General features: G+C 44.1%; 1 protein-coding gene across 1 annotated transcript; it reads right to left on the reverse strand.

The window, feature by feature from the left end:
• Positions 1–99,852: 99,852 nt before the first annotated feature.
• On the reverse strand, positions 99,853–230,285 carry AMPD1 (adenosine monophosphate deaminase 1). The gene is made up of 15 exons (XM_077294971.1): positions 230,184–230,285; positions 221,867–222,041; positions 221,277–221,433; positions 211,327–211,492; positions 197,555–197,774; positions 148,576–148,705; positions 146,683–146,877; positions 137,736–137,867; positions 130,455–130,618; positions 123,823–123,949; positions 122,880–123,043; positions 110,541–110,661; positions 109,956–110,129; positions 105,370–105,480; positions 99,853–103,306 (listed from the first exon to the last, which is right to left on the reverse strand). The coding sequence occupies exons 1-15, from the start codon at positions 230,197–230,199 to the stop codon at positions 103,148–103,150; spliced, it is 2,211 nt and encodes a 736-aa protein (XP_077151086.1). The 5' UTR covers positions 230,200–230,285; the 3' UTR covers positions 99,853–103,147.
• Between the last annotated feature and the right edge of the window lie 31,861 nt (positions 230,286–262,146).

Raw genomic sequence — 262,146 nt, forward strand, 5'->3', positions numbered from 1 at the left:
ACTGTGGACCACCGCATTAGGCGGCCTGACTGCGCCCCCCCTGTTGGCTGCACCTGGGGCAAATGCCTCAGCTGCCCCCCTAGATACACCTCTGCTGTCTACAGCTCTATATGGCAGGAGCCCAAACACAATGGTGGCCACTGGCCAAGTAATCATTCAACTGTTCAGCATTAGTGGAAGAAATGGAAGCACTTCATGTATAGACCAGAGGAGAAATGTATGGAAAAGCCATTCTCAATTCATTGCAGCAGATTGATATATACCCTTATGGTGCAGTATAGGAGTCTTCATAACTTCAGAAAAGTGGCTATTATTGTTGTGCATTCTTCTTTTTTAGGATGTAGTTTTATATCTGTATGTGTAATCCTATGTATGTTTTTAGCTTGGGTGTGATTCATGTTGCTGTAAGGCTACGTTCACATTAGCGTTAAGCTAATGTGCGTCGGGTTTGCGTCGGCGACGCAGCGGCGACGCATGCGTCATGCGCCCCCTATACTTAACATGGGGGACGCATGCGTTTTTTTTTGTTGCGTTGTGCCACACATGCGTCTTTTTTGCCGCAAGCGTCGGACCAAGAAAACGCAACAAGTTGCATTTTTCTTGCGTCCGATTTTCGGCAAAAACCGACGCATGCGTCGCAAAACGCAGCGTTTTTGCGTGCGTTTTGCCGCGTTTTTGCGTGCGTTGTGCGTTGCGTCGCCGACGCAGCGGCGCACAACGCTAGTGTGAACGTAGCCTAAGAATAGTCACACCAACCATGAGACAGCATGCTTACCTTTAAACAAGATAGAGGCTATTGTCTAGACATTGTGGCTCATTGAGACGTTTCACGTCTGTTCTCTTTAGATTTTTCACAATTATGAGCCAATGTTCATGTAAACCAATAGTGAGTAAACCATCAGGACCATAAATCCATCCACTTCTGTTCTGTCAATGGAAGAGTTTACTACTGAAGACGATTGTAGTTGTATTTGTAGAAGTACATTAAAAAAAAAAATCAGCCATGTAAATTCTGGGAGAAAAGTTATTTTTAGAATATGAGATTCAGGTTGTTTTGATGACCTAGATTTGTACTATTGTTTTATGCTCATCAAACATATAGATGAGAAACGCCCAAAATTACCACACAGGTAACCAAACTATAACAGCAGCATGATATGGAGGAAAAATTGAAAACACGTATTACCCTTATTACCTATCCACAGAATGGGTGATAATTTATTGATTGATGGGGGACCAAACACTGGGAGCAGCACCAATCGGCAGAGCAGGGACCTTTTCTCACCATTAGAGTGAAGTAGCGCTCCATTCATTTCCTATGGGGCTGCAGAGCGCTGAACATGGCTTTTCCCTGCAGCCCCATAGAGAATGAATGGAGTGGCAAGACAAAAGTTACCCAACGACAAAAGTTACCCCACGAGGGAAAAAAGTTCCTCAATCTGTGGTCACCTACAAATCAAGTAAATTATTTTATCCAGATGAATACAGTATATTAAGTCAGAGAATAAAGGGGGTGGTCACTGCTTAATGTGAGGTGCTCAGGAGAAAAATAGCAAATAGATATTTGTTCTTTTTCATTTTCTTTGTACCTGGATTCACTATATGATGTGGGACATAAAAATGAGGTTTTAATCAGTTTATTTATGTCATTACAGATATAGGTATTTCTTGATAAAGGCTTAAACAAGCCGAAACGTGCATTTATATACCGTATTCACCTATAATATTTGGCCACCGAGTATTGGAAGCACCATAAATTGCATCATCCCTTTTTTGGAAAACGCAAAATATATTGCATCATTTATTTGGAACTTTAAGTGTGCCGAAGTTGTTTTTTGATATCTAATACAGTATATTAGACATAATGGTCTGCCACATTGGGGACCTATCTGCCCAATTATGAAGCGTCATAGGATGCTTGTCATTTAAGTAAAGTGATTTTAGCAGTTAAGGACTGATACACAGGATGACAGAAGCTATAATTTGTGTTACATGATAGGATAGTATAATCATAGGAGACTAGAACAAGAATCAAGCTCAGCCTCTGTCCATGTGTTCAATTTGTGCCTTTAAATGTTATAGAGAGCTGCTAACTCACTATGACATGAAAGGCCAGTCATGTAATGTGTGGTCAACAAATTGAATGGCAAGTAAATAGTACTATATATATAATCAGCCACAACTTCCCCCTATGTTATCAGCTAAGTTTTGGAGAATTATAGCATCAGGCTGACTGCAGTTGAAAATGAATAATCTCCCATGCCTATATGACTTTTATTTCTGCATTGGACCTTCAATTAAAACTGTTAGGCTTTTTAATAAATGGAAAGAATATCTATAAATTATACATACAATGGCATTTAAAGGTTTAGGCACCCCTGGTAAAAAAAAAATACTGTTGTTGTGAATAGTTAAGCAAGTTGAAGATGAAATGATCTCTGAAAGAGCTAAAGTTAAAGATGACACATTTCCTTTGTATTTTAACCCCTTAAGCCCCGAGGGTGGTTTGTACCTTAATGACCGGGCCAATTTTTACAATTCTGACCACTGTCCCTTTATGAGGTTATAACTCTGGAATGCTTCAACGGATCTTAGATATTCTGACATTGTTTTCTCGTGACATATTGGACTTCATGACAGTGGTAAAATTTATTTGATATAACTTGCGTTTATTTGTGAAAAAAACGGAAAATTGGCAAAAATTTTGAAAATTTCACAATTTTCCAACTTTGAATTTTTATGCCCTTAAATCACAGAGATATGTCACACAAAATACTTAATAAGCAACATTTCCCACATGTCTACTTTACATCAGCACAATTTTGGAACCAAATTTTTTTTTTGTTAGGGAGTTATAAGGGTTAAAATTTGACCAGCAATTTCTCATTTTTACAACACCATTTTTTTTAGGGACCACATCTCATTTGAAGTCATTTTGAGGGGTCTATATGATGGAAAATAACCAAGTGTGACACCATTCTAAAAACTGCACCCTCAAGGTGCTCAAAACCACATTCAAGAAGTTTATTAACCCTTCAGGTGTCTCATAGGATTTTTTGGAATGTTTAAATAAAAATGAACATTTCACTTTTTTTCACACAAAATTTATTTCAGCTCCAATTTGTTTTATTTTACCAAGGGTAACAGGAGAAAATGGACCCCAAAAGTTGTTGTACAATTTGTCCTGAGTACGCTGACACCCCAGATGTGGGGGTAAATCACTGTTTGGGCGCATGGCAGAGCTCGGAAGGGAAGGAGCGCCATTTGACTTTTCAATGCAAAATTGACTGGAATTGAGATTGGACACCATGTTGCATTTGGAGAGCCCTTGATGTGCCTAAACATTGAAACCCCCCATAAGTGACACCATTTTGGAAAGCAGACCCCCTAAGGAACTTATCTAGATGTGTGGTGAGCACTTTGACCCACCAAGTGCTTCACAGGAGTTTATAATGCAGAGCCGTAAAAATAAAAAATCATATTTTTCACAAAAATGATCTTTTTGCCCCCAATTTTTTATTTTCCCAAGGGTAAGAGAAGAAATTGGACCCTAAAAGTTGTTGTGCAATTTGTCCTGAGTACGCCGATACCCCATATGTGGGGGTGAATGACTGGGCGCATGGCAGAGCTCGGAAGGGAAGGAGCGCCGTTTGACTTTTCAATGCAAAATTGACTGGAATTGAGATGGGACATCATGTCGCATTTGGAGAGCCCCTGATATGCCTAAACATTAAAACCCCCCACAAGTGACACCATTTTGGAAAGTAGACCCCCTAAGGAACTTATCTAGATGTGTATTGAGAGCTTTAAACCCCCAAGTGTTTCACTACAGTTTATAACACAGAGCCGTGAAAATAAAAAATAATTTTTTTTCACAAAAATTATTTTCAGCCCCCAGTTTTGTATTTTCCCAAGGGTAACAGTTGAAATTGGACCCCAAAAGTTGTTGTCCAATTTGTCCTGAGTACGCTGATACCCCATATGTTGGGGGGAACCAGCGCATGGCAGAGCTCAGAAGGGAAGGAGCGCCATTTGGAATGCAGACTTAGATGGATTGGTCTGAAGGCGTCACGTTACATTTGCAGAGCCCCTGATGTACCCAAACAGTAGAAACCTCCCACAAGTGACCCCATATTGAAAACTAGACCTCCCAAGGAACTTATCTAGATGTGTTGTGAGAACTTTGAACCCCCAAGTGTTTCACTACAGTTTACAACGTAGAGCCGTGAAAATAAAAAATTCCCACAAAAATTATTTTTAGCCTCCAAATTTTTATTTTCCCAAGGGTAACAAGAGAACTTGGACCCCAATAGTTGTTGTCCAATTTGTCCCGAGTACGCTGATACCCCATATGTTGGGGTAAACCCCTGTTTGGGTGCACGGGAGAGCTCGGAAGGGAAGGAGCACTGTTTTACTTTTTTAATGCAGAACTGGCTGGAATTGAGATCGGAAGCCATGTCGCGTTTGGAGAGCCCCTGAGGTGCCTAAACAGTGGAAACTCCCCAATTCTAACTGAAACCCTAATCCTAACACGCCCCTAACCCTAATCCCAACGGTAACCCTAACCACACCCCTAACCCTGACACACCCCTAACTCTAATCCCAACCCTAATTCCAACACTAAATGTAATCCAAACCCTAACCCTATCTTTAACCCCAACCCTAACCCTAACTTTAGCCCCAACCCTAACTTTAGCCCCAACCCTAACTTTAGCCCCAACACTAGCCCCAACCCTAACTTTAGCCTCAACACTAGCCCCAACCCTAACCCTAGCTCTAACCCTAGCCCTAACCCTAACCCTAGCCCTAACCCTAGCCCTAACGGGAAAATGGAAATAAATACATTTTTTAAATTTTATTATTTTTCCCTAACTAAGGAGGTGATGAAGGGGGGTTTGATTTACTTTTATAGCATTTTTATAGCTGATTTTTATGATTGGCAGCTGTCACACACTAAAAGACGCTTTTTATAGCAAAAAAGTTTTTGCGTCTCCACATTTTGAGACCTATAATTTTTCCATATTTTGGTCCACAGAGTCATGTGAGGTCTTGTATTTTGCGGGACGAGTTGACATTTTTATTGGTAACATTTTCGGGCACATGGCATTTTTGAATCGCTTTTTATTCTGATTTTTATGAGGCAGAATGACCAAAAACCAGCTATTCATTAATTTCTTTTGGGGGGGGCGTTTATACCGTTCCACGTTTGGTAAAATTGATAAAGCAGTTTTATTCTTTGGGTCAGTATGATTACAACGATACCTCATTTATATTTTTTTATGTTTTGGCGCTTTTATACGATAAAAACTATTTTATAGAAAAATGAATTATTTTGGCATAGCTTTATTCTGAGGACTATAACTTTTTTATTTTTTGCTGATGATGCTGTATGGCAGCTCGTTTCTTGCGGGACAAGTTGACGTTTTCAACGGTACCATGGTTATTTATATCCGTCTTTTTGATCGCGTGTTATTCCACTTTTTGTTCGGCAGTATGATAATAAAGCGTTGTTTTTTGCCTCTTTTTTATTTTTTTTACGGTATTCACTGAAGGGGTTAACTAGTGAGACAGTTTTATAGGTCGGGTCATTACGGATGCGGCAATGCTAAATATGTGTACATTTATTTATTTTTTTAAAATTTAGATAAAGAAATGTATTTATGGGAATTTTTTTTTTCTTTATTTAGGATTTTTTTTTTTTTCACACATGTGGAATTTTTTTTTTACTTTTTTACTTTGTCCCGGGGGGGACATCACAAATCGCTGATCTGACAGTTTGCACAGCACTCTGTCAGATCAGCGATCTGACTTACAGCACTGCAGGCTTACCAGCGCCTGCTCTGAGCAGGCGCTTGGTAAGTCACCTCCCTGCAGGACCCGGATGCAGCCCCGCGGCCATCTTGGATCCGGGCACCTGCAGGGAGAGGAGGTAAGAGACGCTCAGAGCAACGCGATCACATCGCGTTGCTCCGAGGGTCTCAGGGAAGCCCGCAGGGAGCCCCCTCCCTGCGTGATGCTTCCCTATACCGCCGGAACACTGCGGTCATGTTTGATCGCAGTGTGCCGGGGGTTAATGTGCCGGGGCACACCGTGACCGCTCCTGAAACATAGTGCCGGATGTCAGCTGCGATAGTCAGCTGACACCTGGCCGCGATCGGCCGCGCTCCCCCCGCGAGCGCGGCCGATCGCATATGACGTACTATCCCGTCACTGGGAATTAAGTCCCAGGTCACCTTGACGGGATAGTACGTCATATGGGATTAAGAGGTTAAGCAAAACAGGAACATTGAGGGTCACGATAAGTTTCTGGAAGATGAAGCAAAATTAGTGAGAGGATTGCTAGAAAGGCAAATCAGAATCTCCACTTGACTGCAAAAGACCATCAGAAAGATTTAGCAGACTGTGGAGCTGTGGTACATTGTTCTACTGTTCAGAGACACCCGCACAAATATGGCCTTCATGGAAGGGTCATCAGATGAGAAACATTTCTTCGTCCCCACCATAAAATTCAGAGTCAGAAATAAGTAAAATGACACTGGGGACATTTCAAGGGTAGAGGGAACAATGGATCCAATGAAATTTCAACAAATTCTTGATGCAAACATAACGCCATCTGTAAAAAAAACAACTTGAAAAGAGGATGGCTTCTACAAATGGATAGTGACACCAAACACACATCAAAATTCACAAAAAAACTACCTCAAAAGGCTCAAGCTGAAGGTTTTACAATGGCCCTCACAGTCCCCTAATCTGAACATCATTGAAGATCTGTGGCTGGACCTCAGTACAGAAGTGCATGCAAGACAACCAAGGAATCTCACAGAACTGGTAGAATTTTCCAAGGAAGACTGGATGAAAATCCCTTAAGCAAGAATTGAAAAACTCTTGGCTGGCTACAAAAACATTTCCAAGCTGTGATACTTGCAAAAGGGGGTGCTACTAGGTACTAACCATGCAGGGTGCCCAAACTTTTGCATCAACCCATTTTCCTTTTTGTAATTTTTAAAATGTAAAAACTGACATATATTTGTTTTGCCTAAAATACAAAGCCAATGTGTCATCTTTAACTTTAGCCCTTGTAGTGCAGCGGTGTTTACCATCTTTATTCCAGGAACACATGCAAAAACAGGTAAGCAATATCTTCCGGTTCACAGCTGGGTCCTCAGAACAGTCAGTGACCAACCCAACTGCACTGCCGTTTCTCTTAGGTGCATCAGCAGCTTTTTAGTCCCTGGCTGTGTTAGCTTCACACAGGCCTCGGTTGCACAAAGTCTCCTGCTCTGCAGCTTGCAAAACAGAACTGTCCCACCCATGACAAAACTGAGAGTTTAAATGGGAATCATGGACATATAGATACTCCCAAAAGCCGGAGTGGAGAGAGAGATTCGACCCACTATCAAACCTGCAAATCCCTCCAAAAATAAAAGCCCATGTCGGGTTTTCCTAAAATCTGACTTGGTCAACTACTTCGACCAAATCCACACTCACTTTTACTTTGCCTTCTAATTACAGACGTTTTTCTGTAATCACAATGCGCACAATGCGTTTAATATGTCTATATACGCATCCTGGGTGACACATAACGGCGTCATACATTATCCTCTCACTGCCTCACACCATTTTAGAGATCATTTCATCTTTAATTTGCTTAACTGTTCACAATAACAGTAATTTAAACCAGGGGTGCCCAAACTTTTACATGCCACATCCCTACAAATTATTGTATTACCCAATCATCTGCTTATATTAATGTGAATTTCTTATACACGAAAAGATGTAGAGGTATTCATGACTTAATTAATTTATAAATCTACATGATGTTATCTGGTATGAAAGTGTAAAAGTGATCTTTAGTTAGGGTTACGTAATGTAAATACATGTTAGTTTTCCAACTGTTTGAGATGGTGGCATAAAATGATTGTTAACAACAAAAGTACCCTAGCTTGGTAGTGTCATAATGAGAGTTTCAGCAGTGGGAATGTCGATGGAAGGAGACACAGGAAATGGAATATTGAGATGCTGACAGTAGACCATGAAAAGTGGGGATTTAGCAGAGAATTCACTCACATGGTTGTTATATGAGAGTTCAGCCCAAGGCAGGATTTTGGTCCAATCATTGTGGTGAGTATTGATTAAGTGTCACAGAAGTTGATCAGAATCTGGTTGACTTACTCCACCTGGCCAGTGGATTGCAGATGGTAGCCTGAAGAGAAATCCAAGGTGACATTTAATAGTTTGCAGGTAGCCCTCCAGAAGCGAGATGTAAACTGGACACCTCTATCAGAAAATATATGAAGAGATAAACTATGGAGGCAGAAACTATGCTGGATGAACTTCTCGGCAAGCACAGGAGCAGACAGGAGACCAGACAGCAGAGTAAAATGGGCCATCTCAGAGAAGCGATCCACAACTACCCAGATGACAGTACATCTGGCATATACTGGAATATCAGTAATGCAGTCCATTGCAATGTGCTGCCATGGAGTAGATGGTATGAGCAAGGGAAGTAGTCGACCGGTTGGATACTGTTTCAGAGTCTTATTCTGGGCACAGGAGGGACAGGTCAAGACAATATCTTTGCAAAGGGATGGCAACCAATAATGCTGTGAGATGAAAAGAGTCATTTTTTTGTGTCCGGCATGACCAGTCAATTTACAGGAGTGACCCTACTTGAAGAACCTGCTTCCTATCTGGCTCAGCGACAAAGGTTCTTTACAGATGGGACCCGAGACACATCCAGCGGAGGAAGAGTAACTATTTTGTAGGACTCAATAATGTGTTGAGACTCCTCCTGGTTGGAAGACAGAAAGGATCTTGAAAGTGCATCCGCATTGACATTGTTGTCCATCGAACGGAAATGTAGAGTAAAATTGTAACGGACGAAGAACAGAGATCACCTGGCTTGACATGGATTTAGTCACTGTGGACTGCAGATAGACTAAGTTCTTGTGGTCAGTGTAAATAATCACCTGATGCATCGCTCCTTCAAGCAAAAATTGCCACTCCTCCAGAGACAGTTTTATCTTCAACAGTTCTTGATTGCCTATCGAGTAGTTGCATTATGGAGCCGAGAACATTTTGGGAAAGAAACCGCAGGTCACCATATGGCCGGAAGGAGACTTCTGGGTGAGGATGGCTCCTGCCCCAGAGGAAGACGCACCCACCTTCAAAAAAATTCCTTATTATTGTCTGTATGGTGCAGCACCAGAGCGGAGGAAAAAGCCTGTTTTAAGGAGAAAAAGGCACTTTCTGCCTCCAGAGTCCATAACTTAGAGTTAGCCCTCTTGCGGGCCAGGGCAGAAATAGGAGCTGTCCAAGAGAAGAAATGCGGAATGAACTGGCAGTAATAGTTAGCCAATCCCAGAAACCACTTTATTGCTTTCAGGCCATTATGATGGGGCCGATTCAGGATGGCGGACACCTCGGGATTCATCCTCAGTCTGAGAGATGATGTACCTTAGGAACAGAAGAGAGGTTTGCTCGAAGACGCACTTCTCAAACTTGGCATACAAACGGTTCTTCTTTAATCTCTGCAGAACCTGGCAAATATCCCTTCTGGGTGTGGACAGATCAGGAGAGAACACCAATATGTTATTCAGGTAAACTACCACACACGAGTAGAGAAGGTCCCGCAAGATATCGTTCACCAGTTCTTGGAAGACTTCTGGAACATTACAGAGCCCAACCAACGTTTTGCTGTGTTCATAATGGCCATCCTGGGTGTTAAAGGCAGTCTTCCACTCGTCCCCTTGGCATACTTGGATAAGGTTTTGCATCCCCTGCAGGTCTAGTTTCATGAACACTTTGGAACCTTTGAGACCATCAAACAACTCTGAAATGAGGGGTAGAGGATATTTATTCTTGATCGTTATTTGGTTGAGATTCCTATAGTCAATACAGGGTGGAAGTGAGATGTATTTTTTCTTTACAAAGAAAAATCCTGCTCAAACCGGGGAGGATGACTTCTGGATAAATCCCCTGGCTAGATTTTCTTTCATATACTCGGACATGACTCGAGGCACAGCCTGGGACAGGGGGTCAATATGGCCTCGTGAAGGAGAAGAGCCAGGAAGGACAATTGTATGGCCTGTGAGGTGGTAGTGTCTCCGTCTCTATTTTATCGAAGACATTAGTGTACGTCGAATAGTCAGGAGGCAAGCCAGGTAAATTTGATGGAGTAGCCGGAGGTTGAGCAAGATGAATGGGAACTAGACATCTCTTGTGACATGCTTGACCCCAACAGAGTACTTCACTGGATCTCAAATCCAAGACAGGCACATGTTTTCACAGTCATAGCAGACCTAGGAACATAGGCTGAGAGAAACCTGATAGCACATAAAGAGAGATCTTCTCCGAGTGCAACATTCCTATCCGAAGTTCCACCAGTTCAGAAATGAAAAGGATGGTCTCGAATAGAAGTCTCCCATCCACAGACGATACCACCAAAGGATTCTGCAGATGTTGAATGGGGATCTGATACGGCTCCACAACAGCCTGTTGAATTAAATTTCCTGTGGAACCAGAGTCCAGATAGGCCGATTAAATGAAATGGATGTTGCCACAGGAAATAGACCCTGACAGAGGCAGGGGAGGAGAGGAGTAATCCTCACCCAGGGTAGCCTCTCCAACAGACCCTAGGCTTTGGAGTTTTCCGGTTTTTCATGACAGGCACTGATTAAATGATAGGGACTGCCTATCCTCTCCTCGGCATGACGGACCTCCTGAATATGCTTGGCCAGTTTCACCCAGTCAATCTGCATGGATTCAGAGGAGGGTGTCAAAACTGAGGTCTGCAGCATAATTGGTCTTTGGAAGGTAGGAGCCAAGCACATAGGTTTTCTCTCGTGGGTCACCTCCTTGTAGCACTACTGAAACCTGATGTTGATCCGAGTGGCAAAGGACAACAGGTCATCCAACAGGGTGGGAGTATCACAGCCAGCCTTAATTCTTCCAGTAAAGCCCTCCCAGAAGGCGGCGACCAGTGTCTCTATGTTCCATGTGAGTTCTGGTTACAAGTTCGAGAAACAGACAGCGTGCTGACCCACTGTGAGGTTACCCTGGCATAACCTGAGAAGGGAAGATACAGTGGAGGAAACAATTCCAGGGTCATCAAAGACCTTATGGAAGGCTTCCCATATGGGATTGAGCCATGCCAGAGCTTTGACAGTGAGATGGTAGATGATGGAAGCCTTTTTGGCCCGATCTGAAGTGAACTGGGTACCAAGAGTTCAAAATGCAGCATGCATTGGTTGATGAACACTTAACATAGAGCAGGACCACCGTCGTAATGTGGTATATCCAACAGACAGGGCTTGGGACCAGGAACATAGCAGGCAGGCTGGAGGGTCACGGCCGTGGTTGCTGCAGCTTAAAGATGAGCGAATGCTGCCACAGATGTTAGTGTGTCTAGGCAGGTGGTAACTGTCCGCAGATAAGAGAAGATCTTGTCCGGCTGGTCTTTCTGGCGAGAGACATCCTGGTACAGGTCGGTGATAGAACATGATTGAGAGCCATGGAATTCCATGGCCTGAGCAAACTGTAACAGACTGGGTGATGGAACCACTGTGCCGTGGAGCAATGAAAGCCTAGAGCGACGTAACTAAGCAAACATCCGACTCTTCGCTAGATCCCCTGATGGTAGGGTTAGACTTGGCTCCGTATGGACAGACCTCGGACGCACAGCAGCTGATCCCCAAAAGGGAGCTGTAACAGCTGGTGCAGGCAGGTACCGTCAAACATGGTTGATATACAGACAGGCAGGTACTGATAAGCATGATGGATGGGCAGGCAGGTACTGGTGGGCACAGTTGATGTTCAGACAGGCAAGTGTTCAATGTAGAAGAAATGACGTGCACTCTGAATTAAATGAAGAAGGTGCTGGTTGAACTTGGAGAGATCCAGACCATTCAGAGATTGAAGAAAACAACCGCACTCAATTTGTATATTTGCATCATGAATGTGAAGAGTCTTTTAATAGGAACACCACAGTGATACAGACAGTAGCTGAGGTAACGTTTCGACCTTATAGGCCTTTGTCAAACCTCACTTCAAGAAGAAAAGAAGAGTGAGCGAACGTCCAGAGGGACACATAGGCTCCACTTGTAGGAGAATAGCATAGAACAGATCCGGAACGGCACGGATAGGGAATGGAGTCCCTGTAAGAACTGGTGGGTCCTATGTCAGGAGGAGCAGCAGCGGTGGTGACACCAACATTATTTTTACTATTGGATACTAAATGGAAATCTGCCAACACATTTATTCTGCCCTATCTGAGAGCAACATAAACTACTAACAAAGACTGTAATCAAAGGTGTAGTCTTAGATCAGGATTAAATCCAAGTTACTTACAGTATATGGTTTGTAGAACTGGTATCTACCACTATGTGATTAGTAGCAACAGAAATCTCATATACATATTTGAGAAACGGGTAGCGACACAAATTGTCCGCAACCCCTGTTCAAACAACCTCAGCTCCAATAAACATCAGACAAAAATGGGAGAAAAAGGAGCAAACTGATTACATCCGGTAAAAATAGTCATATAACGTTATTAATTCGTAGAAAAGATAAAACATCTCAACAGTACATAAAGGGCCATAAACAATGCAGATTGCTATATACTCCACCCCCCACCTATCACCACCTCACATTGCACATGAGTCCCTGAAAAAATAACATAATGGTCCAAAGACCATAACCCTGAGGGAGCAGTGCATCCAAAAGTGGACACCTGGAGGTCATCATGCATCTTTCCTCACCATGGTGACCACAAAAACTCTCACTGTCGCCCTAATCCACTCCCGTCTGGACTACTGCAACTCTCTATTAATTGGCCTCCCCCTCACGTGACTTTCCCCTCTCCAGTCTATCCTTAATGCAGCAGCTAGGGTCGTCCATCTGGCTAATCGTTACTCGGACGTGTCCGCTCTTCACCAGTCGTTACACTGGCTGCCCATTCACTACAGGATACAATTCAAAGTACTTGTTCTCACCCACAAAGCTCTCCACAGTGCGGCACCCCCTTACATCTCCTCCCTCATTTCTGTCTATCGGCCTAGCCGACCGCTGCGCTCTGCAAACCACCTTCGACTAACCTCTGCACTAATCCGTACCTCCCACTCCCGACTCCAAGACTTCTCCCGTGCTGCGCCAATCCTCTGGAATGCTCTACCCCAAGATATTAGGACCATTCACAACTTGCATAGTTTTAGGCGCTCGCTCAAAACTCATTTGTTCAGAGCGGCCTATCACGTTCCCTAATCAGTCATTTTATGTTTGTGTGTGTAGCCCATTCACTATCTCCATCTACCCCCCACCCCCTGAAGATGGCTGGACCATCATTGTAAATACATCATTGTAAATACACACCTGTACTTTGTATCTCCCCACCTCATTGTAGATTGTAAGCTCTCACGAGCAGGGTCGACTTATATTGTCTTATTTTGTCTTACTTTGCTTTATTACTGTATTGTTAACATTGTTACCTATGACTGTTGTGTTTGAAACTGTTAAACTGTAAAGCGCTGCGGAATATGTTGGCGCTATATAAATAAAGATTATTATTTATTATAAAGTGACTAAGGATAAAGTAACACCTGTCTATCTTTCATATAAAGCACGGAAAGCAATATGTGATTAGTGTATAGTGGTGATATTGGTATTAGTTTTGGTATAGTGTTTTTTTTATACAGCATCTGCTAACGTATACTATACCAACAAAAATTTAGATGCACCTCTGCAGCTGTAAACATTTTTCAAGTAGGTTGGTGGCCTATCCATATGTGTTCAACCCCACCAACGCCTATACCAACTGTAATGGTGGAGACCATTTTTTTTTCCTCCAGAAAATGGTGCCGGTGGCGCCTGTGCAGTAGCATCTATTGGATCGCCGACAGATGCTACTACGCAGGCGCTGCCGGTGCCATTTTGTGAGAGAATTTTTTTTCTAAGTACATGTATATCACCAAACAAAATAACTACCATATTTTTCGGACTATAAGACACACTCTTTTCCCAAAATATTTTGGGGGAAAATGAGGGTGCGTCTTAGAGTTGGAATATACAGTACTTACAAAATACTGTGGCAGTGGTCCTGGTCCAACGCTGCAGGGTGATGCAGCCTCCCTTCCCAGGCTGGTGCAGCGGTCATGCTCTGTGGTGCAGGGGCGCTCGCCCGCATTTTGTGAAAGCCCGGAGGCCCCCACAGATCCAGTTCTGCGATGAAGTGGCCTCCGGGAAAATGTCCGCCGGGGGGCAGTGCATGCTCAGATTGAGATCTCGGCACCAAGATCTCGGGAGACGAGATCTCAATCTGAGCATGCACCACCCCCAGCGGCCATTTTCCAAGAGGCCACCACATTGCATCAATGGATCTGCGGGGGCCTCCAGGCTTTCACAAAATGCCGGCCGAGCCCCACTGCACCACAGAGCATCACCGCCGCACCTGTCGCAGAATGCCGGCGGAGCCCTGATGCACCACCGATCTTGTCGCAAAATACCAGCTGAACCACCTAGAACCCCAGAGCACCACTGCCGCACCAGCCTGGGATGGGATTTACCGGAGGCCACCACACCAACCTGGATCACCGAACAACCCCTGTGATCACGCTCCCCTGTGACCACTCCTCCACCTGTGCCAATCCCCCCGGTAAGCTGAATTCGGAGTATAAGACGGACCCCCATTTGACACATTTTTTATTTTCCCTATTTTCCTTCTGAAAATTTGGGGTGCGCCTTATGGTCCGAAAAATATGGTACATGGACATTATACATGCGACCATGCTACAGCACAGGCACCGCTGCCGGCGTCTGACTGCTAAATGTGAAATGTTTTTTTTTTTTCAAAAACATATTATAGTAAGTACGTAAAATAGGGGGCAGGTGACTGAGGGATCAGTGACCCGTCATAAGCCATCTGTATGAATACCTGATCAGAGCATCACATGAACACCCCCCCCACAGGCCGCCCAAAAGCATGAGCATATCATTAACTCAAAACTGGAAATAAAGATTAAACAACAACCACAAGATCGATTTCATCAGCCCAGGTATCATTTTAATCGGTATAATGACACTAAACTGACACTGTCTGTAGGTTACTCAGCACAATCCTGCTGACAGGTTCCCTTTAAGGACTATGGAACAGACACAGATCTCCCTGAGAATCTGCCTGCAGAGATTATTTTAAATGAAAGGGGGCGTTACCCTTTTGACACTAGGCAAATGAGGGTAGGTGCCTAGGGCAGCAGGTTGAGGGTAGATGGCACGACAATTAAGGAAGATTTAAGAAAATAAAATCTTTTAAATCTCCATCTTTTCTTACATCTGCTGGACTGAGGAAGAAAACCGCAATCTCTATTTTTTGTTGGGCACCCACACCTTGTCCCGACGGAAGAAGAGACCTGAGATGATGTCATGCCCATGTGACATATGAGCTGATTACAAGTGAAGTGTTTTCCTGGGCAGAAAAGAGCAAAAGACCCATCGGTGAGAGGCATTTAGGAAACAGGGGAACATGGGATCTCAGGCTGTGTGTTGGGGTACATATTGTGGTGCAGGCTATATGTGGGATACATGATGAGGTGCAGTGTACATATGAGGATTCAGGCTACATGTGCAAGCTATATGTGGGGGTACAAGCTACATGTGGGGTGCAAGATTTATGTACGGTACAAGATATATGTGGGGTACAAGGTATATGTGGGATACAAGCTATATGTAGGGTATAAAAGCTATATGTGAGGTGCAAGCTATGTGTGGGGTGCAAGCTATGTGTGGAATACAAGCTATATATGGGGGTACAAGCTACATGTGGGATACTAGCTATATGTTTGGTACAAAAGCTATATGTGGGGTACAAGCTATATGTGGGGTGCAAGCTATGTGTGGGATACAAGCTATATGGGGGTGCAAGCTATATGTGGGGAACAAGCTATATGTGGGGGTACAAGCTATATGTAGGATACAAGCTATATGTGGGGGTACAAGCTATATGTGAGGTGCAAGCTATATGTGGGATACAAGCTATATGGGGGTGCAAGCTATATGTGGGGTACAAGCTATATGTGGGGTACAAGCTATATGTGAGGTGCAAGCTGTGTGTGGGATACAAGCTATATGGGGGTGCAAGCTATATGTGGGGTACAAGCTATATGTGGGATACAAGCTATATGTGGGGTACAAGCTATATGTGAGGTGCAAGCTATGTGTGGGATACAAGCTATATGGGGGTGCAAGTGCAGCGCCCCAGAGTCCTGGTCGTTGCAGTACTGATGCTCCGCCGCTAAGGGGGGCTATGGTACGTCTGATGGCACTGAAGGAGTTCACCTGACCAGGTATCACAGACACCAAATCACTTCACAGTCTGACCTCCAGGGGGAACTAAGTGTGCTATGTATTAGGCCACTCCTCACAATCTGGTAAAACTGGGGGTTAGAGAGGAAGTTAGTGAGAAGCTGACTGGGTTGGAACCAGGCAACATCCTGTGGCAGAGGGTGTTGCAGGGGAAGATTCAGGGGGGTCCCTGTCAGGGGTGGGATCCTGACAGAGGCCTAGCGAACAGAAAGAACGTTACGGGACCGCACCTGCACTTCATCGCGGCGGTACCCCAAGAAAGGACAAGAAGCGAGGTTTATTGTGCTGAGTGAGAAACGAGATCAACGCAACAAGGAGAAACACCAGTAGGAGTCGTGCTGTAAGACGAGGCAACATCCTACTGAGGCGCGTAGCCGGTGGCCGGAACGCCGAGGAAGTATTGAGCTCCTGGCCTTACTTCAAACCTACGGCAGGACAGTCAGTTATAGGCGGGCTGTCTCACCCAAAATCACCTAAGCAGACACAGGGGGCAACATCTGGAGAGGGGCGACTCTAGGGTCCCGGAAGACCTCCGAGCCTACCCGTCATACGGGTGCGTCCTAGCCATATCATCTGGGGGACGAAACAGAACATCATAATCGAGTTGTGAGGGAACTTCAGAAACAGACACAACAGTTGTGAGGACTATCCCGTAAGCACAGCAGGGAAGGACTACAACACACAAGCGCTAGAAGGTAGGCACAGATTTCCACCTGCAAAGGGAACTCTGGAGGTGCCATCGGACCGGCTGGACTCACGCAGCCCGGTTAACCGTATTTCGGACTGAGGATCCGGAAGCCTTCAGTAAAGAGGTAAAGAGACTGCAACCTGGTGTCCTTGTTATTTACTGCGACCGACACCACACTACAACAGCATCACTCTCCACCTTCATTGGACGCCCCTCAGCAGGGTCACGGGCCGGGTCTAGCCACCATGATAACCCCAGAACTGAGACAGAGAGGCCCGGTACCGGGTACCCCTCGGCCCTGCGGCAGTGGGGGCGCTCCACAAGCTATATGTGGGGTACAAGCTATATGTGGTGGTACAAGCTATATGTGGGATACAAGCTATATGTGGGGGTACAAGCTATATGTGGGGTACAAGCTATATGTGGGGTACTAGCTTTATGTAGGGTACAAGCTATATGTGGGATACAAGCTATATGTGGGGTACAAGCTATATGTGGGATACAACCTATATGTGGGGTGCAAGCTATATGTGGGGTGCAAGCTGTGTGTAGGGTACAAGCTATATGTGGGATACAAGCTATATGTGGGGTACAAGCTATATGTGGGATACAACCTATATGTGAGATACAAGCTATATGTGGGGTGCAAGCTATATGTGGGGTACAAGCTATATGTGGGGTACAAGTGTGGATCCTATCCGCAGATCAGACTTGGTCATTCAAGCCTATGGGGATCTGTCAGACACGGATGCATATCGGACGCTTCACATATGTTTCCATTTTGCATCACGTATTTGTTGCTTAGTGATAGACTTGAGTAAAATGCGTGATCTTTCAAATGTTTTTTTATTGGCTTGGAAGCAAGGACACCTCCACACACAAAAGCAATTAGGTACAACTAGGATGACACCGGAGAAACAATTGATCTGTTTCTCTTGGATTTCAGCACTCACAGGGATGTGTGAATGGAGCCTTAGGGCTCATGCCGACAAGCATTTATATCGGCCATTTGCTGTCTGATTTTTGATCTCACTGACCCATATTATGCAATAGGGCTGTTCAGATGAATTATTTTTTCTTGGTCCAACTGCCCATGTGAAAAAAATCTTGACTCACACATTGAAGTCTATGGGTACGAGAAAAGTAGATAGATTTCTGCTACAAACCTAGGAAGCTGTATGTGTTTTAAAGTAATTGTATAAAGACGAATACACTGATGGCACATGGATTAAAATGCAATGAAAATTTGAAAAAAAAATTGTCTGAGTTTTCTGGATGAAACTCAGGTGATTTCTCATACACTTGTCTGCAGACGACCTTAGACTGTCAGGTAATACCGGCAAGTTTGGCCGCCATCAGTCTGGTGTGTATGGGGGACTTTAACTACAATCTAAAGGGTATGAACACTTTTAGTCTGACTTATCAGTAAGGGGCGTCACCACTCAAAGTGGAAAGGGCAACATGCACACCAATTACGGCCCTGAGTGTGTAGATCAGGAGAGCAGGCTGTCAGTCATGACATGGCTCACACTGGTAACACTCCCTTTCTCTGTAATAAGTCATCAGATTTCAGATATCAAGGTGTCACATTCTATGACCTACATGCCCATATACAAGGATTGATCCATGGCGATTGTATGCAGGAGTCCTGTGGGCGGGCCTATTCAGCAATGGACAACTATCTCTGCATGCACAGACATACGGGGAAGACTATCAATTTCAAAGCATAAAATACAAGGTTTATTGAAACTTTTCCTCAAAAATATATATATATACCTGATTAGCTCCTTCTGATCTAGAACATCCTGCCTGCAGATCAGGTACCTGCAGGTACCATTTTCAACATGACAGGTTCCCTTTAATCCCTATATTAAAACGTTCATTAGACAATCAGCAAATACGTCCATTTTAATCTTTTCATAAATTCTTATTTTATTTTATCATACATTTAAAAGTGACTAATAATGATGACATTTATAAGCATCACATGAAATTCATGCACTCTAAGGTAATTGTGGTCTTAAATACAAATGGAAAATAACTAGTGATGACCTAATATACTCGTTACTCGAGATTTCTCCAGCACGCTCGGGGGTCCTCCGAGTATTTTTTAGTGCTCGGAGATTTAGTTTTCATCACCTCAGCTGAATGATTTACAGCTATTAGCCACCATAAGTACATGTGGGGGTTGCTTGGTTGCTAGGGAACCCCACATGTAATCAAGCCGGCTAAGAGATGTAAATCATTCAGCTGAGGTGAGGAAAACTAAATCTCCGAGCACTAAAAAATACTTGGAGGTCACCCGAGCATGCTAGGGAAATCTTGAGTAACGAGTATATTCGCTCATCACTAAAAATAACCTTTTCATGGCTATAGTGGAAAAAAGTTTCAGGATATTCAACAAAGGAAACAATGTCTAAACTTAATGCACCACACATCCAGGAATAGTGACATGCTCTATAATATATATGAAAGGGTGCTGCTTATCTAAACAGCTAAACTGCTGTGTATTGTGTAGAATTATATATTTAAAGATTATGCAAACACTATATACAGTCTTCTGACCTATGTTGTGTTATGTTCCGTGAGAAGAAAATATAGAATTATGGACATTACGACTGGGGCATTATTATTTTTTTATTTATATTAAAGCACCATTAACTTCATTGTGCTGCACACTCCTCAACATTGAAATTGCAAATACTAAGACAGCAAAGCCATAGAATGTTTGAAATCATGAGATCGCTAGATAAATGATTTGAATTATTTTTAATCTCTTCATTACTTGCATAACATATTGACTTATTCAGAACTGAATGTGAGCGCCACTAGCAGAAATATATGCACCTACACACCTTGGCTGCTATCAGTGAGGTTATTAATGGTTTTCTAAGGAGTGTTCTTCCATGCTTGGGTATGCAAATTATCAAGATCCACTGATGGCGGCTTCCTTTCCAATAATATCCCAAATGGGGTCGATGGTAGACAAGTCCATAGACTCTGCAGGCCATGATGGCACAATTTTGCCATGGAAAGTCTGCAGTTGTCATGTCCAAAAATTGCTCCTGAGACACTTGGCCGTAATGGGCATAGCATTGGAGAAATGGGTGTACCATTGGTTCCACAAACAAATTAATGTTCCGCTGAGCTGTTAGTGTACCTGGAATAAAGAGTAGAGGGATAAAGCTACTGTACAATATACCACACAACACCATAATCCAAGAAGTAGAACCAATGTGACATTCCCTAGTGAAGGCTTTGGCCATGTGGTGCCTAAACGGAGACTGGAGGCTGCAGTCCAGGCCTTCAAACTCCTCCAATAGAAAAGCAGCTTTCCCAAGGTGTTTTACAATTGGAGAAGTCTGATGGACAAGTTTGATCACATATTCCCCCACAGCAGCCATTATACACATATATGTATTATATGTGATAGAGGTTGCACTAACAAATAAAGTGGCCAATCCCATTAACTGAGAATCTGTCGGTGAACGTGTTCTGACAGTCTGACAGGAAAGTTTGTAACTTTTTTGTTACATCTTTTTCTGAGCTCCTCTCAGCTGATTTATGGCCACAGTCTACATTAAAGTTGAATACATGGGGAAACAGTGAGATTGTATAAGCAAAATGATGCAAAATTTGTAATGCAAGCCAATAGCAAACATGATTAGTAGCGCCCAAAAGGCGCCAACCCCTTTAAGTGCTCAGGAAGAGTCAAAGCACTTCCCAAGTTTCTCCCTCCCTGGCTCTTACCCACCTTCTTCTTGACTGACTGCTCATTGGCTTGAATATACAGCCAGTGAGCTGTCAGTCAATCAGAGGAAGGTGGGGCAGGCTGTAGATTATAGCCATTGAGTGCTTTGACACTGCCAGAGCACTTCAGCTTCATTTGCATATGAATGAAATCAGGAATTTTTCAGTGGGAAAAAAACAGATTACCTAAGTAATGTTGTGGATAACATTATCTTTCAGAAAGCAACACAACTATATAAACAGTTCGGAAGGTGACTGGATGAATCATTCTGACAGATTCCCTTTAACCTTCCTGTTTGCACAGTCAAGAAGTGGGAAATATTTTATGATATTTGGGGGACAAGGTACAAAGCCCACTTAGATATATGTTGATACCATATATACCTTTTCTATTATCAGTCTGCTAATAAATAGGTCTTAAGCAAGATAATTGTTTCACTTCAGTATTGAAAATATAGCGTATTTTATAGAAAGAACATTTTCATTAATAATAAGCTTAACTAGAATCATTTCCTAAAATTAAAATATGGTAAATTTGCTAATCACGTTGTTGAGTAATAAGTCTTTACTTCTCTATGAGTATTTTACCCTAAACCAAATACAGATTCTCAGAAACGACAGATGAAAAACAGTTTTAATTTTTCATTTAGGTCGAAAGTCATCCATAGTAAATGTAAGAATTTCCACAAACTGTGCAGGCCTTCAGATAAACATTTCCCTTTAATAAGTCATTTTCAGGTCATAAGGATTATTTTAAAAGAAGGGGAAAAAAAACAAAGCATTGTGTTACAAAGTTTAATCCATACACTGTTAGAGAAGTTAAGACCCCTTTTAACAGCATGACTTTTCACTGACGAAGAATTGATGGTTAAAAAAAAACAACTTGCCCTTTCAAATGTATTAGAATGAGAAAGACGCAGGACAAATTAATATGTACTAAATATTTTGTATGTATATTTATTTTTATTTTTTGTTAGAATTTAATCATTTTAATTAACAAGATGTCATTTCTGGTGTTAGGAACTACTGGAGTGACACTAAAGCATTTATTGTTTCTAGTTGTAGTAGGTTAGATGTGTTTGTTATTTCTTAGGCTGCATTCACACATCCGCGGGACATGTTTTAGTGCTGTACGTTTTTTTTCTCGGACAGCTCACAGACCCATAGAGTTTCAATGATCTGTATACACTTTGATTTTAAAAATGGATCCATGTCTCCAGTCCATTAGACTCAAAGCATGGTCCGATTCTAATGTTTTCTGGATAAGACTTTCCCACGAAAGTCTATGGGGATCAGTGAGACGTTGATGAAACCAGGAAGACATTCTTTCTACTTCAGAGTTCCATCCTAGTTTCATCCATTTTTAACTTACTCTTTGTTAAAGTGTCAATGGATAAAAAAAATTCTACCTACTTCAGATAAAAAAACTGATGCAACTAAGATGGCAGAAAGAAAGTGGTCCATTGCTTTCAGATGGTACCACTCAAATGGATGAGTGAATCATTTTTTGGGGATATGGCCCCAAACTACATGCAAAGGTATCCTCCACATCCACATCCTCTGCTCTTCCACTTCCCCTATAAGATACAAACATTGCTAACCCCATAATCAAAAGTAATAAGTGCTTTATATCAGTTGCGTAGCTAACAGGGCGTGGTTGCCCAGGGCTCCGTGCTCTGAGGGGGCCCACCCGGAGCTACGCTACTGTAACTGCATCGGCACACAGCGCGCAAGTACAATTACATTCTGCGGCAGAGCAGGGAGAATCAATCTCCCTGCTCTGTCACCCGGCCGCTATGGGGCCCCTGAGCAGGTGGGGGACCCCGGTGCCAGCAGTGGGCCCCCGCCTGTCATCGCAGGTTCAGCTGTATCGGCATCTAGCCAATACAGCTGACCGCATTGATGGGAGGAGGAGCATTACGTTCCCTCTCCCATCATCCCCCGTCAGCGTCTGATATCACCAACGCCGACACTGACGGGGTTGCGATGATGTCACTACTCGGCGTCTGTGGTCCAGAGACGTGCGGTCACTCAGAACAGCGGAGGAACGAGGAGGAAGAGAGGTATTTGTTTTTATGGGGGTGCATTATACTGTACTGGCTGCCTAATGGGGGTGGAATATACTATACAGGCTGCCTATGGCGGTGCATTATGCTATACAGGCTGCCTATGGGGGTGCATTATACTGTACTGGCTGCCTAATGGGGGTGCATCATGTTTTAGACTCTGCCTATTGGTGGGTGTATTATACTGTAGATGCTGCCTATGGGGATGCAATATAGTATACAGGCTGCCTATGGGGATGCAATATAGTATATTGCACCCCCATAGGCAGCCTGTATAGTAAATTGCACCCCCATAGGCTTCCTGTATTGTATATTGAATGTACTATACAGGCTGCCTATGGGGGTGCATTATACTATACAGGCTGCCTATGGATGGGGTGCAATATACTATACAGGCTGCCTATTGCGGTGCAATATACTATACAGGCTGCCTATGGGGGTGCAATATGCCTTACATGCTGCCTATGGGGAGTGCATTATACTATACAGGCTGCCTATGGGGGTGCAATATACTGTACAGGCTGCCTATACGAAAGCAATATACTATACAGGCTGCCTATGGGGGTACAATATATGATACAGGCTGCCTATGGAGCTGCATTATACTATAGAGGCTGTCTATGGGGGTTATTATATTAGGGGCTCCATTATACTATAGAGGCTGCCTATGGGGTGCATTATATTAGGGGCTGCATTATACTATAGAGTCTGCCTATGGGAAGTGCATTATACTATAGAGTCTGCCTACGGGGAGTGCATTATACTATATGGAGGCCTATGGGGGGTGCATTATACTATATTGAGGATTGTCTGGTGCGTTATACTTTATGGAGGCGATCTAGAGGGCCATCATACAGTGTGGAGATTAGTGTTAGAGCTATCAAACCGTTTGGGGATACTAAGGGGTCAGTATATATATATGTAGTGAGGGGACATTAGACTGTATAAGAGAGCATCATATTGTGTAGAGGGGAGCTGTACAGGGGGGAGACTCGGGACATTATTAAATGTAAAGTGGGCACTTATTGTTATAGGGGAACCTTCAGGTTACTGTGACTGTCAAAGGGGCACACAGTGCAATATTACTTTTTAGGGGGAAAAATGTGCGTACTGTTTTCTAGGGCACTTGCACCTGGCTTTACTATATTATAGTGGGTTGCTTTAGAAGTTAGAGGGCACAGAGAACTGCACAGCAGGTGCAGTAATAGGGACACATACGGCAGCAGCGGCTCAGTATTGGGGTATCCGCAGGATGAAGAGTTTGTGCAGGTTGGTAATAGTCCCTTTGAGACAGTGCTGAAAATATGAGACGTGAAATGTGTATTTCTTGTAATCTCTGTAGCCGAGGCTGGAGGAAGTTGTCACATCGGTCTGGGCCAGATGGAAAATACGTGAAAAGTGAACGATTCCATCAGAAGGAACGTCAGCGGTAAGTCACTATCTGTAACTGTGCTGTGGTCTCTTATATGTTATGTAGGACTGGTATCTACCACTCACCATATGGCGGTAATATCCATGTTGGTCTTTATATACAGATTATCTTCAGTAACAGCGCGGTCATCTGCTGAGGTTCTCCTCCACAATTAGGGTGTGTCACCAAGTTGTAATTAAGATTACCTGGTTAGGGGCCCACTCAGAAGCTTCACCCTTCCTGAACCAAAACCCTAGCTACGCCTCTGCTTCACACATTTGGTAATGTAATCATCTGAGTTTGGATATGAAAAATAATATTAAGAACATGTAAAAAAATATCAATTTTAATCATGGAGATAAGAACAAAACATTTGTTTTGACTAAGACACATGGACCAAAAAAATGGGCCCATTAAAACATTTAATGCCATAGGTAGGCACAGACTTATCGTTGATTAAGGTCTAAATTGCCGCTGGTATATTCTGGGTAGATGTCCCAACAAATTTCTGATCAAGCCACTTCTTTTTTATCCTTGTCACTATACGAGGAGTCACTTACGTCCCACAAGACACGACCCTTTATGGACCAAAATAATCCAACCCTCTCATCCAGTGAAATTGGCATGGCTGCGGACGTGCACCAAGTTTTTTTTCTCGAACTACTTTCTGCAACACTTGCAGGTGCCCCATGTCATTTCAAGTTGGAGACGTAAAACTCTCCAAATGGATATGCAAAGTGGGATCCACTTTTTTTGTGCACCCATTGAATCAAATGGGCAAGTCTCAACTGATATACGCAATAAAGTAGTGCATGCTGGGATTTTTTTTTCTCATGGTCATTTGGACAGAGAGAAGAATTGTTCATAAGAACAGTCCTATTGGATAGCATGTGTTAGGGCTCATACTCACTTGTGTGAAATACAGCCGAGTCTCGCATGGTAACACCTGGCTCTGCCGCTGGCACTTGGGAGCAGAGCGTGCAGCTCCATGTATTGCTGTGCAGCCGCACGCTCCGCTCTGGAGTGCCTCTGGTTTTAACCTGCGAGACTCGGCCGTATTTCACGCAAGTGAGTATGAACCCTTAGTGTGTTAATCATCGCCTATCCAATCAAAAATCAGTCAGTACACATTCAATTTATACGCTTGTCAGCATAAGTCTTTAAAAGGGTTTTATGGGACTTATTTTCCCGTATTGGGTACAGAGCTTTCAGTCAGGCAGGTGATTTTGCCCTGCCCCAATTTCTCTGCTGGCTTAGAGTGGTCACGGACTGCTCCTGCTGGCAATTCCAATGCTTTATTTCACCTCACATCAACTGCACAGCTCTTCCACTTCAGGTCTGCTCTGTCGACAGTACATCACTTCCAACATTATGCGGATTGACAGACAGCTGTTAATCAGCAAAATATCGGCAGTAAAATACTGGTAACAGACAAGAGTGGAAGTGAAGAAGCTGCTCTGTTGATGTAACGTTGCCAGAAGAAGCAAAATTGCCAGCAGAAGACGTTCATGACCGCTCTCAGTTGGCAGAGATCGTCGTTCTGTGGAACAGGGAAGAAGTTAGTGCAGCGCCCCAGAGTCCTGGTCGTTGCAGTAACGTCGCTTTGCCGCTAAGGGGAGTGATGTTACGTCTGATTGCACTAAAGGAGTTCACCTGATCAGGTAACACTCACATTACACTTCACACTCCGGCCACCAGGGGGAGTGGTTCTATCTAATAGGCCACTCCTCACACTCTGGTAAAACTGGGGGTTGGACAGGAAGACAGAGAGAAGTAGCTGGGAAGAGCTAGTGAGAGGACCTGTCAGGGATGGGATCCTGGCAGACTCCTAAGAATAGCACAAACCAGTGAGCAACGGGGATACAGCAAAGAAGTGATAGAACCAGAAGGAGTCGTGCTGTAAGATCGAGGCAACATCCTTCTGAGGGGCAACAGTCGGCAAGTAAGAGACTACAAGCATTACTTCAAACCACGGCAGGATAGCCAATTATAGGTTGGCTGTCTCACTAAAACACCTAAGCAGACAACGGAGGCAGCTGTGGGAGAGGGGCGACTCTAGAGTCCCGGAAGAACTCCAGGCCTACCCCGTCATACGGGTGCGTCCTAGCCATATCATCTGGGGGACGGAGAGAACGAGCATCAGAGACAGACAGAAGCAGTTGTGAGGACTATCCCGGGGTGCTCAGCAGGGAAGGACTACAACACACAGGCGCTAGAAGGTAGACGCTGATTCCCACCTGTGAAGGGGACTCCTGATGTGCCTTCGGACCGGCCGGTCTCAGACAGCCCGGTTAACAGTGCCCTGGATTGGACACCTGAAGCCTTCAGTAAAGAGGTAAAGAGACTGCAACCTGGTGTCCTCGTTATTTACTGCACCGCACCACCACCATCATCCCCATCTATTATTGTACGCCCCTCAGCAGGGTCACGGACTGGGCCTAGCCACCGTGACAACCCCAGAGCAGAGACTCAAAGGCCCGGTACCGGGTACCCCTCGGCCCTGCGGCAGTGGGGGCGCTACAACTTGGCGTCACGAACAGGATCTACTTAAGCCTGAAGAATCAGGTCATGTGTGCCTTGGAACTGTGATTTACTGTGCTTGGAACTACTGTGACTTATTGCAAGGACTGTGTATTGTCATTTACCGCCAAAATTCGCCATTGCCGCGCACGGAAGGAGGAGCCTTAGCTTCGTGGGCGGAACCGGCCAAAAGAAGCGCGGAACGGAAAAGCGCGGTAAGGCGCCAATCCCGCAAGAGGAACTCCGACCTCCAGCAGGTTAGTGGGAGGAAGGGACAGCCATGTCCGAGTCGGGAGGAGAGGAGGTGGCGGCCGCAGCCGTGGACGCAGGGGCACCTCCGGTCCCCGCAGCGGGCGAAGCCGCGGCCCTAATACCACCACTGGAAGCCCCGGAGCCCGTTGCCCCCATCAGCCAGTCGGACACCGCCGCTACCGCAAAGGCTATAATGCCCTTCTCTATGCCATACCTGCCCGGGGCGGCCTGGCTCCCACGATACTCCGGGGATTCACATACATTCACTGACTTTAAAGAAGGGATCTGCAGCCTGCTCGAGTTCTATCCCCTGACAGAGCCTCAGAAGGCTCATCTGATAACAAACCAACTCTTTGGGGCGGCTCTGAGAGAAATGAAATCCTGGCCCGCCGCGGATAAGGGAACTGCACAGCAGGTTTTTGCAAAGCTTAAAGCCACCTTTGATACCCGCACTGCTACCGAAATTAAACTGACTTTCTATGGGTGCAAGCAGAGGCCGCAGGATAGCTTACGGGATTATGCCCTTAATCTTCAGGAGGCGATGCGGGCCATTAAGCAGAGTGACCCTGACAGCATGCAGGATGAGGATAAACTCCTGAAGGAGCGGTTCATTGAGGGGCTCCTGTGCAGCCACCAAAGGGGTCAACTGCACTTCCTGGCCATGCAAAATCCAGACTTGACTTTTGCGCAATTCAAGGTTAAAGCTATCCAAGCATGGCAGGAGCGACAGCCTAGCCGTGCAGCACCTCCTAGGCGTCCCGCTCTCACATACCACCAGGAGGTGGCGTCGGATGTTCCAGTCGCCGCCGAGGCCGATGCCCAGAGCCTAGAAGACGACTCCCCTGCAGGACTCCGCCTTCAGATGCAGGAGCTGACCAAGAGCGTTGCTGCCCTGGCCCGGACGGTGCTGTCCCTACAGGAGGCCCCCAAGGAGAAGATCCAGCTGGCCACCAGACCGGAGGATGTTCCTTGGATGCGACAGAGGAGGTCCCCGCCGACCAGAGGCCGGTCCAACGATCGCTTCCATGAGGATGGACGACCCATCTGCCGCCGCTGTCATCAGGTGGGCCACCTTGCAAGGTACTGTCCTTTAAACGAGCAACCCCTGGGGCAAAGGGCCAACCCCCAGGAATAGGACGGTCAGGCCCACAGCATTAGAGAGCCAAATACATTGGAGGGCGACCAGTTCTTCCTGTAGTGGTTGACGGCATCCCCCTGAATGCTTTGCTGGACACCGGTTCTCAGGTGACGACTATGCCTTATGTACTCTATAAACGGTATTGGGAGGACACTGATATTACTCGTGGCCCCGATGACGATTTCACCATAATAGCCAGTAATGGTCAGCCATTGCCACAAGTGGGGTATAAAGAGGCCACTATCAAAGTGGGGCGGGTGGAATTGAAAGCTCAGGGGATTGTGATTGTTGATATTGACCGCCGAGAATGTAATCCCATGATGACTATCGGTACCAATGTTATAGAAAATTGTCTTGCAAAAGTTATTGTTTTGTTGCAACAGGTAGCCGAGACCGCTGGCCACAGCGAACAACGTGCCCTGCAAAAAGAAATCAGAGCTCTGATGCAGAGACAGCAGGTAGAGCTGACTGGTGGTGAGATTGGCCGTGTCACTGTGAGTGATTCAAACCCCATTGCGATACCCCCCAGGAGTGAAATGTTAATATGGTGTCGGGCAGCCATAGGCCTCAGGGGAAAGGACTACCAGGCCTTGGTAGAACCTGTGTAATCAGACAAGAGGCCTACTATTCTGACAGGCCGGGGGGTGGTCGACGTGCGCCAGGGGAGGGTGCCCGTACGTGTCCTCAATTGTGGGGAGGAAGAGGTTCATCTCACCAAGTATGCCACGCTCGCCAAACTGTTCACTGTCAACAATAGTGTGATAAGGACACCTGAACCCTTGGTCCCATCAAACGTGGCGGAGGACAACGGTTCTGCAGGGCACACGAAAGATTGGTGTCGGGAATTGCATGTGGGCACTGACTCTACCCCATCCCATCAAAAACAAGGGGCTTACAGGGTGGTTCACGAGTACGAGCGGGTATTTAGCAAACACCCCTTAGATTTTGGACAGGTGAAAGGGATCCAACACCATATACCCACGGGAGATCACCGGCCCATAAAAGAGAGATACCGCCCTGTACCCCCAGCTCATTACCAGTGTGCCAAGGACATGTTGCGAGAAATGAAGGAGGCTGGGGTGGTGAGAGACAGTTGTAGCCCCTGGGCAGCTCCATTAGTCCTGGTTAAAAAGAAGGATGGTACAATGAGGATGTGTGTTGATTATAGACAGTTGAATCGCATTACACATAAGGACGCATACCCACTGCCCAGGATAGAGGAGTCTCTGGCTGCCTTAAAATCTGCTAACTACTTCTCTACCTTAGATCTCACCAGTGGGTACTGGCAGGTTCCCGTGGCGGAGGCGGACAAAGAGAAGACGGCCTTCACGACACCGATGGGTCTTTGCGAATTCAACTACATGCCCTTTGGATTGTGCAATGCCCCGGGGACGTTCCAGAGGATGATGGAGTGCTGTCTGGGACACAAGAACTTTGAGACCGTACTGCTGTATTTGGATGATGTCATTGTCTTCTCTAAGACCTACGAAGACCATCTGAAGCACCTGGCTGAGGTGATCGAAGCCCTGTCCAACTTTGGCTTAAAGGTGAAACCGTCCAAATGTCATCTGCTGAAACCCAAAGTGCAGTACCTGGGCCATGTGGTGAGTGCCGAAGGAGTGGCCCCAGACCCCGACAAGGTCACGGTGATCCAAGACTGGCCGAAGCCCAGCAACCTCCACGAAGTCCGGCAGTTCCTCGGACTGGTAGGCTACTACCGAAGGTTCATCAAGGACTTCACCAAGAAGGCCGCACCCTTGCAAGACCTGTTGATGGGCCAATCAAAGAAGGTCAAGGGGAAGAACGCCCCATTTGACTGGAACGAGGGGCTGGAAGGGTCCTTCACGTGTTTGAAGTCGGCACTGACGGGAGAAGAGAAGAGGTACTGGCCTATCCTGAATTCGACCAACCGTTTGTGCTGTACACGGATGCCAGCAATGTGGGATTGGGAGCCGTGCTGTCCCAGGTCCAGAAAGGCAAGGAGAGGGCGATCGCTTACGCCAGCAGGAAGCTTCGTCCCACAGAAAGGAACCCTGACAACTATAGTTCCTTTAAACTGGAGTTCCTTGCCATCGTCTGGGCAGTGACAGAGAGGTTCAAACACTACCTGGCCTCTGCGAAATTCACCGTCTTCACAGATAACAATCCGCTAACGCATCTGGATACAGCCAAGCTCGGGGCCTTGGAGCAGCGGTGGATGGCCCGGCTGTCCAACTACAACTTCACCATCAAGTACCGGGCAGGACACAAGAATGCGAATGCCGATGCCTTGTCTCGGATGCCCAATTTGCCAGAAGCAGAGGAAGACCCGGAGGCACTTGAAGAGGTGGAGCTGCCCGCATTCCATCGCCCTAAAGCCACTCAGAATTCCCATCATGTGAGGAACAGGCATAAGAACCAACCGGGTGCTACGCTGAACCCCCTGCCCCATCACGGGTGGGCGGAAACCCAGGATGGTGACCCCGCGGTCCATCGGGTGAAAGAGCTCTTGACGCAGGCAGGGTTACGTCCCGGCCCAGATGACCCACAGGAAACCCAACAGCTGTGGAAGGGGAGAAGCAAACTGTTTATCCATGATGGCAAGCTGTGCAGGAGAAGCATCGACCCACGTACTCATGAATTGGTGTGGCAGATAGTGGTGCCAAGGCGAGATGCGCCCATGGTTCTGGGAGCCTACCACGATGGAGCCGGACACTTCGGATGGAGGAAGCTAGAAAGGCTGCTCCGAGGGAGGTTCTATTGGATTGGCATGAAGAGAGCCATTGAGAAGTGGTGTCGGGGGTGCGGTCCATGTAGCCTACGCCGGAAGGACCGTGACAGCCAACGGGCTCCCCTGCGGCCTATCATCACCAAACGGCCGCTCGAACTGGTCGCGCTGGATCATGTGAAGCTGACACCTAGCCGGTCAGGCTATAATTACGCTCTTACCATCGTAGATGACTACTCCAGATTTTTGGTGGTTGTACCTGTCAAGGATCTAACGGCCAGGACTGCCGCCAAGGCCTTCCAGCAGTACTTTTGTAGGCCCCATGGCTAGAAGGTACTGACCGATCAAGGACCAGCATTCGAAGCAGAAGTGTTCCAAGAGTTCTACCAACTGTACGGGTGTAAGAAGATCAGAACTACACCGTACCATCCTCAAACCAATGGGATGTGTGAAAAGATGAACCAAGTGGTGATTGACTTATTGAAAACCTTGCCCGTAGAGGAACGGAACCTGTGGCCGACAAAGTTGCCTGACTTGGTGGATATATACAATCACATCCCAGTAAATTCTACCAACTGCACTCCAGCGTACCTGATGCGAGGAAGGTCTAGCCAGTTACCCGTTGATCTGGATCTGGGTCCTAGTCCCCGAAGATACCTCACCGGATGCAGATTGGGATGTAGAAAGACAGCAAAGGTACCGCAAGGTACAGGAGTGCGTAGAGAGGAGTCTCGCCCAGGCTAGGCAAAAACAGGAAAGGGACTACAACCAGCACGCGCCTGCGATTCCCCTGTCACCTGGTGAGCAAGTACTCAAACGAAAGAGGAGATTACACAAGCTCGATGACCAATGGGAAGCGGAACCGTATACCATCCTGCCATCTGATTTCGACAACACGAAGGTCTGTCTCATCAGCAAGGACGGAGGGGAGACCTCAACGGCGATATCCAGGGATCACCTTAAGGTCTGCCCTGATAAGTTGAGAGAGAGGGAAACGGCTCCAGGAATCTCCCCACCTGAAGAAAAGGAGAAGATGATCCACACTGTCCTCGGTGACTTTCCCCAGTCCTGGACTCAGATAAATCAGGCCATCGTGGTACCTGTTCTAATGTTCCAACAGCCGGATCCACCAGAAACAATGGTGGTACCAGATCATCCGGCCCCGCAGCCTCAGCCAGCTCAGCAGATCCGATCTGAAGATGCCATGCCAACCGTTGAACCGGCAAGTCCTCCCTCTGCTATCAGCGAATCTGTCGTACCCACTGTTGGTAGCAGCAGCCCTGAGAGCTCTAGCCTGCCAGTGCTACCCAGACTCACTAGAAGTGTAGCCAGAAGACAGTGCACTACACCAGCGGTAGCAAGCATAGCGGGCCCTGTTAGGTCAATAGCGACCACTGCGCTGCGAAGGTCCACACGCAGCACTCAGAATCAAACTCCACTCCGCTACAAAACTTGGAGGTATTAATGAGGGCTGCTATTTAGTTGAAAATGTTTGTGTGCATATCTTCTGTTACAGGTTTTAAAAATGGACAGCGGGGTAATGGACAGTGAATTGCTCCAAAAACTTCTAAAAGGGGACCCCTTTGTTTACCCGGGGTCCCCGCTGTTTCAACCACTGAACTGAGAGTCATAAACTGTGCATGACCTAACCTTTGCAACGTTCAAGAAGTCCTCACCTCCCATAAGGGGAAGCACTGTTATGTTTAATTGTTTATAACCTTTTAAATTGTTGTGTTTTTCCTGTTAACATGTATTGTTGTTCTTGTTTTCCCAGTCCGGGAGTACTGGATTTAACCGGGGGGGAGTGCAGCGCCCCAGAGTCCTGGTCGTTGCAGTAACGTCGCTCTGCCGCTAAGGGGAGTGATGTTACGTCTGATTGCACTAAAGGAGTTCACCTGATCAGGTAACACTCACATTACACTTCACACTCCGGCCACCAGGGGGAGTGGTTCTATCTAATAGGCCACTCCTCACACTCTGGTAAAACTGGGGGTTGGACAGGAAGACAGAGAGAAGTAGCTGGGAAGAGCTAGTGAGAGGACCTGTCAGGGATGGGATCCTGGCAGACTCCTAAGAATAGCACAAACCAGTGGGCAACGGGGATACAGCAAAGAAGTGATAGAACCAGAAAGAGTCGTGCTGTAAGATCAAGGCAACATCCTTCTGAGGGGCAACAGTCGGTGGCCGGAACGCCGAGCAAGTAAGAGACTACAAGCATTACTTCAAACCACGGCAGGACAGCCAATTATAGGTTGGCTGTCTCACTAAAACACCTAAGCAGACAACGGAGGCAGCTGTGGGAGAGGGGCGACTCTAGAGTCCCGGAAGAACTCCAGGCCTACCCCGTCATACGGGTGCGTCCTAGCCATATCATCTGGGGGACGGAGAGAACGAGCATCAGAGACAGACAGAAGCAGTTGTGAGGACTATCCCGGGGTGCTCAGCAGGGAAGAACTACAACACACAGGCGCTAGAAGGTAGACGCTGATTCCCACCTGTGAAGGGGACTCCTGATGTGCCTTCGGACCGGCCGGTCTCAGACAGCCCGGTTAACAGTGCCCTGGATTGGACACCTGAAGCCTTCAGTAAAGAGGTAAAGAGACTGCAACCTGGTGTCCTCGTTATTTACTGCACTGCACCACCACCAGCAGAGACTCAAAGGCCCGGTACCGGGTACCCCTCGGCCCCGGCGGCAGTGGGGGCGCTACATTAACAACTACCTGCCTGTAAGTCCTTAGCCTGCTAGGGAAAAATAAGCAATGTCCTGGGTAACCCCTTTAAAGGAAAGTACTTTGGCTCAATGGTTAGCTCTGTTGCTTTGGAGCGCTGGGGTCCTGGGTTAAAATCTCACCAAGGACAACATCTGCAAGGAGTTTGTATTTTCTTTCCATGTTCGTGTGGTTTTCCTGCAGTTTCCTCAAACACCCCAAAGACATACAGATAGGGAATTTGGATTGTGAGTCTCAAAGATTCGATTTGTGTGTTTTTTTTGTTAATATTTCCTACACTGCTGAAGCATCAGAGAGCAGGTTAGCATCATTTTGCGCTGCCACTTGGACCTCTCCATAATTCCTAACAGCTATGACATGTAGCAGATTACCATACCTTGTACAGTGGTGGTCAGTACCTGGACCATCACAGATCAATGATTCTCAATGGAACACAGTTTGTCGATTCCTAACTCCAGAGTTATTGGTCTTTTCTGTAGTGTGTAAGCTCTTATGGTCGCCGGTGTCTTCTCATTCTCCTGTGGAGTGTAAGCGCTTATGACGAGTGGGAGTCCTCTCTATCTTCTGTGTAATGTAAACTCTTATGGTCAGCGGCATCCTCTCTCCCACTCTCGCCAGTAAAGTGTAAGCTCTTATGGTCAGTAAGGCTCTCTCCCTTCTCCCCACGTGCATTATTTGTCATGCTGTGACAGTTTTCAGTAAGGGAAAGGGGACTCAACAGTCCCTGGAACTGGGACCCTAGCTATCCCTGTCCCATGGGTAGAGTGGCTCCAACCTTGCTATGCTCCTGCTAAAGCGTAATCTGTCCCCTCCCCCACCCCATGAGGCATGGGACAGAAGAGTGAGGTAAACAAGACACAAAGACAAAACAGGGATAACAGAAATCCTCTATAATACCAAAGAACAAACCAACAATAGGGAGGAAGATAGGGACAGGGAGGAATAAACTAAACAGGGACTAGGAGATAAACATACATGCAATACAGCAAACTACAGATCACCAGATCACTACTACAACAACTCCATTCCATTTAGCTTTACACTCAACATAGGAAGACAAATCTGTCACCAACAGAGACTAAAGGTACCTTCACACGAAGCGACGCTGCAGCGATAGCGACAATGATGCCGATCGCTGCAGCGTCGCTGTTTGATCGCTGGAGAGCTGTCACACAGACTGCTCTCCAGCGACCAACGATGCCGAGGTCCCCGGGTAACCAGGGTAAACATCGGGTTGCTAAGCGCAGGGCCGCGCTTAGTAACCCGATGTTTACCCTGGTTACCAGCGTAAAAGTAAAAAAAACAAACAGTACATACTCACCTGCGCGTCCTCCAGCGTCTGCTTCCTGACACTGACTGAGCTCCGGCCCTAACAGCACAGCGGTGACGTCACTTTCACTTTCACTTTAGGGCCGGCGCTCAGTAAGTGTCAGGAAGCAGACGCTGGAGGACGAGCAGGTGAGCATGTACTGTTTGTTTTTTTTACTTTTACGCTGGTAACCAGGGTAAACATCGGGTTACTAAGCGCGGCCCTGCGCTTGGTAACCCGATGTTTACCCTGGTTACCAGTGTAAAACATCGCTGGTATCGTTGCATTTGCTTTCAAACACAACGATACACAGCGATCGGACGACCAAATAAAGTTCTGGACTTTATTCAGCGACCAGCGACATCACAGCAGGATCCTGATCGCTGCTGCGTGTCAAACGAAACGATATCGCTAGCCAGGACGCTGCAACGTCACGGATCGCTAGTGATGTCGTTTCGTGTGAAGGTACCTTAAGAGCGCTCGTTCTGCCAAATGTACCTGTCTTCACTAGAAAGATTGTTGCCAGACTCTGAAAATACTTATTTTGACAAAAGCAAAACCGCCCAGAGCCAATATATATAGAAGGAGTAAATGATAAGCAGTTGCAACTGAGAACAACAAGGCTGTATTGTCTCAGCTAGCATGCAAAGAGTCCTTAAACCTCTTAGCACCGAAGGAAACCAAATCCATTTAAAATAAACCTGAACCTCACCATCTCTAAAAAAGACCTGTGATTCATTACCCGACATAACCATTTAACTCCAGGTCTTCCAGGGGGATGTGACACCCTTGTGACATTATTTGAGCAATTCCAAGCTTTCCAGCATTGAGATTCTTGCTAATTTCTTCACTGAAAATCAAATTTTGGGGGGTAAATTTCGTTAGAGTTGAATCTCAAAATGTCTGCTCGTTTTTAGTTTAGACCCCAATGGTGGTCTTTTTGGGTGGATAATTAATGTGTAACTTTCAGAAAACCCATTTGACATGTTGTGTATAATTCGCCTTATAGTTCATCTTAGTTATGACCTTGTAAATATTAATTGATTTAGGTTGATGCACATGAATGCGAACATTACTTCACGACAAAAGCAGAAATAAGCAATCTCCATAGTTATTGAATATTTAGTGTAGGAAAATTATGTAAATCCCACCTTCAACTTTGAATAAATCAACTAATGCTTTTGTCAGTGCTTTCCACATTTTGTTATAAGATTTCACAATCCTGTCATATGTACTGGTGGGAGGCACAGCACTGACGTCTTCTTATTTTAAAATGTTCTTGTACCATCTGTGCCAGCCTGCAGCCAGCTGACAAATCACATCTAATGCACGTGAGCACTTGGCTACACCATTACATTCTTACTAAAATGATTCACACCAATTTTTCTGACAAAACCAAAGTAGAGAACAAAAAGTCTCACACCTTCCCCTTTGGCAAAGAAAGAGCCAGTCCTGAAATGTATTTACCATAACAGCTGATTTGCACACATGCTATTGTGAAAGCAGAAGTAACTGAAATCTTCCTTCAGAGACTAATTAAAAGTGACCATAAAGTGGGCAAACTAGCTCTTCTAACATATCTACCATACTAAATATATGTATTTGCAGCGCCCCAGAGACCTGGTCGTTGCAGTAACATCGCTCCGCCGCTAAGGGGAGTGATGGTACGTCTGATGGCACTGAAGGAGTTCACCTGACCAGGTATCACAGACACCAATACACTTCATAGTCTGGCCTCCAGGGGGAGCTAAGGGTGCTATGTATTAGGCCACGCCTCACAATCTGGTAAAACTGGGGGTTAGATAGAAAGTTAGACAGAAAGCTGACTGGGTTGGAACCAGGCAACATCCTGTGGCAGAGGGTGTTGCAGGGGAAGATTCAGGAGGGTCCCTGTCAGGGGTGGGATCCTGACAGAGGCCTAGCGAACAGAAAGAACGTTACGGGACCGCGCCTGCACTTCATCGCAGTGGTACCCCAAGAAAGGACAAGAAGGGAGGTTTATTGTGAAGAGTGAGAAACGAGATCAACGCAACAAGGAGAAAACACCAGTAGGAGTCATGCTGTAAGATCGAGGCAACATCCTACTGAGGCGTGTAGCCGGTGGCCGGAAACGCCGAGGAAGTACTGGCTCCAAGCCTTACTTCAAACCAACGGCAGGACAGTCAGTTATAGGCGGGCTGTCTCACCTAAATCACCTAAGCAGACATAGGGGGCAACAGTGGGAGAGGGGCGACTCTAGGGTCCCGGAAGAACTCCAGGCCTACCCGGCATACTGGTGCGTCCTAGCCATATCATCTGGGGGACGGAGAAGAACATCAGAATCAGTTGTGAGGGAACATCAGAAACAGACACAACAGTTGTGAGGACTATCCCGTGGTGCTCAGCAGGGAAGGACTACAACACACAAGCGCTAGAAGGAAGGCACAGATTTCCACCTGCAAATGGAACTCTGGAGGTGCCATCGGACCGGCCGGTCTCAGACAGCCCTGTTAACCGTACTCTGGATTGAGGATCCTGAAGCCTTCAGTAAAGATGTAAAGAGACTGCAACCCTGTGTCCTCGTTATTCATCGCACCCTGCACCACACATTATCACTCTCAACTTTTACTGGACGCCCCTCAGCAGGGTCACGGACCGGGTCTAGCCACCGTGACAATCCCAGAACCGAGACAGAGAGGCCCGGTACCGGGTACCCCTCGGCCCTGCGTCAGTGGGGGCGCTCCATATTCTCCATAAAATTACAATTTGGAAGCATTTTTTCCTTTAAGCCCTTCACGAACTTTGACGTACACGTAAGTCATGGCCGCATAGGGTTTCCCGACCTTTGTCGTATCGGTACATCATGGCGACTGTGCGTGGCACAAGAGAAGTGCCCGCGTTAGCGCCGCCGGGAGCTCAGCTTAGGGGATAACTGAGACGCAGCTGCCACTGCCAGGAGCAGAGCCTGCACCACCCCCGTTGTTTGACCCCCTAAATGCTGCGATCATCATTGCATTGATCGCAGAATTTGATCAGCTAGGAGAGGGAAAGGGCCCCCTCTCCCATCTGATCTGATCGCTGTCATGACGACCTCGGGGTGAGCCAGCTTCGACAAGCCTGTTAGACCATCCCATGAGCATTAAAAAACAAACTAAAAAAACACAATTCCTGAATTGCTTTTTTTGTTCATTCTGCCTCCCAAAAATCGGAATACGAAGTGATCAAAAAATGTCATGTCCCCAAAAATGATGCCAACAAAAACGTTCTAACGTAATGCAAAAAAAAAAAAAAGCGCTAACATGGCTCTGTCGGCAGAAATATGGAAGAATTATAGCTCTCAAAATGTGGCAATGCAAAAATAAAGCGTTTTTTAGTGTGATAGCAGCCAAACATAAAAAGCAATATTAATCTGGTAATGCTGTAATCGCACCGACCCAAAGGAAAAAAAAGCCATCTAATCACGTATACCGCACGAGAGACTGTTTAAAAAATAAATTAAACCAATTCTTGACATGCTACATTGTAATGCTCGGCTCAAATTTATCCTGCTGTCTACACTGAGTGCTTACACCGGGCTTTCCATGTAAATCTCTGAAATACATGATTCAGATGGAACCCCCAGTGGAAGATTACCTATAGTGAGGCAGATGGAGGCACTGTGGACTCCGTCTGGTCTATGATCAGACGGTGTCTGTCTGTTTATGTGTGTGTGTAAAAGAGCAATCGGCCACAGTTTTCTGCACTTCTGAAAAGGACACCGCTTAACAAAGGCCAGATGGATTCCATAGTAACGCTGCTGCCTCATTATAGTGAATGGATGCCTTGGGGGTTTCACCTGAATCACAACATTTTGAGATTTAGATGGAAACCCTGATATACGTGCTCAGCGTAGAGTGCAGGATAACCATGATCCAAATTGTCATGTAAAATGTTTCCAATAAAAGCCTCAACTCAATCCACAAAAAAAAGCTTTTCCCCAAAGAAATCTAGCGAAGTTTGCTCTCCTAAACCCCAATGCTCTTCTCCCTTCTGAGCTCTAGTGTGCCTAAACCTCATTTAGAGTCCACATGTTTCATATTTCTATGGCGATCAGAGCCTGCTTAATTTATGCGGTATGGAGAGTGCATGTTACTATACAGAGGCCTATGAGGAGTGCATGTTACTATATAGAGGCCTATGGGGAGTGCATTATACTATATAGAAGCCTATGGAGAGTACATGATACTATATAAAGGCCTATAGGGAGTGCATTATACTATATAGAGGCCTATGGAGAGTACATGATACTATATAGAGGCCTATGGGGAGTGCATTATACTATATAGAAGCCTATGGAGAGTACATGATACTATATAAAGGCCTATAGAGAGTGCATTATACTATATAGAGGCCTATGGAGAGTACATGATACTATATAGAGGCCTATGGGGAGTGCAGTGTACTATATGGAGATCTATGGGGAGTGCATTATAATATTTGGAGGCCTATGGTGAGTGTATTCTAATATATAGAGGCCTTTGGGGAATGCATTATACTATGTGTGTGTGGGTATTTTATTCTGTATAGAAGAGCATCATACTGTGTAGAGGGAAGCTGTACGGAGGGGAGACTCAGGACATTGTAAAATGTTAAGTGGGCACTTGTTATGGGGGGTACTCAGGTTATTGTGACTGTCAAAGGGGCACACAGAGGGCATTATTACTTTCTAGGGGGAACATGTGGGCTTTGTTTTCTATGGCAGTTGAACAGGGCATTTATATATTCTAGAGGTTTGTTTTAACATCTAGAGAGCACACAGCAAGTGCAGTCACAGTGACACATATGGCCGCAGCATCTCAGTATTGGGGTATCAGCAGGATGAGGAGTTTGTGCAGGTTGGGAATAGATGTGGATGGTGCCTATCATGTGAGGAGTCAAATGGGTCTGTGTTGTAATCACTGCAGACGAGTCTAGGCTGGAGAAGTCGGTCTGGACCAGATGGTAACGATGGGAAAAGTGAATGATTTTACCAGCTGTAAGTTACCATCAATAACTGTGCTGTAATCTCTTACAAAATATGTTCTGCAGGACTGGTATCTACCACTATATCAGTGTTAGTCTTTGTATGGAGATTATTTTCAGTAACACTGGTTAGGGGCCCACTCAGAAGTTTCGCCCACCTCCCCACCCCCCGAACCGAAGCCCTAGCTACGCCTCTTCTTACATGGCCATTGACTGGGCACTGGAGGAAATATTTCAAGTTTTTGTAATGGCATATAAGGAAAATTCAAGATTTGTTTTGCCATATTTAGTGAATAAATATAACTAATTATCGTGATGGTAGTCCTATAATAATAGAGCATTAGAGGATGATGATGAGTTGTTTATAGACTCATAAATGAGCCCTAAATCTGAAGGATTATCCTGTAGTAAATGTTTACATTAAGGCTAAGTGCACACATTGCAGAATTGCCACGGAAATTTCCGTGGCAATTCCGCAACTCCTGCTGCGGGTATATCGCATGTGGAATTGGCATGTGTATTCACGCTAAACACTAGCGTTTTGCAAGCATAACTAGCTTGCAGAATGCTAGCGTTTTCCAAGCAATCTGTAGCATCGCTTGGAAAACTGATTGACAGGTTGGTCACACTTGTCAAACAGTGTTTGACAAGTGTGACCAACTTTTTACTATTGATGCTGCCTATGCAGCATGAATAGTAAAAAGATAGAACGTTAAAAATAATTAAAAAAAATTAAAAAATCATGATATTCTCACCTTCCAGCGTCCCCGGCAGTCTTCCCCCTCCTCGCGATGCTGCGGTCCCAATAATGCATTGCGGCAAAAACCCCAGATGACATAGCGGTCTCGCGAGACCGCTACGTCATCACAGGTCATTTTCGCAATGCATCACTGGGAACGGAAGCATTGCGAGGAGCGGGAAGGCTGCCGGGAACGCTGGAAGGTGAGAATATCATGATTTTTTATTTGAATTCTTTTTTTTTTTTTAACAATTATATGGTTCCCAGAGCCTGGAGGAGAGTCTCCTCTCCTCCACCCTGGGTACCAACAGCACATGATCCGCTTACTTCCCGCATGGTGGACATAGCCACATGTGGAAAGTAGGCATATCAATGCACAACAAATGAACAAGCTGCATATTTTTCTGGAATGCGATTCCGCCGCAGAAAAAAACGCAACATGTGAACAAAAAGTGCGGATTGCATTCTAATAATAGGATGCTTAATGTATGCGTTTTTTTTGCGGTTTTATCGCATTTTTATAGCGAAAAATCCTGAACGTGTGCACACAGTTGTAGACAGCATTGCCACTCTGTAAGGTTTGTAAACAATCATATAGTGCAATAGCTGTATGTTAATAATAGAGATTACCCTGTGCCTCTAAGGCCGGCGTCACACTAGGCGTATGAAAATACGGTCGGTTTTTTACTGGCGTAATACGCAGAAATAATCCAGAAATAGTGTTCCGTATGTAATCCGTTGGCAAGGTGTGGCCGCGTATTTTGCGCATGTAATGTTGCGTATGTAATCTGTATGACATCCGTACTTCGTTTTTTCCACGCAACCTGACAAAATGGACATTTCACGGTTTTGTAGCCTGAAATTAATTTAAACCAGCATCAGCAACCCTATTTAAGGCCTCTACAACAGGTGGCACCCTCCCATATGGCCATTTTGTGGTTGTGCATCTGTTGGTGTGTTGTGGTAACGTTTGCACCATGTCTGACCTACTGCACTTCACCCCAACTCAGCAGGTGTAATTTAACTGGGTCTTGTCGCGTCGGTTTGGCCAGCCATACCCCGGATTGTTGTTCCGCGAAGGAGGAGAAGAAGATTGTGGGTGCATCCTCTTTTGACCCAACGCCTCACTAAAGGCCATTTTCAGAGGCTCTATACAGCTCTGCGTGCACATCCTGATAAGTTTTACCTATACTGTCGAATGACAATACCAACATTTGATATCTTGTTGGAGACAGTACGTCCAGGACTCACGTATCAGGACACCAGGATGCGAAAAAGCATATCCGCAGAGGAGCGTCTTCTCCTTACCTTACGGTATGTATTCAACATCCTCACATACTGTATGTTGATGATGTTTTTTTAAGGGTTGTTTGCTAGCAGCTATTTTAAACTATATGTGTAAATTAGGGCAAAAGCACATCCAAAATATGTACAGTATTTGTAATGTTCTACTTATGTACCCTAGGTAAATTTTGATTAATTTCAGTGTTATTCCTGTGTTTTCAAATCTACAACATACTTGTGCTTCTTCATGTTTTGTGTAAACTATTGTTGCCTAGCTAATATTATTTTTTCTGTCCTTTCAGCTTCCTGTCAACTGGATTGTCTTATGCGGGACTACACCTGGAGTTTCTCATTGGGCGGTCCACGATTTCTGGCATTGTGTGCTCCACATGTAGTGAAATATGGGCGAAACTACAGGAACTTTACATGCCTGAGCCAAACTGGATGATTGGCTGAAAATAGCACGTGGATTCAATGACACTTGTGACTTCCCACACTGCATTGGAGCTCTGGATGGGAAACATATCAGGGTGTGTACGCCGCCGAACTCTGGCTCACAATTCTGAAATTATAAGCAGCTTTTCTCTGTAGTTCTGTTAGCTGTAGTTGACAGTAACTACAGGTTTATAATTGTAGACATTGGGGCCTATGGGCGAACAGGACACTCAAGGGTGTTCAATTCGTCCATTATGGGTCGGCGGCTACGTGAAAACCAGTTAGACCTCCCACCACCACAACAACTCCCAGGCTCCAATGCTGAAGCAGTGCCATATGTTCTTGTAGGAGATGAGGCCTTCCAATTGACAGGGAATGTCATGAGGCCTTATCCCAGGCGCAACCTGGACCACCGGTGGCGTGTATTTAATTTGAGGCTTTCCAGGGCGCGTAGACTGGTGGAGTGTGCCTTTGGGATTCTGTGTGCCAAATGGCGTGTCCTCCAGTCTGCCATTCAGCTGAGTGAGGCTACTATTAATGAAGTAATTAAAGCGTGTGCTGTTTTGCACAATTTTACTAGACTTCATGATTGCTCCTCAGCTGCTATTGGTGAAAAAATGTTGCCCAATGTGAGTAGGCCTACACCACATGGCCCTCCTTTGCGCCGTCCCCTTTCTGGCCTAAAAGTGAGAGATATTTTCTCAAATTATTTTGTTTCTCCTCAGGGTGCTACTCCCTGGCAAGATTATGCTGTTTCTCAGTTGTGATTTCTTACGTTATAACTATATTATCTGCAAAAAATAACATTTTTCTTTAAATACTGAACTCTGTGTGTTGTATTTACTTAATTACCAGATGGTTATGAACAGAGCATATGTGTGTGATGTAAGAATGATTGTCCCACAAACGTCAATTGGCTTTTGACTATATATTTTAATTATAGAAAAAGCCTTTTGTTGGTAACGTAAAACCATATTTTTTTCATATGGCTTTGTATCCCAATTTTTTGGGGGGAATTTTTTGTTTTTAGGAACAACATAACAAAGTGCTATTAGAGCACAAAGTAAACAAAAACATGGTTATGTGGCAAAAAGCCGAACACAATAAAAGAGTTTTTACAGATTTATGTACGTTGGTGAAGGTGATGACGGAAGCTCAGGGTCCTGCTCAGGTGGGCTTGGTTGGGCCAATTGTCCTTCACCCTGTGTGAATGCTGTGTGGGGCGAATCAAAATACAGGCTTTGATCATATTGGCCAGTTGGGTATTGCCCATAAGGGATTTGACTCTGGCCCTCATGTTGCTGAAAATATGGCCTTGACTCATAGACACCCCCAATATGGCCATGTCGGCCAAACCCAGGTTGGGACCAGCCTCCAGCACTGGGTCTGGACAAGTGGCCTTATTGGGAAGGTTGATGGTAGGCTGGCATATGGTACTGAGGTTGCCTTGGTGGGTTTTGTGTGGGAAGGGGTTGAGGTGTAGGCACACGTGGAGGAGGTGCTTCAAATCCCTGATGAGCATGCATCTGTTGAGATCTTGGCAGCCGCAGGACGTCAAGAGAGCTGCCACCTCTCAATAAACTCAAACAATACATATGGGTCATTTGGGGGGGTGCATGCATCAATAAGGATTTGAAGACACCCTTTCACACGTAGCCCCACCTCACGGGGTAGGGGATGTAGGTACCGGGCCAGGCTCCTCGCAAATGACTCCTCCCCCTCATCCTGAGCAGCCCTTGCAAGATAGTTAAGGACCCCAGCATCCACATTCCTCCGACTTTCTTGGAGATCTCTCCTTCGGCAGCCACTCCTTGAAATGACAGCAGCCTGTGGGGAGGTCTTCAGTGGCAAAGTAGGGCTGCTGCTGTTTCCAGGATCTTCCTGGCTTCCTTGGACTGCTGCTGCTGTGGGTGGTTGGGCCTCATCTTGGGCAGATGCTGTTGGAGCTTGATGGCCAGATGAAGAGGATCCTGGAAGGATGGACCTTGAAGGAGCAGAAGATGGGCCAGCCACCTCTTCTCCTTCCCCAACTGGATCAATCACAACCTCTGAGTCTGATCCTGTCTCCCTCTCAGTGAGGTTGGACTGTGTTCTGTTATGAAAATATGGGAATTCAAAAAAAAAAAAATAATGTCTGACCATTGAAAACATATGAGTAATGTGTTGTGAGGTTTGTACTTACGGTCTGAGATCCATACTGGGATCCAAAAACGACAGTCTGTCAGAATAGATATATATATTTTTTTTTTTTCGGCTGAGCTGCTGCCCCACTCCTAGCCCTCTGCTGCCTTTCCCTCCTATATTGATCTCTTATGCTCCGCCATCTTTTCATAACATCTTCCACTGCAAGGAAAGAGAGTAAAATAATATATTAGGCCATTGTGCACAGTGGTAACACAAGGTGTAATTGCTTACACAGATTGTAGTGTGGCCTAGGAAGCTGCATTTGTTTAATCTAAACTTTGAAAAACAAACAACAAGGGGATCATCATAGAATGTAAGGCCACAAGGACAGAGTCCTCTCCCCTCTATGCCAGTATGACATTTTTCAGTTGTTTACTGTAAGGGACATCTATAATAACCCTGTATGTAATCCGTTTCTCATGGCCAGCACCATGGAATTAATGGTGCTATATAAATAAATAACTAGAATAATAAACAACATATTTAAATGTGAATAAAATCACTTAGGTACTGCAGTTTCACTTAAAAATTAATGTAGAAACATGAGTGTACATACTTATTTGGCTCTGGACCTCACGTGGCCGCTGATCATAATTTTGGAATAGGGACCCACATATGCTCCTCCATGCAGCCTCTTTTCTTGCCCGGTTTGCATAGTTTGAATCCCTTTGGTCCCAAATTTCAGGCCTTTCCTGGACCAGGATGATAAGCATGTCCACATTGATTATAGTAGCCATGCTGCTTCAGACTTCATGGAGAAGTGCGGCAGACTTCCGGGATTTCTGTCTGGCTTTTTCAGCTAATTTGCATGTCTAAGCTTCCTGATTGAGGCTTTGGCACATTTCCTGTCACCTGCCAAAGTCTAGCGTATTTCTCACAAGTCACACGCATGGTCCGTGTGCATGCCGTAATTTTCTCGCCCCCATAGACTTGCATTGGCGTATTTTTTGCGCAATAAGCTGACAAATGCAGCATTCTGTGATTTTCTACGCCCGTACAATACCGTATAATACGGATGCGTAAAAATACGGCAGATAGGAGCTGCCCCATAGAAAATCATTTGTCCGTGTGCAATGCGTATTTTTGGTGCCTCTCATACGTCCGTAAAACTCGCTAGTGTGACGCCGGCCTTAGACTGTTTCATTAAAGGTCATTGTAGGAGTGAGACTGATTTAACAGCTGTTCTTTTAATTGGAACTTACAACCTCCTTATTAGTAGAATGTATTTTCTCTGACACAATGTGTGAAAAAAGCCAAAATGTTGTTGATTGCTTGAAAGAAATCCTGTTTCTACATACTGAACTGTGTATATTCCTGTGTATCATCCTACATAGTTCTGAAAGATGTCCTTCTTAAAGGGATTGTTTTCTTTAAGTTGAAGATGTTGTCCCCTACCCTAGCACAGTTACTGCCCCTAAAGATCCCCATATAACTTTTCTGCCAAATTTCATGTTTTTTTTATTGCTATGTCTCCTGTGCCCTGGCACCTGTTCTGTTGCCATAGTGATCACTTTCTCTTCAGAATCCTCTGCTCTCTTCTTACTACATTTCCCATCATTCCTTGTGCTGGGTTGCAAGCCAGTAATGAGTACACCCCCTGAAACGCCACCTAAACCTCTTGCACTCCTCCCTCAGCTTCACAAACTGCATTAGCACCATCACCTGTACGTGACAGTGAACAGAAGTAATGCACAAAGCACCATTACACCAGTCTTGATAATAAAGATTCCCTACCCCACTTCACTGACATGGATGGATGGATAGAATGAATATATAGATAGGATGGATATATGGATGGATGGGCTGGCTCGATGGATAGATAGGATGAATCAATTTGATTTTCAGAGATCTGAATGTATTTACATTATACAGGGAATACTGAAGGATGTATATATATATTACACAGAGTATACAGCAGTGTGTTTACATGTATATATACCCTGCTGTATACATCTCTATGCAAGGGAGAGCTGGGTCTGCAAGGAGAGCTGACAGCATTCACAGAAACTGTTACAGATCTGCAACACAGGACTAAGGTAGAAGGGGGAAACCTGGCCCTGCACTATGACTAGGCTGAAACCCTACGATGGAGTGGGTGACCCATTCCTAGCGAATAGACCCACCGACGATCCTACGATAATCTCAAGCGAAGACCTATAGATAAGGGGAAGGGGTTCCCTAAAACTACTAAGGACTGGGTACAAAATTGGGTCACCTCCTAGTTGAAAACACAGAGAAGGCTGCAGAAACCAATAGAAAACAGAAATTAAGGCTAGCAGAACCAGAGGTACCAATACTGCACAAATAACACGCACAGAACAAAAAGCAAAGCACCAAGCTAGAGCTCAAGCAGATTAACACTGTTGTCCAGCAAGGACTGGGAGGCAGGTGCTGGTTAATAAAGAGTGAAACAAACACCTGACCCAAGACAAACCCGGCACCAGAGGAAAAAGACTAGCAGCCAGAACTCCACAAGAAAATTGCGGATAGTAACAAACTAAATAGTTTATAACAGTACCTCCCCTTTAACGAGGATCCCCCGGATCCTCTAGGCTGGGCCTTATTCGGAAATCTCCTGTGAAAATCCTTAATTAACCTTGAGGCTGAGACGTCCACAGCTTTCACCCAGGAATTGTCCTCGGGACCGAAACCCTTCCAGGACACAAGATACTGTAACCCTCCTCTATGCCACCTGGAATCAAGAATGCGTGAAATCTCAAACTCGCAGTCCTCATCAATTGGAGGAGCAGACAGCATAGCCACCTTATCTGGCATGTCAACCTTCTTCAGCAAAGATACATGAAAAACGTAATAAATTTTCAAGGATGAAGGAATGTCTAATCTCACCGCTGCCGAATTGACAATGTGAACCACTTTGAAAGGTCCTACAAATTTCGGCCCCAACTTTTTAGAAGGGATCTTCAAATGCAGATTCCTAAAGGACAACCAAACCATGTCCCCAACAACAAACCTCGCCTCCCTTCTTCTCTTGTCTAAAAAATTTCTTAGACCTCCTATTAGCCTGTTTAAGATTATGGCACACACTGGTCCAAACCCTTTCCAAATTTCCAGAAAAACTCTCCTCCTCAGGCACCGCCACCCCAATCCTAGAAAAAGGACCGAAAGATGGATTCTTCCCAGTACAACAAAAGAAAGGAGAACACCCAGCCGAAGAAGACGTATGATTATTGAGAGAAAACTCAGCTAATGGTAGATATTCTGACCACATCTCCTGATTGTCCGCTACAAAACATCTAAAAAACTGCTCAACGTCCTGGTTCTTCCTCTCGGTCTGTCCATTGGACTGTGGATGATAGCCTGACGAAAATGACAAATGAACCTTAAGTCTGTCACAAAAGGCACGCCAAAAGCAAGCCACAAACTGTGGTCCCCTATCGGAGACAATGGGAACACCATGAAGTCTGACAATCTCTTTCACAAATGCCCTGGCAAGTGTCTTAGCGCAGGGTAATTTATTCAACGGGACCAGATGACACATCTTACTAAACCGGTCCACAACGACCCAGATAACAGAAAAACCCTCAGAGACCGGCAGGTTGGTGATAAAATCCATTGCAAGATGCGTCCATGGAGAACTAGGAACCTCTAACGGGCAAAGCAACCCTGCAGCCAGAGCATGAGAAGCCTTAGACCTAGCGCACACGGTACACTGATGCACCCATTTGACAATTTCTCTTAGCCACCCCGGCCACCAGAAACTTTGACTGATCAACTTTCTTGTTTCGGCAATCCCTGGATGACCCGCCAAACAAGACTCATGACATTCCGTAAACAAAGCTCTCCTCAGGGCTTTAGGCACAAATAATTTCCCATATGGAGTGTTAGTTGGTGCCACATCTTGGGCTTTAAGAATGCTATTTTCCAACTCAGAACCTAATGCTGCCACCACCACCCCTCTCTGCAGAATAAATTCTTCCTTTCCAGTATTAACCGCTGGGGAGAAACTTTGAGACAAAGCATAAGCTTTAACATTTTTTTGTCCCAGAGATATATGTCACAGAGAAATGGAACCGGGCAAAAAACAATGCCCACCTAGCTTGACGGGCATTCAAATGTTTAGCAGCATCCAGGTAGATCAGGTTCTTATGATCAGTAAAGACTTGTATAGGATGTCTAGTGCCCTCCAAAAAATGTTGATCAACCGCAAGCTTAAATAGCCAACAATTCTAGGTTCCCAACATCGTAGTTGAGCTCCGCCTCTGAAATTTTTTTAGAAAAGAAAACACAGGGATGCACCCCATCCTCCCCTTCCTGAGACAGTACAGCCCCTACTCCTACTGATGAGGCATCCACCTCTACCAGAAAGGGCTTAGTCTCATCTGTCTGGATCAAAACAGGAGCAGAACTAAACCTCTCCCTGAGATGCTCAAAAGCCTTAACAGCCTCAAGGGACCATTGGACAGTATTGAAACCCTTCTTAGTAAGATTAGTAAGGGGTTTTGCAATAACAGAAAAATTCTTTATGAATTTTCTATAATAATTAGCAAACCCCAAAAATCTCGGAATCAACTTCAAGCATTCAGGCCACTCCAATACCGCCTGAACCTTCACCGGGTCCAACTCAAAACCATCACTGGAAACAAAGTACCCCAAAAAACTAATTTTCTGTACTGCAAACTCGCATTTCTCCAGTTTAGCAAAGAGTGTGTTTTCTCTCAGAATCTGCAGAACCTCACAGACTCTCTGCCAAGGCGACTCCAGATCTGGTGAATTGATCAAAATATCATCCAAATAAACAATCACACTCCTATCGATCAACCGCCTGAGGATGTCGTTAATGACATTTTGAAAGAACGCCGGAGCATTTGTAGGGCCGAAAGGCATAAATAGACACTCAAAATGACTTTCCGGGGTATTAAAGGCTGTCTTCAATTAATCGCCTTATTTAATCCGCAGCAAATTATATGCTCCACGGAGATCGATCTTATTGAAACACTTGGCTCCAACTATTTGGTTAAACAAATCCGGTATTAGCGGCAAGGGGTAAGGATTGCGCACAGTGATCTTATTAATCTCCCTCAAATCCAGACATGGCCCTAAGACCCCCTTCTTTTTTTTGACAAAAAAGAACCCCACTGCCATAGGAGACTTAGAGGGTCTTATATGACCTGCAGCAAGACTAGTCTGCAGGTATTCCTTTAAGGCCTCCCTCTCGGAAATCGTCAAATTAAATAAACCACTCTTAGGGAGAGTAGCACCTGGGACGAACTCAATAGCTCAATCGTAATGTCTATGAGGTGGGAAAGCTTGTGACTTCACTTCTGAAAATACTTTCCAGAAATCCTGAATAGCTTCAGGTAGCTCATTTTTCACAACAGCAGCAATGTGTACATCACAACATTTCCCATAACACTCCTGACCCCAGGATCTTATCGTACTTGACGACCAGTCCAGTCCAGTATTGTGCATTTTTAACCAGGATAAAGGTACCTTCACACTAAACGATATCGCTAGCGATCTGTGACGTTGCAGCGTCCTGGTTAGCGATATCGTTTAGTTTGACACGCAGCAGCGATCAGGATCCTGCTGTGATATCGCTGGTCGTTGAACAAAGTTCAGAACTTTATTTGGTCGTCAGACCGGCGTGTATCGTCGTGTTTGACACCAAAAGCAACGATACCAGCGATGTTTTACACTGGTAACCAGGGTAAACATCGGGTTACTAAGCGCAGGGCCGCGCTTAGTAACCCGATGTTTACCCTGGTTACCAGTGTAAAATGTAAAAAAAACAAACAGTACATACTCACCTTCGCGTCTCCCGGCGTCCGCTTCCCACACTGACTGAGCACCGTAAAGTGAAAGTGAAAGTACAGCACAGCGGTGACGTCACTGCTCTGCTGTTAGGGCCGGCGCTCAGTCAGTGCAGGAAGCGGACGCCGGGGGACGCGAATGTAAGTATGTACTGTTTGTTTTTTTTACATTTTACGCTGGTAACCAGGGTAAACATCGGGTTACTAAGCGCGGCCCTGCGCTTAGTAACCTGATGTTTACCCTGGTTACCCGGGGACCTCGGCATCGTTGGTCGCTGGAGAGCGGTCTGTGTGACAGCTCTCCAGCGATCAAACAGCGACGCTGCAGCGATCGGCATCGTTGTCGCTATCGCTGCAGCGTCGCTTAATGTGAAGGTACCTTTACACCAGGACAACTGGAAAAGGCAATTTATCAAGTACAAACAAATCTAAAGATTCCTGGAGTTCCATATTTAGAGTGAGTGGAAACCCGGTGACCCATGCTCTAGAAGTGTTATCAACCGCCACTACAGGAAAAGAGCATGATAAAGGTACACAATCAATCTTATACTTGTCTGGAAATTGTTGATCAATCAAATTAAGTGCAGAACCATAGTCCACCATGAATTGAAAATCAATCGAATGACCACGACAGGTAGAACTACCAGAAAGAGAAACTCCTGCCGACCGTAAAAATGCAATGCGAAAGGGAGGGTCATTCTGATTGACTTTTTTTTTTCTCTTTTCCTTGTCTATGCATCCTTCACATGGCTTAATAAAATGGTCAGCCTTACCACAATAAAGACATAGCCCCTCAGAGAATCTTCTCTGACTTTCCTGGGAACGAGAGGACATTGCCCCAAGTTGCATCGGCTCCCCACAGTCAACGGGGCTCTCCAGCAAAATTGAAACCTTCTCCTCATTCTGTCTTCTTTTTAATCTTCTATCCACCCAGATAGCTAATTGCATTGCAGCCTCAAGCGTAGCAGGTGCAGGATATGCAATTAGCAAATCTTTAACCGTCATTAAAACCTGCTAAAAACTGACTCTTGAGTGCTGGATCATTCCAGCTGACCTCTGCAGACCACCATCTGAACTGGGTACAATATCTCTCAGCGTCGCCAGAACTCTGTTTCAGCTGCCTGAGTTCTGCCTCGGCTGTAGTGACCCCATCAGGATCATCATATAATACCCCCATAGCGGAAAAAAACGCTTCTACAGACATCAAACAAGGGTCATCCGGACGTAATGAAAATACCCAAACTTGGGGCTCACCTCGCAATAACAGCATAATAATCCCCACACGCTGTAATTCAGCCCCTGAAGACCTGGGTCTAAGACGAAAATAAAGTAAACATGCATTTTTAAACGAAAAAAATTCCTGCTGTTTACCAGAAAAACATTCAGGTAAACTCACCTTAGGTTCTTCAGAGCGGATTCCAGGACAATTACTCACGCGCTGCTGTAAGCTGGCAAATTCCAACGTTAACCCTTGCAGGCGCTGAGCGAGATCTTGAACGCTGTTCATGTTGCAAAATCCGGGAGGTTTTTTTTTTTTATATTTCTTCCTGGCTGGACAAACTGTTATGGATCTGCAACACAGGACTAAGGTAGAAGGTGGAAAACTAACCCTGCACTATGACTAGGCTGAAACCCTACGATGGAGTGGGCGACTCATTCCTTGCGAATAGACTCACCGACGATCCTAGTTTAATCTCAAGCGAAGACCTATAGGTAAGGGGTACCCTAAAAGAACTAAGGACTGGGTACAAAAACGGGTCACCTCCTAGTAAAAAACACAGAGAAGGCTGCAGAAACCAATAGAAAACAGAAACTAAGGCTAGCAGAACCAGAGGTACCAGTACTGCACAAATAAAACACATAGAACAAAAAGCAAAGCACCAAGCTAGAGCTCAAGCAGATTAACACTGTTGTCCAGCAAGGACTGGGAGGCAGGTGCTGGTTAATAAAGAGTGAAACAAACACCTGACCCAAGACAAACCCGGCACCAGAGGAAAAAGACCAGCAGCCAGAACACCACAAGAAAATGGCGAATAGTAACAAACTAAACAGATTCTAACAGAAACAGAGAGCTCTCCTGAATGCAGACTGATTATAGAGAAACCAAGCGCACCACTATATACAAAGATGCCAAAGGAAAAGGGAAACTAGGGGTGCAAGCTCAGTGGTAAACAATAATGGACAAAAAAGAGAAAGCACCACTGCAATAAATGCACACCACAAAATTGTATAGAAAATTATTTAACAGTATACTTTATTGGTACACCACACAAAATATTAAAACATAATTAAAACCAGACAAGAATCAATCCACCGAGAAAAATAAGTACATGTTATAGTGCCCAATATACACAGATATGGATATAAACCACTCTCAGACTTACTGGCTCATGGGGCTATGTGGTGCAACTCTGCAAACCTAACGTGGACAATACCATGCCCATCAAGGAAAAGGGCCCCCCAAGGTAGGGAAGGACCCTATAGGTAAGACCACAGAAGATGACCAAAGACAATATATATATAAAGAGGGTCATCTGCATAATGCAACCAAGAGAAATCAGTAAAAGCCTGAAAGGTAAAAGGTTAAATTACCAAATGTTCCACGTATGAAAGAGGGCAAGACCCCTCAAGTGCAGGAGCTGAGTGGAATGAAGACAGTGGCCCCACGCGTATCGCCCTAGTAGAAAGGGCTTCGTCAGGGGAAGTCAGGGATGGTCTGCATTCTCCTGAAAGCAGACCACGCACACTTTTGTGACAAGCCCTGCCCACGCAACTAGCCCCATCCATCCATCAGTTTCCAGAGCCTGGAATTGATGGAGATTTTGACGTGACAACACAGGAAGTCAGTAGTTTTTCAGCCATAGATCATGTAACCAGAAGAGCAGCTCAGATTGCAACCCAGGTTACCGCAGGATTTGGCAAAGCAAGATATTTAGTGAAGTGCTTATCTATGACAGCTAGTCCAGATAAACGGGACATGGAAAGTAATGGCCAACCCTTTTTTATCCCTGGGCACAATGTGGAATAAAAAAAAGAAACCTCACTTTACTCACTGTTGCTGGGTTCACCAGCGAGTGTTCGCTGCTGCTCCCGGTATCTAGCATTGACTGTGATGGTAACGTCATGTCAATAGCACAGTAACCAGTCAGTGAGCTCCATGAATGGCTGACGTGCTTTCGACGTGATGTCAGCAGCCAATGCCAGACACCGGGAGCAACAGAGACTAGTTGGTGAACCTGCTGTCTGTAAGGACAACGTGTTTTTTTTTTATACTAAACTGAAACCAGGGATGAAAATTAAATGAATAAGGAGAACCACTTTAACCTCTGCCAAACTGGGTAATCTTCTAAATTTGCGCTTTCATTTTTTTTTCCACTTCTTCCAATAGATATGCAGTATATTTTTCATCTTTCCATTGACATTTTTGCAGGACAAGAAATAGTTTTGAAGGACACCATTCATTTTGCCATTTGATGTACAGGTACTTCTCACAAAATTAGAATATCATCAAAAAGTTAATTTATTTTAGTTCTTCAATACAGAACATGAAACTCATATGTTACAGTGCCTACAAGTAGTATTCAACCCCCTGCAGATTTAGCAGGTTTAATAAGATGCAAATAAGTTAGAGCCTTCAAACTTCAAACAAGAGCAGGATTTATTAACAGATGCATAAATCTTACAAACTAAAAAGTTTTGTTGCTCAGTAGTGTTGAGCGATACCATCCGATACTTGAAAGTATTGGTATCGGAAAGTATCGGCCGATACCGGCAAAGTATCGGATCTAATCCGATACCGATACCCGATACCAATACAAGTCAATGGGACTCAAGTATCGGACGGTATCCCTGATGGTTCCCAGGGTCTGAAGGAGAGGAAACTCTCCTTCAGGCCCTGGGATCCATATTAATGTGTAAAAGAAAGAATTAAAATAAAAAATATTGCTATACTCACCTCTCCGACGCAGCCTGGACCTTACCGAGGGAACCGGCAGCGTTCTTTGCTTAAAATGCGCGCGTTTACTGCCTTCCGTGATGTCACGGCTTGTGATTGGTCGCGTGCCGCCCATGTGGCCGCGACGCGACCAATCACAGCAAGCCGTGACGTAATTTTCAGGTCCTGAATGCCTAATTCTAGGCATTCAGGATTTGAAAATTACGTTACGGCTTGTGATTGGTCGCGTCGCGGTCACATGGGCGACGCGACCAATCACAAGCCGTGACGTCACTGGAGGCAGGAAACGCACGCATTTTAAAATTACGTCACGGCTTGTGATTGGTTGCGTGCCGCCCATGTGACCGCGACGCGACCAATCACAGCAAGCCGTGATGTAATTTCAGGTCCTGAATGCCTAATTCTGCATTCAGGACCTGAAAATTACGTCACGGCTTGCTGTGATTGGTCGCGTCGCGGTCACATGGGCGGCACGCAATCAATCACAAGCCGTGACGTAATTTTAAAATGCGCACGTTTCCTGCCTCCCGTGACGTCACGGCTTGTGATTGGTCGCGTCGCCCATGTGACCGCGACGCGACCAATCACAAGCCGTAACGTAATTTTCAAATCCTGAATGCCTAGAATTAGGCATTCAGGACCTGAAAATTACGTCACGGCTTGCTGTGATTGGTCGCGTCGCGGCCACATGGGCGGCACGCGACCAATCACAAGCCGTGACGTCACGGAAGGCAGTCAGTAAACGCGCGCATTTTAAGCAAAGAACGCTGCCGGTTCCCTCGGTAAGGTCCAGGCTGCGTCGGAGAGGTGAGTATAGCAATATTTTTTATTTTAATTCTTTCTTTTACACATTAATGGTGTTTCGATACCGATACCCGATACCACAAAAGTATCGGATCTCGGTATCGGAATTCCGATACCCGCAAGTATCGGCCGATACCCGATACTTGCGGTATCGGAATGCTCAACACTATTGCTCAGTTAAATTTTTATAAATTTTAAACATAAAAGTGTGGGTCAATTATTATTCAACCCCTAGGTTTAATATTTTGTGGAATAACCTTTGTTTGCAATTACAGCTAATAATCGTCTTTTATAAGACCTGATCAGGCTGGCACAGGTCTCTGGAGTTATCTTGGCCCACTCCTCCAGGCAGATCTTCTCCAAGTTATCTAGGTTCTTTGGGTGTCTCATGTGGACTTTAATCTTGAGCTCCTTCCACAAGTTTTCAATTGGGTTAAGGTCAGGAGACTGACTAGGCCACTGCAACACCTTGATTTTTTGCCTCTTGAACCAGGCCTTGGTTTTCTTGGCTGTGTGTTATGGGTCGTTGTCTTGTTGGAAGATGAAATGACGACCTACCTTAAGATCCTTGATGGAGGAGCGGAGGTTCTTGGCCAAAATCTCCAGGTAGGCCGTGCTATCCATCTTCCCATGGATGCGGACCAGATGGCCAGGCCCCTTGGCTGAGAAACAGCCCCACAGCATGATGCTGCCACCACCATGCTTGACTGTAGGGATGGTATTCTTGGGGTCATATGCAGTGCCATCCAGTCTCCAAACGTCACGTGTGTGGTTCGCACCAAAGATCTCGATCTTGGTCTCATCAGACCAGAGAACCTTGAACCAGTCAGTCTCAGAGTCCTCCAAGTGATCATGAGCAAACTGTAGACGAGCCTTGACATGACGCTTTAAAAGTAAAGGTACCTTACGGGCTCGTCTGGAACAGAGATCATTGCGGTGGAGTACGTTACTTATGGTACTGACTGAAACCAATGTCCCCACTGCCATGAGATCTTCCCGGAGCTCCTTCCTTGTTGTCCTTGGGTTAGCCTTGACTCTTCGGACAAGCCTGGCCTCGGCACGGGAGGAAACTTTCAAAGGCTGTCCAGGCCGTGGAAGGCTAACAGTAGTTCCATAAGCCTTCCACTTCCGGATGATGCTCCCAACAGTGGAGACAGGTAGGCCCAACTCCTTGGAAAGGGTTTTGTACCCCTTGCCAGCCTTGTGACCCTCCACGATCTTGTCTCTGATGGCCTTGGAATGCTCCTTTGTCTTTCCCATGTTGACCATGTATGAGTGCTGTTCACAAGTTTGGGGAGGGTCTTAAATAGTCAGAAAAGGCTGGAAAAAGAGATAATTAATCCACACATGTGAAGCTCATTGTTCTTTGTGCCTGAACTACTTCTTAATACTTTAGGGGAACCAAACAGAATTCTGGTGGGTTGAGGGGTTGAATAATAAATGACCCTCTGAAAAAACTTTTCCCAATTTTCAAAAAAAATAAACAAAGAAATAACATTCTTTTTTGCTGCAGTGCATTTCACACTTCCAGGCTGATCTACAGTCCAAATGTCACAATGCCAAGTTAATTCCAAATGTGTAAACCTGCTAAATCTGCAGGGGGTTGAATACTACTTGTAGGCACTTGTATATAGAGTCATTACAAACAGAGTGATCTATTTCAAATGTTTATTTCTGTTAATGTTGATGATTGTGGCTTACAGCCAATGAAAGCCCAAAAGTCATTATCTCAGTAAATTAGAGTAATTTATAACACCAGCTTGAAAAATGATTTTAAAATCCAAAATGTTGGCCTACTGAAATGTATGTTTAATAAATGCAGTAAATACTTGGTCGGGGCTCCTTTTGCATCAATTACTGTATCTATGCGGCACGGCATGGTGGCGATCAGCCTGTGACACTGCTGAGGTGTTATGGAAGCCCAGGTTGCTTTGATAGCAGCCTTCAGCTCCTCTGCATTGTTGGGTCTGGTGTCTTTCATCTTCCTCTTGACAATACCCCATAGACTCTCTATGGGGTTAAGGACAGGCAAGTTTGATGGCCAATCAAGCACAGTGATACTGTTGATTTTAAACCAGGTATTGGTACTTTTGGCAGTGCGGACAGGTGCCAAGTCCTGCTAAATGAATGAAATTTCCATCTCCAAAAAGCTTGTCAGCAGTGGGAAGCATGAAGTGCTCTAAAATTTCCTTGTAGACGGCGGTGCTGACTTTGGTCTTGATAAAACACAGTGGGCCCACACCAGCAGATGACACGGCTCCCCAAACCACGACTGATTGTGGAAACTTCACACTAGACCTCATGCAGCTTGGATTGTGTGCCTCTCCACTCTTCCTCCAGACTCTGGGACCTTGATTTCCAAATTAAATACAACATTTACTTTCATCTGAAAGCAACACCTTGGGCCACTGAGCAACAGTCCAGTTGTTTTTCTCCTTGGCCTAGGTAAGATGCTTCTGGCGTTATCTATTGGTCATGAGTGGCTTGACACAAGGAATGCGACACTTGTAGCCCATGTCCTGGATAGGTCTGTGTGTGGTGGCTCTTGAAGAATGACTCCAGCAGCAGTCCACTCTTTGTGAATCTCTCCCAAATTTTTGAATGGCCTTTTCTTAACAATCCTTTCAAGGCTGCGGTTATCCAGGTTGCTTGTGCACCTTTTTTTTACCACAATTTTCCTTCCACTCAAATTTCCATTAATTTGCTTGGGTACAGCACTCTGTGAACAGCCAGCTTCTTTAGCAATGACCTTTTGTGGCTTACCCTCCTTGTGGAGTATGTCAATGACTGCCTTCTGGACATCTGTAAAGTCAGCAGTCTTCCCCATGATTGTGGAGCCTACTGAAACAGTCTAAGGGACCATTTTAAATGCTTATGAAGCCTTTGCAGGTGTTTTTTGTTAATTCTAATTTACTGAGATAATTACTTTTGGGTTTTCATTGGCTGTAAGCCATAATCATCAACATTAACAGAATAAACACTTGAAATAGGTCACTCTGTTTGTAATGACTCTAATTTCACTTTTTGTATTGGAGAACTGAAACAAATTCACTTTTTAATGATATTCTAATTTTGTGAGAAGTACCTGTATATTCTAAGGTAGATAGGTTGTTTTGATCTCTTCATATTGCATTTGTTTGCATATTTTGAAACCAAAAAAATTCTGACAATTATATTTTTGTTCTCTGTATGGTATTTACCAGTTGTATTAATAATTTTATATTTTGGTACACTTTTATGGACACAGTAGTGCCACAATTTTTTTTAATCTTGATTTCTCTGTTTTTCTGTTTTTAATTTGTGAAACTGGCTGATTCGAATTTTTAGATAATGATATTTACTGCAGTATACAGTAAAGGTTATGGTCTCATATAAAGGGAAGCCACATGCTGTTCTTCATAGGAGCACCATCAAGGCAGGAACGTGGACCTTCAGCAGGCCCCCACTCATGGATGCCAAGTTGATTTTTCTATTCTTTCTTTCTACTTTCGGCCAACATTTTTAACCCCTTACTGACCTCGGACGGGATAGTACGTCCGAGGTCAGCTCCCCTGCTTTGATGCAGGGCTCCGCGGTGAGCCCGCATCAAAGCCGGGACATGTCAGCTGTTTTGAACAGCTGACATGTGCCCGCAATAGCAGCGGGTGAAATCGCGATTCACCTGCCGCTATTAACTAGCTAAATGCCGCTGTCAAATGCAGACAGCGGCATTTAACTACGGCTGGGCGGCCGGATATGAGCGCATCGCCGACCCCTGTCACATAATCGGAGGTCGGCGATGCTTCTGAATGGTAACCATAGAGGTCCTTGAGACCTCTATGGTTACTGATCGCCGGTAGCTGTGAGCGCCACCCTGTGGTCGGCGCTCACAGCACACCTGCATTTATGCTGCATAGCAGCGAACAGCAGATCGCTGCTATGTAGCAGAGGCGATCGTGCTGTGCCTGCTTCTAGCCTCCCATGGAGGCTATTGAAGCATGGCAAAAGTAAAAAAAAAAAGTTAAAAAAAATGTGAAAAAAAAAAAAAGTATATAAAAGTTTAAATCACCCCCCTTTCGCCCCAATCAAAATAAATCAATAAAAAAAAATCAAACCTACACATATTTGGTATCGCCACGTTCAGAATCGCCCGATCTATCAATAAAAAAAAGCATTAACCTGATCGCTAAACGGCGTAACGAGAAAAAAAATCGAAACGCCAGAATTACGTTTTTTTGGTCGCCGCGACATTGCATTAAAATGCAATAACAGGCGATCAAAAGAACGTATCTGCACCGAATTGGAATCATTAAAAACGCCAGCTCGGCACGCAAAAAATAAGCCCTCACCTGACCCCAGATCACGAAAAATGGAGACGCTACGTGTATCGGAAAATGGCGCAATTTTTTATTTTTTATTTTAGCAAAGTTTGGAATTTTTTTTCACCACTTAGGTAAAAAATATCCTAGTCATGTTAGGTGTCTATGAACTCGTAGTGACCTGGAGAATCATAATAGCATGTCAGTTTTAGCATTTAGTGAGCCTAGCAAAAAAGCCAAGCAAAAAACAAGCGTGGGATTGCACTTTTTTTGCAATTTCACCGCACTTGGAATTTTTTTCCCGTTTTCTAGTACACGACATGGTAAAACCAATGATGTAGTTCAAAAGTACAACTCGTCCCGCAAAAAATAAGCCCTCACATGGCCATATTGACGGAAAAATAAAAAAGTTATGGCTCTGGGAAGGAGGGGAGTGAAAAACGAACACGGAAAAACGAAAAATCCCAAAGTCATGAAGGGGTTAAGGACACATTGGCACGTCATACTATATCATCAAGATTTTAACAAAGGCAAACCCTGTGCAAGAATAACATATGGGCCCTTTGCAATCCAACAACTAATTATCAATTTCACCTGTTTTGGAGGTGTAAGTGGACGCCCTTAGCTCTCAAACCCCTGTGAACCTACACAGGTTGCACCAATGGTATGTTCAGCCATGCATTCTAATTGAAATATGTCTACAATCTGTAATACTGCTATTAAGACAGTAACTTCATTCTGTGTAAAGTGTATAAAATGCTAATGCCAGTCATAATAAACTGTGTAAGCTATAGCTTAAAAAAATTAAGGTGGAGAAAAATGTTTTACATTTTTACTGACTGCCCAGGAATTTCTGGACTTGCCACGGATGCCATGGCAATCCCTCAGCACTCTGCTATCATGTTGCGGGGGTGTGGATAATGGGCACAAGAAACCATTTTTTTACCAGTGAATACTAGATGTTGAGACATGTTTCTAATCTATTTTTATCTGCCGAGTATTGATTATGATGGTAACTATCTTGACTCCGTAAACATCATCTAGAGATATTTATCTTCCTCAGATAAATGCTGTAATGTAATGATATGTGAGCATGTGATACAAATGCAAAACACACGGAATCTGTCCGCTGAACAGGTACAAGGTGTATGTGCTGTAGTATTGTGACTAAATCACTATCGGGAAGGCACCTTCACATACCATTATGTCATTACAATATTTATCTGATGAAGGTCCATGTAGGACCAAAACGTCATTAGTTGTTTCTTCGGACCAACCTATTGTAAATAAATTCACACCTTTTGCCATGAATCCTAATGAGTTCAGAGTTTAACTGCTACAATATATATGGATTGGAACCCTACTCAGGCACTTCACCAGCCCATACTGAATTGTCGTTTATGATTTCCCTACTGAACATCCCTGCTATAAGTCACCGAAGGGAAGGTATGTGGGCTTGACTTGTCTTAATAAAAGCAAATGCTGAACTATAATCATTGTCAGTCTTTGAAAAATCAGTTCGCTGTGGTGCTGTGCTGTTTGCCTGATAGGAGTGTTTCCCTCCATAAAAGATTTTCATTGGTTATTACTTTTTATGTTACGTGATTGTGTATACTGTATCGTTTTGTCCATTTTGTAACATCTTTGTATATTTTTATAAATACTGCCTACTTTTCGGATTAAATATATAAAATTTATAGCTTTGTTCCTCTTGCTCTATAAACCGCACCCCGGAATCTATGCGCTACCTGCAACAGGTGTTAATAGGCCAGAATAAACGATTGGTGGTGGCAGCTAGTTCCTTTTGCTATTGTGGAGGCATCGGTATATGTATATATATATTCCATGTGTATTCCATGTGAATCGAATGTTTATATATCATACACTCACTGTGAGTTCCCCAATAACTGGCCAAGAAGTGAAAACAGACGTGGCTTCGTTCATCACTCGTCAGTCAATTGCATATTTGTCCTGACGATTGGAGGTGGCAGAGTGTCGGTTCTTGACAGGCGGGATCTGTGAGGGACAGGACAAAGCGCATATCCCTAGAGAAAATGTGAACAAATTCCTAGCTACACTACAAGCAGTGATTTCACATACTGTGCTCCAAAAGCTATAAATGTGAATATCTCAACAATGGAAGACGTGACAGGTCCTCTTTAAAGAGTAGGTGTTTTTCTGTAAATTTACAGAAAGTGTGTGCATGAGTGTGAGTCTATGTGTCAGTGTATTCTTTTGTCATTCCTTAACAGGAACACATAAATAATGAAAGGTCCACAAAAGGGAAGCTTCCATGACCCAAGTGCAATGGTATTATTTTGCCATCAAACATAATATAATTTCACATTGGTGGATCCATTTATTTATGTCATAAACAACGAAAGCAGAAGCAGTGAGCTCTAAAAATAAAACCACTTTGTAATATTTGTGGTAGGATACAGTGTGTCAGTTCTGGCCAGCTCTTATTTCCTGAATATAATAGTCACCAGACAGAAAAAGTCCTTTATTATGTAATGCTGTGCGTACTATGATTACTGCTAATGTGATATTTACCGACCGTCTATCGTTTATTAACAATCAATATTAATTTCCTGAAAGCTCTACAAATAACAGTTGCTTCTAATCAGAGTTTCCACCCATGCCCAGACATGATATTCTATTATTATTATTATTATTCATATTATTACTATTATTACTCATATTATTTTTACTGGTATTCATATTATTAGTAGTAGTATTATTTCTTTTGTATCCTCCACGTGATATAAGGTTATTGGGCTGTTTTTGAACAACTGGGAATGAGATTGGTCATAGTTCTCTATGAGTAAGTCTACAATCATGCTCCCTAAAATTATTCATGGGTGGGAAAGAACCCAAAGGCAGTTTTACATGGGCCAATCAAGTGGATGAACATTCAAATGAACATTTATATGCCACCATTGATCCAGCAATCAAACGATAAGCGAGCAATCTTTTATTCTGGTGGCAGCGGATCTCCCATATGTCCTCCTATGGTGTGCTGACAGAAGCACTGACGCAGTGGAACAATAGTGCTCCACAAGGTGAAGTCAGGGTGACGGTGGTAGCCATGCCAGAATGTATGTCCAGACAGAAGTGTGGGTCTGACCAACTCTGGGACATGGCAGAGGTGAGCAAAGGTGTGACCATTGAAGATGGGTCAGACTCGGACCAGACAGTTGGCTCGACTGTAAGTAGGACTTATGACCGTACCACCCGGGGAAGCCGGCCATGGAAAGAAAGGTCATGTGAAGGGGTACACTTGGAAAGTGGGATGACTAAAAAGGGTCTGGTGACACAGACGGATAGTGACTCAGGGGCTGAAGCCCAGGGCCGACATACTTACTGCTGGGGGCGGGGAAGGCCTAACAAAGGTGTGATGCCAAATGATGCCCAAAACCAATTGAGACGTTCCTCTCGTCTTGCAGGGTAAGGTGACATGGGTACCCAGTGTCGGGACCCATGGTTTATGTCATGTGTTCAACCCCATATGTTTGAACAGAGGGAGAGGGTATGTGGTGCGGTAACCCATGTTACAGCCAGGGGGCACTTTGTGTGTGCTTCAGGATGCGCTTGGAGGCATAATTATGGTGATGAGACAAAGTCCAGCAGGATTGTAAATGGCCGATATGTGTCGCAGAGATGCTCTGCGCTGTAAGCCCAAAATGATATGGTTATGCTGGGACTTCCACAAGAGTTTGTTGTGTTTACTTATAAGGGCGGGCTTATAGGGTTAGCTGGTGAGCTGGGTAGGACTGGCTAACCACACATACTCCCATCTAGGGGAGTGGTTACAACCATATAATGTGACTGAGGTCTGGTCACATGGTCAGAGTGTATGGATCTGTGTGGTCTATGTGCCAGGTCCTGGACAGTCGGTGTTGGAAGCTCCTGTGAGTGGAGTCTTCCTGGAAGCACCTGAGAGACCGTGGACCTGGACGGTGGGTGTTGGAGTCTTCTGTGAGTGGAGATGTCCTGGAAGCACCTAGAGAGACTGTGGACCTGAATGCTCAGGGTGTTGGATTGTCCTGGGATGGACTGGAGTCCTGCAAGCACCTGGTGAGAGTGTGAGTCCTGAACGCTCAGGGTGTTGGATTTTCCTGGGATGGACTGGAGTCCTGCAAGCACTTGGTGAGAGTGTGAGTCCTGGAATGGTCAGGGTGTTGGATTGTCCTGGGATGGACTGGAGTCCTGCAAGCACCTGGAGAGACCATGGACTGATGGCCTGTGTGTTGGAAGTGCCTGTGATTGGACTTCCTGAAAGCACATGGAGAGGCTGCATCTACAGAGCCTGAGATGGTTTCTGTGTTGGGGAAGCTACAGTTTCTACTGTGGGTCTGGACTATCCGAGGTGCCCTGGTCACAAGGACGGTGATCCCAGTGATGCAGCTTTCCCCTGAGAACCAGCATTGACAGGAGTCAGTGTGTGGAGCCGGAGCTCCTGAAAGGTAACCCCGGACAAGGGGATTGTAATATATAGCAGAGAAGTTTATCTGCTATCTGCTCCATGAACAGACGGTCAATGGTAAATGTGTTCCGTTGATGTGTATAATGAACTGTTTGTTATGTGGTTTATGATGTCTAATAAACCAAATAAGACTGTTTACGTGGAGAAACCATGCCTGAGTGCTTAAATTCCGTGCCAAGCGAGTGTTCCCCAACCCACTCAGGTAGCGTTACACCACAGCACAAACTAACGCCCAGTACCATACATTGCCCATGATTTCTCCATGTAAATGAGGTAAAATTGTTTTGCTATATTGACCATCTTCAGAAAACTAAAGGGGGGAAGGATTAATCTGGTACTCCCATAGAAACATTTTATTGAATCAAGTTAAAAAAAAAACATAAAAGAGGCCTGACGTGTTTCTGGCATGACAAAGTGCTCTTAGTCATAGGATAAAGAAAAGAAAATAAGTTTGAGAATATAACAAGAAGTTTCACCAATGCTGAAGAACCAGTGATTAATTGAAAATATATACAATTAATCATTTTTAATTGGTTTTCTATTGTGGCTGTTTTCACCAGCTGGATCGGCACCCTCCTATGATCTCCACGCCACCCCATGCATTTCTAGTCTACGGCTGCAGCTCCCAGGACCCCCTCCTTCCATCGACTATCAGCATTTGCTTCAGGCTTGTTCACACCGAATTCCATTTTCCTACTAAATATTAAAAGGGCCCTTTTACACACTTGTTTCTTTTATCCATTTTTTCTGCTGTTTTGTACTTTATAATACATTATATGGGCTTCTTGTGGTGTTTCTGTAGTTCTGCAAAGAAGCAAATAGAGAAAAATGGCAAAAAACACTAAAGAATGCTGCATTTTCATAAAAATAAGACACTGACACCAAAAAATGCAAAAGAACCCCTAAAACTACTATTATATTTTTTCTCTGTAGCTGTTATACGTTTTTTCCGCTTTCTGCAAAGTAGATCCAAAATGGTGGCAGGCAAGTAGAATAACAAAGCCAAATGGTATCTGCCTTCCACTGTTCCAGCACCAGCTCTCTGCTGCTCCTCTGGTCTGCTTGCTTTGGTAGCAGAAGTGATGCAACATTGAGATTGCACATCACCGCTGCAGCCAATCACCAAGAACAGAAGCTTGTGGTTTCTACATCAGCAGAACCACTGAATCCAGTGGTTGGCTGCAACGGTGATGTGCACTGTTGCCAAAACGTCATCCATGCACACAAAATGATGAGATTTGAACAGCGAAGGAGAGCTGGCACTGGAACAAGGGAGGGTCATTATCAGCTGTCTATGTCCGTGAGTATTTGGGCTTTACTTTGCTGAAAGTGAAAAACCCCTTTAAAGTATCATACAGCAGTGGCAATATTGGTGAAAGAGCATAAAATGTCACTGAAAATAGCTAACAAGATGTTGTTCATCAAAGAGGTTGTTTTCTTGGATGTTTAGGATGTATTGATCTTCAGGTATTCAGATATTATGTATTCGATAACCCTAGGATATTTTTACAAACCTCAGTCCCTTTCTGACAAATAATGTACATATACGTCATTCTCTTCTTTCCCCACTTGGTACAATAGCTGCTCCTCCTCTGCTTCTAAAGGTGTGAGCATAGCTCTTAAGAAGGGACTTCCCTTTACATTCGGAGACAGTTTGGCAGATTTGGAAGGCAGATATATTTTTGTAAAGGGTTTATTGGCCAACACAAAGGTTACCCTAGCCAATCTACAGTATACGCACCCAATACCAACCAAAGTCAATGGCTCATTAAAACTCTAGATACTCTCCATCTTTTCCAGGAAGGGTTACTGATCGTGGGGGGCGACCTAAACTTAATGCTACAACCAAGTATAGATGCCTCCAGCAGTTCCTCCCCCATATCTCAGAAATCAAGACAAAAATTCCTTAATAAACTAAGAACGCTTCAGTTAGTTGATCCTTGGCGTACCTTTTTTCCCACCACAAAAGATTATACCTTTTTTTCACCTCCACATAATTCATACCACCACATAGATTATTTACTTGTGCAATCTCGCACTCTACATTTAATCAAATCTTCCCGTATTGGAGAAATTACAATTTCGGACCACGCACCTATTTTTCTGGAGATACTAATCTCCACCTTACCTAGAGCTACCATGACCTGGCGATTAAACGAATCACTGCTTGACAATCCAAAACATGTGAGCAGCTTAAAAATCTCCATTTCTCGATTTTTTGATGAAAATATTAACACTGGGCAAATCTCTCCCATCATCTGGGAAACACATAAGGCCGTCCTCAGAGGGGAACTGATCTCTTTGAGTTCGTACATCAAAAAGCAGAGAGATAAAGAGATCCAATCTCTTTTACATCAAATTAACTTATCAGAGCGCACCCATAAAATTACTAGATCGAGTGAGTCTCTTCAAGAACTTATTTCCCTCCGCAACAAACTCAAAGATTTGTTAAACGTGAAATCAGCTAAACTGTTCATGTACTGCAGACATCGCTTCTACATGCATGGAAACAGAAGTAGCAAACTCACTACAAAGCTGCTTAAACAGCAAAAAGAAAAGAAATTCATTAAATATATCCTCACTAAGACAAACAAGAGAGTTGTGGACTCTAAGGAAATTGCTGAGACTTTCCGCCAATATTATGAGTGTCTCTACAATCTGCCCCCCTCTGACGACATGAAAGACTGCTCAACGGCCATAACCAAAATTCAAAACTTCCTGGCCCCTCTCTCTCTCCCGACAATCTCCCCTAGGGTCTGCGATACACTTCTTGCTGAAGTCACACTAAAAGAGGTAGAGGACACTTTAAAAGACACCCCCAACAGTAAATCCCCCGGCCCTGACGGGTTCCCGGTAGGATACTATAAAAAAAATTCTGACATCATCCTACCCCATCTTGTAAATCTTTTTAACTCCTTTTTTGGAGGGATGACCCCACCCCGCCAAGCACTGGAAGCTTACATTGCCATCATACCAAAAGAGGGGAAGGACGACAGCCTCTGCAGCAATTACCGTCCCATATCACTGCTAAATACAGACCTCAAACTGTGGGCCAAGATATCAATAAAATATTAAGCAGGATTATTCGCCCTGACCAAGTGGGGTTTGTGAGAGGCCGTGAAGGCAAAGACAATTCTGTAAAAGTTCTACATGCTATTTCTTACGCCAGGACGACCAGGACGCCGCTGGCCATCCTGTCAACTGATGCTGAAAAAGCGTTCGACAGGATCAGTTGGCAATATATGGTCTGCGCATTACAAAAATTTGCCTTCCCGCCCCCTTTCATAGACGCCATTATGTCCCTTTATGTGGACCCATCTGCTAGAGTCGGGGTGAATGGGATCTTCTCGGAGCCCTTTAAAATACGTAATGGCACCAGACAGGGCTGTCCTCTTTCCCCTACCCTTTTTATAGTGGTAATGGAAACCCTGATGGAAAGGATAAGGCAAGACACCGATATTAAAGGCCTTAAGGTGGGCGAGACAGAGGTCAAAGTGGCTGCTCTTGCTGATGATCTCATACTCCTAACCACTAACCCAAGTTCATCTTTCCCCAGACTTATGTCACTATTTGCAGAATTTGGTGAGATTTCTAACTTTAAAATAAATATGAATAAGTCAGAAGCTTTAAATATCTCCGCAAACACCACAGATGTCTCAATATTAAAAAAGGACACCCCTTTTAACTGGCCTGTAGACAAATTAAAATACCTTGGAATCTATTTAACGGCTGACCCTTCCTCCCTTTATAAGTATAATTACATTCCTCTCTTAGCCAACTTACAACTAGACTTAAAAAAAGTATGACCTTCCATATCTATCTTGGATAGGCAGGATAAATGTTATAAAATCCTACATCTTTCCTAAAATTTTCTACATCATGAACATGGTCCCTATAACTCTTCCTAATTCTTTCTTTCTTTCAGTTAACCAATTGGTCTCTCAGTTTGTGTGGAAATATAAAAAAGCTAGACTTCCTCTAAAAATCCTCTCTTTACCCAAAGGCTAAGGTGGTCTCGGCTTGCCTGATTTTCGCACCTATCACAAAGCAATCCACCTCGCTAGATGGATAAACTTAGTTAAATCTAACCCGGATAACCTAAATACGCAACTCGAATTGGCCCTTTTGGGTAAAGGGGCTGATCGGTATATATGGACATCTACCATCCCCCCGCAACAAAAATTTGACGACATACTTTTTAACACCTTATCTATTAGACGTACCCTTATCCCTAACCGCCCTCCATTGTGCCATTTTCTCGACAATATTCTGCTCAAAGTTACTCCCTGGCTAACAGACCCTAACTACGTAGATGCCTTTGGACTTTGGGATTCCCTGCCTAATGTCACAATCTCTCAATTTCTGTCCAAGCAGATTCATTGCATCGACAATTAGCCGTCTAATGCGACTAAACCAGTGATTTTCAACCAGTGTTCCGCGGCACACTAGTGTGCCGCGACTAGTGTTGAGCATTCCGATACCGCAAGTATCGGGTATCGGCCGATACTTGCGGGTATCGGGAATTCCGATACCGAGATACGATACTTTTGTGGTATCGGGTATCGGTATCGAAACAACATTAATGTGTAAAATAAAGAATTAAAATAAAAAATATTGCTATACTCACCTCTCCGACGCAGCCTGCACCTTACCGAGGGAACCGGCAGCGTTGTTTGCTTAAAATTCGCGCTTTAACTTCCTTACGCGAAGTCCCGGCTTGTGATTGGTCGCGCGCCGCCCATGTGACCGCGACGCAACCAATCACAGCAAGCCGTGACGTAATTTCAGGTCCTTCAGGATTTTAAAATTACGTTCCGGCGTTGTGATTGGTTGCGTCGCAGTCACATGGGCGACGCGACCAATCACAAGCCGTGACGTCACGGGAGGCTGGACACGCGCGCATTTTAAAATGCGCGCGTCTCCTGCCTCCCGTGACGTCACGGCTTGTGATTGGTCGCGTCGCCCATGTGACTGCGACGCGACCAATCACAACGCCGGAACGTAATTTTAAAATCCTGAAGGACCTGAAATTACATCACGGCTTGCTGTGATTGGTTGCGTCGCGGTCACATGGGCGGCACGCGACCAATCACAAGCCGGGACTTCGCGTAAGGAAGTTAAAGCGCGAATTTTAAGCAAACAACGCTGCCGGTTCCCTCGGTAAGGTGCAGGCTGCGTCGGAGAGGTGAGTATAGCAATATTTTTTATTTTAATTCTTTATTTTACACATTAATATGGTTCCCAGGGCCTGAAGGAGAGTTTCCTCTCCTTCAGACCCTGGGAACCATCAGGAATACCGTCCGATACATGAGTCCCATTGACTTGTATTGGTATCGGGTATCGGTATCGGATTAGATCCGATACTTTGCCGGTATCGGCCGATACTTTCCGATACCGATACTTTCATGTATCGGACGGTATCGCTCAACACTAGCCGCGACACATGGTCGGGTGTGCCGCGGGGAAAGTTCCCCAAACTATGGTGCCCCCTTTGTTTTGTTCCCCGGCAATGCGCAGCGATGCGCAGTCACAGAATAACACATGCGCGAGCTTTGAACGCTCGCGTGACTTAATGACGTCACCGAGGCCGGCGCGTCATCCTGAGAGCGGAGAGACTCTCGCATTTGCCCGCCGCCAATGTAATGCCCGCCAATAATGCTGTCTATAATCATTAACCCCTTCCCGACCCATGACGCCACGTAGGCGTCATGAAAGTCGGTGCCAATCCGACCCATGACGCCTAAGTGGCGTCATGGAAAGATCGCGTCCCTGCAGATCGGGTGAAAGGGTTAACTCCAATTTCACCCGATCTGCAGGGACAGGGGGAGTGGTACTTCAGCCCAGGGGGGGTGGCTTCACCCCCCCGTGGCTACGATCGCTCTGATTGGCTGTTTCACTTTCAACAGCCAATCATAGCGATTTGTAATATTTCACCTATGAAAATGGTGAAATATTACAATCCAGCCATGGCCGATGCTGCAATAGCATCTGCCATGGCTGGAGACCCCGATCTGCCCACCGCCACCAATCGCCTCCCCAGTCGTCCTTTCTGCCCCGATCTCCTGTCCGCTCCCCTCCTCCCTCCTGCCCGCTCCCCCGGTCCTCCTGTCCGCTCCCCCGGTCCTCCGATCCCCCCCGTGTTCCGATCCCACCCCCCCATACTTATCTAGCTCCGACGTCCCTCCCGGTGTCCGGCCGTCTTCTCCATGGGCGCCGCCATCTTGGAAAATGGCGGGCGCATGCGCAGTGCGCCCGCCAAATCGGCCGGCAGATTCGTTCTTGTACATTTTGGTCGCTGTGATAAGTTCTATCACAGCGATCAAAATAAAAAAAATTGTAAATAAACCCCCCCCCTTTATCACCCCCATAGGTAGGGACAATAATAAAATACAGAAAATATACCGTATTTTTCGGACTATAAGACGCACTTTTTTTCCTCCAAATTTGGGAGGAAAGTGTGGGTGCGTCTTATAGTACGGATATAGCATGTGGGGAGGGGGGCGCACTGTTATCCCACTTCAGGATGTCCCCGCTGCCAAAACAGCTGCTGGGGAAAGCACATGGCCCCGCTGATTAAGTGCAGTGAATATTTATTAGCTGCTCCCCGCCCACTGATCAGCTGAGCGGGTGAGCCGGGAGCAGCAAATGAATGCTGCACTTAAGCAGGGACACACAGTTTCCCCAGCACTGATTCCGGGGGGGATCTGTGTGTCCGGGGGAGGAGGAGGCAGCAGCAGGGGCCAGGAGATCGCTGTCTACCTGCCTGTGCTGGACGCTGAGCTGTCTGGTGCACAGGGAGGACCTGTGTGATGTCAGAAGTGGGTGGGCTGGAGCATCACATGGCAGCTCAGAGCCCTCCCTCTTCTGACATCATCACAGGTCCTTCAGACTCCCACCTAGAATCTGCAGCTTCCTCTTATGTCCTGCGCTGTGGAAAGGCCACAACAACAGGGAGGGCTCTGTGTGTGTGCAGCCATGGGATGCTCCAGCTTTTACCTCACAACAGTGTGGCTGGCTGCCACAATTAAGAGGTCAGTCTTTACAAAACACAATAAAGCACTCTGCCACTCCTTTGGTGAACTATAACTCCCAGCATGTCATAGGATCTGCAGGACATGCTGGGAGTTATAGTTCTCCCATGGGATTTTAAAGCAGCACTCCAGTGTTATTTTGCAGTGCTGGAGTGGTGCTTTCACTATAAGCCCTGTGCACCCATTCTTAGGGCTCATTTCCACATGCGAGGCACACGTCCGTATCTCGCATGTGGAAACCAAGCTGTGGAGCCGGCACTCCAGAGCGGAGCGTGCGGCCGCATAGGAACACATGGAGCTGCACAGCTCCGCTCCAAAGTGCCGGCGCCAGAGCTTGGTTTCCACATGCGAGATTACGGACGTGTGCCTCGCATGTGGAAATGAGCCCTTATACTCACCCTCCAGCGTCTTCATATCGTACTTCACAGACACCACACTGGTCCTGCAGCTTCCAACATAATAACATACTATTATATATAATAACACCACATATAATAGTATGTTATTTATGTTATTAAATATTTTACCGCATTTTTTTTGCTTCAAATATTTTTTTCCCTATTTTCCACCTCTAAAACCTGGGTGCGCCTTATAGTCCGAAAAATACGGTAATTATTTTTGTTTTTCCATTAGGGGTAGGGGTAGGGTTAGGGTTGCACTTAGGGTTAGGGTTGCACTTAGGGTTAGGGTTGCACTTAGGGTTAGGGTTGTACTTAGGGTTGCACTTAGGGCTAGGGTTGCACTTAGGGTTGCACTTAGGGTTGCACTTAGGGCTAGGGTTGCACTTAGGGCTAGGGTTGCACTTAGGGCTAGGGTTGCACTTAGGGCTAGGGTTGCACTTAGGCCCAGGTTTCACACTGAGTTAGTATAAATACATTTAGAATCTATATTATTAACTATATGTAGAATATGTACTGTTTTAGTGTCATTTTGTGCCATTTTGGTTGGTGGTGTGCCCCGGGATTTTTTAAGTATAAAAAGTGCCGCGGCTCAAAAAAGGTTGAAAATCACTGGACTAAACAACCCTCCAACCTTCTTTAGAAAAACCATATTCGACATATCATGTCGAAACTCAAATCAATCGAGAAACAACCCCCGGACTGGTTATGGCTAGAATTTCTGATTAGGCTGAAATCGCCAATTACTAGGTTAGTCTCTAAGTTATACGCTAATCTCTTAAAATCCCCAAACCAATTTAAGCCACTTTATGTCTCTTCCTGGGAGACAGAATTAAAAATTACATTATCCCCCCGAGAAACTAAACAGGTACTTGCCAACTCCCACGGGTTTTCTAGATGTATTTTATTACAAGAGAACGCGTTTAAAATTCTTTCTAGGTGGTGCAGAACCCCAGAGCGGCTTTTCCACTTTGGGCTAACGGACTCCCCACTATGCTGGAGATGCTCCCAATATACAGGGACTCTTCTGCATATCTTTTGGTTCTGCCCGGGATTATCACAATTCTGGACTGATATCAATAAATCTCTACACAACATGGGTCTAATGTCGCGAGACCTGACTCCCCAGGAAGTATTGCTTTCCCTCCTTTCCACAACTTTTAATCCAGGGAAACACGAGCTGCTTCCCATACTAGTTGTAGCTGCCAAACATCTGATCTCTACACATTGGAGGCAATCAGCTTCTCCAACGTTCAAAGAATGGACTTCAAAGGTCCAAGACATATTTCGCTTGGAGGAACTCTCTAGCTGGGAAACTCGTTCACATGAGAAGTTTCATAACTCTTGGCTTCCCTGGATTGAATTTTCATCCCATTCGGGTGAACTTGGCCACCCCTCCCCATGGCCCCCCCCCCATGAACCCATCTTTACTTAAATAGACATTCATTGCTATGAACTGTCGGGGTCGATATTTTCACCTTGACAGAACGACTTCCCCCCCTCCCTCTCTCCCCCCCGGGGTTCTATGATGCAATGCCGTGACCGTGCCCACCACCTTGGCTGTCCTTCCATTTTGACTGACTTGCCTTCTATACGAGCCTCATGTCCTTCCTCACTTCCAGAAATGAATAAAATGCTTACGAAAACTTCCTACCGTCACACCCTGTGGCCTTTATTTACTCTATATGCTTAATAATTCAATTTTAGGCTATTTTTTCCAGGCCTGAACCAGTTTTGTTTTATGTTGTTTATGCTCACTTGTCTACCTCAAGCTATATCTGCATTTAACTCCTGTTGCTTTCAGTGTTCCATGTCTCTCTTGTATCTACATATAATAGAGATGTATTTGTGGGCATATATGTTTTGATATTTTGTTTATGTTATTTGAAAACTTAAATAAAGAATTAAAAAATAAATAAAAATAATGTACATATACATTAGTAAAGAAGTGGTGTCAGGATTACTGAGATCACAGCAGCTAAACCTCTTAGATTCTGCTGCCACTAGTGTTCATAGCACCTAAGTGGTTAAAGGGAAGGACCCTTGTCACACATTAAGAGAGCACTGACAGAACAGAGGATGACAAAGCCTTCTAGACCTTGTCTTCTGGTCTAGATTGGCTACACAGCATATAAGAACTCGTGCCACTTGGACATTATTCCAATAAACCAGAATGTTTCACTTCATTGCTGGCAAGTGAGGTGAAGCTCGGTTTACCCAATTAAATTCTTCATGAATTGTTCGTTAGTAGTGTATGTGAGGTCACATGGAAAGCTAGTTAGCTATCAGCATGTAAGAGGAAGCTTATTCTACAGTAGATGTATGTTCACATATGGTAGATTTGTTCAGGAAACGTAGTTGGATGACTAGTAACTGGAATCAATATGATCATATTGTAAAACCACCAAAAAGCAGCATTTTTATAACAACATGTATGTTGTTATTGCTATAGACAGATCATACACAGTTGGTTATGGAATGGTTAAAATACTTTCAAAGGGGTTATCCACTATTCTGAAACCCCCCAATTAAATATTATTAACCCGTATGACACCCTTTCCACCAGTGTCAGCACTGGCTCTCCCGGGGCTCACGTGAAATTGTTATGTCATGCTGTCCCTGCAGCCAATCAGCGCTGGCTTTGCTCTCCCCACTTTTGGACATCTGGAGGAAGTGAGAGCTGTGGCTGCCCTCTCACTTCCTCCAGATATCAATGACATATTTAGAAGAGAAGAGTAGAGCCAGTGCTGAATGGCTGAATTGCGTGCACCGAGAGAGTCACTGCCAGCACCAGCTGGAATGGTGCCAACAACGGAAGTGAGTGTAGGTGTTAATTTTTCACTAGAGGGAAACATAGGGATTTAGAAGGGGTTTTCCGCGTAGTGAACAACTGCTTTAAGCCCTTCACTACAAGGCATTTTCTATGTTTATGCTCTTTCATTTGTTCATCCTCTTCTTCAAAAAGCCATACATTTTTTTTCATCAACATATCCATTTGGGTCTTGTTTTTTTTACAACATGAGTTACACTTTTGAATGTCACCATATATTTTACTGTACCATGTACTGAATAGTGAAAAACATGTAATTCTGGCATTTTGGGGGGGTTGTATTTTTATGCTGTCCATTGTGTGGTAAAAATTAGCTGAAAAGCTTATTCTCTATGTCAAAATGATTAGCGAAATACCAAACTTCTATTTCTTTTTTTTAAATTTAAGCAGTGAAAAAAATCTCAATTTTTTAAAAGAAAAATTTGTTTTGTGTTGCTATTTACAAGGGCTCATAATGCTTTTACTTTTCCATCAATGAGGTGGAATGAGGGCTTGTTTCTTTACATGGTGAACTTTTCATTCAGACCATTTTGGGGTACATATCACATTTGATCTCTTTTATTTTAGTTTTTAGGGTGCTGTGGTGACCAAAAATTCGCTATTTTGTGGTTTTGATTTTTTCTCTTGTTAAGTCATTTACCGATGGAATTAATTAATGTTATATTTTGATAGATTGTACTTTTACCAATGCACCAATACTGTTTCATTTTAACGTTTTTGCATCTATTTGTTTTTAATGTAGGAAAAGGGGGTGATTTTAAGGTTTATCTTTTTATTTTTTTATATTTGTAAAACCTTTTTTTTCTTTAGCTTTTACTTTATTTCTTAGTCTCTTTAAGGAAATTAAACTGCAATTGTACATACTACAATACAATATCTTCTTGGTCTACTTTGAAGGAAGACCAAGATGGTGGTGAGGGGGCCTTTAACTGGCTGCAGGATACCATCGTAACCCATCAGCACCTACTGGGTACCAATGGGAGTCAGCACGTACTCACATTGACTGTCATTTAAATGCAGTCTCGACAGGTTATTTGTCGCGGCCATAACTCAGCTACAGATGATAGGCAATGTAATATAGCCACCATCAGCAGCATGTGGAGGGAGTTTGCCCATGTGCGCGAAAAGGTTAAAGGAAAGTTATCATCAGAAAAAGACCTATTGTTTAAATTTGGGTTCTGTGTTAAATGTATTTTTTTATTTTTGGTAATGTTTTAGCTTTCATATCATAATTTCTATTAAAAAAAAAAAAAGAAGAAATCTTGCAATTTTCACAACCCTGAAAGAATTGAATCAACATTGGTAAAAAAAAGAATTGACATGCTGCAGATTGAAAATGCTTCAAATCTGCAATAAATAATAAGCTGCATGTGCATGAGATTTCAGAAATCTAAATCACTTTGCTGGCACAGTAAAACGCTGCCTTTCGTAGGGGAAAAACATAGCAAAGATGCAATTTGTGAACATACCCTACACCAGTATTTCTAAGCCGCTTACTCATAAATAGCATCAACGCGCACAAAAGTTGATGGTCATGCCGCTTACAGTACCCTTTAAAACCAAAACATAAGCAAAAGCCTGACCCCTCGGAAGTCCAAGCCTGTATTTAGCATGTAATTTCACTAACATTTTATTTCTCTCTGAAACCCAGGTTTACATTAACATAAATAAAGAGTCAATTATCTTGATAAACCAGAAAATGATGGAGCCGGAGAAAGGTCTGTGCATCCAATAATCACTTTTGTCCCTGATTGGATGACACCTCACCATTAAGGCCCCCATTGCAATTTGACCTAGAGACATGGGGCCTATTTATTATTGCATTTGTACCTTTTGTTTGTCCCGTTTTTGTTGCTTTTCGTCTGTTTTTCATTTGCACTTTACTCTTGTTTTACATTTGCATATTTGTAAACTCTACTTTGTATATGTTCGCCAGTTTTTTATGTTCGCCACTGTGGGTTCGGTATGGTGTTTCCAGGTTTTCTCAGCTGATTCAGCAATTTTGACTTTATAAACAAGAATGTATTAATTAGTTTTCAGGGTACAGCAATTCTGACACAATCCGAGGTTTAGCATGAATCAGTGCTGAGAAAGCTATCCCCGCCCACACCAGGCTCTCTGAGAACAAAGTCCATACACAGTGAGGTCCTTATCACAGGAGGGGTGGAGTTGGACTATTGTAGTCCGGCATTATTAGTCTCTCATTAATAAGTCCTTCACAGTTAATAAACAGTAGCAGCACTTTGAAAAGCGACACGTCCCTGAATTCTATGTTTCATCCTCTAACTCCTGCTGTCTTCAGATTACATATCAAAAACCTGCTGACAGATTCCCTTTAATTGAGTGGATTTTTATGTATGCCTGCAATTTTTTGACCAATTTTTGCAACATGTAAGCAGAACATGCAACTTTTTGTGCTATAATATTGAAAAAAGAGGTAATAGGCAAAAATAAAGTGAGCAACAAAAAGTAGGCAGGCACAACTATTCGGGATCACCTAAAGCATGCTACAAAAACACAAGATAATAAACAAAAGAAGAAAGGGGTAGCATGCAAGCAAAAGGGATCACCAGGACAATGATTTTACCAAAAAATATATCAATTTTATTAAACCACAATGCTGAAACACTACATACCAAAGTTAAAAACATTTAAAATTTGCAAAGACATAGCAAAAAATAGATATAACCTAGACCAGTAATATGATCAAGCCACAGTGCCACCCGCCAGGCTACCTAAGGAACCGTGATGAAAGATCCCTAAGTGGCTACAAATGACCATACTATAGAGTGTACTATACTACCTGACAAGGTATGGCAGGCTTCCAAGGTAGCATCCCCATGGATAAATCAGGGCAATAGAAGATGGTAAGTAAAGCAAATAAATATATAAAGCAGGTGGCACCGGGCACAGATGCCCGGTGCCACCTGCTTTATATATTTATCTGCTTAGGTAGCCTGGCGGGTGGCACTGTGGCTTGATCATATTACTGGTCTAGGTTATATCTATTTTTTGCTATGTCTTTGCAAATTTTAAATGTTTTTAACTTTGGTATGTAGTGTTTCAGCATTGTGGTTTAATAAAATTGATATATTTTTTGGTAAAATCATTGTCCTGGTGATCCCTTTTGCTTGCATGCTACCCCTTTCTTCTTTTGTTTATTAGGCAAAAATAAAGTGCCACTTTGAAAAATTGCTTGCAGAAAAGGCTATAAGTGCCATAAGACAAAAAAAAAAGGAAAAGTGACAAAACCCCCACAAATGATAAATGCGCACGTACAGTAGTTACCACCAGTTGTGGTGTTCTTGGGTTAGCTAATAACTACATGTACAGTAGGTTGGCATGCATGGTGCTAGTTTTTTTGATACTTTTGAGCAGGCTCAGACTGGTCCATGGGGGAACAGGTGAATCCCTCGGTGGGCCCCTCTCCAGGATTGGGCCAACATCACGAGCAGTAGTGGGTGCATTTTATGATATAGAAGCATAGGTAAATTTGTGAATGAGAGTAATATAAGATTGCATGTAACTGAACTGTGTTACTAGTGGACCCTCAGTGCCTTATTTCGACACTGACCTTGAGTGTAGTGTTGCTTCATGTTAATGACAGAGCAGACAACCTATTACATATTCTTGAATGCCTGGAACTCTTGAGTGGCACCACTATTATTATTATCCTAGCCTTGAGGGCCTAAGGCGTACCATGGCTGCACGTGTACATGTGTAGACACATAATCCCTCTTATGTTTATCCGAGGAGGTTGAGTATTTGCAGATTCTTGCCAGGTATCAGGGAAACTTCTCATTACAAAGTATCACATGCTCGCCTACATTGGCAAAACGTCACAATGTTTTGTAAAAGAACAAAGTTATTTTCAGAAATTGAAGACTATATGGAATAAAATAACAAAATCTTAATGAAAATTAAAATTATTATGTTCATATTCCACAGCACTTTACAGACATTATCACCACATCCAGGTTTCAGTCACAGGGTGGCACAGGTTCAGTTTCACTCACTGCATCCTGTGTATAAAGAGCGGCATCTTTAACCACACCCCCAGGACTGACTGATATCAGCTCAGCGTTAAGGCTGGATGTCAGTTATTATGGTTACAGTTGTCTATACCCAGGATGCGGTGACGGAAACTGCACCAGCGCCGCCCCGTGATTGAAACCCATATGTTACCACAAGGAATAAAGTTAATTTCCTCCCAGCAGCCAATCTACTGAATTGGCTCCTTCCTTATCAAAATTGTGCATTCTGGTTCCCAGGTTCATGTGTCATCTAACATATGGCTAGAGGGTGAGGTATATAAGGAGGTCACTATCACACACACAATGAGGAACTCATTTCATGGATGTGTATGATGGCGCGGCCTCTGTGCCCCTCACAATATGGCTTTCTCATACATCTTCCCCTTTCCACCATGTACATGTCCTGGCATTAATTTTGTATGCCATTTTCCTAACAATTTATTATTTTGATAATTTTGTGTTTTACATATATATCCAACAAATTTCATTAGTTTGCACCTAATTCATTATTGCACTTGGGCCTATTTTTGGTTGAGTTTTTGGTGCTCTTTTATTTACACCATATTTTTCTTTCCAAATTAGCCTTTTTTGAAGTTTGTTTTATACTGTACATGTTCACCTGTGTTTTTCTTTAATTATTTTCCACTGTGGGAATGGTTTAGAATTTCCAGATGTTTTTGCCTGATTTATCATTTGCAACTTTTCAAAGAGTTGCAAAAATTAAAAAATTAACACAAATGTACTCAAGTGCCCTCCTGAGTATTTTTATGTGCGTTAGGAATTTTTGATCAATTTTTAAGACATTTTGCTCTAAAAGTTGCATAAATGGTTAAAGATGAATTTGGCTCTTTAATTGTCAGAGAATTACACTAAATTAAAAAAGAAAAATGACTTTAAAAATCAAATGCAATTGATGAATCAGAGGCTTTATTACAGGGGATATTTTTCATGCTTAGTATTCGAGGGCACCAAAAATGTCAGCCACAACTGTATTGGCTGTTGAAATTGAAATAAATTATACATAATTAAAAGCATGTCTGCTATCGTCTTAAACCGGTGATACTTCTGTCCAGATGTAGTTTATGATATCTCAATTCACTTCAATGAAGATGAACTTCAATATTAAGAAGTCACCAAAGGACAGGTGTGGTGCTGCTCGTGGAACTCATCAGCCATTTTTTCTCCTCCTGTAGAGCCACTCTTTAGGTCACAGTCACACGTTCAGTATGTGGTCAGTATCTTACATCAGTATTTGTAAGCCAAAGCCAGGAGTGGAACAATCAGAGGAAAAATATAATAGAAACATATGCACCACTTCTGCATTTTTTACCCACTCCTAGTTTTGGCTTAAAAATACAGAACGTGCGACTGTGGCCTAAGTATGCATTTTGCTAAAGTTGATCTCCTAAATAATGATCACAAGCCTAACTCCTTGTTTTATTCTATCTTCTGCTCTTGGTCTTTACTAGGAAATTCACGAGTATTTGTTGCATATAAATTATCAATAGCATCTACCTGATTACAACATAACTATTTCACATTCTGCATCTTATTCCCATATAACAAATATAAAAGCTAAGTAAGTGCAGGATGTAAACCGCACGTTTTATATTCTGAAACTTTAATTGCGGGTTTGGCGTTGGCGTGGCTGAAGGTGTGGGATATTTGTGTTAGGATGTTCTTAAGGTCATACTTAACCTTTCTTGGCACAGCGGTGACACATTGAGTGATGCAGGTCTCATTTACTTCTGCATAGTTTCAGCTACTGTATGTATGGCAAATTGACAAGTTACATATTCATCTTTTATTAAAAATCTGAATTATAAACATTGATTACTCATACTTCCACCCTTCTAGTATTAAGATCCTAGAACTGTATATGGTTTTTATATGAGGTTCTTACAAATACTGGCCTTAACCCAATACAAGTATCACAAATTTAAAGGGAATCAGTCACCAGGTTATTGCTACCCCATTTGTGAGCAGCATGGTGTAGTGGCACAGACTCTGATTCCAGCAATGTAGCAGTTATGGGGCTGCGAGCTGCAATTTTGATAAAATCACTTCTTTTGTCTGCTGCAAATCTACCAGCTCTCTGAACGCTGACCTCTGTATAACCCCGCCCCCACCACTGATTGGCAGATTTATGTGTACACTTTGCATAGGCAGACAACCACCAATCAGTAGTGGGCTTGGGTTAATACAGAGATCAGGAATATGGAGGACTACATGGATCAGGTTTACTAGTCGTCTACAAATTTTCTGCTGGTAAAACGGTTACATAATTATGTAAGTTGAAAAAAGACCTATGTCCATCAAGTTTATCATTTCTCCACCAATTATAATTTTAAATTGTAAGCAATTCACTTAATAATTAGTGACCCGTACAAAAAGCAGAGCAGGCTGGTGGGGAGTGGAGAAGCAGAAGACTCTGCCTCCATGTCCCACCCCAAACCACACAAGACGCTGTTTTTATGAAAACTTTACAAGGTGAGTATTCATCAGCCACTGAGTGGATCCCTTTACATTAGGTATCATACTAATCAGCATCACAGCGCCATTATGGTCATGGCTTTAGTTTATAGGGCTAAATCCTGCTGACAGGTTCCCTTTAATTACATTTCAAACTGCGGAAAAGCCAACTTGAAAACTCTTTCTTATAGCTTTATCCTGTTTTGCGGCTTTCCACCATTTTCATTTTCAGAGTACTAGACAGCTGCTTAGAAGAACCCTTGGCTGCTGGTTTTGGGCACAAGGTTAGAGGAGGCTGGGTTTTTATAAAGCTGGAAAATTTGCATCACCTGGCCTTTCCTAACGATGATAGTGAACAAACCATAACCCTAACAGGCTAATAAAGGTCTGAAACCTTGCTCCAAGTCATCTGAGCACACAAATCTCCTAGGGTGTCCAAACTTTCGCCTCAGCCCATTTTCATCTTTGTAATTTTTAAAATGTAAAAGATGAAAATATTTTTCCCCTAAAATGCAAAGGAAATGTGTCATCATTAACTTTAGCCCTTTTAACCCCTTAACGACCGCCAATACGCCTTTTAACGGCTGCAGTTAAGGATACTTATTCCTCAGCATTAGGGTTGTGGCTAGGGCTAGGGTTGGGGCTAGGGTTGGGGTTAGATCTAGGGTTAGGGTTAAGGTTAGGGTTAGGGTTGGGCCATTGTTAGGGATGTGATGGGGTTACGGTTGTGGTCTTGGGTTAGAGTTGTGTTGGGGATAGGGTTGTATTGGTGTTAGGGTTGTGTTGGGGATATGGTTGTGGTGGGGTTACGGTTGTGTTGGGGGTATGGTTCGGATGTTGGAGTTAGGGTGGTGTTGGAGTGGGGTTAGGGTTGTGGTTAGGGTTGGAATTAGCATTAGGGTTAGGATTAGGGTCAGTGGTAGGGATGTGTTAGGGTAGGAGTTGGAATTGGGGGGTTTCCACTGTTTAGGTACATCAGGAGGTCTCCAAACGCGACATGGTGCTCACCATTGATTTCAGCCAATTTTGGGTTCAAAAAGTCAAACGGTGCTCCCACCCTTTTGAGCCCTGCCATGTGCTAAAACAGCTTTACCCCACATATGGTGTATCAGTGTACTCGGGAGTAATTGAACAACAAATTTTGTGGTCCATTTTCTCTTGTTACCCTTGTGAAAATAAAAAAGTTTGGGACTAAAGTAAATTTTTTGTGAAAAAAGTAAAATGTAAATTTTTTCCTTCCATATTGCTTTGGTTCTCGTGAAGCACCTGGAGGGTTAATTAACTTCTTGAATGTGGTTTTAGGGACCTTGAGGGGTGTAGTTTTTAGAATGGTGTCACTTTTGGGTATTTTCTGTCATACTTACCCTCCAAACTCACTTCAAATGTGAGATGGTCCCTAAAAAAAATGGTTTTGTAAATTTTGTTGGACCTTTTAACCCTTATAACATCCTAACAAAAAAATGATGTATCCAAAATTGTGCTGATGTAAAGTAGACATGTGGGAAATGTTATTTATTAACTATTTTGTGTGATATGAGTCTGACTCTGAATTAAGGGTGCAAAAATTAAAAGTTTGAAAATTGTAAAATTTTCTAAATTTTTGCCAAATTTCCATATTTTTCATAAATAAACACAAGTCATATCAAAGAAATGTTACCACTAACATGAAATACAATATGTCACGAAAGCACATTCTCATAATCAGTGGGATCTGATGAAGCATTCCAGAGCTATAACCTCATAAAGTTACAGTGGTCAGAATTGTAAAAATTGGCTTGGTTATTATCTGTCACTAAGGGGTTAGAGATCATTTCATCTTCAATTTGCCTAACTGTTCACAATAACAGTAGTTTTGACCAGGGGTGCCCAAACCTTTACATTCCACTGCAACGTATTACATCGTTTTCTAAGATTGTGAAATAAACAACATCATTCATAATGGAAGAGGAAGGGTGATGCGTGTACTCCTTTGTTACAGTCATGTCTACTCATCTGTACTTTAAACAATGTTTCACTAAAATGTGCTATTTTGCATGTGATTAATTATTTCAAGTTAGCTATGGAACATGTTGCTACATTTTCCTGCAACCAGATTTCCAGCACATATACTTAGTAGCACTTTCCTGAGGGTATTGTGCACATGATGTTTTTTAAATGTGGTGTCTTTTTTAGAGATGTCGTTTGCACAAACCCTACCTATGCAAAAGTGTACAAGCCACAGATACTGTATAGCCTAAGCAGTTGCTTCCGGACATTTGGTGAAGGAGGCTTCTGCTCAGTTCTTCCTTACTCATTGGTGCTACTTTGCCCTTTTTGAAGGCCTCATCTTCTCCAGGAACACAGAAGAAGGCCACATCACCATTTATATGTTTCATTTGTATGTTTCAGTTTCTTTTGGGGAGAGAAGGAGCTGGCTTTCTTTAACTCCTTAAGAACCAGGGGTATTTCTGTTTTTGTATTTTACTTTTTTGCTCTCCTTCTTCCCAGAGCCATAACTTTGTTATTATTATTATTATTATTCATTATTATTACAGCGCCATTTATTCCATGGCACTTTACATGTGAGGAGGGTTTACATAATAAAAACAAGTACAGTAATCTTAAACAATACAAGTCAGGACTGGTACAGGAAGAGAGAGGACCCTGCCCATGAGGGCTCACAATCTAAGGATGGATGGCGCTCATAGCAGTTCGGCAATGACAATGACAAAGGCTCCTTGCCTGCACACTGAAGCGGTCACTAACAAGGACACAGGGTGGGAGCCACATACCAGCTGCAGCCTTCCCTATAAACAGTGAATAAGTCTCATTGTGGTCTAACTAACTACCTATTACAATACTTTATGCGCATTCAATTACTTTTGAAAGATACAAAGGCTAAAGGTACCGTCACACTAAACGATATCGCTAGCGATCCGTGACGTTGCAGCGTCCTGGATAGCGATATCGTTGTGTTTGACACGCAGCAGCGATCAGGATCCTGCTGTGATATCGCTGGTCGTTGATTAAAGTTCAGAACTTTATTTGGTCGTCAGATCGCCGTGTATCGTTGTGTTTGACAGCAAAAGCAACGATACCAGCGATGTTTTACAATGGTAACCAGGGTAAATATCGGGTTACTAAGCGCAGGGCCGCGCTTAGTAACCCGATGTTTACCCTGGTTACCAGTGTAAAATGTAAAAAAACAAACACTACATACTCATCTTCGCGTCCCCCACCGTCCGCTTCCTGCACTGACTGAGCGCTGGCCGTAAAGTGAAAGCACAGCATAGCGGTGACGTCACCGCTCTGCTGTTAGGGCCGGCACTCAGTCAGTGCAGGAAGCGGACGCCGGGGGACGCGAAGGTGAGTATGTACTGTTTGTTTTTTTACATTTTACACTGGTAACCAGGGTAAACATCGGGTTACTAAGCGCGGCCCTGCGCTTAGCAACCCGATGTTTACCCTGGTTACCCAGGGACCTCGGCATCGTTGGTCGCTGGAGAGCGGTCTGTGTGACAGCTCTCCAGCGACCAAACAGCGACGCTGCAGCGATCGGCATCGTTGTCTGTATCGCTGCAGCGTCGCTTAGTGTGACGGTACCTTTAGTCTACCTCAATACATCTGTTTTCCTAGAAATTGATAACAAAGGACAGTCCACTATGGGTGTGAACAGTTTCATTTAATTCCATTCTGCTGGCCAATCATGACCACTTTTGACAGACTTCCATAGGGCAATCTGAGAGCCCAGGCCCTACATCTATATATATAATTGTCTAAGGGGTACTTCCGTCTTTCTGTCGGCAACTTCCGTCACGGATATTCATTCGCTGATTGGTCTCACCAGCTGCCTGTCATGGCTGCCGCGACCAATCAGCGACGGGCACAGTCCGATTAGTCCCTCCCTACTCCCCTGCAGTCAGTGCCCAGCGCCCGCACCATACTCCCCGCAGTCACGGCTCACACAGGGTTAATGCCAGCGGTAATGGACCGCGTTATGCCGTGGGTAACTCACTCCGTTACCGCAGCTATTAACCCTGTGTGACCAAGTTTTTACTATTGGGGCTGCCTATGCAGCCTCAATAGTAAAAACATCTAATGTTAAAAATAATTTTAAAAAAAACGAGTCATTATATACTCACCTTCTGCCGCCTTTCCGACGCTCCGGTGACCGGTCCATGCAAGCGGCAGGTTCCGGTGCTAAGGTTGGTGTGCGACAAGAACCTGCCGTGACGTCACGGTCATGTGACCGCGACGTCATCACAGGGCCTGCGCGAGAAGGACCTGCCGTGACGTCACAGTCATGTGACCGCGACGTCATCACACCCTCGGATCGGAAGCTGCCGCCTGAACCGAACACAGGCGACAGAACTACAAGGGGCCCCTCGGAAGGTGAGTATATGTTTATTTTTTTATTTTTTAACCTGTGACATACGTGGCTGGGCAATATACTACGTGGCTCTGTGCAATATACTACGTGGCTCTGTGTTGTATACTACGTCACTGGGCAATATACTACGTGGCGCTGTGCTGTATACTATGTCGCTGTGCAATATACTACGTGGCTCTGTGCTGTATACTACGTAACTGGCCAATATACTACGTGGCTCTGTGCTGTATACTACGTAACTGGGCAATATACTACGTCACTGGGCAATATACTATGTAACTGGGCAATATACTACGTGGCTGTGCAATATACTACGTAACTGAGCAATATACTACATCCCTGGGCAATATACTACGTCACTGGGCAATATACTACGTGGACATGCATATTCTAGAATACCCAATGCATTAGAATCGGGCCACCATCTAGTACAATATAACTACCATAAGATTGTCTTCCTGATGAAGGCTCATGCCTGAGCCGAAACATTGGAAACCATTCTCGTTTGCACAAGATATATTAAAAAACTTTGAAAGCAACAGTTCTGTCTTCACGTTTTTGGAGTGTGCCGGGGTTAGATCTTTTGTATCGGCAATGACAATGTGACCCGGGTGGAGCTAAGATCCGGTTTGCTCAAGTTAAATGCCGCTGTCAGAGATTGACAGTGGTATTTAACTAGTTAACAGCCGCAGATGGATCATGATTCCACCCGTGGCTGTTAGGGGCACATGACAGCTGATCAGATCAGCTGTCATGTGCCGGAAAAGGTGCAGGCTTATCGCCGAAGTCCTCACCAAAGAGTGGTAGGCAACCTATGATGGACATAGCACGTCATAGGTCATTATGGGGTTAGACAGGTTTCTCCCAGCATCTAATATTGATGGTCTATTCTTGGGATAGGTTATCAATATTATATTGGTGGGGGTTTGACACCTGCCACCCAAAGCAATCAGCTGTTATTACTTCCTGCAACAGTTAGATGTAAACCAGGGACGGACACAAAGAGATGAAGGTCCTTGTGCATGAACAGCACATGGGCCCTTTTCAGTATTGGAGCAACCCATGCAGCCGCAAAGGGGCCTAAAAAGTAAGGGGGCTGATATATTGTTCTTGTACAGGGGCCCTCTTCTGTCTATGTTTGCCACTGCTTTGCAGTCCAAGAGTTCATCATAATGCACCCTTCTGTGTGTCTGTGACAGAAGCTGCAACCTGATTTGGAGGTGGAAGTGTACCAAATATACAGATCATTAATTTGTGATCTGTCAAGTTATTAGCTCAACAATAATTTCCTATCAATATCAATTTGTGTGAAATTTCTGAGGCAGCTAGAATCTTCTCCATAAGGCCATCTCCACAAGTAGTTTCCTGGGGAGGTTTTGGAGCAGAAATTGAGTGAAAACGGAGAAGAAACTATCCCAATCCTACTCAAAGCTCAAAAACTTGGAAGTTCTGCCCAGTTTCTGTTCCTAAAACTCTGCAAAAAGACTCTACAGTATGTGCACATAGTGTGAGGAGAATTTCATACATCGCTTTTCAGGAAAAATACAGTTTTATGTGGCACTATTTTTCCTGTGCTTTTTGCTGAATTTGTTTTTTTATTACTTGCATTTTTTTCCAAAATGTAGCAAGCTCTAAGTATGCTGTTTTTTTTTTTCATTGTGCACTGATTTGTTGTTATAAGGGGCAAAATTCTGGTTACAGTGCAGTCAAAACTGTAATTATAGATGAGATATAGTGTCCCTGAAGAAGCTGAATAAACAATGGTTTTACACTTTACATAGCTGCTGTCTAAGGGCTCATACTCACTTGCGAGAAATACAGACAAGTGCAATCCGATAAAAAATCGAATTGCACTCGGACCAATGTTATTCAATGGGTGACATCTCATCTGCAATTTTTTCCTCAGCTGAAATTGGACTGAGAAAAAAAACGCAGCATGCTGCGATTTACTGCGTATCTCGGACGAGACTCACCAATGCAAGTCAATAGATGTGAGAAAGAAACGCACAGCACTCGCACCATGCAAGTGCTGTCCGTTTTTTACACACCGGTGTCCTTTCAAAAGCCGGCAATTCATATGCGGCTACTGTAAAAATCACACTGACAAGTTAGAATAGATAGAATAGAAATATACACATAGAATACATATTATATACATGTCAGTAATACACACATATATATGTATTTATATTGAACTGAAAGATAGAATAAAAGCCGGTAATTTATCTGCCGGATTCTGTAAAATCACTGCAGGAGCCGACAGGATAGAAGAGATGGATTACATACAGTAAATACATATAGAATAGGTAGATATATAGATGTCAGTGACAAATACAATTAGTACAGTGTGTGTGCAAATTACTGGACATGTATTTAATTAATAAACGATTATATATTGGAAAAAATGGCTTGGGATCCCACGCAATTTTCAAAACCAGCAGAGGGAAAGCCAGAGACTGGGTGCAGATGTTTATAGCCTGGGAAGGGGGTAATACCCATGGAGCTTCCAAGGCTATTAATATCAGCTCACAGCTGTATACTTAGCCTTCACTGGCTTTTAAAATGGGGGACCCCCCAAAAAATGATGCAGGGTTCCCCCATAATTAATAACAGTAAAGGCTATGCAGATAGATGCAGGTTGATATTAATATCCTAAGAACGGACCATGGATATTGGTCCCCCTGGCTAAAAACAGCAGCACTCAGCCACCCCAGACAAGGCGCATCTGTAAGATGCACCAATTCCAGCACTTAGTCTCGCTCTTCCCACTTGCCCTGTAGCGGTGGCAAGTGGGGTAATAGTTGTGGGGTTGATGTCACCTTTGTATTGTAAGGTGACATCAAGCCCATGGCTTAGTAATGGAGAGGTGTTAATAAGACACCTATCCATTACTAACCTTATAATTGGTAAAGGGTTAAATAAAGACACAGCCAGAAAAAAATCTTTTAATTAAATAAAGCACTAAACACAGTTTGCCATCTTTAATATTCAGCTAATCCATGCGACGCCCTCGATCTCCTGTAATAAAGAAAAATAACAAACCAACAATATACCATACCTGTCTGGCATTCAGTCCCACGCCGTAATCCATATCTAATGCGACTGCCCCAGCTGTAAACCACTGATGAATGAATGAGAAGCTGCCAGTGGCAGCATTAGTGACTAGCGCTGACTTCACTGATGCTGCACTGCCTTATAACCTGACCCGCAGTGAACTCTGGAGCGTGGGAAAATGCCAGTTAATTTTCCCATGCTCAAGAGTTCACCCCAGGTCAGGCTGTGAGTCAGCGTAGCATCAGTGATGTCAGCGCTAGTCACTGAAGCTTCTCATTCATTCACCAGTGTTTTACAACCGGGGCGGTTGCATTAGCACCGCTCCCGGTTGTAAACTGTATATCCCCTAGATATGGATTACAGCGTGGGACTGAACGCTGGACAGGTATGGGTATATTGTTGGTTTGTTATTTTTTCTTTATTACAGGAGATCGAGGGCGTCGCATGGATTAGCTGAATAATAAAGATGGCAAACTGTGTTTAGTGTTTAATTTCATTAAAAGACTTTATTCTGGCTGTGTCTTTATTTAACCCTTTACCAACTATAGCATTAGTAATGGTGTTTTATTGACACCTCTCCATTATAGGCTGAGGGCTAATGTTCTTAGTCTGGGAGGGAGACAATATCCATGACCCCTTCCTATGCTATTAATAACAGCCCGCAGCTGTCTGCTTAACCTTTGCTGGTTTTTAATAGAGGGGACCCCAAGTCATTTTTTTTGTAGCAACCCTTGTTAATAGTCAATAAATGCTAAGTAGACATCTGTAAGCTGATATTAATAGCCTGGGCCTGGAAAGCTCCATGTTTATTACCCCCTTCCCAGAATGTAAACATCATCCCCCAACTGTCAACTTTCCCTCAGCTTCTTAAGTAAAATATGTGGGACCCTATTCCATTTTTTTCTTTTATTTTAGCTATATATCAATTCTCTTCTGATGGTTCATGCTGTTTATTTGCGGTACTCAGCTGATAAAATGTTGGGTTTCCTATGAGATGGGTGCAAAAAAATTGCATGGCACACACAAGGTCCGTGTGCTGTGCGACTTATTTTCTCACACCCATTGACTTTCATTAGTGAGTCTCAGCTCTTTCACGCAGCCATGTGCAGCATGCTGCAAATTTTTCCTCATCTCAATTCCAGTTGAGGAAAAACTAGCAGATGAGCACTGCCTAACTTGCTAACACTGTAGCGAGTGCAATGCGAGGTTTTCTCACAGTCCACTCTCAGTGTTTAAATGCTGATGTGTGCGAACCCTTATACTCACCTCCAGTGCCGCATCTATCGGGGATCACATGACATTTTGTCACGCAATCCCTATGGCCAATGAGCGCTGGCTTCACTCTATCCACCTTTGGAGAAATTGTGAACAGAGTCAGAATAGGCGGCTTCACAGGAGCGCCAAGCTGGTGATGGGAGTTTTTTAGTGCAGACAGCATGCTGCAGCTCCGGCTGGATGCCTCAGAAGAGGATAAGACTGGATGAAGTAAAAATGGACCGGTCATATGGAGCGCAAGCGACACAGTTCAGCTGGTATTAAGACGACATCCTTACTGTGGCGGGTACCGTCTTGCGCTCTCACCAGTGTTATGCATGGGTGCATAACCTCTTAAGGTTAGTTGGCACTTCACTTCCCTGGCTGATTTTTTAACTTAGATAGCTCTCAATGTGTTTCCTTTTTGTCTCTGTTTTCTCTCCCTGTCTGATTTGAACTCCGCTGAGGACACCATTAGCCCTGTTAACCCAACTTACTGGAAGGATCTTTGAATGCTGCCTTAATGGGACTGTGCCTTCATTGTTACAAAAAGGACTGTGTTTAAACCCACTGAGTTTAACTGGTAATGCATTAACTTCCTTACAGAAAGAGACTATACCAATCCTTCAATTGATTTTAGTATGAACATTGTTGTGCTGTGTAATAATAACTGATTTTTTTTTTCTCCTCTCTGAATTTTTTTTTTTCTCTTTGAAATTTTTATCTTTTTAAATTTCGTGCATGTGGACATTATTCACATTTACATTAATCTCCTTGCAAACTAATAATCTGAGTTTTTTTATAAGTGAGGTTAAATTGTGACATTTTGTAATTCCTTTCCTGATCTGGTTTAACATAGATTATTTTGCGTCCAAGCCAGAAACACTCAGGATTAGTAGAATTGCACTAGCTATAGGGGCATGCTCTAATCCTTCACTTCCACCTTTACAAACCATTGATCAAAAATTGGACGATGATAATAGGAAAACTATAAATAAATTGTTCTCAGAGTATGAGAACTTCAGTAAAATTGAGATCACTAACCATATTGACATACTCTTTCTACAACATTATATTGTTGAAGGTTTGTTTCCTAAAGGTTTAGTGATCGCCCAGAAGTCATCCTTTTCGAATGACCAGGAGTTCACTCAACTATGGGACACCATCCGCTTTAAATGTTCCTCACCTCTGATGGAACTGCTAATCTCCAAAAGGAAATCTCTGGCTAATGCTGCAATATCTGAGCTTCATTTGCTTAAACAGCGATTGCAGCATTACTCTACTTCTTGTGACTTCCGCGAGTTTGACAAAAAACTTTTTAATAGATTAGATAAATTTGTAGAGGAGCTTATCAAAAAGAAAGCCGTGAAATTTCTCAGAGATAGAGGTCACGTCCAGGACGAGGACATAGTTACAACTATGGGCACTGACGTGTCATCCCTAGTACCCCCTATATCCATCCCTGTCACGACAAAAAGACTGGTTAACAACAAATCAGGGGATTCTACCTGTAATTTTAAAAATAAACAGCAGAAAAACTATTACCAGCAACACAAGGACACCCTCAAGGGTTGTATTAATCAACTGGGGCATGACTGCAGTAAAATGACTGGGGATAAATCTGACCGTGTCCACTCCAGTAATTCACTGAGTGTATCTACACTAATCACACTAAGTGAGCCACCCAGTAATCTCCCTTCAGAGAAATTACTTGAGTTTACCCATTAATCCAGTCCCAACAGAGGAACTTCCTGAGGAATCATTTGATATTCCTGGTCCCTTGACACTGAGTGAAGCTGATGACCTTGGTGGTCTTTCCCAGTTCACTGTTCATGATGACCACCCCTCCTCTCAATCTTCTACACACTCCTTAACTTTTTTTGCCCTCCCTTCCACTTTGAGCAACGTTGCCTCCTCATTACCCATTATTGAGACCATAGAACTTACTAACATATTTAGAAATAACTTGGTTGGATTCTCCCCATATAAAAACTCTTTCTTCACCACTTAACCTCTTCGCTCTCAGGCCCGTCCAGACCGCCCCCACTGATACTTCTAGAAATACCAAAATTACACAGTTTTTTTTGGGTGGCTCCGGGCCACTAATCCAAAATAAAAAGAAAAAGAGGAGACAAGGCTGTAGAGGAAGGGGAAAAGCCAGAATTAACATCAGGATTACCCCCTATAAGTCACCTTTACTTGGATGCCCAGGGCCACGGACTGGGTCGCTGCCACCGTGACATCCCCTTTAAGTACCGGACCTGGTACCGAGTACCCCACGGCCCTGGCGGGCGTTCTATGTGCATGTGGCCTAAGTGTCATTATTTTACAAGGGGATATGAGACGACGCTGTCCAAGAAGAGGAAAATCCCTTCCACCTGACAGCGGTCGCTGCAGACAATAATTTTTTAAATTACAAAACTTCTCCTATCCTTTACAATGTTAATCATGGACACCTCACTGATTGCATACTGATGCCATTTATCTGGTGTCTGCGATTTTCATGGACCCGTAGACTTGTATGGGTCATTTTTATTTATGACGTGGATAAAAAACAGACATGCCTCCGTAATATTTTGTAGACACTTGGTCTTCAGAAATAAGGATATGTGATATATGAGGCCTTGAACGTATGTGAAAAACTCAATGAGGCCTTGAACTGCACATGTAAAAATGATTCTTTTTTTTCAAGCCAAAAGTGTCTATAGATTTTATGTGTAGAAAAGGTTAATCACTTTGCAAAGTGTATATAACCCAGTCTCATATGGAGAAGACCAGGGTGTGGATGTTAAAAGTGTAATCATGAGGGACATGTCTGAGCACAACTTACAATCGTGAGTTAAATATAAGCAACTGGTGACCTCAAAGAGGCAAAGGGAAATTAGATCTATGTATAATAAATGGGGTGTGGCCATGAGAAAACTTACCCACACCTAACTTAAAATCTCATGACAAATCCTCCAATTATACTCATGATTTATGTACAAGAGGAGACATGTTTATTGTGCTTGAAAAAAATGAGCCATATACATAGTATCAAGTATCCCCTATAAGTAAGAGCTAAGAATAACTGCAAATATAGAGCAAATTGCACCCTGTGTGTGTATACCCTAAGGCCAAGTGCACACGTTGAGTATTTGGTCAGTATTTTACCTCAGTATCTGTAAGCCAAAACCAGGAGTGGGTGATAAATACAGAAGTGGTGACGTGTTTCTATTATACTTTTTCCTCTGATTGTTCCTCTCCTGGTTTTGGCTTTTCAAAATACTGACCAAATACTCACCGTGTGCATGTGGCCTAAAAGGGTTGTGTGACGTAAGAAAAAGCTTTTTCTCCAATAGCGATGAAGCCGACCTTTCTTTCTAATTTTATACTATCTTTCAATGTGAGGCTTAAATATGGACGGACAGACACCGGGACTGATGAATCTGCAACAATCGCGTATGATGATGTGTGTGTCTCCTACAGACTTACTGGTAAATTCATGGCTGTAATGTTTACAGCATGACATATTACTTGTTGTTTCGCAATGGTTTTTCTTGTGACATCATGAGTCACAAGAGCCCCATCACGTTGCAGCCACAACGTACCTCAGCTCAATGGAGGCAGCTTAGGAGCTTACTGCATAATGATTTACCTCACACTCAATGATAAGGTGGAATATTTCAAGCAACCTGCTTGTTATTTATTATCCTTCATTCCCACGATGAGTTTTTGCTGACTTTTAATGTAAGGCTGGGGTCACACTTGTGAGTGCAATGTTAGAAACTTGCGCGAGTCTCTTGCCTCAATACCCAGCACTGCCGTCGGCACTCGGGACCGAAGCGTGCAGCTGCATAGAAATACAGTCTCAAGTGTGACCCTGGCCTTACAGATTTTCTGCTCCCATTAAGTAAATTATGTCACTTGCAATTATTCATTGTGTTTTGAGTGCGTTTTTTTGTCTCTTGTTGGACCATCATGTTTTAAATGAAGTTGCTTTGTTTCTTATACTTCATGATATTTGATTTTGACAAAACTTTGTTGATACAGTCATGGGAGGATTGCATGGTTTTTATATGTGTTTCCGCCGCGGAAACGCACTAAAAACGCTTGTGCATTTTTTACCCATCAGATATTCCACATCTAATGGAAGTCTATGGGAAATTTCTACACATAAATCTCAATGTAACCACAAAAAGAATTTGACATGTTGCAGCTACGCAGCATCAAAAACTCATTAAGGGCACACAGATAAGGCCATTTTCACACATTCAGTATTTGATCAGTATTTTACATCAGTATTGTAAGCCAAAACCATGAGAGAGTGAAAAATGCAGAAGTAGTGACATGTCTCTATTAGGCTGGCGTCACACTAGGCGTATGAAAATATGGTCCATTTTTTATGACCGTAATACGCAGAAATTGTCCCAAAGCACTGTTCCGTATTCAATGCGAGGATGCGATTTTTACGCACAAACTTATCCGTGTGTCATCTGTATGGCATCCGTATGGCTTCCGTACGGCGTTTTTTTCACGCAGGCTTGCAAAATGGACATATCATGGATCCATCGGCTCAAATATTCTGAAAAACATATATACAGTCTATATATGTGTCAGTGAGACACATATATATACACAGTGTATTTTTATATTTAATTCAGCGCTAGATAGCAGAAAAGCCGGTAATTCAATTGCCGGCTTTTGCTATCTCCTTCACAAACCCGACAGGATATGAGACATGGTTTACATACAGTAAACCATCTCATATCCCTTCTTTTATTACATATTCCTCTTTACTAATGTAACAAGTGTCTCTGTGTAAAATTTGGGGTCTCTAGCTATTAAATTAAAGGGTTGAATCCCGGAAAAAAATGGCGTGGGCTCCCGCGCAATTTTCTCCGCCAGAGTGGGAAAGCAAGTGACTGAGGGCAGATATTAATAGCCTAGAGAGGGACCATGGTTATTGGACTCCCCCGGCTAAAATCATCTGCCCCAGCCACCCCAGAAAAGGCGCATCTGTAAGATGCGCCTATTCTGGCACTTAGCCTCTCTCTTCCCACTCCTGTGTAGCCGTGGGATATTGGGTAATGAAGGGTTAATGTCACCTTGCTATTGTAAGGTGAGATTAAGCCAGGTTAATAATGGAGAGGTGTCAATTATGACACCTATCCATTATTAATCCAATAGTACGAAATGGTTAATAAAACACACACACGTTATTAAAAAAGTATTTTAATGAAATAAAGACAAATGGTGTTTTAATATTTTATTATACTCTTAATCCACCTGAAGACCCTTGTCACCTGAAATAAAGTTAAAAAAACAAACAACAATATTCCATACCTTCCGTCGTTCAGTCTTGTCCCACGCTGTAAATCCATCTGAAGGGGTTAAATCATTTTACACCCAGGAGCACTGCTAATGCAGCTGTGCTCCTGACTGTAAAACTTGGTGAATGAATGGAGTGCAGGGGAATGTCCTGTAGTTACCTCGAGTCGCGGTGATGCACCCTCTGCTGGATGAACTCATATGAACTCGAGCCTGGGAACTTTTCAGAATATTTTCCCAGGCTCGAGTTCATATGAGTTCATCCAGCAGAGGGCGCATCACCGCCACTCGAGGTAACTACAGGACATTCCCCTGCATTCCATTCATTCCATGGGAAGGTTCCTGGTTATTGGGCCTTTCCCAGTCTAAAAATACAAGCCCACAGCCACTCCAGAATTGGTGCATGATATTTTGCCCAGCTCTTCACAGTTGCCCTGGTGCAGTGGCAATCGGGGTAATGGTAGTTGGGGTTGACAACTGCATTTGTCAAAAATCACAGTTGCCATCAAGTCTAAGGGATAGTAATGGGGAGGTGTCTATCACACCCCTCATTACTAACCCATTAATCAAAAATTAAAATGCACACAGCAAAAAAACTTTTTTGAATAAAGACTCTGCCACACAATCCCTTGTTCACCAGTTTAAAAAAAAAAATCCCATGCAGGTTCGCCATAATCCATCGAATCTGATGTAGTCCAGAAATAGATACCTGAAAAACACAAAAAGACAGAAATAAAAAACAAGAGACAGTCCTTCATGTACCAATGTATTACCAAAATTGTTCTGACCAAGCTCCAATGTAGCCCACGTTCCCCAAATCTGGCTCTGGAGACTGTGAATAGCAGTAAAGTGACCGCTACTCACAGGTGCCAGGTAATGATGACAACGCTCATCAGCATCGCTGGCTCACGCTGTACTAAGCGAGACCTGGTGGCTCTGATGAGTGTTGTCGTCAGTGCCCGGTGCCTGTGAATAACAGGAACTTTACTGCTATTTACAGTCACCGGAGCCAGATTTGTGAGACATGGATTACATCAGAGCTTCATGGGAACATGTTTGGTAATAAATTGGTGAATTGGTGATAGTGTGGGGGAGTCTTTATTCAATTAAAGTTTTTTTCGGTGAGTATTTTTTGATTACTGGGTTGATTACTAACGTTGGGGGCTTGATGGCAACTGTGATTTTTGACAAATCACAGTTGTCATCAATCTTAACAACCATTACCTCATTTGCCACCGCACCAGGGCAATGGAGAAGAGAGAAGGCAAAGCACCAGAATGGCTCATCTAACGATGCACCAATTCTGGGGTGGCTGCGAATTTGTATATTAAGGCTTGTAAGGGCCCAATAACCACAAACCTTCCCAGCCTGATAATATAAGCCCATAGCTGTTTGCTTTACCTGGGCTGATTATCAAAAAATAGGGGGGACCCCATGTCATTTTTTAAAATTATTTATGTATTTAATAGAATAAATAAGGCAAAACATCATTTAGTGCCACATGAAAGGCACTAAAGGGTGCAAGTTTATTATATTTAGGGGGCTTGTAACACTATATATCTACAAAACATCTAGCTATTCTTTCTATCTATCTCTTTGTATAAGATTTATTACTTTTGTAAACTAGCTTTAATTTACAAACAGAATTACAGTATGTAAAAGATGATGTCATACGAATGCTAAGTGAGAAAATTGCATTGTACTCTCATGACACTCGTCCTACTTTCCTGGATCAACATCGGAGCGATTTTTTTGCACAGATGTGATCGAGGCCTGACTTTAAGGGTTTGTTCACACTAGCGTATATATAGGATGAGTGCAACATGAGAAAAAAATTATTGCAATCGGACCAATGTTATTCCAAGAGGCAGTGCAGATCGGCGCATTTTTCTCCGCTGTATTCGACATGGCAAAAAAAATCAAAGTATGCTGCGATTTCACTCCGAAATCTGATGGATGTAAAAAAAAAAAAAAAAATTGGACATCTTATGGCCCATCAGTATGGCATCCGATTTTTACAGCTACATTACAATTGTGTAAAATTATATTAAATATTATATACTGTATATATCCTTGTCAGGGTAAACTTATTCAACTTTACTTAACCTCTTGGATTGAAAATTTTGCATTTAAAAGAAGAATTACTCAGACTTCTTCACTAAGAGTTCACATTAACATACAGTATGGCATCCCATGCAAGCGCACTGTATGCGAAATGCTAATGACACTCGGCTCGAACTCTGCTGCGAGCGTGAGCCGAGTGTCCGTGTTCTGTGCTCCGATCCTCTCGCATGAAAGAATAGCAGCACAGGTGCAGAGGAGATGGAGAAATGAATGCTAAAGAGAAATGAATATTCACTGCTCTCCACTCCCATAGGCATGGAGACCAGTGAATATTCATTCCCTTTGGTAGCGTGCACACGTGATCGCCTGGCTGCTGCAGCAAACCGGCGACAGCTGCTACTGTGCCTGCTATTTAAGAGCAATGAAGATTCATTGCTCTTCACTCCTTTAGTCCTGGCATGGAGAGCAATGAGTATTCCGGCAGCCGTCGTGCACATGACTTGCCTTTTAATGTTTTTCTGACCATGCATACCAGTGTAGTGATAAGGAGGCCATACATACCAGGATAGGGATGAGGAGCCATAAATACCAGGATAGGGATGAGGAGCCATGCATACCAGGATAGGGATGAGGAGGCCATACATACTAGGATAGGGATGAAAAGCCATGTATACCAGGATAGGGATGAGGAGCCATACATACCAGGATAGGGATGAAAAGCCATGCATACCAGGATAGGGATGAGGAGGCCATACACACCAGGATAGGGATGAAAAGCCATGTATACCAGGATAGGGATGAGGAGCCATACATACCAGGATAGGGATGAAAAGCCATGTATACCAGGATAGGGATGAGGAGCCATACATACCAGGATAGGGATGAAAAGCCATGCATACCAGGATAGGGATGAGGAGGCCATACATACCAGGATAGGGATGAAAAGCCATGTATACCAGGATAGGGATGAGGAGCCATGCATACCAGGATAGGAATGAGAGGGTCATGCACACCAGGATGGGGATGAAGAGGCCATGCATAACAGGATAGGGATGAGGGGGGCATGGATACCAGGATAGGGATGAGGGGGGCATGGATACCAGGATAGGGATGAGGGGGCTATGCATACCAGTATAGGGATGAGGGGGACATGCATACCAGGACAGGGATGAGGGAGCCATGCATATCAGGATAGGGATGAAGAGTCATGCATACCAGGATAGAGATGAGGGAGCCATGGATACCAGGATGGGGATGAGGAGCCATGCATACCAGGATAGAGATGAGGGGGCCATGCATACCAGGATAGGGATGATGAGCCATGCATACCAGGATAGGGATGAGGAGCCATGCATATCAGGATAGGGATGATGAGCCATGCATACCAGAATAGGGATCAGGGGGGCATGCATACCAGGATAGGGATGAGGAGGCCATGCATACCAGGATAGGGATAAGGGGGCCATGCATACCAGGATAGGGATGAGGGGGGAATGGATACCAGTATAGGGATGAGGGACCATGCATACCAGGATAGAGATGAGGAGGCCATGCATACCAGTAAAGGGATGAGGAACCATGCATAACAGGATAAGGATGAGGGGGCCATGCATACCAGGCTTATACTCGAGAATATACGGTATGCACCCAAAAATTGTATAAATAAAACAGCTTATTACACAAAAAAACAAGCCCTCAATCAATGGAAAAATAAAAATGTGATGGGTCTCGGAAAACTTCTGACTTTTTTTATCATTTAAAAGAAAAAAATAATACAAATTTGGTATTATTATAATTGTACCTGGATAATCTTGTTTTCATGTTATTATCATCATACAATAAACACCGTCAAAATAAAACAAAACACAAAAACAGTGTTAGAATTATGTGGTGGGTTTTCACCATTTTAGTTTACTTGGAATTTTTTTTCCCATTTTTCAGTATTTTGTATGATAAAATGAATAATGTCATTCAAAATCACAACTTGTTCTACAAAAAACAAGCACATATATATCTATGGGGACAGAAAATATAAAAGTTATGCCTCTTTGAAAGAGGGTAGCAAAAAGCGGAAGCCCAAAAAACAAAAATTCACCCGGTCCCTAGTTAGTATGGAAAACTTTTAAAACTTATGTCAGTTGACGGTACTGAAAAGAGGATCCTGATAAGTGGTGAAGTACCAGTAGGGCAATTGGCCCTTCAGATGGTGTTATATTTGATGTTGGTTACATAGCCATCTGTAGGTTGGCAGAGAGAGTGTCTGTTTTGCTTTTAAAGGGAATCTGTCAGCAGTTACAAAAGCCCTCGTTCCAGTGATGTATCACTTAGTTTACCAGGTGCAGCAGTTATAATAGAGTCACAGTTTTCTCTGCTTCTAATCTAGAAGAGCCCAGTTGTAGAGCGATGTATAACCCTATTCATACCACATATTTCTGTGTACATTGTATAGTGACAGACAGCTGCTAATAAGTGCTGGGGAGGGGTTACACTAGGATGTAGTGATAATCTCCTGCTAATAAAATGCTGATTGTATTGAAACAGCAAAACACAGCCCAGTAAGTGACACATCACTGTAATCAGGGACTCTGCTCCTACATCATGGTGCTCTCAGATTACACATCAATAACCCGATTACAGATTCCCTTTAAGGATAGTCTTAAGAAACAAGAGCTAAAAAATCATTGAGGTGCCAATGTCTCTTTTGGCCAGGATCAAATTCTGACTCTTGGACCATTTAACAAGGATCCCATGTATAAGCTTCAGGATAACTGTAATTCTATACTGATGAGCAAGTATCTGTATGTTTTACTGACTTCTGTAAACCAGGAGATGAGGAAGTGAAAACTGCTGACGTGATTGATCCCCCACAGAAAATAGCCACCCCCTGCATCAGATTTTAATTTAGAAATTGCACAATATGATTTCTGTCTAGACACTCACTCATGGGGTGGCTTAAATTCTAAAAAAAAAAACTAAACTGTCAAGAGAAAGTTATTCTGTTTTCTTCCTAATCCAAAGGTCATAAGTCTAACCTTCATCACTACGTAAATTCAGTGTCTGTTTTGCTCTCTGTTCCTTGACCCTGCATCCTATTTTCTGTTCAAAGATTCCAAATATAGTGGTGGGTAGCAGTAATATGGAAGGAAATGGCAAGAAGAAAGGAAAGGCACTCGGGACTTTACATATGAAGTATTCATTTTATTGCTGAGGACAGTAACAGCATATGGTAATGAACACAAAAATATTTTTTTATCAAACCTAAAAACTAAAACAGCATTTTCCATGTTTTATCTATATGACCATAGGAGCAAATGTTCTTTCGATATTTGGAAATAAGAATATTTTTTATACCTATTATTAAATAAGAATTATACTTTAACTTCTTAAATTTTTAATACAACATCAGCATACACCTAAAATTTTGGGATGGTAAATTTCATGTATTACTCACTGTCTCATTGATAAATATACAGTATATGCTTCAATGTTTTATATTTCCTTTTAAAATCTAAAAAGCATCAATTTAAGAAATAATAAACAATTACAGTGGCTTATGAAGTATTCACTCCCCCTCTTCCCCATCCCACCTTGGCATTTTTTGTGCTTTGCTACCTCATAACCTGGAATTTCACTGTTTTTTTTAGAGTTTGCATCAGTTCATATCAAGAACATGCCAACAACTGTGCACATTTGGTTTTCGTTTTATTGGGGAGCAAACAACAAATAGGCCAGAATAAATTATAACGTCAGTGTGCATAACTATCCCCTCCTAAAGTCAGTACTTTGTAGAACTTCCTGTTGCGGCAATTACAGCTGCAAGTCACTTTGGATAACTCTCTTTGAGCTTTTTACATCTTGCCACAGGAATTTTTGCCCTTTCCTTAAGGCAAAACTGCTCCAGATACTTCAAGTTAGATGGTTTCTTCTGGTGAACAGCAATCTACAAATCTGACCACAGATTCTCAATTGGATTAAGGTCTGGGTTTTGACTAGGCCACTCCAAAACATTTACACATTTCACCTTAAACCACTTGAATGTTGCTTTAGCAGTATTCTTTCGGTCATTGTCTTGTTTGAAGGTGAACCTCTTTCCCAGTCTGAAATCACTGACAGAGTGAAACAGGTTTTGCTCAAGAATATCCCAGTATTTTGCACCATCCATCTTCCCCTAGACTCGGATAATTTGTCCTGTCCCTGCCTCTGAAAAACATGCCCACAGCATAATGCTGCCACCACCATGTTTCACTGTGGGGATGGTGTTCTTGTGGTGATGAGCTGTGTTGGTTTGGCACCAGACATAGTATAATTTACCTTGGTGGCCAAAAAGTTTCATTTTGTTCTCATTTGGCCACAGCACCTACCTCCATGCATTTGGGGAGTCTCCGACACATTTTTTAGCACTGACAGACTGTGTGACACTTGGATTGCACACAGGTGGATTCCCTTTCACTAAGAATTCGACTTACAGGTGCATCTCATAAAATTTGAATTGAATTAAAAAGTTCCTTTATTTCAATTCTTCAAGATAAAAAGTGAAACTCATGAATTAGATAGAGTCGTTACAAAGAGAGTGATGTATTTCAAGTGTTTATTTCTGTTAATGTTGATGATTATGGCTTACAGCCAATGAAAACCCAAAAGTCATTATCTCAGTAAATTAGAATACTTTATAACACCAACTTAAAGAAGTGATTTTAACATCCGAAATGTTGGCCTACTGAAATGTATGTTCAGTAAATGCACTCAATACTTGGTCGGGGCTCCTTTTGCATCAATTATTGCATCAATGAGGTGTTGTATGGAGGCGATCAGTCTGTGGCACTGCTGAGGTGTTATGGAAGCCCAGGTTGCTTTGATAGCAGCCCTCAGCTCATCTGCATTGTTGGGTCTTATGTCTCTCATCTTCCCCTTGAAAATACCCCATAGATTCTCATGGGGATAAGGTCAGACGAGTTTGCTGGCCAATCAAGCACAGTGATACTGTTCTTTTTAAACCAGGTATTGGTACTTTTGGCAGTGTGGACATGTGGCAAGTCCTGCTGGAGAATGAAATTTCCATCTCCAAAAAGCTTGTCGGCAGAGGGAAGAATCCAGGGGGGCAGAATTAAGAACAGAAGTGCAGCAACTTCAGGAACAGCAGTGCAGTAATAGTGGGACTACAGCTACTGGACAGAAGAAGGCTGAGAAAAGTGGGAGAAAGTGCACCAAGATGTGGCAGGTTTTTGCATGGGCCACCATTCTCAGGACCAGGGTGAAATGGCAGGGAATGACTCCACGAAAGGCAGAAATACTGGACATTGAGGACACTGTGGGACCGTATAGTACGGACCATTCCGAACGCAGGCTTAGTGACAGGCAAGGGTCAGAGATATTGGTGCCTAATGCTGTAACAGTGTGTGCCCTGGATGACAAGTTGCTGAGTAAACATGTTGAAGTTGAAGCAAAACCGGACTGTGACTCTTTATTCTTGGAATCGTCCGCAGAGGTAACTGTCCCGTGCCGGGAAGACCCTGATGGCGCAGAGGAACAGCACCGAGGTACTCAGAGAGGTACACATGTTTGTATGAAGGGGGAAAGCTGGAGAGTGATAGAGGGATTGTTATTGGCCATGACTACTGCCCTGGCTCACCCATCCTTCAGTTGCTTGCACCAGAAATTTGTAGGGACATCATAGCATAAGGGGTGAATACATATGCACATTTAAATTTTTAGTTATTTGATCCCATAAATTTAATTTATGTCTGTATTTTTTTCTCACTTCACTTCACCAACTTGGACTATTTAGTGCTGATGCATCACACATAAATCGAATTACAAAAATGTTTAAACACAGGTTGTAATGTAACAAAATAGGTAAAAAGCCATTGGGGATAAATAACTTTGCAAGCCACTGCAGGTGTCAGTTCATTTAAAGTTAGGAAGCAGAGACACGGCTTCTGAAATATTGTAAATTTATTATTAAAACTCTATGTATCATATCAAAAATGGAGATGTGCTCAGCTATCACCATTAGTTTCATAGATTGTAATTATAACTGTGGTGCGCATGAGTGTCTTGGGATTGCTGGGGGTCCTTGCAGCGGCGCTTCAAGAGATCAACCAGTTAAGATGAAAATAACACTATAACAAGCAAAACAGATCAGAGTTTCCTTACTCTAATTTTAAGATCAAGGATTTACTTATCATCAGGATTTCAACGTTAGGCCGGGTTCACATTAGCATATTTTACGGTCTGTATATTGACTGCATTGCCTGGCTTGGAGACTTGGTCTCTTGATATTAACTTACAGCCTCATATGTGCCCGTGGTCAGAGCAGGCATAATTGATCGTAAAAAATACTATTGTGAACCTGGTCTTAGGTTGTGACGCTGAACATAAAATGGCCCATACAGGAATTTTCAAGTTTGCTTGAAGTTTCCTTAGCCATGACCACTGAGGTTATCAAATGTCTGTAGACCACCTGTAATGGTCCTTACTCTGCAGTTTTCAAAGCTTGAAGGATCAGATTGAGCTCATAGCACCAGGTCTCATATCTGTAAGCCATTCTTATCTGGGCTACATTAGTTTTGCGGATATCATTGCCTTGAGGCCCTTCCTTATGGTAGTCTTCCCCAAGAAAATGTGCCTTCTCCTACACAAACAAACAATTTGGATTATTAATATCACAAAAGTATCATGTGCACAAATTCATGTACATTTCTGTCTCCTGCTTACGTTAATAAATGAAAATATAGCAGTCATGTAGTTTTAGTAACTCTTAATAATTACCTCAATATGGCCTTTAATGACCAACTCATTACTATTGTATTACTGCATAAGTCCATGTAATTGTGTCAAAAAAATCCAACCCTATTTACAGTTTTCTTTTGTGCTGCTTAATCCATAAAAGAGAGACGAGTCGGCAGTAATTTTATTATTACCAGTAATGTTCTAGTCATTATTGTTCTAATTATTCCAGCATTCTTCTCGGGGGTAGTATTATGGGAATGCGCACTATTCACACTCATTTGTAGATTTTTCTCTATACTTTTCATACAGATATGTGAGAAGATGGCTAGAACCAGAGCAAGGTTTCCAATCATTGTACCGCTCTGACTAAAGCCTCATTCAGACGTCCATGAAACACAATCTGAGTACGTGATGTATGAACTGGTGGTGACCTGTGAGTTTCCCGACCCAAACTCAGCAGATGGGATGGGATGGGAGACCCATTGCCATTCCATACATCACATTCCGTGCTTGTACTGTGTTTCGTGGACTTCTGAGTGAGACTTAAGTTTGGGATTGCCATGCCTTAAAGCTTTTCTGTCAGGCAGAGACACATATAAGCCCCCCCCCCACAAACACCAACTGAGGAAGCCCACGCGAAACGTGTGTCGGACTCTTGGTTTGAGGTGTCACACAGGGAGCAATGGGTATGTTTTCAATGTGTATATATACGGTACCTTTGTCATATAGTGACTATTTGTGCTTACATTTATTTTCACAGTGCACTTTCTATACCAAGCTTGATGTAAACTTTACAAATCTAATGTAACCGGTGCATGTGCTACTGGTAATTTTTATTGATACTGCCCTCTCTTATTCTGTTATACTTCCATGTTGTTTCAGCTTGCCCATTTATCACCTGAGTCTTTATGGCCAATGTTAACATTCTCCATATATGTTTCATGCAGCGTTTGATTTGTCGTCAATAAATGTTGCTGTCTATTTCATGGTGGACTTTTGACTCCATTGTTTTTGTAGGACTTATATATAGTTTTAGGAGCTGTCCTCTCTCACTGAGTTAGGCCTCATAGTGGCTCATGTCCTTTATACTATTTCCTTGTGATATTGTATCAGTTCGGGTGATATTGATTGTATACTTGTAAGGCGTATATATGCTCATACATTCTCGTAAGAGCTTCTTCTATGACATCTGACAATAAATGTTTACTATGGATCTTATCCTTTATGACTGCCTATAGAAATTATTCTTACCTTCCATTCTCACAGTTGAAGACATTTGTAGTGTGTTGATAATAATTGTCAGTAACAGTGATTTGATTTTAAGTGGTATTATAGAATTAGAAAAACGTGGTTGTTTTGTTACAAAAAATTGTCACACTTGTCTACCCTTTTTGTGTGGTGTTACAACTCATCTCTACTCACTTCAAGAAGACTGGACCAACCCAAAATTCCATATGCCAACAATTAACAAGATTATATTAGGTGTTTCCGAGTCTGCTCTAATGCTTGCGTCTAAAGGAGTATTAGCAATGGCAAGTGGTAGAAGTAGGCTATCAATTAATAACAGCTCCTGGAACATACTGATCCTTTTGAGCCCCGACTCCCCACCATAATTTTTCTCCTACACAAGGGTGTTCCTGGCCACTCACTGCAGCAAGTGAATGGAGTTGACTGCAGTGCATTGAAGCACCACAGTAGAGGCAAAAACTGTGCAGGGGATGCACTACAGAAGCAGCACTGTGGTCCCTTCATTCACACAAGGTCGCAGAGGTCGGACCCTGGAACTCAACACTTATCTCTCAGTCTATCCACATTCTACAACTGCTTTAATATATTTTCCCATTGCTATTCTGTTTGGAAGTGACAGTGGATAATGGCGTATTTATTGGGTTGTTAGGGAATATGGCGGACAGCACACAAGTAGTATAATAAGTAAATATTCCCTGTTGAAGGAAAGTTACATACCTCATGAGACAATCCACACTGCAAAACGCTGCTCCTTGAAATCTCGCACATGTCACAGGTGCTGAGCTTGAAAACCTGTGCTGCAATGGCATATTCTTCCATGAGAGGCTCCTGAAAGCGACAAGATCAGTACATAGAGGAGACACTGGAATAAACATGCACACTTAGAGATCACAGAGCCCACTTAGAGAGCACAGTGCACACTTAGAGAAGCACAAAGCACACTTAGAGATCACAGTGCACAGGTAGAAATCACAGTGCACACTTAGAGAAGCACAAAGCACACTTGGAGAAGCACAGTGCACACTTAGAGAAGCACAGTGCACACTTAGAGAGCACAGTGCACACTTAGAGAAGCACAGTGCACACTTAGAGACTTAGAGAGCACAGAGCACACTTAGAGATCACAGTGCACACTTAGAGAAGCACAAAGCACACTTAGAGAAGCACAAAGCACACTTAGAGAAGCACAGTGCACACTTAGAGAGCACAGAGCACACTTAGAGAAGCACAGTGCACACTTAGAGAGCACAGCGCACACTTAGAGAAGCACAAAGCACACTTAGAGAAGCACAGCGCACACTTAGAGAAGCACAGCGCACACTTAGAGAAGCACAGCGCACACTTAGAGAGCACAGTCCACACTTAGTGAGCACAGTCCACACTTAGAGAGCACAGTGCACACTTAGAGAGCACAGTGCACACTTAGAGAGCACAGAGCACACTTAGAGAAACACAGTGCACACTTAGAACAGTGCACACTTAGAGAGCACAGTGCACACTTAGAACAGTGCACACTTAGAGAAGCACAGCGCACACTTAGAGATGCACAGAGCACACTTAGAGATAATAATCTAATCTTTATTTTTTATATAGCGCTAACATATTACGCAGTGCTTTACAGTTTGCACATATTATCATCACTGTCCCCGATGGGGCTCACAATCTAAATTCCCTATCAGTATGTCTTTGGAATGTGGGAGGAAACCGGAGTACCCGGAGGAAACCCACGCAAACACGGAGAGACCATAAACTCTTTGCAGATGTTGTCCAAGGTGGGATTAGAACCCAGGACTCCAGCGCTGCAAGGCTGCTGTGCTAACCACTGTGCCACCGTGTAGAGATGCACAACGCACACTTAGAGAACACAGTGCACACTTAGAGAACACAGTGCACACTTAGAGAAGCAGAGTGCACACTTAGAGAAGTACAGGACACACTTAGAGAAGCACAGTGAACACTCAGAGAAGCACAGTGCACGCTTAGAGAGCACAGCGCACACTTAGAGAAGCACAGTGCACACTTCGAGAGCACAGTGCACACTTAGAGAAGCACAGGACACACTTAGAGAAGCACAGTGAACACTTAGAGAAGTACAGGACACTCTTAGAGAAGCACAGTGCACACTTAGAGAAGCACAGTGCACACTTAGAGAGCACAGTGCACACTTAGAGAGCACAGTGCACACTTAGAGAAGCACAGTGCACACTTAGAGAAACAGTGCACACTTAGAGAGCACAGTGCACATTTAGAAAAGCACAGTGCACACGTAGAGAAGTACAGGATACACTTAGAGAAGCACAGTGAACACTTAGAGTAGTACAGGACACTCTTAGAGAAGCACAGTGCACACTTAGAGAAGTACAGGACACTCTTAGAGAAGCACAGCGCACACTTAGAGAGCACAGTGCACACTTAGAGAGCACAGTGCACACTTAGGCTGGGTTCACATTTGCATTCAGGGGCTTTGCGGAGGGCTGCATACGTCCTCTGTTAAGCCCTGCCTACTTCTGCATACTTCTGCACGTGTCCTGCGTACTTATCTTTAAAATTGGGTACGCAGGACATGTGGATGTATGCAAATGCGTCATTTTGACGCGCCCACCATCTGCACAAAATGCAACTTGTTGCGTTCTCGTGCGGTCGGCGGAAGCATCAAAACAACGCATCCATCCGCATGTCCTGCGTACCCAATGTTAAAGATAGGTACGCAGGACACATGCAGAAGTATGCGGAAGTAGGCGGGGCTTAACGGAGGATGTACGCAGCCCTCCGCAAAGCCCCTGAACGCAAATGTGAACCCGGCCTTAGAGAAGCACAGTGCACACTTACAGAAGCACAGTGCTTAATAGACAAATTTGCCTATTTCTCCTTCTGCATTGAGCATTCACTCTAAATTCATGGGCAAAATCTGTATTCAGAGAAGACAGATTTTCCCATTACTGAAATAGGAGAGTTGACAGTTGGAGCTTTTAAAATTCCAAGGTGGGGGAGGGGCAAGAGTCCGACAGACATTCTGCTGCAAGTTCTCCATAGAGCTTTATGATCTCCAATTATCATCTCCGATCTCAGTAATGGGAAAACCTGTCTCCACTGAAAAAAAAATTCACTGAAAGAGGAAAAGAAAGTTAACAATATCACTGAGAGAGAAAAAACAGCCACATTCTTGAAATATCATGTCTTGACTAGTGTTGAGCATTCCGATACCGCAAGTATCGGGTATTGGCCGATACTTGCGGGTATCGGAATTCCGATACCGAGATCCGATACTTTTGTGGTATCGGGTATCGGTATCGAAACAACATTAATGTAAAAATGTGTAAAAGAGAGAATTAAAATAAAAAATATTGCTATACTCACCTCTCCGACGCAGCCTGGACCTCACCGAGGGAACCGGCAGCGTTGTTTGCTTAAAATTCGCGCGTTTACTTCCTTACGTGAAGTCCCGGCTTGTGATTGGTCGCGTGCCGCCCATGTGGCCGCGACGCGACCAATCACAGCAAGCCGTGACGTAATTTCAGGTCCTTCAGGATTTTAAAATTACGTTCTGGCTTATGATTGGTCGCGTCGCGGTCACATGGGCGACGCGACCAATCACAAGCCGTGACGTCACGGGAGGCTGGACACGCGCGCATTTTAAAATGCGCGCGTGTCCTGCCTCCCGTGACGTCCCGGCTTGTGATTGGTTGCGTTGCCCATGTGGCCGTGACGTGACCAATCACAGCAAGCCGTGACGTAATTTTAGGTCCTTCAGGATTTTAAAATTACGTTCTGGCTTATGATTGGTTGCAACGCGACGCGACCAATCACAAGCCGTGACGTCACGGGAGGCTGGACACGCGCGCATTTTAAAATGCGCGCGTGTCCAGCCTCCCGTGACGTCACGGCTTGTGATTGGTCGCGTCGCCCATGTGACCGCGACGCGACCAATCACAAGCCAGAACGTAATTTTAAAATCCTGAAGGACCTAAAATTACGTCACGGCTTGCTGTGATTGGTCGCGTCGCGGCCACATGGGCGGCACGCGACCAATCACAAGCCGGGACTTCACGTAAGGAAGTAAACGCGCGAATTTTAAGCAAACAACGCTGCCGGTTCCCTCGGTGAGGTCCAGGCTGCGTCAGAGGGTGAGTATAGCAATATTTTTTATTTTAATTCTTTATTTTACACATTAATATGGATCCCAGGGCCTGAAGGAGAGTTTCCTCTCCTTCAGACCCTGGGAACCATCAGGAATACCGTCCGATACTTGAGTCCCATTGACTTGTATTGGTATCGGGTATCGGTATCGGATTAGATCCGATACTTTGCCGGTATCGGCCGATACTTTCCAATACCGATACTTTCAAGTATCGGACGGTATCGCTCAACACTAGTCTTGACACAAATGCACAGACAGGATGCAGCGGTTCCCCAAGATAAAAGCAGGGGCAGCACAAGTGCAAAATACTGAAAACAAGCCACTTACTAAGCCACCAAACATCCGTGGGCGGCTGCTTAGTATTTCTTCTTTTTTTTTAATCAATTAGTGTTTATTGAAGATTTCCAAAACAATACAGTACAGTCAAACAGTAATAACAGTAACAGAGGTCAACTAAAAATGACCAGAAATAAGTGAGGAGAAAAACAAAACCAATCAGAAAGGAAGAAGTAGGAAGTAGGGGAGAGAAGTGGAGGGGTAGGTACGGTAGGGGGAATAGGGGGGGAGGAAAGGAGTGTAGGCATTCACAAGACATTATCTAGCAGTTCAGTTATAGACCAGGGGTCCTGGCAAACTATGGCAGAATAAGAATATTACAAACACAAAAACAGACATGTCAATTATGCTTACTTATTCCCACTCAAGTAAACAGTCAAACAAGGTGGTGCGGGTCAATAGAGGAATGACCGCTATGTAACCAAGGGTGCCAAATATTTTGTCTTTTGGTTTTGGCAGTCATGGAGTGAGCTGCTTAGTATTTCAATAGCACACATGTCTGCATAGGGTGTCATTCACACCATTACGTAACGCTGCATCCTGTTTGTGCATTTGTGTCAGGACATGATATTGTAAGTATGGCTGTTTTTTCTCTCTCAGTGATACTGTCTCCACTGAAGACAGATTTTTGTCAGTTCATTGGGAATTTTGAGACTCAATGATCAATCCAGGTGGAGAACAAATCAGATTTCACTAATAAGATGTATTATAAAGTTTATTATCGTCACGTGTACTATTGATTTACTTTTTAAGCCAATTATTTATTTCCTTTCAGTTTTCTTAAAGTCAATAGTATTCAAAAAAATTATAACATTTAGCATGTTGTTACCTTGGTGTAATGGAACTGCATGGGGTCATCTGTAGACAAGGATATTACCAGACCTTTTTCATGGAAATCCAGCAATGGGTTCTTGGCATATTCCAGAAACAGACTGTTGTTACTCAGTGGTGACATAGCAATAGGGATTTTTGCCAAAAAATACAAGTATTGCAGCACAGGACTCTGTAAAACAAAGGTTTCATAAATCCTACAAAAAAAGCAACCAAAGAGTAATTGCTAGCATAACTCCATGTGGGACAGATGGAGACAGCAAGGTGCAGTGGTGGGCAATCTTCATCAGTCCAACAAACATTGAATAGAGTACTTGAGCGCATGTCTGACCACAAGTCAATTTAAGGAGGTCACATTGGAGCCCTGTTCTGAGGATTAGTGGGGGTCTCAGTGGTTGGACCACTATCATTATAGCAGTTATCACCTATTCCATAGACAGGTGATTGTTATTAATGGAATACCCCTTTTATGTATTACAGCAACTAAACCCCCCTCACTTGTGGTAGCATGACCAAAAATTCATCTTCGTGAACATAAGGCACATTCTCTTCTAGAAACACCTATGTGATAAGTAAAATATACCTTTTTCAAGTTCAAGCCATGAGAAATATTGTCAGCTGTCATGAATGCTGCCAGTAAATGAGTGATAGCGCCAGCCTCGCCACAGTGAGGGCGGAACAAGAAAGTGTTCATCCCCCTCTCCCTGGAATAAAACAAAAAATATTATACATTTATTACTTTAAGTCTCCCAAAATATGAACCTATGTTTCTAATATTTATAAGACTTCTATTCATACCAAAAAGCATTCAGAAAGAAGAAGAATGGAGTTTTCAGGTTTTATAGCTTCCTTGTGAAACTCTTTTTATGCACTAAGTGGATTTTTAATACAGCTACACTGTGTGCACAATTATTAGGTAAGTTAGTATTTTGACCATATTACCATTTTTATGCAGATTTTCCAAATCCAGAAGTACAAGCTGTTCGGTGCTCAGAGCTACAGCCAAGGTAAGGAGGGCTGAAACCTGACCACCACTGGACAAGACAAATGAGCTGAAACCTCAGGACTGGGCCAAGAAGTATCTGCACACAAGTTTTTCAAATGTTTTATGGTCTGTTCTGATGAGAGTGACTCTTGATGGGCCAAATAGATGTGCCCATGTCTGGCTCAGTAATGGCACAGACATTCTCTTTGACTCAGACACTTGCAAGGTGGAGGTGGGGTACTGCTATGGGCTGGTATTATTAAAGATGAGCTAGTTGGACCTTTTCAAATTGAAGATAGACTCAAATCAACTTTGAATCCTACTGCCAGGTTTTAGAAGACACTTTCTTTAAGCTGTGGTACAGAAAAACGTCTGTATCTTTCAAGAAAACCATGATTGTTATGCAGGACAATGCTCCTTTGCATGCATCATAGTACCCCACTGCTTGGCTAGCCAATTTTTGGTCCCAGTCTTGATTCTGTGTCTTGTTCAGTGGTGGTCGGGTTTCAGCCTTCCTTATCTTGGCCGTTTCTCTGAGCACTGAACACCTTGCACTTCTGAGCACTCTGTGGGGGCTGTAGTTCTGGAATATGATAGCACTGGAGGATTATGGGTTCCTGGTTGCATCGCGCTTGATTTTTCTCAAATTTTTGGCTATTATTGTGCATCTTTTTTTTTTCAACACGTTTTTGAGACCTGGTTGACTATTTGCAACAAAGCTTTTGATGGTTCTGTGATCACACATCAATATCTTAGCAATTTCAAAAGTGCTGTATTCCTCTAAGACTTTTTTGACTTTTCAGTTAGTTAAATCTCTTTTTTTGGCCTATTTTGTCTTAGGAAAACAAGTTGCCTAATAATTCTGCGCACCTTAATATATGGCGCTGTTAGGCCTCACCCTCCCTCATTGCACAAATACACATCACTTGATCTGTTTCATCCAATAAGCATGGAGGTTTATAGACCTTGGAGTAGGAAAATGTGCAAAAAAATACTCGCTTAATTCTGCATGCAGTGTATATGTTAGGGTAATCCTTTTTATCTGTTAGCTAAAACCATGATTTTCACAGATTAATTGATTTATCTTCTATCCAGGGTCTAGTCAAAAGGTATCTGGCATATAAATGATATTCTCTATCTAAAGTAACTTTTTGATCATCAGGAGCTTGTACAACTTTCGTTCCCCTGTTAGTATAGTACTATGATAATCCCTGGGATTACAAGTCAATTGTTGTAGAAATAATGTCCTATTACTTACACATATCTAGTCTGTATTTTATACACAACCTAGTAATTATTAGTAGTTTACAGGAAAATGAATCCTCCTAATCATCTCCTTTATAACTCTATTGTATACAGTGAGACTTGTAATATTGACAACTACTTGAAGACAATGGTAGAGGTAATAGGGATGTGAAGCCAAATCCAGCTAAGTCTGCTATTATTGCTAAATAGTCATTTTCCCATAGGGTGGATAAGGAATGTGTTGAAGCATTTGGCAATCAATGAATCACGTGCCTACTTTAAAGGAGTTTTTGGACTGGAGTTGAAAAGGGTAGAACAAAAACTAAAATGGCATCTAATGTGGGTCAGAAGATGGGAGAGTCTGGATAAAACGGCTGCTAATTACCTTTGTTTGCCTTATGTATATTATACAATTAGTGTAGAGAGTTGGCCTCCTTCTAAAATCAATTTAGATATAGCCAAAAATATAATTGTTGTTTTAGAGCCTATTATGCAGACAAATACAGAAGTAGAATGAATGATGCCTTTCCAAGATTTCTTTTTTCTTTATATCCTTAATGTTATACATTAGGTCCTAGTCACATTGCACTTAAAGAGGTTGTCCCATCTTGTTAAATCAGTAAAATTGCAAAGGGTTTTAAAAACCAAGCAACCTTTCAATTTGCCTCTTATTAAAAATCTCCATTCTCAAGAGCAGAAGTATTTTTACTTTTATACGGTAGTTTACAGCTCATTGCCTAGGCTATTAGCCAACACTATAGTATATCAGAGGTGGTCAGTTTTTATACAAGGAGCTTATTGTAGGTCTTACAAGCTCTTTGCTATAAAGTCTGCAAGTGTTGCTTTGAAGCTAGCCTGATCACTGGATCCCACCAGCTTAAGTCCACCTGCACCTTCGATACTACCTCTGCTTGTAGCATGGGAGAGCACAAAGTTGGGACAGTGGCCCAACTATCCTGCTGGTCCTGTCAATTTTCAGGAGCTCACCACCCAACAGCAAGCAGGATGCCAGGAGGTAGGGAGCTCCAGAAGACAGGAGACAAGTCATATGAACATGATGTATAAGCCAGAGCTTTCCCAGTGTATGTGTCAAAGGGCACTGCTTACGCAGTAGAAAAGGGGCCTTAATGTTACAAAAAATCGAGTTGAAGCAACATAAAGAGTAGAAATGTTTCCTATTATGCATGGTGATATAATGCTAATGCCTAATAGCTACAAATATGAAATCACTTTTATGAAGAAGCCAGAAAACTTATGTCTACCTGCAAATGTTGGATTTTTTTCCGCTGTTTTACATGAATGCATATTTCTCACTCTATGTTTGGGTGGGTTCCTCCCGGGTCTTAGGGTCATCCAGAAATCTGTACAAAGTGGTTCCATCTCGGACCACAATGCACGCACTGACTGCAGGTCTCCCGACCCGAGTGAGACAGACTCATAGAAATATATGAAGCTACCATGCTCCGGTCGGGAGGCTCATGGACTGAGATCTGACCTATTTGCAAGGACATCTGAATGAGCCCTCAGTTGTGTCTCCCTCAGCTGCTCCTTCTCCTCTCTCACAGCATGCATTCCCACACTGAGGGAGAGATACTGCCACTAAGTCTGCTCCTCCATGTCTTCTATTTAGTGTTTCACACTAGACAAATACATTGGAAGCTGAATGGGTTTAGAAACATTTAGAAAGACCATGCAGACACAGGCAAGGAAAGAGAACTGCAGGCTGCAGATAGGGGAAGAAGATGCCATTTTCCATTATAAGGCTACATGTTTCTTCTTGCTACAAGTGTCATCAGTGTTTTGGATCTGAGTGTCATCGATGTTTGGTCACTGTCAATTTTTAACATTAGTGTTTCATCAGTGATTTTCACTTATGGATAAATAAATAAATTACAAAGCTTCTTCTATCCTTTGTAGTGTTAATCAAGGACTGCACACTGATGTTATCCGTGATTTTCACGGACCCATAGACTTTTTTTTAGTACTTTTCATCCATCATGCCAGTAAAGAACATAAATTATTTATTATTATATTATTATTATCACATTATTATTGTTATTTTTACATTGACACACTCCAAAAAATCCCCTACAGATATGTGAACAGCCCCATAGACTATAATGGGTACGTATTGTATCTGTGAAAATTACAGTAAGAATACGAACTTGAAAAATGGATGTCTGAATGACGTTTTAGAGATTCAACAAAGTTTCAAATACTACTGACTGATGAAAAAAATTACATTGCTAGGTAGGGTTTACATACTATTACTTGGTTTTGAGATATATATTGTATAGCACAACGTAAGTTATCAATATTGATAATATTTTTTTACATCTCCAAAGGATGTGCTGGCATCTTATAAATAAGGTATCATAAATGTGCCATATTCCATCATGGGTAATCCACCAAGGAGGATTCATAGAGGTTTGTACTTGTCCCTGTTCTGCTGCCAGGATTCATTGTAAGCAGGCAGGGAACTAAGACTTGAAGAGAAGTTCCACCCTAAACTTATTTATACACGGATGCAGAACATGCAGTGTAAATTTAGCATTGGGGTGGAATTGATTTCAGTGCGCGCTGTAAGTATGTACATTTGTATGCTACAGAATATACTCCAAATACACAATAAACCAGAAAACACACAAATCCTTTCAGACTTACAAGTACTAACCAAAGAGTATAAAAAAATGGAGTATATTAGTGATAATAGCCAAAAAAGAAAAAATAAATATAGCTTTTATTTATACGGTTAAAATGACCATATATTCACAAAACACTCAATAGGGTCACTACAAATATCAGTCTTATGGCTCATACCAGTGCAGAAAAGTGGGACAAGAGTCATACGATTTTCTAGTACAATGCGATTTTTAGCACCTAGCATCCGAATAACATCCAATTTACATGCAAATGCGATCCGACTGCAATGCGATTTTAACATGAGCTTTTACATATAGTACTTGTCTGTCATTTGCACATAGTTTTCAAAGGAAATATTCTTCTCTCTCTCATATCTATTCTTGTGAACCCTCAATGGATGCGGCAGAATAGGTGGTTATAATGCCGTAATGTTAAACCGTGAATACAACAGTGATAAAGAAATATAGTTACTGACTTAAATCTATTTACCAAAAGATGTATAGGAATAGAATATACTAAAGCAAAATATAGAATGAGAGTTCACATAAAAATTGTCTCCTTACACAATATAGATAAAAGCAGAGCAAAATTGATTCATGAGGATCAATAGCTAACTATAGATACAGCAGGCCAAAACATAAATAAGTTAGTGTACTTACCTTATAAGGCAGTGGTCCCCAACCTTTCTGACCTTGAGAGCCACATTCAGCACTGAGAGAGGGTCGCGAGCCACATCCAGCTCTCACCTCCTTCAAAGTAGTGTCAACCATGGCCCCCATTACAGGTATAATGATAACCAAAGCTTTTCCACAGAAATCACTCCAGAGCAGTACACTGAGATCCAGGGGTTCCCACAATACCCCCATTCAGTATTCTCCCAACACACTGTCACATCCAGCTTTGAGCACCTCTTCTAACAGGTAGTACAAACCTCCAGCGTACCATACCTAAAACATCTCTAAACCCTTTAAGACCAGTAAATGTGCATCCAGATCTGCAATTCTGTGCAGGGCTACTCAGAAAATTCACCATTTTGAGATGTGCTCTTTATACCTGTTTGCTAGACCTGCACCTAATGCATCAAGCTGGCAGACAGTCGCGAGCCACAATTCATGGGGCTGCGAGCCACATGTGGCTCCCGAGCTACAGGTTGGGGAGCCCTGTTATAAGGTATAAAACAAGCCCACAGCAATGCGTTTCCCCCAGGAAATAGAAGCCAGGGTTCCTCAGAGGACTTAGTGTGCTTGCAGATTAGATGTCTCTACAATGAGGTACAAATCTCTAGGATAATAGGATAATGTGTGTCTCTTACCAGTGAGAAAGCCATTTTTTCAATACTCCAGCCAGGATCAGGCGGAAATTGTCATGAAATTGTAGATGGAAAGCAACAAGCATTCCAACTGTACCCCTACCAACCTTTTGTCACTGGTAGTGAGTTCGTTAGGGGGCGGTACGATGTTTGGAACGCAAATGTGCTCCACTGATGCCGGACGCAGCCATGCGTCACCAAAAGTCATCATCATTGGGTGTTCCAGTGTGTGGACACCAACAAAAAATCATTGGGAATGAGGTCATATCGATGTGATATGCCGTGTATAGCAACCACACTCACTTAATAATTGGGAAAAATAGCGTAGAACTCAAATTACAGTATACCCAAGCATCTCACAACACCTATAACATTCATATACATAATAGGCTACAGTATACAGCTTGTAATAACCCACATATAAAATGATCAATACATGTTCATTATGTTCAATCATATGTCTGATGATATTAGAGTCTAAGACTATAAACATTTTAATGTGCAAAAGTAGGAAATACATATGTAGATAAAGAATACGTGTTATTCAAAATTAATTAACAACATGACAATGGAGAGGGGGCCACCTCGGCACTATACATAAAATGAATCAATCGCAATTCCACCCGCGGCTGTTAGGGGCACATGTCAGCTGTTGAAATCAGCTGACATGTGCTAGAAGATGTGGGCTCAGCGCCAGAGCCCACATCAAAGGAGGAGACCTGACATGTGCCGTACATGTATGGTGCATGTCATGAAGGGGTTAAACTAAAGAACAGAGTAAGAATACAATAAGAGTTTGGCCACGGAGGCCTATAATCCAGACCATAGTTTTTTGTCAGGTTAAATATGGCAAGCAAGACTTAATGAAACAATCTAGATAAAGCTGGTGAAGTCGCCAAGCCTGGTTGACTGTTGTATAACTGATCACCTGGAACGAAAATGACTTCATGTCTCCATGATGTTTTTGGACAATGTGATGGGCTAATGGGGTATCTCTTGTATGGTTAATATCCCCAACACCTATCCTAATTTGCAGTTGTCGTTTTGTCTTTTCTATGTAGTTCATAGGACAGGTGCACGTACATAGGTAAACTAACCCTGCGTTTCTACAGTTTGCAAAGTCCCTGTTATTGTAGACTCTCCTTGTGACCATGCTTGAGAATGTCTTAGATCAGTCCTGGATAAAGTGCAGCCCGTGGGCCACATACGTATGTCCCTCTGGTTGTCTCAGTCCGGCCCCTGGACCAAGACAGCCGAGGGGCTGAAAACAGTGGCCCACAGTCCGCACCATGCCCGCTCGCTGTCTCCTGTATTTTTCAGACTATAAGAGGCACTTTTTCTTCCAAAAATGGGGAGTGCATCTCATAGTCCAGATGTAGCGGCTTTAGCTGTTGTGGGTAGGATGGGGAGCGGCATCTGCGGAGCAGCGGGTCCCAGGAGGTTGCGGCTAACTCCTGTGCCCGCTGAAGAAAAATGAATATTCACTGCATTCCACGTCCATGGATGTGGAGGGAAATGAATATTAATTTCTCTTTAATAGCATCTTGGTATGATTGGCCTCCCAACCCTGGTTCTGGTATGCATGTCCCATTAGAAAACATTAAAAAGAAAAAAAAACATTACATTTATCTTCCCAGCGCTCCCTCGCAGCTTCTTGTTCCCATGTCAGCAGCTGCTTTATGCTTGTAAGCAGCGCATGGCAGGGATATCATGCGCTGCTCTCAAGCAGAGCACAGCTGCCAGAATACTCACTGCTCTGCATGCTGGGACTGTGCTTACAAGCATAAAGCAGCTGCTGGCATCACAACAATTTGCTACGAGGGAGAGCCGGGAAGGTAAGTTTAATGGTTTGTTTTTTTTTATGTTTTCTGATGGGGCCATGCATACCAGGATGGGGGTGGGGGCCAGTTATAAGGATGGGGCCATGCATACCAGGACCGGGATAGGGGCCAATCATACCAGAATAAGGATGGGTCCATGCATACTAAGACGAGATGGGGGCCCTGCATACCAGGATAGGGAAGGGGCAATGCATGCTAGGATAAGAATGAGGGTGATCATTCCTGCCAGGAAAGGGATGAGAGGGACCATTCCTACCAGGATAGGGATGAGGGGGACATGCACACCAGGATAGGGATGAGGGGGCCATGCATACCAGTATAGGGATGAGGGATCCATGCATACCAGGGTAGGGATGAGCAGGCCATGTGAATCAGGATGGGGATGAGGGGACCATATATACCAGGATAGGGGATATTAAGTACAGAATTGACCACATTTTTTGCTTCAATTTTTTTTCCTAATTTCCTGCTCTAAAACCTAAGTGCATCTTATGGTCTGTTGCGTCTTCTAGTCCAAAAATACAGTATATCCACGCTGACTGCATTGGTGGAGGAGTGGCCTTAGGCCACTTCCTCCACCAATCAGTGTGTAAAACAGCTGATGCGAAGACATAATTTCAACGTGCCAGCTGTGTACTGCGGAGAGTCAGCGCATCGGAGACACTGAGACAGGAGCAGAAGCAGAGTGCCATGGAATGAGACCGAGGTGAGTATGTGTTTTTTTTAGTTATTTACGTTCCATATTTTTCAGCGTATAAGACGACTGGGCGTATAAGACGACCCCCAACTTTTCGGGGATCATCTTATACACTAGGTGTCGTCTTATACGTCCCCACACATTACCATACGAGGCTCCGCCCCCACACATTACCACACGAGGCACTGTCCCCTCACATTACCACACGAGGCTCTGTCCCCTCACATTACCACACGAGGCTCCGTCCTCACACATTAACACACGAGGCTCCGTCCCACCACATTACAACACGAGGCTCCATCCCCACACATTACCATACGAGGCTCCGTCGCCACACATTACCACACGAGGCTCCGTCCCCACACATTACCACAGGCAGCACTTCCTTTCTATGTAATTCAACCACTTCAGCCAAGGTAAACGTACATTTAATTGCATCTGTATTCTCCCTAACAAAATGAGCCAAGAAGAGTCGCCAGGTCCATCTCACAGGCCGCAGGAAAATCCGGACAAAATGACTATACATTTAATTGTGTTTACAGAGAAATTTTAACTTAATTTATGTTTCGTTATGAAATCTGTTTAGATGCTGGAATGAATAAAAAATGCACATCTTACTGAATCCAGTTTGTTTTTGATTTTACACTGTGAATAAAATGTATTATTAGTATTATTCAGATTTTTAATGATTATTATTGTTATTAACTTAATTTTAAGTTAATTTACCACCTGCGTAAGCGCTATTGAATGTTGTCATTATTTACTTTAGTTTAATCACTAGCAGCGTTAATTAGATAGCAATGAGCGTGCCGAGCGTTAGCTGGCTGGAAGCAGCTAGTATAATATATGAGTTTTACTTTTTGTATTGAAAAACTGAAATAAATTAACTTTTTGATGATATTCTAATTTTGCGTGAAGCACCTGTATATATAACTATCATATTAATATATACTATATATATCAATATAGATCAATATGGTGATTAAAACCATTGGCCGTTAGGTGGATAGTTGTTTGCACTTATCCAGTAAAACCTTTGAATGCCGAGGATTCTTTTTCCTTTCAGTTGTTATTCTTTATAAATTCTGCACACAAACAAGGTCTGTTAATAAAAAGCGACACCAGCTGGGAGATCATGGGATTGCTAGCATTCGGTGCCAGAGGCAATGCAATTACATGTTTAAGATGGCACTGTTATTAACCCTTTCTCATCTTTTCTGCATAAATGAACCAACCAGTGACCCTGGTTCCAGATGCTTGATTATTAAAAAGTAAAAAGTTCCAAGGAGAACTAAGTTATCTAGATATGTAAAGTTAAAACACCGTTATTCTTTTTTTGAAGGCTATAGGGTAAAGGAAATACTTTTTATCATAAAGTTAAAAGCATTACAGCATTTGGTAATGGCTGAAATTGTGGAGAAATTTTACAAAAGCCTAACATCTACCTTGTAAAAGACAACGTACAGAATTACTAGTTTTGATGTGAAATCTTGATCCAGCGATCTTTCTGATTGTCAGCAGTGGAAAGACGCATTTTTCACCCTTAATGGCAAATTGGGTCTGTGCCTTTTATAAGAGAATTTCTTGCTTTCCACATGAGGTTTATCAATTCAAAAAGATTGAATGTAAAGAAATTTTCAAGGTCTATTTTTTTACTGCATAGGTATTCTCTGTAAAAATAACGAAATCACCCTGCTGCTCCAGCGCTGCATCTCTGCTGCTGCTCCCAGTCTTTCTTGATATGGCAGCAGAGTTGATATTATGACTATAGCACATGACTACTGCATCCAATTACTTGGTTCAACAGTCTCTTGTTGTCTATATTGGCATGATTGATGAGCCCAGTAATTAGCTGCAGTGGTCACGTACTATAGTCAGGAGCAGAGAGGCAGCGCTGAAAAGGGGGTAAAAAAGGTACATTTCCCAAATTTTAAACAAAGGAGTGATGTAAGGAAAAAACGGAAAACCAAAGGGGTATTCCCATCTCCAAGATCCTATTTCAATTTGTAGTAGGTGTAATCATAAGCATATTAGCATATACCTCCAGTTAGAAATGTAGCATAGTTCTTCTGACAAGTTCTGTCGCTTACCCCATATGCAGGGCACTGCAGTAACTTGGATATCCATTGTTATGACCACTAACAACTAACTACAGTAACTAACTAACTGTATGATACAGGGGTTTACAAAAGTTTTCACCCCCCCCCCCCTTGGCATTTTTTGTATTTTGCTATCTGACAACTTGGATTTTCACAGTTTTTTAGAGTTTGTGTCAGTTCATGTAAAAAACATGCCTACAACTATGGATATTTGGTTTTCTTTCAATGGGAAGCAAACAACAAATAGGACAAAGTAACTGAAAACTTTAGTGTACATAACTATTCACCCCTTAAAGTCAGTACTGTGTAGAGTCTCTTTTTGCGGCAATTACAGCTGCAAATCACTTTGAATAAGTCTCTATTAGCTTTCCACATCTTGCACTGGGATTTTTGCCCATTCCTCAAGGTAAAACTGCTCCAGCTCCTTCAAAATGGATGATTTTCTTTGGTGAACACAATCTTCAAGTCTGACCACAGAGTCTCAATTGCATTAAGGTGGTCTGGGCTTTTGACTAGGCCCCTCCAAAACATTTACACATTTTCCCTTAAACCACTCGACTGTTGCTTTACCAGTATGCTTTGGGTCATTGTCTTGTTGGAAGGAGAACCTCCGTCCCAGTCTCAAATCAGTGAAAGACTGAAACCGGTTTTGCTCAAGAATATTCCTGTATTTCGCACCATCCATCTTCCCCTTGAAATGGACCATTTTCCCTCCATACATTTCAAGATTCTCCCAAATGTCTTTCGGCAAACTCAAAATGAGCCTTACAATTTTTGTGTATAAGTAAAACTTTTTTCTGCCCACTCTATCATAAAGACCACCTCTAGGGAGTGTACAGCTTATTGTGGTCATATGGATACTACAGACACTACAGTCTCTGCTTGGGATCTCTGAAGCTCCTTCAAGGTTACCTTTGGTCTCTGTGCTGCCTCTTCGATTAATGCCCTACTTGCCTTGGCTGAGAGTTTTGGTGGGTGACCCTCTCTTGGCAGGTTTGTTGTGGTACCTTGTTGTTTCCATTTGATGATAATGGATTTGATGGTGCTCCAGGGATTAACAGAGATTGGTATATTTTTTATAACACAGCCCTTACATGGACTTCTCAACAACTTTGTCCCTGACTTGTTTGGAGATCTCCTTGGTCTTCATAGTGTTGTTTGGTTAGTGGTGTTTCTTGCTTAATTTTGTTGCCGCCTCTGGAGCCTCTCAGAAAAGGTGTGTATATACTGACAGAGTATGTGACACTTAGAGTGCACACAGGTGGACTTTCTTTCACTAAGCATGTGACTTATGCAGGTAATTGTTTGCACCAAAAATTTTAAAGAGGCTCCATGGCAAAATGGGTGAATACATATGCACATACCAATTTCTATTTATTTTATCCCATAAATTTAATTTTTGCCTATATTTTTCTCACTTCACTTCACTCACCAACTTAGACGATTGATTGCTGATGCAGCACACACAAATTGGATTAAACACATATTTAAACACAGGTCATGATTTAAAAAAAATAGGTAAAAAGTCAAAGGAGTGAATACTTTTATGAGCCACTGTATATCCTTAAGATATGCCATAAATGACCAGGACATATTCATATCATAATACAAATATATTGCCAAATGTTCCATGTGTCCTCACATCCTCAAAGCGTTTTAAAATCCTCTAAATGAAAACTAAATATATACAGTCTTTCTTAAGCATTCCATTGTTTACAATCGAAGGCTTTTCTTAGGCATTGCCATCCTAGTTGACATGCTTTCCGCCACACTGGTTTTTCTACAAGGTTTTCTCAGGGAGATTGTTTTTTTTCTGTTATACCCTCACTATAATATAGGGAATGGGGACGGTTATGAGGTGTGAGGTATGCTGCTCTGCTTTATTCCACCTTGTGCTATAAGATGTTTTACACTTGTTTTTTTCTTTTTTACCTGAATCTTTTATTCTGTAATGTTTTTCTTTTGATTGTTGTTATGCACTTTAAGAACAATCATACGAATATATCATATTTGAAAAATTCTATGTATGGGAAAATTGGACGATCTTTGTATTTTATCCCATATGCCCAACACAATTCTTAATATGGAAGACTTGTGTCATACCTCCTCAGGTTGTTGAGCACTCTGATGTTGGCATACATGTAGTATATATAATATGAATATGATGGGTTCTTCTCAATGGACCAATCCTGGGGAAATGGACTCTTTGATGAAAACATGTGGCCGCTGTGTTTAGACTCATCATCCACACTGTCAAATGCAGTTATCTGTTAAATGAGAACACAAGAGTTATGTAATTAATATGCTAGCAAAAAAAATCCAAAAAGTTTTATGGCCAGAATCAAACATTGCTGAAATCTTCCGATGTTCAATCAGCCCAGGAACCTTCTCATGGATTATATTTGAGTTTTGTTACAGATTTTGGTGCCGTCAACAATGCACTGTGGGTTATTTTCTATGCTGTAAGTGAATAAAGTTTATTAAGATCCAAATTTCTTACATAATTGTGAAATTTCACAACCTAAATCATGCAACAAATTTGTAATCTGTGAACCTGACCTTAGAGGGGTTTCCTGGTCCAAAACGACAAGTCTGCAGTTATGTGACTGCAGACTTTGTGAATCCTCACATCGCACACACTGCACGCTGTGAAGATTCTCAAATGTCAGCACTGGGAACGGTGGTCATGTGATGGCAAGTATACTCCTGGCCAGAATCCGACGAGATTGGCAAGATTCTTGAGCAATCCCGGAAACAGTCTAGTCAGATTCTGTCCAGGAGTATGCATACTTACGGTCTCATGACTGCTGTTCCCGGTGCTGACACAGTGCGCACAATGTGAGGACTCACAAGTCTGCAGTCATATAGAGTGATTGCAGACTTGTTGTTTTAGACCAGACAACCCTTTTAAGAAATTGACCAATCACTGTTGTAGGTATCTGATATGCATGTATGGTTTGTATGTAACGGTCATAATAACTGTGTCACGAACATACAGTCATCAAACCCCCCCAGAGATAAACATATGCTGAAGGAGCAGACTTACATGTCTGAGGAAGACGCTGAGCTCCTTATTGGCATTTGGATTGATTGTAGCTTCAAACACTGGCATGAAGATATTTTCCAGCATTTTTCCAAAGTGAGGCACAAACTTCTGAGCTCTAAATATATCACTATACAAATTCATGATAAAGGTGAAATAATGTGTGACGCTCCACAGAAACAAATTTATGCTGTATATAGTATCATCCAAACCTACTTTACAAAATATTTTAAGGGCTTTCTGTGTAGCACAAGGATATTTAATATCTCACGTTTATATCTTACATGCAATATATTACTGTTCATGTGTTGAGACGAAGTGCTACCAAGCAATGCATTTTATGGACTAGAAAACACGGTGATGTCAGATTATTTGCTTTGTCCCATTCATTATTTTAACAATAATTACCATTCTTCCAATAGAATAAAAAAGTTTGTATAACTTATTTTTTAAGTTGTATTTTTTATCTCCAGTAGGTACATTAGCTCACTTATATTAACTGTCTCCTACATATTGGAGGTTGCTACCCTATAAGCCAATGCCTGCCCTTTTTACAATCCTTGCGAAACAATTTAGGAATTTTAGCTAATGCGATTCTTCTTGATAAGTAAAAGACATACCTATAGCTTGGATAAAAATCCTAAAACACATTGCAAGGTTTGTTAAAGAGACCCTTTTAAATTGCTTCCTCCAGTAGGGGGTACTAAAGAACCAGGTTTCTTAATGGGCATCTGTCAGTAGGATCAACCTTCCTGAGCCATCTACATGGGCATGTAGGTCATAGGAACTGAATAAACTTATCCCATCATATCTTCGATCCAATGTCTTATTCATGAGAAATCACATTTTCTTAATATGTAAATGAGCTGCTAAGATCTATGGGCCAGACATAAATCTGCCTGAGAATCTGCCTCTACAGCTTATTTTAAATGAAAGGGGAGTTACCAGTGTGAGACCTGTAGATCAGGAAACCAGGCTGTCAGTGTGGCACCCCAGGAGTTCGGGTACCACAGTAGTGCTGCCTTCCTCTCAGGGAGGGTAGTGCTATGCCTGGAGAAAAGTGAGATTCCCTTTGGCAGGTTATCACACACACAACACCTTCCAAATCCAGGCCAGGAGGGGGAGCTCAAAACCCTGTTTTAGGGCAGCTTCCCTGGATAAAGATCCTGGTTTGGAGCCGGAGTCAGGTGAGTTTGTACAGAGAGTCTGTGAGCGAGGACAGACAGGGACGGAGCACAGTGGAGATACGGGACTCCAGGAGGCTACGAGAAGGCCTCCAGGGAGTCAGTGCGCAGAAACCGGGTATCGGCACCTTGGAGCCTAGAGTCTCCGTGAAAAGACCCCAGTAAGCACGGGCTAAAGCTACTTACCATACAGGTACCTGTCCCAGGACAGGGGAATGAATTAGGACTTTGCTGAGAGCATTTAGTGGCAGCAGGGACCTCAGTTACAGCAAGCGCAGAGTGAAAGGCTTCTACCTGACCTGCCAAGGGGATTCCGCTTGTCTCTGGACTGCCTGGACTCCTAATTCACCTGTTGCCGATGCCCTGGACTGTGGCCTGTCACCCATAGTAAACCAGGTAAAGACTTACAGCTTGTCTCCTCCACCTGTGGGAAGTGTAACATCTGTGCTGCCGCAACATCCCCCAGGGGACCCCTTCAATGCAGCATCGGTCCTACAACTGACCGAACTCCACAGGTGGCGTCATGACAAACGTTGAACATTTTACCCTTTAACGTTGATGCCCAGGGCCACGGACTGGGTCGCAGCCACCGTGACATCCCCCCTTGCGACTGGACCCAGTACCGAGTACCCCACTGCCCTGCGGGCGACTCATCAGTCATTACATGCCTCACACTGGTAACACCCCTTTCAATTAAAATAAGCTCTGGGAGCAGATTCTCAGGAAGGTCTATCCCCAATCCATAGTCCTGAACAGCTCCTTTACATATTAAGAAAGATGTATATTTCTCAGGAATAAGACATCCAATTGCTATCATTTTATTCGGCTTCCTATGACCTACATGCCCATATAAACGACTTAGGAGGGCTGATCCTACTGACAGATTCCTTTTAAGGAGAGCTACTTTGAATACCTTTATCCCACAGAGCATTGCTTGTCTTATAAGTCTCTCTATACCAGTTGGTGGTCTTCACAGTAAGAAATATTACACCCTAGGTCTCCAGCTTTACTGTCACATCATAAAAGTACCCCGTCATACATTTGCATAACCTTTTTGTTCTACTCTGCAGACAAGTCAAACATCTCTAAGCATAGGTTGTGTGGAATGGGCAGGGGGTTTGTGAAACTCCTGTCAATTAGTAAGGAAATAAATAGTTACCCCATACACGACATCCATACTGTCCTAATATAAATGATAGTCAAAGTGTACTCATAACTGTCAGAATGTCCACAATAGTGTCAACCTCATTGCCTCCACGATAATGACATGTTCATAAAGCCATCTTCTATGCCACTAAAGAGTGACAGCCACAAGGCCCTGTTGTAAGTGCAAGCCATGGAGACTTCCATGCCACAGACCCCATAATTGTCATCCATTGTGCCCCCTTTGAGTCCTAACCATAGAGGTGATAAATGTCATGATCTCAACTTTATGTATTATTAATATATGGTTGAATTGCGAGAGCGGCAATTTTCATCAGGTCTGGCACCCAGACCAATGAGTTGTGTCAAGATGCACAGAAGGTCATTATGTGCTTTATAGGTTGTGTACCCCATAACAATGTTATGACTGGAATTCTACTTGGACATTTTAAGATGCAAAAAATCCTAAAATAATGCTGTGAAAAAAATTCTAATATTTTAAGGATCCTGAAATGAAACTAAAACAAGTCCTCCAAGCCTTGCAGACCTGCGCATGGATTAGTATGTTTTCATTCACCATGGAAGCTGTAAAATATGATCCATCAACAGGGGATTAATGCGTGCAGGAGCTGCAATCACATCCAGGCCCGAAAGGTCTCTTTGGCCTACATGAATAGACCTCTTTTATTAAAGACTGGTGATAGATCGGGGCCCTCTTGAAGATTTTGCATTGGGGCCCACAAGCTTCAGGTTACTCCACTGTCCATCAGTAAATATACTGCCCAGAAATGTAGGATAATGCACTGACAGCCCGCACTGGTTCTGAGAAGGGATTAGACTTTGATTGTTAAATACAGGCTCAAACCGATTGATATAAATATATCACATAGATATACTGTACGTATATATTTATCTGTTTAATAGTATGTATTGGCAAACTGGTTTGATGTTGCTTATTTTTCTTGCTTAGTAGTAATGGATGTGGTTTGGCAACCTTTAATTGAGAGAAAGGGACATTTCACACACCTTCGTCAGGTATTTTCATGGCACCTCCTGCTTTCTCTGCTGGAATAATAGCCTTTCCCTGTACCCACCCTGATTTTTTAATGGCAGTCAACCAACTGCCCTAATTACATTACACAGAGTGGAAGTGAAACAAAATAAATATAACAATGCATTCAATTTTCTTTGCCTATGTTAATCCATTGACAGCAATTCCATCTGCACATCTGCCTGGGAGGCTCACTGACTTCACTGACTCACATAATGATTCAGACTTTCTCTTACTAGAACAATGGACCATTTCGTTAAATTTTCCATTCTGGTCAGTCAAACAGAAAACTCACAGATGATACCGGGGTGTATCTAGGGGGACTGACAGGTCATTGCCCCAGGTGATTGGTGCCACCAAGGAGTTGCCAACAAGCCACACTGCATTCACCGAGACAGCAAACTGCAGCTTTGGAGTGATGGAAAGCCTAGCTATGCCTCTGAATATAGAACCATTATTATCTCAGATTTTTTTAATGAATCCTTTATGGCTCCTGAGGCATAGATATGTGAAGTGGATTTGTCATCAAAATTTGTTGTCCTATTTAGAGGCACTAAAAATGATAATGAGTTCACTAGGCTATTCGATCCACAAATATTATGCTATTTGGTTACTAGTCACTAAGAGAAAATATATTTCACTCATTGTTAAGAGTCTACTCAATGTGTACCCCACCACCTCTCTCTGCAATGCCTACTAATGGCTAACAATGGCCAGGATAGGCAGATACACAGCCAGTGACAAAACTTAAAACCTGTGGATTGCAATGTAAAATCTCCAACAGGATCTCTGACTATATGACAGGACTTGAAAAGTATTGGTCAAAGGCCTCTTTTCGAAATTCCTAAATTCAAGAACACTTGTGTGACTGCAAGCCCTGCACGCACTATAGCTAAGACCCCCATACACATTAGTCTAATGCCCATTGAACTGATTTGGATGACACTCTAATGTGCATGGAGGCCAAGAATAGAGATGACTGTTGGGGAAGTTAAATATTAGGCATGTCTGATTTCAGGCTGCAAATCCTTTTGTTCTCCTTAAAATAAGGATCACTAGAGATGTCCGGTGACGACCCTCTGATAGAGAACAGAGGAGTGCTCAGTAGAGCAAGTGCTATTGTGTATTGGAGAACCTGGTGAGATTGGTGCCAGCAAGAACCATGATTCAGCCGACAGCCATCTGAAGGGTGTATGAGGCAATGAGGAAAGTCACATCATTGCACTTTTTATGTGATGCATGTGTAACACCCCAGGGTCCTGGTTGTTACAGTGGCATTGCTTTCCTCACGGGGAGAGTGATGTCACGCTTGGAAGCGAGGGAAGATCTTCTCTATCAGTTATACAGAAACATACAACATGTTCACAGTCCAGGCCAGAAGGGGGAGCTCTGATCCAGCTTATGGGTGGCTCTCCTATATATATATTCTGGTCAGAAAGGAAAGTTAGTTAGTCTTTCAGAGGGACAGAGCACAGTCAGTCTGAGAGTCAGTTCTTGTCAGAAAGACAGAGGAGAAGGAAGCTGAGGGTCCGTGCAGCCACGAGAAAGTGCTGCAGCTCCTGGAGAGAGAGAATACAGAGAGAAGGACACATTGTAGTGAGCGTGCAGGAGAGTGGAGCACAGGAGAGAAAGAACTGAGCAGAATAGCTGTGACTGAGCTACCTCCTTGCAGAGCGCAGACACCGGTAGCCAGAAGACCGAGGTTGTGTCGACTCCAAGTGGCACAGCGGAAACCGGCAGGACAGCTGGACTACACATGATCAGTCCACCCTAACACCCAGGAGACACAGTGGCGCATAGAGCCCGGGTCATGATAGAGACCCTGTAAAAAGGCTCCAGCCACCTGTCATACGGGTTTGTGTCCCACTTTTAAGGAGGACAGAGAGAACAGTGAGGACCTTGATAGAAGCCATAGGCAGTAAGGGACTACACCACCGCGCTAGTAGGAAAGCTTTTAACTCCACCTGATAAAGGAGACTCTGAACTTGCTTCCAAGCCAGCCGGATCCTGCCTGTACTTGTAATACAGAACCCTGGACTGTGGCTGCCTGAAGTCTTCAGTAAACCAGGTAAATAGACGGCAAACCCTGTGTCCTCTGTTTCTTACCGCACCACCCACCATCTTCATCTACACACTTGGAGCCCTGGGGCCCCAACTTCACCTGTGGGAAGTTATACCATCTTAGCTGCCATACCATCACCCCAGTGGACCCCTTTAAGCAGCGTCGGTCACCTCTGACCGAATACCACAGGTGGCATCACGAACACAAGCTTTATTTCAAACCCCTTTAAAGACCATCCTTTTTACATGGGTGCCCAGGGCTACGGACCGGGTCGCCGGACTATGACACATACCCTTAAATACCGGACCCGGTACCAAGTACCCCTGGCCCTGGATGCCCTCTAAGTATGCTGCATATGCGAAGCATACGTTGTGGTTGGTGGGTCAGCGTGCCACTTGGCCTCAACATGGGTAATGATTTTTGTTGATTGCATTGGAATTGTGACACTCATTATTGCACTTGCACTTTCTATAAAATATTTGCAATCCAGTTGTGCATTATTTTCATTATCATTGAATGTAATGTATATCTTTGCTCAGATATATTTCCCATGTGGTTTCCCCTTTACCACTTTGCTGGGGATCGTTTTCTAGATTATATGGATAGTTTTAAAAGTAATCTGTCAGCAGGTTTTGCTATGTAATCTGAGAGAAGCTTGGTGTAGTATCACTTACTGGACTGCTTGCTGTAGTCTTGATAGAATCCCCGTTTTCTCTGCTGTACATATGGACTGTGGTCAGATCTGTGTATAACCCTTCCTCTGATTGGCAGCTTCCTGTATACACTTTGGATTGTTAACAAGCTGCCAATCAGTGGTGGGGGCGGGGTTACATAGATCAGTTGGTTTGGTTTGCATGTGTGACCTAGTGATAATCTCCTGCTGATAAAACACTGTGTGCTGCTCTCAGACTAAATAGCAAAAACCTGCTGCCAGATTCCTTTTAATTTCTTATCAATTTTTTTTTTATATAGTTTACTCCTCACCCTCCTTTGTCTTTGACATTCATGGGGATTTGCTATATCATAATATAATTAAATTATCTTAATTGACATATATACCATATGTATACATATATTTCTGAAACACTGTAGAAAGTCTTTAGTATAATTTCTCGCTTTGCTGATTTGTTTCTCTTCTGCTATGGGAGGAAACTATTTAGGGTAGTTCATTATCCAGTGCTAGTGCCAAACTTACTATATTCTTGGGACTTGAATCATGAATTTCATGTTGGGGCTATAAACCCGATGCTTGTTGAACCAATAGGCCAGTTTAGTCCATTCCTCAGGAGATCGTCCATAGATTGACAAGCGCGGCTCAGCGTACTGATACCTAGCGTCTTCCAAGTCTGAGCCCACTTCCTGTGATAAAAAAAAGATATGTGTATAATAGCTTTTTTGGTTTTCAGGGTTTATATGCTTTAGCCACTATATACTTTTATCCAGGTGGCAGTACTCATTAAAAATTAAGTTCCTTCATCAAAAATAGTCTCATTAGGGTCTGGATAAGCCATTGGCTTGAATGGTTCATACTTTCCTTTCTCGTACTTATTCTTTAGCTTGATTTTGCTTAGCAAACTCTTACTTTGCCACTAAGACATTCTTGATGCAGACAAGTAAGAATTGGCCATGAATTGTCATATTGGATAACACCTGTAAGGCCTGTTCTGCATTCAGCCTGGTCCTATAGTTATAGACTTCAGCTCATTCATGAGCAAATTGGCTTGTATCTATGGAACAGCAGATAACTTGATGACTATTCATACAGTCACTATGGATTCATTTTTTTTTCCAGGATTCATGACATATATGGATTATTATAGATTTTGCATTGTGACAAACGCAATGATCTAATATGAGCCTGTTTTTACGCCCATTGAGGCCAATTCATCAAGATGCACGCAATGACACTTAATGAATTTGGCACTCTTTCAGAGTGGTGGGCACATCCGTGCAAAACACCAGAAATGCTATTCCCGTCAGGAGAAAAAAAATGCTGCTACTTTTCATGAATCGGATGGCCAAGCATGACCATGCCCCATCCAAGCCTAGCTCTGCCACAGCTCAGCCCATTTCAGCAGAGCTAATCCAAAAGGGCGTGAAAACGCTAAAAGTCGCTGATTTTTTTCTACTCCTGGTAAACCCATTTCAGAACTATTTCTCAAAAGTCAGTAATTGAATTAATGTTAACAACACAGCAAGTCCTACTCAAAAAATCTCCCTGCTTCATTCAACTCCATTTCTTTTTTCAAAAACTTATGTAAAACGACTATTGCAGCTAGAAAATCCCTGCAAAGTATCATGAAGAAACTTATCCAGGTGTATTTGTTACACTTAAGAGTTTCAGATCACCAAACAAATTTAAATATTAGACAAAAATAACACAAGTAAGCACAAATTCAGTTTTTAAATGAAGGTCTTTATTATTAAGGGGGAAAAAATCCAAACCTACAGTGTCCTCTGTGAAAAAGTGATTGACCCTTAAACCTAGTAACTGGTTAGGCCACCCTTAGCAGCAACAACTACAATCAAGCATTTGTGATAACTGGCAATGAGTCTTTTACAACGTTCTGGAGGACTTCTTGGCCCACTCTTCCTTGCAGAATTGTTGTAATTCAGGCACATTGGAGAGTTGCCAAGCATGAACCACCTTTTTAAGGTCATGCCACAGCATCTCAATCAGATTAAGGTCAGGATTTTGACTAGGCCACTCCAAAATCTTAATTTTGTTTTTCTTAAGCTATTCAGTTGTGGACTTGCTTGTGTGTTTTGGATCATTGTCCTGCTGCATAACCCAATTGCATATCAGCTTGAGGTAATGAACAGATGGACGGACAATCTCCTTCAGGATTTTTTGGTAGACATAATACATGATTCCATTTACCACAGCAATTCTTCCAGGTCCTGAAGCAGCAAAACATCCCCAGACCATTATACTACCACCACCATATTGTACTCTTGGCACGGTTTTCCTTTTCTGAAATGCTGTGTTACTTCCAGTGGCGTAACTACAAAGCTATGGGCCCCGGTGCGAACTTCCAAATGGGCCCCCCCCCCCACATTCCCCTAGATACGCCTCGGACTGTTGCAGGAATCTCCTGCACTGCAACATGGTGTCGGGTGCCAGCACAGCCCGCACAGTGGTATATCCAGGACAGCCCGCACAGTGGTATATCCAGCACAGCCCGCACAGTGGTATATAGAGCACAGCCCGCACAGTGGTATATAGAGCACAGCCCGCACAGTGGTATATAGAGCACAGCCCGCACAGTGGTATATCCAGCACAGCCCGCACAGTGGTATATAGAGCACAGCCCGCACAGTGGTATATAGAGCACAGCCCGCACAGTGGTATATCCAGCACAGCCCGCACAGTGGTATATCCAGCACAGCCCGCACAGTGGTATATAGAGCACAGCCCGCACAGTGGTATATAGAGCACAGCCCGCACAGTGGTATATAGAGCACAGCCCGTACAGTGGTATATCCAGCACAGCCCGCACAGTGGTATATAGAGCACAGCCCGCACAGTGGTATATAGAGCACAGCCCGCACAGTGGTATATCCAGGACAGCCCGCACAGTGGTATATCCAGCACAGCCCGCACAGTGGTATATCCAGCACAGCCCGCACAGTGGTATATCCAGCACAGCCCGCACAGTGGTATATAGAGCACAGCCCGCACAGTGGTATATACAGCACAGCCTGCACTGGGGTATATAGAGCACAGCCAGCACGGGTATATACAGCACAGCCCGCACAGGGATGTATACAGCACAGCCGGCACAGGGGTATATACAGCACAGCCCACACAGGGGTATATAGAGCACAGCCCACATCTCATCCCACCACCCCCGATAATGGCCCCACAGTCCGGTTAAAAAGAAAAAAAAAAAACACTCTCCTCACCTTTCCTTTTGCCCACACTGCTCGTCCCTGCTCCTGTCTCGGTGGCTGCAGTCTGCGCAGGACACAGCAGGTGCGCGATGATATGACGTCATCGCGCACCCGCAGTGTACTGTCAGAGGCAGAGCGGGGAATGATGGGAGAGGGAGTGTCAGGAGACGCTCTCTCCGACATCATTGCATTGAACTATACCGGTGTCATAGACGCCGGTATAGTTAAATGCGGCGGCGGCACTGGCGGGGGGGAACAGTACAGCGGGCGGCCCACTACTGGCACCGGCTCTTCTGGCATTTGCCAGAAGTGCCCGATGGCCAGTCCGGCCCCGCAGGTCAGGGGCCGGCCCTGGGCCCCTGACCTGCGGGGCCCGGTCGCAATGGCGACCGCTGCGACCGCGGTAGTTACGCCCCTGGTTACTTCTATGCCAGATGTAATGGAACATACACTTTCCAAAAAGTTCAACTTATGTCTTGTTAGTCCACAGAGTATTCTCCAAAAAGTCTTGGAGATCATCAGAATGTTTTCTGGCAAAACTGAGACGAGCCTTTATGTTCTTTTGCTCAGCAGTGGTTTTGTCTAGGAATTCTGCCATGCAGATAATTTTTGCCTGGTCTCTTTCTTATGGTGGAGTCATGAACACTGACCTTAACTGAGGCAAGTGAGGCCTGCTGTTCTTCAGATGTTGCTGTGTTTTTTTTATCACCTCTTGGATGTGTCAGCGCTGCCCTTTTGGGATAATTTTGGTCAGCCAGCCACTCCTGGGAAGGTTCACCACTGTTCTATGCATTTTCCATTTATGGATAATGGCTCTCACTGTGGTTCACTGGAGTTCCAAAACTTTACAAATGGCTATATAACCTTTTCCATACTGATAGATCTCAATTACTTTGTTTAAGAATTTCTTTGGATCATGGTATCATGTCTAGCTTTTGAGGATCTTTTGGTCTACTTCACTTTGTCAGGTTGGTCCTATTTAAGAGATTTCTTGATTGAGAACAGGTGTAGCAGTAATCAGTCCTGGGTATAGCTAGGGAATTTGAACTCAGCTTTACAAAGATGTGATAATCTACAGTTAATGTGTGTTTTAAGGAGGGGGGGGGGCAATCACTTTTTCACACAGGGCCCTGTAGGTTTGGATTTCTTTTTCTTTTATTAGCAAAGAGCATAATTTAAAAACTGCAATTTGTGTTTTCCAGTGTTACCTTTGTCTAATATTTAAATTCGTTTGGTGATCTGAAACATTTAAGTGTGACAAACATGCAGAAGAATAGGAAATCAGGAAGGGTCAGTTTTTCGCACAGCTGTATCTATGATTCCCTATTTTTTCCTTCTTCCCTGATTATATACTTAAATTAATGTAATGGAGCTAAAAACAATTTTTTCAGTTTAATATCATTTCAATCAAGAATTTGAACAGTTTGGCCTTCTGAAGCTGCTTTGTTTACCAGTGAAAAGACTATAAACAAAAGGATGAATGACCTCGGGGAGATCAAAACATCCAACACCGCGGAGACACCATCACGTGTTTCTCAACGCAGTGATCCAGAACACTGCCCCCATCCCTAAAGGGAAATATGACAATGCATGTAGAAAAGCCGCGGAGACACCATCACGTGTTTCTCAACGCAAGCAATGAATAGCCAGGTCTTTCACCGGGAAGGAACAACCACAGGAAGGGCAGCATCCAAGAAAGGAAAACCACCTATGCCAAAACATGGTATCCATCCACAGACAGCTGTTTCGGGGTATTTGCCCCTCATCAGTGTAGAGTAGGAAACTGGCTATTAGGAGCAGTGCCTAGTGAAAAGACTATAAACATAAGGATGAATGACCTCGGGGAGATCAAAACATCCAACACCGCGGAGACGCCATCACGTGTTTCTCAACGCAGTGATCCTGAACACTGCCCCCATCCCTAAAGGGAAATATGACAATGCATGTAGAAAAGCCGCGGAGACACCATCACGTGTTTCTCAACGCAAGCAATGAATAGCCAGGTCTTTCACCGGGAAGGAACAACCACGGGAAGGGCAGCATCCAAGAAAGGAAGACCACCTATGCCAAAACATGGTATCCATCCACAGACAGCTGTTTCGGGGTATTTTCCATTCATCAGTGTGGAGTAGGAAACTGGCTATTAGGAGCAGTGCCTAGTGAAAAGACTATAAACATATCCCGGTGAAAGTCCTGGCTATTCATTGCTTTCGCAGCTGCTGGAGACAGAGCCACATGACGCAATTGATTAAAATACTCACCATGGATACGAAGAGTCACTTCCGGCGGTCTGTGTCGTCACTTCCGGGTGAGAGTGAGGACGAGCTCGTCATCTTAAGAGCTCAGAAACTGTCAAGCACCATGCAGGATCCGACTGTCCAGTGCCCAGAGAATGAGCCGCGCGGCACCAAGCAGAAAGACGAGCAGCCGTGCACCCTGTGTCCACAACGGGGGCATGGGTGACGGTGAAAGTGAAGCAGTCTTCCTTCCTGGAGCAAAGCATTGCGGGGGGATGCAGCCTGGGAGGACAAGGTACGGGCCACGGAGACAGGCGGCGGTGGGAGTGGATGGCCTCTGTGCAAGACAGTACTGTCTGTGACTTGTAGACTAGTCCTTGTCCTACAATGTGGTATCTTAGCGATGCTGGGATTTGTAGTCCTACAAACCTACAGTATGGCATTTGAGTGATGCTGGGACTTGTAGACTACTGTATATACTACATGGCTGTGTTATATACTACGTGGGCTGTGTTATATACTATGTGGGCTGTGCTATATACTACATGGCTGTGTTATATACTACATGGCTGTGTTATATACTACGTGGCTGTGTTATATACTACGTGGCTGTGTTATATACTACATGGGCTGTGTTATATACTACGTGGCTGTGCTATATACTACGTGGACTGTGTTATATGCTACGTGGCTGTGTTATATGCTACGTGGGCTGTGCTATATGCTATGTGGCTGTGTTATATACTACATGGCTGTGTTATATACTACGTGGCTGTGTTATATACTACGTGGCTGTGCTATATACTACGTGAACTGTGTTATATACTACATGGCTGTGCTATATACTAGTACGTGGGCTGTGTTATATACTACGTGGCTGTGCTATATACTACGTGAACTGTGTTATATACTACGTGGCTGTGCTATATACTACGTGAACTGTGTTATATACTACGTGGCTGTGCTATATACTAAGTGGTTGTGCTATATACTACGTGGTTGTGCTATATACTACGTGATTGTGCTATATACTATGTGGGCTGTGTTATATGCTATGTGGCTGTGCTATATACTAGTACATGGGCTGTGTTATATACTAAGTGGCTGTGCTATATGCTACGTGGCTGTGTTATATAGTACGTGGCTGTGTTATATACTACGTGGCTGTGCTATATGCTACCTATTTTGCACTTTTACAAATGTTCTACGTTAATACTTTCTAATGTTTACTTTAAAAAGTTTTCCATTAAAAATTGTCATATTCAATGTATGCAGTTTTTTCTTTGCAGCAAGTTTAGCTAACAATAAAATGCCTACTGGTAACTGAGGAAGAGGGAGTAGGTCACAAAAATTGGCATATAAGGGGTTGACTTATATAAAGCCCCTCTGCTGTATGGTATTGTAGAATTTACAATAGCTATCACTCATGTAAGAAGTGAAATCTGGCATTGTACTATACCTATATTTATCTGCTGTATCTATACATCATGAATCATGGTTTGTGTTAAAGTGGGGGCCCACTGATACTCTTTCACCCGGAGGGGGCCCTCAAAAACCTGGAGCCGGCCCTGGCCGTGAGGACAAGGCTGGAGTAGGAGTGTTGCACTGGAGTAAGTGCCTGCGCATACTACGATCTCTGGCGCCATTTTACACGAAACAAATTTGCACACACAGCGTATTCAACAAAATGGCGCCAGATAGCGCAATATGTGCACGCGCTGACTCCGGACCCATTTTATTTTACGCAGACAACGCGCTGCAGGTGAGAGGGTGAAAAGTGAATAGGAGTGAGGAGTGTTTATTGTATTGGTTTTTTTTTGTTTGTTTGTATGTATGCATTGAACAACAACAGCACAGGCAGGATGGGAGAGCATATAATAATATGGGGGAGCATATAATAGGATGGGGGAGCATATAATAGGATGGAGGCGCATATAATAATATGGAGGAGCATATAATAGGATGGGGGAGCATATAATAATATGGAGGACCATATAATAATATGGGAGAGCATATAATAGGATGGGGTAGCATATAATAATATGGAGGACCATATATTGAACGGGTTCAATAACTAATATATATATATATATATATATATATATATAAACACACCGTATGTATGTATGTATATGTCCAGAAATGGGGCTAACGCTTTTAACTATACTATCTAAGTAACTGTTGCCATTATAAATAATATATAAATATATTAATATTATAATATAATATTTAATTACAATAATATTGCTCATGCTATGCTATTGAACAGGATTTGCGATGTGTGAACAGAGTTTTATGGCATAAGATGAACATATAATTATATTAATTGGATTCTTATTTCTTACCTTTATTATAGTGGCAAAATATTCACCATCAAGAGCATTTTCACTTTTCAGATACAAGTCTCTCAATTCACTTGCACCAACTGGGTTGTATTTAGCATTAAACTTGTCAAAGCGTTGGAAAGTTTGCCTTCCCTGAAAAAGATGTTAAGTAGTAATATTAATTAATATGATAAAAATATAACACTACATAGTGCATAAGGAAGAAACTACTCAAATCGTCTGTTCCACTTGCACACCATACATACTGTATACATGCGTGTCTGGAATAGTTTGTGTCCCCTGTGTCCTTGTCTTCTATGGAATACCCCTTAAAGCAGGGGAGGACAATTCATTTTCCTGAAAAGCTGGCTCACACGCCGATTGGTGGAAGATGGAACCAGCAGCACTATCCTCCACCAATGTGTTCACCACTGTCTGCATCCAGAGCATGCGGAAACGCAGTGACAGTGAGCAGCAGCGGTGGAAGGATAGTGTGCAGGGGAGGGCAAAGTGCTGCCTGTGGGCCACTGATTCAGTCCTTCGGAGGTCTCGGTCCGTGGACTGGACTGTAATAGCCAGAGGGCTGAATGTGGCCTGCTGGACACATTTTGCCATGGTATTGCTTAAAGAAGCACTCCTATCAAAGCTTATAGGCCTCATTCACACTTCTGTCTTCTGCTGTGCGTCGTTATGCAGTAAAATGATGCATCGACGGACGTTATGGAAATAGTGAAAAATGTGTGCGACGCATCCAGTCTAATGACGGATGCGTCGTTGCCACAATTTCAATGGAGAAATTTCCGGGACGAGAGAGAGAGGGAGAGAGAGAGAGAGAGAGATAATATTTCCGGGCATGCTCACAATGAAAAAACAAGACGACGTATCTCGACGGGACATTGCCGACGGAAGTGTGAAAGAGGCCTTATCCTCTTAATGTATTGCAATCATCATATTATAGCACTGTGTACTTACAATTGCTCACTTTCTACCCAGCTAATTCTTCTCTTTTCTCTGCTCTATGTAGAAACAGGAAGTATCTTTCCCTGCAAAAATAATTCCTCTCTTCAATTCCTTTTTCAAACAAACTTTATTGAAATTATTAACATACAAAAAATACAAAAATAGGATGGGAAGGGAAATTAGGTAAAATAGGGAAAGGGGGGTAGGATAGTTAGCTTTGATAATTTTATTAGGGGAACAAAACAGGAAGGATAAGGGAATTCAGAGGGAGAAAGGAAAGGGTATAATAACAAATATAAATGCAGCGCCCCAGAGTCCTGGTCGTTGCAGTACTGTTGCTCCGCCACTAAGGGGGGCTATGGTACGTCTGATGGCACTGAAGGAGTTCATCTGACCAGGTATCACATACACCAATACATTTCACAGTCGGGCCTCCAGGGCAGGGCCGGCGTCAACACCCGGCCTAGCCGGGCAATTGCCGGGGCCCTGACGAGACAGGGGGGCCCACTCACACAGTCATAGAGCCATCTGGCTGCTTTAACCCTTTCTACCCTTTCAATTTGCGCTGGCACAAGCATCTTCTCACTGTCAGTGCAGGGCCAGGCACACATAGGGGTTAATTAAGGACACAGCCAGCGTGACATTGTGGGCGGAGAGTTCTCCTGCTCTGAATCTCCTGACTGTGTGCACTCCTGAACTTATCAAGGAGACGGAACTCCTACCAGCACCTGAGTGAGTGCAATGCTATATCGCTGTATGTTCTGACAGTCTGGGACTGGGTGACCTGGGGCGGCCATGGGCTGGGCGGCTGCAGCTGATATATATATACTACAGCAGCCTCCCAGCCCAGGCCCCCAGCACAGCCTGTATAGATACAGTGTATATAATATATATACAGGACAGGTGCTGGGGGCCTGGGCTGGGCGGCTGTTGAAGTATATACACTGCACAGTACCACTCCCCTGTATATATACACTGTACAGTACCACTCCTCCTGTATATATACACTGCACAGTACCACTCCTCCTGTCCTGTATATATACACTGCACATTACCATATCTCCTGTCCTGTATATATACACTGCACAGTACCACTCCTCCTGTCCTGTATATATACACTGCACAGTACCACTCCTCCTGTCCTGTATATATACACTGCACATTACCACTCCTCCTGTCCTGGATACACACTGCACAGTACCACTCCTCCTGTCCTGTATATATACACTGCACATTACCACTCCTCCTGTCCTGTATATATACACTGCACATTACCATATCTCCTGTCCTGTATATATACACTGCACAGTACCACTCCTCCTGTCCTGTATATATACACTGCACAGTACCTCTCCTCCTGTATATATACACTGTACAGTACCACTCCTCCTGTATATATACACTGCATAGCACCACTCCTCCTGTATATATACACTGTACAGTACCACTCCTCCTGTATATATACACTGCACAGTACCACTCCTCCTGTATATATACACTGCATAGCACCACTCCTCCTGTATATATACACTGTACAGTACCACTCCTCCTGTATATATACACTGCATAGCACCACTCCTCCTGTATATATACACTGCACAGTACCACTCCCCTGTATATATACACTGCACAGTACCACTCCTCCTGTATATATACACCGCACAGTACCACTCCTCCTGTCCTGTATATAGACACTGCACAGTACCACTCCTCCTGTATATATACACTGCACAGTACCACTCCCCTCTATATATACACCGCACAGTACCTCTCCTCCTGTATATATACACTGCACAGTACCGCTCCTCCTGTATATATACACTGCACAGTACCTCTCCCCTGTATATATACACTGCACAGTACCTCTCCTCCTGTATATATACACAGTGCAGTACCTCTCCCCTGTATATATACACTGCACAGTACCGCTCCTCCTGTATATATACACTGCACAGTACCTCTCCCCTGTATATATACACTGCACAGTACCTCTCCTCCTGTATATATACACTGCACAGTACCACTCCTCCTGTATATATACACTGCACAGTACCTCTCCCCTGTATATATACACTGCAGAATTTACAATAGCTATCACTCATGTAAGAAGTGAAATCTGGCATTGTACTATACCTATATTTCTCCGCTGTATCTGGGCATCATGAATCGTGATATATTTTAAAGGGGGGGGGGGCCCACTGAGACTCTTTCGCCCGGGGCCCTCAAAAACCTGGAGCCGGCCCTGCTCCAGGGGGAGCTAAGGGTTCTATTCATTAGGCCACTCCTCACATACTGGTAAAACTGGGGGTCAGGCAGGAAGTTAGGAAGAGAGCAGACTGGGTTGGAACCAGGCAACACCTTGTGGCAGAGGGTGTTGTGGGGGAAGATTCGGTAGGGTCCCTGTCAGGTTTGGGACCCTGACAGAGGCCTGGCAAATAGAGAGAAAGCTACGGGACCGCGCCTGCACTTCATAGCGGCGGTGCCCTAAGAAAGGACAAGAAGCGAGATTTATTGTGCTGAGTGAGAAACGAGATCAAAGCAAGAAGGAGAATACCAGTAGGAGTCGTGCTGTAAGACGAGGCAACATCCTACTGAGGCGCACAGCCGGCGGCCGGAACGCCGAGGAAGTATTTCTATATATATATAGCTTCAGGCAATACTTCAAACCAACGGCAGGACAGCCAGTCATAGGCGGGCTGTCTCACCTAAATCACCTAAGAAGACATAGGGGGCAACCTGTGGAGAGGGGCGACTCTAGGGTCCCGGAAGAGCTCCGAGCCTACCCGTCATACGGGTGCATCCCAACCGTAACATCAGGAAGGGACGGAGGATTAGCAGAACATCATCTAATCGAGTTGTGAGGGAACATCAGAAACAGACACAACAGTTGTGGGGACTATCCCGTAAGCACAGCAGGGGAGGACCACAACACATAGCGCTAGCAGGAAGGCACAGATTTCCACCTGCAAAGAGAACTCTGGAGGTGCCATTGGACCGGCCGGACTTGCGCAGCCTGGTGAACCGTATTCCGGACTGAGAACCCAGAGACCTTCAGTAAAGAGGTAAAGAGACCGCAACCTGGTGTCCTCGTTATTTACTGCACCGCACCACCACCACCATCCACATCTATTACTGTACGCCCCTCAGCAGGGTCACGGACCGGGTCTAGCCACCGTGACAACCCCAGAGCAGAGACTTAGAGGCCCGGTACCGGGTACCCCTCGGCCCTGCGGCAGTGGGGGCGCTACAACTTGGCGTCACGAACAGGATCTACTTAAGCCTGAAGAATCAGGTCATGTGTGCCTTGGAACTGTGATTTATTATACTTGGACTGTGACTTATTGCAAAGACTGTGTATTGCCACTTGCCGCCAAAAGTTCCCGCCAAAACCGCCGCCATTACAGCGCTAAGGAGAGCGCAGGAGAAGAAGGGCGTGGAAGTGGGCGTAAACAAACTGAAGAGCGCGAAAGACAATGGCCGCCCAGTCTAAATATTTCTGCCCCTTGAGGACGTGTCCGTCAGCAGCCGAGATCCGCCTACTGATCCTCAATGGGGGGTGGAGACAACGAAAGCAAAACCGCCCACGAAGGAGAGAGCAGGAAAAGCATCAGGAAGAAGAAGTGAGCTGCGTGGGAGACGCCATGGCGAGCCGCCCGGAGCCGGAGCGTGGGGTCGGAGCAGAGGACTCCCCCAGCTACCCAGAGAGATACCGCAGCCAGGCATCACCTGTTGGCTCTGACTTCCTGCAGGCCGGAGTGGACGAGCTCGGCGACCAACTCCGGCGGACGCAGCTGAGCACTGAGGCCGGGTGGAAGAAGACCTTTATCGGGAGCCTCATCAGACGTCTGTTGGCAGCCTTGCCTGGTCCGGAGCAAGAAAGAGGTTCCAGCGCTCCGAAGCCAGAAAGCAAGGCCCTGCCGGAAAGCGAGATGCTGCAAACGGAGATGACAACGCCGCAGCGCAAGGCCCTGCAACCAGCGCTACAGACCCCAGTGGAGACGGAGCAGATCGGCACCGGAGGAACCACATCTGAAGCAGGTATGAAGAATGACCCTGCCCTGACGACCGACACCACTCCAGTGACTGCTAGTGCCACAGCTGCTGACTCCGTTCCAGTGACTGATCTTGCAGCAACCGCTACCTCTGCTGCAGCAAATGCCCATACTCAAGCTGCGCAGACATCCATCGCTGCGCATGATTTAACTGTACATGAAAGACGGGTTAACGGCGTTTGTCCAGCACTGGGTGTAACCCTGGACCTCACTCTTCCCAGGCCAAGAAGGGTTAAGTGCCAGGTGCAGCCCTGGAAGCCGTCCAACTAAACCTCGGAAACCTGAAAATGTAAATAGTTAACTGTTTGTTTCCCTGCTTTTTACTGCTCTAAAACCCGTCTAGGGTTATTCTTAAAGGGATCCCTTTGTTGACTCGGGATCCCTATTCCTTTTTGTTTGTTTTCTACGTTTTGCACAAGTTATCAAAGAACTGCTGAATCATGAACAATGCATGATACAAACTCCTTGTAAATAGTTTGCACCTTCTTAAAGGGGCTTCTTACTGGTTTTACATACAAGAAAGACTCTTTGCGAAGATACGGTTCTTGGAACCCGCACCGGAGTCCTTACGGTGTACAGACTGGTAGCTGAAGAAGCTGTGCTACCTCATAAAGACTTGGTCCCCTCTTAAAGGGGATGTTTACCTGTGCACTTATGAGTAGTACTGTCTTAAAACAGTAAAGTGATAATGATGTCTTGAAAGAAAGTAATAATGCTGATATGTAGGGTTGAGCGAAACGGGTCGGCAATTTTCAGAAGTCGCCGACTTTTGGCAAAGTCGGGTTTCATGAAACCCGACCCGACCCCTGTGTGGGGTCGGCCATGAAGTCGGCGATCTTCTGAATCTGGAATCGGAATTCCGATACCGATTCCCGATATGTTTAAGATATCGGGAATTGGTATCGGAATTCAGATTTAAGTGTAAAATAAAGAATTAAAATAAAAAATATCGCCATACTTACCATCTGATGCGCCCTGGTACTAAGCGGGAACCTTCCTTCCTTAGAATCAGCCTTCCAGGACCTTGCGGTGACGTCGCGGTGACGTCGCGGCTTGTGATCGGTCGCGCGGCCGCCCATGTGACCGCTCGCGCGAGCAATCAAAAGCCGCGACGTCACCGTGACGTCACCGAAGGTCCTGGAAGGGCTGATTCTTAGGAAGGAAGGCTGCCGGAAAGAAGCAGGGCGCGTCCGAGGGTGAGTATATACCTAATAGGAATATACTCACCCTCGGCTTCTTTCCGGCAGCCTTCCTTCCTAAGAATCAGCCCTTCCAGGACCTTCGGTGACGTCACGGTGAGGTCGCGGCTTGTGATTGGTCGCGCGAGCGGTCACATGGGCGGCCGCGCGACCAATCACAAGCCGCGACGTCACCGCGACGTCACCGCAAGGTCCTGGAAGGCTGATTCTAAGGAAGGAAGGTTCCCGCTTAGTACCAGGGCGCATCAGATGGTAAGTATGGCGATATTTTTTATTTTAATTCTTTATTTTACACTTAAATATGGATCCCAGGGCCTGAAGGAGAGTTTCCGCTCCTTCAGACGCTGGGAACCATTGGAAACCCAATGCACTGCATTGGTTTTCGAGTTTCGGCCGACCCCGACCCCGACTTTTTTATAGGATCGGCCGATTTCACTCGACCCGACTTTTGAAAAAGTCGCGTTTCGTGAAACCCGACCCGATCCTATAAGTGTAAAGGTCGCTCAACCCTACTGATATGCAAACGTTAAATGTAACTAACTAGTTAATTGTGAGAAATGGTTGATAATGTTGATGAAAGGATGAGGACAGGGAGTGAACCCGGACGGGGTTAGTTGGTGAGTCCTCCTAGGAGCCATACAGAGAAGGCTCAGTAGTTTTGAACTGAAGGAAAAATTTTATGTTCTATACTGTGTATAGTAGGAGAGGGGCAGTAGGCCCGGGCTGAAAGGGGCGGTCCTGTAAAAGAAAGGAGAGGCAGTAGGTCTGGAGCCATTAGGACAGGCGGTCCTGCAGAAATAAAGTAGGAGAATGTAGCACAGTTGCTTAAGCCTTATAATGTGTTATAAGAAGGTCTTTAGTGGATTTAGAGTGTACATCCTTAAAGGCAATGTTAAATTATTGTTCAGAAAATTTGCACTAAGTAGAATACCCAGTTGGGTAAGAAAAGTTATTTATAGTAAAGTTAATTAAAGGTATTTAACCATGTTTGTAACGTTCAAGTGTTCTCACCTCCCATAAAGGGAAGCTCTGTTCAAATATGCTTATTGTTATTGCACTCACAAAAATTGTATGTCTTTTTGCTGACATGTGTTGTTGTTTTCTTCCCAGTCCCGGAGTACTGGATTTAACCGGGGGGGAGTGCAGCGCCCCAGAGTCCTGGTCGTTGCAGTACTGTTGCTCTGCCACTAAGGGGGGCTATGGTACGTCTGATGGCACTGAAGGAGTTCATCTGACCAGGTATCACATACACCAATACATTTCACAGTCGGGCCTCCAGGGGGAGCTAAGGGTTCTATTCATTAGGCCACTCCTCACATACTGGTAAAACTGGGGGTCAGGCAGGAAGTTAGGAAGAGAGCAGACTGGGTTGGAACCAGGCAACACCTTGTGGCAGAGGGTGTTGTGGGGGAAGATTCGGTAGGGTCCCTGTCAGGTTTGGGACCCTGACAGAGGCCTGGCAAATAGAGAGAAAGCTACGGGACCGCGCCTGCACTTCATAGCGGCGGTGCCCTAAGAAAGGACAAGAAGCGAGATTTATTGTGCTGAGTGAGAAACGAGATCAAAGCAAGAAGGAGAATACCAGTAGGAGTCGTGCTGTAAGACGAGGCAACATCCTACTGAGGCGCACAGCCGGCGTCCGGAACGCCGAGGAAGTATTTCTATATATATATAGCTTCAGGCAATACTTCAAACCAACGGCAGGACAGCCAGTCATAGGCGGGCTGTCTCACCTAAATCACCTAAGAAGACATAGGGGGCAACCTGTGGAGAGGGGCGACTCTAGGGTCCCGGAAGAGCTCCGAGCCTACCCGTCATACGGGTGCATCCCAACCGTAACATCAGGAAGGGACGGAGGATTAGCAGAACATCATCTAATCGAGTTGTGAGGGAACATCAGAAACAGACACAACAGTTGTGGGGACTATCCCGTAAGCACAGCAGGGGAGGACCACAACACATAGCGCTAGCAGGAAGGCACAGATTTCCACCTGCAAAGAGAACTCTGGAGGTGCCATCGGACCGGCCGGACTTGCGCAGCCTGGTGAACCGTATTCCGGACTGAGGACCCAGAGACCTTCAGTAAAGAGACCGCAACCTGGTGTCCTCGTTATTTACTGCACCGCACCACCACCACCATCCACATCTATTACTGTACGCCCCTCAGCAGGGTCACAGACCGGGTCTAGCCACCGTGACAACCCCAGAGCAGAGACTTAGAGGCCCGGTACCGGGTACCCCTCGGCCCTGCGGCAGTGGGGGCGCTACATAAATATAATAACTTAACCCAGTTGCTCCTTCCATTCCCCTGCCAGAGACTTTTACAGTGACTCTTGAGTTATGCAGGGAAAATTGACCTCTTGTTTCTATATAGAGCTTAGAAGGATTCAATTAGTCAGTTTTTAATCACGTGATTTCATAGACCTAATTGCAAACAGAAGAATGAACTGGGTAGAAAGGCAAAATGAGCAATTGTAAGTATACAGTGCTATATAATATGATGATCGCAATATATTAAAAGGATAAAAACTTTGATGGTAGTGCTTCTTTAAATTCAACTGTTTGATCATTTTTTTTCTCCATCTTCTGTCACTGGACAACCGAACTGAATAAAATTGGTCAGTGCGTATTTCATATACAGCACTCACATCGAAAATACGGTTGTGTGAAAGTAGCCCCTATGTAAAAAGTTGATATGACCTCAAAATGTATCTGTAGAAGCACACCAAAGCTCAAGATAAGAACGAAGACACTTACTGCATGGACATCTAGAGAATCTACTGTCAGGTCGTAAGGATGGAGTTTCAATTTTTCGAACACTTGTTTTAAGGTCATCTGTTTGCCCTTGGCATTATATACCACACGTTCTGAATCCACTCTGTAAGATTTCTTGATGAAGCGGAGAAGGTGCTTTTGATTCATGCAGGCTGCGGCATGTATATGAGTGTCAACCTTAAAAACATGTATCACATATAAAGTGGTAAGCCAGTAGTGAAAAATGTCTGATAATACAATACTGATCAAAAGTTTGAACTCACAAATTCATGCAATGGCTTCTTTGTCCTTATAGGAATGTGCACATTTTTGATTTAGACTAAAGGCAGCAAAACAAGGAACATGGAAACCAGGAGTAAAGAAGAACACTTTAAATAAACCAGAATTTGTGTTAAACCTTAGATTCCTCAAAGCAGACCGCTTTTACTCTGATGACAGCTTTACACCCCCTTGGAATACTTTCAAACATCTTCATTAGGTAGTCAACTGAAAATGGCTTCCAGTGAACAGGTAACCATTTCAATAGTTCATTTGTGAAATCACCAAGCTTCAGAAAGTGTTTATAATCACGCGTGTCTTGCCCAGACAGTGTTGGTATACCGTTCTATACAGTGCTGAACCTTATTCCTCAACTGTTCTTAATTAAACCACAGTACTTACGGTAATTATTTTTAGACATGAAGATGAGAGAGTTAGTCGTGAAAATTGTTAAAACTTTAAAGATATCTTCAAATGCAGTCATGAAAACCATCAATTGCTGTGATGAAATTGGCTCTCATAAGGACGTCTCCAGAAAAGGAAGACCAAGCATGGCTATGCTGCGGAGGATACGTTAATCAGTGATAATAGCGTCAGAAAACGGAAATTGATAGCATCTCAGGACCCATATATGATGCACAGACATCAAGTAGCCGACACATCTCAATATTAACTGTCCACAGGAGACAGCGATACGCAGGCCTTCATAGTCAAATTGCTGCAAAGAAGCTACTACTGAGGAACACAAACAAAAAGAACTTGTATGAGTCAAGCAACACAAAACCTAGACATTAGATCAATATATATCTATTCTATTATCTGATGGGTTAAATTTGGAGATTTTGAGCACCAGCCGCTAAAAAGTTAGTGGATGGCTTCTACATGTGTGGTACCCACTGCGAAGCATGGAGGGGAAAGTGTGATTGTATGGGGGTGCATTGCTGGTGACACTGTTGGTAATTTATTCCAAATGCAAGACACACTTACCCAGCATGGGGATCACAGCATTTTGCAACGACATACCATCCCATCTGTTTTGAGCTTCATGGGACCATAATTTGTGTTGCAACAGAACAATGACTCAAAATATCCATTTTAAGACCTCTACAATCAACTGACCTTAACCCTATTGAGAAAATTTGGGATAAGTTGGACCTACATTCACAATCTACAATGTGCACATTCCAATAAGAACAAGGAAAACTTATTTTCTCTAAATACCACTTCTGAATTCTCCTGAATGGTTTATGTGTTTTAATCAAAATGGGAGAGAGGCATTCATACTCATGAGGAGTTCAGCTACCGTCAGCCATCTTAAAATGTGAAGTGACAACAGCAAAGGTTCATTGGATTGCTCCATCAGAACAATCTAATGGAATGGAAAGAGTGAAACAATTATGTCATGCTTTTCGTGTAGGTAAATAATTATGAAACCCCATTAAAGAAAGGGAAAACCAACCGCTATAGAGCATGTGTACTGCTGGAATTTTACTCAATGGTATACAATATTTTTGCTATTCTCTTCTGGATATATTGAGCCAATGCTCGTAGGGGAGAATTGGTGTGATATTGCACAGCACAAGACTGCAAGTTACGTAAACTTATAGGCTGTGTTACCTTTCTGCAGTTGTAAAAATCTCTATGTGGGTTGTTTTTCAGCTCTTTCAGTTCTTCCAGCTCATTTAGCATTTCATGGACCTTGTATTTTGATGACAGAAACTTCAGGCGCCGATGAGCATATGTCTTTCTGTAAACATAGAAACCACCGAGATGGTAAACTTTCAAGAAAGGCAACTATAGTGTTTTACCATGTTTTGGTAAATTGCAGAGTCTTCTGGTAAACTACAAACATTTGGGAACAGATGAGTCTGTGTGGAAATAAATAAAAGGTCACAGAATGAAACTGCCAAATGATATACAAAATGTTTTTCGTAGTTAGACCTGTGCTTTACAAAGAGAAAAGAGACCGAAAAAATTGCGCAATTGATATACACTGTGAGAATACCTACAGTCATGTTCATCGTTATTGGCACCCATGACGTTTAAGTATATAATGTGGAATATCTCCTGAAAAAAAGAGAATCAAATGAAACAGTTTTTTGTATAGAGCACTTGTGTCAAAAATAGTGTTGAGCATTCCGATACCGCAAGTATCGGTATCGGCCGATACTTAGCGGTATCGGAATTCCGATACCGAGATCCGATACTTGCCGCGTATCGGATACCGGAATCGGAAGTTCCCAGGATTCAAACTGCACAAATTTGCACGAATTCAGCCAATGAGAATGATTCCAAGTGTGGGCACATCCTGTTCAGCATGGAGGGCCTGAAACTACTGGCAAGGCTGTGATTGGCTGCTGAAATTATGTCATGCTGCATTTTAAAAGTCGCTGGCGCCATTTTGCGCTCACTCTGCTGTGAATTCAGTTAGTGACAGGACGCTGTTTGCTGACTGAGGGCCAGTTTAGAGATAGCGATTTGCTTCATTGTTCTTTTCCAAGGCTAATTTAGCAACCGCTGTGTTCACCTACTATTCACCTTGCTTTTGTTTTGCAGCGCTGTTTTCACAGCGATCTGCAAGGTCTGTGTGTGTGTGTGTGTGTGAGTGCAGCCCACTCTCTAGTCTGAGTGCAGCCATAGGCCATAGCTGGTTGTATTCAGTTCAGGGAGGGTGGTTCATTGCCTCATACTGTTCTAAATTTTTTTATTTTTTTTCAAGTAGTGTAGTCTGCTGCTCATTTATTCTAATAATTCCTATTAGTGACTTTCCACCCGTATCCAGCTAACTTGTGGAAAAACACTACATAGGATAAAGTAGAGGAGTGTTTTTGGGCCTTGCAGCACCGTTTACGGCTGTCTGCACGGTCTCCGTGTGACTGCAGCTCGCCCTGTAGTCTGTGAGCAGCCATAGCCTGGTTGTATCCAGCTCAGGGTTCTTCACTGCGTCATACCGTCAAATCAATTTTCCTTTTGTTTTAAGTAGTGCAGGCTGCTGCACATTTTTTCAAAAAATTCCTATTAGTGTCTTTCCACCCGTATCCAGCTAACTTGTGGAAAAACACTACATAGGATAACGTAGAGGAGGGTTTTTGGGCCTTGCAGCGCCGTTTACGGCTGTCTGCATGGTCTCCGTGTGACTGCAGCTCGCCCTGTAGTCTGTGAGCAGCCATAGCCTGGTTGTATCCAGCTCAGGGTTCTTCACTGCGTCATACCGTCAAATCAATTTTCCTTTTGTTTTAAGTAGTGCAGGCTGCTGCACATTTTTAAAAAAAATTCCTATTAGTGTCTTTCCACCCGTATCCAGCTAACTTGTGGAAAAACACTACATAGGATAACGTAGAGGAGGGTTTTTGGGCCTTGCAGCGCCGTTTACGGCTGTCTGCATGGTCTCCATGTGACTGCAGCTCGCCCTGTAGTCTGTGAGCAGCCATAGCCTGGTTGTATCCAGCTCAGGGTTCTTCACTGCGTCATACCGTCAAATCAATTTTCCTTTTGTTTTAAGTAGTGCAGGCTGCTGCACATTTTTTCAAAAAAATTCCTATTAGTGTCTTTCCACTCGTATCCAGCTAACTTGTGGAAAAACACTACATAGGATAACGTAGAGGAGGGTTTTTGGGCCTTGCAGCGCCGTTTACGGCTGTCTGCATGGTCTCCGTGTGACTGCAGCTCGCCCTGTAGTCTGTGAGCAGCCATAGCCTGGTTGTATCCAGCTCAGGGTTCTTCACTGCGTCATACCGTCAAATCAATTTTCCTTTTGTTTTAAGTAGTGCAGGCTGCTGCACATTTTTTAAAAAAATTCCTATTAGTGTCTTTCCACCCGTATCCAGCTAACTTGTGGAAAAACACTACATAGGATAACGTAGAGGAGGGTTTTTGGGCCTTGCAGCGCCGTTTACGGCTGTCTGCATGGTCTCCGTGTGACTGCAGCTCGCCCTGTAGTCTGTGAGCAGCCATAGCCTGGTTGTATCCAGCTCAGGGTTCTTCACTGCGTCATACCGTCAAATCAATTTTCCTTTTGTTTTAAGTAGTGCAGGCTGCTGCACATTTTTTCAAAAAAATTCCTATTAGTGTCTTTCCACCCGTATCCAGCTAACTTGTGGAAAAACACTACATAGGATAACATAGAGGAGGGTTTTTGGGCCTTGCAGCGCCGTTTACGGCTGTCTGCACGGTCTCCGTGTGACTGCAGCTCGCCCTGTAGTCTGTGAGCAGCCATAGCCTGGTTGTATCCAGCTCAGGATTCTTCACTGCGTCATACCGTCAAATCAATTTTCCTTTTGTTTTAAGTAGTGCAGGCTGCTGCACATTTTTTCAAAAAATTCCTATTAGTGTCTTTCCACCCATATCCAGCTAACTTGTGGAAAAACACTACATAGGATAAAGTAGAGGAGGTTTTTTGGGCCTTGCAGCGCCGTTTACGGCTGTCTGCATGGTCTCCGTGTGACTGCAGCTCGCCCTGTAGTCTGTGTGCAGCCATAGCTGGTTGTATCCAGCTCAGGGTTGTTCACTGTGTCATACCGTCAAATCAATTTTCCTTTTGTTTTAAGTAGTGCAGGCTGCTGCACATTTTTTCAAAAAATTCCTATTAGTGTCTTTCCACCCGTATCCAACTAACTTGTGGAAAAGCACTACATAGGATAACGTAGAGGAGGGTTTTTGGGCCTTGCAGCGCTGTTTACGGCTGTCTGCACGGTCTCCGTGTGACTGCAGCTCGCCCTGTAGTCTGTGAGCAGCCATAGCCTGGTTGTATCCAGCTCAGGGTTCTTCACTGCGTCATACCGTCAAATCAGTTTTCCTTTTGTTTTAAGTAGTGCAGGCTGCTGCACATTTTTTCAAAAAATTCCTATTAGTGTCTTTCCACCCATATCCAGCTAACTTGTGGAAAAACACTACATAGGATAAAGTAGAGGAGGTTTTTTGGGCCTTGCAGCGCCGTTTACGGCTGTCTGCACGGTCTCCGTGTGACTGCAGCTCTCTCTGTTGTCAGTTCAGCCCCCAAAAAATAAATAAATAATAAAGTTCACCAAACACACCACTTTACATTTGTGTAGGCCACATTAGCACTTATTAAAGTCTAGTCCACACTTTAGAAAATTAGTGCTTCTTATACCTGTTAGGAGCTGTTCAGGAATAAGCACACAAAGCCGTTAGTACTTTTCTGCTTATCTTTATCAGTCAACCAAGATGAAGAAGGCAGGGAGTAAGGCACGTGGGCGTGGGCGCGGAGCAGGGAGAGGACGTGGGGATTCTGTGCCTGCTGCGGGCACCGGTGACTCCGCAGCACCCACTTTCATGGAACAGTTGTTCATGCGCAGCTTTGTCGGAGAGCGCCGTACACCGCTGCTGCGTGAAGACCAAATTGAAGCCGTTGTCGGATGGATGGCAGCTAATGCATCGACTTCAATTAGTGCCACATCCTCTCAGACACAGAGTACTGGAGAGCACCCATCTGTCTCTTCACCACCTGCCAAATTGCCCAGGCAGACAGAGAGCCCAGGACAGGAGCCGTCTCTACTTCTGTTCTCTGAATCTCTTGGCTTGGAAACAGGGGGCCAAGCAGCATTGGAGAAATGGAAGAAGAGGCAGGGTGCAGTGATGCCCAACAGCTTTTTCTCTCTGAGTCTGAAGAGGCGGGTGGGCCAGTGCCTCCGGTCACCACATCGCAGGACGCATCCGCTGATGACACTCAGGTGCCACTTTCTGGTGCGTGCTCTGCTGCTGAGACTACCCAGGAGGAGCAGTTGGTGGCAGAGGGTAGTGTAGATGAGGTACTTGACCCATCTTGGCGTGAGGGACAGGAAGGTGGTGGGAGCAGCTCTGAGGAAGAGATTCCCCGAACGGGCCAAAGAGGGAGAGGGAGGGGGAAGACTGCGGATCCTGCAGCCTCCACTTTGGCACCCGTTAGGAGCATGTCTCTTTCAAAAGCCAAAAAGGGCGCTCCCAAGACTTGCAGTGCCTGGGCCTTTTTTGACACAGTTGCAGATGACATTTGCTATGTCAAATGCAAGGTGTGTCATCACAAAGTCAAAAGAGGTCGAAATGTCAGCAGCCTCAATACCTCCAACATGTGGAAACATGTGCGGACCAGGCACGCGGCGTTGTTAGAAAAACACACTGAAGAGCTAGGCCAACCAACAGCGGCAGCTACCACCTCTTCAGCTCGTGTTACCTCTTCCTCCAGCTCACACGCAGCTGGTTCTGCTTCCTCCCAGGATCGCCGTGGAAGAACCTCTGGCCCTGTTGTCCAGAGACCCACTGTAATTCCACCCGCAGCACCACGTTCCCAGGCATCCTCACACTCCCAGCCCAGTCTACAGCCATCGGTAGCACAGGCATGGGAGAAAAGGCGGCCTTTCTCATCAAACCACCCACGAGCACAGGCTCTGACTGCAGGCATTGCCAAACTTCTGTCACTGGAAATGCTGTCATTCAGGCTGGTGGAGACTGACAGCTTCCGTGACTTGATGTCATTGGCAGTCCCACAGTACAATGTGCCCAGCCACTTTTACTTCAGCAGGCAAGCTGTCCCTGCCCTGCACAAGCAAGTGGAGGGACACATAAAACACGCGCTACTGAACGCCGTCAGTAGCAAGGTCCACCTCACCACCGATGCGTGGACCAGTCAAAATGGACAGGGGCGATACCTTTCCCTCACAGCCCATTGGGTTAATGTTGTTGAGCCGGGTTCAGATCATGCGAGTGGCGCAGGACGTGTCCTGCCCACTCCAAGGATTGCAGGAATCCAGTCTGTACGCATTGACTCCTCCTCTTACACCAGTTCCTCAGAATCATCGCTGCAGGAGCCGTCACAGTCCACCTCCACATGGACCCGTGAACGTTTACCTGTTACGACCGACATAAGCACAGCCGTGGCCAAACGTCAACAGGCCGTCTTGAAATTAATTTCTTTGGGGAATCGAAGCCACACAGCGCAGGAGCTCTGGAATGCCATCAAGCAGGAGAGCGATGTGTGGTTTGTGGCAGCGAGCGAATCTCCAGCCAGGCATGGTAGTGTGTGATAATGGCCGAAATCTGGTGGCAGCTCTGGGCCTCGGCAACCTCACTCACATCCCATGTCTGGCACATGTGCTCAATTTGGTCATGCAGAGTTTTTTGAGGGACTATCCGGATCTTGATGCACTGCTGCACAAGGTCCGCCTAGAGTGTGCTCACTTGCGGCGTTCCAGCACGGCAAAATCACGCATTGCGGCTCTGCAGCGCCGATACCGCCTTCCGGAACATCGCATCATATGTGACCTACCTACCAGGTGGAATTCCACGTTACATATGTTGGAGCGGTTGTGTGAGCAGCAGCAAGCAGTAATGGAGTACCAGCTGCATCAGGCGCAAAGAAGTCGCACTCAGCGCCGTTCAGACTTCACAACCACAGAGTGGGCCACTATGAAGGACGTCTGCCAGGTTTTGCGTCCCTTCGATTATTCCACGTGGATGGCGAGTGCAGATGATGCACTAGTCAGCATGACTGTCCCCCTTATCTGCCTGCTTGAAAAATCACTGCAAGCGCTAAGGGATGATGTTGTGGAAGAGGTGGAGGATGAGGATTCACCATTTCCATCATCTTCTGGACAGTCAGCGCCACGTGGTTCCTCACAAACGCGTAGGCAGGGGACACTTTGTGAGGAGGATGAGGAGGAGTCAATGGAGGAGGAAGACATCCGTCCAGAGGAGGGAGTTACACAATTGTCCAGTAGTCAGTGTGTACAGCGAGGGTGGGGTGATGACGAGCGGGCAGAGATCACGCCTCAAGCAGGGGACAGCGTTTCTTGGCCAGTTGGCAGTCTGCAGCACATGGTGGATTACATGCTGCAGTGCCTGAGAAACGACCGCCGCATCGCCCACTGTTGTGGATTCTGTTTTTGGGCTCCCTCTGGTGGTTACAGCTGGTACTGGGTGACTTTGGTGGGTTGCGGTCTCTGGTTTCCACCTGTCCATCAGAGGCTGGGTGTTTCCTATTTAACCTGGCTTTCCTGTCATTCCCTTGCCGGCTATCAATGTATCAGTGTGTCTCTGTTACCTTTGCTACCTGCTCCTAGGCCTTCAAGACAAGCTAAGTCTGGATTTCCCTGTTTCATGTTTGCTTTCATGTTTTTAGTCCAGCTTGCAGATATGTAATTCTCTGCTGCTGGTTGCTCTAGTGGGCTGAAATTACCACTCATGTACCATGAGTTGGCACATGAGTTCAAGTAATTTCAGGATGGTATTTTGAAGGGTTTTAAGCTGACCGCGCAGTTCACCTTTTGTATCCTCTGCTATCTAGCTTTAGCGGGCCTCATTTTGCTGAATCTGTTTTCATAACTACGTTTGTGCCTTCCTCTCATTTCACCGTCATTATATGTGGGGGGCTGCTATTTCTGTGGGAATATTTCTCTGGAGGCAAGATAGGTCTGTGATTCTTCTGATAGGGGTAGCTAGATCTCCGGCTGGCGCGTGACGTCTAGAGTCCCCCCAGGAACGTTCCCCGGCTGCTGTTAGTTGAGTGTTGAGGTTCAGGATCGCGGTCAGCTCAGGTTCCATCACCCTAGAGCTTGTCCTGTTTTTGCCCGTGTTATGTGTTTAATTCCCTGCCATTGGGAACATGACAGTATAGCCGGCCCACAAAGTGTTAATTGTTTGGGCTGAAGCAGGAGAAAAAGAAGTGTTGAAGGGAATTTTTTTTTTTTTTCCCTCAGAGTTTTGCTGCCTAGCCCTTAATTGCTGTCTAGCTGCTTCTTACCTCCTCTTAACCCTTGAATGGCTCTGACCTTAGCTGTTTAACATGGATGTCCAGAGTTTGGCTTCCAGCCTGAATAATCTTGCTGCAAGAGTTCAAAACATACAGGATTTTGTTGTTCACACTCCTATGTCTGAACCTAGAATTCCTATTCCAGAGTTTTTTTCTGGAGATAGATCTACCTTCCTGAATTTCAGGAACAATTGCAAATTGTTTCTTTCTTTGAAATCTCGCTCCTCTGGAGACCCTGCTCAGCAGGTCAAGATTGTAATATCTTTCCTGCGGGGCGACCCTCAGAATTGGGCATTTGCATTGGCACCAGGGGATCCTGCATTGCTCAGTGTGGATGCGTTTTTTCTGGCACTGGGATTGCTCTATGAGGAACCTAACCTGGAGATTCAGGCTGAAAAGGCTTTATTAGCCCTCTCTCAGGGGCATGATGAAGCGGAAGTATATTGTCAAAAATTTCGGAAATGGTCGGTGCTTACTCAGTGGAATGAGTGCGCCCTGGCTGCAAACTTCAGAGATGGTCTTTCTGAGGCCATTAAGGATATTATGGTGGGGTTCCCTGCGCCTACAGGTCTGAATGAGTCTATGGCTATGGCCATTCAGATTGATCGGCGTTTACGGGAGCGCAAACCTGTGCACCAGTTGGCGGTGTCTTCTGAACAGGCACCTGAGACTATGCAATGTGATAGAATTCAGTCCAGAAGTGAACGGCAAAATTATAGGCGGAAAAATGGATTGTGTTTTTATTGTGGTGATTCAGCTCATGTTATATCAGCATGCTCTAAACGCACAAAAAAGGTTGATAAATCTTTTGCCATTAGTACTCTGCAGTCTAAGTTCATTTTGTCTGTAACTCTGATTTGTTCACTGTCATCCATTTCCGTCGATGCCTATGTGGATTCGGGCGCTGCCCTGAGTCTTATGGATTGGTCATTTGCCAAACGCTGCGGTTTTAGTCTGGAGCCTCTGGAAGTTCCTATTCCTTTGAAGGGAATTGACTCTGCACCATTGGCTATGAATAAACCGCAGTACTGGACACAAGTGACCATGCGCATGACTCCCGTTCATCAGGAGGTGATTCGCTTCCTTGTACTGTATAATTTACATGATGTACTAGTGCTTGGTCTGCCATGGTTACAAACTCATAATCCAGTCCTGGATTGGAAAACAATGTCTGTGTTAAGCTGGGGATGTCAGGGGGTTCATGATGATGCACCTCTGATTTCAATCGCTTCATCTACTCCTTCTGAGGTCCCTGCGTTTTTGTCTATCGGGATGTTTTTGAGGAGCCTAAGCTCAATTCGCTCCCTCCTCATAGGGATTGTGACTGTGCTATAGAATTAATTCCTGGCAGTAAGTTCCCTAAGGGTCGTTTATTTAATTTGTCAGTGCCAGAGCATACTGCTATGCGGAATTATATTAAGGAGTCCTTGGAAAAGGGACATATTCGTCCATCTTCGTCCCCTCTGGGAGCAGGTTTTTTTTTCGTGGCAAAAAAAGATGGTTCCCTGAGGCCTTGTATAGATTATCGCCTTCTGAATAAGATTACAGTCAAATATCAGTATCCATTGCCATTATTGACTGATTTGTTTGCTCGCATTAAGGGGGCTAGGTGGTTCACTAAGATAGATCTTCGCGGTGCGTATAATCTTGTGCGGATAAAGCAGGGTGATGAGTGGAAAACCGCATTTAATACGCCTGAGGGCCATTTTGAGTATTTGGTAATGCCTTTTGGACTTTCTAATGCTCCTTCAGTCTTTCAGTCCTTTATGCACAATATTTTCCGTGAATATCTGGATAAGTCTATGATTGTGTATTTGGATGATATTTTGGTGTTTTCTGATGACTGGGAGTCTCATGTTCTACAGGTCAGGAAGGTGTTTCAAGTCCTGCGGGCCAATTCTCTGTTTGTGAAGGGCTCAAAATGTCTCTTCGGAGTCCAGAAGATTTCTTTTTTGGGGTACATTTTTTCTCCTTCTACTATTGAGATGGATCCCGTCAAGGTTCAGGCGATTTGTGACTGGACACAACCTACATCTGTTAAGAGTCTTCAGAAGTTCTTGGGTTTTGCTAATTTTTATCGTCGGTTCATTACTAATTTTTCCAGTGTTGTTAAACCTTTGACTGATTTGACTAAAAAGGGTGCTGATGTTGCTAATTGGTCTCCTACGGCTGTGGAGGCCTTTCAGGAACCTAAGCGCCGGTTTTCTTCTGCTCCTGTGTTATGTCAACCAGATGTTTCACTTCCTTTTCAGGTTGAGGTTGATGCTTCCGAGATTGGAGCGGGGGCGGTTTTGTCACAGAGAAGTTCCGATGGCTCGGTGATGAAGCCATGTGCGTTCTTTTCTAGAAAATTCTCGCCCGCCGAGCGCAATTATGATGTGGGTAATCGGGAGCTTTTGGCCATGAAGTGGGCATTTGAGGAGTGGCGTCATTGGCTTGAGGGTGCTAGACATCGTGTGGTGGTCTTGACTGATCACAAAAATCTGATTTACCTTGAGTCTGCCAGGCGTCTGAATCCTAGACAGGCTCGTTGGTCGTTGTTTTTTTCTCGTTTCAATTTTGTGGTTTCATACCTGCCAGGTTCAAAGAATGTGAAGGCAGATGCTCTTTCCAGGAGTTTTGTGCCTGACTCTCCTGGAGACTCTGGGCCTACTGGTATCCTTAGGGATGGGGTAATATTGTCCGCCGTCTCCCCAGACTTGCGACGTGCATTGCAGGAGTTTCAGGCGGATAAACCTGATCGTTGTCCACCAGAAAGACTGTTTGTTCCGGATGATTGGACCAGTAGAGTCATCTCCGAGGTCCATTCTTCTGTGTTGGCTGGTCATCCTGGAATATTTGGTACTAGAGACTTGGTGGCCAGGTCTTTTTGGTGGCCTTCCTTGTCAAGGGATGTGCGCACCTATGTGCAGTCTTGTGAAGTGTGTGCTCGGGCTAAGCCTTGCTGTTCTCGGGCCAGTGGGTTGTTGTTATCCTTGCCTATCCCGAAGAGGCCTTGGACGCACATTTCCATGGATTTTATTTCAGATCTCCCTGTCTCACAGAAAATGTCCGTTATCTGGGTTGTGTGTGACCGCTTTTCTAAGATGGTTCATTTGGTACCCTTGCCTAAGTTGCCTTCCTCCTCTGAGTTGGTCCCTTTATTTTTTCAGAACGTGGTTCATTTGCATGGGATTCCGGAGAATATCGTTTCTGACAGGGGATCCCAGTTTGTGTCTAGATTTTGGCGGACGTTTTGTGCTAAGATGGGCATTGATTTGTCTTTCTCGTCTGCATTCCATCCTCAGACGAATGGCCAGACGGAGCGAACTAATCAGACCTTGGAAACTTATTTAAGGTGTTTTGTTTCTGCTGATCAAGATGACTGGGTTGCCTTTTTGCCACTGGCCGAATTTGCCCTTAATAATCGGGCTAGTTCTGCTACTTTGGTTTCTCCTTTCTTTTGTAATTCGGGGTTTCATCCTCGTTTTTCCTCTGGTCAGGTGGAGCCTTCGGATTGTCCTGGAGTGGACGTGGTGGTGGACAGGCTACATCAGATTTGGAATCAGGTGGTGGACAATTTGAAGTTGTCTCAGGAGAAGACTCAGCAGTTTGCTAATCGCCGTCGCCGCGTGGGTCCCCGACTTCTTGTTGGGGACTTGGTGTGGTTGTCTTCTCGTTTTTTCCCTATGAAGGTCTCTTCTCCTAAGTTCAAGCCTCGGTTCATCGGTCCTTATAAGATCTTGGAGATTCTTAACCCTGTATCTTTTCGTTTGGATCTCCCAGCATCGTTTGCTATTCATAATGTGTTCCATCGGTCGTTATTGCGGAGGTATGAGGTGCCCGTTGTTCCTTCGGTTGAGCCTCCTGCTCCGGTGCTGGTGGAGGGAGAATTGAAGTATGTTGTTGAGAAGATCTTGGATTCTCGTGTTTCCAGACGTAAACTCCAGTATTTGGTCAAGTGGAAGGGTTATGGTCAGGAGGATAATTCCTGGGTGGTCGCCTCTGATGTTCATGCGACTGATTTGGTCCGCGCCTTCCATAGAGCTCATCCTGATCGCCCTGGGGGTTCTCGTGAGGGTTCGGTGACCCCTCCTCAAGGGGGGGTACTGTTGTGGATTCTGTTTTTGGGCTCCCTCTGGTGGTTACAGCTGGTACTGGGTGACTTTGGTGGGTTGCGGTCTCTGGTTTCCACCTGTCCATCAGAGGCTGGGTGTTTCCTATTTAACCTGGCTTTCCTGTCATTCCCTTGCCGGCTATCAATGTATCAGTGTGTCTCTGTTACCTTTGCTACCTGCTCCTAGGCCTTCAAGACAAGCTAAGTCTGGATTTCCCTGTTTCATGTTTGCTTTCATGTTTTTAGTCCAGCTTGCAGATATGTAATTCTCTGCTGCTGGTTGCTCTAGTGGGCTGAAATTACCACTCATGTACCATGAGTTGGCACATGAGTTCAAGTAATTTCAGGATGGTATTTTGAAGGGTTTTAAGCTGACCGCGCAGTTCACCTTTTGTATCCTCTGCTATCTAGCTTTAGCGGGCCTCATTTTGCTGAATCTGTTTTCATAACTACGTTTGTGCCTTCCTCTCATTTCACCGTCATTATATGTGGGGGGCTGCTATTTCTGTGGGAATATTTCTCTGGAGGCAAGATAGGTCTGTGATTCTTCTGATAGGGGTAGCTAGATCTCCGGCTGGCGCGAGACGTCTAGAGTCCCCCCAGGAACGTTCCCCGGCTGCTGTTAGTTGAGTGTTGAGGTTCAGGATCGCGGTCAGCTCAGGTTCCATCACCCTAGAGCTTGTCCTGTTTTTGCCCGTGTTATGTGTTTAATTCCCTGCCATTGGGAACATGACAGCCCACATTCTCAACATGTCTGATTATTGATTGTTCACCCTCCTCGATCCTCGCTACCGGGACAACGTAGAAAGCCTCATCACACCGTTGAACCGGGAGCGAAAAATGCGGGAGTACCAAGAGACACTGGTGAATTCCATCATCTTCTCCATTCCAACTGAGAGAAGTGCTGCTAGTGCATTACAAAGCAGCTCAGTGCGTCCAGGCAGTGGAGGAGGCTCTGCACAAAGAGGGAGCAGAAGCAGTACCTCTGCCCAAGGCAAGACCAGTATGGCCCAACTGTGGCACAGTTTTGTGTGCCCGCCACAAAAGTCTACACCAGCACAGACGGCTCCAGTCAGCAGGAGGCAACGGTTCGGTCAGATGGTGACAGACTACATGTCTTGCCCTCTTGCTGTACTCCCAGACGGCTCTTCCCCTTTCAAGTTTTGAGTCTCAAAGCTGGATACATGGCCAGAGCTAAGCCAGTATGCATTGGAGGTGCTGGCTTGCCCTGCGGCTAGTGTACTATCGGAACGCGTCTTTAGTGCTGCAGGTGGTGTACTAACTGACCGTCGCATGCGACTATCCTCCGATAACGTTGACCGGCTTACTTTCCTGAAAATGAACCAGGCATGGATCTCACAGGACTTTGCCACTCCTCTTCCTGATTAAATAATTAGGTGACTGTCTACAGTATCCAGGTCTCCAGTTGTGTTCATCTTTCTACCACCTGAACTTTAATTCCTGGGCTCCAACACCGCCAGTTGAGGCTCAGAAGTGCCGTCTGCACAGTCAAAACATACGACCCAGTGTTATTGGGTGTCAGTCACGTCAGCTGATCCCCAGCTGTGTAGTCGGCAATGTGTCCTGCGACCGCCACGCTGACACAACAACTGAAAGGTAAGGGAACCTGTCCCCCCCCCCAAGGCGTTTGTTACTGAAAGAGCCACCTTGTGCAGCAGTAATGCTGCACAAGGAAAAGGTAGCTATTTTTGTTTAGCTCCTTGCACACGCAGAACTTAACACTTATAAAATGTGTTCACTGATACCGTAAAACCGTCCCGGAGGTGGGACTTTCCTTCGTAATGTGACGCAGCACCGCCGTCATTCTTAGCCCCCGGCGCCGTGCGCCGGCTCCTCAGCGTTGTTTGATTCTGTCTCGAAGCCTGCGCTGTTATGTTATCCCTTGGCTAGGCACACTTAGCGCTGCCCCTCTTCTGACATCATTTGGTGTCAGGCTGGCTGCGCCTGTGCGGCCGCGCAGGACGAGATCCCGCCTCGCACTGTCTTCTGATTTAATCCCACTGCGGGCCTGGGATCCATGGACATGCGCAGTGCATATCTGAATCTCCGCCTCTCACTCATCTCCCTACGCCTTCTTCAGACTGTGCGCCGTCAGCTGATCCCTAATAGCATGCCACGGCCGTGACGACGCACAGTCTGAAGAAGCCGTAGGGAGGGGAGTGAGAGGCGAGGATATGCACTGCTCATGCCCATGGATCCCAGGTCCGCAGAGTGATTACATTAGATGACACAGCGAGGCGGGATCTTGTCCAGCGCGGCCGCACAGGCGTAGCCAGCCTGACACCAAATGATGTCAGAAGACGGGCAGCGCAAAATGTGTGCATGGCCAAGGGCTAACCTAACAGCGCAGGCTCCGGGACAGATTCAAACAACGCTGAGGAGGCGGCGCACGGCGCCTAGGGGGTAAGAATGACAGCTGTGCTGCGTCACATGACAAAGGAAAGTTCCACCAACCAGACGGTTTAACGGTGTGAGGGGACACATTTCTTAAGTGTTAGGTTCAGCGTTTGCAAGGACCATAATTAAAAGAGCTAAGTTTACCTTTTCCAGCATTAGTGCTGTACAATATGGCTCTTTCAGCTACAAACGCCTGGGGGGGGGTTTAAAGGATCCCTTTCAACTTACTCCAGTGCAGGCTTCGGCCTACACTCTGCTCCCTCTCCTCCTCCTGCTGACCCCGGGCTCCAACACCGCTAGTTGCTGTCCGGAAGTGCTGGCTGCACAGAGCAAAACACCCGCCACTCTGTCAGTGGGGTTCAGCACCGCCAGCTGTTCCCCTGCTGTGTAGCCGGCATCGTGTCCTGCAACAGCCACGCAGACACAAAGCTGCCACCAGTGCAGGCTTCGGCCTACACTCCGCTCCCGCTACTCCTCCTGCTGACCCTGGGCTCTAACAACGCCAGTTGGGGCCCGGTACTGCTAGCTGCACAGAGAAAAACACCAGCCAATGTGTCAGTGGGGTTCAGCACTGCCAGCTGTTCCCCTGCGGCCACCCTGCCCGACACAACGCCCCTCGGTGTCTTATTTATTTTGACTGCGAGGGTGTGATTGACGGGCATGAGCAGTGCATATCTTCACCTGTTGTCACTCATCTCCTTCCGCCTTCTTCAGACTGTACGGCTTCATGGCCGTGGCATGCGATAAGGGATCAGCTGACGCCGCACAGTCTGTAGCAGGTGTAAGGACACGAATGTACTGCGCAAGGCCATGAATCCCAGCCCCGCAGTGTGAAACACTGTAAAGGCACTGCTGGGCTGGGATTCATGGGCATCGCGAACCGCACCAGCCGACATGAAATGATGTCAGAAGACGGGCAGCGCATGGCCAAGGGATAACGCAACAGCGCAGACTCCTGTACAGCAAAATGCGATGCTCAGGAGGCCGCGCAAAGCACCAAGGTGGTATTTTTGCCAGCTGTGCTGCGTCTCATTAAGAAGGGAACTCCCTCCTCCAAGACAGTTTTGACTGTATAAGAGCCTAAATGTGGTACGTGTTTCCCTCAGCGTGTGCAAGGAACAAAATTAAAAGACCAACCTTTGACTTGGGCAGCATTACTGCTGCCCAAGGTGTGGCTCTTCTAGTTTGTAACACCTGAGGGGGGGTTAAAGGTTACCTTTAAAATTGGTTCAATTAGGCTTCGGCCTACACTCTGCTCCCTGTTGTGAATTAGACTTTTTTGGCTCCCTCTTGTGGTCATTAGTGATATGACTCTGGGATTGTCTTTCCTCAGTTTGGCACCCACCTGGGTCGTTAGTCCAAGGGTGTTGCTATATGAACTTCCTGAATTCTCAGTCTGGTGCCTGGCATCGTTGTAATCAGTCCTTTCTGTTTGCTCCTGTCTGCTGGTCCTGTTCTTGCAAAATTAAGCTAAGTCCTGCTTCCTTGTTTTTTGGTTATTTGTATTGCTCTTATTTTTTGTCCAGCTTGTACTGTCATGATTCCCCAATGGCATGGGAACATCAGAAACACAAAATAACAGACTAGCCCTTGGGTGATGGAAACTCAAGCTGACCGTGACCTAAATCTACCACACAACTAACAGTAGCCAGGAAGCATTCCTACGGCTGCCTAGATGCCATGCGCCAGCCGGAGAACTAACTACGCCTGGAAGAGGAAGGAACAGACCTGGCTTACCTCTAGTGAAATACCCCAAAGATGATAGTAGCCCCCACATATATTAACGGTGAGTTCAGAGGAAAAGACATACACAGTATGAAGGTAGATTTAGCAAAGCGAGGTCCACTTACTAGATAGAGGAAGGATACAAAAGAGGACTTCACGGTCAGCTGAAAAACCCTTTCAAAAACCCATCCTGAAATTACTTTAAGACTCCTGTGTCAACTCATGACACAGGAGTGGCAATTTCAGTCCACAAGAGCTTCCAGTAACAGGAAATGACAAACTGTAAACTGGACAAAAAATACAAAACAAAAAGGACAAGAGTCCACTTAGCTGATCAGCAGACTGGTAGCAGGAACATGCAACTGAAAGACTCAGGTTACAATGATGACCGGCAAGGAAGTGACTGGAGAGCAAGGCTAAATAGGGAACTCCCAAAACTGATGGAAGCAGGTGAGCTGAGGCAGAAAAGAACACACAAGTCTCCAGTACCACCAGCCACCACTAGGGGAGCCCAAAAAGCGGATCACAACAGTACCCCCCCCTTAAGGAGGGGGCACCGAACCCTCACAAGAACCGCCAGGGCGACCTGGATGAGCCCTATGAAAGGCACGAACCAAATCCGAGGCATGAACATCAGAGGCAGTTACCCAAGAATTATCTTCCTGACCATAGCCCTTCCATTTAACCAGATACTGGAGTCTCCGCCTGGAAATACGGGAGTCCAAGATCTTCTCTATAACGTACTCCAATTCACCCTCAACCAGCACAGGAGCAGGAGGCTCAGCAGAAGGAACCACCGGCACCTCGTATCTCCGCAACAACGACCGATGGAACACATTATGGATAGCGAAAGATGCCGGGAGGTCCAAACGAAAGGAAACAGGGTTAATAATCTCCAAAATCCTATAGGGACCGATGAACCGAGGCTTAAATTTAGGAGAAGAAACCCTCATTGGGACAAAACGGGAAGACAACCACACCAAGTCTCCAACACGAAGGTGAGGACCAACCCGACGCTGGCGGTTAGCAAACCGCTGAGTCCTCTCCTGGGACAAATTCAAATTGTCCACCACTTGTTCCCAAATCCGATACAACCGATCCACCACAGCATCTACTCCAGGACAATCCGAAGACTCCACCTGACCAGAAGAAAAACGGGGATGAAACCCCGAAATGCAAAAGAAAGGGGAAACCAAAGTGGCCGAACTAGCCCGATTATTAAGAGCAAACTCCGCCAACGGCAAAAAGGCAACCCAATCATCCTGATCCGCAGACACAAAACACCTCAAATACGTCTCCAAAGTCTGATTAGTTCGCTCCGTCTGGCCATTAGTCTGAGGATGGAAGGCAGACGAAAAAGACAAATCAATGCCCAACCTGGCACAGAATGCCCGCCAAAATCTAGAAACGAACTGGGTACCCCTATCAGAAACGATATTTTCAGGAATACCATGCAAGCGAACCACATTTTGAAAAAACAAAGGAACCAACTCAGACGAGGAAGGCAACTTCGGCAATGGCACCAAATGAACCATCTTAGAAAAACGGTCAAACACCACCCAGATAACAGACATCCTCTGAGAGACAGGAAGATCAGAAATAAAGTCCATCGAGATGTGCGTCCAAGGCCTCTTCGGAATAGGCAAGGGCAACAACAACCCGCTAGCCCTAGAACAACAAGGCTTGGCCCGAGCACACACATCACAAGACTGCACAAAAACACGCACATCTCGAGACAGAGATGGCCACCAGAAGGATCTAGCCACCAAATCCCTGGTACCAAAAATTCCAGGATGACCCGCCAGCGTAGAAGAATGAACCTCCGAGATGACTCTACTGGTCCAATCATCAGGAACAAACAGTCTACCAGGTGGACAGCGATCAGGTCTATCCGCCTGAAACTCTTGCAAAGCACGTCGCAGATCTGGGGAAATAGCGGATAATATCACCCCATCCTTAAGGATACCTGTAGGTTCCGAATCACCAGGGGAATCAGGCTCAAAACTCCTAGAAAGGGCATCTGCCTTCACATTCTTAGAACCTGGTAGATATGAGACCACAAAATTAAACCGAGAGAAAAACAACGACCAGCGCGCCTGTCTAGGATTCAGGCGCCTGGCAGACTCAAGATAAATCAGATTCTTGCGATCAGTCAAAACCACCACCTGATGTCTAGCACCCTCAAGCCAATGACGCCACTCCTCAAATGCCCACTTCATGGCCAAAAGCTCCCGATTACCGACATCATAATTTCTTTCGGCGGCAGAAAATTTTCGAGAAAAGAACGCACAAGGTCTCATCACTGAGCAATCGGAACTTTTCTGCGACAAAACCGCCCCCGCTCCGATCTCGGAAGCATCAACCTCAACCTGAAAGGGGAGAGAGACATCAGGCTGGCGCAACACAGGGGCAGACGAAAAGCGGCGCTTAAGTTCCCGAAAGGCCTCCACAGCGGCAGAGGACCAATTGGCAACATCAGCACCCTTTTTAGTCAAATCCGTAAGAGGCTTAGCAACACCAGAAAAACCAGTTATAAATCGACGATAAAAATTAGCAAAGCCCAAGAACTTCTGAAGACCCTTTAGAGAAGTAGGCTGCGTCCAGTCACAAATAGCCCGAACCTTGACAGGGTCCATCTCAACAGAAGAAGGGGAAAAAATGTACCCCAAAAAGGAAATCTTTTGAACCCCAAAAACACACTTAGAACCCTTTACACACAGAGAATTCTCCCGCAAGACCTGAAAAACCCTCCTGACCTGCTGAACATGAGACTCCCAGTCCTCAGAAAAAATCAAAATATCGTCCAAATACACAATCATAAATTTATCCAGATATTCACGGAAAATATCATGCATAAAGGACTGAAAAACTGAAGGTGCATTAGAAAGGCTGAAAGGCATTACTAAATACTCAAAGTGGCCCTCAGGCGTATTAAATGCGGTTTTCCACTCATCCCCTTGCTTAATTCGCACCAAATTATACGCCCCACGGAGATCAATCTTGGAGAACCACTTAGCCCCCCTTATGCGAGCAAACAAATCAGTAAGCAGCGGCAACGGATACTGATATTTGACAGTAATTTTATTCAGGAGTCGATAATCAATACAAGGCCTCAGCGAGCCATCCTTTTTAGAGACAAAGAAAAACCCAGCTCCTAAAGGTGATGAAGAAGGACGAATATGTCCCTTTTCCAGGGACTCCTTAACATACTCTCGCATGGCAGCATGCTCAGGTACAGATAGGTTAAACAAACGACCCTTTGGAAATTTACTGCCTGGAATCAGATCTATGGCGCAATCACACTCTCTGTGAGGAGGGAGAGAACCAATTTTAGGCTCTTCAAAAATATCCCCAAAATCCGACAAAAATGCCGGAACCTCAGAGGGAATAGATGACGAGATAGAAACCAAAGGTATGTCCCCATGAGCTCCCCGACATCCCCAGCTTAACACAGACATAGTTTTCCAGTCCAGTACTGGGTTATGAGATTGCAACCATGGTAATCCAAGCACTAACACATCATGTAAATTATGCAACACGAGGAAGCGAATCATCTCCTGATGGTCTGGAGTCATACGCATAGTCACTTGTGTCCAGAACTGTGGTCTATTACAAGCCAGAGGTGTAGAATCAATACCCTTCAGAGGTATAGGAACTTCCAGAGGCTCCAAATCAAACCCACAGCGCCTGGCGAAGGACCAATCCATGAGACTCAGAGCGGCGCCAGAGTCCACATAGGCATCCACGGTAATAACTGATAATGAACAAATCAGAGTTACAGACAGAAGAAATTTAGACTGTAAAGTGCCAATAGAAACAGACTTGTCAACCTTCCTAGTACGTTTAGAGCATGCTGATATAACATGCGCGGAATCACCACAGTAGAAGCACAAGCCATTTTTGCACCTATAATTCTGCCGCTCGCTTCTTGACAGAATTCTATCACATTGCATTTTCTCTGGCGTCCCTTCAGAAGATACCGCCAAATGGTGCACGGGTTTGCGCTCCCGCAAACGCCGATCAATCTGAATCGCCATTGTAATGGACTCATTCAGACCTGTGGGCGTAGGAAACCCCACCATGACATCCTTAACGGCATCAGAAAGGCCTTCTCTGAAAATTGCCGCTAGGGCACACTCATTCCACTGAGTAAGCACAGACCATTTACGAAATTTTTGGCAGTATATCTCAGCTTCATCTTGCCCTTGAGACAGGGCTATTAAAGCTTTTTCAGCTTGAATCTCCAAATTAGGTTCCTCATACAGCAACCCTAAAGCCAGAAAAAACGCATCCACATTGAGCAACGCAGGATCCCCTGGTGTCAATGAAAATGCCCAATTTTGAGGGTCACCTCGCAGCAAAGAAATCACAATCTTAACCTGCTGAACAGGATCCCCAGAGGAGTGAGGTCTGAGAGAAAGGAATAATTTACAATTACATTTGAAATTCAGAAACCGAGATCTATCTCCGGAAAATACCTCTGGTGTAGGAATCTTAGGTTCAGAAATAGGAGCATGTATAACATAATCTTGTAAATTCTGAACCTTCGTAGCAAGATTATTTAAACCTGCAGCCAAACTCTGAGAGTCCATCCTTAAACCGGAGAGATCAGAGCCATTCAAGGATTAGAAGGAGAGAAAGGCAAGGCTGTAAATAGAGCAGAAATACAACTGAGCCAACTAAGTAGCAAACATGCGAGGAAAAAAAAAAAAAAAAAAAAATCTACAGACTTCTTTACTCTCCTTTCTTCTGCCAATTACTTTAACAGTGTCCGGTCATACTGTCATGATTCCCCAATGGCATGGGAACATCAGAAACACAAAATAACAGACTAGCCCTCGGGTGATGGAAACTCAAGCTGACCGTGACCTAAATCTACCACACAACTAACAGTAGCCAGGAAGCATTCCTACGGCTGCCTAGATGCCATGCGCCAGCCGGAGAACTAACTACGCCTGGAAGAGGAAGGAACAGACCTGGCTTACCTCTAGTGAAATACCCCAAAGATGATAGTAGCCCCCACATATATTAACGGTGAGTTCAGAGGAAAAGACATACACAGTATGAAGGTAGATTTAGCAAAGCGAGGTCCACTTACTAGATAGAGGAAGGATACAAAAGAGGACTTCACGGTCAGCTGAAAAACCCTTTCAAAAACCCATCCTGAAATTACTTTAAGACTCCTGTGTCAACTCATGACACAGGAGTGGCAATTTCAGTCCACAAGAGCTTCCAGTAACAGGAAATGACAAACTGTAAACTGGACAAAAAATACAAAACAAAAAGGACAAGAGTCCACTTAGCTGATCAGCAGACTGGTAGCAGGAACATGCAACTGAAAGACTCAGGTTACAATGATGACCGGCAAGGAAGTGACTGGAGAGCAAGGCTAAATAGGGAACTCCCAAAACTGATGGAAGCAGGTGAGCTGAGGCAGAAAAGAACACACAAGTCTCCAGTACCACCAGCCACCACTAGGGGAGCCCAAAAAGCGGATCACAACATTGTACTAAATGTGATTCCTGATTTTGCTGGAAGCTCTAGGGGGCTGGTATTCTCCCCCCGGGCCGTTAGACGGTTCGGGGGTTCTTGAATATCCAGCGTGGAAATTTTGATAGGGTTTTTGCTGACCGTATAAGTCATCTTACTATATTCTGCTATTAGTCAGTGGGCCTCTCTTTGCTAAATACCTAGTTCATTCTTACGTTTGTCTTTTCTTCTTACCTCACCGTTATTATTTGTTGGGGGCTTGTATCCAACTTTTGGGGTCTTTTCTCTGGAGGCAAGAAAGGTCTATCTTTTCCCTTCTAGGGTTAGTTAGTTCTCCGGCTGGCGCGAGACGTCTAGAACCAACGTAGGCACGTTCCCCGGCTGCTTCTATTTGTGGTGCTAGGATTAGATATACGGTCAGCCCAGTTACCACTGCCCTATGAGCTGGTTTTTTGTGTTTGCAGACTTAGTATTTATTTCTGAGACCCTCTGCCATTGGGGTCATAACAGTATGCCAGGCCAACATTGAATGTTTAATGCATTGCAGAAGTGGGATAATAAGAAAGGAAATTCTGAGTTGTTTTTTTTTTTTTTTTTTTCCTCTCTTTCTTCCTCCCCTTTACCTCTGAGTGGTTTAAGCTTGTTGCAGACATGAATGTCCAGACTTTGATTACAAGTGTGGATCAGCTTGCTGCTCGTGTGCAGGGCATACAAGATTTTGTTACCAGTAGTCCAATGTCTGAACCTAAAATACCTATTCCTGAACTGTTCTCTGGAGACCGATTTAAGTTTAGGAATTTCAGGAATAATTGTAAATTGTTTCTATCTCTGAGACCCCGTTCGTCTGGAGACTTAGCTCAGCAAGTTAAAATTGTTATCTCTTTCTTGCGGGGCGACCCTCAGGATTGGGCTTTCTCGCTAGCGCCAGGAGATCCGGCATTGGCGAATATTGATGCGTTTTTTCTGGCGCTCGGATTGCTTTACGAGGAACCCAATCTTGAAATTCAGGCAGAAAAAGCCTTGCTGGCTATTTCTCAGGGCCAGGATGATTCTGAAGTGTATTGCCAAAAATGTCGGAAATGGTCCGTGCTTACTCAGTGGAATGAGTGTGCTCTGGCCGCAAATTTCAGAAATGGCCTTTCTGAAGCCATTAAGAATGTGATGGTGGGTTTCTCCATTCCTACAAGTCTGAATGATTCCATGGCGCTGGCTATTCAAATTGATCGGCGTTTGCGTGAGCGCAAAACTGCTAATCCTCTGGTGGTGTTGTCTGAACAAACACCTGATTTAATGCAATGTGATAGAATTCAGACTAGAAATGAACGGAAAAATCATAGACGTCAGAATGGGTTGTGTTTTTACTGTGGTGATTCTACACATGTTATATCAGCATGCTCTAAACGCCTAACAAGGGTTGTTAGCCCTGTCGCCATTGGTAATTTGCAACCTAAATTTATTTTGTCTGTGACTTTAATTTGCTCATTGTCTTCCTACCCTGTTATGGCGTTTGTGGATTCAGGTGCTGCCCTGAGTCTTATGGATCTGTCATTTGCCAGGCGCTGTGGTTTTGTTCTTGAGCCATTGGTAAATCCTATCCCTCTTAGAGGTATTGATGCTACGCCATTGGCGGAAAATAAACCGCAGTTTTGGACACAGGTAACCATGTGCATGACTCCTGAACATCGGGAGGTGATTCGTTTTCTTGTTCTGCATAAAATGCATGATTTGGTCGTTTTGGGTCTGCCATGGTTACAGACTCATAATCCAGTCTTGGATTGGAAGGCAATGTCTGTGTCAAGTTGGGGCTGTCAGGGAATTCATGGTGATTCCCCACCGGTGTCTATTGCTTCCTCTACTCCTTCGGAAGTTCCTGAGTATTTGTCTGATTATCAGGATGTATTCAGCGAGTCCAGGTCCAGTGCTCTGCCTCCTCATAGGGACTGTGACTGCGCTATAGATTTGATTCCAGGTAGTAAGTTTCCTAAGGGAAGACTATTTAATCTGTCTGTACCTGAGCATACCGCAATGCGTTCGTATATCAAGGAATCTCTGGAGAAGGGGCATATCCGTCCATCCTCTTCCCCTCTTGGTGCGGGATTCTTTTTTGTGGCCAAGAAGGACGGATCTTTGAGACCTTGTATTGACTATCGGCTTCTGAATAAAATCACTGTTAAATTTCAGTATCCTTTGCCTCTGTTGTCGGACTTGTTTGCCCGGATTAAAGGTGCCAAGTGGTTCACCAAGATAGATCTTCGTGGTGCGTACAACCTTGTGCGCATTAAGCAAGGAGATGAATGGAAAACTGCATTTAATACGCCCGAAGGTCATTTTGAGTACTTGGTGATGCCTTTTGGGCTCTCTAATGCTCCTTCAGTGTTTCAGTCCTTTATGCATGATATTTTCCGGAAGTATCTGGATAAATTTATGATTGTTTATCTGGATGATATTCTGTTTTTTTCTGATGATTGGGACTCGCATGTAGAGCAGGTCAGGATGGTGTTTCAGGTTTTGCGTGAGAATGCTTTGTTTGTTAAGGGCTCAAAGTGTCTCTTTGGAGTACAGAAGGTTCCCTTTTTGGGTTTTATTTTTTCCCCTTCTGCGGTGGAGATGGACCCAGTCAAGGTCCGAGCTATTCATGATTGGACTCAACCCACGTCAGTTAAGAGTCTTCAGAAGTTCTTGGGTTTTGCTAACTTCTACCGTCGTTTTATCGCTAATTTTTCTAGCGTTGTTAAACCTTTGACGGATATGACCAAGAAAGGTTCTGATGTTGCTAACTGGGCTCCTGCAGCCGTGGAAGCTTTCCAAGAGTTGAAGCGCCGGTTTACTTCAGCGCCTGTTTTGTGCCAGCCTGATGTCTCACTTCCCTTTCAGGTTGAAGTGGATGCTTCTGAGATTGGGGCAGGGGCTGTTTTGTCGCAGAGAGGCCCTGGTTGCTCTGTAATGAGACCATGTGCTTTTTTCTCTAGGAAGTTTTCGCCTGCTGAGCGGAATTATGATGTTGGCAATCGGGAGTTGCTGGCCATGAAGTGGGCATTTGAGGAGTGGCGTCATTGGCTCGAGGGTGCTAAGCATCGTGTGGTGGTCTTGACTGATCACAAAAATCTGATGTATCTCGAGTCTGCTAAACGCCTGAATCCTAGACAGGCCCGTTGGTCATTGTTTTTCTCCCGTTTTGACTTTGTGGTCTCGTATTTACCAGGTTCAAAGAATGTGAAGGCTGATGCTCTTTCAAGGAGCTTTGTGCCTGACTCTCCTGGAGTCGCAGAACCAGTTGGTATTCTTAAAGAGGGAGCAATCTTGTCAGCCATTTCTCCGGATTTGCGACGTGTGTTGCAGAGATTTCAGGCTGGTAGACCTGACTCTTGTCCACCTGACAGACTGTTTGTTCCTGATAGGTGGACCAGCAGAGTCATTTCCGAGGTTCATTCCTCGGTGTTGGCAGGGCATCCGGGAATTTTTGGCACCAGAGATTTGGTGGCTAGGTCCTTTTGGTGGCCTTCCTTGTCACGGGATGTGCGGTCATTTGTGCAGTCCTGTGGGACTTGTGCTCGAGCTAAGCCTTGCTGTTCTCGTGCCTGCGGGTTGCTCTTGCCCTTGCCTGTCCCGAAGAGGCCTTGGACACACATTTCCATGGATTTCATTTCAGATCTTCCGGTGTCTCAGGGCATGTCTGTCATCTGGGTGGTATGTGATCGCTTTTCCAAGATGGTCCATTTGGTATCTTTGCCTAAGCTGCCTTCCTCTTCCGATCTGGTTCCTTTGTTCTTTCAGAATGTGGTTCGTTTGCACGGCATTCCTGAGAATATCGTGTCTGACAGAGGATCCCAGTTTGTTTCCAGGTTCTGGCGATCCTTTTGTGCTAAGATGGGCATTGATTTGTCGTTTTCGTCTGCCTTTCATCCTCAGACTAATGGACAAACGGAGCGAACTAATCAGACTCTGGAGGGTTATTTGAGGTGTTTTGTTTCTGCAGATCAGGATGATTGGGTGACCTTCTTGCCGTTGGCTGAGTTTGCCCTTAATAATCGGGCTAGTTCCGCTACTTTGGTTTCGCCATTTTTCTGCAACTCTGGTTTCCATCCTCGTTTTTCCTCGGGACATGTGGAGCCTTCTGACTGTCCTGGGGTAGATTCTGTGGTGGATAGGTTGCAGCAGATTTGGAATCATGTGGTGGACAACTTAAAGTTGTCACAGGAGAAGGCTCAGCGTTTTGCCAACCGCCGCCGCGGTGTGGGTCCCCGACTTCGTGTTGGGGATTTGGTATGGCTGTCTTCTCGATTTGTTCCTATGAAGGTCTCCTCTCCTAAATTTAAGCCTCGCTTTATCGGTCCTTACAAGATATTGGAAATCCTTAATCCTGTGTCCTTTCGCTTGGATCTTCCGGTGTCGTTTGCCATTCACAACGTGTTCCATAGGTCTTTGTTGCGGCGGTACGTTGTACCTGTGGTTCCTTCTGTTGAGCCTCCTGCTCCGGTGTTGGTTGAGGGCGAGTTGGAGTACGTGGTGGAGAAGATCTTGGATTCTCGTCTCTCCAGGCGGAGGCTTCAGTATCTGGTCAAGTGGAAGGGCTATGGTCAGGAGGATAATTCCTGGGTGGTTGCCTCTGATGTGCATGCAGCCGATTTAGTTCGTGCCTTTCACGCTGCTCATCCTGATCGCCCTGGTGGTCTTGGTGAGGGTTCGGTGACCCCTCCTTAAAGATGGGGTACTGTTGTGAATTAGACTTTTTTGGCTCCCTCTTGTGGTCATTAGTGATATGACTCTGGGATTTTCTTTCCTCAGTTTGGCACCCACCTGGGTCGTTAGTCCAGGGGTGTTGCTATATGAACTTCCTGAATTCTCAGTCTGGTGCCTGGCATCGTTGTAATCAGTCCTTTCTGTTTGCTCCTGTCTGCTGGTCCTGTTCTTGCAAAATTAAGCTAAGTCCTGCTTCCTTGTTTTTTGGTTATTTGTATTGCTCTTATTTTTTGTCCAGCTTGTAATAAATGTGATTCCTGATTTTGCTGGAAGCTCTAGAGGGCTGGTATTCTCCCCCCGGGCCGTTAGACGGTTCGGGGGTTCTTGAATATCCAGCGTGGAAATTTTGATAGGGTTTTTGCTGACCGTATAAGTCATCTTACTATATTCTGCTATTAGTCAGTGGGCCTCTCTTTGCTAAATACCTAGTTCATTCTTACGTTTGTCTTTTCTTCTTACCTCACCATTATTATTTGCTGGGGGCTTGTATCCAACTTTTGGGGTCTTTTCTCTGGAGGCAAGAAAGGTCTATCTTTTCCCTTCTAGGGTTAGTTAGTTCTCTGTTGTGAATTAGACTTTTTGGCTCCCTCTTGTGGTCACTAGTGGTATGACTCTGGGATTGTCTTTTTTCTGTTTGGCACTCACCTGGGTCGTTAGTCCAGGGGTGTCGCTATATTAACTTCCTGGATCCTTAGTCCAGTGCCTGGCATCGTTGTAATCAGATCCTTCTGTTGCTCCTGTCTGCTGGTCCTGGCTCTTGCAAAATTAAGCTAAGTCTTGCTTCTTTGTTTTTTGAGTTACTTGCTTTGCTACTATTTTTGTCCAGCTTGTACTAAATGTGATTTCTGACCTTGCTGGAAGCTCTAGGGGGCTGGTGTTCTCCCCCCGGCCGTTAGACGGTTCGGGGGTTCTTGAATATCCAGCGTGGATATTTTAATAGGGTTTTTGCTGACCATATAAGTCATCTTACTATATTCTGCTATTAGCTAGTGGGCCTCTCTTTGCTAAATACCTAGCTCATTCTTATGTTTGTCTTTTCCAACAATTAAATTTTTATTAAGTATTTAAAAAAGGAACAATGACAGTAACATGCATATATATATATATATATATAGATAAGATATATGACAAGTTTTGAGTTACAAGTTACATAATATCAGGGATAGAGCAGAACATCTGTTCTATGTTATATATATATATTTTTAGCAGGTGTAAATGTGCAATTAGAGGAAGAAATCGTCGAGTTGCTCTTTCAGTTGTGACCATCTGCCCCATCTGGTTTGGAAGCGATCCTTGGAGAGAAGGTTGGTGTAATAGATTCTCTCGAATGTGAAGTGTCTGTCGATTAACAGTATCAAACGCCTCACATTTGGGGGGCGAACATTGTTCCATTCTTTAGCGATCACCTCACCATTATTATTTGTTGGGGGCTTGTATCCAACTTTTGGGGTCTTTTCTCTGGAGGCAAGAAAGGTCTTTCTTTTCCCTTCTAGGGTTAGTTAGTTCTCCGGCTGGCGCGAGACGTCTAGAACCAACGTAGGCACGTTCCCCGGCTACTTCTATTTGTGGTGCTAGGATTAGATATATGGTCAGCCCAGTTGCCACTGCCCTATGAGCTGGTTTTTTGTGTTTGCAGACTTGGTATTGATTCCTGAGACCCTCTGCCATTGGGGTCATAACAGTATGCCAGGCCAACATTGAATGTTGAATGCATTGCAGAAGTGGGATATAAGAAAGGAAATTCTGAATTTTTATTTTTTTTTTCCTCTCTTCCTCCCCTTTACCTCTGAGTGGCTTGAGCTTGCTGCAGACTTGAATGTCCAGACCTTGATTACAAGTGTGGACCAGCTTGCTGCTCGTGTGCAAAGCATACAAGATTTTGTTACCAGTAGTCCTATGTCTGAACCTAAAATACCTATTCCTGAACTGTTTTCTGGAGACCGATTTAAGTTTAGGAATTTCAGGGATAATTGTAAATTGTTTCTATCTCTGAGACCCCGTTCATCTGGAGACTCAGTTCAGCAAGTTAAAATTGTTATCTCTTTTTTACGGGGCGACCCTCAGGATTGGGCTTTCTCGCTAGCGCCAGGAGATCCGGCATTGGCAAATATTGATGCGTTTTTTCTGGCGCTCGGATTGCTTTACGAGGAACCCAATCTTGAGGTTCAGGCAGAAAAAGCCTTGCTGGCTATTTCTCAGGGCCAGGATGAAGCTGAAGTGTATTGCCAAAAATTTCGGAAATGGTCCGTGCTTACTCAGTGGAATGAGTGTGCTCTGGCCGCAAACTTCAGAAATGGCCTTTCTGAAGCCATTAAGAATGTGATGGTGGGTTTCTCCATTCCTACAAGTCTGAATGATTCCATGGCGCTGGCTATTCAAATTGACCGGCGTTTGCGGGAGCGCAAAACCGCTAATCCTCTGGTGGTGTTGTCTAAACAAACACCTGATTTGATGCAATGTGATAGAATTCAGACCAGAAATGAGCGGAAAAATCATAGACGTCAGAATGGGTTGTGTTTTTACTGTGGTGATTCTACACATGTTATATCAGCATGCTCTAAACGCCTAACAAGGGTTGTTAGTCCTGTCGCCATTGGTAATTTGCAACCTAAATTTATTTTGTCTGTGACTTTAATTTGCTCATTGTCCTCTTACCCTGTTATGGCGTTTGTGGATTCAGGTGCTGCCCTGAGTCTTATGGATCTGTCATTTGCCAAGCGCTGTGGTTTTGTTCTTGAGCCGTTGGTTAATCCTATCCCTCTGAGGGGTATTGATGCTACGCCATTGGCGGAAAATAAACCGCAGTTTTGGACACAGGTAACCATGTGCATGACTCCTGAACATCGGGAGGTGATTCGTTTTCTTGTTCTGCATAAAATGCATGATTTGGTCGTTTTGGGTTTGCCATGGTTACAGACTCATAATCCAGTCTTGGATTGGAAGGCAATGTCTGTGTCAAGTTGGGGCTGTCAGGGTATTCATGGTGATTCCCCGCCGGTGTCTATTGCTTCCTCTACTCCTTCGGAAGTTCCTGAGTATTTTGTCTGATTATCAGGATGTGTTCAGCGAGTCCAGGTCCAGTGTTCTGCCTCCTCATAGGGACTGTGACTGTGCCATAGATTTGATTCCAGGTAGCAAATTTCCTAAGGGAAGACTATTTAATCTGTCTGTACCTGAGCATACCGCAATGCGTTCGTATATCAAGGAATCTCTGGAGAAGGGGCATATCCGTCCTTCCTCTTCCCCTCTTGGTGCGGGATTCTTTTTTGTGGCCAAGAAGGACGGATCTTTGAGACCTTGTATTGACTATCGGCTTTTGAATAAAATCACTGTTAAATTTCAGTATCCTTTGCATTTGTTGTCAGACTTGTTTGCCCGAATTAAAGGTGCCAAGTGGTTCACCAAGATAGATCTTCGTGGTGCGTACAACCATTAAGCGAGGAGATGCGCATTAAGCGAGGAGATGAATGGAAAACCGCATTTAATACGCCCGAAGGTCATTTTGAGTACTTGGTGATGCCTTTTGGGCTCTCTAATGCTCCTTCAGTGTTTCAGTCCTTTATGCATGATATTTTCCGGAAGTATCTGGATAAATTTATGATCGTTTATCTGGATGATATTCTGGTTTTTTCTGATGACTGGGACTCGCATGTAGAGCAGGTCAGGATGGTGTTTCAGGTTTTGCGTGAGAATGCTTTATTTGTTAAGGGCTCAAAGTGTCTCTTTGGAGTACAGAAGGTTCCCTTTTTGGGGTTTATTTTTTCCCCTTCTGCGGTGGAGATGGACCCAGTCAAGGTCCGTGCTATTCATGATTGGACTCAACCCACGTCAGTTAAGAGTCTTCAGAAGTTCTTGGGTTTTGCTAACTTCTACCGTCGTTTTATTGCTAATTTTTCTAGCATTGCTAAACCTTTGACGGATATGACCAAGAAAGGTTCTGATGTTGCTAACTGGGCTCCTGCAGCCGTGGAGGCTTTCCAGGAGTTGAAGCGCCGGTTTACTTCGGCGCCTGTTTTGTGCCAGCCTGATGTCTCACTTCTCTTTCAGGTTGAAGTGGATGCTTCTGAGATTGGGGCAGGGGCCGTTTTGTCGCAGAGAGGCCCTGGTTGCTCTGTGATGAGACCTTGTGCCTTTTTCTCGAGGAAGTTTTCGCCTGCTGAGCGGAATTATGATGTTGGCAATCGGGAGTTGTTGGCCATGAAGTGGGCATTTGAGGAGTGGCGTCATTGGCTCGAGGGTGCTAAGCATCGTGTGGTGGTCTTGACTGATCACAAAAATTTGATGTATCTCGAGTCTGCTAAACGCCTGAATCCTAGACAGGCCCGCTGGTCATTGTTTTTCTCCCGTTTTGACTTTGTGGTCTCGTATTTACCAGGTTCAAAGAATGTGAAGGCTGATGCTCTTTCAAGGAGCTTTGTGCCTGACTCTCCGGGAGTCGCAGAACCAGTTGGTATTCTTAAAGAGGGAGTTATCTTGTCAGCCATTTCTCCGGATTTGCGACGTGTGTTGCAGAGATTTCAGGCTGGTAGACCTGACTCTTGTCCACCTGACAGACTGTTTTTTCCTGATAAGTGGACCAGCAGAGTCATTTCCGAGGTTCATTCCTCGGTGTTGGCAGGGCATCCGGGAATTTTTGGCACCAGAGATCTGGTGGCTAGGTCCTTTTGGTGGCCTTCCTTGTCACGGGATGTGCGGTCGTTTGTGCAGTCCTGTGGGACTTGTGCTCGAGCTAAGCCTTGCTGTTCGCGTGCCAGCGGGTTGCTCTTGCCCTTGCCTGTCCCGAAGAGGCCTTGGACACACATTTCCATGGATTTCATTTCAGATCTCCCGGTGTCTCAGGGCATGTCTGTCATCTGGGTGGTATGTGATCGCTTTTCTAAGATGGTCCATTTGGTACCTTTGCCTAAGCTGCCTTCCTCTTCCGATCTGGTTCCTGTGTTCTTTCAGAATGTGGTTCGTTTACACGGCATTCCTGAGAATATTGTGTCTGACAGAAGATCCCAGTTTGTTTCCAGGTTCTGGCGATCCTTTTGTGCTAGGATGGGCATTGAGTTGTCGTTTTCGTCTGCCTTTCATCCTCAGACTAATGGACAAACGGAGCGAACTAATCAGACTCTGGAGGCTTATTTGAGGTGTTTTGTTTCTGCGGATCAGGATGATTGGGTGACCTTCTTGCCGTTGGCTGAGTTTGCCCTTAATAATCGGGCTAGTTCCGCTACTTTGGTTTCGCCATTTTTCTGCAACTCTGGTTTCCATCCTCGTTTTTCCTCGGGACATGTGGAGCCTTCTGACTGTCCTGGGGTAGATTCTGTGGTGGATAGGTTGCAGCAGATCTGGAATCATGTGGTGGACAACTTAAAGTTGTCACAAGAGAAGGCTCAGCGTTTTGCCAACCGCCGCCGCGGTGTGGGTCCCCGACTTCGTGTTGGGGATTTGGTATGGCTGTCTTCTCGATTTGTTCCTATGAAGGTCTCCTCTCCTAAATTTAAGCCTCGCTTCATCGGTCCTTACAAGATATTGGAAATCCTTAATCCTGTGTCCTTTCGCTTGGATCTTCCTGTGTTGTTTGCCATTCACAACGTGTTCCATAGGTCTTTGTTGCGGTGGTACGTTGTACCTGTGGTTCCTTCTGTTGAGCCTCCTGCTCCGGTGTTGGTTGAGGGCGAGTTGGAGTACGTGGTGGAGAAGATCTTGGATTCTCGTCTCTCCAGGCGGAGGCTTCAGTATCTGGTCAAGTGGAAGGGCTATGGTCAGGAGGATAATTCCTGGGTGGTTGCCTCTGATGTGCATGCGGCCGATTTAGTTCGTGCCTTTCACGCTGCTCATCCTGATCGCCCTGGTGGTCTTGGTGAGGGTTCGGTGACCCCTCCTTAAGGGGGGGTACTGTTGTGAATTAGACTTTTTGGCTCCCTCTTGTGGTCACTAGTGGTATGACTCTGGGATTGTCTTTTTTCTGTTTGGCACTCACCTGGGTCGTTAGTCCAGGGGTGTCGCTATATTAACTTCCTGGATCCTTAGTCCAGTGCCTGGCATCGTTGTAATCAGATCCTTCTGTTGCTCCTGTCTGCTGGTCCTGGCTCTTGCAAAATTAAGCTAAGTCTTGCTTCTTTGTTTTTTGAGTTACTTGCTTTGCTACTATTTTTGTCCAGCTTGTACTAAATGTGATTTCTGACCTTGCTGGAAGCTCTAGGGGGCTGGTGTTCTCCCCCCGGCCGTTAGATGGTTCGGGGGTTCTTGAATATCCAGCGTGGATATTTTAATAGGGTTTTTGCTGACCATATAAGTCATCTTACTATATTCTGCTATTAGCTAGTGGGCCTCTCTTTGCTAAATACCTAGCTCATTCTTATGTTTGTCTTTTCCTCTTACCTCACCGTTATTATTTGTTGGGGGCTTGTATCCAACTTTTGGGGTCTTTTCTCTGGGGGCAAGAAAGGTCTTTCTTTTCCCTTCTAGGGTTAGTTAGTTCTCCGGCTGGCGCGAGACGTCTAGAACCAACGTAGGCACGTTCCCCGGCTACTTCTATTTGTGGTGCTAGGATTAGATATATGGTCAGCCCAGTTGCCACTGCCCTATGAGCTGGTTTTTTGTGTTTGCAGACTTGGTATTGATTCCTGAGACCCTCTGCCATTGGGGTCATAACAGTTCTCCGGCTGGCGCGAGACGTCTAGAACCAACGTAGGCACGTTCCCCGGCTGCTTCTATTTGTGGTGCTAGGATTAGATATACAGTCAGCCCAGTTACCACTGCCCTATGAGCTGGTTTTTTGTGTTTGCAGACTTCGTATTTATTTCTGAGACCCTCTGCCATTGGGGTCATAACAGCTCCCCCTGCAGAGCCTGGGCTCTAACACCGCCAGTTGGTGCCCCGAAGTGCTGGCTGCACAGAGAAAAACACCTCGCCAATGTGTCAGTGGGGTTCAGCACCGCCAGCTGTTCCCCTGCTGTGTAGCCGGCAACGTGTCCTGCAACAGCCACGCAGACACAAAGCTGCCGCCAGTGCAGGCTTCGGCCTACACTCTGCTCCCTCTCCTCCTGCTGACCCTGGGCTCTAACACCGCCAGTTGGTGCCCGGTACTGCTAGCTGCACAGAGAAAAACACCAGCCAATGTGTCAGTGGGGTTCAGCACTGCCAGCTGTTCCCCTGCTGTGTAGCCTTCATCGTGTCCTGCAAAAGCCACGCAGACACAAGAACTGAAATTGAAGGGAACCTGTCCCCCCTCCCCCAGGTGTTTGTGTGTTTTACAGCCACCTTGTACAGCAGTAATGCTGCATGTGTGCAAGGTGGCTCATAAACTTATTCTCCTTGCACACGTGGAACAGAACATGTCAGAAGACGGGCAGCGCATGGCCAAGGGATAACGCAACAGCGCAGACTCCTGTACAGCAAAATGCGATGCTCAGGAGGCCGCGCAAAGCACCAAGGTGGTATTTTTGCCAGCTGTGCTGCGTCTCATTAAAAAGGGAACTCCCTCCTCCAAGACAGTTTTGACTGTATAAGAGCCTAAATGTGGTTACCTTTAAAATTGGTTCAATTAGGCTTCGGCCTACACTCTGATCCTCCCGCAGAGCCTGGGATCTAACACCGCCAGTTGGTGCCTGGAAGTGCTGGCTGCACAGAGCAAAACACCCGCCACTCTGTCAGTGGGGTTCAGCACCGCCAGCTGTTCCCCTGCTGTGTAGCCGGCAACGTGTCCTGCAAACGCCACGCAGACACAACAGACCTACAAATGCCTCCAGTGCAGGCTTCGGCCTACACTCTGCTCCTCCTGCTGACCCTTTGCTCCAACACCGCTAGTTGGGGCTCTAGGAAGACAAGCTTGAATAGGTCCCCATCCTGGTTCCAGCACCGTCAGCTGGTTCCGGGCAGAGCCTTTGGCTTAGGTGCCTCCTTCTGGGTATCTGAGTTCCACCAACATCAGGTGGTCCTTGGTAGTGCTTTCAGGCACGGGTACCTCCTGCTTAGTAACCGGGTTCCAGTAACGTCAGCTGGTCCTCGGTAGTTCCATTGGCTTTTGGACCTTCGGCTACCCATCCGGGTTCCAGTACCGTCAGCTGGTTCTCGGCAGTGTCTTTTGCTCTTGTACCTTCTGCTCCCCATCCTGGTTCCAGTACCGTCAGCTGGTTCCGGGCACAGCCTTTGGCTTAGGTGCCTCCCTCTGGGTATCTGAGTTCCACCAACGTCAGGTGGTCCTTGGTAGTGCTTTCAGGCACGGGTACCTCCTGCTTAGAAACCGGGTTCCAGTAACATCAGCTGGTCCTCGGTAGTTCCATTGGCTCTTGGACCTTCGGGTAGCCATCCGAGTTCCAGTTCTATCAGCTGTTTCTCGGCATTTTCTCAGCCTTCTTGTACCTTCTGCTACATTTCCAAGTTCAAGACCCTAAAGACGACGACCCGGAAGACCACCCCTAAGATGACGACGACACCAGAGACGACAACCACTGAGATGACGACGACCCTGGAGACGATGACCCTGAAGACCACCCCGATGACGACGACCCCGGAGACGACGACCCTGGAGATGACGACCCTGGAGACGATGACGACATGGGAGACCGAGAAGCAGAAGAACAAGAGGCTGCAGAACAAAGAGCAGAAGAACATTAAGCATAACACTAAATATCAGAGCAAAAGATATTATCTAAATTATAAGCAGAAGAAGACTAAGCAGTGTATGGGGGTGAGTCCGTTCCTCCTCGTGGTGCCCCTGGATAAAGCCTGATGCTGCAGGCCAAACTGAACGCGGACAAATGTAACTCTTTTGTGACAGGCAGAACGGAAGGTGTAATCTTCAAACTTTTATAGATAACAACTACGGGAATGCCTGTCACAAATAAGAATATGATGAAGAAGTTGAATATGAAGAAGATAATAGTTAAATAAAAAGAATATGAACAATGTAAAAAAAAAAAATTATAGGTAGAAGATGAAGAAGATGAATAAGGTGAAGAAGTTGATGTCAAAGAAGCTGATGATGAGGATAATGAAGAAGAAAGTGTGGGAGAAGTAAAAAAGAAGGTGAAGGGCGTGGAAGTAGTGAAACATCAATATCTGACAAAATAAAAAAAAAATAACATAGTCAAAATCTTTCTAACGCCGAACGTCATAAAAAAACCCCAAAATCCTGCTATTCTATTTGATTGGGCTAAACCTCTGTGCCTTTAATGAATCCGCCACCTCCCCCAATACATCCTACATTATTCTTAGTTGTTTTCCGTCATGTAGAATGAACCTACAAGGAAAGAAAGGGTTTATTTTAATTCCGATATTTTCGTCCCATTGACTTGCATTGGGATCGGGTATCGGTATCGTATTAGATCCGATACTTTGACGGTATCGGCCGATACTTTCCGATACCGATACTTTCCGATATCGGAAGGTATCGCTCAACACTAGTCAAAAACAAAAGAGCAAATGATAAATATTAATTTAAAACAAAAAACAATGGGAGGGAAAAATAGAAAACCCTAAAGCTTGCTGTGACACTGGTATTGGCACCCTTGACATTAAATTATTATGGAAACACATTTTGACTCGACTGTGGTAAATCACAAATGGCTAATACATATCATTAAATGTCGGTACCCATGTGACATGTATTAGCCAATGAATGACGGCTTCAGTGTTTTAAAAAGCCGCATGGTAGGCCATGTTCGTTTGTCACAATGGTGAAGACAAAGGAGCTGTCTGAGGACATCAGAACTGCTATTATTAGCTAAGACTTCCAAATTTTATAAGGACATCTCCAAAGACCTTGGTATCCCAGTTTCAACAGTGCACAATTTTATTAAGAAGTTTGTCAAGCACTGTACAGTGAAGAACGTCCCGTTGACATTGAGGAAACAGAATAATTGACATGACATGTCTTCGAAGGTTGGTGCGAATGGTTGGTGCGAATGGTGGAAAAAACACCATGTCAAACATGTAAATACCTGAAGTCCAACCTGGAACAGTCTGGGGTCATGGTTTCAACAAGTACCATACAATGCACACTAAACCAGAGCTAAACTAAGCAGAGTTTTATGGGCAAAGGCCATGGAAGAAACCATTTCAGAAGAAAAGACATATAAAGTATCCACTGATCTTTGCCAAAGAGTACCTTGACAAACCACAATCCTTCTGGGGAAATTTTCTGTGGACAAATGAAACAAAAATAGAGTTTTTTGGCAATGCAAAGCAACAGTTTGTTTACAGACGGCACAATGAAGCTTATAAGGAAAATACCAACAGTTAAGCACAGTGGAGTCCATAATGTTGTGGGGTTTCTTTGCTGCGTCTGGTACTGTTGACCTTGACCGTATCACAGAAATCATGAAATCAGAGAATTATCAAGAGATTTTAGAGCAAAATGTACCACCCAGTGTAAGAAAACTTGGTTTGAGTCGAAGATCATGGGTCCTCCAGCAAGACAATGATCCAAAGCACACATTCAAAAGTACACAGGAATGGTTGAAAAATAAAAAATGGTCTGTTTTAAAATGGCCAACAATGAATCCTGTCATCAATCCCATTCTTTGGGGTGAACTGAAATCTGCAATTGGGAAAAAGAACCCTGCAAGCATTCAAGAGCTGGAACAAACTGCAAAGGAAGAGTGGGGGAAAATACCAGCTGAGAAGCTTATAGATGGCTACAAGAAACATTTGGAGGCTGTCATCAATGCCAAAGGGTGTGCAACCAAGTATTAATTAGGGGTGCCTTTATTGCTGCACATGCTGCTTATTCTGTTACTTCTTTGAAATTGCAACACGTAAGTGGAAAAACAATGTTTTATTTTAGTATTACTTTGGACCACTAATTAAAAAATCCTGAGGATTTAATTTTGGCACATTTCCATTTATTTCTGAAGATATTGTACAGTCTATGAAAAAAATGAAGGGATGCCAATAATTAGTGAGCAGCACTGTACAGTAGCGAAAATTAGTATTTGATAGGCTGCTGATTTGGCAAGTTTTCCCACCTACAAAAAATTGAGAGGTCTGCAATTTTTATCGTAGGTACACTTTAACTGATAGAGAGAGAATCTAAAAATAAAAACCAGAAAATCACATTGATTTTTAAAAATGAAATTGCATTTTATTGCATGAAATAAGTATTCCTACCAACCAGCAAGAATTCTGGCTCTCACACACCTGTTAGGTTTTCTTTAAAGGGAATCTGTCAGCAAGATTGTGCTCAATAACCTACAGACAGTTTCAGGTTGACGCCGTTATACTGATTAGGCCAGGGTCAGACTAACGCATGACATCCGATGTGAGAGCATCAGATGTGAAATTCTAATGACCCTCGGCTCCTGCTCTGCTCGCACAGAGAGGATCGGAGCACAGCTGCGGAGGAGGCGGAGAAACTAATTTCTCTATCTCCTCCATTGCCGGGGTCAGCGTATATCACACATCACTCGGATGAGATCTGAGTGACGTGCATTGTCCCACTCGCACCCATAGGCTTATATGGGTGCGAGTGAGCTGAGACTCAGCCGAGTGTCGGTGACAATCACAGCATGCTGCAATTTCACTTGCACATATAATACGTCTGAGCAAAAAAATGCTGATGTGATCTGCCCCATAGATGACTACTGGTCCGAGTGCTATGCGATTTTTTATCACATAGCACTCGTCCGTATTCATCGCTAGTGAGACCCCGGCCTTAAAATGATACCTTAGTTGATTAAATCCATCTTGTGGTTGTTGTTTAATCTTTATTCTCAGTTTTGAGTTAATGATATGCTCGTGTTCCGGGGCGGCCCCCTGGGGGGTGGTCTTCATATTGTGCTTCTGACAATGACACAGACGGCGCCATTTTCAAACTGATTTTTTTTTTAGGAACGTAAGGATAACATCAAGGAAATGAGTAACATCCACATTATATATGCGATAATGCTGCAGCACAGGCGCCACTGCTGGCTGCATTTTAAGATATATATAATATTCATTATGTAAACTAGGGGACAAGTAACTGAGAGATCAGTGATCTGTCAGAAGCCAATCTGGTGAATACCTAAGCAGAGCACCACATGAAGACCCCCCACAGACCCACCCTGAGGCACAAGCATTTTACTAACTAAAAACTGCAAATAAAGATTAAACAACAACCACAAGACGGATTTCACCAACCAAGGTATCATTTTAATCAGTATAACGGTGCCAACCTGACACTGTCTGTAGATTACTTAACACAATCCTGCCGACGGGTTCCCTTTATTAACCCCTTCATGACCTTGGGATTTTCCATTTTTCCGTGTTCGTTTTTCGCTCCCCTCCTTCCCAGATCCATAACTTTTTTATTTTTCCATCAATATGGCCATGTGAGGGCTTATTTTTTGTGAAACAAGTTGTACTTTTAAACGACATCACTGGTTTTAGCATGTCGTGTACTAGAAAACAGGAAACAAATTCCAAGTGCGGCAAAATTGCAAAAAAACTGAAGTCCCACACTTATTTTTTGTTTGGCTTTTTTGCTAGGTTCACTAAATGCTAAAACTGACCTGCCATTATGATTCTCCAGGTCATTACAAGTTCATAGACACCTAACATGTCTAGGTTATTTTTTATCTAAGTGGTGAAAAAAAATTCCAAACTTTGCTAAAAAAAAAAAAAAATTGCGCCATTTTCCGATACCCGTAGCGTCTCCACATTTCATGATCTGGGGTCGGGTGAGGGTTTATTTTTTGCGTGCTGAGCTGGCGTTTTTAGTGACACCATTTCGGTGCAGATACATTCTTTTGATCGCCCGTTATTGCATTTTAATGCAATGTCGCCGCGACCAAAAAAACGTAATTCTGGCGTTTCGATTTTTTTTTCTCGCTACACTGTTTAGCGATCAGGTTAAAGCTTTTTTTTATTGAAAGATCGGGCAATTCTGAACGCGGCGATACCAAATATGTGTAGGTTTGATTTTTTTTTTTATTGATTTATTTTGAATGGGGCGAAAGAGTGGTGATTTAAACTTTTATATTTTTTTTATTTTTTTCACATTTTTTTTACTTTTTTTTTACTTTTGCCATGCTTCAATAGTCTCCATAGGAGGCTAGAAGCTGGCACAACGCCATCGCTATGCAGCAGAAATGCAGGTGTGCTATGAGCGTCGACCAGAGGGTGGCGCTCACAGCTACCGGGGATCAGTAACCATAGAGGTCTCAAGGACCTCTATGGTTACTATACAGAAGCATCGCTGACCCCCGATCATGTGACGGGGGTCGGCAATGCGCTCATTTCCGGCCGCTCGGCCGGAAGCGCCGGTTAAATGCCGCTATTGCGGGCTCATGTCAGCGGTTCAAAACAGCTGACATGTCCCGGCTTTGATGCGGGCTCACCGCCGGAGCCCTGCATCAAAGCGCAGTATCTGACCTTGGACATACTATCCCTTCCGAGGTCAGAAAGGGGTTATGAAGTCCCCCTACTCTGCATTCATTACCTGTATAAAAGACACCTGTCCACACACTCAATCAATCACACTCCAACCTCTCCACCATGGCCAAGACCAAAGAGCTGTCTAAGGACACCCGGGACAAATTGTAGACCTACACAAGGCTGGGATGGACTACAGGACAATAGGCAAGCAGCTTGGTTAAAAGGCAACAAATGTTGGCACAGTTATTAGAAAATGGAAGAAACACAAGATGACTGTCAATCTTCCTCAGTCTGAGGCTCCATGCAAGATCTCACCTTATGGGGTAGGGATGATTCACAGAAAGGTCAGGAATCAGCCCAGAACTACATGGGAGGACCTGGTCAATGACCTGAAGAGAGCTGGGACCACAGTCTCAAATATAACCGTTAGTAATAAAGTACACCATCATAGGAGAAGATTATGTGGTCAGATGAGACCAAAGTAGAACAATTTGGTATCAATTTCACTTGCCATGAGTGGAGGAAAAAGAAGGGTGAGTACAACTCCAGGAATACCATCCCAACCGTAAAGCATGGTGGGGCAAACCTCATATTTTGGGCGTGCTTTATTGCAAAGGGGACAGCTCAACTGCACCGTATGGAAGGGAGGATGGATGGGGCAGGGCTACCACTAGGAATTTTACGGCCCCTAACTGTCAAAATTTTGGGGCCCCCTTGAAACTCCGCCCAGGCTGCACCCCCATTTCCACCTCCACCCTAGCTCCACTCCACCTCCACCCCTCGAACCTTCCACAGTTTCTCTGCCCTCTCTTGGAAAAGCTCCATTTCTGGTGAATATCGGTCTGCACTTGGACCATGGTGCATGGACCAGCCGCGGGTCTCCAGATCTGAAATTTGCAGCCTCACAGCATGTATGAGGATGCTGTTCAGGAGATCGACGCCCAGTCCGTGCACTGCTGTGAGAGCACAGACCGACAGCCCCCTTTCAAAAATTACACTGCCAAAATAATGAAGATGTTTCCCAATCATATATACCAACTTGCTTCAGTAATTCCCCACCGCCCTTCCAAACCCCAACCAAAACTTATACTTTACTGGATGATCCCGAGCTGCTGCCTGATGTTATAATTAGGCATTTGGTTTTGAAGCAGCTCAGGATCATCCAGTATCTTATACATTCCAGTACTCTCCCCCTGGACCCTGTTGGATGCGGCCCCAGTCCCCACTAGCCTCCCCCTGGACCATGTTGGATGCGGCCCCAGTCCCCACTAGCCTCCCCCTAAACCCTGTTGGATGCGGCCCCAGTCCCCACTAGTCTCCCCCTGAACCCTGCTGGATGCGGCCCCAGTCCCCACTAGCCTCCCCCTGGACCCTGTTGGATGCAGCCCCAGTCCCCACTAGCCTCCCCCTGAACCCTGTTGGATGCGGCCCCAGTCCCCACTAGCCTCCCCCTGAAACCTGTTGGATGCGGCCCCAGTCCCCACTAGCCTCCCCCTGAAACCTGTTGGATGCGGCCCAAGTCCCAACTAGCCTCCCCCTGAACCCTGTTGGATGGATACACGTCTCAGTAGTCAGTATCACACAGGATAGGATTAGATACACGGCTCAGTAGTCAGTATCACACAGGATAGGATTAGAAACACGGCTCAGCAGACAGTATCACACAGGATAGGATTAGATACATGGCTCAGCAGTCAGTATTACACAGGAGAGGATTAGATATATGGCTCAGCAGTCAGTATCACACAGGAAAGGATTAGATACACAGCTCAGCAGTCAGTATCACACAGGAAAGGATTAGATACACAGCTCAGCTGACAGTATCACACAGGAGAGGATTAGATACACAGCTCAGCAGATGGGATCACACAGGATAGGATTAGATACACAGCTCAGCAGACAGTATCACACAGGAGAGGATTAGATACACGGCTCAGCAGACAGTATCACACAGGATAGCATTAGAAACACAGCTCATCAGACAGTATCACACAGGAGAGGATTAGATACACGGCTCAGCAGACAGTATCACACAGGATAGCATTAGAAACACAGCTCAGCAGACAGTATCACACAGGAGAGGATTAGATACAGCTCAGCAAACAGTATCACACACAGGATAGGATTATATACACAGCTCAGCAGACAGTATAACACAGGAGAGGATTAGATACAACTCAGCAGACAGAAACACATAGGATTAGATACACGGCTCAGTAGTCAGTATCACACCGTATAAGATTAGATACACGGCTCAGCAGTCAGTATCACACAGGATAGGATTAGATACACAGATCAGCAGATGGTATCACACAGGATAGGATTAGATACACGGCTCAGCAGACAGTATCACACAGGATAGGATTAGATACACAGCTCAGCAGACTGTATCGCACAGGATAGGATTAGATACACGGCTCAGCAGACTGTATCACACAGGATAGGATTAGATACACGGCTCAGTGGTCAGTATCACACCGTATAAGATTAGATGCAAGGCTCAGCAGTCAGTATCACACAGGAGAGGATTAGATACACAGCTCAGCAGATGGTATAGCACAGAATAGGATTAGATACACAGATCAGCAGATGGTATCGCACAGGATAGGATTAGATACACAGATCAGCAGTCAGTATCAAACAGGAGAGGATTAGATACACAGCTCAGCAGTCAGTATCACCCAGGAGAGCATTAGATATACAGCTCAGCAGACGGTATCGCTCAGGATAGGATTAGATACACGGCTCAACAGTCAGTATCACACAGGATAGGATTAGATACACGGCTCAGCAGTCAGTATCACACAGGAGAGGATTAGATACACAGCCTAGCAGACAGTATCACACAGGAGAGGATTAGATACAGCTCAGCAGTGAGAAACACACAGGAGAGGATTAGATGCAACTCAGCAGAATGGGATCACCGGAGAGACTCACCCTGCTCATCTATCATCTGCAGTCCGCCCCCGCGTGACACAGCACGCTGCTCTCTCTGCTCCGGGATGAGGAAGTGGAGCAGCGTGTGACGTCAGGCAGGACCATGATGCACCTGGGCCGGCCGCAGCTTTTAAAGGTACAGTGCCATTTTCCTTTCGCCGAATGCATTAACAGCACTGTAGGTGTATCTTTAAAACACCACAGTGCTGTTATGCATAGGGGGTTGGAAGCCTTGAACAAAATGTCCAGGGGCCCGATGAGGAGAAGCAAATAGGGGGGGGGGGGCCCGAGCTGCCAGCGTGTTCGGGCCCCCCTTTTTGCTCCTCATCACCGGGCCCCATACAGTAGTAAGGGCAGTATTGCCCTGATGGCGGCCCTGGGATGGGGTCACCTATCGCAAAGATTTTGGCAACCAACCTCCTTCCCTCAGTAAGAATATTGAAAATGGGTTGTGACTGGGTCTTCCAGCATAGCAATGACCCAAAATACACAGCCAGGGCTACTAAGGAGTGGCTCCGTAAGAAGCATTTCAAGGTCTTGGAGTGGCCTATCCAGTCTCCAGACCTGAACCCAATAGAAAATCTTTGGAGGGTGCTGATTTTCTATTGTTTCAAATACTTATTTAATGCAATAAAATGCTAATTAATTATGTAAAAATTATACGATGTGATTTTCTGCTTTTTATTTTTAGATTCTGTCTTTCACAGTTGAAGTGTACCTATGATAAAAATTACAAACCTCTTCATTCTTTTTACAGTGCCTTGCAAAAGTATTCGGCTCCCTGGAACTTTTCAACCTTTTCCCACATATCATGCTTCAAACATAAATATAGCAAATGTAAATTTTTGGTGACGAATCAACAACAACTGGGACACAATTGTGAAGTTGAACGAAATTTATTGGTTATTTTAAATTTTTGTGGAAAATCAAAAACTGAAAAGTGAGGTGTGCAATATTATTCGGCCCCTTTAACTTAATACTTTGTTGCGCCACGTTTTGCTGCGATTACAGCTGGAAGTCGCTTGGGGTATGTCTCTATCAGTTTTGTACATTGAGAGACTGAAATTTTTGCCCATTCTTCCTTGGCAACCAGCTCGAGCTCAGTGAGGTTTGATGGAGATCATTTATGAACAGCAGTTTTCAGCTCTTTCCACAGATTCTCGATTGGATTGAGGTCTGGACTTTGACTTGGCCATTCTAACACTTGGATACGTTGTGATGCAGCGGTAGGACCATATGCAGTGAAACAGCAGTGACCAAGCAAGTTCAAACAAAACGTTCCTTTATTCTGTTACTTCACACAGTCTATTAGCAATACACAGTAAACGGCTTCTTCATCCAGACCAATAGAAAATACACAGTACACGGCTTCTTCACACAGTCCTTTAGAAATACACAGTAAACGACTTTAGTTTGCAGTCCCTACACAGGCCAGACTTCCCTTTGTCCAGTTTCCCTGGGGCAATCGCTTGCAGTTACCAAGTCTCTTTACTCACGCCGTGCACCACACGTTATCCTTTGGATTGAAGCCTGGCAAACACAAGACAGTCCGGGATGCAGGGTATCAGTCCCCTTGGTTCCTCTTGCCCCTATGTTGCTCCACACAGAAAGAGCTCTGCAGACAACTGCTCTGTCTGCCTCCAAACCAACACTGACACACCTCCCCCTCTACTACAGGGCTTTTAATCAGTCACTGCTTCACCATTCTAATTAAAGCCACACCTGTGTCTGCAGTATGCCCGCATGGCCTCACTATGCCTCCGTGCGCATTCTGGAGAGCACAAACAGCGCCCCCTAGCTGTAACAGGGGTCACTACCTCACATATCCTCCCCCCGATCATACCTATGGGGTTGAACATTTGTTACCCCATATGGGCGAAAGACAGGGCATCAGTATGCCCCTGTGACATCCCTGCTCGACACTACATTAAGAAACCAAAGTAGGGACCGGAACCATCGATCGGCGCATGCATCCCTCCCCTTTGCGTTTATCCTCCATATTTCATTATGGGACCACCCCCCCATTCTCCATTGCAGAAGCCAAGCCCTCTTTTCTGATTAACTGCAGATTTGGGCCAGTTTTGGGTGGTCTCGACCTTGTTTATTTTGGGTTCACTAACCCCGCGCGTCATTCTGTCACCTAAGTATCTGCTTTTGGGCCCCTGGTACAGTTTCTTCTGTACCCTTACTCGTGGCTCAGTGACTACTATATCATGCTGAAACGCCGTGGACCGTGCCTGCAAGTCCGAGCATATATTTGTATTACGTCGCACCAGAACCTGAGCCTCCCGACACTGCTGTCTAGCGAGCGCTCTATCTAATTTACCCTGACCCCCGGCCCCATCCTTGACTGGTGCCAGAGGGTTCCTCGTGTGCACATCCCCAGTCACCTCCGCGAGCATACAGTCCCGGCTATTCTCATACCTGCATGTTTTATACCTGCGTCTCCGTGTGGGACCCTGGATCTGAGCTGTCCCGACCTTACCAGGGAACACCTCCAGCTCAGGGTTCAATGGGGCCCCCACGACCTCTACTGCCACAACCTCTAGGGGAAGCCCATCGGGGTTACACTCTAACCCTAAATTGGCGACCCCTGTGGCATACATCTTAGGATCTTCGGGTTCTACGCCTGAAACAACATCTTTAGTTTCTCCTGCCATTACCTCTAGGGGGAGCCTATCGGGATTACACTCTGTCCCTATGTTGTCGACCCCTGTGGCAGGTATCTCAATATCTTTGGGTTCTGCACCCGGTACAACACTTTCCATGAGAGGATTGACCCTGGTTTCCCACAGGGACCAAAACAGGGGCAAATCTATCCCCAACACAGCCCCATATGGAAGGGTCTTTGCCGCTCCCACCACATGCTTAATGTCCCCACATAGTGTGGAAAAATTAACTTCTACGTTCGGGTACTCCCGGATTTCCCCGTAGATACCCATCACCTCCACTTTCGGTCCTTTGGGGTTGTCCCCAGCAACAAGGGATCTATAGACCAGAGTCACTTTACTCCCCGTGTCCAGGAGAGCCTCTGTTCGGCACCCATTCACAAGTACCTGGCACAATTCTGGTTCGTTACTGGCTGTGCCCATAGTGGTGATACAGACTGGCTGGGCACACATAGACTCCTGACCAGTGTCCCCGCAGTCCATGGGCTTAGATGTCACCTTACAGTTACTAGCCCCATACTCGGGCTTTGGTGCCACATCCTGAGTGGGTTTATACCGCTCAATCAATTCTATCAGCAGTTCCAGGGTGCCTAGGTCCCTCAGCCCGACCCAATGCTGCCTGGCGGGCCGGCAGAGCCCTCACCATTCGGTCAGGCACGATTCTCTCCATCATCTCATACGGGGAACAGAACTCAGGCTGGAGCCACTCGTCCACCAATTGCAATAAGTCATTTGCTTGAGACCTGGCAGGCCGAGTCCTACATAAGACCACTGGTACACCCAATGATCACCCCTTACCTTTGGGGTCTCTTCAGGACTCTGCTGTTCACCCCTCACTTTAGGGTCTGCTTTTTAACATGCTGAAGCTCTGCTAGCTTCCACTGCAGCCCCTCCTGATGCCTCTGCTGCTGCAACTGCATCCCCTGCTGCTGAAGAACCTCTTGCTGAATCCTTTGCTGATTGAGCATAACCTGCTCCAAAAGTTCCTCCATTTCTTCAGCAGACTTGCACAACAATCTGCAGCACTCTCTGGGGTATGCCTTAGTTCACATGGCCCACATTCTTTCCACCATATGTGATTCAGCGGTAGGACCATATGCAGTGAAACGGCAGTGACCCAAGCAAGTTCAAACAAAACGTTCCTTTATTGTGTTACTTCACACAGTCTATTAGCAATACACAGTAAACAGCTTCTTCATCCAGACCAATGGAAAATACACAGTACACGGCTTCTTCACACAGTCCATTAGAAATACACAGTAAACGACTTTAGTTTGCAGTCCCTACACAGGCCAGACTTCCCTTTGTCCAGTTTCCCTGGGGCAACTGCACACCTTTACCAAGTCTCTTCACTCACGCTGTGTACCACACGCTATCCTCCGGATTGCAGCCTGGCAAACACAAGACAGCCCGGGATGCAGGGTGTCAGTCCCCTTGGTTCCTCTTGCCTCTGTGTTGCTAAACACAGAAAGAGCTCTGCAGACAACTGCTCTGTCTGCCTCCAAACCAACACTGACACACCTTCCCCTCTACTACAGGGCTTTTAATCAGTCACTGCTTCACCATTCTAATTACAGCCACACCTGTGTCTGCAGTATGCCCTCACTATGCCTCCGTGCGCATTCTGGAGAGCACAAACAGCGCCCCCTAGCTGTAACAAGGGTCACTACCTCAGAACGTTTATTTGTGAACCATTCCATTGTAGATTTTGCTTTATGTTTGGGATCATTGTCTTGTTGGAAGACAAATCTCTGTCCCAGTCTCAGACTCCAACAGGTTTTCTTCAAGAATGATCCTGTATTTGGCTCCATCCATCTTCCCATCAATTTTTACCATCTTCCCTGTCCCTGCTGAAGAAAATTAGGCTTAAACCATGATGCTGCCACCACCATGTTTGACAGTGAGGATGGTGTGTTCAGGGTGATGAGCTGTGTTGCCTTTATGCCAAATATATCGGTTGGCATTGTTGCCAAAAAGTTCAATTTTGGTTTCATCTGACCAGAGCACCTTCTTCCACATGTTTGGTGTGACTCCCAGGTGGCTTGTTGCAAACTTTAAACAACACTTTTTATGGATATCTTTGAGAAATGGCTTTCTTCTTGCCACTCTTCCATAAAGGCCAGATTTGTGCAGTGTACGGCTGATTGTTGTCCTATGGACAGACTGTCCCACCTCAGCTGTAGATCTCTGCAGTTCATCCAGAGTGATCATGGGCCTCTTTGCTGCATCTCTGATCAGTCTTCTCCTTGTTTGAGATGAAAGTTTAGAGGGATGGCCAGGTCTTGGTAGATTTGCAGTGGTATGATACTCCTTCCATTCCAATATGATCGCTTGCACAGTGCTCCTTGGGATGTTTAAAGTTTTGGAAATCATTTTGTATCCAAATCCAGCCTTAAACTTCTCCACAACAGTATCACGGACTTGCCTGTTGTGTTCCTTGGTCTTCATGATGCTCTCTGTTCTTCAAACAGAACCCTGAGACTATCACAGAGCAGGTGCATTTATACGGATACGGATATCATCATTAGGCATTTAGGACAACATTGGATCATTCAGAGGTCCACAATGAACTTCTGGAGTGAGTTTGATGCACTGGAAGTAAAGGGGCTGAATAATATTGCTCGCCCCATTTTTCAGTTTTTGATTTTCAACAAAAATTTAAAATAACAAATAAATTTCATTCAACTTCACAATTCTGTTCCACTTGTTGTTGATCCTTCACCAAAAATTTACATTTGGTATCTTTATGCCTGAAGCATGATATGTGGGAAAAGGTTGAAAAGTTCCAGGGAGCCGAATACTTTTGCAAGGCACTGTAAGTGGGAAAACTTGCCAAATTGGCAATGTATCAAATACTTATTTTCTCCACTGTAGCTGTCAATTTCCAGTAGGGGCACATAAAAAGAAACTAAAAAAAAAGAAAAACAATGTTGCAGATTTTTTTTCATTAACCTACCAGTATTTTTCACTCCCCTATACCAAAAAACGCAAGACAAATCAGTACAGCTGTCTAAGGCTACGTTCACATTTGCGTTGCGTCGGGCGCAGCCGCGGCGACGCATGCGTCATGCGCCCCTATTTAACATGGGGGGCGCATGGTCATGCGTTGTGTTGCGTTTTGTGACTCATGCGTTTTTTTGGCGCAAGCGTCAGGTCGCAGAGGATGCAGCAAGTTGCATTTTTTGTGCGTCAAAAAACATGCCAAAAAAGGACGCATGCGTCACAAAACAATGCGTTTTGCATGCGTTGTGCGTTGCGTCGCTGATGCGTCGCCGACGCAACGCCCAACAACGCAAATGTGAACGTAGCCTAACCAGCACCTTTCAGTGAAGCTTACTTTATTTACACATTTGCAATTGAACTCATTAAAGGGTTTGTCCACAACTGGACATCCCAAGCCTAATAAATTCAGGACCTGAATTTAAGTGGGTATTCCAATCTGCAAGATCCTATCCCAATATGTAGTGGGTGTTAAAATAATAGTAGTAATAAATACCTCCAATAAGAAATATAATATAGTTCTTCTGATAAGCTATGTCGCTTACCCCATGTGCAGGGCTTTGCAGTAGCTGAGGTATCCATGGTTATGACCATTCATATAGTGACAGTTAGTTGTTAGTGGTTGTAACCATGGATATCTAAGCTTCTGCCCTGCCCTGCATATGGATTAAGCGACATAGCGAATCAGAAGAACTATACTACATTTCTAATTCTAATTATTTGCTAATATTATTATTATTACATCTACTACATATTGGGACAGGATGTTGGAGATCTGAATGCTCCTTTAAATAAATACAGTACTCACCTCCTGCAGCACTGTCATTCCAGCAATACTAGCACTGCTGTTCCCAGCAGTGACATGACTTTGTGTTTCATGTGTCAGCAGCAGCAAGTGAGTGGCTGCTCATTAGCTGCAGCCTTTATAATTTCATTAGAATGGACGTCAGCACTGACGGACTATCATGATCTGCAGCCAAATAGGAGCCATGCATTAGCTGAGGTTGGCTCGAGTCGTGACACAACAATGGCATATTACTGCCAAGAATCAGAACACTGACACCACTGGAACAGCATAGTTTTGAGGGTTGACTATAGACGCATGGGCTTTTATGTTAATTGGGGTACTGAATTGATTAAGCTGTGGTTGTCTAATAGTGGACAAACAATGCTCTGTATACATGTTTATGCAGGGAGTGCCCTCTAGTGGTAACTAAAGGGAAAATGAATGTTATAAATTATTGGTATGAAGGTAAACAGGATTGCTCTATAGTTATGAGCTCAGGTAATTTATAGTTAAAAGCAAAAACCCAACTCCATTCCCTCTTATATGGGACAAGGTTCTGAAAACGATAAAACCATAGAGTCAGACAAAAAATTTTTTTACATTTCATATAATGAAATAATGAGACTTGGCCTAGTTGTACTTACACAGGTCCCTGGGCAATAAGTGTTAATAAGAAGTTCATATCGTCTATAAAGACATGGATATCTGGGTAGTTGAGATCCTTTGGTTTGTTTTTTGCCAGAGCATCATCATCTGGGTAGACAAAAACCACACCATTTTTGACCTGAAGTTTGTATCCTAGATCTGCAGGCAGATTATCCATCCTGAAAGGATCTTCTCCCTTGGAAATTGGAGGTGTAAAGGCTGTATGGAAAGAAAAGGGTTCATTATACTAGTCACCAAAATGTGGGAAACCAAAAGTGTGAACATTCATAATGAGTTTCTTACAAACTATAAAAAGATGTATTAGGGTATGTTTCCACGGTACGTAAACGCTGCTTGTTTGACGCTGCAGCGTCAAACAAGCAGCGTCCAGATGTTCCTGCATAGTGGAGGGGATTTTATGAAATCCCGTCTCCACTATGCGTGGAAACCCGCACGCGGCGGCCCTGCGACTCCGGACATGCTGCGCGTCTTTTCAGAACGCAGCATGTCCGTACACCTTGCGGGGACGCAGCGTCCCCGCAAGGCATATCACAGGGCCCTATGGCGAGGGGTGCGATGATCCCGGATGTGTACTGTACACATCCGGCACCATCGCGTCCCAGAAAGGGGGCGGGGCTTAGCTCCGAGCGGCTTCGCCGCTGCGGCGAGCCCGCCGGCAAGCCGTACCGTGGAGCCATACCCTTAAGGTGTACTGCATATGCTTTTTTTTTTTTTTTTGGGGGGGGGGATCCCATTTGAGAGTGACCACTCAATCCATACTAGTAGTACAAGATTTTACATTGTAGAAGATCAAATTAAATCTGTTTCAAAATGATGTACCTGTCTTGCCCCTTGCATTTTATGACAAATATATGCTGAAACAATGTCCTTGACCAAGTTGGGCAATAACGCGATACCAGGGTGCGCTGCTATAAAGAAGAATCCTTGAGTCCAAGATGAGTTAAATAGTATTTCCACAATGTGTTTCAATGCTGGACTAGCATCTTGTTCAAGTAAAAAAAACAATTGCAATTGAAGCCTCTTAGAAAGACTACTGGAAAGAGTTTCTAAGTGCTGTACTCCTTTCCTAGGAGACCGGCCACTGCTGAGAGAGTGCAGAGGTGGCCAGTAACTTGGGCAGCAAGCAGTAAACAATAGAATTTTAAATCCCTCCACTCTTGAGAACAGAGAGGATTTTTAATAACAAGTAAAAAGTTTTTTGTTTGTACAAGCACTTTGCAATTTTAGCCACTTATGATTGAGATAATGGCTTTAACCCCTTCCTGACCTGTGACACAGCGTATGCGTCATGAAAGTCGGTGCCTTCCCGACCTGTGACGCATATGCTGTGTCACAGAATGATCGCGTCCCTGCAGATCGGGTGAAGGGGTTAACTCCGATTTCACCCGATCTGCAGAGACAGGGGGAGTGGTGCTTCAGCCCAGGGGGGGTGGCTTCACCCCCCCGTGGCTACGATCGCTCTGATTGGCTGTTGAAAGTGAAACTGCCAATCAGAGCGATTTGTAATATTTCACCCAAAAAAACGGTGAAATATTACAATCCAGCCATGGCCGATGCTGCAATATCATCGGCCATGGCTGGAAAACCTAATCTGCCCCCACCCCACCCCACCAATCGCCCCCCCAGTGCTCCGGTGCGCGGTCCGCCCCCCTAATTCGTTCTGTCCGCTCCTCCGTCCTCCTGTCCGATCCCCCCGTGGTCCGGTGCCCCCTCCCTGTGCTCCGGTCCCCCCCCCCTGTGCTCCGGTCCCCCCCCCCGTGATCCGATCACCCCCCCCTTCATACTTACCTGGCCTCCCGATGTCCGTCCGGCTTCTCCATGGGCGCCGCCATCTTATAATATGGCGGGCGCATGCGCACTGCGCCCGCAGAGTCTGCCGGCTGGCAGATTCATTTCAGAAGTATTTTGATCACTGCGATATAGCCTATCGCAGTGATCAAAATTAAAAAAAAGTAAATGACCCCCCTTTATCACCCCCATAGGGACAATAATAAAAATAAATAAAATATTTTTTTTTTTTTTCTGCTAGGGTTAGGGTTAGAACTAGGGTTAGAATTAGGGTTAGAATTAGGGGTAGGGTTAGGGTTAGGGGTAGGGTTAGGGCATGTGCACACAGTGCGGATTTGGCTGCGAATCCGCAGCGGATTGCCGCGGATCCGCAGCGGATCCGCCGCGGATCCGCCGCGGATCCGCAGCGGATTGGCCGCTGCGAATTCGTAGCAGTTTTCCATCAGGTTTACAGTACCATGTACACCTATGGAAAACCAAATCCGCTGTGCCCATGGTGCGGAAAATACCGTGCGGAAACGCTGTGTATTTTCCGCAGCATGTCAATTTTGTGCGGATTCCGCAGCGTTTTACACCTGTTCCTCAATAGGAATCCGCAGGTGAAATCCGCACAAAAAAACACTGGAAATCCACTGGAAATCCGTAGGTAAAACGCAGTGCCTTTTACCTGCGGATTTTTCAAAAATGGTGCGGAAAAATCTCACACGAATCCGCAAAGTGGGCACATAGCCTTAGGGTTAGGGTTGGAATTAGAGTTAGGGTACCGTCTCACAGTGGCACTTTGATCGCTACGACGGTACGATCTGTGACGTTCCAGGGATATCCATACGATATCGCTGTTGTCTGACACGCAGCAGCGATCAGGGACCCTGCTGAGAATCGTACGTCGTAGCAGATCGTTTGGAACTTTCTTTCGTCGCTGGATCTCCCGCTGTCATCGCTGGATCGTTGTGTGTGACAGCTATCCAGCGATGCGTTCACTTGTAACCAGGGTAAACATCGGGTTACTAAGCGCAGGGCCGGCCGGAAAGTGAGAGCACAGCACAGCAGTGACGTCACCGCTGCGCTCTGCTCTCACTGTACGGCGGCACTCAGTCAGAGCGGGAAGCAGACGGCAAGGGACCTGAAGGACACCAAAATGTGAGTATGTACGTTTTTTTTTTTTACTTTTACGCTGGTAACCACGGTAAACATCGGGTTACTAAGCGCGGCCCTGCGCTTAGTAACCCGATGTTTACCCTGGTTACCCGGGACCTTGGCATCGTTGGTCGCTGGAGAGCGGTCTGTGTGACAGCTCCCCAGCGACCACACAATGACTTTCCAACGATCACGGCCAGGTCGTATCGCTGGTCGTGATCGTTGGTAAATCGTTATGTGAGACGGTACCCTTAGGGTTGGAATTAGGGCTAGGGTTGGAAATAGGGTTAAGATTAGGCTTGTGGTTAGGGTTAAGGATAGGGTTAGGGTTGTGTTGGGGTTACAGTTGTGGGTAGGGTTGGGATTAGGGTTAGGATTAGGGTTGGATTTAGGGTTACGGGTGTGTTGGGGTTAGGGTTGTGGTTAGGGGTGTGTTGGGGTTAGGGTTGTGATTAGGGTTATGGCTACAGTTGGGATTAGGGTTAGGGGTGTGTTGGGGTTAGTGTTGAAGTTAGAATTGAGGGGTTTCCACTGTTTAGGCACATCAGGGGTCTCCAAACGCAACATGGCGCCACCAATGATTCCAGCCAATCTTGCGTTCAAAAAGTCAAATGGTGCGCCCTCCCTTCCAAGCCCCGACGTGCGCCCAAACAGTGGTTTACCCCCACATATGGGATACCAGCGTACTCAGGACAAACTGGGCAACAACTATTGGGGTCCAATTTCTCCTGTTACCCTTGCAAAAATAAAAAATTACTTGCTAAAACATAATTTTGAGGAAAGAACAATTATTTTTTATTTTCACGGCTCTACGTTATAAACTTATGTGAAACACTTGGGGGTTAAAAGTGCTCACCACACATCTAGATAAGATCCTTTTGGGGTCTAGTTTCCAAAATGGGGTCACTTGTGGGGTGTTTCTACTGTTTAGGCACATCAGGGGCTCTGCAAATGCAACGTGACGCCCGCAGACCATTCCATCAAAGTCTACATTTCAAATGTCACTACTTCCCTTCCGAGCCCTGACGTGCGCCCAAACAGTGGTTTACCCCCACATATGGGGTACCAGCGTACTCACAACAAACTGGGCAACAAATATTGGGGTCCAATTTCTCCTGTTACCCTTGTGAAAATAAACAATTGCTTGCTAAAACATCTTTTTTGAGGAAAGAAAAATGATTTTTTATTTTCACGGCTCTGCGTTGTAAACTTCTGTGAAGCACTTGGGGGTTGAATGTGCTCACCACACATCTAGATAAGTTCCTTGGGTGGTCTAGTTTCCAAAATGGGGTCACTTGTGGGGGGTTTCTACTGTTTAGGCACATCAGGGGCTCTGCAAACATAACATGATTCCCGCAGACCATTCCATCAAAGTCTGCATTCCAAATCGTCACTACTTCCCTTCCGAGCCCCGCCATGTGCCCAAACAGTGGTTTACCCCCACATATGGGGTATTAGCGTACTCAGGAGAAACTGGACAACAACTTTTCGGGTCAAATTTTTCCTGTTACCCTTGGGAAAATTAAAAAATTCTGGGCTAAAAAAATATTTTTGAGGAAAGAAAACACATTTTTTATTTTCACGTCTCTGCGTTATAAACTTCTATGAAGCACTTGGGGGTTCAAAGTGCTCACCACACATCTAGATAAGTTCCCTTGGGGGTCTAGTTTCCAAAGTGGGGTCAATTGTGGGGAGTTCCTACTGTTTAGGCACATCAGGGGCTCTGCAAACGCAACGTGACGCCCGCAGAGCATTCCATCAAAGTCTGCATTTCAAAACGTCACTACTTCCCTTCCGCTCCCCGACGTGTGCCAAAACAGTGGTTTACCCCCACATATGGGGTATCAGCGTACTCAGGAGAAACTGCACGACAACTTTTGGGGTCCAATTTCTCCTGTTACCCTTGGGAAAATAAAAAATTGTGGGTTAAAAAATCATTTTTGAGGAAAGAAAAATAATTTTATATTTTCATGGCTCTGCGTTATAAACTTCTGTGAGGCACTTGAGGGTTCAAAGTGCTCACCACACATCTAGATTAGTTCCTTGGGAGGTCTAGTTTCCAAAATGGGGTCACTTGTGTGGGAGCTCCAATGTTTAGGCACACAGGGGCTCTCCAAACGCGACATGGTGTCCGCTAATGATTGGAGCTAATTTTCCATTCAAAAAGCCAAATGGCGTGCCTTCCCTTCCGAGCCCTGCCGTGTGCCCAAACAGTGGTTTACCCCCACATATGGGGTATCATCGTACTCAGGACAAACTGGACAACAACATTTGGGGTCCAATTTCTCCTATTATCCTTGGGAAAATAAAAAACTCCGGCCTAAAAATCATTTTTGAGGAAAGAAAAATATTTTTTTATTTTCATGGCTCTGCGTTATAAACTTCTGTGAAGCACCTGGGGGTTTTAAGTGCTCACTATACATCTAGATTAGTTCCTTGGGGGGTCTAGTTTCCAAAATGGGGTCACTTGTAGGGGAGCTCTAATGTTTAGGCACACAGGGGCTCTCCGAACGCAACATGGTGTCCACTAACGATTGGAGCTAATTTTCCATTGAAAAAGTCAAATGGCGCGCCTTCCCTTCCAAGCCTTGCCGTGCACCCAAACAGTGGTTTACCCCCACATATGAGGTATCGGCGTACTCAGGAGAAATTGCCCAACAAATTTTAGGATCCATTTTATCCTGTTGCCCATGTGAAAATGAAAAAATTGAGGCTAAAAAAATTTTTTGTGAAAAAAAAGTACTTTTTCATTTTTACGGATCAATTTGTGAAGCACCTGGGGGATTAAAGTGCTCACTATGCATCTAGATAAGTTCCTTGGGGCGTCTAGTTTCCAAAATGGGGTCACTTGTGGGGGAGCTCCAATGTTTAGGCACACGGGGGCTCTCCAAACGCGACATGGTGTCCGCTAAAGATTGGAGCCAATTTTTCATTGAAAAAGTCAAATGGCGCTCCTTCGCTTCCGAGCCCTGCCGTGCCCACAAACAGTGGTTTACCCCCACATGTGAGGTATCAACGTACTCAGGACAAATTGGACAACAACTTGTGGTCCAGTTTCTCCTTTTACCCTTGGGAAAATAAAAAAATTGTTGCTAAAAGATCATTTTTGTGACTAAAAAGTTAAATGTTCACTTTTTCCTTCCATGTTGCTTCTGCTGTTGTGAAACACCTGAAGGGTTAATAAACTTCTTGAATGTGGTTTTGAACACCTTGAGGGGTGCAGTTTTTAGAATGGTGTCACTTTTGGGTATTTTCAGCCATATAGAACCCTCAAACTGACTTCAAATGTGAGGTGGTCCCTAAAAAAAATGGTTTTGTAAATTTTGTTGTAAAAATGAGAAATCACTGGTCAAATTTTAACCCTTATAACTTCCTAGCAAAAAAAAAATTATTTCCAAAATTGTGCTGATGTAAAGTAGACATGTGGGAAATGTTATTTATTAACTATTTTGTGTCACATAACTCTCTGGTTTAACAGAATAAAAATTCAAAATGTGAAAATTGCGAAATTTTCAAAATTTTCGCCAAATTTCCGTTTTTTTCACAAATAAACTCAAAAATTATCGACCTAAATTTACCACTAACATGAAGCCCAATATGTCACGAAAAAACAATCTCAGAACCGCAAGGATCCGTTGAAGCGTTCCTGAGTTATTACCTCATAAAGGGACACTGGTCAGAATTGCAAAAAATGGCAAGGTCATTAAGGCCAAAATAGGCTGGGTCATGAAGGGGTTAATGCTTGGATACTGCTTTTTATTATAGAATAACATGGACTGATTTTACTTTTCAACACCATAAAAGAACCTATATGCTATATTATAGTGCAGCTGCTTATCTGTAATTGCTACATTATTAAACATATGAATATCCATCCATGTAACATATATATGGGTTCCGTGTAAGGCCTCCTTCACACATCCTAGTGATTCCTGTACAAGAAAAAGCAGTACTGGTGAGATCCATGGCCCGTGTCCGTGTACCATCCGTAAGTACGTATGTGACATCTGTGTGTCCGTTTGCTTTCTGTGTCTGTGTTTCACATCAGTGTGGCATCGGTGTGCAGTCTGTATGTCCGTGTGACACGTACCGGCACCTGGGAAAAGCAGCACTGTTCACACTGATCCCAGGCGCCAGCTGCTGAAGGCAGCTCGAATCATTGTCGCTTGGTCTCTCTAAGATCAACGTGACCATACGACAATGATGGGAGTTGTATTCAGCAGCAGCTGTGTCCCTCCTGTGTAAAAAAAGAATTAAATTAAAAAATCGGAGTGGGCTCCAGTGTAATTTTCATAACCAGCATAGGGAAATCCCATTGGGGGCTGTTGTTAATAATCTAGGAAAAGGGTCAATATCCCGAAAGGTTCCTAGGCTATTAATAACAGCTCACAGCTGTTTGCTTTGTCTCTCTTGGTAAATTTACTGGGGAACTCAGAAATAAAATGATGTAGGGTCCCCCTATAAATTCAAACCAGCAAAGGCTAAACAAACAGCTGTAGGTTGATATTAACAGCCTGGGAAGGGGCCAGAGATATTACTTTCCCTGTCACAATCCAATTTTGGATTTGTGGCAGATCTGGTTCCACTCTGTTTTAAATGTAGCTTTTTTCCTTTCAGGACCAGCGGAGTTGCTGGGTCAGCTTATGTGGGTGTTGACCACTCCCACCATCCTTTAAATGGTCACCTGATGCATCAGCTGACTGTTGGTGATAGAGTTTCTCTATGGAGACCAGCAGTGCAGTTGCAACTCTCTGGTGTCAGCTACTTCTGGTGTTTGGAGTCCTGTTTCTGTGTCATCTGCGGTGTGGAGCTTGACAGCAGTGCCTGGAAGCTTGTGTTTATTCTTTGTACCTTTTGTGTTAGTCACTGTCCCCTGTGTGGTACTATCTGGATTGGTGAGGCTAGAGCCACTTGCCGCTCAGTGCACTAGCCAGGGCAGTGCTAGATGACAGCAAGGGATGAGGTTCCTGATGGCGGTGGGGGGAAGGACCCAGTTATGGCATTAGGGGAGTGCAGGGACAGGTTCAGGTTTGAGCTCAGGTGGTGACCATTCTCCATTTCCCTGTCAGTACAGCCTGCCTCTCCCAATTCCATCCCATTGTGTGTGTGTTGCACTGTCCCCTGTCAGACCCCCATTGGGTCGTGTCACATTGCGACATTCCCCACCCAGGCTACCAGCATCAGCGTTAAGCCACCCCAGAAATGGCGCTTCCAGAAGATGCCACAAATCTGGTGCTTAGCCTCAGTCTTTCCACTTGCCCAGTGGCAGTGGCAAGTGGGGTTATAGGGTTGGGGTTGATATCACCTTTGCATTGTTAGGTGACATCAAGCCCAGGGGTTAGTAATGTAGAGGCGTCTATAAGACAGCCCAATTACTAACTCCATAGTAAGTATTGAAATAAACACACCCCAAGAATAAAATCCTTTATTTTAAATAAAGCAAAACACCCTGTTTTATACATTCATTTAAAATAAAAACACACAGTTTTACTCACCTTACGCCTAATCCATTGAATCCCTTGTCACCTGTAAAAAACAAAAATGATAAACAACCATACGCCTCACCTGTCCAAAGTGAAGATTAGCAACACTGTCCAATGCCGTAATCCACCTCTGTAACATCTGGTTTACATCCTGAATAGTGACATGATGTGACCATCCAGGCTGAAAACCATGAGACAATGAGGCAGCTTCAGTGACGAATGGTGACGTTAAAAGAGGTTAATGCAGGTCACTAAAGGTGCATTCCCAGGCTTACTTCACGATGTCATTTTTATTCTGGGGTTCCACCGTAAATTTACCAGTAAAGGCTAAGCAAACAGCTGTGAGCTGTTATTAATAGCCTGGGAATCTTATGGAGTATTGCCCCTTTTCCCAGATTCTCTTCAGCCATGGGCTTTCCCTCTGCTGGTTATGAAAACTTCCGTGCTGTTTTTTAATTTCATTTTTATTTTACACAGGAGTTACACAGCTGCTGCTGAATACAACTCCCATCATTGTCGCCTGGTCGCACTGATCTCAGAGGAAGCATAAAACAATAGTGAGAGCTACCTTCAGCTGCCAGCGTCCTGGAACAGCGCAAACTGTACAGCTTGTTCCCAGGTGCCAGTACGTGTCATCCGTGTGTCATCAGTGTGAACATGTGCAGCACACATTTTGCTTGCGCCAAAAAAACTGACATGTCTGACGGTCTATATAAAAACCTGACATGGACGCACCACCATTGAATACAAAAGGGTGCGTGTGCCCGTAGTTGTGACCCTTAAAAAAGAGACTGCATACAAAAGGCCTTAGACAGTAAATATAAAAATATTAAGATTTGAGAGTCCTCAGTGGTTGATACTTTTTAATGGCTAGCCTATAATACATAAGTCTAGATGTACAATTTTTACAGAGCAACTCTCCATTCTGGAAGGTAGATGGCAAGCCTAAGTGTCAATGAAGTACAGATGCTTTATTAGGGCATATGGTCAGTGGATGGGGTCTTCACGCAGCCGCCCTACACCACAATATGTGTCATTTTTTTCATACTTTTGGCCACTACAAGTTTCCTACCGTGAGGCTAAAAGAGAAGCTGCTGGAAATATGAACTTCTTGCAGCTTTCTTAAGACAGTCATGTTTGCTAAGGAGGCAATTCTAATAATAGACGGAAATATAGGAAATGCTGTTTAAGCAGTATGAATAAATACAGCTCAGGTCAAAAAGTTGAATCTGCAGTCGAATGACATGATTTATTACCCAAGTGCATATAATAGAGCAGCATAATCCTCTATAATAACCTGAGCGCAAAGTAACGGTGAGAAAATGACACTTGATCAATGTAACCTATATGTTTATATACTTGTTTCATAGATTTTAAGATTTCAGGTAGACATAAGTCCATCAACTACAACCTATAGCCTAACATGTTGATCCATTGTTCAAGAAATAAAAATGTTTCCTAGTGTATCAACAATTACAAGATCATGTGGCAGAACGTTCCATAATTTCACTGCTCGTACATAGAGTTGAGCGACCTTTACTTTTTTCGGATCGAGTCGGGTTTCGCGAAAGCCGACTTTGTCAAAAGTCAGGTCGGGTGAAATTGGCCGATTATTGCATAAAGTCGGGGGCCGACTGAGACACGAAACCCAATGCAAGTCAATGGCGAATCAAAGTCGGCAGTGAGTGGAGGACAGGAAAACACCTACAGTGCCCATTTTAATGCCAAAAACATCAATTCTTATTACTGAAGCTTGTCAATCTTAATTCACTTTGTAATAATAGTTAGGCATTGAAAACTGGGGGTCATTTGGCTAAAGTTGTGGGGGGTAGGGCTGGCTCAAGATTTTTGTGGGCCCAGGAAACGCGGAATACATCACGACGGTGGAGCAGGGAGAGGTAAGTATTTCAACTTTGCAAGTGCTGTGATCCTGAGCAAGCAGGGGGGGCCCACTCATTGGCATTAGCACTGGCACAGGGCCCCTCAAAGTACGGCGGTGTGTTTGACGGCGGGTGGCACCTCCCACTGGCAGAGACACTTTTGCGTACTATGAGGGGCCCTGTGCCAGTGACGTCGCCAACGAGTATGCCCCCCCACCTGATGAAGGAACCTGCACTTTCATCTGCAAGTAGGCTAAATGCAGTTCAAAATTGGTAATATGTCTAAACAGGCGGCATTGCTTTGCTCAGTGGAGGAAAACTGTAAGTAGTGGCTGACACAGTTAGTAGGCCCAAATAAGTAAGTAGGCTAAATGCAGTTCAAAATTGGTAACATGACTAAACAGGCGGCATTGCTTTGTTCAGCGGAGGACAAATGTAATGAGGGGCAGACACAGTTAGTAGGCCCAAAAAAGTAAGTAGGCTAAATGCAGTTCAAAATTGGTAACAGGACTAAACAGGCGGCATTGCTTTGTTCAGTGGAGGAAAACTGTAAGTAGTGGCTGACACAGTTAGTAGGCCCAAATCTTGGTTAAAAAATTGCCACACTGCACTCTTCCTACTATCGAATACCTTTTCAGGCATTGCACGCTGTGCTACTTTCACCGGATGGCCATGCTGTCCTAAAACTGTTTTTGTTTTTTACACACGTTTTTGGCCTGATACGGGCCTGCCACATGACAGCTGTTGCGATGTAGATGGCTGCTGCGGATCATCCTCCTCCGCTTCTGAGCTACTGGCAGCGGCACCCTCTTCCCCCAATGGCTGCCAATCTGGGTCAACAACTGGGTCATCTATCACCTCCTCTTCAATGTCATGTGCACCTTCCTCTGTGTCACCGTGTAAGGTGCTATAGCGTTCGGGACGGGGCACCATAGTCTCATCAGGGTCAGATTCTGGCTGAGTACATTGCGAGGGCAATTTAGTGATCTGAGTCAATGGAACAGCATAATAATCTAGCTGTGGCTGTGCATCAGTGCACTCCATGTCCGATTCATCTTGTAATGGGCAGTTAACAATTTCCCTTTCTAACCCAGGCATGGTATGTGTAAAGAGCTCCATGGAGTAACCTGTAGTGTCGCCTGACGCATCCTTCAATTTTGGTTTGGGTGAAGGACACAAGGAAACGTCTTGTTCCTGACCGGGAGCATCCACTGACGACTCGCTGCTTTTATATTTTGAACTTTCTGAAGAGGAGGCGAAAGAGCTAAAGGCTGAGTCAGCAAGGAAAGCCAAAACTTTTTCCTGCTGCTCCGGCTTTAAAAGCGGTTTTCCTACTCCAAGATAAGGGAGCCTTCGAGGCCTTGTGTAGCCAGACGATGACGCTGGCTCAACACCTCCAGCCTTAGGTGCTATTTTGCTTTTCCCACTACCACCAGATGCTCCACCACCACCACCACCATCAGTACCAGCTGGCAACGACCGCCCACGGCCTCTTCCACCAGACTTCCTCATTTTTGGGAAAATGTAACCAAAATAACAACCATTATATGGTACTGTAAAACAAGGTAGAAGGTGTATATAAACTTGTTGAGAATTTAAATCTCCCTTTTTATTTTGGGGAGACTGCACCACAACTCATGCCCAGTGTATAACACAACACAATGTAAGTGGCAGAATGTGGCTGGCTGATATACGACAAACTAACAGAACTGACGTATATCCACTTTGTGACAATTTGAATCTCCCTTTTTTTGGGGGGAGACTGCACCACAACTCAGGCCCAGTGTATAACACAACACAATGTAAGTGGCAGAACGTGGCTGGCTGATATACGACAAACTAACAGAACTGACGTATATCCACTTTGTGACAATTTGAATCTCCCTTTTTTTGGGGGGAGACTGCACCACAACTCAGGCCCAGTGTATAACACAACACAATGTAAGTGGCAGAACGTGGCTGGCTGATATACGACAAACTAACAGAACTGACGTATATCCACTTTGTGACAATTTGAATCTCCCTTTTTTTTGGGGGGGAGACTGCACCACAACTCAGGCCCAGTGTATAACACTCACAATGTAAGTGGCAGAACGTGGCTGGCTGATATACGACAAACTAACAGAACTGACGTATATCCACTTTGTGACAATATCAATCTCCCTTTTTTGGGGGGGAGACTGCACCACAACTCAGACCCAGTGTATAACACAACACAATGTAAGTGGCAGAACGTGGCTGGCTGATATAAGACAAACTAACAGAACTGACGTATATCCACTTTGTGACAATTTGAATCTCCCTTTTTTGGGGGGAGACTGCACCACAACTCAGGCCCAGTGTATAACACTCACAATGTAAGTGGCAGAACGTGGCTGGCTGATATACGACAAACTAACAGAACTGACGTATATCCACTTTGTGACAATATCAATCTCCCTTTTTTGGGGGGGAGACTGCACCACAACTCAGACCCAGTGTATAACACAACACAATGTAAGTGGCAGAACGTGGCTGGCTGATATAAGACAAACTAACAGAACTGACGTATATCCACTTTGTGACAATTTGAATCTCCCTTTTTTGGGGGGAGACTGCACCAAAACTCAGGCCCAGTGTATAACACAACACAATGTAAGTGGCAGAATGTGGCTGGCTGATATACGACAAACTAACAGAACTGACGTATATCCACTTTGTGACAATTTGAATCTCCCTTTTTTTGGGGGGAAACAGCACCACAACTGAGGCCCAGTGTATAACACAACACAATGTAAGTGGCAGAAAGTGGCTGGAAGATATCTGAAAAAATCCAAGGACTGTAGTACAATTTCTATCTCCCTACAATGATCTCAGGACAAGTATGGCAGCAATACAACGGACTGCTGCACACAAAAGTGTGGACAAATAAACAAGATAACTGCAGAAAGGAGCAAAAGGATTTTTGCTTTTAAAAAAGCAGTTGGTTTGCACAGCAGGGTGCAAACAGCAATGCAGCTATCAGGGAGCCTTATAAGGCAGCCTAATAAGCTACAGAGCTGATGCACAAAGATATAGCCTCCACTGTCCCTGCAAAAAAAGTGGTGTTGGACAGTGGAAATCGCTACAGCACAAGCGGTTTGGGGGTTAATCTTCCCTCCCTAACTATATCCCTTCTTCTGACGAAGCGGCAGCAACCTCTCCCTATGCTGAGATCGGCAGAAGTAAGATGGCGGTCGGCGTGCACGCACCTTTATAGCCCCTGTGACGCCGCAGAAAGCAAACCAATCACTGTCATGCCCTTCTCTAAGATGGTGGGGACCGAGACCTATGTCATCACGCTGCCCACACTCAAGTTCATTTTCTCTGGGGTGCTGCACTTTCAGTACTATAAACCTGCAGATTAACCCTATACATGCTGGTTAATAACATTATTGGACCTGACATGTTCCCTTTAACATCTCAAAACCTTTCTTGTCTTACCTGGGTGTACTTCATCTTGCTCTTTCCAAGTTGCACCCTCAATGTCTCGGAGATATTGGGATACTGTTCTTGGGTATTGCTGGTAGGATGCTTTCATGTACTTTTCTCGTATGGTCAGAGCACGATACAGACCCTTTCCAGCTAGCTCAAAGTCATCTACAGACACCTGGAATAAATATATGGTGGATACATCAATATCTTAATTGTATTATTTCTGTCCTCTGAAAGAAAACCATGCACTTAATTCGAAGACATTTTTCAGGTTTTAGAAATTCTAAATATATTTCTAGAAAATGCATTTCTACTTAGCTTTTCTTATACTGAAAAATATTGACATATTGGCTAATGCCTTAAAGTCATAATTTGATTAATTTTATTTAATTGTAGACCTATATCTTATAATAAATAGTGATGAGCGAGTATACTCGTTGCTTGGGTTTTCCTGAGCACGCTCGGGTGATCTCCGAGTATTTGTTAGTGTTTGGAGATTAAGTTTTCATCGCCACAGCTGAATGATTTACAGCTACTAGCCAGGCTGAGTACATGTGGGGATTCCTTAGCAACCAGGCAACCCCCACATGTACTCAGCCTGGCTAATAGCTGTAAATCATTCAGCTGCGGTGATGAAAACTTAATCTCCGAATACTAACAAATACTCGAAGATCACCCGAGCGTGCGTGTAAAAGGGGCAGAGGGACCGGGCACTCTTATCACGCATAGTAAGTATTGCGGTGCTATTCATGTATCTCCCTACCCGGCATTTAGGAACAAGTCTATCCCAGATAGAATATGAGGGCCATATGATTATAGTTGTTATCTAGTGCTGTGGTAGTTGTGAGATAAATTGTAAAGTGGCCAGTGCAATTGACGCCGTATCCGGTCTTCTACATTTATTGTGGGCTATTATCAGGCTATTATTACAAAGCTAAAACTATATACTGATTGTGACCATATTCATTGCGCTTATACTATGTGAGGTAAAAGTAGTAGCCTTGGGGTCCCTTACGTCTGAGGTACTTAGGGAAAGATTGTTACTATTGTAAATGTATTGTTTTAATTGGTTTAATAAAATATGATTTTTGTATTATGTGAGCATTGTGTGCTATTTCTGTTACACTGCTTTTTGTGAGCAATATAGTGTTACGGACGGAGTTCTATGCTATTGACAGCACATAAATTATGATTGGATCAATAGGTTGGTTTAATAGATCTTATGCATACCTAAGGCCAGACAGGAGACTGCTAAGGGTATGTGCACACAGCAGGATTTCTTGCAGAAATTTTCCTGACAAAAAACGGACATTTCTGCCAGAAAACCGCATGCGTTTTTTTTCGCGTTTTTGAGGCGTTTTGATGCGTATTTGACGCGTTTGTGTGCGTTTTTTTCCAAATGCATAGAATTGCGCGAAAAACGAAGAAAATCCGCAAATTAATTTGTTTTGTTCGCGGAAAAAAGCGCACCATGTGCACAAAACATGCAGAATGCATTCTAAATGATAGGATGCATAATGTATGTGTTTTAATTAGTTTTTATAGCGTTTTTATCGCAAAAAACGTGAAAAAACGCAAAAAAACCTGAACGTGTGCACATAGCTTAAGAGTACATGTAAAGCAATCATCCTATCAATCCACTGTTCTACCAGCCTAGGCCCATTGTGTGGATGGAGATAGTAGACCCAGGGGAACCGTCGCCACAGGGGGTCTCACATCAGCCCCAGGTGATGGAATATGCTTTGTTCTGTGAGCTAAAGAAAAATGTTTAAGGGAGGAGGGAAAAAAGACACAAGGGTTGAATCAGGCAGTTGTTGGAGGGACTTCGATGGAAGAGGATCGAAGCTGGGATGGATGGATGATGTATGGAGTTTTGGAGATTGATTGTTAGCTGGAGGGGTGTGAGCTACTGTCGTGAAATCCATCGTCTGGAGGAACATAGGCTGTGACTGCATGCTATACTGGATGGAGATACCAAAAGCTATGGGCCAACCAAAAGTTGGGAGACAGTGTGTATTGCCTGGTACGGGGCCAGTGGAACTACCAATCTCAGATTGGGAACTCGTGGACATTGTATGTTGGCCATCTACATGGATTTGCTGTACAACCATGGATGTATGGGATAAAAATAGTTGCATCATTAACCTGCCTAGGTGATTTTTATAACCCACAAACTCAGATCTTCACAGTCCCCCTAAGGCCACGTTCACACGTTCAGTATTTGGTCAGTATTCTACATCAGTACTTGTAAGCCAAAACTAGGAGTGGAACAGTCAGAGGAAAAGTATAATAGAAACATATGCACCACTTCTGCATTTATCACCCACTCCTGGTTTTGGTTTACAAATACTGATGTAAAATACTGACCAAACAATGAACGTGGGAACATGGCCTTATAGTATTTTACAAATGTCCTGTACTCTGGATAGTCATCAGTATTACAATCCGGGAAGACGCTTTTTAGTTTTAAAATCATGACTACATTAGTATATAAAAATATGATTACTAATTTGCCCATAACATTTACTTTGTGCTTAGGTTATTTTTAAACACTAGGGTGCGCCATTGTACAGTTAGAGTGGATACTTTTACTATGTACTAAAATTTTTTAGCCATCTGTGTGTGGTCCTTGAGAAAATGCCCATAAAGAGTTGAGGATCACACCCACTTGGCTAACAAATACAAGATTCATACACAGGGATGAGGAGGAGCAAATCTGAAGAATGGAGAGGCACAGGATCATAAAGAACAACGCTGCTAGATTCAGGAAAACAGCAACATCTACATCAGGTAAAAATTTATAAAATTACGGCAAGTGATAGGGCCTCTTAAGAGTTCATAGTCCTTGAAAACTTTTAAAAAGGGAACCAATGCTATCCACTTGTCTGGGAATACACTTTTTTAATCTAAAAGCTTGCACATGTTTAAAACACTCATGGATACTCACCCTCCCCATGCCCAGCACTGCCTCTCCACCGCTGCACCTGTGTTTGTTTACATTCTGCAGTGGTGACATAATGACAACAGCGCACACACCCGCTGTGTTATCACCACAACGGCACTCCTGCATGTGTCCCCTTCATCCTCCCTGCAGGGACGCCAGCATGTTAACTTACCTATCCACGCTCCCTTGGCGCCTGCTTCCTCCCAGGACCTTCGCACAGCACGCAGGTCTCCTCGGAGTATGCTTAAGGCGTGTGGGCTCCTGGCTTTTTAAAGGGCCAGCGCACTCACTACTAAGAATGTCACCAGCCAATAGTTGGGAGACGTCTGATATTTAAGGCACCCTCCCTATTGGGAGGTGCTTTAGCAATTTTAGTTATCAGTCTATATCCTGTTACCTAGTTGTAAAGTCCCAGCACCTTTGCTCTTAGTATCTGATCTTGGCTGTCCTGCTAACCTGATCTTGACTGCTCTGTCTACAGCTGATCTTGCCCATGCTACTGTACCTTTACCTGTGCCATCCTGCCTGTGCCTTGTCCTGTTCCTGATCCGATTGAACCCACTCCTGTGTGCCTGCATCTGTGATCCCATACCTGTGACCTCCCCATGTTCCTGTACTAGTCCTGCTTGTGCCTGATCCCACAACTGTCTACCGGTCGCATGTATTCTGATTACCAGTTCCTGGAAGGTCCTGCTTCCCTGTCCCTTTGGGAGTCAGCGATTCCGGGGTCTGTCCTGGAGTAGCACCTGAGGTTCACTTGGGTTCAAGTCTAACAACACCATCAGGGGCTCCAGTGAAGAACCAGGTGTTCACTTAGTTATGCCCCTCCAGGCTCTCCCTAGACCACGGCACTGTGGTTCCACAACGATGTGCATAACACACTGCAGCCACTCTCCAAGCTTAGAGGCTCATGCCATCTACATTTAAGAACAATATGTTTGGGGCTTTCCCTAAAGGGTGAAGAAACTGCTGCTCTTTACGCAAGTATTGACACGACACAGCTGTGGGTGACAAGGGATCAGGGGCTCCTTTTCTGGCCCTAAAATTAGGGGGTGCCATAGCTCGCCCTGTTCTCCGGGATACTTCAGATGGCAAAGCCGCTGGGGCCTCCACCCTTGCCTTATCTCCTGAGTAAGCCCTCCGTCTGTTCTCTTCTCCCACCCGGGGAAGAGGGGTGCTTCTGTGCATCGCAGTACACCAACCCGACAAGAAGGGCGACAAAGACAAGAGGTAACTGAAAACTCCACACGCACCAAATATAAACTCACATATAACAGAGGAATCCCCTGGGGTGTGCAGGTAGGGGAAGAAACCAAAATAGGGAAGGATAAGGAATTACCAAGCGTACAGACCATTCAACAGTCGCTTATAACTCCTCTGCCTCTCCTTCTCATATCAACTTCTCTCCCTCCTTTAGCCATGCAGCAAAGCTAACTCTGACGAGGATTAGTAATAGAGCCCAGATTATATAGGGAAAAGGAGTGGCTAATGGAGCACAGCTGGGCACAGGGATTTCCAACGTGGCCGTGTAACCCCTGTTCTGTTAGAAGAAATAAACACGTTCAATAAGCCAGAGAAGTGGTTCTTCTCAGCGCCGGAGTAGGAGCAACCAGACACTGCAGTCCCCTCTGGTCCGCTCCGTCGCGGTAACCACATGACAAGTATAGTCAGCCGATAAGATGTATGGCTGAGCATCTGGACAGTAAGTGAAGAGTTATTTTTGTTAACTTGCTCCCCTTGTGTCTAAGGTTTCATGGTGTCAATTGTCCTTACCCCTCATCACGGCCATTTTGACATCCTCCTTAGATCCCTTTCATAGACAAGTGATTTATGTCTGTAGGATTCTTTTTCACAGGATGTTCAGAATATTGCTTGCTGCTAATGCATGTACGCTATTTCTCTGCTGTCACATCATAGGACGCTACAATGTCCCTTATGCTGTACACTGCAGCTCCATTTAGCTGTTATGTGCTTAGATTATGTGCTTGGATTAGTACATGCTTACCAGGATTTTCTTGTAGAGATTATTACCATTAAGATTTGACTGATTATAAAGTGCCAGCAACTCCATGAGCATTTAAAAGTAATGCAACTTTTAAATGGTTTATGAGAAATGATGTGCAAATTTGAGGCCAAGGAGCTGTAAGGTCATCATCATGCCCCAAGGCACCTACTGTATATACAGAATTTCAAAACACAATTTCTTGCTTGTGAAGCATCAATTTGGGGTCATAAAGAGATCAACTTGTTTATCTTTTTGCAGGGCTACACAGTTATATAAATGGCTTGGGGCATAGAATTTTCTGAATAGTTCCCTTTAGTGAAGAGGATGGATAATTGTCAGCTATTTTATTGATTTTTATGACGGCCCCAAATCTTAGCAACACTGTATTTTAATCCATCGTTACCTATTTTAATGGTTTTATGGACACTGAAAACCCATTTAATAATACTCAGAGTGCAATCCAGGTGGTATTGCTGAATACTCTAGAAGCCACGTAGTCTATTTCAAGTAGGCATAGTAAATAGCAATATCATAAATATACAGGTCAACAGCTGTCATCCATCAGTAAACTAATACCCATGTAGCAGCCATATTTATGAAGGAAGGAGGCACAAACTGAAATAGATCCTCCCAAATCATCAAAATGAGCTGCCCAGACTTGTCATCCAGCAGTCTGGTCATGGTAATACAAGTCTTCAAATCACCAGTTATGTAATGTATGTCGTCCTGGAAGATTACAACCGTGTTACTCAGAATACATGTCCGCACTGTAACTTGTGCCTTTGGGTGGCCTGTTGGTTGAATGGACTGTTACCAGTTACTGCTAGTTAATGCACTTTGCATTTTGCTTGGAGCTGGTCTTAAACATTGTATCTTTCAGGGTATCCTGGGGTCTGTTTCCTTCCCCCGTGTCTGCTGCCCTCTGTTGTGCACTATGTCAGGGTTGTAGACTCTAGTCTTGTGTTTGGTGTGCCCCCCTATCTGTGCTTTTTATGGTAGTGTTTGCATTTCATCCCTGCTGCGTACACTTCATGTGTCCTGCTGCTCCTGAGATTCATGTATGTGCCAAGTCCTCAGTGCCCACATACCTTCCTGCCTGCTGCGTTAATTTGCCCACCTGGACCTGAGGCGTAGATGATCCATCTCACCAGGTGAGCCTAACAGTATCAATAGAGATATTTCTTAGTGGCCTAACCATAAGCAGCACAAATCTCTTTCCTAAAGTTCAAACTGATAATTTCCCATACTGATAATTGGAACTAGCATTGTAATATACTCATGCATTAGGTGAAATGCCATAACCATGACTTGAGGAACAAAGCTCACAAATAGGCTCCTTTCACACATCCGGTAATGATAATTAATTGGATTGTCCATCAGTCTCCTGACCGAAACTCAATAGCCTTATACAGCTCTGGCAAAAATTAAGACACCACTGCAAAATGTTCAGTTTGTCTGATATTTCTCTTTATAGGTATTTTTTAGAGTAAATTGTTCATTTATTTTATAAACTTCTGACAACATGTCTCCGAATTTCCAAGCAATAAATTTTGTGTTTTTTTCTGAAAAGGAGAAATGGTCAAAATTTAAAAAAAAAATCCAAGTGCTTCCAGACCTCAAATAAAGCAAAGAAAACAAGTTCATAATCATTTAGAAACAACAATACTAATGTTCTAACTCAGGAAGAGTTCAGAAATCAATATTTTGTGGAATAACACAGCTTTCATGTGTCTTGGCATGCTTTCCACCAGTCTTTCTCATTGCTTCTGATGCAAAAACTTAAGCAGGTCTTCTTTGTTTGATGGCTTGAGACTATCCATCATCCTCTTCATTATATTCCAGAGGTATTCAATGGGGTTCAGGTCTGGAGATTGGGCTGCCCATGACAGGGTTTTGATGTTGTGGTCTCTTAATTTTTGCCAAAGCTGTATATATGTATTCACAGCCCAAGTATGGACCGTGATAATCGGATTAGCCATGGGTCTCCTGACCGAAACTCAACAGCCTTATATATACCTATAATGATGTTTTCACACTCCGTTCTGGCACCAGTTTGTTGGTCTCATTGGGGCTTACATCCGAACATCCAGCAAAACGTGAATCAGGTGTATGTGTCGACAGGGCCATAGACTATAATGGTGCTGAAAGAATGATCGTGAGATCTGTCATGTATAATTTTCAGCGGTATATGCCTTCTGGAGGCTGACACTTAGATGTCGTCTGTATGTCCATCTCCAGTAGGTGTACAGGCCCCAAAATTATGAACATCAGAGGGGAGTTCACACGTTAGCACTGATGGGACGAGCAAATGGGTGCCAGAACGGAGTATGAAAGCACTCGAAGGCTTTTCAGTTCGAATCAAGCGGCTAATCTTGATATCATGGTTCGTATTTGGACTTTGAATTTCGGACGTGTGAAACCAGCGTAACAAAGCTTTTTTAAATTACGATATTTATCTATTAAGTTCCATAACACACTCTATATGTACCGTATTCCTCTACCATAACTAGAGTATAACTTTTCACCTTCCAAATAATGAATTTCCACTAGTCTAATCAAACATAGATTTCCCTGACTGATAACTAATTTGCTTTTGTACACAAATATTAACTAGAAGAAGCAGAAGATAAACCAGTATAGTATATCCAATAGTAATATACCGTAAGTGTGTGATCTAATGTTTAAAGGGATTTCCCAGGAACATAAATCATTAAAACATGTGTAAAGGGTTATTTCCATCTTCATAAATGGGTATTGTTGAGTAGAACTGTTACTGTAAATTCAATCAATTTTGCAATTTACAGCTAGTTAAAAAAAATTTTGCTTACAGACTATTGCCTTGGAGGTCAACTATCGCTACTAGACAGCAGAACATGCACAGCACTTACAAGTTTTTTCTGTCAAGCTTGTAAGCACTGTTTTTAAACTAGTCCGGATCCCTGGAGGGTGCTGGTACCTAATCCTGGCCAGCTTCAGCACAGAGTTTACAAGCTAGACAGCAGCGGTGGTCGATTTCTGTCGGCTGTAAACAAAAGAAAAGTATTACTATTTCAAAAATGGCAGATAATGTTAACAAAAAGAAATTAACAAAAATAGTTGTTTTTACAAGTTTTGCATGGCAATACTCATCTATGAAGATGGGAATAACCCTCAAAGTCTATAAGAAATGAAGAAACGCCATAATTGACTTGCTGGTAATATTCTGCTCTCTTCCTGAGATGTTACATGTGACCAGGTTACCTCCAGCTCCTTACTTCTTGTGCTGTTCAAAGCACAGAGTTCAGAGATTTTACAGTCTGTGCTTTGTACAGTATATAGACTGTCAGTCTAGCACCGAACTCTATGGAGGGGGCAGAACTCAGCCACCAGCTCTCAGAGCAAAGTAGGGGTTTGTTGACTCATTTTCAGGATCACCTCTAAAAACTGACAATTTTATCTTGGGCAGTCAGCAAACCTTGAGATTTCCAAGGAACAGTCCAAATTTAATAGCCACATTAAATGTCAAGGACTGTTCAAGATATGGCACTCAGCTTATTCAGATCTCAAAGATAAGCACTTGTGTACTTGCATAAGTGGAGACAAGAAGACACGTAAGGGTACAGTCAGACAGCCATGTAACATTATTATTATTATTATTATTATTATTTATTGTTATAGCGCCATTTATTCCATGGCGCTTTACATGTGAGGAGGGGTATACATAATAAAAACAAGTACAATAATCTTAAACAATACAGGTCACAACTGGTACAGGAGGAGAGAGGACCCTGCCCGCGAAGGCTCACAATCTACAAGGGATGGGTGAGAATACAGTAGGTGAGGATAGAGCTGGTCATGCAACGGTTTGGTCGATCGGTGGTAACATGGACGATGATTGAATCACAATGCTTGGACTGGCCGGCGGTTCTCCTGACCTGAGTGTGATAGCTTTATGTATTTGTATGCAGCTGTTACGTTCGAGTCAGGAGAGCTGCCGGCCAGTCCGTGCATTGCAATTCATTCATCGTCTGTGTTATACGGCCGTCTAACTGCACCCTTAGGCTGCCGTCACACTAGCAGTATTTGGTCAGTATTTTACCTCAGTATTTGTAAGCCAAAACCAGGAGTGGAACAATTAGAGGAAAAGTATAATAGAAACATATGCACCACTTCTATATTTATCACCCACTCCTGGTTTTGGCTTACAAATACTGAGGTAAAATACTGACCAAATACTGCTAGTGTGACGGCATCCTAATAATGAAACCACGAAAAAAGGACTTAATACCAAAATATCAAAAACTACTGTCAATAAGTTTATTCAAATTATAACAAGAGGTATTAAAATGGAGAAACTGACAAGAATAATACACAGTGCAAATCACTTAACAAGAACACATCAAATAGGGTACAGATCAACCATACTGGAGAGTAAACCTAAATGAGATGGAGTAAATACCAATACATATCCTAAGAGGTCCTAAGACCAAGTAAAGTGCAAGAAAAAGTGTCTCTAAGCATAAGTACCAGTGAAGAGATGGAGTCCTGGGGAACTACGGATCATCTCTTCACTGGTACTTATGCTTAGATACACTTTTTCTTGCACTTTACTTGGTCTTAGGACCTCTTAGGATATGTATTGGTATTTACTCCGTCTCATTTAGGTTTACTCTCCAGTATGGTTGATCTGTACCCTATTTGATGTGTTCTTGTTAAGTGATTTGCACTGTGTATTATTCTTGTCAGTTTCTCCATTTTAATACCTCTTGTTATAATTTGAATAAACTTATTGGCAGTAGTTTTTGATATTTTGGTATTATGTCCTTTTTTCGTGGTTTCAATTTAGTTCTTGGGACATATGGTGAGGATTTCTCACTTAGTTGGTAATGGCATCCTAATAATGTAAATTGCAGGTAGAGGTGAATCGAGAAGATTAGCCTTTATAGAAGAGAGTTCTGATGACACTGTGACATAAATGACATGGTCCTCTATAATCTTTATATTCATATTCTATACAATTGATTGTCTTACCCCAGATGCAAAGTCTCCTGTGATTTTGACTCTCTGAAAATCCGGCACAATTTTATACAGTGGGGTTGACTCTTCTGTTACTGTCGCAGCAATAGGCTTTGGTCCAGAATCGGGAACATTGGCAACAATTGCTTTAAGCCGCTCTAAACGCTTCTTCCTATTATTAAGGAGAAATTTGTATTGAATTTACAGTAAGTCATTGACAAAAGCGTTCATGATGGTATATTTTAATGGTATTTGGGGTAGAATTAGGATTTATCATGTTTTATTTTTTCTGCAGTGGAGACACATAGGCAAAAAGGAGATGAGGAAAGTGGAGATGAAATTGCAATCAACCAAAGATGGATGGATTTACAAATAAAGATTTTGAGTCTAATAAAGCAAATCACTAATTAATATATTTTTTGCATTGCTATTTTGGTGTTTTCCAGGGGCATGTACAGAAGTGTAGAGTTCTTGTGGCCCACTCAGCCAGGAAACCTGTCTTTATGCAATCATTTACCCTATGAGGCATATCCAAGTAGTTGGTGGCTGTTCTAATAGGGTAACTTCTTTACTACTGGAAATTGCACAATCTTCTGTGAAATTACCTTTTATCTTGTGCCTCCTTTGTATCCAGCTTGGCCATGTGATCTGCCAACTCATGATGTGCAATGGGGCAATTATCTACCACATCAAAAGGAGAGATATCTTCCTTGGTATCCACATCCAGAACTTCTGTTGCAAATACTTTCTCAGCCAGATTCCGGATCTCATCTGCGCTTTCTGAAGAAACCAATGCTATTATCAGAGCGAATAAACACAACAATTTTATATGATGACGACAATTAATAATAAATATGATGATGATAATTAGTAAATCTACAGAACAAGTAAACTGATCGCCATGTAGAGAGCAGTAGATAATGCGCAATGCTGTAATAAACCAGTTTAGGTTAACAAAGCCAAACAGGGACATGATACAGCTGATAAGTAGACCTACATTTGGATAAGAAGATGCCCACAAACATAAGAAAACAATCATCTTCATAGCACTATATTGATGGCTCTCATTGTGAATTTGGGGTTAGCGTGAATATCTGGTGGATTTGAACACTATAGAATCATCTATCAACCATCAAGCCACCCTTTTTTTATATTTACTTTTTATTTCAGAATGTTTTTTTCAAAAAATGCTGAGCCATAAATGCATGTGAGAAGGTCACAATGATGAAAACTGAGATCCAAGACAACCACTCATTTCCAGATATAAAGTGCTCCGTGGAGAACTCAAACCACCCTGGCACCGTTCAGATATTCTAAGCATTTTGTGATTGATTTCAATGGACATTTGCTTAGAAAGTTGTGCCAGATTTTCTAGAAAATCAGTCTATGAAGAGTACTAAAGGGCATTACCTGCTTTAACGATTTCCTGGAAATCAGTGCTGCTCAGGGGTGGGATTCTAATTTGTAACAGGTTCCCTGTTTGCGTGAGCAAAACCTTCCCGGAGGTAATGTAGTAGATGTTCCCTACAATCCAATGTAACATCTACTGATAATATAGTAGGTGTTATACAGGTATTTCACAGGATTATAGAATTAACACAACTATGGAATACATCTTCATAATGTCTACACCAAGCCTGCAGCACGCTGAAGGTTGTACAATTCGCACTATGCTGATTACTTTAACCCCTTCATGCCGCGGCCCTTTTTCGTTTTTGTGTTTTCGTTTTTCGCTCCCCTCCTTCCCAGAGCCATAACTTTTTTATTTTTCCGTCAATATGGCCATGTGAGGGCTTATTTTTTGCAGGACGAGTTGTACTTTTGAACGACATCATTGGTTTTACCATGTCGTGTACTAGAAAACGGGAAAAAAATTCCAAGTGCGGTGAAATTGCAAAAAAACTGCAATCCCACACTTGTTTTTTGTTTGGCTTTTTTGCTAGGTTCACTAAATGCTAAAACTAACCTGCCATTATGATTCTCTAGGTCATTACGAGTTCATAGACACCTAACATGTCTAGGTTATTTTTTATCCACGTGGTGAAAAAAAATTCAAAACTTTGCTTAAAAAAAAAAAAAAGTGCCATTTTCCGATACCCGTAGCGTCTCCAATTTTCATGATCTGGGGTCGGGTGAGGGCTTATTTTTTGCGTGCCGAGCTGATGTTTTTAATGATACCATTTCGGCGCAGATGCGTTTTTTGATCGCCCGTTATTGCATTTTAACGCTACGCTGTTTAGCGATCAGGTTAATGCTTTTTTTTAATTGATAGATCGGGCGATTCTGAACGCGGCAATACCAAATATGTGTAGGTTTGTTTGTTTTTTTTATTGTTTTATTTAGGATGGGGCGAAAGGGGGGGTGATTTAAATTTTTATATTTTTAATATTTTTTTCACATTTTTAAAAACTTTTTTTTTTCACTTTTGCCATGCTTCAATAGCCTCCAAGGGAGGCTAGAAGCAGGCACGATCGGCTCTGCTACATAACAGCGATCATCAGATCACTGTTATGTAGCTGAAATGCAGGTGTGCTGTGAGCGCCGACCACAGGGGGGCGCTCAAAGCAGGCCGGCATCAGTAACCATAGAGGTCTCAAGGACCTCTATGGTTACCATCCTGATGCATCGCCGACCCCCGATCATGTGACGGGGGTCGGCGATGACGTCATTTCCGGCCGCCCGGCCGGATGCGGTAGTTAAATGCCGCTGTCTGCATTTGACAGCGGCATTTAACAGGTTAATAGCGGCGGGTGAATAGCGATTTCACCCGCCGCTATTGCGCGCACATGTCAGCTGTACAAAACAGCTGACATGTCGCGACTTTGATGTGCGCTCACCGCCGGAGCGCACATCAAAGCAGGGGACCCGACATGCGCAGTACATGTACGGCGCATGTCGCGAAAGGGTTAAGTTTGAGAAACAATAAGACAAAACATTTGTTACCTGTTTCTACTGATATTTGATAATGCCGAATTCAGTTAACCCCTTACCAACATATGACGTACTGATACATCATATGTCGGCTCCCTGACTTTAATACGGATTTGCAAACTAAGCTCGCATTTTTCCTGCAGATCATGGCTGATTTATTCAGCCATTATCTGCCTCTAACAGCCGCTGGTGGAGCCAAGCACCCTCAATCTCTGACAGCAGCATTTAATACAGGCCCATCATTCTATGCCCCTTTAAGAGTTAATCACAGTTTACTGTATTGTTGGAGCGCAAGGGGTCTTGGCGGTTGGTGAGCGGTTGGGAGGAGTCCAAGGAGAATCTGGATGGAAGTGAAGCGGTGGATCCTTGTAGAAAGTTTTGAGGTTGAGAGAAAAGGCCTCTTCTGTAAAAGAGACTTTGAAAACTGCTCCGAGTAGGCAATTACTACAGTACTGGCACAATACTGTTGTTTTATTGGTTTACGTATAGAAAGGGTTAATTGCATTGTACTTTGCTCGCATATAACTGATAATTCTGTTTAAGTGTACCTACGTATACTCTGCTGTCATTGTATTTGTTACTTATACACTGCTTATCTACCATCCTTTGTTTTATAAACTGGATAGTATATATTCATATTATATTATCTAATCATTGTGTGTGTCAGCCGATTATTGCTGTACCCCACGTCCTGCTGCCATCCCTCGTCGGCATTTCATTTGGCGCTGTGAGCAGGGTACAGCATCACAATGCAGAACGCAGCCAGGGATTTGTAGTGCGGTACAGGCCACAGGGTCCGCGGGAGCAGCTGTCCCAGTCGCTCTCTCGCCGACTCTAAATGAGCTTGCCAGCAGGCTCCATACTGAGGCAACTTGCAAAATTTGACGGAAGTAACATGCCAATTGAAAAAGGGGCCGATCATATGTGAAGTAGAATATGTAGAAAGACTTGGCACTCAATGATTTCTTGAAGAAGGATAAGGTTGTTTATTTCACATCCAGACAAACAGATCAGTTGCTAAATGTTTTCGGTCCTATATGGACCCTCCTCAGAGCAAATAAATTTATCTGGAGCGCTGGGTCTGAATATGTAATTTGACTGATAATCCTTCAGTTAAAGCGTGTGGTAGCCAATTAAATGGGATATGTGGAAACTGCGATTACAAGCATACTCTGCTGCTTGGGAGTGTGGTGAGCCCACACAACACACGCCCTGTGTCCTGAGCGCTGATGGCGTGCTGTGACGCTGCGGAGAGCTCTGGAGCAGTGGACTAATAGCATTAATAAAAATATGGCTTAAAAAGGTTTTCCAGATAAAAAGTTTTTATTTTAGTAATAATTCAGGTTGACTAGATCGACAAGAGACAAGACCACCAAGTCCAGTGACTGCCTGTAGTGCTCATGTGCTGTAGCTGTAATGTCACAGAAGCAGCTGAGTCAGCAAAGACATTACAGTGGTATGGAGAAAATCCGACCAAACCATCTAAAACAACTGCTTTCTCAAGCTACAACTCGTCCACTTTGGACACATCATACAAAGAGAGCAATCACTGGAGAAGGACATCGTGGTTGGAAGAATAAAAGGAACAAGATAGAGAGGAAGACCAGCAACTTGTTTTCTCGATACAATCAAGATAATGGCGGAGAAGACTCTGTGGAACTATCTAGGCTTGCACAAGATCGATCTTCTTAGGGTATGGCTCCACGGTACGGAGGGGCGGCGGTATCGCCGCAGCGGCGAAGCCGCTCGGCGCTAAGCCCCGCCCCCTTTCTGGGACGCGATCATGCCGGATGTGTTAACTCTTCACATCCGGGATGATCGCTCTCTCCCATAGGGCCCTGTGATATGCCTTGCGGGGACGCTGCGTCCCCGCAAGGTGTACGGACATGCTGCGATCTGAAAAGACGCGCAGCATGTCCGGAGTCGCAGGGCCGCCGTGTGTGGGTTTTCACGCATAGTGGAGACGGGATTTCATAAAATCCCCTCCACTATGCTGGAACATCTGGACGCTGCGTGTTTGACGCTGCAGCGCTGCGCAGCGTCAAAAAAGCAGCGTTTCCTGACTGTGGAAACATACCCTTACAGAGTGTTTATCCATCAAGTAGCCATGGCTTGAGACCAAGCTGAAGGCTAATAATAATAATAATAATAATAAAACATGACAACATAGCTAAGCAAAAAAGATTTCTCTGAATTATTGGTCCTTGTAGTGACAATCTTAAGTCTTATTGGGTGTCATACTAACATTAAATTATATACTACTCGATATTCCACTTCGGAATTGATGCTATGTAACACCATAATTGCCTGTCAAAATGCGAGATTAATAATAAATCAACTATCTGTAGTGCGGTAAGTTAATTTTATGAAAAGGAAGGCTTATAATTATAAAGGATGGAAAAGCTGAAATCTGAAAATCGTTATAGCTATAAACTTGGTATCCTGTTTTTCCTTTGTGATACATGGCCGATATAATCCATATCTCTGAAAGCTGTTAAAGAAGCTGCTCCAAAATCTAGTGTCAGGTTCACTTTAAATTCTTGAATGTTCTGACTTTAGATTTCCAGCGGTCTTACCTACTGTTTGACAGATATCTGCACTGGATATAAAAAAGTCTTTGTCACGTAAAAAAATAATCCCAAAAAGAAAAATTTCAGAATTTGTTGCACCTTTAATGTCTCTCGTAATCTGCATAAACCCATTAACAAATAAAATGAAATCATTTTGAGAAAGAAAATAAAAATAACAAAACTAAAATAAAGTAGTTGCATTAGTGCACCCACCCTCTCAAAATTGGTGATCTTGTTCTGTTCAAAATTAGCCAATTACATTTAAACTTATGTTAAAGGGAACCTGTCACCTGAATTTGGCGGGACCAGTTTTCGGTCATGTGGGCGGGGTTTTTGGGTGTTTGATTCACCCTTTCCTTACCCGCTGGCTGCATGCTGGCCGCAATATTGGATTCTCTGTCCTCCGTAGTACACACCTGCGCAAGGCAATCTTGCCTTGCGCACGCACAGTATGCTTTGCCCAACTGCAGGCAAAGCCGAAAAGCATTAGTGCGCATGCGCCGGCGCACTATGTCCCGGAACACAGCAAAATACTTCCGGGACATAGTGCGCCGGCGCATGCGCGCTAATGTTCTTCGGCTTTGCCCACAGTTGGGCAAAGCATACTGCACGTGCGCAAGGCAAGATTGCCTTGCGCAGGCGTGTACTACGGAGGACAGAGAATGAACTTCAATCCAATATTGCGGCCAGCATGCAGCCAGTGGGAAAGGAAAGGGTGAATCAAACACCCAAAAATCCCGCCCATATGACCAAAAACCGGTCCCGCGAAATTCAGGTGACAGGTTCCCTTTAAATAAAAGTCAGTGCACAGCTGCCATCATTTAAAGTCATTATGATTAACTATATATAAAGTTTAGCTATTTTAGTTGGATTTTCCTTTCTTAGTTCCATTTTACAAGAAAAGATACGGTTTATAAACAGCTTACAACACAGCAAAGGGATCTAATTTTCAGGAAAAGTATACAAAAACATCCTTGAAATTGTTCCAAGCATGTGATGCTCGTTTAAACTCACCTGTGGCAACACTAAAGTTTAAAGGTATAGTCTAGTCTAAAAAAAATGAAATAGTGCATGCTGCCTAGTAAATCCTTCTATCTCTGCCCACACTGATTTCTACTATTTGTAGGTAGAGAACAAGAAGCTGAATGATCTCTGCCCAGTGTCTTGGACAAAGACTGGACAAAGCTGCAACCTGCAGAGTAAGCAGTGGACCCCAAGTACCATCAAGGATTTTTACATTAACCTTTTCTCTGCACTATACCACCAGGGATTCAGGGATTAACCCCTTTCCTGCCCTATGCACCACTAATTTTTATATGAACCAGGGAACCTTACTTTCTGCTATAGAGGACAAGGAATATGAACACCAGCCCCTTCACTACCTTAGTCCACCAGAGATTGTGTCATTAGTATTACCCCTTTTTCTGCCTCAGACCACCAGGGATACTGGCATTAACCCTTTTCTGCCCTACGCATCACATATCATTATTTCTGCCATATATTATTTTGGATTATTAGTACAAAGTATTCTCTATACTGTACAGAAATGTAAGTAATCTAAGTAAATTTCTAATTTATTAATGAGAATGGAAACTTTGTGATTATTTAATATTAAAGGGGGCTCCGTGTTCATGTTCTATGATTACAAAGATAAAGAGGAAGACATTTTGACATTAACAATATACTGTAAAGTGCTCCTAAGTATCAATGAAAAAAATGATCTCCTGGAAAACCACTTTAATATTTGGAAGAATATAAAATTCATTTAATGTGGTTTTCCGGCAATAAAAATGTGTTTATATAAAATTACCGAACTTACTAAGGTTCAGTTCACATCTGCTTAAGTCCTCCTACTGTAGCAGCCATGTCCTGGTCCTGGTAGCTCAGGCAATGCTACCAGTTCAATAGCTAAGCCAGCGCCCTTCTCTAGCACAGATAATTCAGGGACAGAGAAAGGGACTGACTTAACTAATGAAATAACCCTTGGTCCGGGTCACACGAGCGTAGATTATCCTAAATTAGAAAATTGGGTTGATTATCCTAATGACACTCCAATCAAACTCTGATCCGAGTGTCAGCATAGAGTGATCTGATTCTCTTGGATGAGATATTCGTGTGCCAGGTGCGGAGAAGACGGAGAACCTAATTTCTCCATCATCTTCATTGTCTGAGTCCACGGATGTCAGACTGCACTCGGATGACATTGGAGTGCAGTCCGATGTTTTACACGCACCTATAGACTCGAATGTATGAGTGGCTTCCGATTAGTGCATTAAAAACTGTCTTTGGAAAAAGACATAGACTTACAATCCCCATGATCTAACATTGGTCTGAGTGCTATCCGATAAAGTATCATGTGAGCGAGCCATTAGATTCAGTACACTTCAAGCATATGAATCTGTGTTGAAACTAATGCAGAAGTCGAGGTGCTGGGAGCGAGAAAGATGTATGGAAATAGGAGGATCTGAGCAGATTTGAGGAAAAAAGTATATAAGAAAAGTGCAATGATTTTACATTTGTTAAACAATAAAATATTTTCTACCACTTGGCTTGCCCCTTAATAATATGAAGGGCCTCCAAATGACCTGTCCTCAATTTTTGGTTTCTAGCAAAACACAAGTATGGACGGCATCAGAGAGTAGAATGTGGGAGGTGTAATATCAATCAATAAAAACAATTGATAACTGGCAGTAGAAAAAAAGAACATATGGTTGCATCCAGAGAGCAGTAATCCAGTGTTAACACATCCGTACCAAGAGATCAGAAAGACAGTCATCCTTCCAAATAAAAAACAGGGAGGGCGATGCAATCTCTCACTCATGATTATATTACTAAATTGCTTTTCTTCATAAATAGCCTCTTTTTATAACTTATTTTTCACCCTTTTAGTTTCTACTTTGAGCAATTCAGGATGAACTCCATTTGCTATTTGGAAATCATCAGCAAGTTGATCAGTCTATTCTTACTAGGAGTGTTTTCAGTACACAGTGTTGTACTACTGTTATCAGGCTGATTATATTACCCATCAGCACCTCATTATCACATATATTCACAGTAATGATCATTTTTGGGATTTCAAAATTTGGCATATCTGTTCTTTTATTGATTGTAACATATGCGAGAACAAAACAAATATAAAGATGTTAGATTTTCCATTTTCTGACTATATAGCCCATATTAATCATAGATGGGACTGTAGCGCTGCCTACGCCAAGACATTATCACATGGTGCATCCATCATTGCATAATTCATACAATCCAACCAAGTCCAAATTTGTTGGACACAGTTGCACTGTCAATTGATAAACTACCAGCATATGTGGTTCTCCCTGATAATCCCAAGGAACGGTAGTTTCTACAAGTGTTTGGCTCGTTCTTTATATGCCCTGGAGATTGATTAAGCATACACACAAACACTTACTAGCCGTTTGTGACATTTTGGTGCCGGGTCTTCAGAGCTCAGCAGGAGGATAATGGGCCAGACAGCTAGCTGGTGCTAGGAGTGACAAAGTCCTGGTCTGTGAAGTCTCATTTTGCAGTAATGTGATCTATACACTTTAAAAGGATAGGAAGCTATTTCCAGCATGGGGGATAAAGTAGTTGCCAGAGAAGCAGATGCAATGAAACTCACTCCTACCACGTCCTTGGGAATTATGTAGAATGCTGCAATGTAATTCCTTGGATTGTATACACATATGTATACAACGCAGGGCTTCAACAGTAAGAAAGTGCACATAAATATGTTGCGTTCATATGTTCCTGCAAAAACATTAATGGTGCCAGTAAGAAAACATGAATATTTACATACAAAATGTAATAAAAAATAACATTTTACCAGTTTTTAATCAAAATATTTTCAACTAAAGCCCCAAATACACAATACACAGTGTGCAGAATTATTAGGCTAGCGACTATGTGACCATATTATCCAAGCTGTATAAACGTGCATGCTTATTACATAAAGGAGATCAGATGATGTGTATTTGTGTAATGAGGGAGGGTGACGCCTATGGATACAACAGCCTTTATCAAAATGTGTAGAATTATTAGGCATCTTGTTTTTAACAGCCAAAAGCGGCCAAATAGAGATTTAACTGCCTCTGAAAAATAAAAAAACTTGTTACAAGTCTTACAGAGGGATGCAGTACTCTTCAAATTGCTAAGATATTGGGGTGTAATCACAGAACCATCAAAGGTTTTGTTGTACATAGTCATCAGGGTCACAAAAAGCATGTTAAGCAAAAAAGACGCACATTAACTGCCAAAGATTTGAGAAGAATCAAACGTGAAGCGACCAGGAACCCATTATCCTTCAGGGCAGTCATATTCCATAACTGCAACCTCCATGGAGTTTCCAGAAGTACTAGGTGTTCAGTTCTGAGAGACATGACCAAGGTATGGAAGGCAAAAACCTAACTACTACTGAACAAGACACAGAAGTTGAAACGTCAAGACTGGGCTAAGGAATATCTGAAGACAGATTTTTCAAAGATTTTATGGACTGAAGAGATGAGAGTGATTCTTGACCAACCAGATGGATGGGTCTTTGGCTCGATCAATAATGGACACAAACATCCACTTTCGACCCAGATGCCAGCAAGGTGGAGGTGTGTTCAGTACTGTGGTTCGTGCTGCCCAAACAGCTGATCGTCAACAGATTAAGGCTTCTTTCACACTAGCGTCGGGCTCGGCCCGTCGCAGTGCGTCGGGCCGAGGTTACCGACGCTAGCGTTGTATACGCCGCACAACAGGGGCAGCGGATGCATTTTTCCAGCGCATCCGCCGCCCCATTGTGAGGTGCGGGGAGGTGGGGGCAGAGTTCCAGCCGCGCATGCGCGGTCGGAAAAAGCGGACACGTCGCACAAAAAAACGTTACATGTAGCGTTTTTTTGTGCCGACGGTCCGCCAAAGCATGACGCATCCGTCGCACGACGGTTGCGACGTGTGTCAATGCGTCGCAATGCGTCGCTAATGTTAGTCAATGGGGAAAAAACGCATCCTGCAGACAACTTTGCAGGATGCATTTTTTCGCCAAAACGACGCATTGCGACATATTGCAAAAAACGCTAGTGTGAAAGTAGCCTAAGAAACTGACAGACTCCATGGATAAATGCCACAGCTAGTCATGAATTAGAAGAGCTGTGGTGTCACTACCCACGCATCACACGGGCTTATTTCGGTGTAACTGGGAGAAACTGCCCTTTAAATCACTAAGGCGATGTGCACGCGTTGAGTATTTGGATGCAGAAATTTCTGCACCATTTTTGCATCTCTTGGCAGGATAAACGCAGCAGCCAAATGCACGTTTTGCCGCATTTTCAATGCGCTTTGGAAAGCAATGAATGCTATAGAGATAGATAATAGGTAGAGATAAATTATAGATATACCGTGGGGAAAAAAATTATTTGATACACTGCCGATTTTGCAAGGTTTTTCACCTACAAAGAATGTAGAGGTCTGTAATTTTTATCATAGGTATACTTCAACTGTGAGAGAATCTAAAAAAAACAAACAAAAAAAAAACAGAAAATCACATCGTATGATTTTTAAATAATGAAATTGCATTTTATTGTATGAAATAAGTATTTGATCACCTACCAACCTGGCTCTCACAGACCTGTTAGTTTTTCTTTAAGAAGCCCTCCTACTCTGTACTCATTACCTGTATTAATTGCACCTGTTTGAACTCATTACCTGTATAAAAGACACCTGTCCACAGACTCAATCACACTCCAACATCTCCATCATGGCCAAGACCAAAGAGCTGTCTAAGGACACCAGGGACAAAATTGTCGACCTGCACAATGCTGGAATGAGCTACAGGACAATAGGCAAGCAGCTTGGTGAGAAGGGAACAACTGTTGGCATAATTAGAAAAAGGAAGAAACACAAGATGACTGTGAGTCTTTGTTGGTCAGGGGCTACATGCAGGATCTCGCCTCGTGGGGTAAGGATGATTCTGAGAGAGGTCAAGAATCAGCCAGAACTACAAAGGTGGACTTGGTTAATGACCTGAAGAGAGCTGGGATGGCAGTCTCAAACATTACCCTTAGTAACACACTACGCCGTCATGGATTAAAGTCCTGCAGAGCACACAACGTCCACCTGTTCACGTCAGCACATGACCATAATGACCATCTAGATGATCCAGAGGAGGCATGGGAGAAGGTCATGTGGTCAGATGGGACCAAAATAGAACTTTTTGTTCGCCGTGTTTGGAGGAAGAAAAAGGATGAGTACAACCTCAACAACACCGTCCCAACTGTGAAGCATGGTGGGGGAAACATCATACTTTGGGTGAGTTTTTCTGCAAAGGGGACAGGACGACTGCACCACATTGAAGGGAGGATTTATGAAGTCATATAACCTCCTTCCCCCAGTTAGAGTATTGAAGATGGGTTGTGGCTGGGTCTTCCAGCATGACAATGACCAAAAACATGCATCCAGGGCAACTGAGGAAAGACTTTGTAAGAAGCATTTCAAGGTTCTGGAGAGGCCTAGCCAGTCTCCAGACCTGAACCCAATAGAAAATCTTTAGATGGAGCTGAAACCCAATGTTGCCCAGAAACAGCCCCGAATCCTGAAAGATCTGGAGAAGATCTGTATAGAGGAGTGGTCCAAAAACCCTGCTGCAGTGTGTGCAAACTTTGTCAAGAACTACAGGAACGATCTGTCCTTTGTAATTGCAAACAAACGTTTCTGTACCAAATATTAAGTTCTGTTTTTCTATTGTATCAAATACTTATTTCATGCAATAGAAATAAAAAATGCAAATTAATTATGTAAAAATCATACAATGTGATTTTCTGTTTTTTTCCTTAGATTCTATCTCTCACAGTTGAAGTGTATCTACGATAATGTTCATGCTATGAACACAGGAATCACCATACATAAGACAAACAACTTCATTGGAACATACAGCAAAAAAGGAAAAAAAAAGTCTCCAGGTCCAGATGAATTACACCCCGGAGTATTGAAGGAGATAGCAGAAGAAATTTTTGAACCACTCTCCATAATCAATTTGATAATAAATTTATTTATTAAATTTGAAAATTCTTGGTGAACAGGAGAAGTCCCAGAAGACTGGAGAAGAGCAAATGTTGTTCCTATCTTCAAAAAGGGGAAGAAGGTGGACCCAGGGAACTATAGGCCAGTGAGCCTGAGATACTAGGAAAGATCTTTGAACAAATTATTAAACAACATGTATGTAAGTACCTGGATAAGAATTAAGTGATTAACCAGAGGCAGCATGGGTTTGTAACTAATAAGTCATGCCAGACTAACTTAATTTCCTTCTATGACAGAATCACTGACTGGGAAATGCTGTAAATATAGTATAACTTGACTTCAGCAAAGCATTTGACAAAATATCTCACACCATCCTTATTAAAAAAAAGACTAAGTGTGGAATGGACAAGGCAACTGTTAGGTGGATTCATAACTGGCTTAGTGATCGGACCCAAAGAGTGGTCGTAAATGGCTGCACATCCAATTGGAAGAATGTCTCAACCACAGGGTTCTGTCCTGGCCCTGTGTTGTTCAACATCTTTATCAATGATTTAGGGCAACACAGTGGCTCAGTGGTTAGCACTGCAGCCATGCAGCGCTGGGGTCCTGGGCTCAAATCCCACCAAAGACAACATCTTCAAGGAGTTTGTATGTTGTCCCCATGTTTTCGTGGGTTTCCTCCGGGTACTCCGGTTTCCTCCCACACTCCAAAGACATACTGATAGGGAATTTAGATTGTGAGCCCCATCGGGGACAGTGATGATAATGTGTGCAAACTGTAAAGCGCTGCGGAATATGTTAGTGCCATATAAAATGATGACACAAAGCTAGGAGGGATAGCTAATACTAGAGAAGAGAGAGGATTCAAATAGATATAAATAAACTGGAGTAGTAGGCAGCAACTAACAGAATGGCTTTTAGCAAGGAAAAATGCAAAGTACTACATCTGGGCAATAAAAATGAAAAAAGCATATACAGAATGGGAGGAATAGGGCTAAGCAACAGCACATGTGAAAAAGACTTGGATATACTAATAGATCATAAACTGAACAAATGCAAAGGCAAATGCAATTCTGGGATGTATTAACAGAAGCATACAGTCTAGATCACACGAAGTCATTATTGCCCTCTACTCCTCTTTGGTCAGACCTCACCTGGAATACTGTGTCCAGTTTTGGGCACCATATTTTAAAAAAGACATCAACAAACTGGAGCAAGTTCAGAGAAGAGTGACCAGAATGGTGACCGTTCTGCAAACCATGTCCTATGCGGAACGGTTACAGGATTTGGGAATGTTTAGCTTGGAAAAAAGAAGACTGAGAGGAGACCTAATAGCTGTCTACAAATATCTCATGGGCTGCCACATTGTAGAAGGATCATCTTTATTCTCATTAGCACAAGGAAAGACTAGAAGCAATGGGATGAAACTGAATGGGAGGAGACAGATTAGATATTAGAAAAAACTTTTTGACAGTTAGGGTGGTCAATGAGTGGAACAGGCTGCCACGAGAGGTGGTGAGTTCTCCTTCCATGGAAGTTTTCAAATAGAGGCTGGACAGACATCTGTTTGGGATGATTTAGTGAATCCTGCTTTGAGCAGGGGGTTGAACCAGATGACCCAGGAGGTCCCTTCCAACTCTGTCATTCTATGGTTCTATGATTCTATGATTCTACAATGAAAGTCACAGAACCAAGTACATTAAAATGACAATGGCACCATAAATCAAATATTGTATTTGCACGTGTGATCGTGCAAGGAAAAAACACTTAATGCAAGTAACCATGATGCAATAAAACTGGTCCTGTTATCAAAAGTACACAATAAGATTATCGTACAAACCTGCACAGTATGTATAGACCCAAATGTGGCAATGTGAATATCAGACAGAAATTTAACAGGTGACAATGAAATACAGTACAAACAGATAACAGATTGCTAACTGCTAAAAAATATATAATATGTGAGGATCAGCAAGCCTAGTAAGGTTGATACAAATATATCAGAGTGGCCAACGGGTTAAATTAGTGCAGCCAGATAATTGTAATACAAGCCCACAAAAAATACAAGGAAAAAGCACAACAACTGGTGCCAGTATATAATCCTGCTTATGTTTCAGCATTTTTCAAACCAGTACCACGTTATGAGCAGCAAAACGATCCTAAACTAAACCATGGTAAGCAAAAATGGCGGGGAGTATGTGCCCAAAGCGTGTCGCCACTTCCTCGGGGGCCTAAAATTCAGCTGTAGGTGCCATGTTATAAATAGTATTTAAATAAAGCAAAAATATATTTGTGCAGCCAAGATACATAATCATAGATCTAGTGTGCATGCCCCAGGAAAGACAACATGTTGACATGGAAATGATGAGTACTGTGCCAAAAAGCTTCTGTGTACACTGCAGGAGTGTCTGTGCGAATGGTGTGCCTAAAAATAATTATACTCTGCTTCTGTGTCTGTACGAGTTGTGGGCCTAAAAAAGATTTATACGCTGCACCCATGTCTGTGGGAGTACTGTGCTTAAAACAATTTTTTCTACCCTGCAACCATGTGTGTAGGAATACTGTGCCAAAAAGCCTCTGTGTGTACTCTGAAATCCTGTCTCTGGGAGTACTATGCCAAAATGCCTCTGTGAGTACTGTGCCAAAAACCTTCTTGGGGTACTGTGCCAAAAAGCCTCTGTGTGTACTCTACAACTTTGACTCTGGGAGTACTGTGCCAAAAAGCATCTGTGTGTACTGTGCCAAATAGCCTCTGTATGTACTGTGCCAAAAGTTTGTATGTGTGCTGTGCCAAAAAGCCTCTGTGTGTGCTGTGCCAAAAAGCCTCTGGGAGTACTCTGCAACCCTGCCTCTGGGAGTACTGTGCCAAAAAGCCTCTGTGTATATTGTACCAAAAAGCCTCTGAGAGTACGGAGCTAAAAGGCCTCTCTGTGCCTCTGCATCTGGTACACTTCTATATTCAGCCAAGAATACGTACAAGTCCTGTGGGATCCACGCCAGGTTCATTTAAAATGAATGTGAGCTTGCCCACGTTGGCTGTGGACAGGCACATGCACCTGTCTGTGATGACACCCCCTGCCGTGCTAAACACACATTCTGACAGTACACTTTCTGCAAGACAGGCCAGCAGCACCAAGGCATAAACAAGAAGTTAAATGAGCAAGACCCATAACTCAGTATGTGGAAACGTGTGGACACATACTCTTCCAGCATGTTGTTCAAACTGTCATGTTCATGGATTTGTTCACCTGAGCTTGTGTTTTATAGTTGGCATCTCTGTCTTTCGCACCACATGAGACAACACACCTTTTCTCTGGGTGTTTGGATTCTGTTTACTGGCTTCAGTCTGTGTAGCTTAACACGGGTGTTTCTAATTGTCCACCTATCACCTTTTGTTAGTGTCTAACCCACCAATCCTGAGTGAGTTGCTACACAGGCATAACCTAAATGCTGCTTCCTGCTAATACGTTTTGGATGCTAGCAGGTGAGTAGGATGTGCAGCGCCCCCACTGTCGCAGGGCCGAGGGGTACCCGGCACCGGGTCTCTGAGTCTCTGCTCTGGAGTTGTCACGGTGGCTAGACCCGGTCCGTGACCCTGCTGAGGGGCGTACAATGAAGGTGGAGGTATGGGATGTCGTTATGGTGTGGTGAAGTGCCGGTCGCGGTAAATAACGAGGACACCAGGTTGCAGTCTCTTTACCTCTTTACTGAAGGCTTCAGGATCATCAGTCCGGAATACGGTTAACCAGGCTGCGCAAGTCCGGCCGGTCCGATGGCACCTCCAGAGTTCCCTTTGCAGGTGGAAATCTGTGCCTACCTTCTAGCGCTTGTGTGTTGCGGTCCTCCCCTGCTGTGCTCACGGGATAGTCCCCACAACTGTTGTGTCTGTTTCTCGTGTTCCCTCACAACTCGATTCTGATGTTCTTCCACGTCCCCCAGATCTTATGGTTAGGACGCACCCGTATGACGGGGAGGCTCGGAGCTCTTCCGGGACTCTAGCGTCGCCCCACTCCTGTTGTTACCCCCTCTGTGTCTTCCTAGGTCAATTGGGTGAGACAGCCCGCCTATAACTGACTGTCCTGCCGTAGGTTTGAAGTTTGGCCTGGAGCTCTATACTTCCTCGGCGTTCCGGCCACCGGTTACGCGCCTCAGTAGGATGTTGCCTCGTCTTACAGCACGACTCCTACTGGTATTCTCCTTGTTGCGTTGGTCTTGTCCTTTCTTGGGGTACCGCCGCTATATCGTGCAGGCGCGGTCCCGTAACGTTCTCTCTGGTTGCTAGGCCTCTGTCAGGATCCCACCCCTGACAGGGACCCCTCTGAATCTTCCCCTACAACACCCTCTGCCACAAGGTGTTGCCTGGTTCCAACCCAGTCAGCTTTCTGATCTAACTTCCTATCCAACCCCCAGTTTTACCAGACTGTGAGGAGTGGCCTAATGCATAGTGCCCTTAGCTCCCCCTGGAGGCCAGACTGTGAAATGTATTGGTGTCTGTGATACCTGGTCAGATGAACCCCTTCAGTGCCATCAGACGTACCATAGCCCCCCTTAGTGGCGGAGCAACAGTACTGCAACGACCAGGACTCTGGGACGCTGCAGATGCAGTTACACACAGGAGGCAAAGCAAGGGTTAACAGGTTATTTATATATAGAAACAGTAATGGTACAAGCAGGGGGGTAAAGGATGTAGACTGGAGGATGGGGGAAGTCAAATGCAAAAGAATATAACAGGTTAACTTATCAGTCTTTGTGCCCTGGTGGAAGGTGGCTGGAACATCCCTCGGCGACGCCGCAGGCGGTGCGATATGTCTCCGATCCGGTCCCACAGATGAGCGATGCACTTTTTCCTTGCGATGAAGAATCCTCCGGGGTCTTCGGCATGTGATCTCCTGATCTGTGCACATGGTGGGGTAGAGGTGATGTGATGGTCGGCGGCACAGAAGAAGCAGAAAGTTCAGTAGGCAAAGCCGCAGTAGAAGCACGCAGTCCAGCGGACACAGCCACAGGCACGGGCCGGTCCTTAGCAGGCACCGCGAGGATGGGACTAAGCGGTGCCTCCACGGTGGTGAGCGGAGCCAAGGTACGCACTCCTTCTTGGTCACTATCCAGTGCGGATGTCTCACTAGGCTTAGATTAGTCTGTATCAGCAGTCTTACTAGCCAGGTGCGCAGTCACAGCTAGCTGGCGTGGGTGCGTCGAGAGGGAGTCAACCGTCTCACTGTTCAGAGGCTCGTTCCACGCCAAGAGTCCCGTCTTCCAGCTCAGTCAGGTGTCCTGCCCCTGAAACAATGGTGACAGCCCCGACAGGATTGTTGCCAGACAAAATTTTCTTGGTCATAGAAATTGGGAGGCTTGCCAGCTGTTGTTCGCTCGGGGCATCTCAGATCAGAAAAAGTAGTGGAGCTCTCATCCGGCCATGGAGGAAGAGCCATGGGTGAGCTTGTATCCTCTGGTTCCAACCTCTCGGAGCTTAATTCTTCACCCCCTTCTTCATCCTCTACTTCCACCAGCGTATGGGTCATCTCAGAAGCCTCGGGCTCCTCTTCTACTAGAACAGGGTTCTTAGACAGGCAGGGTCGGAGCATATTCCGGTGAAGAGTTTGAGTGGGAGCATCTTCTTTTACTTCAGGCTGGACATCATAAACAGGTCCATCTGGACTAACTCTTCTCTTCACCTGATACGGGTCTCTCTCCCAATGATTTTCCAGCTTGTCTCGAGGGCGCTTCTCTCGCACTAAGACACGGTCTCCAACTCAAAACTCTGTTGCTCTGGATGGGGTCTTCTCTGCATGTTTCTAGTTCCTGCAATCTGCTCTGGACCAACTGGTGTAAGGTCTGCAGGGGGTGCCGATGTTCCCGAACCCAGGAGGACACCCCCGTCCGTGGGTAGTCATCTTCTGGGTCCAGTGTCAACTCGGTGATTCCCCTTTCTTCTCGGCCAAGCAGAAGAGAGTAAGGTGCATATCCCGTGGTTTGATGTACTCGATTTTTATACACTCACACCAGTTCAGAAATGTACTCTGGCCACCAGGCCTTCCAATCTTCCTCTAAAGTTCTTAGCATCTGAATCGGCGTGCGGTTAAATCGTTCACAGGCACCATTACCTTGAGGATGGTACGGTGTGGTGCGGGACTTATCAATCCGGTACAGGCGATGCAATTCATCCATTACTCTTCCCAAGAAACAAGCTCCCTGATCGGAGTGAATTCTCTTCGGACACTCATAGGGTTGGATGAAGTTCTTACATATTGCGTACGCAGCGGACTCTGCAGTCTGATCCCGGGTCAGATTCACCACGGCAAATTTTGTGAAGTGATCCACCATTACCAGGCAATGTTCATAGCCCTGATGAGTTGGGCCGATGGTCAGATAGTCTATTGTTAAGAGTTCCAGAGGAGCAGAGGTTAGAATGGACTGTACAGGAGCTTTCTGCTCTGGCGGCTTAGCCAGTTCACATGTCCAGCACATTCTACAGGCCTCGTCCACTTTCATCCACAACTTCGGGTGGAAGATGAACCATTGAAGCCATTGGAATGTTTTCTCTGCACCAAAGTGGGCTCCTTGTTCGTGTGCAGCAACAGCAATTTCAGACAATGACGTGATTGGAACGAGGACTTGCCAGGTCACATTTGGCTCAGTCAACAGTAGCATTTTCCGATATAGTAAGCCGTTTTTCGACTGTAGTTGTTCCCATTGTCGTAGGATCCACAATGCCTCCGGGGACAAAGTACTTCTTTCTGTCGAGCTGGGACTCTCTGAGGAGACACATACTGTCTCAAGAAAGCCAGTTCGCTATCTTCCTGTTGAAGCTGAACCCACTCATCTCGAGTCCGTCCCAGTATGCCGTCTTGGACTGAGGTATGTATCTGTCCCTGCGTTGCCATCACCGTCCTGGTGGACCTCCAAAATCTAGGGACCTCTTCATCCTCTAGCTCTTTGTCTCTCTCTCGCTCGGGTCTGGTACTCTCCCTCCTGGACAGGGCAACAGCATAGATATTTTCTGCCCCCCTTTTGTAGGCAATCTTATAGCGGAATTTTGCCATTCTGGCTACCCATCGCTGTTTTAAGGCCCCCATTTTCGCATTCTCCAGGTGCGCAAGCGGGTTGTTATCTGTATGCACCAACACTTCGGAGCCGGAAAGATATTTTCCGTGAATTTCTCCGTCATAGCCCACACCAATGCCAGAAGCTCCAACTTAAAAGAACTGTAATTTTCCGGATTACGTTCGGAATCCTGAAGGGAACGACTTGCATAAGCGATCACCCTCTCTCTTCCATCCTGCATCTGTGACAACACAGCCCCAAGTCCCAGCAGACTCCCGTCAATGTGGAGAATGAGCAGTTGAGAGAAATCTGCGTAAGCCAGGATAGGAGTGCCTTTTTGAGATCTTGAAAGGCCTCTTCTTGGGGCTCCTGCCAACAGATCTTCCAGTTCTTAGCACCAGAGGGTACCTTTTTCAACAGTTCCTGTAAAGGCTTTGCCCGTCGAGTAGAATTCTTCACAAAACGCCTGTAATTACCGGTCAGTCCCAGGAAAACCCACACATCTTTCACAGTCTTTGGAGTGGGCCAGTCTTGAATCATGGTGGTATTCAATTTGTGTGCGGAACAAATGGCACTTCTGGGGCTTCACCTTTAGTCCGTGCTTCTGAAGGTGGGCCAACACTTGTTCCAGGCATTGCAGATGTTCCTCGATTAAAGCCACAAAGACTATAATGTCGTCTAGGTAGATGGGGGTCGATTCAAAGTTCAAGTCCCCTAGACATCTCTCTATGAGATGTTGAAAAGTTCTAGGAGCGTTGGCTAGGCCGAACGGCATGCGGTTGAACTCGTACAGACCCATGGGGAGAAGGAAGGCAGTCTTTGCAGGATCTTGTTCATACATGGGGACTTGCCAGTAACCGCTGGCGAGGTCCAGTGTAGAGAAGAACCTGGCTTTCCCCAGAACAAACAGGGACTCCTCAATCCGGGGCAGCGGGTAGGAGTCCCTCACCGTACAGGCGTTGAGTTTTCGGTTATCCACACAAAAACGCAATGTGCCGCCTTTTTTTGTACCAACACAATTGGGGCAGCCCATGGACTCTGGATCTCCTGGATCACAGTGGCCTACATCTGATTCAACATGCTCTTCACTTCCTGGTACAACTGTGGGGAAATTTGCTGGTAACGCTCTCGTATGGGCACGGTGCTTCCAGTTGGTATTTCGTGCGTAATGCCCGTGGTGCAGCCAAAATCATATTCATGGAAGGCAAAAACTTTCTTATACTTTCCCAGCAGGGCTTCTACCAATTGCACCTGAGCGGGTTTGAGTTCGGCCAGTTCAGCCCGCATTTGTTCCAATATGGGTCGGCCCTCCTTGAGATAACAAGGTTCTGACACTGAAATGGAGTTCACTGATACAGTCCAGGGGTCTCCAGGTTGTACCTCCAATTGCACTTTTGAGGGGGCATTACTTCTACAGGTAGGTTCATTATTTGGGCCACCACACTTCTGGGAACGACAGTAATGTCCTGATCTCCTAAGTTAATGCACCGTACCGGAACAGTCCCTTCCCTTACAATGGCCAGCGTATGCGCCACTAGGAGTCCCGTGGGTAGTTATTTAGAAGAGGATGGTTCGATTTGGACCTCAACTCCCTCCAGGAGGACACAAGCATGAACGGGCAGGGTCTGCACTGTTTGTCCTCGTGGAAGAACAATTTTGGTGGAGGCCGGAACAATTACTTTTCCTAACAATCCTCCCTCACAGTACTTGAGCCACTCGTGCTTGTTGTTGTAAAATTTTCTCTGCGATGTATGTGGGCCCCACTGTTTCAGAGTCTCGTTAGAGGGGCTTCTGAGGAGAAGGCTTCCAAACTCCTTCAGCACATTCATCCCCAAGGTGACAACAGGTCCATAATTCACCTCTACAACTACCAGTGAAAAGCCCAACATATGATCACAAAGTGATCCCTTCAACTATAAACATATGAACCAATAGAGAGCAAAAGAAGGTCCAAATTCGTTAACAAGGTAAAAATTTATTAAACCAGCACATATCAAATACATAAACATCAAATATCACAAAATTATTAATGAAAAACACAATTGCATAACAATACCTTATGAATAGGGGGAGAATAAGGTTGGCTGCGTATCAGGAAAGAACCGATGGGGCCAAATAACCATCCATGGTATAAACCACCATGACTGATGGTAGAGCAAATTCACAACAAACATTCAATTGTGCCCACTCAGGACTATATAGTATTATTAATATGTGTCACAATCCACCAATACATGTCAGTTGCCTGAGAATCATATATAGTGCAGTACATATATATAAAAAAGGAACAGCACACTGGTATAACTTATCTCTGGGTGCAGAGCCTCCAGGCAACCTGTCCACTGGTCGTCCACATTCAATAGATATCAAAAGAGAAGGCAGCACTCCATTGTTTCAAAAAGTATAGGATTTATTCAAATCCACATGTCAGTGCGACGTTTCAGCTCTATTGAGCTTTTCTCAAGCTCAATAGAGCTGAAACGTCGCACTGACATGTGGATTTGAATAAATCCTATACTTTTTGAAACAATGGAGTGCTGCCTTCTCTTTTGATATCTAGTGCAGTACATAGATAGATCAAAAAGTATCAATAGCCATGATTCATTAACAAGGTAGATTTAAGTAGCGGTAAAAATAGAAAGAAAACTGCACATGTACTTAATGGTACCTAAGTCCCTAAGGGGTGCTCACCCTAAGGTATAGCCGAGCTGATAATTTATACTATAGCGGTATAGTGTCTACCAGGTAATGACGGCAAAATACACCATAAAAAGCTCATCTAATACCTGCAGTCATAGCGTAACCCTGGCTGGTGGTCCCGTAGTGCACCTCAACGCGCGTTTCACTGCCCCCGCAGTTTCGTCAGGAGGTTCCTCCTTCTTGGTCACTACCCGGTGAAGATATCTCACTAGGCTCAGGGTAGTCTGTATCAGGAGTCTTACTAGCCGGGTGCACAGTCACAGCTAGCTGGTGTGGGTGTTTCAAAAAGGAGTCAACCATCTTACTGCTCACAGGCTCGTTCCCCGCCAAGAGTCCCATCTTTCTGCTGAGGCCGCTATTTATTTCTGACCCACCCCCATCAGTCAGGTGTCCTGGACTGCTCCGGTCAGAAATCTCTTCCCCCTGAAATAACAGTGACAGCCTTGACAGTTCCGGCCCAGACACGCAAAGGGAACCGTGAGCCTGGTTCTCCTCCCTACATATGGACCATATCAGATGGTGGTGCTGGATTTTGTGACTTGCTGAGTAAGGTTTTCCACATTTCTGCCATGCTAACCCTCCCTTCTGAGGCGGTGCTGGTGCCCCAGCTGCGTTGGTGACTTCATCCTCCTCTGCCTTGTGCTTCCACTAAGCTCCCGCTGTCAAGTCAGGACGCCGTCAGTAGTGTGTCTACCAGCATGCGCTTGTATGTTTGTATTTTCCAATCACGCTCCAGTGATGGAAGTAAGGATGACACATTGTGCTTGTAACGGGAATCCGCCCAGAAAAGTAGTGGTGGCTGGGAACCACTTATTGTGGTTTCCATGATCCCAATGTATTGATAGCTGTTTAGAAATCACTTGTTGAACTACATGTAGAATATGGGATCCAGTGTTTAGGGGATGTACAGCTGAATGCTTCAATGGGATGGTGTGGAGATGCTTTGTGACACTGCTGGTGGTGGTGCTGCTGCTACATCATCTCTTTGCTGACAGCTGACATGTCACGGCTTTGAGGTGGGCTCACCGCCGAAGCCCACCTCAAAGCGGGGGATACTGCCAGCTGACAAACTATTCCGTCAGCTGACAGAAAGGGGTTAAATTGAGAACAGCATAGGGCTTTTACTGCCATTCTGAAAAGGATTTTCTCATTAGATCTAAAACATCCATTTAAGAAAGTATGCAGTTTGTATTTGAAAGCTTGAAATTGTCTGTGAAATAGTCACAGTGTGAACGTACTCTTACACATTGCACATATAGCAACTTATGCTCCGGCTCATTTATTTGGTTTTACTGTAGTACTTTTGCACTTCATACAAGCAGGGGTGTGGCTCACCTTTTTGAGCTAGGTATTTCAGCTATATTGCTTCCCATGGACAGGTGTTTGAACAGTCAGGCCCCTGTCATGTTCTGCCCTTAGATACAGTAGCTTGTAAAAGTATTAACTCCCTTGGCATTTTTGGGGTTTTGTTACCTCACAACCTGGAATTTCACAGTTTTAGGGTTTGCATCAGTTTATGGAATGAACATGCCTACAATTGTGAACATTTGGTTTTCTTTTTTTTTTTTAAGCAAATAATAGGACAAAATAATTGAAAACTACAATGTGCATAACTATTAACCCCCTTAAAGTCAGTACTTTGTAGAGCCTCCTTTTGCAGCAATTACAGCTGCAAGTCACTGTGGATAATTCCCTCTGAGCTGTCCACATCTTGCCACTGGGATTTCTGCCCATTTCTCAGGATAAAACTACTCCAGCTCCTTCAAGTTTGTTTCCTTTGGTGAACAGCAATATTAACGTCTGACCACAGATTCTCAATTGGATTAAGGTCTGGGTTTTGACTAGACCACTCCAAAACATTTACACGTTTACTCTTAAACAACTCAAGTGTTGCTTTAGCAGTATGCTCTAGATCATTCTCTTGTTCAAAGGTGAACCTCCATCCTAGTCTCAAATCACTGACAAGCTGAAACTGGATTTGCTCAAGAATATCCTTGTATTTCGCACCATCAATCTTCCCCTCCCCTCGACCATTTTCCCTGCCCCTGCTGCTGAAAAACATCCCCACAGCATGATGCTGACACCACCATGTTTCACTGTGAGGATGGTGTTCTTGGGGGTGATGAGGTGTGTTGGTTTGGCGCCAGTGTTTACCTTGGTGGCCAAAAAGTTCAATTTCAGTCTCACCTGACCTCAGCACATTCCTGAATATATTTGGGGAGTCTTCCACATGTCTTTTGGCAAACTCAAAACGAATCTTACAATTTGTTAGTTTTTTCTGCCCAGTCTTCCAAAAAGACCACCTCTATGGAGAGTATGGCTCTGCTTGGGAACTCTGCAGCTCCTTCAGTATTACCTTTGGTCTCTGTGCTTAATCTCTGATTAATGCTCTCCTTGCCTGGGCTGAGTTTTGGTGGGTGACCTTCTCTTGGCAGGTTTTTGTGGTAACATGTTTTTTCCATTTGATGATGTTCCTGTGGATCATCAGATAAAAGGCTATATATATATATATTTTTTTTATAACCCAACGCTGTTTGGAGATCTCCTTGGTCTTCATGGTGGTGTTTGGTTAGTGATGCCTCTTGCTTAATGTTGTTGCAGCCTCTGTGGCCTTTCAGAAAAGGTGTGTATATACTAGCAGACCAAGTGACACTTAGATTGCACAGGTGGACTTCCTGTCACTAAGCATGTAACTTATAAAAGCCAAGTGCTTGCACTAGAAATGTTTACGGGCTTTATGGCAAAAGAGGTGAATACATATGCACATGCCAATTTTTAGTTTTTTGATCCCATAAATTTAATTTATTCCTATATTTTTCTCCACCAACTTAGACTATTTAGTGCTGATGCATCACACACAAATTGGATTACAAAAATATTTAAAACACAGGTTGTAATGTAACAAAAGAGACAAAAAGCCAAAGCGGGTAAATACTTTCGCAAGCCACTGTACACTGAGCTCAGCTGACACAAGTTAAGGCTTTAATACTAGAGAAAGGATAGAACAATCCCGACTGACTACACCTTGTTGCAGTGGGATGGCTTTTATGATATACTCACTTTGTTTTTTTCTTGGGTTTTGTCTGTGAAATGGCCACAGTGTGAATGTGCTCTTACACACTGCATGGATACCCAATTTTGCTCCAGAACACTTATTTGATTTTACAGTATAAAGATGAGCCACATTTATTAACCTCTTCCCGACATGCGCCGTACTAGTACTGCTCTGCGGGAACTGAGTTCCCCCAAACAGCAGTACTAGTATGGCGGCACGATCGCGCGGCCTCACGCTTAGCGCCGCGGCGATTGCGTGCGAGTGTCAGCTGTATATGACAGCTGACACCCTGCAGCAATGCCCAGGATCGGCGCTAGCCCCAGTAATGACAGTGACACAGAGGGGCATCGCGCAGGGACGGGGGCTCCCTGCGCTCTCCCACCGCAACAACGCGATGCGATCGCGTTGTTCCGTTGTGTCCTGGAAGGAGTCCCCGGATCCAAGATAGCCGCAGGGCTCCTTCCGGGTCCTGAAGTGAGGTGGCTTGCCGACGCCTGCTCAGAGCAGGCGCCGGAAAGCCTTCTGCACTGCCTGTCAGATCGCTGATCTGACACAGTGCTATGCAAAGTGTCAGATCAGCGATCTGATCTAATATAGTGATGTCCCACCCTGAGACAATGTTAGAAAGTGAAAAAAAAATAGAATGTATAAAAAATAAAAAAAATCCCCAAATAAAGAAAAAAAAAGATATATATATATTTCCCAATAAATTCATTTATTTATGTAAATAAAAAATAACAATGAAAGTACACATATTTGGTATCGCCCGTAAAGACCCGCTCTATAAAACTACCCCACTAGTTAACCCCTTCAGTGAACACCGCAAAAAAAATAAATAAAAAATTAGGCAAAAAACAACGCTTTATTTTCATACCGGCAAACAAAAAGTGGAATACCACGCGACCAAAAAGACAAATATAAACGTGGTACCGCTGAAAACGTCATCTTGTCCCGCAAAAAAAAAGCCGCTATACAGCATCATCAGCAGAAAAATAAAAAAGTTATAGCTCTCAGAATAAAGAGATGCAAAAACAATTATATTTTATATAAAATAGTTTTTATTGTGTAAAAGCGCCAAAACATAAAAAAAGATATAAATGAGGTATCGCTGTAATCGTACTAACCCGAAGAATAAAGCTGCCTTATCAATTTTACCACACGTGGAACGGTATAAACGCCCCCCCTAAAAGAAATTCAGGAATTGCTGGTTTTTGTTCATTCTGCCTCCCAAAAATCGGAATAAAAAGCGAACAAAAAATGTCATGTGCCCGAAAATGGTACCAATAAAAACGTCAACTCGTAACGCAAAAAACAAGACCTCACATGACTCTGTGGGCCAAAATATGGATAAATTATAGCTCTCAAAATGTGGTGATGCAAAAACAATTTTTTGCAATAATGTGTGTGACGGCTGCCAATCATAAAAATCCGCCAAAAAAACGCTATAAAAGTAAATCAAACCCTCCTTCATCACCCCCTTAGATAGGGAAAAATAATAAAATTTTAAAAAATGTATTTATTTCCATTTTTCCATTAGGGTTAGGGTTGGGGCTAAAGTTAGGGTTGGAGTTAGGTTTGGTGCTAAAGTTAGGGTTGGGGCTAAAGTTAGGGTTAGGGTTGGGGTTAGGGTTGGGAATAAAGTTAGGGATAGGGTTGGGGATAAAGTTAGGGTTTGGATTACATTTACGGTTGGGATTAGTGTTGGGATTAGGGTTAGGGGTGTGGTTAGGGTTATGGTTGGGATTAGGGTTTCGGGGTGTGTTTGGGTTAGGGTTTCTGTTAGAATTGGGGGATTCCACTGTTTAGGCACATCAGGGGCTCTCCAAACACGACATAGCGTCCGATTTCAATTCCAGCCAATTCTGTGTTGAAAACTAAAACAGTGCTCCTTCCCTTCCGAGCTCTCCTGTGCGCCCAAACAGGGGTTTACCCCCAACATATGGAGTATCAGCGCACTCAGGACAAATTGGACAACAAATTTTTGGGTCCAATTTCTCCTGTTACCCTTGGGAAAATACAAAACCGGGGGCTAAAAATAATTTTTGTGGAAAAAATTATTTTTTTATTTTCACGGCTCTGCATTATAAACTGTAGTGAAACACTTGGGCATTCAAAGTTCTCACAACACATCTAGATAAGTTCCTTGGGGGGTCTAGTTTCCAATATGGGGTAACTTGTGGGGGGTTTCTACTGTTTAGGTACATCAGGGGCTCTGCAAATGCAACGTGACGCCTGCAGACCAAGCCATCTAAGGCTACTTTCACATTAGCGTCGGTACGGGGCCGTCACCATGCATCGGCCCGCTGCACGTTGTGAAATAAATGCACAACGGGGCAGCGGATGCAGTTTTTCAACGCATCTGCTGCCCCATTGTATTGACCGGGGAGGAGGGGGCGGAGTTTTGGCCGCGCATGCGCGGTTGAAAATGGCGGATGCGACGCACAAAAAAAGTTACATGGAACGTTTTTTTGTGCCGACGGTCCGCCAAAACACGACGCATCCGTCGCACAACGGATGCGACGTGTGGCCATACGTCGCAATGAGTCGCTAATGCAAGTCTATGGAGAAAAAACGCATTTAAAAAAACATTTTTGTGGGAAAAAATTATTTTTTAATTTTCACAGCTCTACATTCTAAACTTTAGTGAAACAATTGGGGGTTAAAAGTGCTCATCACACATCTAAATACGTTCCTTAGGGGATCTTCTTTCCAAAATGGGGTCACTTGTGGGGGGTTTCCACTGTTTAGGCATGTCAGGGGCTCTCCAAATGCGACATGGGTTCCGATCTCAATTCCAGCCAATTTTGCATTGAACAGTCAAACGGCGCTCCTTCCCTTCAGAGCTCTGCCATGCGCTCAAACAGTGGTTTACCCCCACATATGGGGTATCGGCGTACTCAGGACAAATTGTTCAACGACTTTTGTCATCCAATTTCTCCTGTTACCCTTGGTAAAATAAAACAAATTGGATCTGAAGTAAAAATTTTGTGAAAAAAGTTAAATGTTCTATTTTTTTTTAAACATTACAAAAATTCCTGTGAAGCACCTGAAGGGTTAATAAACTTTTTGAATGTTGTTTTGAGTACCTTGAGGGGTGCAGTTTTTAGAATGGTGTCACTTTTGGGCATTTTCTGTCATATAGACCCCTCAAAGTCACTTCAAGTGTGAGGTGGTCCCTAAAAAAAATGGTTTTGCAAATTTTGTTGTAAAAATGAGAAATCGCTGGTCAATTTTTAACCCTTATAACTTCTTAACAAAAAAAATTATGTTTCCAAAATCGTGCTAATGTAAAGCAGACATGTGGGTAATGTTATTTATTAACTATTTTGTATGATATGACTCTAATTTAAGGGCATAAAAACTAAAAGTTTAAAAATTGCTAAATTTTTGCCAAATTTCCGTCTTTTTCACAAATAAACGCAAGTCAAATCGAAAAATTTTTACCACTGTCATACAGTACAATATGTCACGAGAAAACAGTCTGAGAATCACCTGGATCCGTTGAAGCGTTCCAGAGTTATGACCTCATAAAGTGACAGTGGTCAGAATTGAAAAAAATGGCCTGGTCAGGAAGTTGAAAACAGGCTTCGGGGTGAAGGGGTTAAACTGCATGGAGCACTGTGATAAATCAGGGGTGTTTTTAGAATGTGCAGTTTAATTCTTAGTTAAAACTTAGACAGAATTGATTAAACTTCTACATTGTTATTGTTTTGGGGAAGACTTTTCCCAGCTGAATTATATCAGCATCCCAAAGCAAATAGCAAGTTCCATTTATAACAAATATAACACAATTGGGTCACTTTTACAAGGATGTATTTTACCTTAAAGGCACTGATTCATCAAAGCGATTACACCAAATTTCTGGCATCATTCGCTTTGAAAAGTTGCAAAATCTTTGCGCAATGCAGAGTTTTGCCATGTTCTGCCCATATGGGTAGAATGGCAGCAAAGCCGGCGTTGCATTCATGATGAGCTATGGCATTCCTTAAGCCATAAAGTTTACTCCAGTCCCTGATAGGAGTAGGTTTTTTGGCAATGAGCACAGAGGAGCCCGCAACTGACTCCAGCATGTCCCCTCATCAAGATCGGCATTGTTTACATCAGTCTTGATGAATTGGCGCAAAAAGGTACAAATCTTTGTTTTTAGCTTCCCCTTCTCCATAGAATCTTATAAGTGCCAACTCTTATGGCTGACACTCACATTACTGATGTAATTAAAATGAATTTGCTCCTTAGTGGGTGTAGAGTTTCCTTTAGGGCAGCTCTACTTAACCCTGCATTCATATTACATGTCCCCGACGCCGAACAATATACAGATCACAAGGAAGAAAGAAGATTCCGATCCTTTCCATTTATGTGACCCTGAGAGAAGCAGCGGACTGTGTTACATCTTACATCAAATATCAAAACAACGATTTCTAGATAAGGAGGATCCAAAGAATATCCTGAAACACGCCTTTACAGTATTCAAATAGGCACCTTAGCCAATCAGATTGTCATAAAAGGGAGAAGGAAAATAAAATCTCCCAAAAAGCAACAAATAGCAAAGATACGTAAGAGATTAAAATATAGATTTACTACAAGGTTTAATAAAGTATACAATAATATTAGGAATATTCTGGTCAAACAATGGCCCATTATTCAGTGCCCTCAATTTTATCTGGGATTCTTCCTGATAAACTCAATATTGTATATAGTAATATTACTTCTTCTCACCTGGGAGGCAGCATACTTCTCTTATGGTTATGTCAGACTCTCGCCTACCATAGAAACCTTCAAAAAGAACCTAAAGACCCACCTCTTCCGACAGGCCTACAGCCTGCAGTGATCCTCAACCTACTGAACCACCGCACAACCAGATCTACCCTCTCTTAGTGTATCCTCACCCATCCCTTGCAGACTATGAGCCCTCGCGGGCAGGGTCCTCCCTCCTTATGTACCTGTTAGTGCCTTGATTTTTGCTCATGTTTAATTGTAGTTGTCTATATTTGCCCCATTTCCACACGTAAAGCGCCATGGAATAAATGGCGCTACAAAAATGTATAATAATAATAATATTAATTTTTTAACAAAATATTCTTTGAATACTTTATAAATGTGCAATATATACATATTTAACTCCTTTACCCCTGAAGGTGGTTTGCACGTTAATGACCGGGGCAATTTTTACAAATGTTAAAAGTTTAGCAATTTTCAAACTTTGAATTTTCATGCCCTTAAATCAGAGTTATGTCACAAAAAATAGTTAATAAATAACATTTCCCGCATGTCTACTTTACATCAGGACAATTCTGTAACAAAAAGTTTTGTTAGGAAGTTATAAGGGTTAAAAGTTGACCAGCGATTTTTCCGACAAAATTTACAAAACCATTTTTTTGGGGGGACATCACATTTGAGGTGACTTTGAGGGGTCTATATGAAAGAAGATACCCAAAAGTGACACCATTCTAAAAACTGCACCCCTAAAGGTGCTCAAAACCACATTCAAGAAGTTTAGTAACCCTTCAGGTTCAACATCTAACTTTTTTCACAAAAAATTTACTTCAGATCCAAGTTCCTTTATTTTGACAAAGGTAACACGAAAAAATGGACCCCAATATTTGTTGCTTAATTTCTCCTGAGCATGCCTATACCCCATATGAGGGAGAAAATTACTGTTTGGGTGCACGCAAGAGCTCGGAAGGGAAGGAGCGTCATTTGACTTTTTGAATGCTAAATTTCCTGGAATCATTAGCGGATGTCATGTTCAATTTGAAGAACCCCTGATGTGCCTAAATAGTGGAAACCCCCACAAGTGACCATATTTTGTAAACTGGACCCCCAAGGAATGTACAGGTCCTTCTCAAAAAATTAGCATATAGTGTTAAATTTCATTATTTACCATAATGTAATGATTACAATTAAACTTTCATATATTATAGATTCATTATCCACTAACTGAAATTTGTCAGGTCTTTTATTGTTTTAATACTGATGATTTTGGCATACAACTCCTGATAACCCAAAAAACCTGTCTCAATAAATTAGCATATTTCACCCGGCCAATCAAATAAAAGTGTTTTTTAATAACAAACAAAAAAACCATCAAATAATAATGTTCAGTTATGCACTCAATACTTGGTCGGGAATTCTTTGGCAGAAATGACTGCTTCAATGCGGCGTGGCATGGAGGCAATCAGCCTGTGACACTGCTGAGATGTTATGGAGGCCCAGGATGCTTCAATAGCAGCCTTAAGCTCATCCAGAGTGTTGGGTCTTGCGTCTCTCAACTTTCTCTTCACAATATTCCACAGATTCTCTATGGGGTTCAGGTCAGGAGAGTTGGCAGGCCAATTGAGCACAGTAATACCATGGTCAGTAAACCATTTACCAGTGGTTTTGGCACTGTGAGCAGGTGCCAGGTCGTGCTGAAAAATGAAATCTTCATCTCCATAAAGCATTTCAGCCGATGGAAGCATGAAGTGCTCCAAAATCTCCTGATAGCTAGCTGCATTGACCCTGCCCTTGATGAAACACAGTGGACCAACACCAGCAGCTGACATGGCACCCCACACCATCACTGACTGTGGGTACTTGACACTGGACTTCAGGCATTTTGGCATTTCCTTCTCCCCAGTCTTCCTCCTGACTCTGGCACCTTGATTTCCGAATGACATGCAAAATTTGCTTTCATCAGAAAAAAGTACAAGCTTCTGCCGCTGTTTATGGTTCAAAAGTGGCTTTACCTGGGGAATGCGGCACCTGTAGCCCATTTCCTGCACACGCCTGTGCACGGTGGCTCTGGATGTTTCCACACCAGACTCAGTCCACTGCTTCCTCAGGTTCCCCAAGGTCTGGAATCGGTCCTTCTCCACAATCTTCCTCAGGGTCCGGTCACCTCTTCTCGTTGTACAGCGTTTTCTGCCACATTGTTTCCTTCCAACAGACTTACCATTGAGGTGCCTTGATACAGCACTCTGGGAACAGCCTATTTGTTGAGAAATTTCTTTCTGGGTCTTACCCTCTTGCTTGAGGGTGTCAATGATGGCCTTCTTGACATCTGTCAGGTCGCTAGTCTTACCCATGATGGGGGTTTTGAGTAATGAACCAGGCAGGGAGTTTTTAAAAGCCTCAGGTATCTTTTGCATGTGTTTAGAGTTAATTAGTTGATTCAGAAGATTAGGGTAATAGGTCGTTTAGAGAACCTTTTCTTGATATGCTAATTTATTGAGACAGGTTTTTTGGGTTATCAGGAGTTGTATGCCAAAATCATCAGTATTAAAACAATAAAAGACCTGACAAATTTCAGTTGGTGGATAATGAATCTATAATATATGAAAGTTTAATTGTAATCATTACATTATGGTAAATAATGAAATTTAACACTATATGCTAATTTTTTGAGAAGGACCTGTACTTAGGTGTGTGGTGAGCACCTAGAAACACCCCCCAGGCCCCCCACCCCGGAGCTTCACAGACGTTTATAACGTTGAGCCGTGAAAATAAAAAAACATTTTCCCCACAAAGACGTTATTTTGGCCCCAAATTTTGCGTTTTTATAAGGGTAACAGAAGAAATTGCACTATACAATTTGTTGTGCAATCTCTCCTGAGCACGCTGATACAACATATGTGGGGGAATACTACTTTTGGGGCACAGTGCAAAGCTCAGAAGGGAAGAAGCGCCATAGTAGAGTTCAGATTTTGCTGGAATGTCTTGATGGTGCCATGTCACATTGGCAGAGCCCCTGAGGTGCCAGAACAACAGAAACCCCCTATATGTGAACTCATTTTACAAACTACACTCCCAATGAATTCATCTAGGGGTGCAGCGATGATATTGACACAAGTGCCTCACAGAACTTTACACCATTGAATAAAAACGTATTATGATCATTGAAAGGTCTCCGATTGTTTAACAAACGCAATTCACAAGTCACCAACATGGCGCTAGGTATACCACACCTTGACAAAATCATTATTCCTAAATTACTGCTTCATTGATGCACTAGAACTCACAGCTCAGCCATGGCAAAAGACTATTTATTTTCATGAAAAAAACATTGTCATGTTGATTTGTCCATTTTGTCATCTGAGTGTGCAAAGATTTGTGTTTATAGTATTTTTCTTTAGCGAACAGTCGCACAAGGGCGCTATTAAACTAATTACGTCTACATACAGTCCTGCTTATTGTTATTGGCACCCATGAAGTTTATGTACAGAATGTTGAGTATCTCCCTAAAAAAATGGATGAAATGAAACAGTTCTTTGTATAAGGCACTCGTGTTAAACACAAAAGAGCAAATGATAAAAAAAATAACTTAACCCCTTCATGACCTTGGGATTTTCCGTTTTTCCGTGTTCGTTTTTCGCTCCCCTCCTTCCCAGAGCCATAACCTTTTTATTTCTCCGTCCATATGGCCATGTGAGGGCTTATTTTTTGCGGGATGAGTTGTACTTTTGAACAACATCATTGGTTTTACCATGTCGTGTACTTGAAAACGGGAAAAAAATTCCAAGTGCGGTGAAATTGCAAAAAAAGTGCAATCCCACACTTGTTTTTTGTTTGGCTTTTTTGCTAGGTTCACTAAATGCTAAAACTGACCTGCCACTATGATTCTCCAGGTCATTACGAGTTCATAGACACCTAACATGACTAGGTTCTCTTTTATCTAAGTGGTGAAAAAAAATTCCAAACTTTGCTAAAAAAAAACAATTGCGCCATTTTCCGATATCCGTAGCGTCTCCATTTTTCATGATCTGTGGTCAGGTGAGGGCTTATTTTTTGCGTGCCGAGCTGGCGTTTTTAATGATACCATTTCGGTGCAGATACGTTCTTTTGATCGCCCGTTATTTCATTTTAATGCAATGTCGCGGAGACCAAAAAAAACGTAATTCTGGCGTTTCAAATTTTTTTATTGCTACGCTGTTTAGCGATCAGGTTAATGCTTTTTTTTATTGATAGATCGGGCGATTCTGAAAGCGGCGATACCAAATATGTGTAGATTTGATTTTTTTTACTGATTTATTTTGAATGGGGCGAAAGGGGGGTGATTTAAACTTTTATATATTTTTTATTTTTTTCACTTTTTTTTTTTTTACTTTTGCCATGCTTCTATAGCCTCCATAGGAGGCTAGAAGCTGGCACAACTTGATTGCCTCTGCTACATAGCAGCGATCATAAGATCGCTGCTATGCAGCAGAAAATCAGGTGTGCTGTGAGCGCCGACCACAGGGTGGCGCTCACAGCTACCGGCGATCAGTAACCATAGAGGTCTCAAGGATCTCTATGGTTACAAAGGAGAAGCATCGCCGACCTCCGATCATGTGACGGCAGTCGGCGATGCGCTCATTTCCGGCCGCCCGGCCGGAAGAGCAGGTTAAATGCCGCTGTCTGCGTTTGATCGCGATTCTGCCCGCGCCTATTACGGGCACATGTCAGCTGTTCAAAACAGCTGACATGTCCCGGCTTTGATGCGGGCTCACCGCCGGAGCCCGCATCAAAGAGGGGCTTCTGACTTCGGACGTACTATCCCGTCCGAGGTCAGAAAGGGGTTAAAACAAAAAACAATGGGAGGGGAAAAATAGAAAAACCAAGAGCTTGCGGTGACACTGGTATCGGCACCCTTTACATTAAATTAGTATGGAAACACATTCTGACTCGCCTGTGGTAAATCACAAATGACAATCACCTGTGATTGTTGGTGCCCATGTGACGTGAATTAGCCAAAGGATGATTACTTAATTGTTTTAAAAAGCCACAAGGTAGGCCCTGTCGCTTTGTCACAATGGTGAAGACAAAACGAACTTTCTGCAGACATCAGAACTGCTACTCTTACAACCCCAGGCAAAAATTATGGAATCACCGGCCTTGGAGGATGTTCATTCAGTTGTTTAATTTGGTAGAAAAAAAAGCAGATCACAGACATGGCACAAATCTAAAGTCATTTCAAATGGCAGCTTTCTGGCTTTAAGAAACACTAAGAGAAATCAAGAACAAAAAATGTGGTAGTCAGTAATGGTTACTTTTTTTTAACCAAGCATAGGGTAAAAATTATGGAATCACTCAATTATGAGGGAAAAAAATATGGAATCATGAAAAACATAACACTCCAACACATCACTAGTATTTTGTTGCACCACATCTGGCTTTTAAAACAGCTTGCAGTCTCTGAGGCATGGACTCTTCATCAATCTGGCTCCAACTTTCTCTGATTGCTGTTGCCTGATCAGCTTTGCAGGTTGGAGCCTTGTCATGGACCATTTTCTTCAACTTCCACCAAAGATTTTCAATTGGATTGAGATCCGGACTATTTGCAGGCCATGACTGACCTTGTGTGTGTATTTTCAAGGAATGTGTTCACAGTTTTTGCTCTATGGCAGGATGCATTATCATCTTGAATAATGATTTCATCATCCCCAAACATCCTTTCAATTGATGGGATAAGAAAAGTGTCCAAAAAATCAACATAAACTTGGGTCTAAGGGGTATCGTTTCTCCTTATGAAGAGTGACATACCATCTCTGGCTTGTCAAGGTAAGGAGGCTTATTTGCCGTACAATGCTCCTCTGGGAATTTAAATATGCAAATTGCCTCTTCTGAGAAAAAGAGGACTTAACTCTATAGCGCCACCTGTTGGAAGTAGCGATCCTACAAGTCACAATCAACCCTTTAACGAGTCGTGCAATATGACTTAGGATAAAAGCCAAATCAGTATCTCAATTCGCAGACACGGTGTTTCGGGCTGTTGGCCCTCATCAGTGCGAAGCATGAGAACTGATTTGGCTAGGTGAGAGGCTCTGGACTGGGGTCTAAGGGGTATCGTTTCTCCTTATGGAGAGTGACATTCCATCTCTGGCTTGTCAAGGTAAGGAGGCTTATTTGCCGTACAATGCTCCTCTGGGAATTTAAATAACATAAACTTGTGAATTTATAGAAGATGTAATTACAGCCATCTCCCCAGTGCCTTTACCTGACATGCAGCTCCATATCAATGACTGTGGAAATTTGCATGTTCTCTTCAAGAAGTCATCTTTATAAATCTCATTGGAACGGCACCAAACAAAAGTTCCAGCATCATCATCTTGCCCAATGCAGATTCGTGATTCATCACTGAATATGACTTTCATCCAGTCATCCACAATCCATGATTGCTTTTCTTTAGCCCATTGTAACCTTGTTTTTTTCTGTTTAGGTGTTAGTGATGGCTTTCGTTTAGCTTTTCAGTATGTAAATCCCATTTCCTTTAGGTGGTTTCTTATAGTTCGGTCACAGACGTTGACTCCAGTTTCCACCCATTCTTTCATTTGTTTTGTTGTGCATTTCCTGTTTTGGAGACATATTGCTTTAAGTTTCCGGTCTTGATGCTTTGATGTCTTCCTTGGTCTACCAGTATGTTTGCCTTTAACCCCTTCCTGACCTGTGACGCCATGTAGGCGTCATCAAAGTCAGTGCCAATCCGACCTGTGACACCTATGTGGCGTCATGGAGGGATCGCGTCCCTGCAGATCGGGTGAAAGGGTTAACTCCAATTTCACCCGATCTGCAGGGACAGGGGGAGTGGTACTTTAGCCCAGGGGGTGGCTTTGCCCCCACTTGGCTACAATCGCTCTGATTGGCTGTTGAAAGTGCAACAGCCAATCAGAGCAATTTGTAATATTTCACCTATGAAAAGTGGTGAAATATTACAATCCAGCCATGGCCGATGCTGCAATATCATCGGGCATGGCTGGACACCCTAATCTGCCCCCCACCACCGCCACCGATCTCCTTCCCAGTCATCCATTCTGTGGTCCGCTGTCCTCCTGTCCGCTCCCCTCCATCCTCCTGTCCGCTCCCTCCGTGCTCCGATCCCACCCCTGTGCTTCAATACCCCCCTCATACTTACCGAGCCTCCTGGTGTCCGTCCGTCTGTTCCATGGGCGTCGCCATCTTCCAAAATGGCGGGCACATGTGTAGTGCGCCCGCCGATTCGTTCTATGTACATTTTGATCACTGTGATAAAACCTATCACAGTGATCAAAATAAAAAAATAGTAAATGAACACCCCCTTTATCATCCCCATAGGTAGGGACAATAATAAAATAAAGAAAATATATTTACTTTCACTAGGGTTAGAAAAAGGGTTAGGCTATGTGCACACGTATTCTGGTCCTGTGTATTTTTCCGCAGCGGATTTGCTAAATCTGCAGTGCAAAACCGCTGCAGATTTACCGCGGGTTTTCTGCGGATTTCACTGCGGTTTTACAACTGCGGTTTTCTATAGGAGCAGCTGTAAAACCACTGTGGAATCCGCAGAAAGTGACATGCTGTGGAACGTAAACCGCTGTTTCCACGCAGTTTTTTCCGCAGCATGTGCACAGCATTTTTTGTTTCCCATAGGTTTACATTGAACTGTAAACTCATGGGAAACTGCTGCGGACCCGCAGCTGCGGAAACACTGCGGATTCGCGTTTTCTGCAGCATGTGCACATACCCTTGGAATTAGGCTATGTGCACACGGTGCGGATTTGGCTGCAGATCCGTAGTGGATTGGCCGCTGTGGATTCGTAGCAGATTTCCATCAGGTTTACAGTACCATGTAAACCTATAGAAAACCAAATCCGCTGTGCCCATGGTGCGGAAAATACCGCGCGGAAACGCTGCGTTGTATTTTCCGCAGTATGTCAATTCATTGTGCGGATTCCGCAGCGTTTTACACGTGTTTCTCAATAGGAATCTGCAGGTGAAATCTGCACAAAAAAACACTGGAAATCCGCGGTAAATCCGCAGGTAAAACGCAGTGCCTTTTCCCTGCGGATTTTTCAAAAATGGTGCGGAAAAATCTCACACGAATCCGCAACGTGGGCACATAGCCTTAGGGTTGGAATTAGAGTTAGGGTTGGAATTAGGGCTAGGGTTGGAAATAGGGTTAAGATTAGGCTTGTGGTTAGGGGGTTAGGGTTGGGATTAGGGGTGTGTTGGGGTTAGGGTTGTGATTAGGGTTATGGCTAGAGTTGTGATTAGGGTTAGGAGTGTGTTGGGGTTAGTGTTGGAGTTAGAATTGAGGGGTTTCCACTTTTTAGGCACATCAGGGGTCTCCAAACGCAACATGGCACCACCATTGATTCCAGCCAATCTTGCGTTCAAAAAGTCAAATGGTGCTCCCTCCCTTCCGAGCCCCGACGTGCGCCCAAATAGTGGTTTACCCCCACATATGGGGTACTAGCATACTCAGGACAAACTGGGCAACAGCTATTAGGGTCCAATTTCTCCTGTTAACCTTGCGAAAATACAAAATTGCTTGCTAAAACATCATTTTTGAGGAAAGAAAAATTATTTTTTTTATTTTCACTGTTTAGGCACGCCCGCAGACCATTCCATCAAAGTCTGCATTTCAAAACGTCACTACTTCCCTTCCGACCCCCGACGTGTGCCCAAACATTGGTTTACCCCCACATTTGGGGTACGAGCATACTCAGGACAAACTGGGCAACAACTATTGGGGTCCAATTTCTCCTGTTACCCTTGCGAAAATAAAAAATTGCTTGCTAAAACAATTTTTGAGGAAAGAAAAATGATTTTTTATTTTCACGGCTCTGCGTTATAAACTTCTGTGAAGCACTTGGGGGTTTAAAGTGGTCACCGCACATCTAGATTAGTTCCACGGGAGGTCTTGTTTCCAAAATGGGGTCACTTGTGGGGGAGCTCCAATGTTAGGCACACAGGGGCTCTCCAAATGCGACATGACCACTAACGATTGAAGCTAATTTTTCATTGAAAAAATCAAATGGCGCTCCTTCCCTTCCGAGCCCTGTCGTGCGCCCAAACAGTGGTTCCCCCCCACATATGGGGTATCAGCGTACTCAGGACAAATTGTACAATAACTTTTGGGGTCCAGTTTCTCTTTTTACCCTTGGGAAAATAAAAAAATTGTTGCTAAAAATCATTTTTGTGACTAAAAAGTTAAATGTTCATTTTTTCCTTCCATGTTGCTTCTGCTGCTGTGAAGCACCTGAAGGGTTAATAAACTTCTTGAATGTGGTTTTGAGCACCTTGAGGGGAGCAGTTTTTAAAATGGTGTCACTTTTGGGTATTTTCAGCCATATAGACCCTTGAAACTGACTTCAAATGTGAGGTGGTCCCTAAAAAAAATTGTTTTGTAAATTTCGTTGTAAAAATGAGAAATCGCTGGTAAAATTTTAACCCTTATAACTTCCTAGCAAAAAAAAATTTTGGTTCCAAAATTGTGCTGATGTAAAGTAGACATGTGGGTAATGTTATTTATTAACTATTTTGTGTCACATAACTCTCTCGTTTAACAATAAAAATTCAAAATTTGAAAATTGCGAAATTTTCAACATTTTAGCCAAATTTCCATTTTTTTCACAAATAAACTCAAAAATTATCGACCTAAATTTACCACTAACGTGAAGCCCAATATGTCACGAAAAAATCTCAGGACCGCTAGGATCCGTTGAAGCGTTCCTAAGTTATTACCTCATAAAGGGACACTGGTCAGAATTGCAAAAAACGGCCAGGTCATTAAGGTCAAAATAGGCTGGGTCACGAAGGGGTTAACAACCTTCCCATGTTGTTTGTATTTGGTCCAGATTTTAGACACAGCTGACTGTGAACAACCAACCTTTTGCAACATTGCATGATGATTTACCCTCTTAAGAGTTTGATAATCCTCTCCTTTGTTTCAATTGACATCTCTCATGTTGGAGCCATGATTCATGTCGCTCCACTTGGTGCAACAGCTCTCCAAGGTGTGATCACTCCTTTTAAGATGCAGACTAACGAGCAGATCTAATTTGATGCAGGTGTTAGTTTTGGGAATGAAAATTTACAGGGTGATTCCATAATTTTTCCCCTATGCTTTGTTAAAAAAAAAAAGTAACCATTACTGACTACAACATTGTTTGTTCTTGATTTCTTTTAGTGTTTCTTAAAGCCAGAAAGTTGCCATTTGAAATGACTTTAGTTTTGTGCCATGTCTGTGGTCTGCTTTTTTTCTACAAAATTAAACAACTGAATTAACATCCTGGACAGATGAAACAAAAATAGAGCTTTTTGGCAATGCAAAGCAACAGTTTGTTCACTGGAAAAGAAGCCTGTACCTAAAAGAACACCCTACCATCAGTTAAGCATTGTGGAGGATCCATAATGCTGTGGGGTTGCTTTGCTGCGTCTGGTAATGGAGGGCCTTGATCGTATCACAGGAATCATGAAATCAGAGAATTTTCAAGACATTTTAGAGCGAAATGTACCATCCAGTGTAAGAAAACTTGGTTTAAGTCGAAGATCATGGTTCCTCCAGCAAGACAATGATCCAAAGCACACATTCAAAAGTACACAGGCATGGTTAAAAAAAGAAAAAATGGACTTAAAATGGCCAACAGCGAATCCTGACCTCAATTCCACTGAAAATCTTTGGGGTGAGCAGAATTCTGCAATGTGGAAAAAGAACCCTGCAAACATTCAATAGCTAGAACAAACTGCAAAGGAAAAGCAGGAGAAAATACCAGCTGAGAAGTGCAAGAAGCTTATTTATGGCTACAAGAAACATTTGGAGGCTGTCATCAATGCCAAAGGGTGTGCAACCAAGTATTAATCA

Source organism: Ranitomeya variabilis, chromosome 3 (assembly GCF_051348905.1).
Source record: "Ranitomeya variabilis isolate aRanVar5 chromosome 3, aRanVar5.hap1, whole genome shotgun sequence".
NCBI lineage: Eukaryota > Metazoa > Chordata > Amphibia > Anura > Dendrobatidae > Ranitomeya > Ranitomeya variabilis.

What these genes read in the sequence shown, in the direction of transcription:
- AMPD1 (XM_077294971.1), bottom strand. An exon ending in AAGGAGGCACAAGATAAAAG is followed by an intron (nt 221,434 to 221,866) that starts GTAATTTCACAG and finishes CCTTAATAATAG; the next exon opens with GAAGAAGCGTTTAGAGCGGC. An exon ending in GCAAGATGAAGTACACCCAG is followed by an intron (nt 197,775 to 211,326) that starts GTAAGACAAGAA and finishes CTTTCCATACAG; the next exon opens with CCTTTACACCTCCAATTTCC.